A 288,358-nucleotide genomic window follows, 5' to 3' on the forward strand; every position below is an offset into this window, starting at 1 on the left:
TCACAGGGTGTTCGATCAAGTCCTTCCTGCATGTTGGCTCCTCGCCTTTTTAGGTCTCGACAAGACAGCACATGCGTGAGCTCTTCGAGACATGCTGTATCTGTCTGTGGGCTTATAGCCCGCCCATTGCTTTTTATTTGTTGCTTTGCGTGTCCTTCACAAAGGCTTGATTCTCTGTGGTCAGTGTTTGTTATATGTCCCTCCTTTGTGTGTCTTGACCCTTCCCAGGGAGCATGTCCCTTTTACTTGCAGGCTTACCGTTCTGTGCATGTAGGTTTGGTTAAGCACACTATTATTTTCTTTTGTTTCTGCCTGTGGTTTTGGAATTTTGTCTTTTCTTCCTGTGTGGTCTTGTTGAGCCAAATGCGTTCAACCAACGGAAGTTCATCAAGGATTGCCGCACTTCTAATAAACTTAAATGTAAAAAGCTTTGTGGCGTGGCACCCTCACTTGTAGGGATACATGTCTTTATGGTGCCGCTTGGTGTGGGGGCTATATGTGCCCGCTGATGCACTCATGCTCTGTAGACCCATCAACCCATTTCATTACTTTATATCGTCTGTTTGCTTTATGTGGGTGTTTGCTAGTTTGTTTACACAGACATGTGGGCAATGAGTTTTGTTTTGTCCTTGTCTTTACCAGCTGGCTAATCTTTTGTTCAGGGAAAGTGTGAAGGGCCTGCACTCTCCTTTTTATTTACTTAAAAGTGTCTCGGCTAGGTTTAATTTCTTTGAGAAGCACATGTTCTTCGTATCTCCTTGATCTCCTTTCTTTTTGAATAGGCAGCTGGAGGGATTCCTGAGGCCTGTAGGGTGTGACCGGTTCATGCTCTCAGTCTCCGTTTATTTTATTTTATGATGACTCCCAGGCTGACATGGAGGTTGCTGGCCTGGGGTGTAGAAACTGCAGAAATTTGAGTGTGGTTAATGACCGACAAACTCCTTCTGAAAAATGGTTTAGCTGCTTTTAGGAAAGTAAATGCGGTTTCGTTGGCCTGCATTTTGATTGCAGTCTGTTTTCTTCTGTACCTGTGTGAGCGGCCTGCTTCCTGTAAATAGTAATTTATTAATCCTGCTGCGAGGCACAGGAGGTTTGGGGCATATTTTCAGTTCCTTTAGTCCAGGTATGGCGTTTTTAAATATTTTTATTTAAAAATATTTATATATCTTTATGCACCAGTTACCTTTCTGCTGATGGCTGGGTGGTGGTTGCAGTGGGGAGACCTAATAAAAAACTTTAAACATACTGTACAACCACAGTGCTGTGCAACACAGCTAAAATATATTAAACCAATAGCTCTTGCAAAGGCCAGACCTATTGACTTTACCAATGCTTTTTTTAAATTCTAGACTACAGTCCTACAATTAATGCAGTGTGCACATTGCTCTTAGCTCTGCTTTTTGGCAACTAGAGATTTTTCTAGATTCCAGATGTTATACACACCCAAGCCCAAAACTGCATTGCCTTAGTTTGCTCTGAGACCCTGTGGCCCATGCAGACCACTGTACCTTTGAGTAGAAACACGCCAGAAGAGACCAGAAGTGGGTTGATTATTACACTTAAGTCCTACTTTTTCAGTCCTGCCTCAATACTCAGGCCTTTAGTAATTACACCACAGTAGGGTTGGTCCCTTAGTAAAATCTTATAGCTTCCAACCTCATTCTCACAGACTCAAGATACCCGTTTGTGTTTTTTGGAACAACTTTACTAAGAGTTTGTTAACAAAGAGCTGGTAGGCTTCAAACAGTTTGTTATTTCAGTTCCAGCTGTTCTGAATACATCACAGGAGTGACTGACATACATTCACCGGAGAAGAGAAACATGTTTTTTTAGTCATTACCAGAAACTGCCCAAATATGTATCTTTCAATGATTAAAAAAGAATTCCTGAGGAAATGTCAGTTGCAGAGAAAGTACAAGGTGTGGAAACTACACCAAAAAGCCATTACATTGCAATGTATTTATATTCACTGCCCCTCCCCAAAACATGTAAATTACAAATCAAAGGAACACTGTCGAACATGAGCTCTACACCTGCCACTTTTCTGAACACCCTTCCGCCACCATTTTCGATGATGCAGTATTTCCAAAGGACCCTATCTCATTACTCTGAGTGCTTGCTGTCCAAGCCAACATGTACTGTGTGCTGGTGGCAATCCTGCATAGCTGCAAGATTTTGGATTTCTTTCGGATGAGAAATCAGCTTCCTAGGAGGCATCCATACTTTCTTCGAAGATTAAGCTGGAATAGATGTTAACTTGTTGGGCTGTCAATACCTTCCACCTCTCCATGAGGTGCATTCTACTATTTCATTGAGACACTGTTAGTTCTGTATAAAGAGGTGGACTCTATAAGTCTAAATAATTAGAAATGGGGTTATACATATTGCACACGATATTTATTTACAGAAAATAGCACCTCAGTCACCTAGGTCGGACCTAACATGATCTGTTAATTAAATGTAAGTTGTTAAAACTATGGAAAGGCCATTTGTTGTAGGGCTCCATTATAAGGGGCACACTGCTGCTCATGGTGATGGGTCCATGGCTGTAGGCAAAGCTGGTTAACCCCTTCAGCTCAGGGCCTGCATGCGGGACCACCCTAATGAATATCTATTACCCTGTTCCAACCTTTTGTGCGTCATAGTCTGTATTTGTAAGACATTAACACCCATATCGCCAAATAATATCGAAAGGAGCTGTATTACTGGACCTTGGTGCTTTTTGGGAGATGTGAATGGTGGAGCAAAGCCAAGAAGCCTACATGTACTACAAGTTAACACTTGCATTTAGGTGACGAATGTTAAGGGTATTCTTTTGAACCACGCATAGCAGTGTTCCTGAGTCTAAAGCAGACTTGCGATGGCAGGACCACTGCGAACAAGCGCAAGACTAAAAGCCTCGCCAACACAAGCCCTTAGTGGCACTATCTTCAACTCTGAATAGGAGGCAGGTTTCATTGTATTCTGCATGAAGATGTTCCCGGCAATTCGGTATTCACCGCGCCGCTAGCTTGTGGCACATTGGTTGATTTTTGATTGCACACAGGATGAGGTGTGGCACGTAGCCAGGACTGCCTGAGGGTCGGTGTCCTCTATCATGGCAGCTCATATCACCAGCACCTGAAATACAGAAACAGGCAGTAAAAAGTTCGCTCGTTGGATGCACATTTAAATATTGAAACCATTGCCAATTGACCTATCTACATCCAGGCGTACAATTGCTCTTTGACTGTCGAGAACAGTTTAACAATAACTGCAGCAAAGAGTGTATTAAGGCTGATTCAATGTCCTCAAACCATTAATTCAGCAACACGGATATTTGTACTACAATAAATCTTAGTAGGGTAAAATAAATTATACTTGCATAAAATGAACAACAATCAGATCTAGTATATATGCAGAAAGAACTAACTCTAAATTTAAGGTAAGTTCATATTTTTAAGCTAAACGACTGAGCAGATGTTAACATTTTATTTAATATTTTGAGTAATTCCGGTCTATTTTGTGACGTTGTGGAAATAAACTACTTCATGCTTGACATTTCCATTTGGTTTCACATGACACAGTTGTACGTTGTGCGCTCGTAGAATGGCATCTATAAGGCACTTGGTACCCCAGGCGAGGCAATGAAGTGCTCAATCTGTCTGCTTCCGCTTAGCGCCTTGCCTTTAGAAGGATGATGCCGTCCAGGACAAAATGAAGGGAAAACCCCTCCAGACGGCCCATTCCCGCAAAGAAGATAACAGTCTGTAGTTTTGTTGGAACATATTGGCCTCAGTTTTATTGAGGGATTATTTACAGCATGTCAGCCCTTCTTTTATGAGGACCATAAATCAATCTTACGTGTTGTTGTAAAGGCCATAAATTCATTATACCTTGATACATTTGTGTCATAATCACTTTCTTTAACAACTTTCTAATTAGACGATAATTATCTATTACATGCTGCTTGCTCTTTGTTTTCAATGACTCTCCCGCGTTTGTCCGTCATTTTTCGCTAGGAGTGTACTCGTATTTTCGTTTAGGCTTAGCTCGCTACCTTGTTTTGGTCCTTGTGTCCCGCTCTCCAGTGGACCCGGGCTGCGAGTGCCGTGTTACCGAGTACCTCCCCTGACTGTCTTACCCTGCCGTGAGGCATCCCAAGGTAAGTAGCCTTGCCACCCCGCTGCGCTGGGTGTGGCCTTTGTAGTTCTTTTTTCCTTTCTTTCAGCTTCTTGTAGCTGTTCCCATCTCGTAACCCAGCCTGCGACGCTCTGGGTGCCTGCTGATCTGTTGGTGTGGGTGGGTGGGTGTCTTCCTCCACTCGGCTGCCCGGTCACCTGCGCTTGACCAGGGTGCCGGGCAGCCCCCCTTTTTAAACTAATTTGTGGCCCCCTCTCCTTGTTTAGATTCAAAAATTTGCGCCCCCCCCCCCCTTATTGGCTGATACTCCTTGCTGCACCCCCTCCCTTCCGTTTCCGCTCGACGTTGCCCCTACGATGGGGCCGGAAACAAGGGGGGGGGGGGGCTTCCACCCTCTCACGGAATCCTTTGTTTGGTGCGCCAGAATTTGGCGCGATACCTTTGCTCAGGGGCGCGGTGGGGTTTCCGCTCCGGCCACTCTGAGCTCCCGATGGTCGCGGGCCTTCGCCCCAAACCCCTCCAGACGGCCCATTCCCGCAAAGAAGATAACAGTCTGTAGTTTTGTTGGAACATATTGGCCGCAGTTTTATTGATGGATTATTTACAGCATGTCAGCCCTTCTTTTATGAGGGCCATAAATCAATCTTACGTGTTGTTGTAAAGGCCATAAATTCATTATACCTTGATACATTTGTGTCATAATCACTTTCTTTAACAACTTTCTAATTAGACGATAATTATCTATTACATGCTGCTTGCTCTTTGTTTTCAATGACTCTCCCGCGTTTGTCCGTCATTTTTCGCTAGGAGTGTACTCGTATTTTCGTTTAGGCTTAGCTCGCTACCTTGTTTTGGTCCTTGTGTCCCGCTCTCCAGTGGACCCGGGCTGCGAGTGCCGTGTTACTGAGTACCTCCCCTGACTGTCTTACCCTGCCGTGAGGCATCCCAAGGTAAGTAGCCTTGCCACCCCGCTGCGCTGGGTGTGGCCTTTGTAGTTCTTTTTTCCTTTCTTTCCGCCACGCCGCACTTTGGGTTACCGCTCAAGGGCGGCTCCCCCTTTGTTTGCTTTAGTTGCAACCGGCGAGCCGTAAAGCTGCCCACAGGTTGTCCCAAAATAATTCTGTCCCCTTCCTGGATAGGTGTACCCCGTCTGCTGCAACATACTCTGGTCTTTGAAGGTTGATTAGCCCGTGCCTTACACTCTCCCAGCCATTTTGGATGCAATATTTTTTGGCCGCGACATTCAGTTTCTTCCGTGATCTGTCCAGGGCGCCCGTTGATATGGCCCCCCTCCATTGCTGTCTGGGGATGATTTCTGACCAGATCAAAGTGGTCCCACCCAAGCGTCTGGCTGCTGCTGTGAGGTTTGACCTTATGGCCTCCAACAGGCCTTTCCTCCCTAGTTGAGCCAATTCGTTCCCCCCCAGGTGGATTACCAGTACGTCTGGTGCGTGGTGCTGGGAGGCCAAGAGCTCGTCGATTCTGTTCATGAAGTGCTCCCACTTCATGCCTGGGAAACCGAACCATTTTATGTTAGTCCAATGTGGCAGTTGCCTGCCGGTGCTGGCCGCTGATTCCCACCAAGTTTTTGTTCTGTGGATGAAGGAGTGACCGACCACCCATGCCGTTCTATGTGTACCTGTGGGTGGAAAGGGAGATTGTGTGGTGACTGTTCCGGTTCTTTAGGGGTAGTCGCCTCCTTGGTGTATCCTAATGTATCTTTTGTAGGCCTTGGAGCGCCACCTACCCACTGCTTTGATGCCTGTTTCTGACATGCCGTGGCGGGCTGCTGTGGTGGCCGCCCCTATCCGGAAAGAGTGGGTGCCAAAATTATTGGCTTGGAGCCCCGCCTTGGCCAATGCCCTTCTGAGTATTGATTTGAATTGGAACAGGCTCAGGCATTCCCCATTTTCGTGTGTTAGGAGTGAGCCTTGCGTTCCGGGGATGAGCTGTAGTAGCTCCCGGGTGTTGCACACTGGGCAAACCTCCTGGTCGTCGATGCAATTTAGCTTTATCGTTGCCCCTTTTCCCAGCTGGTCTGTTTTGGACTTTCTGAGTATGATTGCCATTTGACTTTGGCCTATGTGCACGTCGTTTCTTTGGATTCCTGCATTCTTGTGGCCTGTTTTTGCCGGGGCCACTAGCTCGCTTATCCTGAACGCCCCAAAGAATGCCAGTGAGAAAGCCGTCTTGAAGAGTCTATGCTCAAATTTGTTGCGGCATATGGCCCCTAGGGTTCCTGACAGTCGTTTCAGTGTACTGAAATCTATGGGGTGCCTTTTGTCCACCGCTGGCCCTTCCAGCCTGCGCCAACCCTTCATTGCCGTTTTTATGTCGTGGGAGCTCTTGGGGTCCCTGCCCGTTGCCAGCTTACCAACGTGTGCTACTGCTGTTAGGTGGGCTTGTGCCCATGATTTTGTTTTCTTTTCTAGGAATGCCCATTGTATGAAGCGTTCTACCGCTTTTTGTGACTCTTCGTGGTGAGACCAGGACTTTAGGCCTGTCACTGCTAGCACTCTGGCTGCGTGCGTTGTGTAGCACTTGTCTGTTGTTGGTGCCAAGGCGTGGGCAATTAAAGCTGCTAAGTCCCCTCTACCAGTCCCACAGGCTGTGTGGAAATGGGGTCATCTCTTCCTCTGCCTCGGGGGCCAAGCTCCTGAATTTTTCCATCTGGAAACGAGAGAGGGCATCCGCTTTAGAGTTTGCTGAGCCCTGCACATGTCTAGCTCTTACTTCTAAATTGCCTTCCAGCTGGCTGAACACCATATATCTCAACAACCTTAAAATAGCTGCGCATTTAGCGGACCCTCTGTTGATGGCGTACACTACCGCCTGGTTGTCTGACCATAGAGTGAGCTTCATGTTTCTCAGCTGCTCCTGCCAGATTGTTAGGGACACTGCGATGGGGAATAGTTCCAAAAGTGTGATGTTCTTGTTCAGGCCACGTGCTGCCCAAGATTCTGGCCATTTCATGGCACACCACCTGTCTTTCAATATTGCCCCGAAGCCTGTGCTGCCTGCCGCGTCTGTGTATAGTTCTATTTGCCTAGCCGTCAACCACCCTTCCCTCCATATGAGGGTCCCATTGAATTCTGCTAAGAATGCTTGCCATGTCTGCAGGTCTTGTTTGGCCCCGGATGGAAGTCTTATGTGGTGGTGCTTTTTGTTCAACCCTCTGGTCAGCTGAGAGAGTCTCCTGGAAAATACTCTGGCGGCGAAATTTAGCTTGCCTATGAGCTCTTGGAGCTCTCCGCCTCCCCAGCAACCCATTTATATTGGTCTGTAGGTATTTAACTTTGTCTGGCGGCATGCTGGATGTACCTGCTATTGAATCTAATTCAATTCCCAGAAATACTAGCTTAGTGGTTGGCCCTTAGGTTTTGTCTTCCGCCAGAGGCACGCCCAGTGAAGAGGCCAGGGACTGAAATGCGTCCAGTAACTCCTGGCATTCAGGCCCATTGGGTTTGCCTATAAATAGGAAATCATCGAGGTAGTGCAGTTTCCCGCCCCTGGGGTATCGCTTGTGTAATGCCCATTCTAAGAGGGTGCTGAATTTCTCAAAGTACGCACAAGATATGGAACAGCCCATGGGCATGGCTTTGTCAAAGTAAGTTTTGCCCTCAAAACTGAACCCCAACAGGTGGTAGCTCTCCGGGTGTACCGGGAGGAGCCTAAAGGCTGCTTCGATGTCTGCTTTAGCCATTAGCGCGCCCCGCCCTGTCGCGCGCAGTAAATCCACTGCATCATCTACTGATGCGTATCCTACCGCGCAGTGTGCCGGGTCTATGCCATCGTTCACTGACCCGCCTTCTGGGTAAGACAAGTGGTGGATGAGCCTGAACTTGCCTGCCTCTTTTTTGGGGACTATTCCTAGGGGGGATATTGTCAGTTTTTGGGGAGCAGAGGGGAGGGGGCCCTCTACTCTCCCTAGCTGTATTTCTTTTTTAATTTTTTCTTTTACCACTTCGGGGTATTCGCTTGCTGAGCGCAGGTTCTTTGGTTTTTTATTAATTGATAAGAGCGTGGACGGTATCTTGAAACCTTGCTCGAACCCTTCACATATTAACTTTGCGTCTTGTTGGTTATTGTATTCGTTGGCCAGCTGTCTTAACCTGACCGTGTTGATGGGGGATGCCGCTAGTTCTACATCTCTCCCTAGCCAGGATATGTGGTTGGTGTATTTATTTCTTCTTGTCTTTCTCTCGCTTGAAGCTGCCGCCGCCCCCTTTTTTGCATTCTGATGCGGGGTGGCCTCCCCCGCATGCCGAGCATACATGTCTGAATTTACATGCCGCGCCCCATGTGCACTCGTCTTTTTCAAATTTATAGCAAATTGCTGACACCGTTCTCCCAGTTTGGGTCCCTTTCCATTGTGTGTATGGCTGTCTTTTTTGGTAGGGCTTGCCCTTTTCATGCCTGCTTTTCTGGAAGCTCCCGCGAAAGGGCTGCTCGCCCTTGTGGGCCCAGTTCCTAGCTTCCCTTGCTACCATCATTTTATGCATGTACCCCGCTACATCTTCATCGTCCCATTCCATGTCTGGGTGCCCTTGCATTTTTAACCTGAACCCTTTGTCATATTCTAGCCAGGCTTCCCCTGTGAATTGCCTTTGTGCTTCGTGTATCTTTGCTTCGTAAAGCCACAGGTCCTTTGCGCAATGGGGGAACTTCTCCACTATTATACACGCCATGATCCTAAAGGCATCAAGCCAGTTGTCAAAGTTCCTTTCCTTTCTAACTCTGGTGCGCTCTCTCCTTTCCTCCTCCTTTTTGTCAACTGTGGTTAAGTCTAGCCCTTCTACCTGAATCTCAAGGAGGGTGAAAATGTCTATGAACTCCCTGCGCCATATCCTCTCCTTCACTGCTAGCGGGATACGGCCTGCCAGCCCAGGGGCCCTTGCCACCATGTAGGGTTTACCTAGGGTCCCCCTTTTGTATGTCTCGGGAGCCTGCCCGTCTGCTGTTGTGTGGCGCCGCCTGCGCGCCGTTTCCCTTGGCCCTGAACCCCAGGCTTGTGTGGGTCGGGCCGGGGATCTTGGGAGGGCTGGCTCCTCCCCCCCACTGTCTGGTGATATGCTTCTCTCAGGTGTTGTGCCTGCCCTGACTACCCGGGGGTATTTTTCGTTTGCCCTTCTGGGAGGGGAGCCTTCCCTTAGTTCTGTGCCCCTAGGTGTTTCGTCTACTTGCCCCCCCCCTGGCTTTACAAATAATAGTGGTGCCATTGATTTCAGACATTCTTGCACAATTATGCTAATTTGCTCACCATTTGATGTCTTCGCTTTCTTGCTTGGCCCCGGGGTTGCCCCTTCCGTGGGCTCGCCTGTCTCTTTCTTGTCCCCTCTCTTTGCTCCCCTGCTCGTATTTCTCTGTCGCTTCTTTGTTTCTGGGGGCGTCACTTCGCTTCCCGTTGGGTTAGTCGCGCTGCTGTCCCCATGCGCTTCTTGCGTTTCCTTTTTGCTTGCTCCTGCTCCTCTTATTTGTTTCAGGATCCAGTCCTTGCTGCGTGTGGTCGCCGCCTCCCTGGTCGCTTTGATGATCTCTTCTAAATCGAGCCCCTCGCTGGCTTCTGCGGTCTCCATGTTGCTCTGTCCCCCAAGGGCCTTGATCGGTGCTGCTTTCAGCCTCACTGGGCTGACCCTGCACACACTTGGTCAATGCGCGGGTCGCGTCGCCCTAGATGGGGGCTGACCCCGGTGATGCCCGTGTGGTGTTTCTACAGCCGGGTCGCGTCGCCTCTCTGGCTGTCCCCGGCTGTACTTCGCTTGGTGTGCACTTAGCTGGTTTCTTCAGGTTCGTTGACCCGGTGTGCTGTTGCCTCGGTCCATGCACCGCTTTGTCCCTTGTGCAATAGAGTGGGGTTGTGATGGCTCTGCCTGTAACAGCTGGGATGTGTCTGCGCTAAAAGTTTTTTTTATTTTTTATTTTATGCACAGCTCGGATGCGTTTCCGTTCCTCTAATCCTGCTCCCTGCCGCGTGCAGGCTGTTTGTGCTGGGCCGAGCCCCCTGTGGCCCCGCCTCTTTGTGGGTGTGGCCCCCTGTTAGGCCCGATCGGCCTGATGTCGTGTACGGATGCGTCAGGAAAGAAGTCCGGGCCGCGGTTTGCTTCCTCGCGGCCCGGGGAAGGTGAGTTTGTCCCTTCTCGCTCCCTGTTCCTGTGCGGCCGCGTGTACCTCCGGGGCCCCGCGGCCGCGTGCACTGCCCGTCCTCTCGTCCTCTGCTTCGTTGGCCGGGCCACGTCTTTCCCTCTCGCGGCCCGGAACAGGTAAGGTGATGGTTTGAAACGGGGGGTGGACGGGTGCAGTCTCTCTTCACACCGCACCCGGGGGATGGCGGCCGGGGGAGAGCGGACTGGGCCCCGCACGGACCGAGTGCTGCCGCTCCGCGTGTCTCAAGGACACAGGCAAGGTACCTGGTTTTGCAAAGGGGGGGGTGGACGGGTGCAGTCTCTCTTCACACCGCCCCCCGATGGGTCCTTCTCCGGCTCCCGGGGGATGGCTGCCGCTCTGCGTGACTCTAGGACGGGCCGCAGCAGCGCCGCGAAGTCTGCTGCACAGTCCCGGGGCGAGGGTCGCGTCGCTCCGATGAGCGGTCCCCTCGTTGCCCTCCTGCATATGCTGAACGTTGAGAAAAAGCTGCCGGGTGTATGCCGGTAGGGTTGGCTGCCGTTGGGTGCCTGCTGCTGCCCAAGCTGTAGGTGAGTCCAGTGGCGAGGGTCGCGTCGCTACGATGAGCGGTCCCCTCGTTGTTTTCTCCTTAGCTTCGCCTGGATGCACGATGGGATGGTCATCTGGACGTCTTCCTCCACTCGGCTGCCCGGTCACCTGCGCTTGGCCCAAGCTGTAGGTGAGTCCAGTGGCGAGGGTCGCGTCGCTACGATGAGCGGTCCCCTCGTTGTTTTCTCCTTAGCTTCGCCTGGATGCACGATGGGATGGTCGTCTGGACGTCTTCCTCCACTCGGCTGCCCGGTCACCTGCGCTTGACCAGGGTGCCGGGCAGCCCCCCTTTTTAAACGAATTTGTGGCCCCCTCTCCTTGTTTAGATTCAAAAATTTGCACCCCCCCCCCCCCTTATTGGCTGATACTCCTTGCTGCACCCCCTCCCTTCCGTTTCCGCTCGACGTTGCCCCTACGATGGGGCCGGAAACAAGGGGGGGGGGCTTCCGCCCTCTCACGGAATCCTTTGTTTGGTGCGCCAGAATTTGGCGCGATACCTTTGCTCAGGGGCGCGGTGGGGTTTCCGCTCCGGCCACTCTGAGCTCCCGATGGTCGCGGGCCTTCGCCCCAACTACTCCCAGTTAGATTACACTGGGGGCAGCTGATTCAATAAGCGACGCGACAACGGCTGTAAAATGTGAATTGCAGTTTTCTGTAGTTGGCAGCTGGGATTTTACAGTCCCGTTCACAGGCAAGTAGAAGCGTTTTAGGACAAACTTAAACTGCTGTTGGGCGCATCTGCTTGCCCCTCCCTCCGCTCCCCCTCCCCCACCTCCTGCAACCCCAAAGAGGGAAGGTAATCCTCGCGCCAATCAGACAAGCAACATCAAGAAACTCACAAAGCCATGACTGACACTTTCCGTTGCAGGCGGTATAGTGTCTCTAGGTTCTCTAAGCACCCCCTCACCCCACTCCACCCCACCCCACCCCACGTCGAGGCAACTCAACAAAAGACTTCACTTTAAATTTCCACAGCAACGAATTAGACCGAACCAACATTTTGGGAGTAACACCCACTAGTCTGCTGACATCTAAGCGTAGTAAACCAAGAGCAGCCGTTTATTTGATGGACACATTTTTACCTAAAACCACATTTGAAACGCGTTTCCTACTTGTTTTTAGAGCATACACATGCTTAACACTCGGGAATTAGCGGAGAAAATCTCAATTTCTAAAACTGCATTGGCAAAGTCAATTTTTTAAAACATGTTACATTGTAGCGCGAGTTGCTGAGCAGCAAAAAGTTGTTGTTTTTTAAAGTGCTATGACGCAATCAACGGTGGCCGCGTCATAGCACTTTAATTTCTTAATTTTAAGGCATGCTGTACAGCACCTCGCGTTGCTGTGTAACATGTCTAAAAAATATCGACAAAACCAATAGATTTCGCAGAGGCGAAGTTGCCAATGCTTGTTTCTTCAAGACAATCAAGGGTCAAACAGCCTAGTTGGTAAGAGGCAGATATCTCTATTCAAATGCAGATGCGAGGATCTAATTACTAATAGGCTAACATTAACATTCCTTGGAAAAAACAACCATCAAACTAAAAAGAACGGAGCATCTGCTCCTGAAACCATCCTTGACCTAGCCGAGGTTGGTGTGATTTAGGTGGAGCAGTGAACCTATTTACGTAACTTTGCCTTATGCGTAAAGCATGAACAATGCTAAAATTCTTGGGTAGTGGGAAAGAAGGACGCTTGCCTATAACGTGAAAAGAAGAAACTACAAGTAAAATGAAAAGCTAAACAAACGAGTCACGCATGGCGTGTGGTTGCTTGAAAATAATGTGAATTTCATCTGCCAGTTATATATTCCACATTATCTACATCAAAAAGCTGTTATTACTTATTGTTTATGCTTTTCAAATGACAATCCTGTTTAACCGAGCAAAAAAAAAATCACATGGTGTATCTGTAGATGTACTGCGCTTTATTTCTGATAAATTGTATTTTCTGACCTTTTCAAAATTCTAATATAGAAAATCCCAGTAAACTCTGCTGTCTACTTTGAAATACCCAGGAAAGGTGAATTAATGTTTGATAGCACCTGAGCTGGTGTATCAAAATATCTCATTCTGTCTGAAGATGTGAGCAAACCCAGATTCAGTACATGTATAATGGGAGATCTCTAGGAAAGTTAAACTGTATGCTGGGCTGTAAACAGATAATTTATATAAACTGCGGGTCACAGGCTCGAATCTCAGCAGGTCTGTGGATATTGCCAAATGGAAGGTTAATAAAATGAGCACAAACTGAATTGTGACAATACACACCTGCCAAATTCCACCATATCATGTGTGCCCTTTTTTTTTTTTTTTTGGCAGTTATGGATTCTTAGGTAATAGCAGTTTGCATTCCCTGGCTTATATTTAGGTTTTTCATTTTAGGTAGGGGCCTACAAGTCTTTGCATGCGAAACGTTGTTGGCTAAAATGTCAGGCCACAGTACACGGTATGTGAGGGACACTGGAAAGCTAATGCTACACCTAGCACGGATTTCTAAGGCCACCGAAGACACAGCTATGTTTGCGCTGCGCACAAGGTTATGTTTCAAGATTTACCATGCTCCATGCATCCATTAAATGTACAGGAACAATGATAAGCCGTATACGAATGACAAGTGTAAATCAAGCAGCTGACATGCCCTATCATGGGAGAGCAATGGCAGCAGCAGTGGCGGGATGAGGGAGCTCTGCTGCCTCTCCTGGAGCCCCGTCAAACATGGTGCAGCTGCATCACAGGCTCAGCCTTATGTTGGGCCTGGGAGCTGTAAGACCTTCAAAGTGCCGCGAGTTTTGCTGAACTAATTTCTCCATCAGTGGCTCATTTCTTGGCCCATGCTCCTTGCTGATACCTCAGCTCACTGGAGACCGGAAGGCAGTGACGCGGATTAGGCAGTGGGGTGGTGGCGCAGCAGCAGCAAACTCCTGTCCCCAGGGCGGATTCGTCCAAAGGCGCTTGCCGGCGAGGCTTGGCAGCCAGCACTAAATGGCTGCACCAAGATTGTGGTTGCTTAGTATCTAGTTTAACTAATTCACATGCTGTCTTTATTCCTGCAAACCCCTTTGCCCCCATTAAAATGAGACGGGAGGAGATTAGGATTGAAAGAGACGGACTTTTCTCTAAATGCAGGTGCAAAAGTAACCAAAAAAATAAGAGTACCCCACAGTGAAGTAGCCAATGGAAGGACATTAGTGAATGGCCATGACGGTAGGGAGTACTTGGTCCTGGCTCCACACGATGCATAAACGGCAGGATGGCAAAGCAGCAGAGAGCAGGAAGTGAAAGCAGACAATGTGCTGGCCAATCAGAAGCACATAAATTAGAGCAACTTTGGACTAAGTCAATAGTAAGTTGTGAAAGTAAGTAAGGGGCGGGTTCTAAGGCCCTCTTAAGACTTTTTTTTTTATTCACAAAAGATTTTGGAAGCACAGCGGGGAAGTGAATCCTAAAAATCTTCTCTTATGCATATTTATAAAGAACATAGCTACCCAAAGGCTTCCCAGTGCTGAGTAGGTTGAAGCGTGCTCCTTCCTGTCTGTCCTTTATGCCAGAGGAAAATAATTTGAGCACAGCCAGGTTTTATGCAGCTTTCTGAATTTGGTCTAATAGGACTCCGTTCTCAAACCTCTCGGCATGGAATTCCATAGTTTAGGGGACAGACAGGAAAAAGCTACCCCCATCCCCATCCGGCCTTCTGAATGGTTGGAACCCTCAAAAGACATGTATTAGAAAACCTAAGAGTCCTATTTAGGGTGTAGGCTGTCAGAAGGGACCTAATCATAAGTTGTCCTCTATAGTTATTTGCCCTGTGCGTCAGGCATAAGCCCTTAAATTGTATCCTCTTCTGCACGGGGAGCCACTGCAAGGCGTCCAAGGCACTTTTGGCTGAAGACCACTTGGGAAGTTTAAGGATGGCTCTTGATGTGGCATTTTGTGCCACTTGAAGCCTTTTAACAACAGATGTAGGTGCCCCCAAATACCTTGACTTCCCGTAGTCAAGGCATGATGGAGTAAGCACCTGTACCATGATTCTTATGGAGAGACTGGGTATTAAATCTAATATTTTCCACAGGGTTCTCAGCACTGCAAAGCAAAGACTAGTCACATTGTCTTGTGCTTCCACTGAAAAGGAGCTATCTAGCCACATTCTTAAGCTTTTTATAGGAGATGATGGAGAAGCTATTACCGTGTTTATTTCACTAAAACCTGCCATTACTTTCAGGCTCCTAAGTGTAATAGTTAATAAAGAGATTGTTCAGTGTTGCTTCTCTCACTAACCTCTTAGGCACTCACTGCAGTAAAATGGATACACAGTCTTCATAGGCATGGCCGCCAGTATCCAGGATCACCATTCGATGAGTTTGATGTAGTGCATCTTCGCCTGTTTGCTGTGGAACAGGAGTGGAGGATTCTGCAGAAACACAGTAAATTAAACAGTTACTAAATCGAACAGACAACCCATAGTCAGTGGTTTTAATTTCTATTTTCAGACATTTTACAACTACCAGAAAGGCAGCCAAAACTATACTAATAACACTCCAAACAAGGGGAAGTGCGATACTGCTGATAAGCACCAATAAGTCCAGCATAACAGTACTGTTAACAAAGTTAATAGTGTTCCAATACTCAACAGCACACAAGAAGAGTCCTAGCACTGCTGATGAATCCTTTTACACCCAATGCAATAAGAGCACTGGTTCTATAACTAACATGTAGTGAAGGGCATTAGAGAAAACTTTGATAGAGCAGTTAAACTCTCTTTAAATACCATAAAAGACTGCTGACACTCCTAATGAATCCTTGTATAATTCTGGAATTTAAGTACTTACAAAATAAGGGTATTATGCACAATGAAACTAAACTCTCCAACAACTCTGAAGGAGAGTGCAAACAATATTACACCCTCCTACACGGTACATAAAGATGAATAGTGATCCTTAGGTTAAACGCTCCCTAAATCCCACAAGAGGTGTACTGACACTGTAATGGGATAGTTTTGTATCCCTCAAATGGGGAGTATGGCTTCCGCTGTAAAGTCTTCAACACAACTTACAACAGGAATGCAGGTACTACCCTCTAATGTACCTTGCAAAAGGGGACATGCACATAAACATGTCCACTCAAGACAAAGGGAGTGCTCATAATTTAGTTTCCCAAAAAACGATAAGGAAAGCCCCAACAATATGCAGCCTCTCCCCTATACCACAACAAAATGGTTTACTGATACATCGTTACAATACAGCAGTAAACGTCTATTAAACACACAAAAAGGGAATAGTGGTACTGCAGGTTATAATTATTAAGCCCCAAGCAACGAGGCCCTGGTATTGCTACTCATAAAAAGGAGGGCATTAGCACAACATCCACACTCAATTTAGCCCCACCCAAGGAGAAAATTAATGCTATGTATACAATGATGATGCAGTTTAGCACTCCACACTTGGAGGGCGCTTGTACTGCAGCTTAACCACACTCAAAATATGCACTAATACAGGAATCAAACACGCAGAGACTCCGGACAAGGGGAGAACTGATATTACAGTCACAACATCTTACATCTCACAAATGAGGGGTATTTTGCCTCCTGGAAAAGCATTTCCCTCAAATGGCCCTGACGACACAGTATACGCAGACTATTGTGATCTGAATTGTGGGTGTAAGAGTAATTAAGTTTTACTCACTTTATATTGAAATAGAGCCTGGCTTTCGAAGTTCCTCATCCACTAAACTTGGTGGTGACATCTCTTTTTCTTAGAAACATTGTAATGGTTATTATATGTCACGGGTAGCACCTCTTGCATCAGCTCACTAAATTATGAAAGTAACAATGAAGAGGAAGGAAACATTTGGAGGGGAACCCTTCCCTTAAACAAGAAAGTGATTTCTAAGGCAGAGTTCTACAGTAATATGGTGACCCTAGTGAGTATACCCTGGCATACAAAAGGAGATACATTAGAGATATATTTGGAAAATATAGGATCGAGTTCTGCAAAGTATTTTCCACAAATATAACAGCGTTTAACACTGTCTGGACCCTTTTTTTAATAGTCTGTTCATCATAAATGTGACTTTCACAAACCTTATAGGGTAAGCCAGATCTTCATTTCAGCAATCACTGTATGAGCATTATTAAGATTTCTACTATGGTCTTTGATATGAGTGTATTGGTAATTTTAATGGAGTAATTCCAGGACGCAAAACTGTGATTATGTGCAATCCCTTATAGAACGGCAAAAACCAATGGAAATTGTTTTTTCTGCACTGTTTTTTGCATGCGAAAAATGAAATCGGGCATTTTCAGGACAAATTTCTATAGGTTTGACCTAGTGAATTCATCCCCAGTAACACTGCATCTATTCAGCAGGTAGATGTAGTTTCCAGATAAATCAGTAATTCCTATTCATTATTTTCAGGCACTCATCCAGCTCAGAATTCACAATTAGTATATTTCACAATGCACAATCAGTATTTATTATTAACATTCATTGATTCCTAACATATCCACTGAATCAGTACATTTTCTTCAATTAAAGTACAGTTCTTATTGTAGTTCCTCACAGTGCATAAACACGTCTGTGTAATATCCACAGCGATCCTTGTAGCTATAGAGAATCCAACATGCATCTATTAGGTATCCATCCAACTTCAAATCATATGAGTTTTGTTTTAAGTATTCACATTACATCAGTCTCAGGTCAGCCTAATCAGCCATTTTGGATATCCACATTGCATCAGCCAACACGTGTTTCATCAGGAACATCTCCCATTAGACTTCATCAGGGGGTAATTGTGTATAATATACAAATAACTTTAATGTACCAATTTATGTTGTTACTACAATTAATTCACCCTTAATTATTCAGTGAACAGTGATGGAATGACTCCAGTATTCTTAATAATTAAAGTGATGATTACGAGTGTAATACTCCCTCAACATGAACTTCTATGATAAGTTAAAAAAAATTAAAATGTTTTTATATGGCTAATAGTTTGATTTATATGTTAATAGTTTTATTGTGTGAATATTATATTGTTTATCATGTGTAATATTCGCCTAATTTCCAATTAATAATTACCTTGTAATATGCACACACCCATGAAGATTACCATATTCACCATTTAAACTAACCTCAATTCGGTAATAGACTCCTTACTTCCAGGCAGTAAGGAGTCTATTACCGAATTGAGGTTAGTTTAAATGGTGAATATGGTAACTATTAGCCATATAAAAACATTTTAATTTTGTCTATAACAGTTCTGTATGTTATGTGTAAGAATTGGTACTAGCTATTTTTTTTAAACCTTGTGGTTTAAGCACAAATGTTTTGCATGGATATGTGTCAACCACAGCAGCCAAGTGGTGTCATGATTAATAATTGCCAACTGGTTGCCTTAGTATTTGCTTCTATAAGGCTGATGACCGAATATCTGCCACACGCAAACAAAAGGATCACTGACATAGTTATTAAACTGTTCTAAACCCCAAACAATGAGTGCTAGTGATGAACTCTCCAAAGTACCAAGAAGAGAAACTGATAGTGCTGGTAAACTCTCCCAGGTAGCCAATTTAGGGGGGGGCGGGAGAGGGGTCTCTCCTACTCCTTGTGTAAGAAGAACACGTACAAAAGGAGACAGATTCAAGTGAGGTAAGTAGCAGAGGTAAGTTCACTAACATACACAGCTACAACTAACTCTCAGCAGCTTACGCTCAAAACCTATTACACCTAGCATTCTATATTCCAGGGAAGAATGTGGCGATAGGAAGGCTTACAATTCAAACATAAGAGAACTCTGTTGCTGCTGATAAACCACTCTACACCTACAAACGGGGTAATGGTTAACCACTTTTCTCAACTTTTGCACTAATCAAAAAGGAGACTTAATAGCTTTGGTAAATTCATGTACATGGCTAAACGGGTAGTCCCCTACATAGCCAAATAATGGGAGAAATTAAACTGCTTTCCTACACCACCAAACAAGAGAACAAATACTGCTGGTAATCTCTTATGTCACAAAATAGTGAGTAAACAGACACTGTTGATAAACTCTCTTCCACCTCACATAAGATATGTCTGCACATATGCAGTTTCACATTACCAAACAAAATAAAATTGCGCTAACACAGCTGATGAGATCTTACACCCACAGATAAGGCATGCACTGTTATGGTACAGACGCAATGAAAATTCAGCTAAATGCTTCTACTCCTTCAAGCCAAGAAACTAGACTACTGTAGACTGTGCCTTAACCTCCGGAGCCTGTACCCTTCACAAGCTCTGCCTTTAAGATTGTCCGATGCACCCACCTAACTTTCATGAGACAACCTCACACAGCCATTCCTTTCTTGAAAGTGAGACCTACCTAAATATCTCATCCACCTATTTTTTCCATAAGTCTACCTCATCCAAATGTTTTAAGTGAGTGTTCCTCACTAACCTGATTATTTTTAGATAACTGCCTCAACCATCTGTTTCTTTGGAACTATGGGTTGTCTCACAGTAGTAATTTATTAGTAAAATGTTTTTCTCCTCCAGCTATTCTACTCACCAGGAGCCCCAGCCCGTGTGTGATATTTCCTTATATGTGCATTTCTGCTTCCACTTTGCGAAAACATGGTTCCACATATCTGGCACTGATGGGATTTCACTCCTAGATAGAAGAAACACAAAGACCACAAAAGTCTGATCTGGAGGTAGAACAATAACATTTAATGCCGAGCTGAGTTTATAAGCGTTCACAATGATACACCTGGATCTTTCATCCATGAAAGACATGCTTCCGCCAAATTTCTGACTTTGCCCTTTACAGGGATCTAGGCACCACACAAATTACAGTACCCTCCCTAAAACGAAGAGCACCGCAACATTCAAAGGATACACACACAGAAGCTAGACCAAAAAAATATTTTTTAATTGCGCCTAAGTATACATACTCCTATAGCAGCTTCAAAACACTCCTTAATTTGGACTCTGCTCTTTTAAGGAAAATGTTACTTACCCAAAACCACTCATTTTGCTTTCTGTTCCTTTTTAGATTCACATGCTGAGCCATATGTAGAAAGTGGCCTGCAGAGAGAACACAGCCAACCACCTGAACCTAAAGAGACCTGGTAGGTTGTTGCTGAACGTTTCCTGCATGTAGAAGCCACATCCAAGGGTGCGCCGGTCAAAACACTCCGAATACATAGGCACCTTTTCAGCCACACACAAAGACCAACACAGCCCACAAAGCAGAAAATATGAGTAGCCACACACTTCACCATTCAGCCAAACAAAAATCACAGTGAAGAAGACAGACCAGAAGCAACACTGCCAAGAAAGAGCAGGAGGAACTCAGCCAATGCCACACCGAAAATGAGGCAATCGGGCTCAGCACCATACCACGTCTGTTGCTAAAGCCTGCAAACAGAGAAGTGCAAATTCCCTGAACATTCAAGAGCCAGAAACTAACCAGGCAGGGCAGGATTGGGCTGCACACAGAGCAACATTCAGCAACAGCAAGTATGAAAAAACAGAACACACGCAGAGGAATTTTTTAACCCACTGCTCTAAAATAAATCCATAAGGTGACACACAATACGCATAACCAAGAGAAATTCACTGGAATCCACCTCATATTTCTCCCTGTCCCCCAGAGAATGGGAAGCGAAACAGCAGCACAATCGGGAAGTTCTTCTACAAGATGGAAGTCTGAGGTTTTAGGATAGTAAAGGGGAAGCATACGAAGCTTCCATGAATTCAAAATAAGAACATATGGTAGCCTGGGGGCAATTGTACTGCCCACCTAGTGGGTGAGGCCGCGTTCTTTTGTGGTTAAGACTGATGAGGAAGACAGGACGAGGAGGTAGTGTGCATCGCCATGTTTTTGCAAATAGTGTCCCACTATCGTGTTGTCTGTAACCCTGTTTGAACTAAAGGTCAACTGTCACCACCACTGTGTCACGAATCCCAGCACACACTACCACGCTGTCGGACAGGAGTACAGGTGGGCAAGTTGACTGGGGAAGCACAGGCTTTGTAACAGAGACAGTCCTTCAGTTTCTACAGCTCATTCTTGAATGCATGGTATTCTATAGTTTGGGCTAGATGAAGTGTGCAGTAGATGCTTACGGCTCCAGGGCAGAACCTCTCTTCGATCCCCACAGGTCTCTCTCAGCTGGGCCTCTCCAGTTTCTCCTCTTGGTCAAGGAGGTCCCCCTGCTCTGAGTGAATCCAGTTTCTCAACTTAGAAGTTAACGGTTAGCAGCACTGTAGCATTGCCCTTGTCATCGTTCCCAGGGAAACGTCCTAGGCTTGAGGATAACAGCAACAGGGTGTCCTGTTCCAAAGACATTGTCTCTATCAGCTCGTGCTGAAAAGCTTTCATTTTGCAGTACAAACAAGTGCAAAAAATGACTTTTGGAAGTTAGATGGATGTTGGGGGTCTAATCAAAAAGAGTGCCACATTTTAAACTCCTCAACCAACAGAGAGTAAGGAGTATCTTTGCAGCCATATTACTGAGAAAGTGTGGACTGAGAAGGCCAAAGTCAAGCTTCCTAGCTATAGTCGGGCTCAACAGGGCTTCACCTGCACAGTAAAAAAAAAAAATAAAAAAAAAAAGCCTCTCTTGGTGAGATAGGTCTAATGAATACCTTTAAGTTTCAAGGCCAGCAGGTCATATGAAAGCTGCTGAAATAATATTTGGCAAGGTACGCATTAGTGGACCAAACATGAGATTATTCGAAACTGTAAAATAGTGCTTTGAGACATGTCTTACGAAGGGGAAGACAACAATGGCATATGCACCAAATTAACCCCTTTGGTGCCCTTCCACGCACCTTAATCTAAAACTGTATAGCTAGGCTAGCAAACGAAAACATTTTCTTACCAAAAACATGGATACTTTTTAACTTCCTATCCGAGGGTTCACAAGAAAAGCATTTGGATTGACATTACTTATGGATACTTGCACCACAATGATGCCAGATGCTGGCATTTGCAGCAGAAAGTCTGGGTTGCCATGGGCTGGCTTGTGATGTTTGGCTACAGGTCAGCTTACCCAAATGGCCTACCGGTATGGCTGAGCATGGCTTAGACCAAGTGGCCACAAGAGTGTCCTTATAGAACAAGTTATTTACCTTTGATAATGCCTTATCTAGTAAGGACTCTATGTAGCCACAGATTCCTTACCTTAGAATTATCCCCAGGCGTCAGACTGGATATGCAAAATGTTCATGATCAGTACCCTGGCGCACCAGTAGGTAGTGTTGTTCAGCTCCGTGTGGCAGCATCAGTGTCATCCACTCTGGAAGTGACACACGTGGTTCCTATTTAAGCACCACCCCAGTGCGCTGACGTTAGTATCTTTTTGCAACTTTATATGCCAGGAGCGTGGAGACACAAAGAACACTGACCACTGGTGTGAAAAACTTCGGCCTCAAAACGGGAATAGCCTTGACCCTAGAAATCTGTTCCCAGAGCTGGAAGGATGGGTGGGTCGGTAAGGAAACTAACTTGTTCATCTGATAGAGACTTCCGGCTGCAGATTCCTTACCTTAGAATAGATACCCAAGCAATACCTCCCCAGTGGTGGGTCTGTGGAACAAATTAAAATTAGAAAGTCCTGTAGGACCAAACATGCAAAGTGCCCATCACGATGAACGTGCTGTCAAGGCAGTAGTGCTCGGTGAACATGTGCAGAGAAGCCCATGTTGCTGCCTGGCAGATGTCCAGGACTGGAGCACCACATGCTACAGCAGTGGTTGCAGCCTTAGCTCTGATGGAATGAGCATGCGAACCCTGATGAGGTTGCTTCTTGGCCAGTGATTAGCTACATGAAAGGCAGGGACAACTTTCAGCAGAAAGAAAAGAAATCTCTAGTGCAAAGAATCAGCTTGTTTGGGAAGATGGTTAGGTATGGAGGCTTAAATGACAAGGCCTGGAGCTCACTGAACCTCTGGGCAGATGGTATTGCCAATAGGAAGGCCGTCTTGATGGTAAGGAGCCTGTGAGGACAGTTATGCGGCAGCTCAAAGGAAACACACATCAGAAATGTAAGTATTAGACTGCCGTCCCTCTGAAACATGATAAAGGGTGATAAAGTTGGAAGCATTGGTTAAAGACCTTTCAAAAACCTAATTACAATAGGAGATTTGAAGAGGGATGGCTGATCTATCAACCGCAGTAAGGCTGAGATGGCAGAAAGATGGCCCTTTAAGGTGCCCAACGCAGAGCTATGCTGAGCGAGATAAAGAATAAACAGAAGGACCTGAGAAAGGGGAGCAAAAAGAGGGACAACTTGCTTTTCTGCACACAAACTTTCTCCAGTGGCAGACGTATACAGTCTTGGTGGTGAGGCGCCTGGCTGCCAAAATAACATTGCTGACGTCGGTGAAAGGTCAAAAACTGTCCTCACTGCTTAGGGAGACCTTGCACCACCTCTGGTTGGAAATGCCATTCATGATCTACAAGGCATCTTCGGCTGAGTTAATCCACTCTGGCGTTCAGATTGCCCACCAGGTGTTGGACCACTAGGGATATGGCCTGATGTTCCAGCTATATCTAGAGGTGTAAGCCTCTTGCCAAAGGGTCCACATTCCCACCCAGACCAGTTTGTTGCAGTACCACATGGCAGTGGTGTTGTCAATGAACACCTACACTACCCTTCTCTTGATAGAGGGTAGAAAGCCTTTCCATGACAGTCAGATCACCAGGAGCTCCAGTAGGTTGATGTGGAGTCCTGATTCCAGCAAAGACTAGAGGCCTTTCATCTCCACCTCTCCCCGATGGCTGCCCCATCCCAGGAGTGTCACATGTCACCACTGTCAGATCTGGCTGGGGGAGGGAGTGTGGTCTGCCACTGATCCATTTGAAGTTTGTTAACCACCACTGCAGATGTTATGCAGCAACCTTCGAAATCTGAACCATGATAGAGAGATTCTGCTGATGCCAACTTCGACTGCAATGAAGATCGATGGTTGCACGACCAATCCCATGACGTTCCTCTCTACCTTGACTGAGACCATCCCAGCGTCATACATCGAGTGACAAGGAGCTTGATGTGCAGGGTGCGACAATCAATGCAGATCTGGGCGCCATGGTCTCGCTCAAGACACCTGAGGCAAATGAGGGGCAGGTGCGGCACCAACATTTTCTGATGACAGGCACCGCAGGCATCCCTGCCACACCAGGAGACAAGTCTAAAAAAAATAACCCTGACAGAATGTCAAAAAAGAGCAGTAAAAAAATAACTCAGGGTAGCTCTCTCTGGATGTGCTCTGACTGGCGCTGAAAAAAAAGTACTGACGTCAGTGCCCAGAGGTCTTGCCTCTATATGCACTCTGCATGACACTTCCAGTGCAGATGACACCACCTACTGACACGCAGGGGTACTGCTAATGAAAAATTTCCAAATCCAGTCCGACATCTGGGGATAATTTTAAGGTAAGTTATCTACAGTTAAAAGTCTCCATCTGACAATCCTCTTTAAAATTGTAGTACTGGCTAGAGGAAGCCATACCTAGTTCATAAGTTGGGTTTAGCTGGCTTTAGTTTCCAGAATAGGAAGTTGCAAATCAAGCAATTCTGCTGCTTTTTGCACCACTACAGCAAAAGAAGCACTCTTCTTCTGCTAGTGGACCAGTTGGTGAGTTCAGCTGTCAGTGGCATTGTACAAATTTAAGTAAAGCTCTTCATCAATTTAATGAAGGGGTGCAGATCTTTCCTCAATCACGTCAGAGCCAAAGATGGCCTCTCGCTCCTGACAATACTGGAACTGAGGGAGAGAATGAGGCTGAAAGTCTGGCTGTACAATCACTGATTGTGTGTTTTTTTGTTTTGTTTTTTAATTCATAGCAGGACACAGTCTGGCAAGGTACGAAATTGCGGCTGTATCCACTACCAGCGCTTGTAGAGTATATTATCATAGAAGGAACTGGCATGGAGTCTGGGGCCAGAGTAGTAGGTTGGACTAGCGTGTATCTGAAAACAGGGACAAGGGTACAGTTGGTCATCAGGTTAAGGCCCACCGGCAGAAGTTCATCTGGATGTCCCTGCAGTCTGTGGGGCATGAAGGTGTGCCAAAGTTTGCCATTAGCACCTGGGTAAGGTGCAGCATAGTCTTCTTGAAGCCTCTATTAGCTGCACAGTCAACAACGGCCTAGCCTAGGGAATTCAGCTACCACTGGACCAAATGCAGGACAGACTCTAAGTCAGAAAATGCCAGACTCCTAGAGTGTTGCCATTGCGACTTCTCGCCAAACTTTGAGTGGCGGAATAAGGGCGACTCCTGCTTGGCTTACTTGCACTTATGTTGCTTTTTCAACTTTGTGGAAGGCTTCGAGTGGAAACTGGTCTTCGTGCAATACCATGCTTGTGACTTAAAACAGACCCTTGACTTTGAGCGGGAGCAAGACCTCTGTTTCAAACACAATGTCCTCCTAAGCTCTGGGATCGGGGCTTCGTCTCCTTCTCACTGACTCTGATGGCTTTCAGGTGCACGAGAGCATACTTGTCACATACCTTTGTGACAAGAGCCCAAAAACGAAAAGCATAAGTCACGTGGGTCTGTGATCAACGTCTGTGTCCTGCAGTCACAGCATGCTTTAAATCCTGAAGTTTTCGAGGTGGCAACTTCCCTGGCACACTGTGTGAATAATTTTGGAGTGTTCAGAAAAATCAACAAATTTGGGAGCGATGCTCTAGATCCATATTGAAAGGCACGGAAAGAAAGGAGCAGACCTCAGTGTCAGGGGTGACGCTTACATTTGGCTCCGCTCCGTCACTTCCTGGATGATGTGAAGCCACTGCTGTGCCAAAAGGTACCACCTTCCAGCACGTGGGGCCTTTGTAGAAAAAATCTCCATATCCAGTCGGATGTCTAGGGGTATTTTAAAGCAGAGGAATCTGCGCGTAGAAGCACCCACAGGCAGATTAAAGTCTGTTGAATGGGCAGCAGTTACCCCTTAGTGTGGGTTGAGGAAAAGCCTTTGGTGTACCCTTGGTCTAGCAGAGTCACGCACTCGGTTTCAGTGGCGACAGACATGTCAAGACCACTAGAAAAGCAAGAAAATTAAAAAAGACAGGGTGATACAGCCATCCAAACAGTACAGGGAATTTAATTCTATCACCAAAACGGTGCCCTTATACCATTAATCATTCTTTTAAGAGGACTGCATATATTTGACCTTATCTCAGTGCCTCCCCTAAACAAGTGAAAATTTAAATCAGTGGTGAGGGCAAGTAGGGAGGTTTGAGGGATCAACTGAGAGAGGTGTTATTGAAAAATAAAAGTCGAGGGGGTTATGAAGGGATGAGGAAAGCGATGACAGACTTGCGATGAAAGAATAACTTGGAGATAACAGGGGAGATGCCCATGGGGCAAGAGTGAAACTGCACATGGGAGAGAGAGCAACAACAATAAAAGCAACAACGATAAACAAAGAAAGTAGTACTCTGAACGTGAAGAGAGGAAGGATGCACGTCATCCATTTAAAAAGATGGTAAAGAAGCTATGCTCCAGGGAAGGGACAAACACCAGAAAGAGATGAAAAGCCATTGAATAAGAAGGATGTAAATGAGATTCACGAAACATAATAAGCAAACGGCTGACCCAAATGCTCTCTGAGAATTAGCACTGTCCTCAATAGGTCGTTCGACAACAGACAACTTAAGTTGTCTTTAGGAAACAGCTTAAAAACACAACAGTGTATTTTTGTCTCAATCCATAAGTTTCCTCGGGAACATTACATCTTCCCCTGGAATAACTATGCTGGAACATGCAAAACCACTGCAACAACCCTAAGACATGGTAGTGCTTTAGTGCCTGCATTCCTAATGCCACACTTCAGAGAGACACACCTTTACGGTGCAAAGCCACTGTTTGTAGTTAATCCAGAATCCCTGACCCCCACAAATGGGAGAACTAAAGAGCACCAAAAATGCAGCACAGAAAGGTGTACAGATGACGTGTCCTGCTTACTGCCACCTTCAATAGGGTCTCAGAGTCTCTCAACGTGCCAGACCCTGGAAAACAACTCAAGTGAATCCTTCTGAAAAAAAGTGGTACATCTCAATATTTACAGTGAAACATACAATGCACTGCCTGGTCTGCTTGCTAACAAGTATGGCTAGTATTGATTCTCTGAGGAACCCCCCACGATTTTTAACTTTACCAGGTCTGGCACTTAAAGGAAACACAACCTGGTTGGGAAGACTTGGAATTTCATGTACTGTGGAGTGGCAAACAGGTTCCACATGGAGTTCACCCACTACATGTAGTTGTCCATCATCTACCTCCCTCTTGTGTTCAGCTGGTTTTCTTTGTTTCAAACATCCAGCCAGTAAATTTCTGAGTATGAACTGAGACACATTCTTGTTCACAGTTAGTCTTATGGTCTAAAGGACATGTAATGTGGTTGTCACTGTTCTGCTGTTCTGTTATGAGTTTGAAACTTTCAGCAGCTAAAGAGCAAAGAGTCATCCATTCTTACCCATAAGCGTCAAAGGTAGACCACCACAGAAGCCATTTAGTGAATAAATGGAGGGCAGGTAGGGGGCCAAAAGGCAGCGGGTGATATTTAGATATCGGCGGATGGGTTACTCGATCGCAAGGGTGACGGATATCTTGCCCACTGAAATTGTAATCCCATTATATGTTATGAGATTTAGATTTCTGCGGAAGGGATATCAGTCATCACTGTGGCGGAGTAACTCGTCCGCCAATATCCAAATCAGGCCCTCGGTCTCAAACTGGTAATGCTGTCATTTATCATGAAGCATAGGTGCTGTCTGTCACAAGAGTGTGTAGGAATATGAAAGTAGGTGTCCTCCAAATCACTGTGGTTAAAAGATAGTAGAAACTATATATTACCACTGCTACTTGACATTTACCTCAAAGGATTCACAGCTTGACAATGGAGAGAACTAATGCTCAAGCTATTTGTCCCGACAAATTTATAACTTGGGCCACAGAAAGGCAATAGTTTTGTTTTAAAAATCACACGTGGCCCATGATTCAGATAACCTAAATACTGATAATCTTTCATGGTAGTGTGCTACATAACCATATAAATGTAACTACCAATATACTTAAATTGCCCATGTGCAGGAAAATGGAGAAAAAGCTAGATAAATGAAAACTGCTGAGAGTGGGAGAGAAAAAGCAGAACAAACACACAGTAAGTACTGCTGGCAGTCAAAGAGAGTTGACTGGAACTGGCAATTTTGCAAACTCAACACAGAGAAAAACATATTAAAGAGCAGTGATGGGACAGTGACTAAGTGGTCAGTCTTGGAACCTCAAGATGTAACTTCTAATTGGGAATTCACTTGATCATAATGTGTGATATAGGGAAATTAACTTTACAATCTGTGATATAGTTTACTTGGGGGCGGGGGTAATACTGTGAGTGTTTAAGATGTGAACAAATAGTAGCTACTAATGTTCATCTTCACGGTTTGATGGGTAAATTCCTAATGCTGCAAGACCGACACCGAGTGGAACAAACGGGTGGTCAGGAATTTTGGTAGACCAAGGATGCTGGCTAATGAGGAGTGTGGGTGACAGACACAAACAGCAATACATGGATACACAGTAGTACTGGCAGACATAGAAAGCATGGTAAGTGGGTAATGTTGGGGATCCACTGAATTCTAAAGTTTTGGGAGATTATTGAAATTATGATTTGGAGTAACTGAAATTGATTAGGTTATAAAATGTTTATTCACGGAAATACCTGAGTGAATGAGGAGGTGCTTTCGAAGGCTGGAATTTTCTGCAAAAGAACGACCACATCCCTCTTCTTCACATATGAAAGGCCTTTCACCTGAGAAAGAAAATTGCATTCCAGACAATTATAGACACGATTTACCAGTAAGAATATTTCAAAAGTAAAACTAAATAATAGGCAATGGCCATATAATGCCTTCATGTGGCTCATGAAGTAAGATGTAATTCTTCTTCTGCCAGCAACTTTTATGTAGGATCATATAGTAATTACATGTATCACACCTATTGAATTGCTACATTGGCCCCTCAAAAGCCGTCTGTGGGAATTGTATTAGAATACATGGCAGCGCTTTGTGAAACCTAAAGCAAAGACCACAGCACCACAAAAAGCACAAGGTGCAGATTTGTAATTTTCTTCTTCATAACATTTTATTTGAATTAACTGTAAAATATTTCCATTTACCAGTTCGAGTGCATAACACATAAATAAATACATTTGTTCTTTAAATAATGCTATTCAGAAAACTTCTTTACAGGAGGTAACATTTAGGGGGTCATTCTGACCCTGGCGGTCTTGGACCGCCAGGGCAAGAATGACGGAAGCACCGCCAACAGGCTGGCGGTGCTTTATTCCCTATTCCGACCGCGGCAGTAAAGCCGCGGTCGCACCGCCGGGGCCGGCGGTGTCCCGCCGATTTTTCCCCGGCGGTGATAATCCACCAGGGCAGCGCTGCCCTGGGGATTACAACCCCCTTACCGCCAGCCTGTTTCTGGCGGTTTACACCGCCAGGAAGAGGCTGGCGGTAAGGGGTGTGCTGGGGCCCCTGGGGGCCCCTGCACTGCCCATGCCACTGGCATGGGCAGGTCAGGGGCCCCCTAACAGGGCCCCGGCCTGCTTTTCACTGTCTGCATGGCAGACAGTGAAAAGCGCGACGGGTGCAACTGCACCCGTCGCACGGCCGCAACACCGCCGGCTCCATTAGGAGCCGGCTCCTGTGTTGCGGCCTCATTCCCGCTGGGCCGGCAGGCGCTAACATGGTTAGCGCCCGCCGGCCCAGCGGGAATGTTGGAATGGGGGCTGCGTTATTGCGGCCGCATGGCGGCCGCTTGGCAGTTCTCGCCTGGCGGGCGGCGGTAGCCGCCTTCCAAGGTTAGAATCACCCCCTGAGTGTTTTAGTTTTTAAATTAATCCAACTACAAACACATTTGGATTACAAAGCCATCTCCGCTGCCTTCCCAAAAAAACAAAAAGCTGTAAACTGGATCACACAGACATGCCCCTTTACATGAGACCATGTTGACACCATTCCTTTATGAAAGCCAAGTGGTGCAGAGTCCCAGAATGAAGAGTTAGGTAATTCAGACTGCCAGTAAGTTCCTGGTAAGGATACACTCAAACCTGTTTACATATACAATCAGGTTTAATAAGGAGGAAGGAGGACATTTTTATCAATTCGAAAAATATATAAATGATAAAGAACTATAATTACAAGCACTCAGGATATATCCTTTCCCTTTATGGGATCTTTTATAATATTTATACCAGAGGGAGGACAAACCAAGACAGTAGGTAGCAAAGAGTGATAACCCAATCATGAAATACAAGTTGTACAAACAGGTGTAAACCTTTAAAGTCTCTCTTTAGAAGTGAGAGCCCTTTGCAAATGTGTGGACCAGTCCCTGATGGCTATTCTGCAATAACTGCAGACTGAGATATTTCTCTTAGAAGCCACAGGATCTGTGTTGCTCAGTGCTTAATGAACAAGTTACCTTCGTCAATGCCTTATCTAGTAAAGACAATATCTAGTTGCAGATTCCTTACCTTTGAATTCCCCCCAGGCGTCAGCCTGGATCAGTAGAACTTTCTGAGCAGCATCCCAGTGTGCCATTAAGTGGCGTCGATTGGGTCTGTGTCCATCGCCGGATATGATGTAGTTCCTATATAGGCGCCACCCCAGCATGCTGATTTCAGTTTCTTTTCATGAATTACACAGCAGAAGCACAGAGCAATGAAGAACAGTAGACTACTGGTGTGTCGAAACTAACGCCCTGAAAGGAGAGTCCCAGTCCCTAGAAATCAGTTCACAGAACGGGTAGGTTTCAAAAAGAAATCTGCAAATAAGTATTGTCTCAACCAGATAAGGCGCTACCAAAAGTAAGTAACTTGTTCATCTGATAGAGACTTCTAGATGCAAATTCCTTACCATTGAATAGATACCCAAGCAATACCATCCCGGGAGGTGGGTCTGCGAACCAAGATCATACTAGAAAGTCCTGCAGGACCGAACGGGAAAAGTACGCGTCCCTATGGACCCGACTGTCCAAGCAGTTGTGTTTGGCAAACCTGTGCAGAGAAGCCCACGTTGCCACTTGACAGATGTCAAGGACTGGAACTCCACATGCTAATGCAGTGGTTACAGCTGTAACTCAGGTAGAATGAGCATGCAAGCCTTCAGGTGGTTGCTGCTTGGTCAGTGCGTAGCAGATCTTAAAGCAGCATACGACCCATCTGGATATGGTGCACTTCTGCACTGCCTGACCTTTCTTCGCATCCCCATAACCGACAAAGACATGATCATCCGGCCGGAACCCTTTTGTATGATCAAGGTAGAACGCAATGCTTTTTTTTTTTTTTTTAGGTCGAGGCAGTGGAGTCTCTCCTCTTCCACAGAAGGATGTGGGGGTGCTTAAAAAGTAGGAAAGGTGATGGATTGGTCTACATGAAAGGGCGTAACCACTTTTGGCAGAAAAGAAGAATGAGTGCGTAGCACCACTTGTCAGGATAGATGGAAAGGTAGGGCAGCTTAGATGACAATACCTGTAGCTTATTGATCCTGCGGGCAGATGTAATGGCCACAAGGAAGGCTGTTTTGAATGTGAGAAGCCTGAGAGGACAATTGTGCAGAGGGTTGAAAGGAACGCACATCCGAAATGTCAAAAACAAATTCAGATCCCACTGGGGCATAAGGAGTGTGGATGGAGGAAAAAGGTGTGCAAGACATTTGATCAGGCAACCTAAAAAAAGCAAAAATAGTAGACCGATAACCTTTAAGTGTGCCCCTAGCAGAACCCTGCTGGGCCAACAATTGAACCTCCGACAGAGGGGCAGATGGAGGGTCAACAGTCTATGGCATAATTTTCTTCCAATGACAGGCATGCACAGTTTTGGTGGAGGGATGCCTGACTGGCAAGATTACATTAGAAACTTCAGGAGGAAGGTCAAAAACTGTTGCCACTCAATCTCCACGCAAGAAGGTGGAGAATGGACAGTTTCGGTTTCAGCACCCTCTGTGCTGCTGCAACAGAAGTTCCTCCCGAAAGGGCAGTCTGATTGGAGGATCAATGGACAAGCTCAGCAGCTCAGAATACCAGACTCTCCTTGCCCAGTCCGGAGCCACAAGGATTACTTTGGCCCAGTGGTTCTGGATTTTCTTAAGAACTAAGGGCAGAAGTGGTATGAGCGGAAAAGTGTACAGGAGGCCCAAATTCCACTTGAGACGAAAAGTGCCTCGGTGCGATTGCAGCCTTGGAAACTCCAAAGTGCTAAACTGCTGACATTACACATTCTCTGCAGAGGTGAACAGATCTAACCAAGGCTCTCCCCATTGCTGAAGGAGACCTTGCGCCATCTCCGGATGAAGAAACTGTTTGTGATCCGCTAGCGATTTTTGGCAGATTTTGTCTGCTGAGGCTTTCAGAGAGCCTGCCTGATGTTGAACCACCAGGGATATGCCCTTCTGTTCCAGCAACGTCTAGAGGCGCAGAGCCTCTTGACAAAGGGTCCACAACCCCACCCCACCCTACATGCTGTATTACCACATGGCAGTGGTGTTTTCCAAGAACACCTGAACCATCTTTCACTTGATAGAGGGAAGAAATGCCTTCAATGCTAGCTAGCCTGGTTGTACTGAGCTCCAACAGGTTGATGTGGTGTCAGTATTCCGGTGGAGGCCAGATACCTCTGATCTACATCTCTCCGAGATGGCCGCCCTATCCCAGGACTGATGCATCTGTGCCTACTGTCAGATCTGGTTGGGGAGAGAGGGATCTGTCTCTGACCCAACCTCAGTATGTTAATCACTACTGCAGATCTTGCGCAGTTCCCTTAAAGATCTGGGGTTGTCTGAGAGATTCCCCTCATGCTGCGCCCCTGGAACTTCAGGTAACACTACAGAGCCTGCATATACCATCTGGCATGTGTCACCAGCAGGAGGCCATGAGGCCCAGCAGCCTCAGACTCATTCTCAATAAAATCCAGGACAGAGGCTGAAACATAGGTATCATACCCTGAATATCCTCAACGCTCTGGAGGATAAGCCTGAAACTGCACTGCATCCAGGATAGCTCCGGTGAAAGGGAGCGTCTGAGAGGGAGTCAGGTGTGACTGTGGCACATTTATAGTGAACCCCAGCAAAAGCATGAGGTCTGCTGTAGTCTTGAAGTGGGAGACGACAGCCTGGGGAAAGCCTGCCTTTAACAGCCAGTTGTCGAGATAAGGGAAGTCTGAAACCCATGATCTGCGCAGACGAGCTGCGGCCACCACCATCACCTTGGTGAACACCCGAGGGGTGCTGGTAAGGCCAAAGAAGCATGGTGAACTGTAAGTGGTAGGAAATAAGCATCCTCCAAGTCCAGCGCTACCAACCCGTCTCCTGGTTCCAGGACAGATAAAACCTGAGCCAGCGTGATCATTTTGATCTTCTCCTTCTTGAGGAAGAGCTTGAGGAATCGAAGGTCTACGATAGGGCGGAGGACCTTATTACTTTTAGGTACCAGGAAATAGCAGGAATAGCAACCACAACCTATTTTTGGCATGGGAACCCTCTCAATGGTTCGCTTGGCCAAGGGAGCCGTAACTTCCTCACAGAGAAGGGATAAGTGACCCTCCATCATCCGATCGTAGTATAGTGGCATGGAAGGAGGGGTAGTCTCAAAGAGGAGGAAGTAGCCCCTTTGGGCTATCTGCAAAACCCACCTGTCTGACCTAATGGATTACCAGCAGAGCAGGTGTCGGTGGATCCTGCCTCTGACTGGCCCTTGGTGGGGAGCTAGCTACAAAGGGTAACAGGTTGCTGCAGAAGGGGGTGGGGCACACTGGCCAGACCACTGGCTCCCTAATCCACAAGATCAGTGGATTCCACACTCTCAGCCACTCAGGGACTGGGAAACATGCACGGCACGGTGGCTGGATGGAGACGGATGTGGTTGGAGGCCCCTTCCTTAGACACAAGAGGAGCAAAAGGCAGACTGGGGGGGACGAGGGGCCACCGCGAGGCCCAAGGACCTGGCCATAGCTCAAGAATCCTTGAAGTGCTTGAGTGCAGAGTCTGCCTTGTCTCGAAAGAGATGGGTGCCATCAAAGGGGATTTCCATCAAAGTAGCCTGGACATCCCCTGAACAGCCAGATGTACTCAGCCTGGGAGAGTGCCTTAGGGCCACTGTTGATGAAATCGCTCTGCCTAGCGAGTCAGTTGTGTCTAGTCCACAATGGATTGTGAACTTTGTTACATTTCTCCCATCGGTAACTACCTGAGAGAGTACAGCCCGGATCTCCTCCGGGACTCGTGGCAGCACTTGTGCAACCATATCCGAGAGCATATAAGAGTACTGGGCCAAAAGGCATGCAGTGCTCACGGACCGCAGTGCTAGGCTGGTGGAAGAAAAAGAATCCTCTTACCAAATATATACAGCCTTTTGGACTCCCTATTAGGGGGTGTGGAATGGAATGCACAGTGGAAAGTGGAGGCTTGAATAAACATGCTCTTAGGGGTGGGGTGTTGCATCAGAAAACTTGGGTCTCATGAAGCGGGATGATAGTGGTGGGCAATTGTCCTGTTCACAGGAACACCTGTGCTGGTTTTCGACCAGTTACCCAGTAGGATATCCATGAGGGCCTCATTAAAAGGGAGCATGGGTTCTGAGGAGGAGGAGGAAGGAAGGGAAGAACAGGAGAAAGCTCCTATTTCTAGAAGTTAGTCATGAATGCTACCAAAGGGAATTCAAGGTCCAGGACCTCAGCTGAGTTTCTCACCACCACAGAATAGGAAGCTTCCTCCTCCGTAGCCACGGGAAGGGGAGAAAGCATGCCAGTATCTGGAGAATAATCCAGTCCGCTGGCTTCACACAAGTCTGTACGCCAGTTCATAAATAGGGTCTTGGAGCTGGTATTCTAAAAGGGTCCAGCGGCCCCGTCCTATTCCTCACCATAATCTATCGCATAAGAAAGGGGCTCAGCATCCGACATCGGAGGCAAGGCTCCTGCTGTAGTCAGAGCCAGCGTCGGGTGACACCCATCCAGCTCCGTGTTGGAGTCGGGAATAAGAATGGGATGGTGCCACCTGTCTACCGGGTGGTGCTGGGAGCGCCGGCATCGGGACCAACACTGGTGAAGGTCAGAGTGGTATGACTGACATTGGTCTGGATACAGGAGTGCATCCATGGGAGACCCTCAGCTCCGAGTGCCAAGCTGCCGGCATGGAATTCGAAGGGGTCCCTTCCGACTCCACAACATCCAAAGGCGCTCCAGCATTGTCAGACTGCTCAAAATTGAGGCACACGTCCTCATAAAACTCTTTCAATTGGGCGGGGGTTGCTCTGGCACCTAGAAACTCAGGAAGGTGCAGAGTTGGGCCAGGCACAGGCTCCACAGAGAGAGGCCTATAACGTCTATACTCCCTCATTTCATTAGCCAACAGATGAGAAGTCAAAGGGCACTTCAACTTCTTAGATGTCTTCTTGTGTCTCGAGTTATCCGATTACCCCAAGGACTTGGAGTAGGATGACCACGATGGAGGACTCCACAACGAATCCCGTGATCTTCTGCTTGATGAGGATCTCGACTTGCGCAGAGTCGAATGTCAGGCTGCCATCAGCTTCAGGGACCACTCCCTCAAAGCTTTTGGATGCATGACATGACACTTGGAGCACAACTTCAGGTTGTGGTCACGCTCCAGGTAACAAAGACACAAGAGGTGCAGCTCTGTCACGGACATCATCTGATGACAGGCTTAAACCCAGTCTTCCTCAATGACACCCTTGATGCACCAGGAGTTGAAAACTTGAAAATTCTTTGATAAAAAGTCAAAAAAGGGCAGTCAAAGAGGGGTAGCTCTCTTCGGATTAGTGCTAGCTGGCTTGGAAAGAAAATAACAGATGTCAGCGCCCTGGGATGACAACGTCATATCTAGCGCGGACGACACAAGTGACGGACGCAGAGCTGATCAACTCCACCTAATGGTGTGCAGGGGTGTTGCTCAGAAAATTCTCTGGATCCAGTCTGAAGGTTGAGGGAAATTTAAAGGTAGTGAATCTGCAACTGGAGGTCTTTATCAGATACGTACAACAAGTAAGAACAGAAACAAAACACAGGAGGCTGTCACCAACACTGCTGAATGGTAAAATAACCTACTGGATTTTTTGCAGAGGGAGACAATCAATGTTCAAGTTAACGCGGCTCAAGTTACCTAGTGGATCAGGTGTTTGTAATACATCAAGCGGCCAGTAACTGAAACATTTGGCTAGCAGTCTGCTAACTGCTCCCAATAGCGCACCTTCGGGGCCCGACTTTCTCCTACTCCTGATTTAATGCTGGAGTGCAGTGGCTCGGTGGAAAAACAGCACGAGTCAGACAGCTCTTCAAGTTCTCTCGCTGAAAGGAATCCTACCATTGGGGTAGTCTTGGGTCTTCAATCTCAAGGCTTGATGTTGCAGCAAAGTCAGCATAAGTTCTTTATCCTTTTGCAGATGGCAGGCAAGCCACGGTCACGCTGGCTGACACGTTCTGAGGTCGGTGAATGATTTGGCCCACATAGATTGCTGTGGAAATTTGTAGGGAGGCCCGGAAACCTACTCCAGACATGGGTAGGTACAGGTTACATTCCCCAGTTTAGTCTCTTATTGGCTGCCCTACACTCTGTTGCTTTTCCTCCTCAGACAGTCTCTTTCTGTGGGCTCTCTTACAAGGCCAAGAAACAGGCAGACCCACAGATCTCCAGCAAGATTAGCAGACTTGAGGTGACATCCACTCATTTCTGGGAGACTATCAGAGATATCATCCCTTTATCTCAGCAGGCCTTCTTTGCAGAGCACTCCTTCTCTTGTTTAGTGAAGAACCTCAAACTGGAATCAAGGGGGACAGTTTGGCTCACACTTTTATACACATTATCTAAACAGGGGAGGCAAGTAACTTCAAAAGAGAACAATTATTAATCCAGAAGGTCAAGCTTCAAGACCATAAAAGTGAGGAGACCATAGTATGGCACTTTGAAAATCGTAAATCACCGACTAAAAAATTATAAGAAGGACCTCTGCAGTAAAACAGTGATAGCACTCAAATGCACTTTCATAGACGTAAACTAAGGGTCAGAGTTTGTCAAATACATTAAGAAGGACATTTTATTCTTGCCAAGTTCTTGTATAAATATTCTTCTATAGAACGTTAATCACTAGAATCTTTTTGTGGACAGACACGTTGTCTCCTTCAGGAAGTGCATGCAATTGGCTGGCAGACTCAGGTTTCCCTACTGCAGAGTATTTAGGCGTCAAGCGATAAAATGCCACTCAGCAACACTGTACTGGAGGACAATTCCAGAAATCCAGGAAAAGGGATCTGTCCTGCATAGAAACTTCTTATGCAGCTCTTGAGACAGGAAGATGTTTGGCCAGAGCTACAGGCTTGTACTCTCCGGATATTAACAGAATCATCTTTGTTTTGTATTGCTTTAGTATGACAATCACTTTTGGGAGGGATAGAACTGGTTGTAAAATACAGAGATGTGCCCTCAACTAAACTGCGAAAAAGGCATTTTACTTAAAGACTGGCTATGGGAATGTGAATATGAAACATTTGCATTTTGCCTTTATTTGCTGTGGCTAGAAGTCAAGATACAGTATCCCCACTTAGAGAAGGCAGGTTTGAGTATCGTTTTAAACACCCATGAGGGTTCCTCCCAAACAGTTGGCATGGCCTGGTGTTTTCATTACACAATAGATTAATTGTTATTACCTTAAGTTTCTGCAGCAAAAATAGTGCCAAACTTATGAGCTTCCTTCTAAAGTATCCTGGATTTTGTCCCTCTCTGGTTGTTCAGGGAATACATTAGTGTAGTATCACCTGTCCATATTAAGCTTCAGTCCAATTAAGGACAGGGTGGACTTCAAACCTAGAAGGAACTCTCTCAGTTTCATCATGGTTGTAAAGTGGTATTGCACTCTTATTGACCAACTTTCTTGTGTATTAGTCAACTATGGAAAGAACATTTGGAATCAATTTCCTTTAATGAGTTCCTCTTCTAGCAAAAGAAAACAGTAAGGCTACCGGTGATCAGCTTAGCCTGCCATTTATGTCTCTTATGTTCTGGTGTCCCTCACCCTTTAAGCATTCCTGAAGTGGCCTCATGAAGGCTGACATTGGAACCTATGAAGACACACAAGACATGGAGATGGCTATCAGATGTGTCTTTTGCTAAAGCTGAAGACAATTTTGATATAACAAAACTGTCCTCAAAATAAATTGTCCTGTCACCTATGTCCCTAAGTACAGGACAACTTGTTCTAGAGTTATCTTCCATTTGTTTTCACGTGTCCCCAGGCCTAGACTGAGGAGTATTTTGGGTGCTTCTTATAAATCTTGCACAACCTTCTAACATTGTGTATCAAGATCTCAAGAGCAAACAGCCACCTAAGTTTGAAAAAAAATTGTCTAATGTGTTACAAAGGCTGCCAATTCCGCAATGCACTTGCTGAGGGCAATCTCTATTCAGTATCCGGGAATTACTTGTCACCTTTATAGTAAAAAAAATTCCATTGCTCCCTAACAATTAGGAAAAGGAGATATGATCCTTACAATTCTGTGTGGTACATAAATCTCTCTGCCATTGGTGGGGCAGAAAAAGGGTGGCGGCTAATCTGGGGTATCACGAGTATCAAGGATTTTCTTTTTGCATTCCCTTCTTGTACTTTTCTGATCTAATATGGGTTAAAATTCCTGCTTTTTACCATTCTTCATGTTCAGAAAATAACAGATGTATATTCCCTTCTTCATTTGACATTTTAAAAACTCTTTTGATGATGCTTTTCTGATCAAAAGTTCTACCACTTTTATCTAGCAGTCTGGGAGAAATGGTAGCCAGGGTGGAATGTTAGTCCAAATCTCTGAAAATGGAGCCTTTAGCAGTTCTCTACAGTACCTATAAACATATTTGTATCTTAGTGTACTGTACCAAGCTGGAAGAAAGGTTTATATTTGATTGCTTCAATTGAGATGAGTGAGAGTTATTGTTTGATGACTGAGAGGGCCTTTGTACTGCCAACAGTTGCTGGATTCCTCTGCTATTCATAGACTGCTTCTCCCAGATGAAAGCATGCTGCCGGTGCTGCTGCTGGTGGTGGTAGTGCTGCTGCCGCTTTTAGTAGTAGGGTGTTTGAAACCTTGCTGATACATCTTAGGAGTATCGGCGGTAAATTAGCTTCTCTTCTTCAAACCAACCAAAAAGTTCCTAATTCCAACATCATTTCTGGGACCTTAGCATCTGCATGGGATTTTAAAAGGGTGTTTTTAGGAAAGGAGCTGTGCATTTTCTGATGTGCATTGAGAGTAAGGCAGGGCAAGGTTCTACCAGAACAAACGCCTCAAGACCAAACCATGGCAATATCTGTGAACTGATTTCTGAGTCACTGACACAGCTGATTACTATATCCACGCTAATCTCCCCGCCTTTAAGGCTGTCGTAGAAGTCCGCTTTGTGATCTCTGGAATGGAGATACACAAACTGTTCCATGGAATTCCAAAAATGCACATTTGTAGTGACCCAGAAGGTTGTTTACTTTGCATCTCAAAGACACACTGCTTCTTTTTGGCATACCGCCTTACCAAGGCTTTCTCTGCTCTCTTAGCCTGACAGAATCAAATTTCTTCTGAATAGTTGAAAAAAAAATCCAAAGGGATGGTCTTCCTCAAGAAAATTAGGTCTTGGTCTGAAAATATAAATTTATTTCTGCGCTTTGTTTTAATATCTTGTATACAGAGCAGTGTAAGAAACTGTGCTCCTGGACCTGAAAAACTAGAGGTCTCTAGCTGTAACTACTCATATTAGTTTGATTCCCAGGGATAAGAGTTGAAATTTACTGTTTTTTTCAACTCTATTTGTATATTTGTATGTAATTGCATTCTTAATCTTTCTTGACAAACGCCACAACGTAAAATGTCTGACTGAATTTACACTATGCGAAAGCATATATGAAGCTATTGCAACATTTTTCTGAAACCCCGGAATGAGTATTAAAATAGGTCCAACTAAGTGTCAATTAAGAGAAATCATCTACCTTACTCTTGCCCACAAGACTCAGTTTTGCCTTTATTGCTCAAAATAAATTATTTTTCATTTTCAAGAAGTAGTTTCAAGTGTTTCAGGATAATTGTATCACTTCAACAGAAGGATATCAAAGGTCTAAAAAGAAACAAAAGAAAATCTAAAACGTTTTCACTAGGCTATGCTAGTGGGTCTGCCAAAGCTTTTTGCCAGCAGCATGCAAAAACATGCTTCAAGAAGCATGCACATATATGACCTAAAATCTTTAAATGGCTTTTCTAGTAAAGGAAACCCATTCCTTGATGGCAGCTCACTGTGATGCACAAGTATGAATGCATCATGATGCATGGTAGCTTTTTATATTTTTATGTTTCTAACATAGCAGGCAGCTATGCTAGGACATTAAACTTAGAGTATAAAGTAAGTGACCACAAAAAGGAAGCGTAAGGCCTCGAAAAGATTATGCAGCTGCCACGTCCTTAAAAATAAATGATGAGAAATTGAGTAACATGGAGAAAAGGATGGGGAAGAGGCAGTAGTATGGACGGGGTGGTTTAAGAAAGTGGACTGGGCAAAAAAGGCCTGGGTAAAGTAAGAGAATATGCACTTCTATGGAGTGCTCATTGGCAAATAAAAAAATCCCCTCAAGCATGGACTGAAAAGGTGCAACTCAACCAATCAGAACACTGTGAGACCAGAATGGTCCTTGATAGGACAAAGTCGAGATTAGGGCGTGCAAGCTGTCGAGGGCGAAAAACTGAGAGAGACAATAAAGCCATTTAATCAAGAGTAAGGGACTGATCCTATGCCCATTCTCATTATATCACATGTAATGAAACAAATAGGTCTTGCCAACAGTTTACTAAAATTGGGTGTAGCTGAGACCTAAAAATAAATGTATTTCCTGGACAGGTGTCTGAAAATATTTGAAAGAGAGAGAACCAATTAATGAATAGTTTGACCTTCTGACGTAAGTCAAACTGCTTAGTTCTGTGACAATCCATAAGCCGAGCTACACAAATTGTGTGTTCATATTTCCATGCTTTCTTTCTGAGCAGGCACAGAATAGAAAGGAGTGGCAGAAAAAAATGCTATTGAGATACTCTTCATTGAAAAAACAGACAAAACATAACCTTCCTACCTAAAGAAAAGGGATACATATATTGCCAGACCTTTCTAAGACTTCAAGTGAAGGTAAACCACTTAAATCGAAAATATTTTACTAGTGAAAAAGGTGGCTCAGCTTTGTCCTGGGATAGTTGCCTGACACAGTAAATAAATAAATAAATGACCCGCTGTATGCACTTGGCATTTAAAAAAAAAACATACACATATCTCGATTGTCCATGGTATTAAGGTTGGAGCTAAAAGTTATTTTAACCAAGTTTCAGTAATAAACAGCATGTCTAGATGGTTATCAAGTATGACTTTGTGAAGTCCAACACAATTGATTATGTCCCACCTCGTATTTGGTAGAGAACAGGTTTGGATCTGGGCTAGACTGTGGGCTGTACATGGATGGGCTTCAAAAGTGTGAACTCTTGTTAACGTGAGAAGCAATGTGAAGAGATGTGTGTTATTAATGGTGTTAAGAAGTGTGATGTTTTTCCTCATGACAGAGCAAGAGGGATGGGCTCAAGAATATCTGGCTTTGGACTGGTTCATAATGAATGTAAGGTGCAGTAGGGTCAACATGCCTGGTCTCTGGGTGTGCTCTGGCAAGGTTGGATTGACACTGGTGTGTCTTCAGTACACTGCTGATGCACCCGCTGACCATATCCATGTAGAGGATGTGCAGCATGAGATTTGCAAATAGAGGTCAGTCCTCTGTTCCTGTGGCTGGAAAGGACTAGTACGAAATGGTGGGTGTGAAGCTTCTTGCAAAGTGGGGAAAGAGTCTAGGAACAGCCCTAATATAATGCAGATAGGATTAAGCCAGATAAGTAACGCTGCTTACAGGTATTTTGCTTATGAAATTAGAAATAAATGTAACAGTAAAAAATGTAACAATGGTTATCAGTTTGAAGCAATGGGACAATACAAGACTCTTGAGTATTGTAAAGAAGACACCCCTTGCATACATCCAGCAACTTCATATCTTCTCAACCTACTACTGCATGCACCCTAAACATCGCCATCGTATCTAGCCATAAGGGACACATGTCACACTTGCCATGTTAATAAAAATGGACATTCATGAGCTAGTGCTTCTTAATCGCTGCATGTGTTATACTTTTAGGCCACTGGGCTAGCAACCGTCATTCTGTCTGTGCTATTGTAGAAGGGGATCATCCATCTGTAAATAAACCCAACCCCTCTCTACAAGAAGTGGTCTGGTCTAATAGCTAGCCAAGTGCTCTGCATAAGGGTACACCTCATATAAATGTCTGCATGTCTATTCGGGTTTTATCAGTGAGCCGTACTCTGATTCCCCCACTCCTCTCATGGAGGAACACTAGAACCCGAGAATGATTCTAATACACTGAGGCCATTGCTGTTATCTTTTGAGGCAGCACTGTATCATTTTAAGCTTCCTATGCTCTTACAGAAAGGGACTCATCAATCCAAATTAATAAAAAAAAGCAGCCTGGCACAAACATGCAGAGGGCACAATATTCCCTACATGACCCTAGTATCATACTCAACCACTAAAGGTTGTGAATATACGTTAAACAATGTGCATTACACCTAACCACAAAAGCACTATGGATTTTCAACATGTAAGCAAGCATGTACCACCAGGTCTGGCATCACAGCCAGCGGTGGAGTTTAGTGTGCACACACTTCCCCACAATAAACCAACCACAACTACAGCATGTGCTCTCAAGATTAAGTATCAAACCCAAAGACTGAGCACTGCATGCATCCTTTGCACTACAGGGAGTGCAGAATTATTAGGCAAGTTGTATTTTTGAGGATTAATTTTATTATTGAACAACAACCATGTTCTCAATGAACCCAAAATACTCATTAATATCAAAGCTGAATATTTTTGGAAGTAGTTTTTAGTTTGTTTTTAGTTTTAGCTATGTTAGGGGGATATCTGTGTGTGCAGGTGACTATTACTGTGCATAATTATTAGGCAACTCAACAAAAAAAATATATACCCATTTCAATTATTTATTATTACCAGTGAAACCAATATAACATCTCAATATTCACAAAGATACATTTCTGACATTCAAAAACAAAACAGAAAAAAATCAGTGACCAATATAGCCACCTTTCTTTGCAAGGACACTCAAAAGCCTGCCATCCATGGATTCTGTCAGTGTTTTGATCTGTTCACCATCAACATTGCGTGCAGCAGCAACCACAGCCTCCCAGACACTGTTCAGAGAGGTGTACTGTTTTCCCTCCTTGTAAATCTCACATTTGATGATGGACCACAGGTTCTCAATGGGGTTCAGATCAGGTGAACAAGGAGGCCATGTCATTAGATTTCCTTCTTTTATACCCTTTCTTGCCAGCCACGCTGTGGAGTACTTGGACGTGTGTGATGGAGCATTGTCCTGCATGAAAATCATGTTTTTCTTGAAGGATGCAGACTTCTTCCTGTACCACTGCTTGAAGAAGGTGTCTTCCAGGAACTGGCAGTAGGACTGGGAGTTGAGCTTGACTCCATCCTGAACCCGAAAAGGCCCCACAAGCTCATCTTTGATGATACCAGCCCAAACCAGTACTCCACCTCCACCTTGCTGGCGTCTGAGTCGGACTGGAGCTCTCTGCCCTTTACCAATCCAGCCACGGGCCCATCCATCTGGCCCATCAAGACTCACTCTCATTTCATCAGTCCATAAAACCTTAGAAAAATCAGTCTTGAGATATTTCTTGGCCCAGTCTTGACGTTTCAGCTTGTGTGTCTTGTTCAGTGGTGGTCGTCTTTCAGCCTTTCTTACCTTGGCCATGTCTCTGAGTATTGCACACCTTGTGCTTTTGGGCACTCCAGTGATGTTGCAGCTCTGAAATATGGCCAAACTGGTGGCAAGTGGCATCGTGGCAGCTGCACGCTTGACTTTTCTCAGTTCATGGGCAGTTATTTTGCGCCTTGGTTTTTCCACACGCTTCTTGCGACCCTGTTGACTATTTTGAATGAAACGCTTGATTGTTCGATGATCACGCTTCAGAAGCTTTGCAATTTTAAGAGTGCTGCATCCCTCTGCAAGATATCTCACTATTTTTGACTTTTCTGAGCCTGTCAAGTCCTTCTTTTGACCCATTTTGCCAAAGGAAAGGAAGTTGCCTAATAATTATGCACACCTGATATAGGGTGTTGATGTCATTAGACCACACCCCTTCTCATTACAGAGATGCACATCACCTAATATGCTTAATTGGTAGTAGGCTTTCGAGCCTATACAGCTTGGAGTAAGACAACATGCATAAAGAGGATGATGTGGTAAAAATACTCATTTGCCTAATAATTCTGCACTCCCTGTACTTGCATTAAGCCCAATAACATAGGATGGATTGCACCCTCAACAACAGCAGCAGCCTTCCAGACATTGAAGCTAGCATGCACCCTCAATACCAGGCATTAAGGGTAACTACAAAGTGCCACTTGTCCCCTTATCATCTGCTGGCATTCCACCCAACTGATGGCAGTTGCTGGTAAATTGACAAACAACTAACATACTTGGTGGGTGTTTGCCAAAGACAACCCAAGTACAGAACTAATTATTGATTGCTTTGCAAAAAAAAAAAAAAAGAAAAAGGCCCTCATTCAGACAAGTTGTCTGGTAGCCCCCACACATTCTAATTTTGTCAAGCTTTATTTGTTTTTATTAGCTGAACTGTATAGCCTTAATGTGTATGCTTAAGGACCACTGCGGATATGAATATGTAGCTTGCCCCATAAAGTTAATCATTAAAGACTACATCATGGCTTTAGAGGCAGTTAGACGAGGAACTTCCTAAGTCTAGTACAAAAACCACAAGCACAGAAATTTCGCTAATTAATCCTATATCCGTAGTTACATGCAGTACTGATTAGTGCCCAGTACTTGAAAAGACAAGCAAACTGTGTGAATGTTGTTCCTATTTAGGCATCTGACAACATGTCTGGGTTCTTATCAGTAAGGAGGGACCTCCACTGATGAGAAGAACACACAGTTCCTAACAGAAGCACATTAACTAGCTTTACAGAAGGACTTCAAGTTCAAAGTCCAGCAGCACTGGACAACTACCAGAAAAAATGACTGACTTGTGGAATTGACTGAGCAATAAAAATAACTTACTAATGGCATAGAGTGAGGTGTCGTCTGAGGAAAACACTCATCTATAGATGCCAAATGCTGGTCAATGGTTACCTAAGTCAAGACTAAAATAATATACTTTCCCTTTTGCATTACACTGAATACAGTTGAAGCCCCACTCTCTTTCCATGCCACACACAGTAACACTCAGCTCCCTTGTCTAGAACCTGAAATGTTTAACTTAGTTAGAAAATTATCTGAAACAAAAGTGGATGGAGGCAGGAGGCAAGGATCTTCTTATAAAAACAATCCAGACGAAAGCAGAGGAACTGATAATTTCAGGTTGGGCCAAAATCATGAAATCAATGGTAGATTATCAGCAAATCAAGGAGAATATAAGACGCTTTGCAGAATGGGGGCACTAGCCCAAAAACTGGAAATATGTCAGCAACTTCCTGGTAGTCTGCTGAACTAACAGTGCTCCATAAAGAACTAAACAAACTAATCAGACAACACCGCAAGTGTGGCATAGGCATTGTAGAAAATCCCTGCATACACCAACTAACAAAAAATATTGATTAAATGCTGGAAAGCGAAAGTAGAATTTGAACAAAGGAGAATATCTCATATCAACAAATTAATCTACACCAAATTCCACTGATGAGTGGACATGGGAGGAATATCTGCTAAACCTTTATTATGTTCAACTGCCAATCAAAAACGACAACTTACAAAGCAACAAGCATGATTATTTCTTTACTGGCCCTACTCCAGGAGACAATAGCAAACAGAAAATGACTGGTCAAGTTAAAACCCACAATCATCTACAGGCCTCAACAAATCATAAAAATGTTATAGACATGCAGGTCAAGTCGCTTGAATAATCTACTCGATCTAACTTATGTACTTGATCTGGAAACAGGTCTCAAATTGTGTGATCCTAGGCAAATATTGCATTTTACAGTCGCCTTACATATGTAGAGGGAGACCATCCCAAATTAAGGACCAGGCTCCATAGGAACAAGCGTGCCAAAGGACTGGCGTAATATTTGTATGTAGCTAGTTCCCCATTCGGAGACCTACCCTGAGGACACGTTCCCCTCTACATGACTATTTGAAGTTTATGATGTTTTTGAGTAAGTGACTCTAGTTTCTGTGCTAATATTCCCAGACACATTGTGGTCTTCTTGTATAGTTGAGAAGTGTTTGTTGTTTGGTCCTGATGAAGCACCACTTGATCCATCTGGACTCTTTAGGCATGAAACATGTTGACCTACACTAGTTGTTGAAGATCCTTCCTTCACCTAAGCTTAAATGTTGTTGGTAGAGTGACTGAGCATTACCTCTTTATCACTCCCTAGTATGTTTTTACCCTTGACTAAGACCCTTTCTTGATCAATAAACTTAAGTTTTTGCTGAGGGGTTTTGAGACAATTTTATGCTCTTTTCGCTCTCCTGGTCTCTGCTTGCTTGTAGGTTGGAATTCTCCCCTACATTGCACACCACAGCACTGAGTATTAGTAAAAGATATCCGGTAAAGAGCCCCCCTCGTGGGGTGCCAGTCAGACATTGCAGCGCCAGTCTGACGAGGAGCAAGCCCTATGATGAAGCATGACATCCAGTAGGATGTGTGAGGGCATTTCCTTCCAGATAGAAGTGCCTAGTGGATTCTCTTCCTGGAATAGTGTATTCTTATAGGGTACATATGATCCATGCATGACTTGCTTCTTAGCTTATTAATAGCTTTGCCATCAGGGCAGGAGTGTTTCTCAGTTTAGGTTTAAATATTCACTTTTAATAAATATATTACTAAAGCATGATGCAGTAGCGCACTATCATTTACAGACAGTAAATTTCCAAGAAATGTCCAAAAACCTTCCCACTAACTTCCAGCTTTACTGATAATACTATATAATGTATTAACAATAATCTGTGAAAGTTGGGTTTCTGAAAACATTTATCATTTGCACATCACCAAGTAAAGTGTTTTGACTTTTTTTTTCATCCTGTTAAAATATTTTTTTCATCCCACATAAGTACAACAAAAGGCCTTTCACAGCTACTGAAATATATTTTGAAATGTTTGTAAAGTTGACTTCGTTATATAAATGTTGTGTGTTAGGAAAAAGCCGATACCAAAAGCCTTTCACTTAACCAAGGTCAGACAGTTCACCTTATAAAATCCTGGAACTCTGCATTCACAAAGAAAAGTATTTGCATTGCAAGAAGACAAACTGACTTTTGACCCCTGTCTCTGAACACAGAGCAAATGTGATAAGAATAATATTTAAAGGCACCTTAACTGCTAATTCAGTTTCTCACTAAACAGAACACCTGCTCTGCCAGAAGGGTCGATGGAATCTAAAAATAGCTCGACCCCATAAAATAAAACTCGTCAATGCTTGTGGTCGAGTAGATTTTTCGAGCTCTGATCTATCAGCTAATACCAGCAACAAAGTGGACATGGCCATGAGTGCATCACAAACCACTAGGGCACCCAGTATGAATGGAGTCCCCATGGCAGTATTTAAACAAGATTTAGTAACTTGAATAACTCCATTCTCTATGAGGAGATATTATCCAACAGAATTATTCCTCATAACTGGCAAGGATCAATACTTCTGTGCATCCATAAGAAGAGGCCAATAAGCGACCCACAAAACTACAGAACTGGTTATATGACGGAACCACCCATGTCTTTACAACACATCCATTACAATGCATTTGCCTTTATCACGCATGTGTTTACAATGAAAATTTTCGTATTTTGCAGGTAAGTAAAAAGCTATATATATTACCTGGCGGTGGTGGCCACAAGGCAGTTATAACTAGGACCTTATATCTATAGAAAAAGTATTGCCTATATCTTTGGCAATGGCTGCGAAGCTTCGCAAATTTTTTCCAAACAATTTGACACTCAAGTCAGCTGGTGCATGGAAAGTTTCAGCGTGATCCTTCAGGTGGGGGCAGAGAAAAGTGGGGGGTCCTAAGATACTTTCCCTCCATGCATTTTTCCATGGGGATCTTGAATAGCAATAGCGCCTGAACCACTGGGCGGAATTATACTAAATTTGGTAGAAAGGTAGCTCTTGGTCCAGAAATGAAAGAAAATTCAAATTTGTATATATAGGGATGCGAAGGCTTTGAGAACCCTCCCGATCTCGTGCTGAGATCTGACTGGCTGACAACACTTTAACAAGGAAGTGTTGCCAGCCATGCTGGGTCTTGGCTTCAGCCAAGTCCCAGAAAAAAACGTAAAGAAATAAGGAAAGGGGCCAGGGTAGAGTCACCCTGACCCCTTAGCTCTGGTGCTGGTTACCAAGAAGGACTCCCCAGGGCTTAAAAAACAATTTTAAAAAAACGTGGTGCTGATCTGCTGGAAAAAAAAAAAAACAAGGGTGGTTTCCTATGTTTGTTTTCTAAACAGCCCAGGCTGGGTTAGCCAGGTCCCAGGGCAACACTTGTGTTGTGCTATTAATGTTTTAGCATTTATGTGGTTGTCTTGATCTTGTTTGTTTTGGGTTTTTACTTGGAACCATATTAAAAATTCACCCTTGATTCCTTTGACTTTAACTGATCAATAGAGAGATTCATTGTATGTATGAGTGAGGTGTTATTGGTGTGGCTTTCCCGTGGGGGACTTTGTTAATGATTTAATTGTGCTACGGTACCCTGTTCCCCCCATCATATTGGTTATAGGAGGGACCCCTCTCTATATTTTTGGTTACTCTGCATCAAACTGGGCAATGGTCTGACAATTTCAAAGAAAATCCCCACTAACAGAGGTCTAAAGGAAGGTTGTGTTTTGGTCCCAGTACTTTTCGACCTCTATACTGCTAATTCACTATCATCTTTGGCCAACTGGAAGGTTTATTCACCCAAAGTAGGGGGCCAACAGTTGCCTCTGCTACAGTACGGTGACAACACAGTATTGCTCGATCAAACACCAGTTGGCCTACAAAGGGCCTGAGCGGTCTTCATAGTTATAATAAAAAAATGAATTAAAACAAAAATCTTGCAATTCAACAATTGTAAGGCCAGGGATAGCTGGAGTATCCACAATCATATCCACAACAAAGGTCTATCTATATTTAGAGGTGTGACTTGTTACAAAACTAAATTTGAACTATCAGTACAGAGCACTGTCTACCCACTGTATTTATCTCGAGAATCAACTGAGGAAACTTTCCAATTTACTAAACAGTCCAAAAGGCACACATTTATTGGATATATTCAGTGCTAAACGTGTCTCTGCATTTTTTTTTTTATGGCTCACCGATCTGGGGCCCTATGTTGTACAAAAGCTTTGACAGACTTTATTCAGGAGCAATCAGAGCACTATTAGCTTTCTGATGAGCACACCCGCAAGCCAGCTGAGGCATGAGTTTGGTCTAATGAACATGTTCATGCATATCGAACTGTTTTACGAAATATAGTTCAATGCAGAGGAATGCATCACAACACTCTCAAATGTTTGATATGGAAAGAGCTTACAGATTCCACTAAAATCCATCATAAGTGTGGCATATTGTGCTAGGATAAAATACTGAAAGATCTGACTTTGAGGGACCTCTGGGGGAACAAAACAGATTAAATCAATTGAAATTACTGTTCAAAACTGCAACTAACAGCCTATCTTTTAGGGACAACATGAAGGCTCTCACAAAGCTATCAAGAGCTCAGTTATTATTACCATCTTTTACCTCGCCATCTCCCCAACTGTATAGATGCATTAATCTCAAACAATCGGCACAACTCAAATTTATAAGATGCAGATTCTTGCTGGAAACTTCAAGGTCCATCCAACCTTGGAAGACTCTGGATGACTGAGGAAGTAGTCCTGAAACGCTATTGCAAGTAATATGCCTTTGTCCGTACTTATTGACTCATAGAAGGAAACTCCTGCGTATATGCTTTATCCAATTAGGAGTGAGAATGATCAAGGCAGGACTCAACAAATGCCTGAACAGAACAGCGCCTTGAGACCCTTATGGGTGAGTAGCGCGCTTTATAAATGTGATTGATTGATTGAACAGATGTAGAGCATATATTAGGACAACCCACATTTTTAGATCTAGCAGTTGCACAAATAGAGAAAACAAAAGCAAAATTGCACACCCAGTCACATCTCCCAATCAATTCACACTCCAGGTTAAAAAGTACTTGATAGACATCCTGCTGAGGCTCCCAAGCACAAAGCACTTTACTACCTATGCTCAGCAATTACTCAAGGCTAATTCCTCCAGCTGACCACGATTAACATATGGGTATCTTAAATGTTCCACCAATTAGGACTCTACCATTGACTGCAATACAACATAATTTCAATGAGCTGCTTAAGCACAAGACACTTATGCTCTGACTGTGCTTTGAACGCACTGCTAAGTTATTTTAGTAACCTACCTAAGGAGAACACGTTCTATGTATTGATCACTGATTTCACTTATTTTTTAACATAAATTGTTTAATGTGCTAAATAAAACGACTTGTTTTTAAATATGAAAGGCATAATTTATACCACTATATTTCATGCATCTCCTATTGTAATGTTTTTTTTATATTAAACTTTTTTTATTGAGGTTTTGGGTGGCACAATATACAGTGTCAAATCGCCAATTCACAGTGAGCTGTCATATTTGCATGTTATATAAGTGTACACTGTTTCATGCATTCAGCTCACATGGTAAGAGGCAAAATAAAGTACGAGTATCTCATGGCCCTGTCAGAGCCAAACAAAACAATGCAAGGATATGTTACCAAGTAATAGGAGTATACATAGAAACAAAAAAAACATGTAACATTATAGAACACATAAAATTTGACGAGGCATATATGGTGTAGGAAGAGGATAGTGTTTTGTTGGGTGGGGTTAGTGCGCCCGCTCTACGCGCAGGGCCCCTCTTCAAGGAGAGTGAAGTCAAGGACTACTAAACCTGGAAGAAGTGGAGAACGCGTGTGAAGGGATGACAGGAGAGTAAAGGCAGTCTCTGGGAAAAGAACCGCACCAATGGCCCTCAAATGTAGTCAAAACTCTTCTCTGTGCTTGTCATAATATCAATCATACTTTCCATGAATAGAGCCTGCCAAAGCCGAGTGTACCAATGTGATATAGATGGAGCCTCGGTCTTCTTCCACGCTGCCGCCAAGATTCTTTTGGCCACCGTTAGGCAGAGCCCCACTGGGGAGCTATCACCCACTGTCTGGCATTTTAATATGGCGGTCTCAGAGGCCCAGTATGGCCCCGTCTGGACTAACCGGTATGGGGTAACCGAAGATATCTTTGAGGTGCAATAGTATTTCTTCCCAGTACGGGTGGATGGTCGGACAATCCCACCATATGTACTGAAGTCCCCCTGCAAGCCACACCCCCTCCAGCAGAGGCTGGATGTGTCCGGAAAACTCTTCAACAGTTTTTCTGGGTATAAGTACCAATTGTGAAGGAGTTTATAATGTGCTTCCCCCCTGCCCTTTGTGCAACTGTATTTGGTGATGGCCCTGTATAGCGTGTTCCATTGTTTGTCATCTATGGGTCATCTCAATACCCTTTCCCAAAAGCATACATGTTGTGGGGAGGGCAATCTACTAGAAGACAGCAGAATGGCATATTGGGTGGAGATACAACCCTGTGTTGTCCCTCCCCTGCAAGCAAACTGTTCAATGGTCGCTAGTGGTTGCCAGTTGTACCTGGGGTTGCAGCAGCCAGTGTGCTAATTGATTGTAGTGTAATAGTTCCGAGGCTGGTAAGTTATAGTCACAACAACAGTTCTCAAATGTTCGAATGACTTCCTTGTGGATTAAGTCAGAAATCCTCAAACAACCCCCTTCCCTCCACTTATCGAAGGATCCAGGGGAGAGTGCTGGGGGAAAGGCCGCATTGTGGTGTATGAGTGTGTGTGGGGATGGGAAAGTTGTTATTTTGGAAGCTTTCTAGACCAAATCCCAGACTTTCAGTGTAATGGCTGTGGGAGTGCTCAAATAAGCATTCCTAGGGCAGTCTTGTTTGGGTTTCAACAGGACATCCCATATTGTGCGGCCTCCGATTGCTTGACGCATATGGAGCCATAGTTTGTTTGAGGCCCTAAGGGACCATTCCGGAAGTAACTTGTAATTGCACCGCTCTATAGTATGTGAGGAAATCTGGGAGCACAAGTCTGCCACTGTTCCTCAGAAGGATTAGCACTTTAGAGGATAGTCTTGCCCTCTGAACCTGCCAAATGAAGCTTTTGATCATGGAGAGTAGTTCTGTAAAAAAAGTATTTATGTACTTTGATCAGGAGTCCCTGAAATACATACAATATGGGTGGGAGCACCATTAATACCCCCAATCCAGGTAAGGTATATGGGCCGAGCACTTAAGATCTGCCCGCAGTTGTCTGAGTAGAGGGGTATAATTTGCCTTGAAAAAATCTTGGGTGCTAGCTTTACCCGAAAGCTGAAAACTGCTTCAAAATCCCCAAGCTTTATCAAGAGAGTCGACGGAGTTATGGGGAAGGGTGAGATCCAGCAATATGTCATCCGCAAAGAGGGAAATCTTATGTTCTTCAACCCCAACATCTATTCACCAAATTGCAGGATTGACTCGAATCTTGGCAGCCAGAGGCTCAATACCGGGAATGAAAAGCAAGGGGAAGAGGGGACATCCCTGCCTCATCCCCCTCGTTAGTTAAAAAGTCACAGGCCGTACCACTGAGGATCACCCATGACCGAGGGCAAGAATAGTTACTCATTATCATGGTGATAGAGCATGGCTACCAAAAAAAAACAGTCCACTCGACTGAAGGCTTTCTCAGCGTCCAGCACCAGTAAGATTGCCGGAACCCTTTTCCGCATTACATTTTCAATCAAATGGACTTAGATTATCATGGGTCTGTCACAGTTTGATAAAACCGGAATGGTCCAGGTGGATCAACTTGCAAAGGATTACCTCCAATTTATTAGCCAGGACTTTTTGTACACATTTTTGTGTCTAGGTCTAATAGGACCATAGGCCTATAAGAGGTACAGGCCTGGGGGTCCTTCCCCGGTTTTGGAAACACCGTAAGCAAAGCCTGGCCCATTGTAAGAGTCACCATCTGGGAGTCCACCAGGAGATACAAAAAGGTCAGCCAAATGAGGAAATAAATCTGTACTAAAGGTCCTGTAGATGTGGGCATTGAGACCATCTGGGCCTGATGTATTTATTTAGTTTGAGGGCATCAATACTTCTCTGCACCTCCTCCCTTGAGATGTGGCTATTCAGAGTGCCGTAGAGACTCTTGGCAGCTGCACCCCATCCAGATATACCTGTTGCTCTGCCAAATCTACTGGTTTGTCAGTCTACAGGTCTTTATAGAAATCCCTAAACAGACAGGCTTTCTCTATTTCTGAGTGATGTAGGGTCCCACCCTCGTCCCGTAGTTGTCATATATACCCGTCTGCTTGTTTTAGCCGTAGTTGCCAAGATGGTACCCATTTTGTTCCCCTGCTCATAGGACATTTTTTTCAGACGAAGAAGTGTAAATTCAGCCCTGATGGTGTACAATGCTCGGAGTTCGCCTTTTAATGATTTCACTTTTCAATGTAATGCAAGGAAGGGTGTAGCCTTGTGAGTCTTCTCTGCCTTGTCGAGCTCTCTTCCTAATCAATGTCAGTCTCTAGTCTTTTGCTGGTGTAATGTTGATGCCAACTAAGTACAATTGCCTCGGAAGACCACCTTGAATGCATCCCAAGTCACAGGGTAGGAAGTATACCCAGGTTAGTTTATCTGAAAAAATTCCCTAATTGTTTTCTGAAGCTTATCTCCTCGTGGCCAGTCGCGTTAGCACGTTCAGCAAAAACTAACTATTGAATTTTGGTTGCAAGGGTGACCGGTGTAAATTGACCTCCAGTGGTGCATGGTCCGAGATAACAATGGGGTGTATTGTTGACAAGACTATGGCTTGGCGAAGTAGTTGACCTAGGAAGACATGATCTAGTCTAGAGTAGGTCCTATGGGAATGAGAAAAGAAAGTTTGGTCTTTTGGGTTTGTACGTAGGAAACTTGATGCATCAAAGAGACCTAAATCATGAAGGGTTCACTTCGCCGTTTTGGTGAAAATGCCTGGTGCTGCCCAATGAGTGTGGGTGGTGTCCATGGCCGCATCCCAAATCAAAATCACCCATTAAGGTGACCTCACGCTCCGTGAGCCCCCCCCCAGGACCGCTAGGAAGTCTAAGAGGAATTGTGACTGGCCAGTGTTGGGGGCCTATGGTGTTGTTATTGTGCATAGTCTACCTTTGAGCCCCCCTTTAACCATCACATACCTCCTGTCTGTCAGATTTGCTTCAGGTTGATTAAAATTGGACTGATGATCGTATGAGTATGGTCACCCTATTGTGTTAGGTGGTAGTAGAGGATATAAATGTGTGGGGATAGCATTTGTGGCACAGTCTTAGATCCTCACCCCACTTTAGGTGAGTTTCCTGAAGTGCTATGATATTAAAATGGTGGTCCCCGAAATATTTCCAGAGTTGTGTGCACTTCTTAGGGGAGTTCAGTCCCTTCACATTCTACGTCAATACATTGAGAGTTATCAGCGAGGGGGATAGGGTAGTGCTGCATTCCCCATCTTACCACTGGGTACCCACATGTACTGTGTATTAATGCAGGTCCGCCTTTCGTTCCCCTTGACTCTCCCCCACCCCCCCAACATCCTGTGTACTATTAACACCGCAGTAGCCATGTATAGGTCAGGTAAACACAACATAATAACTAAATAGGAACTTGTGAGTAACTGGAGTATTGTACTCTGATTCTGTAACATTAAGGGGGTACTGTCTCAGGTAGTGGGCCTGTACCCGCCCGGATACCCAGCATACATGTAACTCATGTCTGATGCGTGCAGCCTGTGGTCAGTGAGCGATCAATGGCATATCACTCCTGCATTGGGAAGGTTGTCTCCAAGTGGCGAAAGTTATTTTCCCCCTCTGGAGATTGTTTCCTTTGTCCTCATCCTACATCATGAAGTGTAAGGGAGGTAGATTGTCAATGGCTCATATAGATAAGAAACTCCCTGCTCTCATTAACCTTAACTGGCACGAAAATTCATTGGCCCAAGCATTTCTTCATCTCCGAGTATGCTTTCCTCCTTTCTTCTATTGCTGCTATGTGGAGGGGGCAGGAAGGTTCGAAGATGTCCCTGGCAGAGAATCACTGTGTCCTACCTGATCGCTTCCCACCGTAAGGCAGAGGAAGGTGGCTGCGTCGGCAAGTTCCATGAAGTGGTGCTGCTTATTATAAAGATCAAATGCTATTTCAAAGGGGTAGGTCCATCTGTATTTAATTCATTTGGATCCCAAGTCATCAGTAATCGTTGGAACTGTTGTCTGCGAACTGAAGTCGCGGGGAGACATCCTAATGCAAGCAGCCCGCTGGAAAGACAAGGAGTCACGCTTTCTGGCTTCCTGGAGGATCATTTCTTTTATCTTTAGTGAGCTCAACTTGGCCAACACAACCCTGGGCCTTCATCCATCCCCAGGCAAGTGCAGTCCCACCCTGTGGACCTGTTCCAATTGTACCTCTGGGTGTTCATCACCTAGGATAGTGGAAACAGGATGACCACGAAGGCCTCCAGGTCAGCTCACTTGCTTTCTTCCTCCGGGTTGCTTACCCCAAGATTGTCTCTACGGGAGTGATTCTCCAGATCCTCGCATTTGAGAAGGGCAGACTTCAGTTGAGCTTGGAATAAGTTTCATCATTTGGATAGAGGCAGTAGTTGCCCCTCTAAATTCTGAATTTCCGCCAGTGCGAAATAGCTGGATACTCTGTTGAGCTGGGGCTTCTTGTGTGACAAAGGAGTCTGTGTGATTCCGTCGCTACTAGCAGTGATAACTGTCAACATTACCCAGTCGGCGCAGGCCCCAGGCTGAGATCCCCAATCTATGAGGTGAATGCATTGGCACCCCGCCCCCAGTAGTGTTTGCCCCAAGCGTCAAAGCAGATGTTGTGTGCAAGGCATCACAAATCTTGCAATAAGTCAATTTGTATGGTTTAGGGCCTAAACACTCACCTCGTGGGCACATGCTGCTGTCTTGGATGACAGGTTGCAACTTCTGGTGGGGGAATGGTCGAGGTGTGTCAGCCATTTCACCCAAGCTGCCATCAGTGCTACCGTCTTCCATGGGACCCAGAGCCTTTACAGGGCCTCCAGCACATTCCCCCCCCCACCTCTCTGTTATCGACTGTGGTCCTTGGAGACGCGGATGGCATCAGACAGTGTTGTTTTGCTGGGAAATTGGCAGAGTCACTGAGGATCACGTCCACACGGCCATGATGGCTGGCCACGCCCCCTTGTAATGGTTTTTATTAACCAATCACTAAACTTTCATCATCATGCAATTTAGTTAACAGATTATCTGAAACAAGGTGACCTTCTCATATCTTAAATTGACAGTTGCCTTTGATCAGCATATTGCTTGAGAAAATATCTGAAGAGTACTGCTAATGAAGAGCATTTGTTTCACTCACAAATATCAATATTTCCCCACTACAAACAAAGATTGGTGGCAGTCAATGTACACACCAGCAGTGGGAGAAGTCCCAGAACAGTTCAAAGTAACAGGCATCTACCCATGCTTTAATTATCCTTTCAAAACTGGGATTGTCCCCCCCATCCAATGTAATCCAAACAATGTATCTCCTTCATATCCAACTCATTTTCACAGCTCTTGCTTTTTAGTCAACTTGGGCCTGGAACACAACATACATATCCCAGTGTTTTTAACATCAGACTATGTCACATTTCTGAAACCATGCCTGGCCCACATTTTTAAAGGATCTACTTTACTCAGGGAGGTCTGGTATCAGGAGGGTCTGATATATATATTTTTTTAATCAATGGTGTCCCAGTTGCCAGGTTGTCCATAACTCTATCACCCATCCTGGCGTGTTTCATTTGTCCACAGCTGTGGTCCATTCTATCATGTCTCTCTCCCACAGGCATGTATCTCTGGTCCTCTTTGCTGTGGCCAATAAAGCTATTCACAACATGACAAGAAAGACTTCCAATGATATGAAATTGTGTCTCGTTCTCCTATTACTTGGCTATGCCACTATCCCTCCTACAGTTTGCTTGACTGAGGATGGAAACATGTTTCCTACAATAGGATTCAATGTGTCAAGCACTCTTACAAACCTCTACAATTCCACACCCTGTGAAGAAAGTTTGCCCGAGTCGCCTTACATCTTAGGCATTTAGAATAGATTTCCCACCATTGTCAATCTTCATTGCTCAGTAGAGAATTGTTACTCATGGACTTTCATGTACCAAACTGATGAGTTTCATCACTGTGGGGCTTTGGGAGCTTTGAACGTACCTCTCTTGCCATTTAAACAAAGGGCCTGATTTAGATCTTTGCGGATGGGTTACTCTGTCACAAACGTGATGGCTATCCTGTCTGCTGTATTACAATTTCCATACGATATAATGGAATCGCAATACTGCAGATGGGATATCCGTCACGTTTGTGATGGAGGAACCCAATCCACCAAACTCTAAATCAGGCCCTAAATTTGCATATTGTAGGAACTGACCCTGAAATATCGCAAAGCTTTCTCGGACATCAACAAAGGTGATAAACGTGTTGGGATAAAAGATGCTTAATGTCTGGCAACTCCTCTCCCTCCATTGCTTTAGAGTCATATTCTGATGGAGCTATTTATATGGCTGTGTCATACATAACCCTCAGACAAGTGCAAATGAGGGTTTCTGCATAACTTCACAAATCAATTGTGTCTACATTGCCCCAACCATTCTAGTTATGCAAGATTGCATGCTTTGCATGCAATCTCCAAATCATTAGCAATTCTCTGAATGGGATCCATTTGTATGAGCCTTGCAATAACCTGGTCTCCCAGCTGTGTCTGCTATCCATCCATCGTATCATGTGTTGGAGTTGTGTTGGATTTATGAGGCTAGGTGCAACACCTCTAAGTCTGGCGGTCCTAGGACACAAATTTTCCACACACAGTTTTAAAAGTTTCCAACTTAACTCTGCTATGTTTACTGGCCTAGATTAAGGAAAGCAAAAATCTGTCCAATTTCTTAAATAGTTTTTTACTGCAGGGGGCTCACTGAATTCTGCACAGTGTATAAGCTTCTAGGGAGGAACACCATCTCTGCCATGGATACAGGCACCATGATAGAGTATGTTAAGCTATTCCAGAACTGCACAGAATCAATGCAGTCCCATCAGTATCCTGCTCATGTTGTATTTATATTGTCCTGGTGCTCTATGAGAGACCTGCATATCCAAATATCTGAACATATTCAGTTCTTACTTTATCCCATGTATTCCCTGCAGTCACTGGTGTACTACTACAGTCCACCCAGAGGGAAGAACTTCGTTTTCTCCCAATTATTATGTGGTCCAAGGTTTCACTGAAACCTTCTAATTCCCCAAGTAGTCTTGCACCTATTCCTCGGATCTACACAGATACATACGTGTACCTTCAGCGTTCATTGACGCGATGCGTGTGACTTAACCTGTTATCAGCCACTCCCTCAGTCAATTAAGCAGCTTACACCCCAATTGTTCCATCCCCAGGCCAAACAGCATTGGCAAGAGAGGTCAACCCTGCCATAGGACCCTTTTGATTTCCCAGCTGTCTGATGTTACCTGCCTGTCTTTACTCTTGCTGCACGTTTAATGTCCAGCAGTTGCACCAAACTGAGCCAGAATGGACCAAATCCAATTTTCTCCAAAACCTCTAGCAGACAACTACAAACAGTGCTGTTAAATGCTATCAGTAGTGCCAACTATCATGGAGATACTTAACCTCCCCACAGCATTACCTTGAACACTTCCCATATTGTTGTTCTTGAGGCTCCCCTGCCCCATTTCGAGTCAAAGTTCTAATTAATTGTATCTGTGACCTCGCCCATAAAGGTAAAAGAATGCAAAGCTTCAGTTCTTAATCTCCGTGTAGGGATATATATGCAATACCATCCTCCCTTGTATACAACCCTCAATGGAGAATGACACAACTAAAAATCTTCCTTTCAACTTCTGCCCCATCATATCAAATTAGCTCCCTTTGAATTACTGATATCCAATTAAAGTCTGCTGGACAGGTAGTTCATTGCTGAGTGGCAAGAAAACACCTTATTCCTCGGGTGCATCTTTCTCCAAGCATCTACGAAGCCCAGCCTCATCATTATGTCGCACAGTGCTTTTGTCATACCAGGATTCATTCCAATCTCAGGGAGGTACTTGTCCTATATGCCAACTAGGATACAATCCATAACTCTGGCCCACAGTTTTAAATGTCAACAAATTGTGTGGCCACCTCAGGTAGACCCACGGAGAAGCCCTTTATCATCATGTTTGATGCATTTATTGTTATTTTGAATATCTCTGTTCCATCTAACACTCAAAACACCAAGACATAGCTCATTTCCAGGCAACCCTTGTCTATTTCTGGTGAAAGAAGCCCAAGGGCCACATTTGTCATCACCACTCTAGGAGTAGGTAGCTAAGTACCGTTGGCCCCTTCATTTCTTGCACAGTTTACCCTTTTCCCCCTTCTTCATGGGTGTCTCATATAACAGGGCAATATTCACCCCAAGTCATTTCAGCTAGTTCTCCCATCTTGAGCACCCTCTTATAGTCTTACCCATACATTTTAATGACTCCTCAGGTTCCGCCAGCCTCCCATCGTGCTCATGCTGCCTTAGATCACCATTTCCCATGTTGGTAGTTTATAGTGTTTCCGGCTTCCCGTGTTGGTAGTGTACAGTTTTTCCAGTACGCGCTCATCAAAACAACTATTGTTACCTTAGCTTGTCCTGCCTCCTCCGCAAGGGAGCCATCAACAATTTTGACGGTCAACCCACCTGCTTCTGACACGTTCAATGCCTTCAAACCATTCACTGCCACTTTGGTCTTTGAACAATCAGGAAACACTTACTGCAGCGGGGCATAGCATGCAAATGAACCCAAACAAGCACAGTCAAGGGCAGTAGTTTAATTTCTAGCACAGTGACTTTTTTTCTATCAATCTTCACTAACATGCATACAGGTACAGTATAACCAGGGCCACTGGAAATATGCGATTCTGAGTCCGCTTCCATTTTTTGCATAGTTACGGATTTGCTGCATTTGCCACGTAATCCATAATCTGCTGCGTAATCTGAAGATTTCAACAAAAAATAACATTTGTTTCTAGCTCAAACAGATCAAAAGTTTTTAAAAAATATGGCGACTCAGGTACCTGGGGAACTGGAACACTTTTCACAAAGTTTGACTCTTTATTTTCAAGCTGCTTATTGATGTATTTAGGTGTTATTTTGGTATTAATAGGGTGAATTATTTTCATAGACAATCTTACCAGGTGTAAAAATGACAAAAGAATGACGTAATACTATCACAAAAATCTGCCGCACTATGCCGCATAATTTGTTCAACCCTACTGCATAATTTGGTCCACCTCTTCCACATAATTCCAGTGGCCCTGAGCATAACCAGCAGCAATGCATGCTGCTCCATTTATACAACAGGTACAGCAAACTTCAGACACAAACCCACAGAAAGGTACAATAATGCCAGCTTCAGGGCAAACTTCCCACATACTTACTCAGCAGATACGTCACTGGCAATAAAAATGCAAGTTTCACTCAAACATAACCGCTACAGTCAAGGAAGCAGCAATACAATTTTTTCTCACTTCCAGACAATATACTTGGGAATGCAGCAGTCTAAATATCTCAGGTACAATACAGGCACCTGCATACAGGGCTAGTATATTCTAACAATAGGCTAGGGGGTAACATGGCTCATCGATTGAAGCGGTTCTGTACAGTAATTGAGGAAAGCAATGAAGGGTTCTTGACCAAGTTAAATTGACTCAATCCAAATGAACTAGAACTGAAAGATGCCTTCTCTGACCACCCCCACATTCTTCCTAATCTAAAAAAAAGTACTCCAGCGTTTATTCAGATATTTACAAAAATGATGGAATGCTGACAGCACTTTGACTTCCTCTGTAGCTGTTCTTCGCCTCTACTAGTTCTACAATGGAAATGACAAAAAGGAAGGTCTACCTACGCAAGTTGCGCAAATGAGATGAGATGCCAGCAGTGTGGCCATCTTAAAACATAACGTAGAATCAGCCTGCACATCACAGACAGTAGCCAAAATAAACAATGGACTTATTGAGAGAAAAGCTTCACCTTATGTTGTGAGGAACAGATGGCCCCCATTAAATGTTTGCAAAGCAAGGGAATATGATTTATCTTCTTGATCCAGAACTCACTTTATATTGATACAATAGTTCCTATTGTGTGCATCTTTAGCATCATTATACTAAACTTAAATATAGCACATTGACTCTTAACTTTAAGTGTCACTAATTATTTTTGGCCATTTCTGCTCCCCTTGGGGGTAGGTTGGTGTATTTCTATCCACTTAGACACCAGGGATTGGCGTGTGTGAATGTGTTTGTTTTCTTTTGGGGGGCAGCCCCTTGGGTAAAGGTCGCTCCCCATGGGGGCACATTACTGTTGGCCTATTTTTGGAAGGCCCATCTGAACCCCAAGGGGGAGCAGAAAGCCCACCAGAGACCAGGGAAGATTTTTTTCCAAAATAAGAGGGTGGGGGTATGTCCATACCCCCACCCCAAATAAATGGGGCCAAAGTTGTTCTGCCCACCAGTGGGCAGATGGGGCAATTACCCCGATCCACACCGGGGGGGGGGGGGGCAGAAAGTCTACTAGATGCCAGGGAATTAAAAAAAAAAAAATAGTGGGGTGGGGGCTACCAACCAGTATGGGCCTGATTATGCCCCTACCCCAAATGAAGGGGGTAACAGTCTTTCAGCTCTCCCCTGCACTCTAAAACATCTTATCCTACAGCAAGCAAGAAGACATTTGATTATTTTGGGTTTTGGTTTTACATTTGGGCCATGAGAGCTTGGCTAACTCTTGAATTCGACCCACTTGGAATGGTGAGGGCTGCACTTTATGGACTTTGGGACACTGCCATGTAGAAAAATCCACAAGACCTAGACACATCTGAAAACTAAACATCTGGGTGATTCCAGGGTGGTGCGTTTCACATGCACCCACACCATTTTCTTACCCACAATGCCCTGCAAACCTCCAACTTTGCTTGAAATCACACTTTTTTCCCATGTTTTTGTGATGGAACCTTCCGGATCCTGCAGGAATCCCAAAAATTCCTACCAATCAGCACTGTCTCATCTATACCGATAAAAATTCTGCTGCACTTGTCAGCCTAAAAATGTTTTTCTTTCAAACTGCCCTTTTGGACCTGCTTTGGTTCCCCCTCAATTTTGACATGTTTTTGGCTCTTCCCTGTCAGAAGCACTTGGCCCACCTACACAAATGAGGTACCATTTTTACCGGGAGACTGAGGGGAACGTTGGGTGGTATGAAATACGTCTCAGTGCGGTGATCCCACACAGAAATGTAGGAAACATTTGATTTTTTAGCTAAATTTGAGGTTTGCTGAAGATTCTGGGTAAGAAAACATTGGGGGATCCATGCAAGTCACACTTCCCTGGACTCCCTTGGGTGTCTAGTTTTCAGAAATGTCTGGTTTTGGCAGGGGTCTCTAGATGGCTGCTGAGCCCAGGACCAAAAACGCAGGTGCCCCCCTCAAAAACAGGTAGTTTTGTATTTGATAATTTTGATGTGTACAGATAGTGTTTTGGGGCATTTCCTTTCGCAGGCAGTAGGCCTACCCGTACAAGTGAGGGACCATTTTTATCGGGAGACTTGGGAGAACGCTGGGTGGAAGGAAATTTCTGGCTCCTCTCTGATTCCAGAACTTTCTGTCACCGAAATGAGAGGAAAAAGTGTTTTTTTGGGCCACATTTTGAGGTTTGCAAAGGATTCTGGGTAACAGAACCTGGTCAGAGCCCCACAAGTCACCCCATCTTGGATTCCCCTAGGTGTCTAGTTTTCAAAACTGTGCAGGTTTGCTAGGTTTCCCTAGGTGCCGGCTGAGCTAGAGACAAAAGTCTCAGCTAGGCACTTTGCAAAAAACTGCTCTGTTTTCTTTGTGAAAATGTGATGTGTCCACGTTGTGTTTTGGGGCATTTCCTTTCGCAGGCAGTAGGCCTACCCGCACAAGTGAGGTACCATTTTTATCGGGAGACTTGGAGGAACGCTGGGTGGAAGGAAATTTGTGGCTTCTCTCTGATTCCAGAACTTTCTGTCACCGAAATGAGAGGAAAAAGTGTTTTTTGGACAAATTTTGAGGTTTGCCAAGGATTCTGGCTAACAGAACCTGGTCAGAGCCCCACAAGTCACCCCATCTTGGATTCCCCTAGGTGTCTAGTTTTCAAAACTGCACAGGTTTGCTAGGTTTCCCTAGATGCCGGCTAAGCTATAGGACAAAATTCACAGCTAGGCACTTAGCAAAAAACAGCTCTTTTTTCTTTGTGAAAATGTGATGTGTCCCCGTTGTGTTTTGGGCATTTCCTGTCGCAGGCGCTAGGCCTACCCACGCAAGTGAGGTACCATGTTTATCGGGAGACTTGGGGGAACACAGAATAGCAAAAAAGTGTTATTGCCCCTTGTCTTTCTCTACATTATTTCCTTCCAAATGTAAGACAGTGTGTAAAAAAGACGTCTATTTGAGAAATACCCTGTAATTCACATGCTAGTATGGGCACCCCGGAATTCAGAGATGTGCAAATAACCACTGCTTCTCAACACCTTATCTTGTGGCCATTTTGGAAATACAAAGGTTTTCTTGATATCTATTTTTCACTTTTTAAATTGCAGCAAATGAATTGCTGTATACCCGGTATAGAATGAAAACCCATTGCAAGGTGCAGCTCATTTATTGGCTCTGGGTATCTAGGGTTCTTGATGAACCTACAAGCCCTATATATCCCCGCAACCAGAAGAGTCCAGCCTTTCGTAATGGTATATTGCTTTAAAAAAATCTGACATCGCAGGAATAAGTTACAGAGTAAAACGTGGAGAAAAATGGTTGGTTTTTTACCTCCATTTCAATATTTTTTTATTTTAGCTGTTAGTTTCTGTAGGAAACACTTGTAGGACCCCTTGCTGAATTCAGAATTTTGTCTACTTTTTAGAAAAACGTTTAGCTTTCTGGGATCCAGCATTGTTTTCTCACCCATTTCTGTCACTAACTGGAAGGAGGCTGAAAGCACAAAAAATAGTAAAAATGGTGTATGTCCCAGTAAAATGTCAAAATTGTGTTGAAAAATTCGGTTTTCTAATTCAAGTCTGCCTGTTCCTGAAAGCTGGGAAGGTGGTGCTTTTACCACCACAAACCCTTTGTTGATGCCATTTTCAGAGGAAAAAACCATAAGCCTTCTTCTGCAGCCCCTTTTCCCCATTTTTCTTTTTTTAAACAACATTTTCGCTGTATTTTGGCTCATTTCTTGGTCTCCTTCAGGGGAACCCACAAAGTCTGGGTACCTCTAGAATCCCTAGGATGTTGGAAAAAAAGGACGCAAATTTGGCATAGGTAGCTTATGTGAACAAAAGGTTATGAGGGCCTCAGCGCGAACTACCACAAATAGCCAAAAAAAGGCTCAGCACAGGAGGGGAAAAGGCCTGGCAGCAAAGGGGTTAAAAGCTAGAGCATATGGTACCTGTTTGTCCTTGCATAATTACACGTAGAAATGGGCTACCGAATAGAATGCGGAGATCTCCAAACTCTTGTGACATCAGATTTAGCTTCAAGGCCCCATAACCCTTTACATGCAGCGTAAGAATAATGACTATTTATGTATTTGTAGTGGGCTAGTCCACTAAGAACTTCTCTGGTACAAACGGTTCACCAGGTCTCCCATGATAAATAATGTTGGATGTGATATATATTATGGCACTTTCCTTTATCACTCTTGTTATTACATTACCCTCCTTTCAATACTCGAGAAAATAAATCTCAGAAGTCCACTTCATATCTCTGATTTTCCAATCTTTCTTCTGTTTTTCCCTGTTATTTTTCTCTTTCTTGGTTCTCCTGTTCCTTCTTCTGTATGATACTGTCTCTTTTCTTTCCTTTTTAATGGTCTCTAATTGTCTTTTCTGTCAGGCACTTCTCGTGGTCTCTTGGATGTCTTTCCGGTGAGCAAGGAGGAAACACAGATATATAAAGAGGACGTAAGTCCAGGTTTTTTTCTCTATTTCTCTGCAGTAGGGTTTATGGGGTATGAGGAAATAAGTGAAAACAACTGTGCACTCTTTGTAATATGCCTGTTATTTTTATAGGTGATTTTCTTACCCTTTTCTCAGTGAAGTAGTGTGAGTGCTTAAAAACGTATAGTTCAGCAAAATAGTCTTTTAACATGCACAGTTGAGATCCTAGGCAAGTGTTTATAGGGATTTTCCTTGCCTTGCACCAAAATGAATGTTATATTTAACCCCCTTTTCCCTTGCCCTCTTCTATTAACCCAGCTGAATCTCGTATTTGTGCCCAAAGAGTGCTCCAGGCCCGTAAACGGGCACGTACCTGCTCCAACAACGTCCCTCCAGGGACGTGGCAGGTTGTCGGGTTCCAACGGAGAACTTGGTCGCTGCCTTCCTTCTGCTCTTCTGTTCGTGAGCAGCGCTCCCCGGTCTCCTCCTCGTCTTTTCTTGCCTCTCGTCTTCCCTCGGTAGGCTCTGTGTAGCCGGTCATCCTCCTTCTCCCCGTCCACGTCCTCGTTCACGCTGCACTCCTCTATGAGGCGACGCGCGCCGTCTTCTGGTTTCCTTTCATTGCGTCACAACAGCGTAACTCTTTGAGAAGTGCCCCCGTAGCACCTCTCCATCAGCCCGCTCACGTGAGAACTTCAAGGTGTTTAGCAACCTCGTTACAGTATTCTTTATTTATACAGTACTCGTTTACTTCGGGAGGCATCTTGGTGTAACAAACCATCAAGAATTGTGTCGAAATTTTCTCACTAGCGCAGTTAAATGATTAAGTGAAGGTGCGACAAACAGATCAGGAGAAGAGGACGGTTTCTAGGGCCTTTCAAACTGACAAATACTTTTAAAGACTGAGTTGATTAGATGGGGACACATTCCACAGTTTGAGGCTGAATAGACTCGTCGATCAGCCTTCAAAATTGGCAGAGTAGTACAGTACAGTTTGCAGAAATGGTAATGAACCTTAAGCATAAATCATGAACACTACTATATTGTAAAAAGCTGCTGATGATTAGATTGGTCTGGTTTGTAAAAAACTATGTGCATAAGACACAAGACCCTAGAGCAGACCCAGTGCCTCATGAGAGGCAAGTGGAAAGATTTGTTGTTTTTGGTCACATGATCAACCTTCCCAGGGACTTTCACCGTCATGACAACATAACTATGAATGCACGGAGCTTAAATAATGCTGATCTAAAAAGCACATCACAATAGTTTAAGTGGGATAAGATGCAAGTCGTTATCACTTGGGCATGAAGAGCTTTTGGAAACAATGGGAGAAATCTGCCTAGAGCCTGCAATGCATAGAAACAGGATCTCACTGCATTTATCTGTGGAATGACGGAGTTCTTTATTTAACATTATCCCAAAGGATTTCACACACAACTGGGGCATTCCTAGAGGGAAGGTCTCTATGGAGTACTGGCAATTATGTTTGTGTCACACAATGGTGGTGGCTACTTATCTACGGTGGTGGTGGGGTGTATAAAAAAAACGAACAAAAAAAAAAAGTACCTTTTACGTCGGGAGAGACGGTTCCGTCACCAGCAGGACAGCAGCCTTGTGATTGGTCTGAACAGCCTGCTTCCACGCTCAGACAGGGAGTGGGGCCCTCTACCCTTTCTCCTCCCTGCTGTGCAATACAGCCAGGTAGAGAAATGCTAAGTACTCATGACTTTTTGCTGGCTGTCTTTGGCTGGCCAAACAGTCATGCGCACTTATGATGCACTCACCTCTCCTCCTCCAGCCTTTTTCCTGGTTCCCCGAGGAAAACTAAAATGATAATAATGTTGCATTATGATTTCTCTGTTCACCACTATGCCCTCTTCCAATTGAAAAAAAATAACCAAAGGTGAAGTCGGATAAATATTTTGTCCAGTAATACCCGAAAGAGATGTACATACCTTTCGCCAAAAAGCTAACACACCTGGACAATCCAAAAACATATGTACATCCGAAGCACCTGTCAAACCACGTTTTTACACAGGGTAATTCTTTTCCTTTCCTAATCTTAGAAAGTCTCTTCGTAGAAAAAAAAGGCCCTATGCAATATATAGAGATGATTCCTTCTCAATGACACAGGTCTTATTACTTTGAACACCCTTTGCATAGAAAACTCCCACCAATCTTGCACCTGATCCTGCCTTGAGGGAAACTCCTCCCCCCAAAAGGCCCTCGGTAATCCAAAATCACCATCTAAAGCCTCCAAGATTCCCCAGTACCATTTAGAAACTTTCTGTAGGGGTACATGATTCCTTATCAGAGTGTCCTCTAGTGGATTTGCAGAGCCAAACATATTTGTAACTTCACTTGACCAATTTCTCAATTGTAGATACTTTAATTTTGAAAGGGATCCCTATGTTATTTCCAAGAGCTCATTCCAAGATAACAAAGCTCCTCCCCTAATCAGATCCCCCCAAACTTTAATTCCTGCTCTCTTACGAGGGCGAGCCAATACATCCGTTAAACATTCAGGGGTACCTAGGGAATCCGAAACTGGAGCACTCGGACTGTAATATTGCAATTTGACTGCTCTGCGAACCTCAAACCATACCATAGCAGCATCATAAAGTATTTTCAATTTCACTTTCTTGAAGAACTTGGGATCACCAAACTTATATAGAAAATACCTTGTTGCACCTTTTTCGATGGCCACCATAAAGTTAAACATCGTACCCACTGCTGAGAGGTCCGGGGAGGAGAACAACATCCTAACGTTCTTGAGATGAAATGCCCACGCATAGTATTGAACATCAGGAAGCGTCAACCCACCTTTCTCCCTTCTTCGACGCAATTTCTTCCAGGCTATCCTAGGGCCCTTGTGGGCCCAAATAAAAGAGTTGATTTTCTGTTGAAACATAGCCAACAAGGTTTTATCCATATAAAAAGGGACAGAATTACAAAGAAAATTCAACTTAGTTAGTATTATCATTTTGACCAAATTGCCCCTCCCAATGATTGTAAGAGGCAAATGGAGCCAACCCAACATAAGCTTACTACACTCTGCTATAATCGACCTAATATTCCCCAGAGAAATTTGTTTCAAATCGTGGACAATAGTTAACCCTAAATACCTCATAAAATTAGTAGTACGTCAATTCGCGCTCTTCAGGTTCCAGACCATTATTTCAGTTTTGTCAGTATTAATACAATAACCTGAGATCTTCCCAAACCCCTCAGCGATATCTAACAAAATGGGCATAGTCGTTGATAGATCAGAGGTATAAATCAGAAGATCGGCGAACAAGGCTACCTTCTTCACCCAACCCTTGCTCCTAAAAGGGAGAATTCTAGAATCCTGCCTTATTCTCCTGGCCAAAGGTTCTTTATATAGATTAAATAAACAACAAGGGGGAGAGAGGAAAGACCTGTCGCATACCCCTAGTAATCAAAAGTGAATCTGTTAACCTACCATTAACCAATAGCCTGGCCCTGGGTGCCTGGTAAATGGATCGTATAACCTGACATAATTTCTGCCCCAAATTACTACGGTCCAAAATCCTATACAAATATTTCCAACTAACTCTGTCGAAAGCTTTCATCGCGTCCACCGCTTATGTACGCAATATTGTTGGCTAGGAGGGAGATTTGCAGGAAATGGATGATTCCTATGCCTCTTTCCAATACAGATTGGCTTAACGCTCTAATAGGTATTTCAAAACTGGATGTAGAAGTGAGTAAATTGAACAAGAGGGGAAAAAAATCATAATGGGGTCACGTTTATGGGAATGGCAGGACACTCTATTATAATGCACTTTATGATAATGTATCTTCTATGTATGTTGATATTGGTCCTATGATTACATGTATGTTAACTCGTGTGTCCTTAACAACAATAGTGGTTTAAGGACTAATGAGAGAGTCTTATTCTCTCTGGCGTTGGATATCGCTACGATGGACAAACATCTATGGGGCGATACGAATAGTCTTTAAGGCCAGAGGTGTATGAGGACCAAAAATAAAATGTAAAAAAATGTTGCGTTATTACCATTTTATTTTTCCTTTTTCTTCACTGCATAAAGCAGTGGGGCGACTCTTCTCATCCTTCACAGAGAAGCCGCTGCTGGTGTCACATTACCTTGCTCTTCTTGCCTATCAGACGTCACTCGTGAAAAACATCCACATTATCGCCTAACAAGCTATTCTTCCATATGTGTATTTAATAATTTATTTCTCATTACAGTATGACACTCGTGTGCCCCTTCATTAAAAGTGGATGCGCAGACTGACACTAGCAAAGAGATGGGGCTTGCAAGAACAGTAACATTTCTTGCTTTCAATGCAGTTGGAAAGACTAACGTTGCAGAATAGACATATCTGGTACCATCACAGATGTCACACAAAGTACCCTTCAGATAGCCAGTGTTGTGATGGGATGAGAAACACAATAAGGAAAGTGCCTTTATAGACAGTTTTGGTTCCCCCGCCAGATGTCTGCTTCCTAGATAAGGGTAAGCATTTTAGGTATTTAGAGCTATCCAATGCACCACAAAATCTCATCCGCACGACGGCATCAGTTCCGAACATAATTTGCCATCCATATGACTCTCTTCAAGCTGCCTTTCCATTGAAGATGGCTGGGAGGGATGCACGGAACTCTGCTGCTTACCCTAAGGTTGCTATCTCTTCTCCCATAAGCTTTCCTGCAGTGACAGCTACACCTACCAGAAGGTCTACTGAATGTGGGAAGCATGATATATCATCATACAGTGTGGATCTGGCATGCAGGCTAGTTGACAAAGTACACCTGGATCTCTTTAGCATGGCCACCACTGCTCACCTTGAGATCATCAGGGCCCTGAAGTCACTGGATCTAGTCCGGAATATAACACAGTAAGGCACATCAACACCAGGTCAACTAGATGATGCAGAGGCAACTTTCATCAAGTGCCATGACCTGCATTTCTTATTGATCAACTAACATAAGTAGTCAATAAGTAAGCCTGGCGGTGTGGACCAGAACCTTTTGTTTCTCTGTTTTAATATTCAGTCTACAAGTGATTTGAGTAGTTAAGGGTAAAATAAAATGGGGTCATCCTTGGAAGATCTTGATAGTATCATATGTGTATGGACTCATGCTGTGAAGGACTTTTGCATTTTATTCCTATTGACTGGGTGGTCGGTTGTCAACTGCTCGGCTTCAGAAAAGTGGTTTATATAAATTAATCACAATCCAGGAAGGTAATTATAACGTAATGCTGTACACATGATGGTGTGGTGCATTTCTACTGGTTAGCGCAGAATGGTTCTAGGGTATATGTTGACCTGATGTGTGAGTGATGTTGGTTTGGAAGCATGTTGGCAACTATACGGCATTGGTACTTTGTTCCATGCATGAGTATGCAAGGGTTCTATATAACGTGTGAATTATAGCCATCTGTCTGTGTGGCTGGAAAGAGGATGTGTGATGATATTTTTCAGTGGCAAGTGCTGCAGGACATCTGAAGGTCAGATATCTGAAAAATATTGGGTGAGCTGGATAACGTCACTTCATAGTGTACAGATATGTGATGTGTCTTCAGTTTGGACAATATATGCATAAAACAACTAGCTACTCTTTTACCCAGGATCTCTGTGTACACATGTTAAGCAAGCCATCCAAAACAGGGAGCAATCAGTGTGGCAGGAGAAATGCAAGCTATGCAGGGAAGGATAATACAGTGCCCACCAAAAGATCTTTGGAATCCTCGCTGTTGGACTAACAAAGTTTTTCTGGTTTCAAAATTAATACTAATAAATCAAAGATTCTCATACCAAATGTCACTAATACCCTCTCATTGGGTTAAATCCTATCTCTTCCCATAATGGGTTATGACAAAGTGTTTCGCTATTACCATTAAAACACTTCTGGAAATGAGAGAATACTTATTTTCCAACTATACAAAAAATAAAAATGGATTTAATCAAATGCAGTAAGGAAAAGTTACTGACAAGAACAATCGGTTTGCAGTACTGAAGATTAACCTGCTGTGCTCACCCTTCTAATCTAGTGCTGAACTCTGAACATTACAACCTGTTTTCCTTCAAAGAAGCTGTTTTGGTTTCACTGTGACTTATGAGACCTCTCGCTCAATTAGAAAATATTCCAGGACACAGACTCAACCTTAACCTGTGTTTTTACCCTACGTTAAGTGTTAAAGAAAAGAATGTGATGCAGTATAGTGCCAGTGAACTCGAATGGTAATTAAAAATAGAAAGTACCACAAGCATTAATTAGGCTCCCATCCAATGGGGCAGTTAGAGTGCATGTGATTGTACAGCACTACAAGCTGAAAAGCAGTTGCTACAGGTAAGCAACTTTTCCATCTGCAGCTTGGTGCACTCATGACAGGAAACCACCTGCCTTATATCAAGACAAGAGAGAAAGCGTCAAATGGAGGTTTTAAAGTCAGGAGGATGAACAAAATGGATGAAATCTGACAAAATGTGGTTCAGTCCCAGACCTTATACATCATAGCTAAATGAGGCCACACTGGTTTCAAGAAAGTGCTATTTATGCACACAGTTGGGGACTGACAAACATAACCTACTGTAAGGAACCAAAAGGAATCAACTTACTGTAATCTCCAATTAAGAATAGGCCAAGTCTAAGGCAGGAGGAAAAAGTTGGTAACTTCTCTTAATCGGGCTCAAATAGCAATCACCAGAGCCAGCAGTAATACCAGTACTTTTATAATAAACAAAGCTACTATTTGGAGAGAGGTGACCTGTACAAAAGGTAATAATGCTGAATGCCGCATGAGACACACAAAAGGGATAAAGTACCCTGTGCTGTACATTAAAAGTACATTTTAAGTCACTGAGGAGTTCCATAGCCATACAGAAGAACGAGGCCGAAGGCAGAGTTCCCCTATAATGTTATGGAACTTCGAGGTGATTTGAAATATCCTTATTATATATAGCAGGGGTACTTTATCCAATATAATATGTGGTCATACCATCACCTTTCCCGTAAACCACCTAAAACCTTGGTACATAACTCTTTCATTTAAAAGAGAGAGCATGTTAGATATTTGTTGCGGAAAGATATTAGAAACAGTTCAATACAAGTCTTTTTTTTTTTTAAAGCTGGAAGCTCTGGAGTGTGTCGAAACATGTAGAAAGATTCTATATTTTCTATAATTATCTAAGGAGTCAAAAGTAAAAAAAAATAAACATGTTCTATCTGCTTTTCACTATAAACTAGAAACATAGTGCATCAGAAAGAATACCAACACTGAATTTTTGTTGTTTTAAACAGTTGCTCTGTGACCTGATCACTCTTTCACCTCAGCTGCTTGCTCTGGCAACAGGCACTGTGATGACAGAACTCGACTGTAATAACTCCTTTCAGTTGAGTTCTGACATCTTTTCTTTTAATCGGTGTCTGGGTGCATTACAAGTCACTGATTACATAAAGGATAAAGTACCTCCTGACGAACACTATAAGGATACTGCAAGTCACAGAGGAGTTCCCTTACCATATACCTTTATAAGGTTATGGACTCTCTGAGGTGACTTTCAAAATCCTTATGTATGCCAGGAGGTACGAAGTCAGCAGCTCAGGCCGTTACACCACATCCTCTCCCTTCTATCTCTCTATCTAAGGAGTGCAAAAAACATATTCTATCTGCTTGTAAGCTATCAAAACAGAGCAGAAGAAAGAAAAGCAACATTATGTATTTGCTGCTTTAAACAGCTGCTTAAATTATGCTCCATAGCCTGACCTGCCTGTCACCTCAGCTGCTGGTTCTTGCAGAAAGGCATTGTGACGTCAGAACTCAATTGTAATAGCTTATAATAAACAAATGCTGACGTATTTTCTTTATAATCAGCAACTGAGTGTATCACTAGTCACTGACTATAATTAAAGTAGAGACAGGTGTTTATACTGGGATTATAAAATCTCATGTATTATTAAGCAATAAGAGATGGGTATTTATACAGGGATTGGAGAATACCATGTATTATAGTGCTGTGATGTATTGAAAGGCATTTGTTCAGCGTACGTACCAGTATAACTAATGAACGTACCAGTATAACTAAAGAAGAACTGGACAGAATTATTCCTGGGTTCTGGAGGAAGCGCACATCAATATTATACAAACAATCTGTGAAGGAATGCATTCTCACTGGCAGATTTCCTAATACAGAGCTGTTGCATGTATGTACAGTCACCTTATCTCAATGGAAAATATGTAAAGAAACAACTATAAGACATTACTATAAACTATCAAACACTATCATATCAAACATACAGACTTGCCCATGTGATGTTAGGACATGTTTTTTCCCCCCAACTAGTTGTTTTCCCACTCTCTCTCTCATGCTTTTTACATGTTTTTGTGGGGGAAACCCCCAAACTCTTCCCTTTTTATGCTAGACAGATAGATATATTACCCAGTGGCAGTCTGCATTGGGTAGCTATAGTTGGGATCATGTTTCCATGGAAAATTGATGTTTTGGTTTGCAAAATACTATGGCACCCTTTGACGAATCTTACAAAACTTTCCCAAAAAAAGTCTTATCTACCCCAGCTCCTTCCTGGAAAGTTTCAGGGTAAAGTGTCAAGTTGTGGTCAAGAAAAAGGAGGGGGGTTCTCAAAACCAGTTTACCCCATGCAATTTTGCATAGGGAAATAGAACAACGATACGGCAACAACAGCTGAACGGAAATACACAAAAATTGCCAGGAAGCTAGTTCTTGATCCAGAAAGTGTGTTTTTTGTAATTTTTCATTCAGTAGATCTAGAGAAATTAAAGTTTAAAATGTATGAATATTTCACACCATGCGTGGACTTGACAGATCAAAAGATAAGATTGGTTGGCTGGCACAACATCAACAAAGATGTTGTAACAGTCATTTTACAGCATATATGAAGTAGAAAAAAAAAGAAAAGTGTGGAATCCCACCCTTTTTAAATAGAAGCCCCTTGGGCTGGGCCAGCGCCAGGGTGTGTTCACCCTTCCTGAGCCATAATACAGCCTGTAAGGTTTTATGGGGGTAGGGGCATGCAGCCTATCCCCCGGCTCCCGCACTTTATTTTTCAGGAAACAGATGTGGAGGGCCCTCCTTTCTATGCCATGGTATGGACCCAGGGACTCCATCACCTTGGAATAGTTCACTGTTAGTAGTCTAGAATCACTGCTCTGTGCCTGTGAGCGTGCAGGCAGGGAAAACTTCCATGCTCCCACCCAGCGAGAGCCCACCAGGTGGGCACCCAAATGTTTCTTCTCTCCTGCGCTCTCACAGGCAGAGAAACACAGAATTGCTCCTGCTCAGTGGGAGCAGAAACAAAAGTGCCAGGCAGGAGCAAAGCTGGCTTCTGCCGGCTATCAAGAAAGGTACCAACTGGTATTTTGCACCCTAAAGTAACCATAACGTGCTCCCCCGTCATACACTTCTTCTGCTTATACCCGTCACATATAGGACGTCCGATTGGGAGCACACTGCCTAACATTCCAGTCGAGTTCGCCCCTTGCATCCTGGTACATGCAGTTTGAACAATTAACGCTTCCTTGAAAAAAACGGTAGTATTTCACTAAAGTTAGTGCAGACAGTACTGTTCATCTCTAGACACGTGTTTCTGGGTTAGTGCCCTTCATCAGTAGAGACCCGGGGGTTGCTGGAAATGCCGCCAATATTGTCTCAGGTTTAGTACCACTCCCTGGCTCACAGGTGCGTCTCCAGAGCTCGTCAGCTCAATGGCTCGCGGGAGCCTTTTAAACATGAAGTCCGATTGGGAGCACACTGCCTAACATTCCAGTCGAGTTCGCCCCTTGCATCCTGGTACAAGCAGTTTGAACAATTAACGCTTCCTTGAAAAAATCTGTAGTATTTCACTAAAGTAAGTGTAGACAGTACTGTTCATCTCTAGACACGTGTTTCTGGGTTAGTGCCCTTCATCAGTAGAGACCAAAGAACAACAAAAATATCTGGGGTTGCTGGAAATGCCGCCGATATTGTCTCAGGTTTAGTACCACTCCCTGGCTCACAGGTGCGTCTCCAGAGCTCGTCAGCTAAATGGCTCGAGGGAGCCTTTTAAACATGAAGTCCGATTGGGAGCACACTGCCTAACATTCCAGTCGAGTTCGTAGGGAGAAAAAGGGGGCCCTAAAACACTTTTTGCACATTCTCGGTCTATGGGATTTTTCTAATTTTGACAGCCCAAACCGCTGAACGGAAATACACCAAGTTTGGCAGAAAGCTAGATCTTGGTCCAGAAAGTGTACTTTTTATAATTTGGTGTAAATACGTTCAGTAGTTTTGGAGTGATTTAGGACTACAAATGTAGAGACAAGGATCCTCCGTGGATCTGCTCGCAGTGGCTTTGCAGATCCGGGGGAAAAGCAAGGCCCTGACTGGCCACAATCTGACGGAAAAGTGACAGCTGCCATTTTGTTTGTCACATTGGCTAGGGAGGTGGGAAAAAACGGTGCAAAAAAACACAAGGGGTCATGTTATAGGAATCCTCACCCCTCAGGCCACAGAGTGGTGCTTTAGGGACCCCTATTGGACATAAAATGTACCATTTTTTTTCCGTCTGAACTGCAGATCCTCCGCCGAGCACAACGCGGCCTTCTGTATGAATCCAAGGCAGATCTACGGAACCAAAGAAAAACTGAAGAAAAACCACCCAATGCATCCAACCCCGTGCTGCGCTCGTCCAAAGGCTGTGCACAGCTTGGGTTTGGGTGTATGCGGCCAACCCCCACTGTGCACGGGCGAAGGCCGTTGGCAGTACTGGTTGTATTAACATGCGTGTTTAAAAAAAAAAACATTGAAATTCAATGAAAAAATAAACCAAAGGTTACAGGGACATAATTGTTAAGCTAACATTTTCAACTCGTGCCGGAAAGTAACTTTAGGCAACAAATGATAGTTTCTTAACATAAGTATAACTATGAATTTCTATGGTTTTGTATGGGTAAAACATTAACTATAATGTCCTTGTATCATTTATTTTTTTAGTGAATATATATGTATGTGTGTGTGTGTGTTTATATATGATGTGTACGTGTTTTTCAACTTCCCATCACATCAGTTTTATATATATATATATATATATATATATATATATATATATATATATATATGGAAAATGTCACTTACCCAGTGTACATCTGTTCGTGGCATGAGACGCTGCAGATTCACATGCTGTGCATTATCCTGCCATCTAGTGTTGGGCTCGGAGTGTTACAAGTTGTTTTTCTTCGAAGAAGTCTTTTCGAGTCACGAGACCGAGGGACTCCTCCCTTTCGGCTCCATTGCGCATGGGCGTCGACTCCATCTTAGATTGTTTTTTTTCCGCCATCGGGTTCGGACGTGTTCCTCTTCGCTCCGTGTTTCGGTTCAGAAAAGTTAGATAACAATTGGAAAATTCGACGGTATTGTTTGCGCTCGGTATAGGGTTAGTGATAGCACATCGATACCGAAGAAAAGAAAAGCTCCAGCAGCCCTTCAGGGCTTCCACTCCTCGACGGGGCCTGGTCGGCCCGACCGCATGCGTCTTCAAGGCTCATGGAACGGACCCCATTCCGCTTCTGCCCCAAATGCCACGCTAAGTATCCTTATACAGACCAACATTTGGTCTGTAATCTGTGTTTGTCCCCCGAACACAAAGAGGATACTTGCGAGGCCTGTCGGGCATTTCGGTCGAAGAAGACGCTGCGGGACCGGAGAGCTCGAAGACTTCAAATGGGGTCGACACCGGCCGGACAACCCGACGTCGAAGAAGGGGAGACATTCTTCATTCCAGATTCGGATGAGCCTGAGAGTGAATAGCCGACGAGGCAACAAACTGTGAGTAAACCAGCCCCGACAAAAACTCACTCAAAAATCATGAAAGCCAAGGGGACGCCACCGCAGACAGGCCATGGCTTTACCCGAAAGCACGGTGACCAAGCATCAGCACCGAAAAAGGCTTCACAGCAGCCGAAGACATCCAACTCCGGTCGAGATACCGGCTCCGAATATACTCAGCACCGAGATACCGGCTCCGACCAGCATGTGTATCTGCGGCTACACATGCCATCGAATATATATATATATATATATATATATATATATATATATATATATATATATATATATATATATATATATATATATATGTATATATATATATATATATATATATATATATATATATATAAAAAATCTATAGTCTCTGAAAATAACAAAGTATACATTGAGGTTATAGTTAGGTTATGAATTTACTTGTACAATAAATTCAGCAGCTAGTTGGGGTTCTTTCAAGTAACTATAGCCCGCGCCCTAAGGTAACTGTAACTCGTGCACCCCACCATGCACAGCTTTTTCTCCAAAAATGTGACTGCTAATGCTCATTTATACCTTTAAGGACATTATAGAAGTTGTCATGACTGTTGTAATATCTGGGGTAATTAGTAGTGCATGGCAAGTGCAAGTTATAGTTACCTTAGGGCACGAGTTATAGTTACTTGAAAGAACTCCAACTATAGCTGCTGAACTTCTATAGTTTTGTACGAGTACATTTAAAACCTAACTATAACATCCCTGTGACTTTTTTTCAGTAAATTTCTAAGGTGTTTTTAATTCTTGTAAGTTTCTTCTACTTGCGGCAGGTTTGCAAAACATACTCCACAGCCCTAACACGGACAACAAAAAGGGCAGGATATGTACTGGAGTTAAAACAGTGCAAATTACTTTTAATTTAAGCCCATACAGAACTCATTGAGGAAGCAATTTATCCATATTATATGGAAGTTCCCAGTGATACAGGTCTTCTGGCTCAAAGTGACGCAAAGACTCAGTTAATCTACTGGCATGGCTAGACCACTCACAATAAAGCAATACTTACTGGGGCTTTTCCCTATGACAAAGAGACAGACCGGGTAGGAAATTTATAAAACTGGGCATGGTACATGCTTAAAGAAAAAAAATAGGGACAGGGGAACTCCTTGGGTCACTTTAGAGCTTGAAGCTCTGTCCCCACTGGCCTCTGGCAGCCCTCCTGAGAAAGGTGGCAGTGGGCGACACTCATTCTTCTTGCACCCACCAGCGTCAAACTCCGCAAAGAAAATGATGAAGAATGTACATTGGGATCTGGCAAACGTAAAGTGAAGCACCAGAAGCCAGCTCTTTCTTCTTAGAGAAGCCCAACCACATAATTACACCACAAAGGTTCAACAGCATTGACTGTGAGACAGGCTCGGATCCTCTGACTACTTAAGGCCTCATGAGGGGGGTACATCAGCAGCCATATGGAGAGAACAATCTACTATCACTAACCTCTGCCTAGTGAGAGACAAGGGAGTAACGCGGGGAACAGCGACCTACCAGTTGACTCCCCAATGCCAGACTCTTGAACAACATGTGGCTAGACTAGAGGGCTCCTCAGACCAACTTAAGGCAGACCTACAAGATGGACTACTGAAATGTGAAGACCTGGAAAACTGCTCACGGTGTGATAACATTCGTCTGCAAAGCCCAGAAGAGGAAGCTGAAGGTCCAGACCTAGAGGCATTCGTGGTAGGTATGTTCTTGGAACTTCTGGGGGAGAGCAGCACTGACATTAAACTGGATCGTGTCCACCCAGCTGACACACTGGCCCTGGGCAAGGCGAAACGCCCCAGAGATGTTCTAGCAATGCTACTCTCTTACAAAGTAAAAGAGGCGAGCCTGCAAGCTGCATGAAAGAGGTATTCTTCCAAGGCGCGACATGCCCAGTGATCCAGGATATTGCTCCAGCTACCTTAGCCCGACAGCTACAATTCGGGCCTGTCACTGACAAACTACGCCATGACCATATCAAGTAGAGATGGACTTATCGCTTTGGCCTAAACTTCGAGTACCAAAACAAAACGCATCACATCACAGACTTAGCAGATGTGACAATCTCTGAGCAGGAACACTTTGAGGGCAGTTTGGCAGGACTGTCCAAAAGCCCTAAAGCTGGGGCGGACAGGAAACAATGGCTCTCGCACGGATGTCCCAGGTGACAAGGGAAACACTGGGCCCCAGACTGACCCAAGTTTATTCATCTGGAGGAAGATTTAAAAAAGATGGACACTTAAATACCAATTTGAACTACATCAGAACCCGTTTCATACCTTTATGGTAGGCCCCTATCCGAGAATATGTTCCTTGGCCATTTACAACCTGCCACACTCTCACTGAAGGACTACGTAATGAACATCGAGACCTAATTATTTGACTTAAACTTCTTTATATACTTGTTACCTTAATAGTGAGTTTACGTAGCAAGAATGCTTATGTGGTTTATGATCTACACACTTGCACATATGCAACTTATCCCAATACTAAATGACAGCTGTGTGAACCAGAGTTTCCAAATGTTATTGTTTAGCTGTTTATAACCTTTTACTCTATGAGTGTTACTATGTCGCTGTGTTTTGGGAGGGGAGGGATGGGGGGGACAAGGAGAAGGGCTCTGGGGGAATCTTTGCTGCAAGATGGGGTGGAGAAAATACAGTTGGAGCCCTTGAATGTGATTAGCTCCCTAACAATACAATGGCATTAACCACATAGACATGAAACATTAAGGAGCTAAATTTCCCAGCCAAACGTAAACATATTATGGAAATACATTTCAGAAAAGAGACGCAACATAGTAGCACTACAGGGAACACACCTTAAGCTCAGCAAAGACCAGGGAATATGCCACAAAGCATACCCTCTAATTTATAGATCCTCTGCCCCCACCAAACACCATGGGTAGCCCTCCTCTTTCCCTCATCTCTTACGTTTCAACCAACGGGCAGCAAATCTGATGAGGGAAGAATAATAATGGTAAAAAGGGAAATACTGGACAGGACGTGCAGGACAGCCTCATTTTGTACACCCAACTCAGCACAGGCTACCTTTCTCCACTCATGTCTCACTATTTTGGGGGGAGGGGGTGGTTTGCAGAGAGAGAAATTAAACTAACGGGAGACTTCAACTTCATTTGGGATCAGACACTACATATCACCCGTTCAGAGAGCTCTATAACTGGAAGCTTCAATAAAGCCCTACAAAAAAACAGCCAGTCAGTAGGCTTGACAGATGCTTGGAAGACAACACAGCCTACTGCGCAAGACTATACTTTTTTATCACACTCTCACCATACATATTCAAGATTAGATTATACATTTATAAGTCAGTCATTGGAACACTATCCTGGCAACTAATTTTCACCCAATTTCATTATTAGACCACATCCCTGGAAAGCTTACACTAGATTGGATAGCCCCCATGTCTAAGCTCCGTCAGTGGGTTTTCACCGGTTCTCTTACTAGAAACCACTTCTTTTAAGATGAGATATCGAAAACCATTCAGAAAAGTTTCAAACTGAGAGACACTTGGGATACTAAACTGTGCAATACAGGAGACGCCTTTAAAGCAGTTATAAGAGGGAAATGTACCTCCCTGTTATCTACTTTAATTAAACAAAAAACCCAAGATAGGCTCGCTCTTGAAACAGAACTCCAAACAGCAGAATGGGTACATAAAGCCTCCCCCAACCATGCACTTCAAAGAAAGGTCACAGCTCTTAGAGGAGAAACTGAATGCAATATAATCAAATAGAGCAGAATTTACCATGCTACGCCTTAAAAACATAACATATGAATGGGAAAATAAGGTGGGCAACCATTTAGAACGACAACTAAGGGTTAAACATGAGAAAGACTATGTCAGCCTCATCAATAGAGAGGAGATATAGCCATGTCCGAAGAAGAAAAATCAAACACCTTCAGTGATTTCTACAAAAATCTTTACACGTCCGTGACACCAGGAGAAAAGGCACAGTTAGGCTATTTGAAGACAGTTGATTTACTCAAAGTGACGCCTGACCAGAATGAGGAACAGGATGGCCAGATTAGAGAAGACAATGTCCAAACTGCAATGACATGGGTGTGGAATTTAATAAAACATCTACTTGTCAATGGGACAGGTTGCTTAATAAATCTACTTGTCTTGTAAAAAAATATACTTGTCCCTTTGGTGCCATGTGTTGTGGCAACAAATCATGGCAGCAATCTCATTACAGGAGAGCTCTGATAACAGCCTCTCTGATTATGTCAGAGTTAACACTATAGTAGGGTTTGAATACTAGCAATTTTCTTATTTTGCAACCCATCTGCAGAGCTACATTCAGGGGCTATAGATAGCAGAAAGCAATAATTACAGGGTTGGAATGCCTTTTTGAGCCTGTTCAAACTGACCGTGGTTTTAAAGGTTTTCACCAACTCTTCTCTAATCTTTTCCAAGAAAGGCTGGAAAATTACTCCTGACAAGGTTCAGAAGTAAAACTTCATCCAGGGTTGGGAAAAAAGTGGTTGGAGGAAAAGTGAACCCTCAAGAGATTTTTGCACGAGCAAATCTACACATGCATATTTGCTTGTGCTAAAATATAGTTTACAAATATTTTCTAGGAGTACATTTTCCTGGTCTACTTCTGTAAATCATTGTGAATTCATGAGATACATAAATCTGCACTCATGCAAAAACAAATACCATGGGTACACTTTTGTGAATTTAAGAAAAGAGTAGTTTTGTTCAGTACCATAAACCACTATAGCAATGTGTGCTTTTTGAGACCAAAAAATATTTTTGCCAATGTTTGTTACAAAAGTGGAGGCCCAGCAGCCGCCACAACAATAAAGCTTTACAAAAGCCATGTCAAAACAAGACACACATTGACAAAATCAGAGGACCTACCACCAATGGCAGATCTATTGGCTTTGCCAACGCTTGTTTATTTCCACATTTCCCATAATCTTGTTGAAACTGGTTACACTGACTTTCCATTATGAATACTGTTTTTAAATGCTACCATACATCAAAACATTTTACTAAATGATGCTTCAAAAAAATGGAACATAACATTTCACAGTTTAGTAAAACTTTTTTTCTTGTGGCATTTATTTGTGAACATTTTATTTTGAAAGCAAAGAACCAACAATCTTGCTGTCAACCTTCTGCAAAGATCTGTATTTAATTATACATCATTCTAGGAGCGTTTTACATAGGGTCATATTGTTAAACTTTGCAGATGGTGTACACATTTTTTTACTGGAACCAGTCAGTAGTGCAGTTTGGGCTTACACCATTTATTTAGAACACTCATCCTAATAATAAATAATTAGCATTAATGAGCATAAGTACAAGTTCGAATAGCATTAACATATGGACACAAATATGACCTCAACTGCAGACAATTGCTTTCCCTGTTCCATAATGTAGTACTGTAATTTGGCAGACAAAGGGTTTGTGCTGCAGGGTGTTGGGTCTACTTGTCCCAAAGGCAAAATAAATGCGGAAACGTGTTGTCCTTGAACCCAACCAATATGGCCTGGGAGTCTTTCACACCCCTGCCTGATGGGTTAACAGCCCAATTCTACAAAACCTTTAGCTCAGATGTAGTACCCGACCTCACCCGTCCAATCATATGGCAACCACTCTAATGGTTACCCCCTCAGTGAGCAAATCGCTACTCTCAATCATCCCGAAACAAGGGAAGGACCCACACTAGTGCACCTCCTATAGGCCTTTAGCCTTGCTCAATTTAGATGTCAAACTCCGGGTACCAAATTAGAAAACATTATGCCAGACTTGGTCCATCCAGACCAATCGGGCTTTATTCAAGGGAGTCAGACACATGACAACCTAAGAAGAGTGGTCCACCTGGTCCAAAATGATAGCAAAAAACAGATACCGGTAATTCTTCTGCCGCTAGAAGCCGAAAAAGCCTTCTGCCAGGTGGACTGGACCTTCCTCTTACACACTCTTCGTAAATTTAGCATTAGCGAACATTTCATAGCTATGGTCCAGGTGAACTACGCAAATCTGCTGTCATGGGCGCTGGTCAAAGGGGTAGGCCCAAAACTTTTCAAGTTAGAACACAGCATGCGTCAGGGGTTTCCGCTCTCACTACTTTTATTAGCTCTGAGTATAGAACTCTTCACAGCCAAAATTAGTGCCATGCCCATGTTCGGAGGCATTCCCTTCGGTTCTGTGGATCACAAAATATCACTATTTGCAGATGATGTGTTACTTTCTCTCACCTCCTCATGAATATCTTTAACAGCTCTATAGCAGGAATTAGCTTGCTATGAAACAGTGATGGGTTATCGTAATAATCTCCACAACTCTTTACTTCTAAACTTGACTCTGTCCACACTAGAGATGGAAGCATTGGTGGGTTCAACTCCCTTCCAGTGGGCTAAGAAAGATCCTGCGTATTTAGGGATTAAAATAACGCCAAAGGTTTCTGACCTCTACTGTGCTAACTACCCTCCTCTTCTTCAGCAACTTAAAACTGACCTTAGAAGATGGGTGCCCATGTATTTGTTGTGGCTAGGCTCTATCAATGCAGTACAAATTACGGTTTTACCACAGCTTTTAAATCTATTCCAAGGACTCTCAATAGGGCTGCGCCAAGACTTTTTTCTGAGCTTCGATTGCTAGTGATCCGATTCATGTGGCAAGATCGCCCGTCTCCCCTATAAGCTTTTGTGGCTACCAAAATAGGTAGGCAGACTGGCATTGCCTGACTTTTCCGTATATTGTAAGGCAGCACAACTATGGATGATAATCTGAGTGGTCCCCACGGAAATCAGGTAAACATTGGCACCATATGGATAGAGCAGTGGTTGGTTGTTATGTATGGGATGTATTATGAAAGCCAAAAACAGTCCTACCCTTCAACACCTACCTTAGCACACCTACAAGAACAACTTTAAAAGTGTGGGACACTGTGAACCGGACAGCTGGGTAGGCTACCCTTCCATCTCCTTACACACCTATTTACTTTAATTCTGTCTTCCTATCTCCCCTTACACCTGTCCCTTTGACTTGTGGAGAGAGGGGAGATGCCTCGCTATTTCCAACCTATTCCATGGATAGGATATTCTCACCTTTGAAAATTGCCAACAAGACTCTGGTCTACCGCCCTCGGAAAGATATCATTATACTCAACTGAAACACTGGGCCCTTCATACAGACGTGAGGTTCGCTGCTACCAGAGACCTCTCCCCTATCGAGAAAATCTTAAGATGTATGGGTGGGGCTAAAGGCAATACCTCTTTCCTCTATTCTCTTTTACTGGGTACCTTCACCATGACCAAACTGAGACAAACAGAACACTGGACTACCATATTTGGTGACCCTATATCAGATAAACAATGGCAAAAAGTATGAAGAGACATCTTCAGATTTAACCATTATCTAGGGATGAGGGAAGATCATTACAAATTATTGTTTGATTGGTATCTTTACCCCCTAAAATCAAGAGAATCTACCCAAATACTGATTTATGCTGAAGAGAGTGTGGGTTACTTGGGGATTTCCGGCACATATGGAGCAACTGTCCAATCATTCGACTTCTCTGGTAGGAAATCCTAGCACCGGGTTACCCACTTCCATTCATGTCAAGCTTTGCTATTTTTTGGACTAAGGGACAAGACTCTTAAATGACAAACATCCGGTGACCTCTTCATTATGTGGCTGTGTTTGGGAGGGCTAAAACAGCTTTGGCGGCATCCTGGAAGAAAAGCAAGGCACCCTTGCTAACGCAATTACATGCCAGACTTTAGCAGTCCCTGACAATGGTGAAAATGGAAGATATCTTACAAGAATAACATGAAATCTTTCAATATCTATGGGGTCCTCTAGTCACTTTCCTGTTGAAAGGTCTCCCACCCACAGCATGCCCCACTCACACAACAGTACTTCAACTCTTTCAAATTTGATCCCCCCAATAAAATTGATAGTGCCCTCCAGGTTGCGCTTGGTTGCTCATTTGGGGCTCTCTGACCGCTGGCTCGTGTTAACCCACTACGCTCTCTATGGCTTCACTATGACCACTCATGGTTTACTGTTCAGGGTACATTGGGGAATGGGAGGAGATAAGGTGGGCAAATAATTTACTGAATGGTTACATTAATTTGATGACAGATGTATCAGCACTTTCTAAATTTAATGAAGATGTCACCATCTTTTTGCACCTGAATGTAACATTAGCGTTTCAATGGGAATGTTTGATGTCTTATTCACGCTTCATTATCTCTGTATGGTAATAGTCACTGTTAAAACTCAATAAAGAAAGTTTGAAAAAAAAAACTATGGGGGGGAGTAGGCATTAGCAGAAGAAGATCATATAAGAAGGCTGAGACAGGGTGAAACCATAGTTGAAGATTTAAAGATATAGTATCTGATTATTAACTGATAGCATCTCCCTCAAACCCCCGACCTTCTCACCCCCACAATGGACTCTAGGTCACCAAGAATATATGAGATTGCATTTATCCCTTAAGACTTTTTACAGTTATAGTTGGGAACTGTATTGTTTAAAACTTGTAGGGTATGGAAAGTAAAGAGGAGAAGGCATGTTGAGTTTATTCAGCCAAGCTTGAAGTAAGTAAATACATATTGTAAACAGGGTAGGCAGGTGCAGTTGCTTAAAATTAGTCTGCCTGCTGTTTGCATACGTGGATTTGTAAGGAAAAGAAAATGGTCAAAATGGTCATTGTGCAAGGGCATACATGGAGGGTGGAAGCACAGTGCGATGTGGAGAAAAGGCTGCCAGACAAATAGGTAGTTTCTTTTTTTTTTGCTCAAGTTAAAGATTGTTATGAGATGAAATTATTTTTATGTTATATTATACATTGACTGTATGGATGCTATTGTCATTATGTGATTGAAGTGTCTGCATACTCTACTTATTTAAAACCAACAAAAATAAGGAGAAAAACATGAAGAGGAGTTTGCCGCCCATCTGGGGAAAAAAAATAAAAATAAAAAGCATACCGGCCTTGTGAGAGCCCGTGGCTGCTCTTTAAATTCACAATGGCAACCTGGAAGTGCCATTTAATGAGAAATATATACATTAACAGGGCAGCCAAAGGGTTGAAATTGTATTCAAATATAGGGGCAATGACCAGGAGCAGAGGCCTGAAGTACTTATTTATCTCTAGTTTTTATAAAGTACACCTCAACTGAATAGGTGTCAGAGTGTTGTGCAACAGAACGACAAATAGGATTGAATTAAGCCCTTACACAGGACCAAAATGTAAGCAATGAAGGTATGGTGTCAAAAAGATAAAGATAACAGTTCTAGCCAGTCCCAATATGTTGTACAGAGAAGAGAGAACATAGAATTAAAGAAGAAAGCAGCTGCTACATGTCGCAGGATGGGGGAGTGGAGAAATAAAAAAAAAGGAGGCAAGGGGGTTTAGAAGAACAGACATAATGGAGAATTATGTGGGAATAGGTTGCAGCATTTGAATACAAGGAAGAAACTCTTGAGGTAAAGTGGCCTCAGAGAGAAACGTGCCAAGAGATGAGTGAAGAGTCAGCATGGAAGTAAAGTGATTACGAGAACAGAGAAAAATGAAGGAACAGGAGTAGAAAATACTCAAACAAATAGTACCACTCTTGTATCTTCAACAAGCATTTGACTCATTCTTTATATCAATAACTATAGTAGTGGTTATACCCTGAGTAATTCTTCACTATCTATTTTGAGCAAATTCCATTGCCCACCTTTGTACCCAAGCCATTTTTTAGTTCCTCCTACACGTACCTCTCTCAGATCTTCTGTGTCATAGTGTCACTTACACACAAGGCAAGCAGGTAGAAAGCAGTGGTAAAGGACATGTTTATATTCCATAATAATGACCCCCACACTGAAGCATATCAGCAGAATCAATGTACTCATAGAGGAAGCTAGTCTCAATCACTTTCACTCATCCACAGTTACTAAGAGATGCTGCACATATTCAGATTGAGCATCCTCCATGTGGGTGGTGATAGTGTCTATTGGCATGATAATGAGTGTCAAACTCTGCACTGCTAATAGGCACCAGGTTGTTGCGTGTACGTTCTTGATCTCCAAGTTAAAAATAAAGTCAAATACCGCCAATGGGATTGTACATCCCATGTTCTGAAATAGACAAGCTGTTCTCTATAGACTTTATCTGCTACAGTGTCATAGAGGAAGATGACAAGGACTGGGTGGTTGTTCTTTTGACACGAATACACAGTATCTAAGCACGTGCTCAAATGCAAACTGTTTCAGACACAATGCATAAGAAAAAGATATTTAGGAAGCAATGCAAAACAGAAACATATTTTTAAAATAGTGAAAACTGCAAAAAAGAAGGTTCTGTTATATGGAAAGTTACTGGGCATGACAGGAGGATTCTATCCCAATTAGCAGAAAAAAGCAGCCAGTGCGAGCCGGTCAACCATTAATTAGGCTAAGAGCATGAGACCACATACAAAATACATATGCACGGAAGGCATCTAAGAAACAGTTTTGGTCCTGACTAGATGGAAAGTTACTGTTTAACCAAGGGAGTAGATGAGAGCTGGGACATAACAGTACAAATACCAGCCCAATCATGTTTTGGTGACAAATTGATGACTTTCTCACCACAGATGTCTGCAAAAATAAAGCTGCAAAACAGAGAACAGATGAAACTCCAGTTGTTGTTTCAGTTCATTGGAATATCGCAAGAGCCAGGCAACTACCTTGAGTTGTATGCTGATGAAATATTAAAGTAGCTCAAACTCAACACTTCCTGACAATGTATCACAAATAACTTGTGACATCTGCAGTGTTCACAGGCACCCACCGGTATGAGTCCGCAGATGGTTCTTCAGATTTCCAGCAGTCGTGAATTGTTTCCCACAGCTGACCTCTGTGCATGTAAATGGTTTTTCACCGCTGTGTGTACGCATATGCACGTCAAGCCTCTGTGAGACATAAAAGCTTTTACCACAGCCTTCCTGAGGACATGTGAAAGAGCGATCATTCCTGCAGAGACAGAAACCAAGTTGGGACGTTAGCAATGTACTTTTTTGAGTGACTCATTAGTTTAAATTTCACTCTTTGTGGCACAAATAAAGATTTATAAGTCACGAAGCAATGATGAAATGAGGAGTGAGAGAGAGATATTGTAATCAAGAGATATTGTAATCTTTAATCTTAGAATGTTATACTTTCGTATTTTAAATAAAACACAGATATTCACTACTGTTTTAGCTGATGTTCTTAACACCTCTATGAAATGTTAAAATATCGCATTTCTAAGCATTTTATCCTTAAAAGAAACAATGTTAAAATCAATCTAGGAAGATATTCACAATGAACAAACATGCATTGAATCCAGTTATGTAACCGTTCAGTTTGAATATTTAGATATTATCCTGGTACAGATAAAAAGAACAATATAGATCAGTCACACGGGCACCGCATTTAGTTACCGATAGTTGCAACAAAAGTCTACATGAGCAGATATAAACAGTTTATCCTTATAAAAAGCAAATGTGTATCTGTTCACATTTGCATTCTATAAGGAATTGGCCCAACTCGCAGTAAGTCCCCAAGGGTAGGAAGCGGAAGCTAGTCCGATCACCTGTGTGTTTTAAGGTGGTATTTACGGTGTGCAGGCCAGACAAACGTTTTTTCACAACCCTCAAATGTGCACTTAAGTCTCTTTTCAACACGCTGATGGTGTGGTATGGGATTCGTTTTTTTGGGCTGTCCATTACCGGAGCAAGCTTGTGCATTTTCCCCTGAAACAAAAAGGATAATCAATGAAGCACATCAAACCATGCATCGACGAAGCCAAGCGTATCGGTGTGTTTAAGGTAATATTTACCAAGCACTGGCCAGGCAAATGTCTTTTCACATCCACTGAACGTGCACTTGAGCTTTTTCTCAGAACGGGAATAGTATGGGTTCACATTAGCCTCTTTCGGTTGGCCATCTCCTAAGCAACTTTGTGCATTTTCTCCTGAAAGAAAAGTAGGATAGTAACTAATCAAACCGTGGATCAGTACAGCTGAGAAGATCTGTGTATTCTAAAGTAGTATTTACGGTGTGCAGGCCAAGAAAACGTCTTTTCACAACCCTCAAATGTGCACTTCAGCTTCTTCTCTGCACGTGGATGGTGCGGGTATGGGTTAAGTTCTTTTGTCTGTACATCTCCTGAGCAACTATGTGCATTTTCCCCTGAAATAAAGGAGAAGAAAACAACCCATCAAACAATACAAGCATACCCAAAATGAATGCTTGCACATTCAATCGATGGTCAAAGCCACATTTCCCATTCAACAAATCACCATCTCAAAGCTCTGCCACTTCTTTTATCTAACTTGTAACCCAGGCATTGCACACAAGGTCACGAAGAAAAACTATCTTAGCATGAATACACATGAGGCGGGAGAAGGTGATGAAAACTTTCAATCACATGGTTAAAAAGCTGGAAGAACAAATAAAAACCTTACGCAAACCCCAGTAAAGTGCATAATTCAGGCCTAGACACCATGAAGCTTGCTGAACCTGTGGCAAGCCAACTGTAGGCTTCTAATTCCAAGCCTACATAACTAGCACAGAATAGGATATAGGTCAGCAGTGTCGGATAGAATACAGTATGCAGGGCAGATATGCTACTGGGAAACAATACAAAGTGAAGGAAGACCAGAGAAAACAGGTCTGGAGACCATGTGTGGTGTTTGAGACAATCTCAAATTATTCTGCATGCTACTGCGTTATAATATTGCCACTGCCTTTTATAAAATGGGGCAATTTTAGCTCCATTGCAAAGGTTCTGGTCTACTTGGAAGATGCAGAATTCCAGGCAAGTATTTCTTAAAGGGCACAGACCTAGGAAACTTCAAAAGCAGCAGGGATATTTATGGAGTTACAACAGTATCATCTGCACCCAGGTGATTATTTCACTATTCACTGATTTACCTAACTGTGTTTTATGCTGTTTATAGTTGTGTGGTTGGCTTTACTGAGTGTTAGTTTACACATTCGCTGATTCATAGTAATTTAAATAATTTACCCCTTTAGAAGACGCCGGTGTTTCTATGATAGTCTACTGGATTAAGGGCATGATTTAGGGTTCAGCCAATGGGTTACTCCGTCACACAAGTGGCGGATATCCTGTATACTACTGCAAGTGCATTACATCCAATGGGACTTGAAATATGGCGGACGTGATATCCACCACATTTGTGATGGAGTAACTCATCCACCAAACTCTAAATCAAGCCCTTAGAACTTTAAGTGCTACTTTCAGTAATCAGCCATAAGGGATATAAGTTTAGCGCTGCAGATTCACTTTACAGCTACACAAGCAAAGTACCAATAAGTACATTAAGTTATTTAAAATATACAGCAACTTCTGTACACCTCTAATTAAGGCAGCTCCATTCACAATGCGCGGGAGCACTGCCACTTTGCAATCTGTGCAGGGCACTGCTTTGAACGTAAGAGGTAGTAAGCACAAGGAAAAAAAAACACTCTTCAACACAGTATATTCCGAACCTCAGTTCCACAGCAAATGGCCACCAACTGGACTTTAGCTTGATTGTCCAGAGCCATAGGAGCGAAAGAGGCAGTCACTGTGAACAGAGTTTGTATAGGTCTACAAAAGAGTTATTAAACATGTCGAACAGCATATAGCTCAATGTATGTGCATTCCCATACTGCACCATCAATTACCATTTTAAGACTGATGGAAAGGTTGGAACTTTTCAAAATGTGATTTTATTACTAAAAGATGAAGTGATATGATAGACATTAGCATATCAATTTGTCTTTTTTGTTCCTAATGCATGCACTGTTTTTGTCTGTACAAACTAGTGCTGCTTCAACTGAGGCCACCAATCATACGTACTGCATTCTGTTTTCTGGACTTGAACCATGAATCAAGGCATGGTTCCAAATTAATTACTGACTTCCAACTTCAAATTCTTTCTCATTCACAACTCATTTTAAAAAACTTTCAGTTTTCAATATTGCTTTTTTGCATATTACCTTTATTAATTACTCTATTAATTTGATTATCCTATTTAATTTTCTACACAGTCTAGACCCCCTAAGAAGACATCGTGGAGGGTGCCTGCAGACCACAGGTTGGGAACTGTGCCTTCAGACAACAAAATGACTGTCATATAGGGTGTACGGAGGCTGAGTCTTTGTTAACAATAAAAAACGTATGCATTTCAGGCCTTATATGATCATTAATATTTGAATCCAACATGTGTCCTTTACATGGCTGGATCAGGCAGCTATAAAAAAAAAAACTCATTATAATGTGAGAAGACAGTCCGGTTTATCACAGATGTGGCCTTCTCACAACTCTTCGAGATTGAAAAATAATCTACCCACGACCTACTCCTGAATCAGTTTCTTAAAAAGGAAAAGCCAGGAACCCCCGGTTATTAGATTGGTAGATATCTCTCATATGTAATTTTCCAATTACCCATTAAACGCTTGACCTTCATTTTGGATAATGAATAAGATGATGGTACTCTGACCGTCCTGGCCCCTTGACATCAGGAAAAGATGAGGCCAAATTAAAATCTGCACCCAACATAATAATAGCACAGTACTGGGACAGAACCAACTATGAAAAGGAGTTGGATCTTTCAAAATAGAGGTATAAACATTTGCCAGCATACTTCTTTCCCAACCATCCTGAAGAATCAGAGTTACTATCAAGAAATCCTACATTGCTCCCTAAAATTTGAGCACATGAGCACACATTGTTTGTGAGATATTAAAGATAGTCCTTTTTTTGAGGTATCAGTGTAGAATGGATTGTTTTCTGCACTTATTCCAGCTACCTTTCATTATTTCAGATAGATACTGGGTTTCCAATAAGTAAATATACCTTTTCTAAACATACCAAAACCAATTTACATTTTTGCTTATTATTCAACCATTATCATTTAATGAAAAATGGCCTTCTGTTATATCACTAATACAATTCTGCACAGTTTGTTTATTCTGTGCCTCTTTTTGTCCTACCCACTCCTATTCTCTCCCCTCTAGTGCACCACAACTTCCCCACGCCCTTTTATAATTTGCGCTCCTTCTAGAAGCGGTGAATCTATGCCATACATAGCAAATCCCCTTTCCCCTACTCAGAATACAATGTTAAGTATATTCTTCAGAAATACATGATCTGACAGTGACATTCATCTCTCCTTCCCAACACCTTTTTTATTTTCCCTAAAAACTATTATAAATGTATCTTTCCTAAAGCTCTGCAGTTTTTTTCTTCAATATGCTAAAAAAATCCTAGACTTCCTCACGCTCAGACATGGTAAATCGTTTTCCCTGCCAATTAGCTTTTAAGTTACACACTGCAACTCTATAAGTTGGTACTGCCAATCATCAGGCTTGTTCTAGAACCAGTTCCCATGAATGCGTAGGCCCAAGTGCCAGCAGCTTCCCTCCCCTTTTCCCCCCTGCCATCTGGCATATCCTCCTCCCACTTGGCAGCCGACCGCTCTCAGAGACCCCAGGTCCCTAACGGAGATGGTGGCTGAGCATGGGCTCGCCGCAAGAAGACAAGGGCCACCACAGAGTGGAAGTCAGTACCTGCACTGCGTCAACACTATGCCCCCGGCTCCCTCACCTGATCATGGGTTGTGGCGATACTGGGGATACGTTCAACTTAGCAGGGAACGGAGGTCAGAAGAAAGCCACATAATTGGCCAGTCTGGTAAGCCCAGAGGTGTGCAAGCTCTGCAAGGTCAGGAGAGGGTGGCGGGTGCGTCTTGCGCTCCAGCCATGCAGCTCGGAAGGCGAGCACCAGAGCACTGGGCATCGAGGCATGCAGGTCAGATCCTGATACCACATGAAGCAGCCAGCTTAGTATTTGGTGTGGTTTGTGCCTCCAGGGTGCCCCATTAATAGTTTAGAACAATTTTGTGCCCTTTGGAGTTTGGGCTAATAAAGCAAAAGCTCACACAATAAAGAGCTTTTGTTAAACTGTGCCACAGACAGAGTTGCGAAAGAGAACTCTTTTGACCATGGACTATGAACCAAACTCTCAAACAACTCAGGTTACTGCCCCCACCGGGATTATCTACACTCTTCTTTTGCCAATCTGCAAATTATGGGTCTGTGTAGCCTTCCAGCGCCGTGCCATGTCTTCAAGACACACGTCAATAATTGCATGCACGGTTTCTTGAAGACAAAAGTACGTTTAAGGGTACTCCTGGTTCATCGTACATTGCTACAAATCTGTGGCAAAACAGTCCTACCTAAGTAACCGCTGGTCCTTCTAAGTGATAAAAAAATGTTTTGCGCCTACGTCTGTCAGAGTTTCCAATTTTAGACCTCTGCCCAAAGTGGCTTATAACAGCAAACAACAACCACTGCAGAGGTTGCAACCAAATCCCTGAAGCTATCATGCAAGTAATCTGCGTTTGCCCAGCGTTCCTGAACAAGTGCAGGGACCAATTACACTGCTGTTTTGAAATTCTGGAAATATGACCTCGTCTGCATATTTTCTGATGATTGTGGGTATTATAGGAGTGAATGCTTTAATTATAGCTTTCTTGCTTCTGGATGCTCCTACAAAGAGTTGAAGAAGGTCTTTCTTATGCCTCCTCCTATTAGAACCCAAGAATAAATTCTGACCAAGAGTATTTTACATGACCATCTAAGTCTCAACTTGAATGTATTCGTTGGACTTCTGCATTTGTGTCCAGAAGCTACTTTAGACTCTGCTGGACTATGATCCAATCTGTTTCTGACAACTGAATTGGCAATCCTCATGGGACTCCTTTTATAATTGGGTTTTAAATCTTCTATTAGTAGACATGTCTCTCTTCTTCCATCATCTTTCTGGAATTTATTTCAGATTCCACCCAGGGCCTTGTTACATTATGCAGATTTGTACAATGCAGTATCACAGACGAGGGTATCCTAGCGTTGAGCAGGCGGGAGTCTAGCCAAATCTAGGGCATAGTAGAACTACTTGAAAATCCAGGTCTTCAGCTTCTTTGTTTAAATTAAGAAATGAGGTAACTCTTATGAGTAGTGACAGGTCTTTCTGTGATTTAGGGGCAATGTGAGAGAAGGCTCGAACACTGATCTGGTTTTCCGTATAAATGGGATGTGTCCAAGTAGGAGTCTGGATGAGCAGAGGTGGTTGGAAAATTTGTGAAAGCACATGCAATTGAATTGTGCTGGACCAGTGTTATGTAGTACCTTGCAGGTTTGGGTAAGGAGTTTGAATTGTGCTTGTTTTTGTAAGAGGGAGCCATGGGAGCTCCTTCAGGTGTGGTGTGATGTGATGTAAGCGCGGCATGAGAGGTTGAATGTGATTCTAGCTGCTAAGTTCTGAATGGTCTGCAGCTTTCTGGCGAGTTTTGAATTTGTTTTCATCTTTTAATTGTTTTTGTTACAGCAACGCTGAACATACCACCTTTCACTATACATTAATTGATGGACGGAATGCTGAACAATGTCAAACATTCACCCCCAGTACAGAGATCTGGGCCTAAATCCATCGTTTTTTTGCTGCCCATTTTAGTTTCTACTGCCTGCTGTGATGTTTGAATTGCCTGCAGGATAGCATTTACTCAGTCTGCAATGAGGAGTGAAACCCCGAAACCGGTCCCAGGATGCTTGTTTCCATTCCACTTTGGACCCAGCCATATGCAAATCAGTCTTGACCCTGTTCCCAAAAGGGAACAGTCCAGCCGGAACTGCTAGGCCAGGTCTTCCCTGGACTGGAAACAAGCATCCTGGGACCGGTTTCGGGGTTTCACTTTTTTTATCACCTGAGGAAGCATGGGACTGGCTTACAGAAGAAGGCACCGGAGTTCGGAGGGGCCCTCTTGGCCTGACAGGATGCCCTCTGGGGGGTAGCCTTGTCCCCCAGTTGGAGCTGAGAAGAGGCCGGAGGCGCACTAGGTCCCGTCGCAGAAGGCCGAAAAACACCAATAACTCCTTGGATGGGGACATTGAACTAAAAACCGGTGCCCAGGCGGCTGCGGTGGCTCCCTGGAGGTGCGGGCCCCAACAGAGGAACTGGATGGAGATCGCCTGAGCCAGTCCCCTGCACTCGGTGAACTTTAGAATCACGAAAAGGTCCGCACCACACCGAGAAAGACTTATCTTGCCCGGCATAGGCAGGGATACACTGGAGCAGAGCCATATATATATAAGTTACTATTATATCCATTGCGTGATACTTAGGGCGCAGCCGCCATTATTTGATTGCATTTAATCCGCTTAAATGGAGGGGTCCACCACTCCGCTCTAGTGATAGTCCTTCTAACTGTGACACCCCTGTTGGGTAGTTGGGCGACAGATGCTCCCCGGGTAGAAGTATGGAGTGGGGGGGAGTTGAGGGGTATGAATTTTTCATTAAGGTTTAGCAATGTGGTTTTAATAAGTTTTCTTTGTTGTTTCTATCCTTGTACTCATTATTCTCCTTCCTTTTACTTGGCGCGGGCGCTCTGGGGCCCCAAGGTGGGATCCCAACTTTCCAACACACTAACACAATGCATGTGTGTCCCTACCTGACACAGATCCTCTCATTGTCCTCTCATGGACAAAATTAAGAGGTCCGCAGTGTTCAGTGCCCTTCGCAGATACGCCCCCTCGGTGGTCCTGTTGCAGGAGACCCACTTGCTTTGTACCAAGTAGCCCATGCGGTCACGAGGGGGATACGACTAAGTATACCACTCAGGGTTCTCGAGGTGTTCCAGAGAGGTAGCTATTCTCATCCACCGTTCGGTACCAATGGTGGTTAGTACCACGAGGTCGGACCCACAGGGTAGATTCGTGGTGGTAACCAGACTGCTTTTCGGGCTGCCATTTAACCTTGTGTGCGCTTATGCCCACCCCCCCCCCCCCCACCCCCCCGGCTGGGTTCGACATTTTCATACTTACACTCGGCCAAATACTTGTGGACCTCCCCCCGGGAACCACATTGATAGGAGGCGACTTTAACTCCGTCCTAGACCCCAGATTGGATGCCTCCGGGCATGTTTCCGCCAGTCGGTCCGGAAGGGCGTCGAGCTTGAGTGGTTGGGCAGAGAGCCTGGGTCTCTGCGAGGTGTGGAGGACCTGGCACCCCAGGACACGACAATATACACACACCTCAGCCGCCCACCAGTCACAGGCTAGGATTGATCTTGCGTTCATGCCTGCACTGGATATCTCTGGAGTCACAGGCGCAGAGATACTGCCTCGCGGGGTCTCAGACCATTCACCACTGCTGATTCGGTTGGGGGGGAGTGGACCCGGCCCAACGTCCGATGTGGCGCTTAAATGCGTGGCATCTGCAGGAGGAAGAGTACACCCTGAAGATCAGAGACCACCTCACCTAATACTTTGACCGTAACGTAGGATCGGTCCGATCTCCGGACATGGTCTGGGCTTCGTGTAAAGCAACCCTTAGGGGACACGCCAAACATCTTGTGTGCATCCGGGAGCGTGCTTGCGATTCTTGAGTGGCGGAGATGGAGGCCAGGACGCTTCGCATTGAGAGACAGGATGCGCTCGCTGCCTCAGCCTCCTCTCTGAGGCAACTTACTATGGTCAGGGAAGAGATTAGACAGCTGGTGCTGGAATCTGCGAAACACGCCTGGAGAGCAACAGTGCCCCGAGTCTACGGCTGGGGGAACAAAAATGGAAAGCTCCTGCACTGGCTGGCCTCTCTTCCGCTGGCCGACAGAGTCATCTCTGAAACTGCGGATGAGTCGGGAATGCTCGCTAAGACGCCCGGTGATATCGCGCAGTGCTTTGCCGCTTATTACACACGATTATATGCGGAGCGTCCCCGGTCTTTAGCTGAAAGGGAGTCTCCTCTCCTAGACGACATCGCCCTTCCCAAGATCTCGCAGGCAGCCTAGGGAAAGCCTAGATGGAGCCATAACACTTGCCGAAATCACAGCAGCAATAGCTAGCCTGTCATCGGACAAAACGCCCAGTTCAGACAGCTTCCTGGCAGGGCTCTACAGCAGATGTGGCGATATCCTCAGCCCCCACCTGCTGGATATGTATGACGAGGCCGAGCAACAAGGCTGCTTCCCCTCTGGAATTGATCAAGCCACTATTGTGGTGATCCCCAAGACACAACCTCCGTTGCATTATTGCTCGGCATACGGACCGATTTCTCTCCTGAACACTGAAATTAAGGTGCTATCGACCGTGCTCGCCACCAGGTTGAGGAGTGTACTCCCCTCGTTGATACACCCGGACCAGTGTGGATTCATGCCTGCTCGCAGCACCAGACACTGCATTAGACGCTTACACGTCGCCCTGGCGCATCGTAGGGCCCTGGCTCAATCACCTTTGGCACTCCTACTACTCGACTTTGAGAAATCCTTCGACACTGTGGACTGGTCCTACTTGGAGCATGTCCCACTAAGCAACGGAATCGGACCCAACTTCCGGGGTCTAGTGAGGCTACTCTACTCTAACCCAACTGCACGTGTCCGGGTGAATGGGGTGGTCTCTGAGCCGTTCCCCATCCGTTGCGGCACTCGTCAGGGATGCCCACTGTCCCCGTTGCTCTTGGCACTCGCGATAGAACCCTTGGCGAAACTATTGAGGGAGGACCCTCTGGTGGAGGGCTGGTCATGGCCTGCGAGCCCGGAGGATCAGGTGGCACTATACACGGACGACGTCCTTATATATTTTTCTAACCCAACCATGAGTGGCCCGCAAATCCTACAACTCCTAGACCTATTCTCACAGGCCTCCGGCCTGACCTTGAACCCGGGCAAGTCCCTACTAGTCCCCCTACACCCCTCCAGAGAATGCGTCGACTGGCAACAGAACATCCCGATCCGGTGTAACCGCTTTAAATACCTCAGAATACACATAGCCTTATTACCCGAACTAGCTTGGGAACTCAATATTACTCCACTTACTAGGAAACTCAGAGACGACCTCCAGCGGTGGCGGAGCCTGCTCCTTAACCTGCTTGGTAGAATAGCACTTTATAAAATGATAATACTCCCTAGGTTCCTGTACTTACTACGAAACTTCCCACATCCAGTTCCCCGGAAGTGGTTTAGAGAGCTAGAAACAATGGCACGACAGTTCTTATGGCACGACTCACGCCCCAAGTTGGCCCTTAGTACCTGCCAAAGGGATATTCACGACGGTGGGTTTGGAATGTCCAACATATACCTCTACCACCTTGCAATGCACCTACTGGTGATTAACGACTGGGAGGGGGCTGGACAGACCCTGCATACAGTCTGGAACTTCAAATAATGGGCTACCCCTAGTACTTTGACTCACTGTACGGAGGCCCGATCCCCCAGGAAGCCCCAGAGGTGACTAGGGTGGTTCTGGTGGGTTGGCGAGCGGCTCAGAAGGTATCGGGATGGTGGGGCCGCCTCACCCAACAGACTCCTCTCTGGCGGGGGTGGGGGGGAGACTGGCGGTGGTTTCCGCACTGGAGGGCTTCCAGAAATGGGATATCATCGGAATATCCACCCAAGGTGATGTCTGGGGGTGGTCGGCTAGCTTACCGGGACCGCCCGTATCAGGGGGGTGGTGACCCCTCAGACACATATGTCCGGAAGAATGTTCCTTTGTTCATCACCCAAATCACCCAGATTGAAGAATCGACTGAGGTCCATGCTGCACATTTCGTAGCTCATATTATTTTATCTAATTTACTGTTAAGTTTATCAAGCCATGGTTTATCAAACATGTGTACTCATGGTCGGTGGGTCCTCCAGGGCCTTAATGCGACCGAACCAGAATGCCAAGTGATATTATATTGTTTGTATTTTCTTTGTTAAATGTCTTTTTCCCCTTTTTTCTTTTCTTTCTTGCAAAATCAATAAAAGTTCTTTATCAAAAAAAGTATACAGCTTATCTGGTCTCTGTGTACCAGAGCTGGGATAACTTTTGCTAGGGAGAGTGCTACTATTTTTGCCAGTATCTTGACCTCTGTGATCAATAGGGGGAACGGTCTGTACAAGGCCCTGCTGGTTTCGTAAGTTTGGGTATCACCACAATCACTGCCCATTGCAGATCAGGTGACAGTTCTCCTGTCTCCAGTGCTTCCTCAAACATGGCTAAAATGTGGCGACCCAATATTGAATGGGTGTGTTTATAGAATTCCACTGGTTTGCTGTTAGGTTCCAGAGTTTTCCCTATTTGCATCAAACTCAATGCTTCTGAGACCTCCCCTAGAGAAAAGTCCTGGTTCAAGCACCTCATGTCCATATACTGGAGACAAAGGACAGGCAGATCTTTGAGGAAGGCCTTGATGTCAGCATCTGCTGTGGAGCATCGTTCCCTATACAAGTCTCTAAGGTATTGTGAAAATGTCTCAGCGATGTCACTACTGGTGAGCTTTTTGTCCATCTCAACATAGAGGGTGTCCCCATAGTCCAGCTTGCTTTAGACTAAGGGGTGTGTCACAGTTTCCGGTTGCTGAATGGGAGCCATTTGAAAATCTTCCTCAGCATCTTCAGGGTATGGAAACATGAGGCGGTGACTTGGGCAGTTGAGTTTGCTGTTGATGATGATCCAAGGGTTCTTGGCGTGGGTGTCAGTCCTAACTCTGTTGGTCACCAAGTGGAGTCCCAAGATGAAGTGCTCTTTGTGAAGATCATGATTTCAGTCTTGTCGGTGTTCAGCTTTAGACAGATCTCCATTCAGTGGGAGATTTCAGTCACACAGGTATTGAACTTGATCCACGTGCTGGGCATTTGTCAGTGAGGAAGAGAATGAGTTGTGTGCAGTGTCAGGCTGACTGACTGGGTCCTTCTAGTCAGGAAGGATCAGATCCATTGGAGTGCATGTCCCTGGATTCCAATGTCGAGTAGGCTTTCGGTGAGGATTTGCTGGGAGACCGTGTCAAATGCTACAAAAAGGTCCAGAAGAATAAGTGCTGCTGTGCCTCTTTTGTAGAGAGACATACAGACGTCATCCTCGGCAGCAAGGAGGGCAGCCATGGGTTTACAATGAAATTTAGGTGGTTGAGTTCCAAAGGTATCATTTCCAACTGACGTAAAAACCTGCAATGTTATTGTGGGCAATCCACTTCATTTTCTACAGCCAATAGAATGGCTAGTTTCTGCTTTATCATTAGGAGAGCTTGCGTCATTTTTTTGTACCTGCAATAACCTCAGAGATTGAGCACTGGGGGTTATGATGATAGAAGTGGTGCCATGTAGAGCAATGTAAATGTTAGCAAAGGGCGTTCTTAGTGTGTGCATGTTGGTGGAGATGAGAGCCATATTAGAAGACACATTTCAATATTTACTCCTTCTGTTTTGAGTACTGCCAGGTGGTGCAGGTGCAAGGGGCCCCAAACCTCTAATTTGTAAGAAAGTACACAGTTACCTGTAAATGCCTAATAACTTCTCTAGCACAGCCTAAATAACCTGTAAATTCTGTTGGTCTCAATAAGGGTAAGGGGTGTATCCCACAACGTCTGTCAGCTTTGACCTGGTAACATAAATAGATCCATTTTAATAGGATTGATTACACGTGGTAACATCCCCTGAAACCACTTTGTAGATAATTGACATGGAGTGTACATTTCAGTTATATTAGCCTGCAAGTACTGAGTAAAGAACTCACTAGTAGCATTTGCTTTGGGAAATGTTGCCCATCAGTAAAAGGGTTTAAGTGGTATCATGGTTATTCACCCCAACCACAGATGTTAAATAACGTCCTGCAACGGCCTAACCTCAAGCAATGTGGTGAGCAGTAAGGCTGGGTTTAAAGACATATCCGATACACAAATCAGCATTTCTTTTTTAATTAAAATGTTTATCAAAAGATAGCAAGAAAAAGCGTCACATTTCCCTATCTAAAAGAGAAAGTCAATGTACTAAGCAGATGTCGCCGTCCAAAGTTCGATTTTCTGAACCACTGTAGTCTTATAAAGAAGTGACCCCACCGTTTGGGCACTACTGACACTAGTCAAAAGCTTTATGCCCCCAGTTCCTGTTAAATTTTCCACGGCCCTCTGACCATTTTCCTAACCTGTAGATCACATGGCTGGGAAAACATAAAACGGTCTCAGTAGCCTTCCTGTCAGCATAGTTCACAACAACTTATTAGAATGAAGACTACTTCGGATTTGCAAGAAAAGCATATTAACATACTTGAGATCCACTACATAGTTACGAATCATCTTATCTTCATTAAGGATATGGCCACTTTATTTTTTATGTCACTGGACATTGTACAGACATCATATAAGCATGCCTAATAAGCAATCAACCTGAGTTTTTAGATCTGGATACACAGTTCTTTGTGCCAAGCCCTCTCTCTTAAGAGCATGTTTTGAACTTTCCAAATCATCTGAAGCCATGTGGATAAATGATGATTGTGTGTGATCAAATGAAAATATAGAGGATTCACCACTTTCTCACAAGGAATTGATAAAAGCATGGTAACAGACAGGAGGTTTGGAAGATCAGAATATCAGCCTCCACAAAGCAAGCACCTTCTTGGCCAAAGCATCAAAACTCTAAGATTTTTGCCAGGCTTCTTTAAGGGGAAGGTGTTGATCTAGTGTTGGCAGGTGGCATAGCAGACTATGCTTTCTGTAGTCAGATGAATCCTCAAAAGGCTATTTGTGCTACATCTGACCACTTTCTCCTAGTCGCTTTCTTAGTCCCAGTGAACAATAAAAATATTACTTTGTAAAGTCCTTATTCTAACAGGGGATTTTTAAGAGGCTGCAAAAGCTCTGAATTGTATGTCAGTGACTCTAAATCATCATAAGCATATTATTCCATACTTCTGTCCTTCGCACTCCTACGTTAAGTGCATTGACCACCTTCTTAACAACTGAACAACTCAGAAAGGGCAAAGAAGTCACTAGAAGGATCTAGATGGGGGAAAGGTGTGACACGTAGGGGTGAGTAGTGAACCAATCTGCATTTTACAAGCCTTAGTAATCTGCATCAGTGCCTGTGGGACAGCTAGAATAATGGCTGCTTTAAATCAACACTCTGCAGACTGTGTGTGTTGAACTACGTGGCAGGAGGGTGTGTACATACAGCTAACAGTTAAGAGTCTTGTGTTTTTGCATCTTCTGGCCAGGAAGCTGTATGTGTAAAATTATGCAGTTGTGATATTTATGTACAGAGCTTAAGAGTAGGAAGCTATGTAGAGAATCACAAGGTTGTGCAATTTATATAGGCATCAGCCTAGCATAAGGTTATTTGGGAGCATCTGCAAAGCAAGAATGTGTCCCGGTCTGAACGTTGTAGGCGTAGAGCAGCAAAGAGAGACCTAGCTCTGTACACAGCATTCTGGAGAAGAAGGTATGTGTTTACAGCAACTTTGAAGAAAGCAGGATCTAGCAACCTACCAAGCAGGTAGAGTGGCTGGAACTGTACACAAATGCTGCTAGAAAGAAAACTATATTATATACTGAGTTGCCAGGCATGAGAATGGGCTATATAATAAAATTAATAATTCAGCGGGGTGTGGTCATGTATTGCACAGTGAGACATGTTCGTTTGGCACTCTATTGCAAAGGGACTCATCAGACCACGTTTGGTGGCTCTGGGAGGATTACCTGAGCCTTGGTGGTCCAAGATGCGACACACACCACCCAACACATGGAACTGGAATGTCATAGCATAATCTTTTCATTTTCTGCTTGTGTACCCTCACTACATTTCATATATTCATTTGAGTGCACGTTTCTCGTTTGTAAACATCTATTGAATTTAGTAATATCTGATTTTGTTTTCAAAATAAACATCGATTAGCATAAAGAATTTGACAATAGTAATTTTTTGAGTTTTAAGACGTTACAGTAAAGATAGTCTGTCTTCATGTTTCATCACATTCTGAGCTACACCACTTTTTTTACCTGACTTACATTAAACTGGTACTACTTGTTTTAAACAAATTATTAATACTTTTTGGTTTAAGTTTGCATTACAGATTCCACTTTTATTGTCCATTTTTGCAACCACAGTATATTCTTCATACAAAAGAGAAAGACACCAAAGACTTAAACAGTTTGTGGGAAGGGTGATATTGTGGCAATATACTATATGGAAATAAATACCCTCTGCTGTGCAGTAAAGAAATATTGCAAGACACTTTGGAGTTCCACAATCTAATAAAGCAACTCAGTCTTTGGCCTTGTTCGCCTATATGGTCACATAACTTCCCAGTAACCTTCAATGAGAAGTGGGGGAGCCCTTCAAAGCGTGGGCCTTTCTCGAGCCAGATGCTTGGCTCTGGGTCAGCTTGGGGTCCTTTTGGACCCTCGAGCCCAATGACAGCCGAACCTGGCCCATCTTTTATGTTAACGTCCCCTCACTAACAAACAAACCAACTAACTAACTAACAAATGTCCTTAACAGGAATTCAGGGACGTCAATTAGGGCTCACCAGGGGTCTCAACCCGCTGCGACCCCTGGCTCCAATATACCTTAATAAAGACACTGGTGTTTACTGGCTTCCTTAAATAAATATGCATTACGTTCCTGTGCATAAACAAAATAGTTGTAAGGGATGGCCTGGGGCTTGGAGGGCAGCAGCCTTGTCTGCATGAATTTGGTGGCACCATGGAGTACTCTTGAAGAATGCACCTAATTGTGCGCATATGCATGGTGGATGTCGGGCCAACTTCAGCACAGTGCACACTTGAAATATAGCTGCCAATGAGGAAGGGGCTTCTTGCTGTCGCCCTAGGCCTGGCATTCATGATTTGCACATTATCAGATCTGGAGCACAGTCACACCCCTGACGTGACGCGTGATGCGTGTCCCGTCCGGACTTTGAAGAAGTGTCCATGATGCCAGCCCCAGAGGTCAGTGAGTGTTGCTAATGCACACACAGGTAGATCGCCTCTGCTTCACAGTAAAGCTGAAACCCATTCTAGTGCGCTTCAGCATACTGTTGTAAGAAACTCCTATAAAGTCAAGCTCTCAGTAAATACAGAGTAGGGTTTAAATTCTGCCGATTTAATGTTTATAATTTTGACAAGGGCATGGGATACATGCACAGGTTGCAAAGTAACCACCTCAAATTGAACGATGTGGACTGGAATTTTCTTACCTTTTTAATTCAGAGTTCAGTCAAGGGGCCACTCGCTATAACTTTGAGTAAGAGATATTATGACATTTGCAGAATTATAGAATGGGAAAATGGCATAGAATGTGCAATTGGGCCTGATGGGGGCAGGTCACTGATGCGCAGGACAGCTCGACAGTCCAAGAGCAGGACATGAGTGTTAGGAAAAATGTAAAATAATGTAATTACTGTTGAAATGCATAATTCCTTAATTTTGAGGAAGCGTTGCCATGTTGTTTTTAAAATGAATGTTTAGGAATACACAGAAAAAGCAGCCCCTTTCACCTAAACACTTACTGACCTCTGCTCAGAATCGTAGATCAGAGTGTGTGAAGCCTAGAAGTGAAAGTAATGAAGATGTGTTGTATGGCATCCCTTTACACAGTCCCTGGTTCCTGTTAGCAGGGCCTTACGCGGGACAGCTTTCAGATGGGTCCCTATGAGGCCCTATTTTCATATCTTTGACATTACAGGCAAGAGCACTGCTTGATTTCTCAACAGTGACTACCCAATGTTTAAGGTAATTAGTGTCAGAGATGCAGTTCCCGTTCACTTTTCACGTTTTTCTTCACCTTGTATTCCCTAAACGTATTTGCTTTTTCCCACTGCTATGTTTCTGTAGTTTTTTCATGCAACATATGCCCTTTTTTTATAGTGCACAATTTAAACCAAGGTGTCTCCAGGTATATGGGTGGGGGCTTTGGTGAAGAGGGTGAAGTTAGTTTGTCACAAAGCCAGTCAATGGATCTAAAAATGTTGAGACTACATGCACATCCAATTCTTGGCCTCTCTGCAGACTTCAGAGAGCGATGGTCACTAATGTGCCAACTGTAAATGTGGGAAAATGTGTAAAGAAGGCACACAGCCATATAAATATGGACAGCACCAAAGAAAAAGAAAATGCAGTGTGAGTAAGTGGGTTGGGTGAATGAGAGATGGTGAAGTGGAAGACATGAAAGAAGGTACCTACAGAAGGAGGGAGTGAAGAGATGTGCTGAAGAGGAAAAAGATGATGTATCAGTTATGCAGATGAAGGATTTCTAAAAGACGTAGGGAGAAATAGGTTTCAAGTGTCTAAGAGTGAGAGACTGCAGAGCAAAGTGACAGTGCAGTGGAAACGAGAATCCCTGAGACACTCCAGCTGAATTTCAAAATGTGATACCAGATAACCTAGAGTCAACACTGGCTTCCCTGCTTGCCCGAACTGTAAGATCCCAGGCAACTATTTTATTTCACAGAGCCTCCTTCAGCTTTATTATCACGTGACCACACTTTTAAATACTTGAGTTCAGGATGTGCACTATGCAAGCACCTCTTACGTTTATTAGACTAGAATGTTGCTCCATCTATAATATATTCTATAATAAGAATCTAGGCAACATTTAGGGTTTACATGACTACTGACGTGCCTATAGTTCACTAATGGCACTGATGTTGGGGCTGGGCAAATCATTAATGTTTCTAAAAGCCATGACTTTTAATAAATGTTTTTATGCAGTTATATAATCTGATGTGCTAAGGTAAAATACTACTGTACGTTAAAGAAATACTCTTTTTAATTTCAAAGAGATCGTATCATATTTTTTCCATTACGTTTGTTGCACAATACACATGCCAAATGTATTCACGGCCAGGCTCGTGTACAGACTCTCAGAGTCAAGCCAGACTCAGTCTCGGGTCGCCCTACTAATTTGCATGTCCCCCTCCTCTATTTGCGAGTTGGGCTTAGTATGTGGGGCCATCAGTTGCTTGATAAAATGATTGGAGAAGCAAATAATAGAAATATATGGCCTGCCCACATGCACTGATTTGACAACACAACTCTACCATCAAGGCTTTTTGTAGCCAAAATGAAGAAGAGTGCATGCAGTGAAACTACATTTATAATAAGTGTTCATAATACAGGGACTCCAGGTCGTTGTTTAGTATGTGACAGTAGACATGAGTTCTAAGGGCGAACTAGCAGGCCCTGGCGAGACGGGTGGGGTGTAGCCTTAGCAGGGGTGTTTAGGGTTTGACACATCTCAACTGTATTCTTGGTTTGGTAGTTTAGTTTGGAGGTCCTGGGTTGTTTCTGCTGTATCTGCGTTGGCTTTTCTCGCCATTCTCATTTCACAAGAGGTTTTAAGTTGTTCATTTTTTTGGATCTTAAATATAGTCACAGTAACCGGTATACCAAAAAGGTAGTAAATCTGCACCCACAGTACTCCTTGAATGGGCGCAAATCTACTACTTTTTGGAATTCACAAACAGTAGTAGACTTGGAAAGCTGAACTAGTCTCAAGTTTCCAGGCATACTACTGGCAATCAAACACCCAAAAGGTGATGGGATGAATGCTTTCAAATAGGGTAACTAGTGGCAATTGCTTGGGGAAACATCCCAACTCATTGTTTTTAATACTCTGTGCCACTCTAGATTGATAGCTCACCTAATGTGAATTAGTCCTGACCCTGTTCATCATGGGAACAGTCCATCCCGAACCTTAGCCATCTCATCCCGCCACACCGCAGTGCACTGCTCTTTTCATTGTAGAAATTTGAGATTCACATCCCCACGAATCTCACTGAGCTTAGCCCCTGAATGTACCTCAGAGGTGACATGCAATACACTAATTATGTACATGTTTTATATAGCATTCATTTTATATGCATGGCAGCTCTTTAGAGCTAAGCTAGCCATTATGTTTTTGTTACCCAGCTCAAGGTTTCTAATTTCATTGACTTCTGAATGATGAGAAGATTCAGAAGGTTTCAACTTGTAACTCCAGTTTGAATGCCAATTTATACATCAGGCACTAAATGCAATGAGCTATTTTGCCACAAATGCATGCAAGACAAGAGACAATTGTTCTCCAGGGAGTGTCTTTTCACACTAAGGGACATGCTATATGACTACATCAGCCAATTATCGCAGAATCCAGTGCCATATGTAGCCGCACCACATCAGCTAGGTGTGTGTGTGTGTGTGGGTATGAAGAAAGCAAGTCTAAACACTGTTAGCCCCCTCTTGATTTCCAGTCAGCCAAGCAACACCATGCCTTTCGGTGCTGTATTATATGTTCATCGGGACATCGAAATAGCATCTGTTCAATAGCTACTCAGTGCAGCAACCTGCTTGAAACACTATTTAATACACCTTGCAGTGCTGTCCACTTTCTCTTGATTTTGTGCTAGCCAACCACCTTTTTGCTTTTCAGTCTCGTATTATAACAACCAATCAACATCATCCCTGCAGTTATTATCCATGGATATACATACAGATTTTACCACCTGCCAACAGACTGTCATTCTCCTATGTTTCCTGATTGCTGTGCAAAAAATTGCCATCCAGCCTGTTCCTTTTTGTCAAGCTGGCCAAAGTAGCATAGACACCGTCCCTTGTCACTGCAGCCAGAATTCTATTCAGGTACATGGACACAACATCTAATATACTGCCAAGCATTAAAGCCTCAGCCTGATTTCCTGCCAATGAAGCAAAACTAGCTGTCCACCAAGGCTTTTTTTTTCTCTTCAAGACTGCTATTCATAAGAACAGAAACTATTGTTTGTAGTTACTAGTATCTTAAAATATGTATGCCGTTTATGCGGTGGTATCAGCCAGATTCTTGACTTCATACTTGTCAAGTATCAACTTACCCTTGGGTCAGCCTCTTCATAGCAGCAAGCCCAATCGTCACTAGAACTGCAGCTGACCAAGGGAGCAGACATTTCCTCTGTGAACATTTGTTTTTTTCCAGGCAGGCACCAATTTACTGCCCAAACAGTGTTGTCTCTTCTGAAGGAAGCCAAGCAGCATCATAACACATATCTGTCAGAATCTTGATTTCCATCCATTAAAGTACTACTTGACACCCACTATTCTTCTTTCGTCATTCATGCAGTATCAAGATGCCAGTGAGTATCTTCTTCTATGTGAGTAACATCTGTCTTTCTACCTTGTAGACCACCCTTAACTCTTAAGTTAACATTTTCCCAATTAATCCAGTGCTCTCCTTATCTTAACACTCAGAAATGCTTTCAGTACTCTAATGTGGAACAAGCGCAACACTGACTAACATACTCTACTGATGATGTGCACTTTTATCTGTAGAAGGAATTATTGATAATAAACCTGGGAAGGTGCAATGTCTCATTATCTAGGGAAAGCAATGCACTTATGTCGAGCATTACATGCCCATTGACCTTCCCATAGTGTAACACATATTTGATATTGGTGGCTTCAACTTGGACTCCATATTTTCCATTGCTTTGCACTATTGAAAAGGTTCTTAAACTATGTTGCATTATCTCAATTATGTATCTGAAGATACTGATGGACACTGTCAATGTACATGGTGCATTTTCAGCAGGATTTGAATAAAGTATGTTTGCTTTGAGAGTATTTAATTTTTAGCGGCTAAAGATTTCCCATCCTCCTTGTGTAATGCAATCGACCAAAGGTAAGATGCACCTCTTCCTATGATGGCACCAGGTCAAAAGGCTGCATCATGCACTTCCTGAGATGTCATAGGGCCCAAAGGAAACACGATGTCACTTCATGTGAGGTCTTATGATGTAATTTCCTATGACATCATTGGAGGGGTTTAAAGGGTATGTGTTAGACTTTTCATCCTTGGCGTGGTCTCCCTTAACTTTTTGCCTCTGTTCCCCAGGTTGTTGATGTGTGCTGGACTCTGATTTTATTGTGTTTGTTACTCTGGGCACTTTACCACTGCTAACCAGTGCTAAAGTGCAAGTGCTCCTGTTTAAAATATGTACATAATTGGTTCTCCATGATTGGCATATTTGTTTTACTGTTAAGTCCCTAGTAAAGTGCACTAGAGGTGCCCAGGGCCTGTAAATCAAATGCTACTAGTGGGCCTGCAGCACTGGTTGTGCCACCCACATAAGTAGCTCTGTAATCATGTCTCAGACCTGCCACTGCAGTGTCTGTGTGTGTATTTTTACACTGTAAATTCGACTTGGCAAGTGTACCCACTTGCCAGGCCTAAACCTTCCCTTTTCTTACATGTAAGGCACCCCTAAGGTAGGCCCTAGGTAGCCCCAAGGGCAGGGTGCAGTGTATGGATAAGGTAGGACATATAGTAATGTGGTTTATATGTCCTGACAGTGAAATACTGCTAAATTAGTTTTTCACTGTTGCAAGGACTGTCTCTCTCATAGGATAATATGGGGGCTACCTTTAAATATGATTAAAGCGTAGATTCCCCTAGAGAGTAGATGGACATGTGGAGTTTGGGGTCCCTGAGCTCACAATTTAAAAATACATCTTTTAGTAAAGTTGATTTTAAGATTGTGCATTTGAAAATGCCACTTTTAGAAATTGAGCATTTTCTTGCTTAAACCATTCTGTGACTCTGCCTTGTTTGTGGATTCCCTGTCTGGGTCAGTTTGACAGTTGGTTGTTTTTCACCTCACACCAGACAGTGACACAAAGGGAGCTGGGGTGTAACCTGCATTTCCTGATTAGCCATCTCTGCTAGGAGGGAGGGGTGGAGTGGTCACTCTCATCTGAAAGGACTGTGCCTGCCTCTAACAATGCCGGCTCCAACCCCCTGGTGTGTGTCTGAGGCCTTGCCTGGGCAAGGCAGGATTTCACAAGTAGGTGTGAGTCCCCTTTGAAGAAAGGTGACTTCAAAGACTAAAATGGGTATAAGAAGGGCACCCAAATCTACAGACTTTAGAAACACTTCTGGAATCAAGAGGAACCTCTGCCTGGAGAAGAGCTGTTAGCTGAGGAGGAAGTGCTGCCCTGCCTGTGACTGTGCTTTGTGGAGCTTTCCTGCAGTGCTGCTTCTGCCAGAGTAAGAGGGCAAAGACTGGACTTTGTGTGCCTTCCATCTTGAGAAGAAATCTCCAAGGGCTTGATCTAGAGCTTGCCTCCTGTTGTTTGAAGTCTCAGGGACAGCAAAGACTTCTCTCTGCCAGCACCTGGAGTCTCTGGAGAGACTCCTACTCTGCCCTGTGGTGCCCATCCAGTTCCTGGGACCCTGAAAGGAGAAGCTGGCAGCCTAAGGACAAGAAAATCCACGCACAGAGCGCCGTGCGGGAAAAAGAGCGACGCAAATCCGATCTGCGGCTGAAAAACGACGCGCCGCAAGCTCCGCAGCCGAGAAACGACGCTCGCAGGAAACGCGACCGAAGAAACGACGCACGGAGCAGGAGAAACGACGCGCAGCATCGCTGACAGAGGCTGGGAGATCGCAACCTGCGCGGCTGGATCGTCAACTCATCGTGCGGCTGGATTTTTGACTCGAGTACCGCCGTGCGGAGTTATTTTCGACGCACGCCCGCCCGTGCGGGGTTATTTTTGACGCACACCAGGTACATTTTCACTCTAGCAGCGCTAGTGTGTTTTTAAAAACTACTTAAAGACTCTTTTTGATTTTTAATGAATAACTAGACTTGTGTATGGTGGATTTTTGTCGTTTTGGTCTTGTTTTGTTTAGATAAATATTTCCTATGTTTCTAAACCTGTGTTGTGTCATTTTGTAGTGTTTTCATTGAGTTACTGTGTGTGTTGGTACAAATACTTTACGCCTAGCACTCTGAGGTTAAGCCTACTGCTCTGCCAAGCTACCAAGGGGGTAAGCAGGGGTTAGCTGAGGGTGATTCTCTTTTACCCTGACTAGAGTGAGGGTCTTTGCTTGAACAGGGGGTAACCTGACTGTCAACCAAGGAACCCATTTCTAACAGTATGTAATATCACTTTCGCTACCTCTGGCACTTTGGTGAACTGACGTCCATGAGGGCATCGTACCTTCATGTAAGCATGGCACTGTTCTTTTCTAATGACTATGCATACTTTGCAGGGGGCATCTTAGAGGAGCGAACATCTTGGACCACCAAGAACGCAATCATTCCTCCTAACCAGACTGGGTTCTGCAAGCATACTGGTAACACCACTAATATTCTGCATGTGTCTTTAAAAAAGGATGCCACGAAAGGGGCCAAGGCTCCTCTGAATCTCTGTTTTATCAATTACTTCATTCATCCTTTTCAAACAGCTTATATCGTTACATATGGACACCTGAGTACAAGTTAAGCTGGGGGCAGGAACTCATCTTTCCAAATGCATTCCAACCACCAGAGGCCTGAAGCTGGGATGCGTCTTAGCACCCAACTTGTTTAACCTCTTCATGGTGGATCTAACATCACAACTGTATAGCTGTAACTCTTATGCCCTGAAGCTGAGGGGGCTGGTTCTCTCAAATTTACCATACTCCGATGATTTGGTGCTTATAAGACACACACCTGTGGGGCTTCAGCGTTTGCTAGAGGATAACCCCATCTTACTCAGAGGAGAATGGTCTCAAGATTAACCTAGAGAAAACTAAAACTTTGATCATAAACCAAGCAAAAGAAGGGCTCTGCGCTGGTTCATGGCTAATCAACCTCTGGAGACAGTAGGAGAATATAAGTACCTGGGAGTGATCATAGATAGTAAATGCTCAATCGCCTTCCAGAGACAAGCCATGAATAGAAAAGGTAATGATCTAGCCTTTACATTAAAAAACCCTGAAGAAGAAGGTTGCAAGTTCCACCTTTACACCGCTACTTCGGTGATATAGGCAAAACTCGTTCTGACAGTAACCTATGGGAGCGAGTCAATGAGGGGCAGCAAAGCGCCTACTCTGGATGGCAGAATAGCTGGGGTATTCAGAATGATTTTCAGCCTTTCCAAGTATACGTTGCCAGCCCAGTCAAGACATGAGTTTGCTCTGCAAAAGCAGATAACAGCCAGAAGAGGCGCATTTATCAACTGTTGACATAAGATTAAGGCCGCACAACCAAATACCCTAAATGCCCATCACTGAAATGGGCTGAAATGACAACCAAGGAGAATTCTCCTGCAAGGTCCTATCTTTATGACTTAGTCAAACAACTGGGTCTACAGGACCTGTGGGAGATGCCAGGAACCCATGCTAGCTTTAAACGTTTGGTAATAAAGTCCATTAAACAGATCTCCTCATTGGAAGACAGGGCAACACTGGAAGTCAAGGCCCATGGTTGGTTTGTTCTGCACAGCCATGTTAGCACAGCACCGCAGCCCTATCTTTGCATATGATTCACGAAAATCCTAAATCAGAAATGTCTCCATTACTGCCTTCGAGTATTGCCATTGCTGATCCATTTACCACTCTGGAAACGCAATCCAGCAAAGCACAATTGTCACCTGTGAGGGAAGGGGAGAGAAGATATCTTACACCTGTTTTGTATATGCAAAGAGCGATCCTACACCCCCTTTTCATCCAAAGAGGTATCCAATCTTGTAGGCAGGCAGTTATGGCACGCTTCGCGATAGAGGACTTGCAGTTAAATTGCCACTTTGTGAGATACTTATGTGAGGTAGAAAGGAAACTGGGAAGTAAAATCTACTTCGAGGATCGGTATTAAGGAATCTGCAGCTTAGGATTATTAATGTAGCTGTGAAACGCGCAATTGAATCACCAGCGTTGATATGGACTGTTGGTAGCCCAAACTTGATGATGGAACAGCTGAAGCCTCTTCAAAGCGCAAGAAGAATGAATCACGCACTCAGGCATGTACCATACTGAAGAAATACTGTTCATATTAACTTTTTCTCTGGACAGGTCTTGGAAGGCGGAATGCATGTTTAAGTGAGTGGTAACTTGCACAAAAGTTAGGAAAATAGAGGAGGGATCTCAGCATGGCTACTTACGAATATTTTAAGATCTACAAAGCACTTTAGTAGTTTACTATCGGACTGCTGGGTCCATCCCAACACTCTTGGAGATGCGGAATGGGCTAGGTGCTTCGAATCCCCAAATAGGGAAAAGAAGACAACAAACATTGCAAAAGTACTTGAAAGGGATAACTGAATAATGCTGCAATCAGGGATTTTTTTTTTTTTTTAATATATATTTTGAAGGACAGCATTGCTAAATGAATTTACCTTTGATAGGGGCACAGGTCTCAAAGGCCTGCTTGACGTATGCACTTTAATCTATTCACAGAGGAGTTTGTTTTTTGCCAGTTTTGCAAGTTCCAACTTTTTATTCACTGTTGCGCCTTTCAACATATTTGTTTATGACCTAACTCATCTTGGTGACAGGCAAGCACTTTGATAATGTTTTATGTTGTGTATTCAAACAGCAATAATGTTTGTGTTGTCTTTAACATGTTTTTTACGGTTTGCAATGGTTTTGATTAACCACACAATAATAACAATAAACTAAACTAAACTATGCAGAAGTGTTAGTATTTCATAGGGCTTTAACACAATGTTAGTTTTCGTAGGCTGTGCAAAACAATATTATATTCATACTTTACCTGCTGTTTGTTATGCATCAGGTGAGTGGAATGTTAGGTAATGCAACTGCTCTCTATGTTATGTTATGAAAGATGTAGCTACTGTACATGTTGTTATGTAGTTGCTGCTATTTAGATGGTGTACGCTATGTTATGTTGCTGCTGCTTGTTCTGCTCTATGCAACTGTTGTCTTATGTGGATGCTGTTCATGTTGCGTTTTTGTTTTACAGTTGTGAATACATTTGCTGTAATATGAAGCTACTGTTTCATGTTATGTTGCATATGTATGTAATGCTATGTAGATGCTGTTATATTATGTAAGGTGTCCCCCCTTTTTGAACATCTGAGACAATTCGTGCTTGAGTTAGAAGGGGAGGAGAGAGAGATATTAAAGGAAGAAACATAGTGGTTGAGACAGGAGACAGTAAGATAGACTGCAGCTAAAAGAAGGCAGGTGATGTAAGAAAGGAGGGAATCTGGCATGGTGAGCGTGTGGTGAGATTAAGCAGAGGAAAACAAATGGTGAAGAAATAAATTCCACAGAAGAGAGGCAAAGGTTTGAGAGAAGTGAGAAATGGAAGAGGAGAGTAGCACAGAGAGACACACATAAATGTGAGAAGCTAAGCAACAGTGAAGAGTGCTAGGGAGGGAACAGGCACAGGAAAACGAAAACAGTTCCTAGGGTGAAGGGGACTGGGCTAGAGACAGGAAAGTTAGTGTCTTCACTTTCATGCTTTTTAACTTCATTTACCACAAGTCAATATGTTCCAGAACACGATTATTCCATGGCAGGCCTCTGTTTCTTCTAACAGATCATTACTGTGTGTCCTACATATGGATTTTAAAACAGTATGTCACACTTCCAGCACTTTCAGGCTAGAGCAGGACAGCAGCATCTTACAAAGCATCAAAAACACCAGCATCCAGAGATGTCACACTGCCCTTTATCACTCATCCAGTTCTTAATTTTAATTTGCATTCTGATACTTGTAGTTTTGTTTCTCCACGAAAAACAAATACAGAGTCTGCATAATGCATATCTATATTTGGATCTTGTGGCTCAGTGGATTAATACATCCATTCCATATATCTGGGTCTGATCTAACTATAACAGGTTCAAATCCCAGAAATCCACTCAGCCTTTCATCCTTCTAAGGTTAATAAAATGAGTATTAATGATTTGGGTAACAATCCACATTTGCTATTTCAGAACCAAGTGGAGAACATGTGCTTTACAAATAAATATTTGAATATGTGTGTTTACGGTACATCTCAATTTTGTATTTGTAGCAAGCTAGTGCTGTTATATTAGAGACTTAGTAGAGATCAATTTAGCAGTCCCAGACATATCTTCACTGTGTGGACAGTATGTTCTACTATCCAAAGGGAATTGTGTAAACTGTGAAGCAGTGCCATGGATGCAGAGTAAGAAACCACACCATCATTAGTAAGAACCAGTAAGACTTCAAAATTATGATTACAGGAAATAGTAAGTTATGTCCTAAGAAAGATGAAATCCAGTTGAACCTTTTACATCACATTTGGGGTGGTAGATCACTGGAAAATGGATCGATTGAGTAGATTCAAGGGCATCTTTTCAGGTAAACATTGCAAGTCAATTTAACTAACGAACAAGATGCTCCTCTACGATAATATTAATATTTTTTTACATTGTTGTGTCTGCTCTCCATCAAATGTGGTTTCTATTTTTTCCTCCAACAGGGGAGACATTTCCTGATTGAATATGGTCCAAGGGTAGACATGCATTCAGTTTGAAACTGTCTTGGCAGCTATGGTCACAGATGGGCTTTTGTGAAAAGATTTGTTTTGTTGAAAAATTACCATTGCACACTGAAGTTCATAGGGATATTTCTAGCGCTGGCACTCTACTGTGATGCACGGTGAGCTCTGGGAAAGAAATAATAAATTTGCACACAATCTACAATATTGGTTTTCAGACCCTGCCCAAGAAATTGCTCAGTAGGCCCCTGACTTGAACACTTGCAGTTGGAATGGACAAGTCATCAATGTTTGACTATGAAGAAAGACACACAAACAGTACTTCCAATGGTGAACTCACATTCACCAAGGCGGAGGCAAACTGCCATGACAAGCTTGCTGTACGCCGATGATCTCATCCTTTTCAGTCACACTAGAATAGGCCTGCAGAGGCTACTTAACGCAACAGCTGAATTCTCTGGAAAAAATGCTCTCCTCATTAATTTGAATAAATCAAATGTCATGCCCTTTAATACGACTGGGCGGCTGCGATATCAGTGGCACTTGGGTCACAATAAGGTTAAACAGTGTGTGAATATAAATACCTAGGGGTTCCTCTTGACAGCAGTGGCTCCTTCAAACCCACATAGAGTCCCTCAGTCGGAAATTCATCTCGCTTGCATTCGCGTTCAATAGTGTTAAAAAAGCAACTGGTTCTTCAACCTATCTGCAGCTATTAAAGGTCATCCAAGCCAAATTAATACCAACAATCACATATGGCAGCGAAGTTCTGAGAGGCCGCGGCAACGACCACTTGGACAAAATGATCACTAGGCTCTTCAAGAGGTTGTTCAGCTTACCGAATTATGTTTCACCGGCCCAAGTTCGCCTAGAATTTGGCCTGGTTAGGCAGTCTCTAGCTAGGAAAGGGGCATTTATCAACCTAAGCCATAAGCTGAAGGTAGCAAAAGAAGGCTTACTAAGCTCTCTTATTTGGGTGAAAATGACTTTGGATCCAACCTCCTCCTTCCGTCTCTACCTCGAGTCCTCCTTGACAACTTTGGGCCTGGTAGATCAACTACTCCAACTCAGCTCCCATCAGCTTGTCAAACGTGCAACAAAAGTAAGTGTCAAGTCTATCTCACATCTTCTGGACAAAGAGGCTTTATTGAAACGAAGCAATGCCTGGTTGATTCTGTCATCATACGGCTCTCTAACCCCACAACTATATCTGGGAGCAGCAGTTAATCCATGGATTAAAGCAGCCTTTATGAAATACCGAAAGGGCTGCCTCCCAACATATGCCCACTTTCCTAGGTGGGCAGGAGTCAACATGACAGACATCTGTCGACTATGTGGGCTGGCTCCGGAAACGCTGATCCATCAGATATGCCTATGCAAAAGCATTACAACAGATCATAAGAGGCTCCTACGACCAGTATGGCTTCAAAGGGGGATGCGTAGGTGCAGACCGGTGCTATTGGCAGACTTTAAAAGGGACGACGTACAGCTTAGCTGTAGACGGGCTAAATTCTTGGACAAATTAGGGCACCTTCCTCAAGAGACTGAACAAGTGAGACAAACGCACACAATCAGCCTACAAGCAAAGTCATGGCACTCCGTAATTCAGCTGAAACATTTTAACTCAAATCGATTTTATTACTGTATTTTATGATTCCTTGGCTTTTTGTTGCTTTTTTTTCCTTTTACTTTCTTTTCTTTCTCTCTCTTTTCTTCGTGTAATGGTATTTACTGAACGAACACGTGATAAATAAAATACAATACAATACTTCCAACACTGATGATACAGAACTCAGCCTGCAGATTTTGTAGCAAAAGTAAGAGTACTATTCAGGTGAAACTCTCCTCCGCTACTAGCCTTCTCAGACACAGTGAACAAGCCCCCAATGCGAAGTTTCTACTTATCCAGAAGGCACTCAAATACTATCAGATAGCAAAGGTAAAAGGAAGATATATTTCTAATGGAACTAACCAGAAACAGAAATTAAAAAATAAACCAAATAAGTAAAATGAGCTGGATGATGCATTTGCTTTAATAACAAAGGCAAACTTGTAGCCTTCATTAGTTGAAAATGCTGTTTCAGAGCCTTGTAAGGAAGCTCAACTGTAACTATACCATTCCTTCTAATAAGATTCTGACATACCTTACCCACGGCCTGCGAGCCTGTCTGATAGACATTATGCCCCTACGTTTGTACAGGGCGCTAGTCAAAGCAGAACTGATTATGTAATCCTAGATTTTGATCTCTGGTATGCTTCAGATTCGAAATTCTGACCAGATTGGATAATGACCACAATGCCCTCAAGCTATCATTGACAGGCAATCTGTTGAGGAATACTACTGACCTAGATGCTCAATCAGAGACAATCCTAATTTGGGGAACAACAGAAGAGCCATTAAATGGCCTGAGCTAAGCGTGGATGCGGATTTATTATTGCAAATTTACAACATTTTTAATAATGCCCTTCAACCTTTCACAGAGCACCCATCTCACACAATACCAATACTTGATTTCCACAATGATCTATTTAGGGCCCTGTACCATTTATGCCCAAAGGAGCTTAAATGGAAAAAAAGGCCAAGTGTATCAGCCACCCACTTGGTATTCTAAAGAGTATTGCGTGGTCAAAGGGCTGTTAATCAAGGTAGTTAAGCATGGGAATCGAGATGTGATCAGAGATGGATTCACTTAAATTAGTCAGTCCTGGTACAGGCATGGAAAAATAAGGACTCCCAAACCTTTTGGCATATATTCACACATGTCAGCTCCAAATCCTATAGCTCCAATTAACTTTCTGTGCAACCGCAACAGTGGGTGGAACACTTCACGGCTATGTACGCACCAACCAGTGCAGGAGCAGCTGAAACAATGACTGTTGCACAGGTCCCAGTGACCATAACCGACAACGTTCCCATTCTTTTCACCCTTGATGACACAGTTAGTGCCATCCAGTCCTTGTAATCCAGAAAGGCACCCAGACCAGATAAAGTCGCAGGCAACCTGCTTCACTCAGATCCTGCCACAGGGGGGCTCATTCATAAACGCATTGACTAATAGGATCATGGAAGGAGGGATAATTTCTCTGTTAAAAAAAAGGCGAATGAACAGTCTTACACAACTATCGGCCCATCAGCTTAATTGACACCCTTCAGAAGGTGTTCTGCCATTAAGCTCTTGCCAAACTGCTTGACTGTATCAATGAAGCCAGCATTCTAACCCTTTTCGCACAAGGTGAGCACAATTGAACAGATCTTTTGGTTCTCCATCTTACTGTCTCAAAATATCTCAGGCTTTCCAAAGAGCACCTGCATATTGCCTTTGTATACCTTGGAACGGCCTTTGATCTAGTTCCAACACAGCAACTTTAGTCCACCCTTGCAAAAATGGGAATTAATTCTGATCCTGCACTGCTAGACGTACTCATTAGATTACAAGAGAACAACTTTGCACAAGTAAGGTGGGGGATGGCTGGTGGGCTGACTGATTGCACACCAGTCAAGCAGGTAGTGCGCCAGGGATGGGTTCTCACCTCTACTTTGTTCTCTTTGTTTGTAAATGATGTAGCTGATTTTCTTGAAGCTTGTGTCCATGACTCCCAAAGGCTGGGTGGCTACTTCATCCCAGTGTTGCTATTTGAAGTCGACACCCTTCTGCTATCTCATACCTCACCTGGGCTTCAAAACTTGCTTAACAAATTTGCTGACTTTTGTGATCATCGAGGTCTAGAAGTGAACACCTCAAAAGCTAAGATCATGTTGTTAAGTACCCACAGATCAAGTAGATGCAGGTTACAAATGAAGGGGTCGATCTTACAGTTAGTTGATAAATGTAATTATCTACGAGTCAGTATTCACAAAACTGCATTTTAATAGTAAGAGTACGAGGGCACATAAAAAGATAGTACAAGCCTATCTTTTATTTTTCAGTGATACTCAAAAGATATTTTATGGTTCTTTGATGATTTGTTTTGGAGGCTTGGCTCATATTTGGGCTCCTAGAGCCTAAATGGATCACTGGTTTGTCTCTTCCCATGAATTCTCTGGTTTCTCCACCGCTACTTTTAATTGCATTCTAAAATAAGGCAGCGGGTACTTTATCTTGTGTGGAATAAGTATTTCTAGGATAACAAAATATTTACCTAAAAGTTTTAATTCCTTTAATACCTAACTAGTCGCTGGACTTCTCTATACAACCTCTTCACTTTTCCTTACAAAGAAAATTGGTGCTTGAGACACCCTGTATTCCTGTTCACAACTTGCATAAGTTGTGTTAATGGGCAATTTCTGTCATTTATCTTTTTTTCATTCTTCTTGTTCAGCAACTGCCCAAACTCTGCCAAAATGTGAAAAGGAACTGTTCTAACATCTATGAACTATGCCAGCTGTGCAGTTTAGTATTGTGTGTTAATTGTTCTAAGGAATGTATGCATATTTTTCCAAAGTGCATGGGGATGAGAAAACCACAGACATATTTACAACTGTGCCAGTGTATGTGAAGCCCGCACTTCCAATTCACCTTTAATTTCAACTCATTCCCCCCACCACCGTAATTGTGCCAAAGTAACAGGCTCCTCTTCTTGTGGATGTGAATGCTACTTATGGAAGAATGCATGCTTCTTCCTAAGATCAAGGTGTGGGGTCAGGCTTAAAAAAGATATAAAGGGTGTTTTCTCATACCATTGATGCCTCCTTTGGCACTTTTTGCCAATTGGGCCCGAGTTGCAGCAATCAGACTGTCATGTGCCAGTTCCTGAACACGCAAGAACCAAGGTGAGCTGCTGTCAGTACTGTCATGAGACAAGAAATCATTGCCAGAGTCTTCTGCTGCATCCTGGACGTACATCAAGTTCTCGGCAGAAGAGCCTAAACCTGCAAGGAGAAAATACTCCATGAGATATGGATTTTTGGGACCCAAAGGTTAAGTTGCTGTAATGTAAATATCCCACATTTAGATTACACTCATCCATAAGGCTTCCAAAAGAGAGAGCATCTATTTCACCCAATAAAACACACAGAAGCTTGTGTCTTTTCCAACCAAATATATAGAACTTGTAACACTTCCAATTATAAATACAATGGCATACTGTCTATTTTTATACATACACCTGATCGCTATTATATACATTCAAACACATATCAGTGCAACACACATTTTTATAAAACATACAGCAACAGTCTATTTTTTAATTCTATGTCAGGACCGGAGGCAAAGATTATGCTTTCTTCCTTCGCTTTAATAATACCTTGAAACACACAGCAGCCAATTTAACAATAATTAAACTACTTTTCCTAAGAACATAAGGAAAAAAAAAAAAACACAGCAGTCTCTATTTCCTTCTTCTGTTCCTAAAGCGTGGCCCTAGCATAGTCCTTTCTTGCTGTCCTCATTCCCTCTTTCCTCACCGGTGCAGCCAATTAAGTGGTGTTTTTCTTTAGCTACTGTGTCAAGTGAAAAATGGGTTAGGTCAGTAAAAATGGTTGTGCATTAGTCTGTCCGCGTTGTAGCGGCAGCGCTTTCCTTTTACAGATTCCCTATGTCGTGGACTGCTAGTGCGCTCCTCACATGATTTGCCTGTTTCACTAACCATGGTTTGGTCCTCTGCCCACCGAAGGCACTGTGGCTGGCATTTCCCTGCTGCTCTGCAACGCATGTCTCCAGGTCAGCGGGAGTCGGACGTGCGCTGCGAGGGCCTGCAAATGCCGAGTCTTGTACCTCAGCTGCCTGGATGAGGCCCAGTTTATCTGGGTCTGTATTTTTCCTTGTTTGATAATGGGGTAATGTCCCAGTAAAATGCCACAATTGTGTTGAAAATTGGGGTTTTCTGATCCAAGTCTGCCTGTTCCTGAAAGCTGGTGATTTTGGCAGGGAAAACTCTTTGTTGTTGCCATTTTCTGGGGGAAAAAATCACAAGCCCTCTTCTGCAGCCCTTTTTTCCCATTTTTTTTTTTTTTCCAAAGAAATGTTCACTTTATTTTGGCTAATTTCTTGGTCTCCTTCAGGAGAACCCACAAAGCCTGGATACCTCTAGAATCCCTAGGATGTTGGGAAAAAAAGGACACAAATTTAGCCTGGGTAGCTCATGTGGAGAAAAAGTTATGAGGGCCTACACGCGAACTGCCCCAAATAGCCATCGTTCAGGTGTAAAATAGTCCATACGGCATTCCAATGGAAGTACTTCCTAGAAAGCAGATTGGAGCTTCAAATAGCCAATAGCACCTTGTTAGAAATAAATATTTCTTGAGTGGAGCCAATACCCACTTTTAAGTAATGGCAACAATACATTTGAGAACAGCTCTGTTGTTAGGCCAGATCCAATGAGGATAATTTTACAAGTGACCTTCTTACAAATGTGTATTTACAGGACAGAAATCCTGCAGAAAATGTTTTAGGTGGGCAGACAAGTGCTTACTTTGACGTCTACTAAGAGCAAGAGAGGGAAAAAAACACAAAGTAGAAAGATGGTGGAAGAGAAAGATAGAGAAAAAAAAAATCACAAAGGGAGAAAGCAGGAACCTACACAAGTGAAATAAAAGTCCACAAAGCCTTTGTATTCAATGCGTCTACATTTAATAGCACTGGCTGCAAGCTATAATCAGAGCTTTGGGCACCTATAGTCACTACAAAGTAAGCTCTCAACAGTCCTGTTTTAGCAGAGGCTTTCTCTTGCTATTTGTTTTATTTAAAACTACAATCTATATCAAGTTCACAAAGATTGCAAACTTTTTAAAAAGAACTTAGGAATACAAAAGTCCAATACGCCAAGTATGGGAAGTTTACATCCAATCCAGCTAATTAAAAATATTTCTATAGAAGCCTAACAATTTGCACTTTTAAGGCAGCTGTAGCAGGGTGCAAGATACTCTTTAGAAATGTGGCGGAATCAGGAAAAGATAGTACATTTTAACACAATTAAAGGTGAAACAAAAGACATTGTTAAATGAAAACTAAAATGAGCATTTATTAGCGCTTAGGGATTCATAGGTAAAGGCAGGGGAGAAGCACCGAGTTGCAGAGCATTTAGGTATGTAAATCAAGGTCCTCTGACTTAGCCCAGTCAGAAGAATTATGGAAACATAGCGCCCAGACAGAAAGTCTAAGGGTAAAGATCGTCTGAAACCAGGAAGTGATTACACAAAGGTTTCCATCAGGAAAGTAGTTCTTTTATTCAGTACAGCTGGAACACTGCAGAGTGACGGGCTAAATATACGTTCTAGGTAATAACCAATAGGACCATGGATTGATAGTTACTATTTCCTTTGTAGAGGGACTGCTTATGGATCGCAACCAACAGCAGAAACCCCAGGGTAAACTCTCCTGTCTTCCTATCAGACAAAGCACCTTCCCTTTTTATACTCATATGAAAATTATGGTTATCCGTAGGGTGACAGTGCCCAACAACAGAAGGCCATATTTTAACCATGTTTTTGACTTCAACAATAAAAGTGTCATTTCCCCGAATAAGACTAAAATCTAAGCCACTCACCTCCGACACTCACCTCTGGTCGTCAATCTATAAACTGTAATAATGAATCCAGAGACTACATTAGATACTACTGCACTACCCAGACCACAGACACAGATCTCTTCACAGACACATTTGCATCTCTCACAATGATGCAACTAGTGAAAACCTATAGCAGTTTCAGAACCTGGGGTCTTCTCACCAACACTCTTCCACTGTACCATATCAGGACACTCTAAGGAATCTGCAGATACATGGAGTATCTCACTGGATAGTCAACAATATTGCCAGCCCCCGTCCTGTGGAGTCTTCTATTAAAGCTGATGGGTAGCCAAAACAGAGCTTTATTTTGTTCTTGTTGTTGTTCGCGAGGGCTTGTGAAACCTCTAACACTGATGCTCCAGAGTGTGGTTCACACCCGGCTGAAAGTTGTGCAGAGAAATAATGGGTTGTGCTGCTCTACTGCCAGGAACCATGTCTCTGGTTTCAGACTGTGATTGTATGTTTGCATGCTGATGCATCAGTTTGAATAAAGTAAATACACACAGCTTAAGCCACAGGGTATTGTGGAAAGATTAATTCCAACAGGTGCTTTTGCGATTAATGAGCACTCATTTTACCTTAATTTGAGGAAGAGTCTTAATTGGCAAGGGAATTTCATAATGTGGATTGTCAATTCAGTGTCACCTCAGCCATTTTCTTCAAAGAACACTCGAACATATAGACCCATACAGTAATTGAGTTATTACACCCAAAGATTAAAAATTCAATAAACCAAGAGATATTGTCGGTTTGATAGATTTTTTAACCTTAGCTGTGAGAGACTATTGATGCTGGGCACCAGAATTGATGATCAAAAGCATAGCAGCACGGGAAATGGTGTAAAGCAAAACATTCTCAATCCTGACATCGTTTGCAGCTCTGAATATGTACTCTTACTCAAGATGCACAACTTTAGTCTCATCTGCCATTGTCTGTCAAAAAAACACCCATTGGCAAACCAATAGGTCTCTGAAGTGAAAGGTATTGGCTTTGCAATGCTTGTTTTTTCCCTAAATGGCTACCCTACGTACACAGACAGGCAGAGCTATCATCTCGGAATGATTTTTTTAAAGCAAAATAATTCATAAATGTGTCTGCAAATGCAGAGGTCAACTTAGAGTGTTTTTTTCAATCCTTTTAGAAAAACATTTCAAAATGGCCACTGTGTGTTTGCAATTATGCACAGTAGTCATGATGGGAGCACTTTTCTACCTTTATTCTTAATAAACTGTTTCAAGATGGCAAAAAGCCATCGCTAAGCAGTTCAATAAAAATAAAGTATGCACAGAACACACTGATCACCGGAAGAGAAGCAGTGGGCCTTGCAGTAATAAGCAGCTCAGTCCCTCGCTGAAAAATAAAAAAGGAAAATAAATCAAAAACAGAGAGGGGGGTAGGAGAGGAAAAAGTGATATTCAAAAAAAGAGTGCTGAGGATCAGGGGGAAGAGGAACGTCAACAGCATGGGAAGAACTTAGTCAAAAACGTGCAGCCCCATATCAATGAGGAGCTACTAGGCCCTGATAAAAAGAAAAAAATAAAGCAGAGATGGAGGTGATGGAAAGAGAGCAAGGAAAGTGTGAAATATTGAGAATTAAAGCTCACGATAAAGAAATCTAGTCAGTCACACAAGCGTGGAAGGATAGCAGTCATCCAATCAAAAGCACGGTAAAGCAGAAAGGATCCACGGAAGGGTTAAAAGCAAAAATAGGTAGGAATGTCATTTAATGGGAAGCAGAAAACTGAGACAGACAGTAGAGCCATCCGATGATGAGCAAGGGTCTGACCCACGGCCAAATCACGTATTTTGTATTATAGACAATAGGTTTTCAATAACAGCTAAAGCGGTCTGTGGGTCAAGCCCTAAAAAGAGCAAGACTTACAAGAATTACAGTTGGAACAACATTACTTTAAATTTACTACTGAAACTTAACAACTTGTATTCAGACTTCAACTTCCACATAACTACATAGTTTACATTTCACAAACGTAGACAGCTACAGTAAATGTTAAATATTTATTTAAAAAATAGGTTCCTATCACAATAAATGTAGAAATTGCATTTTAAAATTGCGGTTTAATCCTTATTTGTAAATATACAAGCAGAGTGAGGGTAGGCTTCCCCTGATTCATGTTTTCATTTTGCTTTTATTTTATAGATCTCAGTTCAATACATGATTTTCAAGGATTTCAGAGAAAGGGTTAATTTTGCCTTTTTGAAGTAAATGTTATTACAACTATAATTTATTTAAGGAAACCCATTTAACTTGATATTTGCATGCATTCATGGTTAGATTTTCTAAATTGAATAATTTCTATTTTTTTACAATAACTAGAACTTAGGTTTATTGTTAGAGTTACCTTTTAGGGTTACAGTTAATATTTTTAGGGTTATCTTAACCGTAGGTACAATGTGAGGAAGACTTTTAAGGTATGTGTTAATATTCAAGCTGAAACAACAGGGTATGGTATGTTATGCCAACTTAAAGGGTGTTTTCAGCAGTGGTACACTACATCTTCTGTTGACTCAGTGAGATCGAAAGCACCTCACAAGGTAACAGTGAAAAGACAATACAGAAGAGCCAAATAGGTAGTTAATATGCTTAGACTAAGCCTGCAGGGAAAGAGTGCAGTCAAACTGTGCACATGCAACTTTGCTCACCAAAAACAAAAACCTCTACCGCTTTCCTTTTTAATGGTCTTAAATAGCTTAATTCAGTACTGAGATTCATAGGACACGCAACTGTTGTTAACTAGTCTTCTAAGTTTTACCTTTAAGGATCTGATTTCAGCTATCTTCTCTGTATCCTTGTCAAAGATCCGGGCCTTATGTAACACGGGACTTACATTTTTACATTTTTCTTGCTGCTACTGGTCTACTTGTCACACCATTTGTCTCCCCATTTCCAGGGAATCTCTTTGTTTGGGGAGTAAAAACTGAGAATTTCTGACTGAAGTATTTGGAGCAGGAAGGTTTGCGAAGTATGTGAGATCTATTAAAGCACAGACAATGCAGTACAAGGTTACTGCTTCAGAGATTTTTAACCATACAGCTTCCCTCTCCTGGCAGTGCCTGCAAAAAGTCTACTGTGTTCCCGTCACTGGTACATCTCTCTCAATTACAAAAGAGCTCCCTGCCCTTATTACCTATGTAAATTCTCCCTTCAGGGAGTTTCTGGATGGGACACGGCAGACTATAAAGGCCTCACATGGTCCTAAGTAACACGTATGCTACCTTAGCTCCCTGAGTGAATAAGATATTTATGAGGAGGTCTGAGCTTGTTCCTTGTCATGAGAGACAGCTCAGCTGAGACCTGAAATTGTAAATTCTGTGCAAGTTTAGAGAGTTCTGCTGCCTTTTGATAACATCTGTATATTTTGTGACACTTGAGCAATGCCTCTGCTGTGAGAACAGTGGCTAATAAGGTTTGTGAAAACTAAGATATACCTCTGCTGCTAAGAGCTAATACCTGTAATATCTACAAAGCCTCACTAACCATCCCTTCTTTCTTATGCATTTGCTATTCCTCCTTAGTCATCCACTACCCTTTCCCACATTAACACATGCTCTCCGCACCTTCGTGCTGCCCCTTTTCACTCATACAATGTTTCTTTCCCACTCATGAATGGATGTGCTGCCCCTTGCCTCTCAGGCAATGTTCCTACATGAACATGTTATCCCTTACAACCGATGTAATTGATACTGATTACCGCTCGCACAAGAGCTGTTTCTTCACACTTATGCAGTATCCGTTCCCACATGCATGTGCGGTCCCTTCCCACTCACATACCAGTATCTGTTCCCGCACAAACTCATGCTGTTTCTTACCACACATGATTACAATGTCCAGTACCACTGATGGCTGTTGTGTTCCTAACCAAGTGCGCCTGTGCTGCCCCTTTCCACTCATGCTCCTTTCCTACTATTGTATATTCTGTCCCATTTTACTCAGGCATGTGCTTAACCTTTCCCACTCGAGAACACACTGTGCTTTCCCTTCTATTTGCTGTCTTTTCTCACTCCTACACTCACTGTTCTACCCATGTAAGCAAGTGCTGTCTCTACTCATCCACAACCCCCTCAGGGGGCACTGCCCTTTCCTACTCAGATATACCATATTCCTATCCACTCAGGAACTTTTGTATCCCTTCCAATCTACACTGCATATTCTGATACTGAAACTGACATCATTTGTGCTGTCTCTTTACATGGAAAGTACCTGCTCTTGTCAGGTTCAGGAGAATAAAGGATGTGCCGTCACTTGATGGCATATCTTGCAGCAAGGAAAATGCTTCAGAGGTTGATAGGACAGTAGATGGTTTCTGCACACTCTGAGCCTCTGAATTCTCTTCATCATGTCCCACGTCCAGACTTCTCAGTACTGCAGCAGATGGCACATGTTTGGTTGATTGTGAGTGATCTGCAGACACATCTGCAAAACAGGTTAGGTATTCACAATGACTTTATCAAGGGAGTAATGTATCTACATTGCAAAAGTTAAAGTTCTCCTTGTAGAAGAGTCAAGGGAGACATTTGTCCATGGAAGTTTAGGAGCTTTAATTCTCGCTCCTCTATGTGGCCATAAGCAGAGACTTGTGACATGCTAACAGCATAACTCAGGCCATCACTCACAGCATCATATAATTTCACAAACAGGACACAGTACAACCACATAACTTTCCAAACAAACACAGTATGTGGAGTAGAATACTACTGATCAGCCAAAAGGTTTAGCAATTCATGAAGCGCTATAGATCAACGACCCAAAATACCTACCAATGCATGTCATCTGCAAATATGCCAATCATTGCAGGATGGTAGCTGGAAGGACCAAATGTAAACCACTGCACCAACTCAAACCCTTCCATGCTATAAAATCGACACAATCACACACACCTAAAACCACCCCTAGTGAAAAATCTTCAATGATCGAAAGCAGACTCAGGGCCTGATTTAGAGTTTCGGTGGACGGATTACTTTGTCACAAATGTGATGGATACACCCTCCCTGTGTATTACGAGTTCCATAGGCTATTATTGGATCGTAACAGGGCGAACAGGAATATACATCACGTTTGTGACGGAGTAACCCCCTCCAACAAACTCTGAATCAGGCCTTTTTCATCAACAACTAGGGTTCCCAGTTTTATGCTATTTATTTTTACTATCTGTATTTATCGATATTTATTTTTTGCCTATCTTTTTGGTATTTATTTTGTGTTTTGAGAAGAAACAAAGTCATAAAATGGTATATTTCCACACATTCATTCAACCTACAGCAAATTAAGCACCCACATATAACAAAACACTACATTCACATGCAAATATTAGCATTATAAACAAATATATGTTAAAAAATGCCTTTATTTAAGGAAATCTCATACTGTTTTTTTAACTCCCCATGCTTTCTATTTGCTCAGCTGTTGGCCTGGGATTCATGAAGTACAGCATGGAGAGACACTCACTAGAAGCACAATTTTCTGTATTTTTCCACATTTAAAAAATAAACACAGGCTGATATCACATCGTTTTTTGTCTGTATTTATCTGTAAAAATCAGTAAAAACAAATAAGTGGGAGCCTTTTCAAAGTTCTAACAATGCAGGCCGTGACAATCATCTGTAAACACAGAGATGTGGGCACTGAGGAATATATGTATATATAAATATATATATATATCAACGTAACGCTATGCAGTACACAATAATCAACTATACTCAGTGTAATGTGGACATCTCTGATTTCATATCTATGAAAGGTTTAACAAAATAATTTGTGTCAAGAAGCTGTAAACCAAGGTGATAAACAACTACATAGATTTATTGATCTAGCATTTGTTGTCTTCAAACGCCTAATAGCTACGCACTGGAAGGCCCCACACGTACCATCTCATTTTGCCTAGCTTTGCGACTTACACAGCCGCTCACAAGCTGAAGCTCAGACACTACGCTTACTACAATATAAAGGCCTACTACAGGATGGCCACGAAGTTTGGGACACTTTTGTGGTAGCGATCGAAAATAGAGATGACACATACCCCCCCCTAGAATCAGTAACGGTATAGGTATTTTCTTTCTGTTTAATAACTATAACACGTTATCCTCAGTTGCCCCATCATCACCTATTCTTTACATCAACTTCCTCATATCCCCCCCCTAACGTAATGATGTAACACTTCTGGATGCTCCCTCTGGGGCCACGCTTTCATGCACTTCGAGCCTAGTTTTGCTTACCCCTAGAATGGCTCCGCGCCCTACCCTGCCCCACAACTCACGTCTCAATTGTGATGCCCTGGCCCCCATATACAATAGTTTGATCTTTCTCATTTCCCCCCCCCACCCTCCAATTGGTGTAGCCAGTACCAGGAATGATATTAGTGGTGTTTAGGTGTGACTTCAGTTAATCGGTTGCACAGTTTTAGGTGGTATTTTTAGTACTTCATTGCGCAATCGCACTGTACAAGCCTATAAATGTGTGTAAACAGATCGAAAAATTATCAATAGCAAAACGTATTGTTGTGTGTGCATAATGTTTAATAAACAGATTTTAAAAAAAAGAGAAGCTGTAAACCATAGATTCGGCTCCCTGTTTTATGGTATTTATTTTTTTCAAACTTTCCGTCTGTATTTATCCATTTTTTTTAGCAAGTTTATGGTTATTTATCCATGTTTATTTTATGATTTGAGAATAAATGGAGTCATAAAATGTAGATTTCCATATTTAACTGATCAACATGCACTCATACTTTGATTACTGTTACATATTAGCAAAGTAAGCAGGCAAATATAACAAAGCACTACACCAACAGGTAAATATTAGCATTATATACTATTATATGTTAACATGTGCCTACATTTAAGTGAATTTCGTCCTGTTTTTACTATCGCCATGGTGTCTACCTGCTTAGCAGCTGGTCTGGAAATCATGAAGGACAACAAGGAGAGACATTCACAAGAAGCACAATTTTCTGTATTTTTCTGCTTTTAGAAATTAATACGGACATGAAACATTGTTTTCTGTCTGTTTTTATCTGTAAAAAGCAGTAAAAACGGAAAAATGGAAGCCTAAACCATAGAATATGGCACCCATTACCTTGCATATGTGGAACATTTCTTACAAAAAAAATAAAAAAATAAAATAAAATAAAAAATATGCTGTACACATCGTTCTCTATATATATATATATATATATATATATATATATATATATATATATATATATATATATATATATATATATATATATTTATTTGGATACTTAAAGACCATTCACCACTACAAAAATTACCCTGCCCAGCTGTAAACTCTGCCTGGCTACTCCCTTGTCTAAATCTATTTATATTACTACTCTGAAGCCCCAACAATCACTACAAATGGAAACCTAAACCTATTAAAATAATAAAATGCTTCTTTAAGAACTTCACAATGAATGGTCTCAAACAAACGTATCTCCCTTCCTCAAACATTCATCTTCTGAACCTGCACTCCATCAGCTTATCAGATAACACCATTCTTCAAGAATTGGCAAAGAACTTTACCTAATCCAAGTGTACCAAAAACGTGAGGCTATACTTCACCAATAACTACCCCAAAGAATTGAACACTGATTGAAAAATAGAAAAGGTGCACCGAAATTCAAAAAGACATTGCAAAAATCGAACTCTGCCCGCTATACTATTCTCTGTGCAGCATGCAAAATATCAGAAACAAAAAGACTACTGGAGGCAATTAGTATCTTCGAACCATCAGTGAGACCTAAAATGAAGGTACAGTACTTTTTCAAAGTTGTCTAACGTTGCTCTGAATCCCCTACCCAACCTCACCCGCCAGTACTGACTTCAAAAAATACTTATCAAAAATACAGACAATCAAACAGAACGTCAACAACTCAAACAGGTAATAAAAACAAAACAGCCCCCCTTTCATGCCACCACCCCCAACTCCTTCTAATTCATAACAACTGAATTGTTAGCCATCATTTTATACTCTCTAAATGGAACCGTATTCTATTACAATCTTATTCCTTTCTCATCAAAAAGAGCACTCACACTAACAGCCCACCACACCTCAACAACACCTCTCTTCTCTCTGGCATTAACTTTGATGTTGTTATGCTTAACTTCCTAACTCACAGGCAGGTAACAATGTGCTCGGATGGTCTCATCCCGATTCCCCTCTTTCCCTATCACCCGTGGCGTCCCTCAGAGAGTAATACTTGCCTCCATTTTTAATCTTGGAGACAATGGGAGCAGTACTTAGCAAATAAGACATCTCTCCAATAATATGTATACAACAACACATGTTTATACCCCAAAGTAGCGTCAACTAGAGCGTTAGTGCCTGCACACTAGTCAATCAAGGATGTGTGCCATTTGCCACAAACCCAACCCAACTAGTTCTGACTATCTACCTCACTAACCACGTTTAACAAGCAGAATTTGGCAACATAGTCTCCAAACTGCACAGTTCAATGAGCCACAGGGCTTGTCCTGAGCTTAAACTCTGTTTAATTTTGCGCAACTCAGAACCTCTGCAATAAAAAGGGTACCTTCATCTATGTATTCTAGGAAAATACCAAGGTACACTTGAAAATACACTGTCCAAATAGTCTTCAGACAATTGCCACTTCCATATCCAACTCCTAAACCAAACACCAAACTAATAAACGACTGGACCAAACAAATGAACAAAGTGCACCCAAACCCCTTTAATCAGAAAAACCATTGAGTTTCATGTGAGATTCCACACTCAACTTATACACACATTTCAAGGCAAAAAAAGCACTGCCTACCACCTAGGAGGTAGACAAAACATTAGATATTTTCTCCCCATGTATGGGCAGTTAAAAAAAACCACTAAGATCAGGCTTGGTAATAACAAGAACTGAATAGGGTAATGCCCTATCCAGAGGTTTTTTTAATACTTGGCTTGCAGTACTGAAATGAGTACTCCATTCTACTGTCCAGATCTTCACCAGAACAAGGACATTCAATCATATCAACCTAGTCTTGGCCTCATTGAACTGGCTACCTTTAAAGGCATGACACATCTGCAAGATAGCGTGCATCATATACAAGACAACACATGGGTAGCCCAAGCTTCGTGACAAACTTACCATTTCAAGTGGAAATAGAGCTCTAAGAGGAAAAGGATTTTAAGCCCCGACCCCCAAATTAACTATGATAGACACTCCTGTTATCTGCTGTGCAATATGTCTCTCCTTCTCCATGTTGAATTCACTGTATGATTTCCTTATATGTAAAGTGCTCTGCCATTATTGTGGATATGAACGCTATGTAAAACAAAAATAAAATAGAAATAAATAAATAAAAAGATTATTTGTACTACAAAATGGGAGTATGCCTGAGCCTCAAGTCAGACTTGGATCTACATCATTACTTGAAAGAGTTCTCTTAAGTATCTGACCTTGTGTTAAATCTCCAGACATTTACATTACTTTGTCTGTCCTTCAAGGACCAAGACAAGAAAAATGCCCTTACAGTCTGGTACTAGCACAGCTTGTTATGTCAAGCCAACATCACTTTGTTCACACTGGATGAAGATAATGTGTTCTTACTTGGTCTCCCTGTGCCTATTTTAATAATACTAAAGCATGTCCTTGATGCGCCAGCCTACCTCATCATCATAGAAGGCCTTTGCTTCATATTGCATTGCCAAGGACTAATGAATAATCTCCCCTTATTATAAGTAAGACCTGTTGCTTGTCTGATCTTTTAATAAACTATTTCAAGAACCATGTTTTCACAAGCTTCCTACCAAGAAATGGCTAAAGCCTTGCCCTCTGTCCCCTCCTTCCTTCCAACCATTTTTTTGTATCACTCTCTCTGTTGTTATGCAAATGCTCCTACATGTGGCAAAAGTATCCAGCAATATTTACAGCTTTCCGGTGATCTGCAGGGTGGGGTTAGTGTATCATAACTAGTTAACTAGTTCTAAAAACATAAACAGAAGAACACATTTGAATATTCAATGTAACCAGCAATAAGTATCCACATGCAAGGTACCAAATCTAAGGGATGAACATAGAGATATACCAATCAAAGAACAAATAAAGCACATGTACCAAAACTAATAACATATTACATACATCACTAGTTTAAACACATCCCAGAGAGGTAACCAACCTAAGGGCATGACTACATATATTTAATCTGACTCATCACAGAACATGTACAATTAACAAATGTAAGTACAGACTGGGTAGCTGTAACCAACAGGTCCAAAGAAGAGTGCATACATACAACTAATCTAAGAAGAGATTACATATGCACTGCATCAAAGGACAGACTATTTGGGGAAAAGTATGAATATATATGCAATGTATCGACCAACTAAGAGCATGTATTAATACAAATTCTAAACAATAGGATTTCACAAATCTAAAGATGATGTACATTACTAACTTAAGGACAGGTCATAACTATGTAATTTATCTAGAAGGTGCATCTTGTTTATGTAATCAAGCTAACAAGGAACCAAACAGGCAAAACCAAGACCGATCACCTACATGAAAACAGCCAGTGGGCAGTATGACATCTAATCATGTCATCCCCATGATGCACGCTGAGCTGGGTGAACACTTTGCCCACATCAAAGAAAGCCGTCTTACCTATTTACACTTTTATATAGCATTAAAAGCGCGAGCAGAAACTGAAAATCAAAGTTCTAAAGAATGTGCCCAGTCACATATACAGGAAACACATATACAAAAACAGTAAGGCTAGAGAATATTAATACTGCTTAGAATAAATTACCAGTTTCCTGTATTCTAAACTACTGCAGTCAGAATTATAATACAGAGAAGGTAACCATGAATAGTGCCCTGAACAGACCCCCTGGAAAAGCAAACCAGCAGTGTTTAATTCTTCAGATCATACCTTGCAGGCGAAGAGGGCTGCATTGTGGGGTCCCTGTCACAGGAAGAAGAGGCAGACATGAAAGATCCTTAGACTCAGGTTCCTCAAGACCCTGTCCCAGTGGGATAGACGTGTTCTGTACAAATTGAACCAGCAGCTGCAAAATATCAAGTGAAAATTGAGCACAGTGGCATGCGAAAAGACAGCGATCTCAAAGCCAGCTTCTGAAGTGTCCGATAAACATCTTATCACAACAAAATGTTTTCTCTCTTAAATCAGGATAAAATAACAGAATGATTACTGTGGGTGGAATAGAACTGATCAGTTAATTTAAGTAGGAAGACCGAATGGTCAACCATTGATTGAAATAAAGACGTTTTACTTCATACACGATTTCTCTTTGGAATAGGTGCTATGTAACTTCAATACTTGCAGCCTCAAGCTCTTAGAAACGTGGTACTACTGTAACTTGATAGTTTGAAGTATTAGGCTAGCAGTGGAATAAGTGGAAAGCAACAGGAAGCAGTGCTGAAATATAACTCTGTGTTAATGTTTTAAAGTTCGTAACCTGCAATAACTATCTTCTTAGGTCCTAAATGGATGACCTCGTCTCGCAGCTAGAGGAGGTTTTTATCTTTGCACCCGAGATGTGTTTAACAAAATAAAAACACCAACGCATCTGTAAATACATTGTTCCTGTTTAGATACTACTGACGAACTCACAATAATTACAGTCACGCACCTCCTAATTACTGAAACCGAAAGTTAAGGTCACATGACTTGACTAGAAGACAGTGTAGTTTGCAACAAATGTGACTGCTATCTCAGCCTAGAGAGCTCCTCTCTTTGGCAAACGCCAGGGTGAATCACTGCCATTAATAACCACATTTGCAGACTACAATATACATGCCTTACTCCAAAGCAATATTCGGTATTTCTTCTGTAGGATGCAAACAGGATTTTTCCTTCCTTCAGATAACCGTGAGAAAAACTACCACATTCTGGAACTACCTTTTTACCCGGCATCACAGGTTAAGGGGCTTTTTACCTACATTAACTGGTTCTTTAGCACTTCTCCATGCTTTACAATGCTGAAATGGTCCTCACCTTCTGTCTAGCATGCAGATCCTCTAGTCTATGACTGACAGATACATACCTAAAATCCTTTCCTTCAAGAGATCCCATAATATGTATTTACATTTGGCAGTAGTGACTTGAACTGTTCCCACTATTGTCCACTTTCAAGTGCCTCAATTGTTTGAGTCGCTGGAGCTAAATCAAAACAACTTATAAAAATAAAAATAATTGCATACTTACAGCCTTTAGAAAATGCATACAAAAACAACTAAAAAGCTGAAGAGGAAACATTTGCCACTTTATTTAAGAAACTGAGGGTCTTCGACTAAGAGAGGCGGAGGGTGGAAGACACCTTTTCTTACTGTTTATAGCCTCTTCTCAATTGTATTAGGCTCGAGAAAGCAGACTAACATAATTATGCTGAAATCTCTGTCCCATTTGTTGAGTTTGGCCCCTCTCTTCCTTTTCCCCATCTCCCTTTCCTCCTCAGTAATTAGAATGTACTAATAATGCATTGGTATTTACTTGATTTCAAGGTATCAGTAAAAATAAAATAAACAAATCGACTTCAGTTTATTATTTATTGACAATATGAGTTTTAGTGCACTCAGGTAGCAAAAGATACGTAAGTCAGCTGGGCCTTTAACTTGGGAGAACTGGTGGCCTTTTTGTGCCCCAGATGCAGCAGGAAGACGGAGCTCCAGATACCTAAATCAGATGGGCTTTTAACTTGGGAGAACTGGTGGCCTTTCTGTGCGCCAGGTGCAGCAGGAAAACGGAGCTCCAGATATACTGGTTCCACTCAAACACCAGCTGCTAAAGAGGACAGTGTTGGTATCCTTTTTAACTAGCCAGCAAAAGATTATCTTCCTCTTAACACTACTACCACTTCATGTACCTTCCCATCACCCTTGCACCCATTAAGCTATAGTAATTACTGCCACATGGTGGGAGATTTGAGAAGATGTAACAGAGGAAAAGGGTGGTCTGTGACAGTTACCATGTAGCACACCCTGATGCCTGGCACATCTATACACTGACATGACACTTTAGCTACTTCAAGTGATTCTACAATACATCCTTGGCCTCAGGTTAGAGGGCAGCGATATCCACACCAGGCTCATCTAGCTGATCTTAGGTTATATTTGTGGGTTAGGGAGTGCCACCGTTGGATATATGTACCTGCTTTAAATTATTTATTTACATTATGGTGCTTGGTACTTTGGTACAGTGACTACACATCAACAAGGTCAACCTATTTAATTGGCACATCCTTACATCTGGTACTGCGGACAATGGTGTTAACCAATATGTTCTATGGATGTCTGTATGGTCCCATCTCTCACTATCCAGTTCACTAAGTAAGTTAATTTGACAGCATCCACCTTAGATGTGTCCAAACCATCTAATTTATTTAATTTTTGGCTGTAGTCATTAGTGTAGACAGTTCTGTATTTGTCAAGCCAACCTTCCTCACACTTAACTCTATCAGTGCATAGAGAGGGGTCATGATTAGATTTCCTTATTACCTAAATTAAAGGCACAAAGGCTGGCCAGCACTGAAGTTCGAAAAGCTTTTTTGCTAGATAAAATATAGCTGTTTACTATAAAAATATTATATGTTGATTAGGTGCAGGTAACTGTAAAAAGAGACAGTCCAGCACAAACTAAAAAGTATTACCACATCCAGATGATATGGCATCCGATGCCTACCATGCTTTTAAAATGAATGTATGAATGCATAAGTCTAATTGTGTGTCCTGTACAATATGCAATTAAACACATACCTCTGGTTTTGAATCCAACTCATCCGATAACATTGATTCTGCTGTAGATTCTAGTATCTGGGAAATGAAAGATGAAACAACTGAAAATACCCATGACTACAGAAATGCCAATTCATTTTTAGTTACAAATGCATTTTTCTAATTGCAGAGATAGCTGTCGATGAAAGCTGCTCTGACACAGCCAACAGATACCTGGTATGTAACAGCTAGAGATATCTCACACCTCCATGTTAAAGTGACATTGTCACATGACACATTATCGAAAGTTCAGCCTCGAAGTCCCGCCATGACATTCAAAATGCATGGCTTTATTTAACTTGGTTGAGAAGTGACAGGTTTTAAAATGGAAATCTAACACACAAACCAAACATGCCATACTTTCCAACACATACAAAGAATCAAAAACGAATCTCCCCCACTAATCAAGTCTATCGACATTCCTAGGGCTTAGAAGGATACAGCAGGAGGCAGCGGTCTGGAAGCTTTATATTACTAACCCCAAAACAGACTCCAGATTATCAAAGATAACTTATCTACTAAGGAGAAGAAAATGGAACACTCTAAACAATGAATGACAACACAGGACACTTCATACCCGAGTTGCTTGGAGTTCACTCTGAAAGTTTTCTCCATAAATAGGTATGGCCTTTTCCGGGAAAGACACCCCTACTGACATAAAAACTGTTTGAACAGGAGTTTATATGATTTTCTGTGTAAAAGTTAATAACCTGGTAATTTCTTTTCCTAGAGAAAGTTTGACTGGAGTCTACATACGAGGCAGAAGATTAAGGGCCTGATTCCAACTTTGGAGGACGGTGTTAAACCGGCCCAAAAGTGGCGGATATACCACCTACCGTATTACGAGTCCATTATATCCTATGGAACTCGTAATACGGTAGGTGGTATATCCGTCACTTTTGGGACGGTTTAACACCGTCCTCCAAAGTTGGAATCAGGCCCTAAATGTCAGATCACCTGTCAATGGGATAAGTATGTTTTGTATTAAGACCACTAATATTACCGAGTGAATACATGAAGACAATCTTGCCATTTAGATAGTGAATTTATGTTTTTCTTTCAAGTACACAATTCAAATTCTAGGACTGATTATTTGTTATCAGGCAGAACACTGATTAATATAATTTTAAGAGACCCCCCCACCCCGAACTTCATTACCCTTTAACATTATGGGGGTCATTCTGACCCGCCAATGATCGCGGGAGCACCGCCAACAGGCTGGCGGTGCTCCCATGGGCATTCTAACCGCGGCGGTACAGCTGCGGTCAGAAACGGGAAACCGGCGGTGTCCCGCCGGTTTCCCGCTGCCCAAGGGAATCCTCCATGGCGGCGCTGCAAGCAGCGCCGCCATGGGGATTCCGACCCCCTTACCGCCAGCCTGGTTCTGGCGGTTTTGACCGCCAGAACCTGGCTGGCGGTAACGGGTGTCGTGGGGCCCCCTAACGGGGCCCCACCAAGATTTTCAGTGTCTGCCAAGCAGACACTGAAAATCGCGACGGGTGCAACTGCACCCGTCGCACCCTTTCCACTCCGCCGGCTCCATTCGGAGCCGGCATCCTCATGGAAGGGGGTTTCCCGCTGGGCTGGCGGGCGGCCTTCTGGCGGTCGCCCGCCAGCCCAGCGGGAAACTCAGAATTACCGCGGCGGTCGTTTGACCGCGCAGCAGTATTCTGCCGGCGGGACTTTGGCGGGCGGCCTCCGCCGCCCGTCAAAGTCAGAATGACCCCCTATGTGGTGAAACGTTTGACTGTCCATACTAACTATTTAAGAAACATATTCAATTTAGCATGTGCATTTCAGAAAGGGTGCTAAAGTAATGGGTTAGCCCATTAAGTTAATTTCGGTCTCTCAAGCGGTGTCAGGATTTGTTCCTGAATGAAGAAACAAGTCATTGGCCAAGAAATGCAGTACTGTGGAAAATAATTAACAAATCGCCACTGAAAGATTTGTGCATGCTACTATTACAAACAAGAAATAGATGCTGAACAGAGGGGCCTGGGCTAAAATGATCTGCCCAAGCCAGAAATCTTCAGTTGCAACATCGGATCTTTTATCTTAGTGAGAACCTCAAAATTCTAGTTCCAACAAAAAAGTCAAAATCCTACATATTGAGGACGCAGAACTGAGGAATATGTTTAAAAACATAGACAATAATTTTCCATGGGACTGCAATACAGCAGCGAAGGAGGAAAGTAACTAAGGAGGACTCAACACCCTTAGTGGAACTAAGTGAATAAACTGTGATATATCTTATGCATCAATAAAAAACAGATGCCAGGATATAAATCCTAGTTTTAGTAGTTTTTTAGTGAGTTTTTCAGAGCGGTAGAATAATGCAGAAATAAAAAACACTAAGTCATGTCAAGTGAAACCTAATAACTGAAAGATATAATGCAGAAATAACGATGGGGGCAGAACTACATCAGGGAGTCAGTGGATAGTACACAGATTAGTACAGCTATCCCTGAACAGAGGACTCTTTCCTTATAAATATTTCAGAAAGACAACAAAATCAGTCACCCATTTAAAAAAATATATTTTCAAACTTCTTCACTAACAATGATGACAATTATACTTCTCATCACAACAACTGGAAAGCCTTCAGAATGACCCACAGAGGTAAAGTCATACGACATGCGACACTCATGTAAAACAAATATGAGAAAAAAAAAATTATCGAAAAGGCGGACAAAACCGAATGAGAGCTTATAACGATGGATGCGAATGAAATATGAATTTAAGAAGGTGACAGCTTTATTGAGCTTCCAATGGAGCTCCGATTAAGTGCAAAGTGCCCCCTTGATCGAAACTGGAAGAGCAAATTTACAAACCATAGCTAAGGACACCATAAAATACATTGCATCTATGAATGCCACTACGCAACTGTGATTTGTAAATCTATTAGAATGGATAGGAATCCTTACATACTTACTTCCTCTAATCTTTGTCAATACATTATTGAGGCTTTTATCCCTGCAGCGCCAGTACAACGTGCCGTGAAAGAGTGAAAAAAGGACCAATAAAATGAACAAATAACTGTACTCACTTATCAGACCAATGATCGAATACTCCAAAAGTAATTTTCTCTCATAAACCGTTGCCACAAAAAATGATGCCGGCTCTACTAGGCAATGAATGATTGGTTATATATTGTAGAAAACATAATGTATCAAATAGATTTGTCTGAAATACTGTAGAGCATTGGCAAGAGTAACTGGTCTTCACTCTCGCTAACAAAAAAATGCCCTTAAATACAGAATTAATTTATGCAATTTCATATTGCGTGAACAAGAGCCAGTGGAATCAACGCACTTCACCTAGCAGTTGGCTGAGGCTTGCATGAAATAATTAACAAGAACAGCAATATTTCGGTTACCAGAACATTATAACACAAATATGGGGAAGGAACGAGAAAAAATAATTATTACAATAAATACAATTGGATCGTGACAGAAAAGCTGTGTGATGAGAATTTAAGGGTCACCAGGGCTCTCTTGTGGTAATATATCAAGTGTAAGTTTCAAGCAGAACTACAAGACAATGTCAATTAAACTGAGGAATAAGAAAAGCTTACAAGAATGGGGGGGGGGGACAACTGCAGAGAAGGTGGTCAGTAAGACACAAAGCATAGATCTACATGAAAAATAACGCCTGTTCACCCAATAAAAGAAATAATGTGTAACTTGTATCCACAGGAAGAAGCGTGCACAAAAAAAGAAAATGTGCTCTTGGTATAAACAAAGCAACATTATGTAACATAGGTACTGGTGATGTAGCACGTCAAGGGAGAGAAGATATTTCTGTTGCTAAAACTGTTGAACATTTCCCACAGAAGTAATTAGTAAAGTGTAGAGCATAGTTATAGTGCAAATTGAGAACCCATCTAGTGTTATGTTAACTAAATAGTCACTAAGGTGGGGCAATTATGCTTATTACAACGAGGTGTGTTGGGCCACAATGGTAGATGTTGATATAGTCTGTCGTAGTCCTGCTGGTTGTCCAGAATTATGTACAATAGGTTATACTGGATGTTTATGTTTGATGACAACAGTTTTAGTACTGAGCACAATATGAAGTTGTTAAAATTTTAGAACCACAGCTCTTTTCCACTGAGAAAGGAAGCATTAGGTATGATTAATTCTGAAACATTTGACTAACTCATTAAGGAACAAAACCTGTTCTCAGTCAAACAAACTGCCTTTAAAAGTGGTTACGGCAACTGTCTCTCTATCTGCGAAAGCCACTGAGAAGTGAAAGAAATTGTTTTGCTGTTTAGCGGATTATTCAACAGCCTTTGACCGTGTTAGCAGGAATTAGCTCTGGGAAAAAAATGCCTAATATGGGAACTGAACGGTGTAAAGCACACTACTACTGTGGGCCCATGTCCCCCTCTAATAGCACTACTGTTGATGCGCCATCACACTATTCTGTTCAACAATGTTTTTTGGGGGTTTTGTTAAACTGAACAATATTTACTCCATTTTGGTAAAATAATTTGTTTTTATTGCTCCAACTTTGCCTTGTTTATCCATTACTCAAATTCACATCATGAAAAACATATTCTATTATTTTCTTTTCCTCTGTTTCCCAATGCATTTCAGCCTGGGTGTCCTTATTCAGGGGAAAACAATGTATAGCAACACATTTGAGATGAGTACATAATCTCTAGTGTTATGGCAATGATTTTACCAAGATGGAGTAACGCCTACAGTAGGAGCGTACTTGTCAATGGCAAGGCTTCATCTCTCACAACACACTGAACTGTATAACTGCAGACGAAATAACCACAAATTGAATCAGTTGAGAGTGTCACTTGTAGCGCCCATATAGATATTTCAATATAAGACTATAGTGTTCAGTTATTATTTGACCATTTCATTTTAACACATGGGTGAAGGTGCAAATGGGATACGATGGAGCCAACACAGTTTGGCTGAGCATGGTTAATCGACTGAAGAAGGGCTCTGTGTTGGGCACGACTATCTCTAACTTGCAAAAAATATCTAATGTTAATTATTTTGACTAACTCGATTAGGGAACAAAACCTAAATTACAAAATAATGATGTAATACTATCACAAAAAGCACTGCATTACGTTGCGTTTGTCTTTTTTTGCTGCATAGTTTAGTCAACAAGACAGCATCATTTGGTCCTCCCCTGAAGTATAATTCCAGCGGCCAGCCTATAATTTAGCTTCTGAATTTTAAGCCTGTTGAGGATTAAGCATTGTTAAAGTTTATTGTAACTTTTACTGAATGTTTTATAATGTATTGATTATAATCTGAAGATTCTATTGTTATATCTATTTTAATTTGTATTCGTTATTAGATATTTTAAACTAGATGCAATAAAAATTAAACTCCAACTCATAGTAGCAAAAGTGTAGATATCACTGCACTTCTGAAGATGTAGTGTTGGGGATACAGAAATCCATGCTTTGGGACAACAGTCACTTGTAGGGACTGGAGTACAGTCAAAACAGTTAAATGGAAGTATAGTGATGGCATGGGAAATTCAGCTGTAGGATAATGCTTCCACAATTTCACTTCATGTGAAACAAGAGCCAAGAAAACAAGCATTTGCAAAGCCAATAGGTGTCAGCAGTGAAAGGTAATGATTTTGCCAGTACTTTTGAAGTAGAACACACCAGCAGCAAACAGCTCAGCTGTTTGGTTGCAGAAGACATATTGTAGACTTACCAAGAACACAGAGGATTTTCAGCCCACCATTTGCTCAGACTACCCAGGATTTTGCGACTTGGGATGGCATATTTTGCGACAAAACAAGCAAAATTTGCAGTCCCAAACCCCAAAATTTGTGACGTTTTTGTAGTACACACAATATATGCCTGGCATAAAAATACAGCTTGGCCTTTGGTGGGGCTCTCCTGGACATACTGCTACGTCACAGACGTGGCAGAGTGAAAACTGAAAACTTTGCTCTCTCTGGCATCTGACAACCCCCTTTTCAAAGGTGCAGCGGGCAGCAGGGGGTAAATTGGGTAGGAAAAGGAGACTCATGAGGCATGGTGGACAGAGATGAGTGTCCAGGGGATGGAGAGGTGAGAGAGACGAGGGGGAAAGGGGTTTCACACGAGTCATGGGAGAGGAAAGGACTGGAGTGGGCAGGAATGTGAAGAGTAAAGTAGCAGCTAGGTCAAGGAGGGATGAGACAAAGGGCAGTGGAGAGGAATGGCACCTCAGAAGCTATGCAGGTAGCCAGGACGCAGTTTGCTACTACAGAGGGAGAGTCCTTTTGCAAGCTGTTAACAGGTGGGTGACACAAGATGTTAAGACTTTTGCCGCCAACTGGCCTGTTGCTCACCCTCCCTTTACTGGCTCAGCAGCACAAACAAAAGATCAGTCTAATTTTAAAAGGTATAAATGTTTTTACATTTTTGTGAGCAGTTTTGTAAAATGTTTTGACTTTTCCAAAAGTGATGATATCACATTATTTTGCGTATCATAAAATCACGATATATAGGGAATTGCATTCCTTAATCTTGGTTGGTTTATTGGCACTCATTTGCCTACTTCTTATTCAATGATTTGCCTAGCTCATTGTGTGTCTGTCCCTTCCCTACAGCTGCCTTTATTTAATTGTGTCCTTCCACTGCTCACTATTAGGGAACTATTTTCTCTCTTTTGTCTTGAGCACTCTAAGAGAGTGCATGCGTTTTCCAGCTGTTTCCCTAGTATGCTTCTATTCCACTCTTCATGCTCTATCTTGCCCATACACTTCACCCGCAACCACTCAGTGGTGATTTCCCCCTTGTGTACTTCTTCTTAGGGCTATTGTCTCACCTTTGTGCGTCTCCCACCATTTACATGTTTGTTCTCTCTTGCCTGTTTGCTTTTCTCTTCTCAGACGGTTGCTCACACCTGTTTGCTCTTTTCTGCCTTACACCCTCTATTGCTTTATTACTATACCCTATTGGTACGCCGTGTTGCTCCCCGCATTGGGAAAAAAACAATTTCCCCATAGTTGTTCTTATTTCCCAGTCCAACTCTGATCTGTATATAAGTGGGGGGAAAAACACCTGTGTCATTGTGAACCTGCTGACAAAATTATGCAGGTGGCTGAATCCTAAGCTTTTTTGAGTCTTCTTTTTCCGGCGTACGCTCACCCGTGCAGCTTTATTTTTGACGCAAACCAGGTACTTTGTGTAAAAACAACACATCCATTGATTTCCATGGATTAAGACTATTTTTAATTTACAAATTCATAACTTTGCTTGTGTTTGTTGGATGTTTGTTGTTTTGGTCTTGTTTGATGTAGATAAATATTGGTTATTTTTCTAAACTGATTTTGTGTCCCTTTGGTGGTGCTTTCATTGTATTACTGTGTGTGTTGGTACAAATACTTTACACATGGTCTCTGAGATAAGCCTGACTCCTTGTGCCAAGCTACCAAGGGGGGGAGCAAGGGTTACCCTAAGTGTGTATCTCCCCTACCCTGACTACAGTGAGGGGCCTTGCTTGGACAGAGTGCAAACTGGCTGCCGACCAGCGACCCCATTTCTAACAGTGACAATGCATCTGCGGTGGCCATGTTTGAATGGGTTTATTTAACTATTACAAATACATTCAAAGACAGCCATCATGGGTACACACAGAGATGGGGCATAGGGAGCAAAATGAAGGCACGTGCAGCACATGGAGAACACCGAAATAACATATATACACTCTAGCAGAGTGCCTAATATAAAAAAAAGTAATTTCCTGAATGCAACCTCTGCAGTGGACGGATACAAATCAACCAATCAGAACACTTTGAAACTGACCTGCTCCTGGGCGAGTCAGGGGGGTAAGCCATCTGAATCTAAGGAAACAAACAACAAAGCCATCCGAGAATGAGCAAAAGGCGGATCCAAAGGTTGCCCACTCTGTGTGCATTATAAATAATAGGTTTGACCACAGTCTGTATTGCCATATTCTATATACGATACCTAAAAATGTTGCTGTCGTGCTACTCACCCTCCAGAAATGGGACTGCCACCTGTCCGGTTTGAACCCGAATAGTTCAGGTTTGCGCTGCCCCGTCCTTGTCATTGGGAGCACCTCCCCCATTGGAATCTACAGAACCTTCATGTCCGAAAAAAGTTGATGTACCATTTTTTAAGCCTGTACCGCACAACAGCCGATCTGTAGTTTCTGACAGGTATCCTCTACCACTTTATGCAGCAGCACTAAAGCGCTTCCGCCCCGCACAGTTAACTTCCGGCAACAACAACAACCTCTTCCGCTCAGCACATTTGACTTCTAGCAATACGTCCCAACGACTTCCAATAATACAGTTTACTTCCGGTGGCATCGTTCACCTGTATTCTGCAGCACTCTGGCACATTGAGGATCACTTGATTTTACTCTCACCCAACGCACCTGTTCCGGGCGCCATGAGGCTGTTTCCTGCCCTGGGGATTTCCCACGGCCGCGTGGCTCGCCGCTTTGGGCTGGGGCCCCGCTCGCGCCTGGACATACTTCGGAACTTGCTGACGGCGCTGGTGCGGCACGAGCGCATACAGACAACGTGGGCTCGCGCCGACGAGCTGCGCTTCTATGCAGAACGGGTGAGCAAGGTGCTGGGGCTGCCGGATGGAAGCTGCAGGCTAGTTAGGGTTAAGGGATAGGTTGGGGCATACGAGGAGGCGGGGGGGGGGGGGGGGTGGTTTCATTGGGACATTTGTAAAAGACGTTTCAACATGTAGATGAACTTGTAAGGTAGATGATTTAGTCTTGTGGGTGTGGCGCAGAAGGTCTGGAAATTAAACCTTATTGGTCTCGAATTTTAGAACCACGTGCCACGCAGTAAAGTGAAGACTAAACTTGGGCTCGGTGCAGCATGATTGACGGGAGAACCCGTCTCTGCCACAGGGTGGCAGACGTCTCCAACGTATGTCCTTTGGGTAAAGGAAATTATATTGTGCAGGGCCAGCTTTAGCTCTCGGTGCAGCAATCATTTTTGCCCCTCCAACCCCCATTACCTCCTTCTCCACCTGTTCCCTCATTACCGCCCTCCAACAGTGCCCCCCCATCTCTCCATTACACCCGTCTCACATACATTTCATTTGTTGTAATGGACTAGTTGGGATTAGCTTTTAAAATAGGAATGTATTAACCCTTATTAGCAACATTAGCCATAGATAATGAGAAACGGGAGGAAAAAAAATCCTAATCTATTCTAGGCAGTTTGCTTGAAGTTCTTTGGCCGTTCAAAAGTCACTGTATTAGGATTTTAATTTATGACCAGCAAGCAACAGAAGGATACCTGTGAGGGAATAAGTAATACACCGAGCTATCCCAATCTGTGATCTGCATGGCACACGTTGTTTGCAACAGGCATATTGATCCTCTGCGCCATCCTCTCCAGCAGGACCATTAATCACCAGCGTTAGCTCGACTTTTTTTGTTTTTGCCTAAAAACTTTTGGGCACACAAAGAACTCTGCAGCAGGTGCTTTTAAACTCATACGTTATTTCTAACATAGCTCCCCCAAGCTCAGCGCCATGTGCTGCTGCCTACCGGCCCTGGCTTGGTGTGTGTAGAATTCACTAGGGTGTGTTAAAGGGTAACAAAGAATGTTTCCCACTGTTAAAATTGCCCAATGTTTCCACAGTTATTAATGTTGGTAAAACTACAACTCGATTTCTTAATCATCTAAGTCCCTCATTTGTCACCCCACTCTTTATGCCTCTTTGTTGATTTGGTTTGTGGAGACATCGGAGTACCTTTTTATTCAAACTGATCGTGGTCCCTTCCCTGCTAAGTGTCCTTGATGCAGTACTCTACTCATCAAAACATTTTGTTTAATAAAGGGTGTAGTGAGACTTGGATGGAGGTTTGAAGTCGTACTTGGAACTTCTTCAGTGATGCAGTGAACAAGATAATTACAAAACAAGTGGTGTCTCTCACTAGGGCCTGCAGCACATTACTAGTATAAACAAATGACTGTTTATGATCCCCCTTGAAAATCTCTAGGGGTAATTTTAGTAGAGTTTGGAATGATAGGTGACAGTCATTGTATTGCAGGTTGGAGAAATGGGAGAAAGGCATTGCTCCACTGCTTCCAGAGATGAGTAATTGTCATCGTATAGGTGGGTACAATTGGAGTCAGTGGTACGTGTATCACAGTCCAGAAGATTTGGGGGATTTACAGTATCACATGCTGAGTGACTTCTGCCTCAGATGTAGTAACAATATGTGAGAAGCATTATCCCACAGGAGGGAAGACTGGGAAAGGGTCGTTTTTGCAGCAGCTAGGAAGAACAAGGGAGAGCTCTTGTACTGCAGGCAAGAAGAATTGGGAACGGTGTTGTGTCACATACGGAAATTTTTGGGGAGGGTTATTGCACTATACATGGGAGGATTGGAGGAAAGTCACTGTGCCTCAGCAGTGGAGGGTCTTTGTACCACTATCGAGGATAAGGGTTGTAACACAAATGGACAGAATGGGAGAGAGTCATTGTCCCATAGGTGTGATACATGGTGGCAGATCATTTTACCTCGGTCATGAAGAATAGAATTGGCTCACTGTACCACAGATGTTATTAAAGGGTACGAGCTACATTTCAAGAACAGGTAAGGGGTATTATTATGATATAAGTGGGAAGAATTTGGAAGGGTCATGGTCCCACACGTTGCAGAGGGTTGTACCACCCTAGCACCACACACCGGTACATTAGAAGATTAGGGAGAAGGAGAACAGTTGTATTATACCACCATTTGTAAGGTTAGGCCTCATAGTAACAACCGTGTGTGGATGTGGTGTGGGCGACAATCAAGAAATACGAGACATCTGCATTGGGGCCTTTTTCTATCTCAAACTAGTGTATAAGCGTATCCTCTTCAAGAGGCACAGCATTGACTATTCGGTTTTCTTATAGATAATTGAATATGGAAAGAAAGGCGACACAGATGAGAAAGCTATGAGGATGGCTGACTTCTGGCTTACGGTAAGAGTTCCATTCTAGGCAGGGAACCTTAAGGGAGTAATTTATCACATTACCCTACTGCATGTTTTTATTTGAAGTAAAGAACATATAATAAAACGTAGACTATCGAAAATATCGACATCAATGGAATCGCCTGATATATTCTTCATATATTTTATATTTGGGTATCTCCCTTTTGCATTATTTGTTAATATTTTAAATACAAATGTATAATTGCAAATGTCATTTAAATACTATTTTCTGTGCAATGAGAATTCAGCTTGCTCGAATATATTGTTTAAACATTTGTCCTAGCGTTGCCTGATACATTCTTCTTTTTTTTTTAAAGTTTTTAAATAGTCAACAAGGTTTCATGGAATCTGAGATAGTTACTGTTACTAAACAGTGTTTCACAGAGCATAAGAAGGTGACAACCTAGAGTGGCTTCTATGTGGTTTATTTTAAAACACTCTGCAATGTTCAGGCAGTATATAAACTGCATTGAATCATATTTTGGTGCTAAGATTAGCTTAGTTCGGTGAGTGAAGGGGGAGAGGGTCAGGGAAGGTAGATAAATCTTAAATTACTGTCATAATGTTACAGTATTTTCTATTGTTTTGCATATTGACTAGCATTGCCACATTCTTGTTTTCAGAGTAATTACTAATCATATTGTGTGCACTTTTGATTTTAATAAATCCTAAAAATACATTCCTGTGTATGTCTGTACATGATGAAAGAGGGTTTGGAGTCCTCTAACTATTCCTGTGACTCTCACAGGACCATTTATTACCTAATATGCACCTTACTCATGTAATGTTCAATGAATCCAAGAGGATGCCGTTCGCAATGTTCTTTGTCCCAAGTTGGTACATTGACTAAGTCTTTGGTACTGGAAGGTCTACAGAACCCTTTCAATGGCTGTGTTTTGGAGACAGTTCCAGCAAACACTACATTCATGTGAATGAAAAGATTAAAAATCTTTAGTACGTAAATACTCAAAATAGTGGACAAACAAGAAGCAGCAAACCAGTACAGACAACTGAGGCCATTCCCAATTTGTGGGCATGTATAGGCAACAAGTATCAAAGATGCATCCCTTCTTCATATATCTATTATGGCTACAAGGGGAACAATACATGGAGTATAAAGTATATATGTACATACCAGGAAAAGCCATCAAGTGAAAATAAGAGTACAATAACAGGCAAATAAATGTAAACAAGGGAAGGTGGTGGGAGAAGGGGAGGCAGTGAGGAAAGTGGGATGGTAAATTAGGCCATGCAAAATACATCAAAGTTATCGTTCTAACATTCCAATATTGATGATTACGAAGGGAAATGGTAATGCCTCAGCTGATAAAGTTACATAGGGCAGACAGTTCACTGACTACTGTCACTCAAATAACAAACATAATCACACTGAAACACTCCAATACAAGGGAGCATTGCTAGAGGAATTGTCAGTCCTCTGGAGTTGGCCTGTCCATCATGTATTGTCCCCAGATAAATAGAGCTCTCAAGGTTCCCAGTTCAGTGTTCAAGTAACTCATCTAGTCCATGTTTTTATGCATTCTGGGATTTGTAGTTTATCCTATTAGAAAACCAAGACTAGAAGTCACAGAATATACAGAACAAGTATTGGCAAAGCCAATAGATCTCGCCTATGCCAGCTCTATTGGCTTTGTCAATGTTTTTATGAGCATGTTGTACAGCAAACAGCGTGGCTACTGTGCAGCACGGGGTTGAAAATAAAAAGTGCTATGAGGGAGTTGCCTCCAGTCTTGAAACTCGATAAGGAGTCATTATTTCACAAGGATTCACCGACAGCCAAGTGAGCCTAACACTAAAGCATTGGTTTCACATTTAAGTTGTGGGGAAAGCTACAATAAAGCAGGAGGTGAGGACCTATCTGCACTTGTTGTCCGTGCAGGGAGAATGGATACAGGGATTGGACTCTGCAGTCATTAGTTACGCCTGCAACACCGATTTGCTTATGTGAGGTGTGGAAGACTGTCAGGTGCAAATTACTGCAAATGTCATGGTAATGTCTGGCTTTTTCCCATAGTATGAGCACTCAATAACCTGCCTTATTGTCTCATGAAACCATCTCCAGGCATAACGGGTTATTTATCATTGTATCCATTAAAAATAGATTCCTATACTGTGTAAGTTATACCTTTTATGTGTCTGACAACATAAGTACAGACCTTAAATGATAAATGTACCATCTCTGTATTTAGTTTTTTGCCCATGAAGGTATAACTGCCTACAAAGCATCCATACTTGCAAATGTGTTTGCCAGGGGAAGTACATCTCCTTAAGCATTGATGGGAACTTTAAACCAAATCTGTAGGGGTCACACTAAGCTTAAATAAAATAAGGCGAAACATCAAGTTGCTGATTAAGTGCATACCATCTTGGTGATACGATATATATGTCAACTTATGCAGTCTGCTTGGAGCTGCATATGAAATGAGCTGGCACCCTGCACAAACATTCCCTTAGACTAAGGCCCGTATAAATGTAAATCCTCATTACGTTTGCCATCAATCGGCAGGCTTTTTATAGTTGTCAGCAGAGCTGCCACAAATCGAATGGGAACCCCATCTTAGCACTCTCTCTCTTTACCCGTCAGGAACAGGCCCGAGGTACATCAACCAGGTGGGTGGCTACACCGAACTGGGTGGTAGGGGAAGCCTGCTCTTTTTCTGTATCCATCTGGCCTATGCATGAGAGGTTTTCATTTTCTGGCACAGCCTTGAAGCCCAGCATACACTTGAAAGTATGAAATACCTTGTGTGCAATGTAACAACAAAAGAAATGGGCCAAAAAGCGCTACTTACTTCTGCTGTAGTGCGGTGAAATCCTAGCTATTACCTCAAACTAAATAGTGGATCTCGCGCATTAAGCCAATGGACAGACACAACATTGATTTGAGGGAATGTCAATAGTGCATGTCATAATAAGTGTAAAAAAACAAGAAATCAATAATCTAATTAGGCTTCAATGACCACACCAGTTTATTAAGAAGGATTCTAGATTTATTTCCCTATATTAACAATGCTGAAGTCATGAAAATAATTCAAAACACAAATGATATACATACAAAATCATCAATGGCTGGGTAGAACGCCTTATATAACTGAGTTTAATTAAAGCAAGTAAACAAATTAATTTAAGTGTTAAGACACAATTTAATAACACCAAAATCTGCAGCAGTGAGATAAAATACATTGAAGCAACAAGTCAAAGAACATCAATATGAATCACGAGCATGTAAGGGCAAACTCCCTCACTAACCTCTAATTAGCGTTAACATGTTGGGCTTCATGTAAAAGATTTAGAAAAACATACTAACTCGGGTTATAATAAAAATGATACCCATAGGATAACAGGAAGATCACTTCTGTAAGGGGACACCATCAGTAGGAACGATCTATACATCACCTATGCCTACATGACTGAAATATCACTGGAAAATCTCATACAGTCTGGTCTGCCTCACTCTTCTTTCTCTCTCTAACACAAAAGAATAAGTGACAGAACATTATATTAACTTCAACAAAACTCATGATTGGTCAGGACATTGGGTGTTGTGCATTTAGCCAATAAAACTAAGGTTAGATAACTAAAAGTTACACATTCATAGTACACTGAATTCTCATTTGACAATTTCTCAATGACAAAATAATTAGCTAAACTCAATTTATAACAATTTCTTCTACTCTTCTGTCTCTTCTGTGGCTCCATTGTTCCAACTCAGCAGAATCTCAGGTTCAGGAGGAAACGTCTAACATTGTTGCATTTACTTCAATCCTCGAGGAAGAAATCACACGTTAGTGACATTTTTAAAACAATAGGACAGTCAAACTCTAGCAATGACCTAATAAATTTGACCTTGTAAGACATTACACAACAAAAAACACTAGCAGTAGCTGTCTACACGTCTATAAACTATTAAAACACTCTTTTAAGTAAGCATTGAGAAAATGAAAAATCACTCTATTACCACTAAAGTTAGCCTAAGTAAAAAACAAAATGGATTATGGTGGCCATTTACAAAAGTCACCTGTTTTCACACATTAGTTCATCAATGATCAGTACATTATCAATTATAAAATTAATCAGTAAAATCTCTGCTCCTGCATGTCAAAGGATTGGGCTTGTTTTAGCTTTGTTTGCAATGGTGGTTATGAATGCTGCATCCTCCCAGTTACTGGTTTACGATTGGAGCAATGGTATTTTAAGAGATACTTGCTGAGTTCATGCACGGTCTACCACGCATCACCTTCTTTTAGGGACAAAAAACAAACAGCTGCTAATTTCAAAGGAGTGGGTATCCTATGGGAGAAACTGTTATAATGTTTGGTGCTGTAGTAGTGATCAAAATGATTGTCATCAAAGATAAGAGACAAAACAAATTGAATCGGCTGTTGTTTGGGGTTTATTTTCTTTTAACAACTATAGTTTTCCAAAAAGGACTTCTGCTGAGAACTCGACATTCGTGCACCCACTGTTTCTGCGTTGGACACCAGGGGAGGCTGTAGTGGGTAACTCATTTCAGACACTCTGTCCTCACCACATTACTAAGATAAGAGTGGAACAGCGAAATTGGGAGCTGTAAAACACCAAAAGAGGATCCAAAATAGGCTGTGTGATTTGCTTTGATTTAAATGTTGAGTGATTTTTATATAGTGCTTGTTGCACTGGTTTAAAGAGAAAAGCGTAAAGTTCAATCTCTTCAGTGACGCAGTGTGTTCTTGGACAAGTCAAACAGTATAAACATAATTCTGTTTAAAAGAGGATCAACAATTGAGAAATCCAAGCTTTTAAAAAGATAAAGGAAAACACCAACACTTGTAAGATGAGGCGGAGCCCCTTACACAAGCAAAATGAAGCACGTCTGTCACATATGTGGTGCTGCAGGGAGTTAACTGCCCTGCAAATCGGTTTGACAACTTTTATCAACATACAAATTATTCAACATCTTGGGAATAAGCTATTATTCCTAAAGAGGCTCCATTTGAGAAGGCATTACGGCTTTTATGAACATCCATGCTGTTTAAAAAAAAAAAAAAAAAAATCTCCCCATGCCTAAAGAAAAAAAAAAGCAAGGAAAGGAGCAAGCAGCGATGCCAGAGGAGGTGGGGTGACGGGTCAAGCAGTGAAGTGGGAGGGGATTGAGTGAGGGGTAAGCAACGCTGGGACATTAACAAAAAATCCTCTGACTTTGAAGTAAGAGAGAGAAAAGTAATTGTGCACCTTCTGAAAACAGTGTCTGACACTTGCTCCTGGTCTTTGAATGCACAGCAAATGTGACAAGATAAGAACAAAATTTAAAGGGTTAACTTACAGAAACAGAGCGAGTGAAAACACAGACAGAAGTGCTACTGTGAAGTGCTCAAAAACAATAAAAAAAATAGTTCCTAAAACTGTTCCTAAAATGGGAGCAATCGATGGATAGTAGTAATTGGTCCATGCTCTCGGGGAGGGCTAAATACAGGAAGAGACATGATGCATGCATGCATGCATGCCGTGGACAAATAGGGAGAAATAATAAAAGTGTGACGATGGATCCAGAAAATGGGAAGCCTATGTTCGGGCTGAAGCCCACATATTGAATACATGTCTCTTCGAGACAATGCATGCGCTGTCTAGCCAAGACCCAAAAATCCTCCACTGTATGAGTTTCTCAATCATGTACCTGTGAAACTTGAGTTTAAGGTTAAGGATAGACAACCGGTCATTGATTTCTGTATCTGGGCCTTTTGTGCAAGACCATTGCCTCTACATCTTAAGTCAGCAATCATGTTTGAAAAAGACCAATGAGTTCCAAATTACCATTAGAGGGAAAGAGGCAGCAAACCATCTGATCCAGTGATTCATCATCTCAGCCATGTCAAGAATCTGACATATTAAAGTTATACGTACTTGACCCTAGCGTTATCGCTGCTTCCAGCAACAAGAGAGTAAGGGCCATACCTGGATAATATGAAGAATGTCACTAACTATTGGCACCTCTAGCAGCACAATTCAGAACAGAGCCCAGTTGAGAAAAAGTGAGATACATGCTAATGAGCAGCTGCTCTGACTGAGAACTCGCACAATCATGACTCCGCCAGCCCACACAATAGTGCACATGGCTAAGTGTTTGTTTTCGTTTAACAAAAAAAATATACGGCTTTAGCACTTCCGAGTGGAGGATAAAAAGGCAGGTTTGTGAGTGTAACAATACGAGATTCAATGTGACTGTATTGTCAGTGCTAGTAACTCTAACTCCTGCCACCCCCTTCTAAGTGAAGTGAAACTTGGTTCGAGTTGGTTGTCTTCTCTATAGTAGTTACCAAGAAGGGAGCTTATAAGGTAGATTACTTAATTGACCTGTCTTATATATTTACACTAAGGTTTAGGTAGTTACCTCTCTAGCATCTTAGTTCCCACATGCCCCGATGGAGAACTTTTAATGTCTACCGCACTTCTAATGCCACACCTGTCAAAGAAGCATTGTGTTTTATATTTTATTTCTATATTATGTAACATCAGCATCCCCCAGTTTTTTTTGTAATCCCTTTTTTCAGTGATTTGTGTTTTGTTTTTTTCTGCCATGCCCTTAGTCTCTCTTTCTTGTTAAATGCCTAACTGTAATTGAATAGAAAATTATCGATTTGTTTTATTTCATCCTTGCCTTCATTAGCCATCCTCCATGACCGTAAGGCGGGTTTTCAAAGAATGTGCTTGTTTAGGTTTGACATGTACATTCATGGCAAAAATACTGTAATGTATGCATGCTCCATGGGTTTTTTTTCAGCCTCCTTGAGCCACTGGCTTCTTTTGCTCAGCGACTTGCAATCATTGGCTTGAGATTTTGCCACTCACAACTTGGATAAGCCAACAGAAGAGTTTTAGTCTTGCCTTCTTTTGGCCTTTCGGTGTATCTTTCCCCCTCCATTGGAATGCACAAAGGACTATTTTACATCTGAAAAGTACACATTTAATTCCTTTTAATGCTTTGTTTTAATTGTCCTACATGGAAGCAGACATTTTTATTGCTTTTGTTGCACTCCAGTACGAACATCAAACACATTGTCTTTGCCTGTGCGTGTTTATGCTTTGTGGATGCACCATTGTGGCACTAGGGAGGTGTGAAATGCATTGTTAGATCTGTTGGGAAATCCCTGCATACGCATGAAGCAGCACTGTTGACCCAAATGTGCAAAATTAGTTGAATAGAAAAAACCCGTCATTCTTGTCTTCTCTGTGTTTTAGGAAAAGGATCTTATCCACAAGCTCTTCAAGATGCTAGCTCCACGCTATGCCTCATATCAAGGTGGCTATACCGGCATGTACCAAATCCCCAATCGGGAGAACCTGGACCGGGCTAAAATGGCAGTGATTGAGTATAAAGGAAATCCTTACCCACCCCTTATTGTCAAAAAAAGAGACAGTGAAAAGACTTTACTGAACCAGCTCTTGAAGGGCTACCGTGAGGACAGACGGAAAACTGCTCTGGAGGCAGAAATCCAGGCAACAAACCGACAAACTGACATAGGAACATCTGTGTGATCTGTGATCTAGACAAAGCTGCTTATTGTGGTCCATAATTCTAGTGAGATTGTGCGTGTAAATGGCATCTCATGTTCAGTGGCTAGAATTGTGCAAGCGGACTACCACAAGCCCTCTGTAGTGAGAAGTGTTTCAGTTCAGCTACACAGAAAGAAAATATATCTTATAAAAAATGAACTGTCGTTGTTTTGTTTACGTTGGATTAAAAGAACATTTACTAATTCATTTTTATCTACAATTATGTACTGTTCCTCAAGTATAGCTGTTTATAGTATGCCGAGTTGTAGATAACTGCTCGTACAACTATGATTTGTAAAGTCAGAGAAGGAGTAAATAGCCCTTCTCAAGAAGCCTGTAACTTTTGTCCCAAACCCACCTGTGGTTAGATCTGTGATGGAGCCTACAGGCAATTGTGGTGAATCTTAACCAGATCACTCTTCAGGTAATGTCACAGTCTTTTTAATGTTAGAAAGTATTGATCCTGTATTGAGAGCCAGCAGTATCACACTCTTCCTAATGAAGAGTCTACCCGGAACGATAAGGCGATCATTGGAGGAGCTGCAAAAGTTTATGGCAGCCAACAAAGAGCAGATTTTTTCAACATCCATGACAAAGAAACACTATCCATTTAGAACGAAGCAAGGGGTTGCACTGGTATGCATACGATGGAGACCCTTAAAACTACGATCAGGGTGTTCTTCCTGCGATGTATAAATCAGTAGGAAGCTTTAAATTAATGTGAAAGTGATCATTTTAATGGATGGATAAGAGGGAGCACAAGCCACATGGACAGGTATGGTGTGAAAGGATTTTTTAGCAAAACTAGCCATATTCGGTCAATCCGGTTGATATGTTTTTAGTGTACGAGAAGTGTGCTAAACCTCGAACTGGGTGAACTGTGCACCCTGGAGTTGCACATTGATTAGTCTATTGTATCTCATGTATATGCTTGTGTGTTATCATTTCTTTGTTTCATTTATGTATGCCTCATGCTTTATATCTGTGCCTTGCGCACTAGCATTTGTTATCATTTGATAAATCTTGGCATTGTGGTTCTCAATTGGGCTTCTGTTAGATTGGAGATGGGGAATTGACTTAAGTTTCAGTTTAAAAAAAAAAAAAAAAAATTCCATACCGCAACAAAGCAGGCATACCCACAGGTATAACTGGAGGTTCTTCCAACATGGGAACTATTCAACCCCCCTACTCCATCCCCTCCAATATTCCCTATCCTCCCCTAATACCACTTTGGCAAATATAGAAAATAATGTAGTGGACAAATAACAAAATGTTTTCATGTGTCTTCAATCAGTGTTCTGCTATGGTACAGCAGAATCAACGCTCATATTCTGTTGGGGCAGATAAGGCCTTTTTGACCTTAAGATATTCCAAGATTGAGTCCCACATTCTGTTCACCTAATATGATGCATCCTGTAGGATGTTTGCAGTCTTTTCATAGGCTAACAGGTAGCAGATCTTGTGCAGCCACATTGTGGTGTTTTCGATGAGATATTTCCCTCAGTCTCACTATAGTCCGCTTCAAGTGGGAGATTATTTTCCCTTAAGGGGAGAGAAAGGAGGTATGCATTCCTCTGGGTAGCCCCAGCAGGATTGACGTAGGATCATTAGCCAGGTTTTTCTCCTCAGTGTCTGCTATAGTGGCTAGGACTTCTTCCCAAAACTGACCTAAACAAGGACAAGACAACCGGATATGATAAATGGTCCCCCTCCCTTTGCATCCTCACCAGCATTCCCTGGGTCTGCTATCATTCATTCTGTGGCGTTGTGCTGGATTGCAATGTCATCAGTACAGAATCTTACAGATTGCTTCCCTCCCTTAAGCGTGCCTCAAAAAGTTTGGTTGTGCATGTATTGCTTATCATTAGGGGTGAGCGGTAAATTCCGCTCCGCCAGTGAAGTTTGCTGAGTTTTGCAACTCGGCTTGTGGCTTGGAGTTCATCAAAAACTCTGCCATTTGCTGCGTGGTGAAGATTACCGGCACGCACCCCTTATTTGCAGTGTTGGACTAGGTGTGCGTTCTAATGTTTATCTTTTGTTTGCAGCCTTTCATGTGTTAAACCCTTGTAGTGCTTTGCTCTTATTTAGTTTCTAAGCACTAACATAACATAACACAACAGAAATGCACTTCTGAGGTCAAAGAAGACTTTTATTGTTGTTAATTCTTCCCCAACCACAATATTTATGAATGACGAATTAGTAGCTTTCAAGTCCGCGTTAATCAAACAAAATATATCAGTTTGCAATATACACAGCAGGTTATATTTATAAGATATTGAATGCAAAGCAAAACAAATACTTCACTGTGTGGGAACTATCTACAGCTTCATCTTTCTAAGGTCTGCAAGCTGATGACCCCTGTCAGCCGCGAGAAAGAGAGATTCATCTACCCACACGGGATTGCTGGCAGCCTGCGCCAAGCTCCAGCACGAGGTCCGGCAGATTCGAATCTGACCCTCTGCAGCCTGTTACATTCGTTACAAAGGTGTGCCCCCTCCTCTCAGACCTGGGAAACTGAGCAAGCCTTTTGGAGACTGGCCAGGTCTCCAAGACTACTCCTGTTCCCAAGCTCAAGCAGAGAGAACAACACCCATGTACTCTCTCTTATCATGTCTAGTCTACTGTGAGAAAAACATCTTGGTTCTCTGGTGCAAAAACACAGCTTGGAAAAATACAGCTTGGATTCTCAACTGCAATGTCTAACTCCACGTTAAAGGCAATGGGCAGCTAACCTAAATATCAAATGCAATGTCTAGTGTCATGTCAAAGCCAATAAGCATCTAAGCTGAATACAAAATGCAATGTCTTATATCATGTCAAAGCCAATAGGCAGCGGAGCTGAATACAAAATGTAATATATGATATCATGTCAAAGCCAATAGGCAGAATATCTAATAGCATGTCAAAGTCAATAGGCAGCTAAACTGAATACATCATGTCAAAGCCAATAGGAATGCAATGTCAAAGCCAATAGGCGGCTAGACTGGATACAGCATGTCAAAGCCAATAGGCAGAATACAGAATGTAATGGCTAATGCCATGTCAAAGCCAATAAGCAGAATACAGAATGTAATGACTAATGCAATGTCAAAGCCCATAGGCGGCTAAACTGAACAAAACATACCATGTGCTACTGGTGAACATTGAGCAACTAATATGCGCAGTGGTGAAACACAAAGTCATTGGTCAAAACAAAACTTATAAAATGGCAGTACATTCCGCCCTTTGACCAATGAATTTTTGTTTCACATATCTCTAGTTTCAAACAAAAACAAAAAAAACAAAGCAATCCCTGTAAAGCAATAGAAGTGGATTAACACATTGATTTCATAACCTTTCACATCAGATACATCTACATAGAAAAGACTGAGCAATTTTTTTTCTCTGAATGAGTCTCTAATTCAACAGTGTTAGCAATTTGATGTGGCATGAGTTCTGCTCATGTAAAAGATGCACGGTCCACCTGAAAGGTTTGCTGGAAGATAAGCAAAAGTCAGAGTTCCATACGAGAAGGGAAGAATGCAATCAAACAAGTTGAACTTGAACTGAAGGCGCAGTTTGCGCAAAATGGATCCATGGTGCTGGCACTTTACTCAGCCAGGTTCAGGTTGGGGATTCGGTCCCTTCCCCGAACCCACTCGCACACACCGGAAGGGGGACCACACAGCACACTCAGGGACAGTGGCGAAACGTGGTAGGATCTGCAAAAGAAACAAGTATGACTTTTCTTGCAAATAACATTTTTCATTTAAACTGCACCCTTCCTCTTTCTTTCCCTGTTTTATAATCAGCAGGACGTTTTTGGGGCCCTTTGTTACATTTGCTGCAGGTTCTGGAGGATCACTTGGGGCTTCAGCCCACACATCAGCACTGAGGTTTTTATCTGCTGCGCCACAGCTTCCCTTTTCTTGCACTGTCAGAAGGGCTGGGGCAGACTCCTTCTTTAACAAACCTCCATTCACTGCACTTTTGCCAATTTGCGCCATTCTGTCTCCAATTTGTATGAATGAATCAGATTCTTTTCTAGGTATCAGCATAATTTCGATTTTTCCTTGGTAATTTGCAGCAATCACTCTCCCTAAAACCTGATCAATTTGCCTTTTCTGTCCTGGTAACTTTCCTCTCCCCAACTGCTCTGTGACTGCTTGCATGACAGATTGCTTTTGTGCGTGCTGCACAGTTTTTATCAAATCTAGGGGAATGTGCATCTCTCTCATCTCTGCCCACCTGTAAGTGGCTTTTTCTCTCAGCTGTTCACATTTCTGGGGCACCCACTTAGCCATCCCCACTAAGGCAGAATTCTGGGTGAACACTTCTCTCTCTGAATTTTTCTCATTAACATCTGCAAGGTAATTGAACCAGTTAGGTGCTAAAACATTAGCAATGGACCAAAAATCAGCGTAAAAATGACACATCTCACGTAGCTCTTGCTTAGCAATGAACCAAAAATCAGCATAAAAATGACACATCTCACGTAGCTCTTGCTTTAAAATCTGACACACATTATACAACGCTGTTCCTTCTACTGTGCCAGAAAACAACATTTCAGTAAATGAATCATTAGTAAAACAAACATGCTTTTTATCTTCAGTGGACACGAATTCAAATGGTGCACACAATTTCATTGGTAACTCTTATATCTGTGGTACTCTAGCCCTGTCTTGCAAGTACCAGATCCATTGTATGATTCTAGCTAGGGGCACTATTTTCTTTCCTTGTTCTTGATTTACATGTACATAAGTATTTTCCTCTTGCACTGCGCAAAAACCAAAAGTCTGCATTATTTCATTTGCCAAATCACAAGCGCGCAGCTGCATATTATTTTTCACAGTGACCATATACAAAAGTGTTAGGATTACACTCAAATGAGGGCTATTCTTTTTCCAAAAATCAAACAAGCTAATGAAACTCTGGGTGTCTTGCTCTAAAATCCTTCGTTTTACTTGTGCATTTTGCAACGGTAACTCGTAAATCACATTCTGGTCTCTCTCGTCCGTGTTATCAGTTAAGGAATGCATTTTGTCTGCCAAAAACCCTGGCTCACACGAAAACTCAGTGCAGCTCGGAGCTGTCTTAACCCCCTCATTACTGGAATGGGACAAGAAAGATTCTTCAAAAACAGCCTTTTTATAACTTTCAGTCGGGCTAATTTGCTCACGTAAATTCCTATTTTCATGTTCCAACTTCCTACATTTCTCCTGCATTTCTCTGTAAGCAGATAAAGGTATCCAGACCTTTCTGTCATCATTACTTCCAAAAGACACGTTTTCTACATATGTACAACCAAAATTATTTCTCAAAGCATTATCAGGCATTTTAGCTACACATGCATTTTCTTCTGTAATTCCCCAAACAGAAAACAATTCACAGTTTTTCTTAGCACCATCAGGCAGTTTATCAACACATGCATTCTCAGACATGGTCTGCGGTGCTACTGTGATTCTCCAAAAAAACAATTTCTGTAATTCTCCAAACAACAAAAACAATTACACTTTTAAAGTGTGCACTTAGAAATCTACCAACTCGTCAACACCCTCTTAATCACCTCTTAATGACCGACCCCACGACTCCTGGTACCAATTGTAGTGCTTTGCTCTTATTTAGTTTCTAAGCACTAACATAACACAACAGAAATGCACTTCTGAGGTCAAAGAAGACTTTTATTGTTGTTAATTCTTCCCCAACCACAATATTTATGAATGACGAATTAGTAGCTTTCAAGTCCGCGTTAATCAAACAAAATATATCAGTTTGCAATATACACAGCAGGTTATATTTATAAGATATTGAATGCAAAGCAAAACAAATACTTCACCGTGTGGGAACTATCTACAGCTTTATCTTTCTAAGGTCTGCAAGCTGATGACCCCTGTCAGCCGCGAGAAAGAGAGATTCATCTACCCACACGGGATTGCTGGCAGCCTGCGCCAAGCTCCAGCACGAGGTCCGGCAGATTCGAATCTGACCCTCTGCAGCCTGTTACATTCGTTACAAAGGTGTGCCCCCTCCTCTCAGACCTGGGAAACTGAGCAAGCCTTTTGGAGACTGGCCAGGTCTCCAAGACTACTCCTGTTCCCAAGCTCAAGCAGAGAGAACAACACCCATGTACTCTCTCTTATCATGTCTAGTCTACTGTGAGAAAAACATCTTGGTTCTCTGGTGCAAAAACACAGCTTGGAAAAATACAGCTTGGATTCTCAACTGCAATGTCTAACTCCACGTTAAAGGCAATGGGCAGCTAACCTAAATATCAAATGCAATGTCTAGTGTCATGTCAAAGCCAATAAGCATCTAAGCTGAATACAAAATGCAATGTCTTATATCATGTCAAAGCCAATAGGCAGCGGAGCTGAATACAAAATGTAATATATGATATCATGTCAAAGCCAATAGGCAGAATATCTAATAGCATGTCAAAGTCAATAGGCAGCTAAACTGAATACATCATGTCAAAGCCAATAGGAATGCAATGTCAAAGCCAATAGGCGGCTAGACTGGATACAGCATGTCAAAGCCAATAGGCAGAATACAGAATGTAATGGCTAATGCAATGTCAAAGCCCATAGGCGGCTCAACTGAATACAGAAAGTAATGGCTAATGCCATGTCAAAGCCAATAGGCAGAATACAGAATGTAATGACTAATGCAATGTCAAAGCCCATAGGCGGCTAAACTGAACAAAACATACCATGTGCTACTGGTGAACATTGAGCAACTAATATGCGCAGTGGTGAAACACAAAGTCATTGGTCAAAACAAAACTTATAAAATGGCAGTACAACCCTGTAGCTCAATCATGGGTAGTTATGGCGCTGAGCAGCAAGGGTTACACAAAGGAACAAATGTAAAGCATTTAAACAGCACTAAAGCAATTGAATAAATAACTGAGACATTAAGGAAATCCAACACCATTGTTATTTTTAAACACCACCACGAACAAAGATCCACTAGAGATACAAATTTTACAAGGTATGTGAAGTCTGCACTTTTCACTCAACTGCGAATAAGCTTTGGCAAAGTCAAAAAATTTGACACTTACAAACTTTTTGAGTGTAAAGTTTGGCTAGGTGTATTGTGGTTGGTTAGAATCACTTTGGGTGTGCAACATTGACATGGAGCCGGTGGGGGAGACTAATAAAGTCCCCAGAAAGAGTAATGTCGGCAGGGGAAGCAGTTTTGCCAGTTCTAGGCTGTAGGTTCCTATAGACGTCGCCCTGATACAGGATTCTGAAGATGCTCAAGGATTCTGTGGATGTGATGCAGTAAACCGGGGTCTACCTGTGGCTACTCCTCGGTCCACAGAGGGGTGAGGCAGTCCTGGCCATGGGGTCCACATCCCGTGAAGTCCTCTCTGTGCTGGTAGAAGCCTAATCACTGGGTTTTGCCGTTACAGCCAAATCCTTACCTGGGCAATAGCTCGTCTTCTGGGTGACCAGCGGACTCAAGACAACTTTGTACATTGGGTTCTTGTCTCTAGTGCTGCACGGTGGCAGTTGTAGGTGGTGTGAAGGTTTTGGGCTATCAACTTGCCCAGCAGGCTTTTTGAGCTGTTGTGGCCCGTGCAGCGAACTGGAGGTCAACCAACTGACCCTTGGAGTCTCTTGCTTCATCTGGGCACCAGAGAACGGTTCCTCTCAATTAGGACACAGCAGCCGTAGTCATTTCTACTTTGGTAGCCACCAGGTGCAGTCTACGCTGGTGCAGCCTCTTTGCTGGGTCGTTAGTGCAGCAGGGCAGTCCTTCTTCCATTCCAGTGGGGTTCTAACATCTTATGCTAAGAAAGTGCCATCAGGGCACGTGAGGTTAGTAGCCAGTGAGCTATTGGGCTCCCTCCCTCTTATGACTACTACCTGGGAAGTGTGGCATCTTGCTATCCCAGGATGTACCATTCTGCCCACCCTTAACATGGCAGAAATCTTCTCTCGGTGTTCGGAGCTCCCTGAAAGAAACAGCTTGGCAACCTGATTTGCGTTCCCTGTCCCAAGTGCTAGCCTGTCTGCCTAAACAATAGAGCCATTTAAAGATATGACAGAGTTGGGCTGTGAGTTTAAAATTGCCCTTCCAGTCTGCAGTGGGGGACTGGTAAATTCATTTTACCTGTGTCACACTCAGGGTGGTACCATCAGTGCTGCAATTTCTAGTGTGACCCTACTTGGGACTTATAAGTAACTCAGCCTATGCCAATTGGGTCTGAGCCAGTTCCACATATGTTTTATGGTCAGGGAACTGGCACTGAAGTCTGAGTAGCAGGTTAATTGCACTCTCAAGTCGAAAAAACAGCAGCATCAGTCAAAGTTTGGGGTGACCGTACAAAAAAGAGCACTTCCTTACAGGTCTCAGTCATCCGCTTGAGATGGATGGCTTCTTTCATGAAGACACCTTAAACAACTGCCTTCAAGATGTTCTCTACTTCCTGGGGGCTCAGTTATAAATTGTAGGTATTTTCATATGGCAGTCATTGTCTCATGTTGCACCGAGTCCCTTAAGAGGGAGTCATTTAGTCTCCATAAACCCTGTTTGCACATTTGGTTGGGACTGGGACACTGTAATGTGACCTGGACTAGTATGTGGTTTGAAAGGTCATCAGCTTCTGGGAGACATATCATACTTTGGGCAACAACCTCTAATCTAGAAGGGGTAGTCAGTCCTGAAGTATGTATTGTGAGCTGCTGAGAAATTAGTAGTCTGTCGCTAGTGGGTGGCTTTAGCGCCATGTTTTGGTCAAGCTCAGTTCGCTGAGGATTGCTTTACCAGGTGCTGATAAGGTTTGCATACCTCCCACCCTCTGTTGTGACTTGTGTGTGTGAAGCAGCTGAGGTCTCCTCCCTTCAGGAGCAGCTGGCCTGAGGCAACAGCAGTTGTTTGTGCTATGGGGATCAGAAATGCCTCTTGTCCTGTATTTGGGAAGTTGATGTTCCCGATCGCTGTGGAAGGTACCATCCTAGTCACCCACTATCAATAGCCATCTGCCCTGGTCATCGGTCAGGACCTGACGTTAGAGAAATTTTGTGGTATATTTCAACAAGATTGCAACCCCTGACGTTTTGATGAGGTCTGAGGCATGATACTGCAGTGGGAAGAACTGGAGCGAAGTCAGTGTTGGTCTCCCTTAAATAGGTGTGTCTCTGGTAACAAGCATACATCTGCCCCAGATATCTTCAGTTTGCCTAAAATACTGAGCTGTTGTGTTGGGTTATTAAGGCACCGGTCGTTGTATGTTAGCACCTGCAACTTAGGTGGTGGGTGCATTAGGAGCAGTAGAATGTGTGTGGCTAATGTGAGTCTGACATGTCGTCATGTGAATGTTGCTGCTGCTAGGTGGTGTGTCCCCTTGATTACCCCAACCAAACTAGATAACAATAACTGTCAAACCCATCCAGGGATAAAGAAGAAACACCGCACTGGGGCTTGGGATGCGATAAATCCTCCCCTCAATGGGGTGTCTGTGCAAACATAGCTGTTTGGGAGTAACAGCCACATGTAAGCGCCTAGTGTCGAGCATTAACAATGCATGCTTATCTTGAAGCTGACATTGTTTTCTTTGCAGAGGCAATATGGGCCTAACTCCTTATTTCCTACCTTTCTGCCAGTGTTTGTGTTCCACTAGGGAGAGTGGTAAGAGCCAGGGAAGGGGCCTGGTATGGATGTTGTTGTGTTCGTCCATTGGGTGTAGTTGTCCAACTTTTGATACAAATCGAAGAAATACAGAGTATATGAAATGTGAAGTCATCCCTCCCTAGCTTAGATGCCACTCTCGATCCCACTCCCTACCTACGATCAGCTACCTTTTGGTGTTGCGTCCATGTTGTTGTAGAAGGTTGTCAGATGCCCCTCCGATTCCCCTGGGTCTCCAGATACTTTTCTGGATGCATTTGTATATACTTGTTGTGGGTCCTGAATACCTACTAACAAATAGACTGCGATCAGATCACACATTCACTGTTAACATCACTAAAGTATGTTCCATAATAAAGTGTATATACAAAAATTGCGAGCCGCTGGGCTTAAATAACATACATTATTGTTACGGAATGTTTTTAGATTTCAGTCCAGTTCACATTTGACTGAATTGTTTTTCTTTCAGTTTAAACAGTTGGCAAATTGTTTCTTAGTACACAAAATACTTCTTAGTGCACTGCACTCTGAGGAATGTTCCTGGCACTCACTGGTATTCAACAACTTGGTGATGATCAAGTGCGCGCTTCTGTGCTATTCCTACACTGTTAGTTTAGTTAGAGGTGAGGTTAGGCACTTAGACAAACACAAACTCAGCGCTGTCCCAATTCCCAATCAAATGCATGTTGATACATCTACTTGTAGTTGTTGTGTGTGAATTCACTCACTGCTCTTCCTTTTTACTGGATTGAAGTGAAGTGAAGAGAAGAGACGTGGCGAGATTCAGTTGTCATCCCCTGGAAGCCGAACCCCGCCTCCAGTGATGCGATGCGGAAGGGAGAAGTGCAGCGACGTTCCAGAAGCTGAAGAGCCTCCCACGAGATGCTGCCTCTTCAAAGACTCAAGGCAAAGTGAGCAGTATGGCTTGAGCATGATCAAAATACCCAACCACACCCAAGATGGCCACAGAGAGCAGTTGCAGCCTTGTGGTTTCTCAGCACTATTACTAAGGAAGTCAGTAAAACACACAATAGCAGGAGCACAGGCATACGCCGATACCACCAAAACTATAATAAAACAAGATTGAGAATAATATGCAGTGTGAATGTATGATACAGTGCTTTTGATGCTGGGGACTTGGACATATAGATACACATGCACACTGAGAAGGAAATAAAAAATATCCAAGGCAGAAATCCTCAACCAAGGGACCATTAGGTTGGCTAGGTAGTCTTACAGTAATGCTGCTAGGGAAACACCTAGTCAGATCCCATGTGGCCCTCTCCCTCAAATGCAAAAAGGAAAAAGGCAGACAACTAGTCTTATCTGATTTGGGGAGTCAGAGTCCTCAGGGTTGCTTGGTGGCATGCTGTTGCTTTTGGCCGTGCCACCTCTGTCCTTCGGAGTTCCAGGCACTCCCTGGTAGTTTGCCTCAAGTGAGTGAGGATTCTTTATTTGCTGGTTGCTATCTCCTTGTCAAGTGTCGTTTGAGCCATGTGCTCACAGTGCACCATGGTCCACTTTTCTCTCAGCCAGTGTACCTCTGCAAAGCAAAGGCCTTAAAACACAAACTATTCCCAGCTGTAAAACAAAAGTTCCACCCATGAGATAACTTAAGAAGATATTGAATGGTGGGAGAGGTTACTATTTTGGGGTCCCCCAAAATCTAGTGTGGGAACCCAGAGATGACATAGACCGAAAGTGCTGAACATTTTGATGGTGGTTCCAATATCCTAGGGCCACCACACGGTGACCTATGATTGAGGAGCTCTCCAACGAAGTAAGGAACCCTAAAACTGAAAGATGAGTTGGAAGGGGTGACCCCGCTTATATTTAATCCTGGCGGACCTCAGGAAGTCTGTGACTGGTTTGAAGGACCTGCTTTTGGCTAAGGTGATAATGACTGATCCTGGAACAGCAGAAGCTTGGCATGGTTGAAAGAGACCTGGCCCTCTTCTGTTGTCTTAGCTATAAGAATCTCCTTATCTTCGAAAAAGTGGACCATCTGGAGGACATCTGGGGGTAGCCCCTAGCCAGGTGCCCCAAGGCCACTCTGTGTTCCATTCATGTGGATGTGTTGGATCCTCCATTATTGCCTCAAAAAGGTCCTCAACATACACATAGCGGTCCGCGGCCTGCAGCTGCAAGAGATCTGCAGGTGCTACTGTTATTTCGGGCTTGATCTGTTCTCTAGATTCTCACATTTATCCTGAAGTTGCAGCTGCTGTTGCTCAAGGAGTAGCATTTGTTGTTCGAGTTTGTCTCAACCATCCACCTGTTCATGAAGGCCTTTCTCCACATCCTCCAATTTGTGAGCGAGGTTGAATATGTCCCTGTACACCTCTGAAGATTTCTGGGTATGTCGATTTTGAGAGTGAGGGTCTCATTCTTGAGGTCCTGGAAAGCAGCCAGGAGAAAGTCCTTTGTGACGCCCAGGTCTGACGGGGCAGGTTCGTGGCCGCTGTCACCAGTCGAGTAATTGGTGCATTGTGATAAATCTGCAGTGGGATGACCTCTAGAGGCCTGCCATTGCAAATTTGTATGGAGCTTTTTCTTCCTCCTGCCCCCAGTCATGGTTTACTTCTAGAGTTCTGACACTTGGACCATGCCCGGCGGTTCGTGTGTGCTGCCAACTAACTCCATAGTGTATGCTCCCTTCTGGGCCTCAGGTCGCATGTTTGGCCTACACACTGAATGGCAGCTGAAGGGCTTGGTGGGGCTGCCCTGGCACCCCCAGCCATCGGGGCTGGGTTTTATCCTCCTAGTTGGCGTTCTGTGCTAGTTTTGGAATCCGCTAATGATCAGGTAGTCCCGCTTGTGGTGAAAGGAGGTGCCACAGAAGTGTTGTGGCTAGTGAATTCAGGGGGTCCGCTACAGAAGGCCTGGGCCCCAGTATGCAGGTAGGGCCTGTTAACTTTGGATTGCGGACCAGAGGAACCAGTGTCAATCAGCTCCGTAAGCCAAAGGACAAGGAGAGTACAGTGCTGCTATTAGGGCCTTGGGGCCCAAGCCTCAGCGTTGCTTGTCCCCTGTGGCGCTGCACAGGTCAGCTCTGCAGATCTCTGTGTGGGAGCCCTGGCGCTGTCCGAAGCTGCACATGCCTTCCTCTGTCATCCGGCCACACCTCATGACTGCTGCAGTTCACACACCCTGAAGCGATGGCAGTCATGGGCCCCCATGATCTTCTGTATCCTCGCTGATTAGTCTTCGACGGCTCTCTGGGAAGGCCGCTTGCTGCCAGGTGCAGCTTCACGTGGTGCGGGTGGACCAGGAACTGATGTTATATAGTCCCTGGTGCCGGGTGTTACACTGTAGGCTCACCTGGCCAGCCACCTTCGCTGAATGCAACCTTGCACGAGCCCCAAACACTCTGTCTCGTTGCACCCCATCCCCTCGACCAGGTAAAAGCCAGAAACCGCTCCCATGTGGTCTCTGCATTTGCTGCGATAATGTTGGCTCACTCGGCTAGCCACCTCTCACAGATTCAGCCCCTGTGTAGCGATTGCAGCACTCCTCCAGCCACTTCACCTGGCCGAGGAAGAGGTTGTCTCTTTCCTGTCCCTGCCTGTTAGATGCTTACAGTTTATACAGGGCCCGATGGTGTTACAAACTGGGCACTGGGGCTTTAAGATAAGGGTGGGGTCAGATCCCCTGGCCGGAGCTCCTAGATCAGACATCTACCATTTTCGACACTTGGCCACGCCGCCACAGCTTACTTTTAAGGAACCTTTTGCCAAGCTTCCTGCCAGGCCACGTTTGCCGAGGACGTCACCACCTGCTCCCCGCACAATGCCAGCCCGTGCTCCTCGCCGCCCGCCAAAAGAAGTGCAAAAGCAGCAGGAGGCATCCCGTGGATCCGGCCAGCCTGCTCCCCCTCTCACCACCCGCTGGCCAGATAGTTCCCTATCTTTGCCGCTTGTCTGCCAGCCAGCGTGCTCCCCACGTCACCAGGCAGCTGCTCTCCTAGTTATCGGAAGTCTGCTAGCAGGTGCCCTGAAGCAGCAGGCATTCTCCCTTGATTCTGGATGGCCCCGAACCACCAGCCTGCTCATGGCGCTGCGCGGAGACAGCAGCAGTACTTTGCAGATATGCACGGCCTCTTTTTAAAATGTCTTCTAGTGTGACCTTCTTAAATGTTGAGTGGTAATAAACGGGGTTGGGCTGGCCTATGAGGCAATCAGGCAGTGCCTGATCTTTCAGATCAGAGAATGAGGTGTTTTTTGGCTATTTGTGGGTTTGTTTTATTGTTTGCTGTGCTGTTTTTTTTTTTTTAATCTGTTGTTCTCCATAATATGAATGGAAACATTGCCTGCTGCAAGTTCACATCCATGCAGCTTTCCACACCGTGAAAAAAACTTACATAGAATGTCTTTACACGTTAATACCTGCCCTAATTTGCAAACATGGAACACTTTTTTAGCTATTTTATTTGCTGATGGGGGCCACTTTTATAGATCTCGCATTTGCTTGAGTAAGAGCTATTGAAGTTGTAAATGCATAACTGGACTTTTCTTGCAACCTTAAGTAGGTCGATCCTGCCTTATAATTTGGTCCTCTCTGCCACATAATTCCAGTGGCCCTGCATATAATGAAAGCACTTCCATTTACTTTCTTCCTCTCTCTGCAGCAAAAAATGAAAATATTGCCATTATTTATTATATTTTTTTAATATTATTGTTGGGTTCTCCCCAACCTAGTATGGGGACCTAGACAGAAAGAGCACGTTGTGCCATGTGTTATGGGCAAAAATGTTTTGTAAAAGGAACGGCCTGCATTATGGGTCAAGTTTCCGAGTGCAGCGAATATTGTATTATCTTGACTGTAATGCTCAGAATAGCACCTGGAGGATACCATAATAAAAAAGGCTTTTGTAAGAAACCTGGCCATGTAGCCGTATAGTCAGCCCCTAGTGGGCCTAACGACACAAACACAGAATGGCAGAAAGTAATACACTGTAACCATATATGTAGCACCTCGAGAGTGCTGTGCCTTACACATTTTCAGGCCTACTGCAAACTATTACAAACAAGGCTATAAAAACACAAACTATTCCCATCTGTAAAACAAAAGTTCCAGCCATGAGAGAGCTTTAAAAGACATTGAATGGCGGAAGAGGTTACCATTTGGGGTCCCGCCAAACTAGGTGACCTAATCGGAAAGAGCACATCATGCTGGACATTTGGTGGTGATCCCATTGTTTAAGGACCACCACAGGCTGAGTTATGGGCAAACGTGATTTTAAAAAGAAATGCCCCGCAAAGCATTATGAGGTGAGTTTCCAGAGTGCAGTGAATATTGTAGTATCAGCTCACCCGCTGTGACGGGAGAGCCGCGTTGAGGATTTCTGTGGGTTTTTCTGTTTTAAATGCTCCAGATTGTATATTTTTCAACTGCTAAACTTATACGTAAGTGGTAGTCATGTAAAGAGCTCCTCAGATAGAGTTCTCACTATATGAAACTTCACTCATGTGAAGCGCTCCTCCAGTTGAGTTTGTACTATATGAAACTTCACGTACTCATGTAAAGAGCTCCTCCGATCAAGTTCGCGCTATAAGAAACTTGTATCCCGCCAGACTAAGCTATATGGCCAATCATGCAGTAATCCATGTAACGGGGTAAGTCTCCAAGGCCGTAACAAGGCAGCCTCAAGCTGGGACAAAAGTAAAACATTTACCTATAAAATAAAGGGAATTTCGAAAGACAGGCCAAGGAATGAATGAAAGTAATGGGTGTGGTGCAAGGCCACAGATTTAGATTACAACATGTCAAGAGATAGCACATGCGTGCTGCCTATGCTCGACCTAAAAATGGTTGCTCACAATAATCCAGGTGACTTAATTACCATTTAGTGTGTCTTGTTCTCTGCAGAACCTTAAATCTAGTGACGCTGTATTGGGAAAGGAGCGTCCTCACAGGCACTGCCTATAATTGCCTTGACTCACATCACACCACTTGCCTCACCACCAGCTGCAGTCAATTAAAAAAAATGGACGTTAGCTTCCCAGCCTGGAAAACACACGTTCATTTTTCACATTTTATTTACTCTTGTAATTTTCATACAAGATATTACTCCAATTTAGGGCATGATATGAAAAGAGCAGTGCCCATATCTGTGTGATTTCAGGATGTGGGGACTTGGGTATATCAAGGCACAATTGCGAACTTTGCAGCGAATTTCTTACAGTACCCATCAGTGGACCATAAATGGTTTCAGAATACATGCTCATAAAAAATGTGTGCCTGTTTAAGGCTTTATTATCTGCCCGCTCCCTACCCCTCCTTTTTCAAAAGAAACTTCTAGAGGTGAGCAAATGTCCGGTATTTTTGTCTGGCAAAGGTGGCAACCCTACTCGTGGTACATTTTAAGAAAGCAAATGCTTGTCTTGAATCCTTATCCATCACTTAAAATATGCTGCGATCCTGTATTAGTTTGGTCTTCTGACATTTCTTTCGCAGTTGATTTTCATTTGGTGACCTTTTTTTTCTTAGAAACCTTTATATGGTCAGTGGCTTGTAAAACCTATGAATCTATCTGGGGATCACCTCTTTTTGTGTTGGTTTCTGTGGTCTCTGTTCTGTTGAGGCAAGAGAGCTGTAGCCAAATTCACCCAAACAGGATGTGTTTAAGCTATGCTTGCTCAATGTCCCCACATGTCCAGTGCAGACCCTGTGTACTTCCTGAATCAAGTATTAGCAATTTAACTGCATACTGGAGTGAACCTTGACTGCTCGCTATTCCAACTTTTGGAAGACCAGCTGATTAAAGAACATTTACAACTCCAAATGGAGTGAAGCAGTATTATTCTTTGGAACAACAATTTCAAATTATGCACAGTGCTCAGTAACCACCTACTGCCAAAGGATCTATAGAAAAGGTAGTGAGTGCTATAATAATGTTTCCTACAAACTCTAATATGGTACGCCAGCCTTTGGGGTGGGCAGACAGAACCGGATGTGGTCAATTGGGGTACCTTTTAGCCATCAAACTAAGATACCTGGCATCTAATATCAGCTGACCACTTCACTTAAATATGTTGGGAATAAACACTGCATTCTAAAATTGCCCAGGGCCCTCAAGGCAGTAAACTTAGTAAGTCCCTTGGCCTCGCCAGCATCACACTTGTGGTTTCATAGACTAATTGTGAACTTTGGAATGAGGAGTCGTGGTTTTAACCCCAAACTCTCATTTGGCCAAATTGTATGTTCTTGGGCAATCAACTTTTGAACGTTTTTCTCTGCTTGCATTCTTCAATAGTATTTAGAATCTGTTAATGAGTGTGTGGTTATAAATAAGGGGTGGAGGTTACCTGGGGCAAGGGAAAGCTCTTTGGTTTCACTGGTATAATCACCTCTGAAGCAAGTAGCATTGTGCTGCAGTCTCAGGTCTATCCTCTAGCAAACTGGGTGAATCCCACTCTCTATGTCTCCACTGATCCGTTAATGCGTGAGTGCTTTTAAGTGGGCTGAATGGAAGAAATAAACACAATGTGTACTGCCAAGAGAGGTCCCCACCATGCCTTGCAGTCAGGCCAACTTAAGTACACCTGAAGTAGCACTGTGCAAGAATCATCCTGTGCTACTGCTCCTCCCTTCCATGTCCTAATGGTCACTTTTTTACAGTTCATATCTGAGATATCACATCAACATTTTTAGTCTTCCCTACATATTACATAATAAGTGAGGTCTTGTAGTGTTCTTTTATGGATTTAATAAGTGTCAAGGTACAAGCATAACTGCAAAGTTACTTTTTATAATGTGATTCTCCGGCCTTTGTGAATGGACCAAGACCAGAATGTGTGTTAAAAATTAAATGTTTAGTAGCAATGTGTATGCCTCACTTTTTAAACACCACTTTTTATCTTAAACAAATAACATTGCTTTGGTGTTGCTCACAGAGGTCTGAAACTGAGACGCAGTATCGTCCATTGATTGTGAGCCGAGGTGATGGTCCATTGGCTGTGAGATGCAGTGGGTCCATCAGTTGTGAGATGGAATATCTGATTCCTGGTCTTTGTCAGTTATTGCATAGTAATACATCAGCTAGTGATCTCCACAACGGCATACAATCCAGTTACCAAATCTTGCAAACTACCTAGCTACATACAGAGTGAACACAGGGCAACCCAGGGTGAATGGGAAGAAGAGTATTTTTTGTTGAATCTCCAATAGAGAAAGCTATCCACTGTGCAATGAGAAAGGAAATGTTCTTAAAAGATAAAACCTGGCACTGAGAATATAGAGAGAAATTCCCACTGAATTCAAAACTGTGTTCTGCAAAAATGGCATCGCTGAAGCAATTTCTTATTTCCAAGCATAAGCAGTCAGAACTGAAAGAATCTGAGGGTATTACAGAAGCATAGTTCAAAAAATGGAACTTGCTGGCCAAAACTATGAAATCATTTATAGAGGCAGAGCTAGTGAAATTTTATTTGATAACTACAGTAACAAAAAACAAAATTTTGAAGGAAATTGGTGCATTGCAGCAATCAGATTCCACTTGTGCATGCAGATTAGAGGCAATGGGTGAAAATGTCAAGGAGTAGGAGATCAAAGCATTTAACCAACATTTTTGTTCGGCATTGCAACGGATGAGCCAACAGATATAGATGATGTAGCCCAGTTATTAGTTTGGTTGAGGTATTCGGAGCAATTGATTCCTCCAACAGAGGAGCTCCTGTAACTTCTACTACTGCAAAGGCACTCAAAAGAAGATATACTTGATACCATCAGTAAGTTCTTTGAAACACATCACATATGTATCAATTCAGATGGGGCTTCTGCCAAAGTAGGAAGACAGAGACTTTGTATCTCTGTTGAAAAAGAAATTTACCGGGCAGACCTTTACACACTACCACTCCATTATCATCAAGACGTTCTGTGCACAAAAATAAAGGAAACAGAATGGAATAATGTTCTACAACTTGCAGTAAAAACTTTCCCTTTATTTATGCCAAAGCCTCTAACCACAAACATTTCAAAGCACTGCTGCAGGATGCTGAAACTGAATTACAGACTTCTTGATGCACACTGGAGTGCTGTGGCTAAGCAAAGGGAATGTTTTGGAGCAGTTTATAGCTTTGCTTCATGAAATTGAACACTTTGTAAGAAGTAGAAGTAAATTGTTCTCGGAACTAAAGGATATGAAATGGCTCAGTGCACTCAATGTGATGGTGCAAGGCAAACAAGAGCTGGAATTTTCCATAATGAATGGTATTTACTAATTTGAAAGTAAGCTTATGCTATTCAAAGAACAACTGAAAGATGCTGACTTCACCCACATTCCAAAACTGTTGGCGGTGACTCAAAGGTTTCCAAATGCACAAAAAATGCAGTCAATGCTAAACCTTGGTGTATGTCTTGAGGAAAATTCTGTGGAGAACAAAAGTTGATTTTTTTTCTCCAATTCAGAGCCCTAACCCTTATGTTCGGGCTGGTTGAAAAACTACTGGATGGTGACTGCATGAAATTGTGAAGCTGTTGAACGTATTGGCATGAAGAGAGTACAAGCAGAAATGGAGCTGAATACAATGCAGCACAGTTCAGCTTTTGGTGCATTTTTTTGGGGTGGGTATCGGAAACATTCTGGAATATGGTGCCCCCGATATATTCCCTCTATATTTTATTGTGGCCTACAACGTAATGTGTATGTTTGCATCCACCTATGTTTGTGAAAGTTTGTTTTCCACAATGGGAGTGTTGTAGAATAAACTCAGAATGCAACTTACAGACTTAAATCTCGATCAGGCCATCTCAGACACAGTTCCACATTAAAGGACACTAATAGGAGACATGAAATGTAAAATAAGTTCTCAGTATACGGGTCACTAACATCTATTTTTCTGAACAGTCAAACCTCTGCTGCAATGGGCCATGGTGAATATCTGGTTAATGAGCATTACAATAGGATGCCTATTGAGATTGCTATTGTGTCTGATAATAAAAATGTATTATCAAAATGTCAACAGAATGTGTTTTTTTAAAATGTCCCTATCTCTGAAAGGTCAACCATGTGTATTCACTTCTACCTTAGTTGTTTGAAAAGCTCCCCCTTGTAGCCGGGCTTCTATATATATATTGTTTTTGAAATGCAGTATTGTCTACTAATGTTTTCTGAAAAGGCAGATCTTTTTTTCCTCTAATATCTTGGCCCTGACATTAGCCTGCACCTACTGGAAAGCCCATTTGTACAGCGCTCAGCCACAAACAAGTTCATACTTTTATCCCCCAAGAAAAAGGCTGTGAGTACCCACGACTTACCTGAAGAACAACCTACGAATAATGACTATGGATCTTGGGGTGAATATATAGAAGCTGTCAGGAGTTTGCAGAAACACTTTACTGATGAACCTAGTATTGTAGTTGAGCATCACAATTTGTATTCCAGGAATAAGCCAAGGATGAATCATGAATCAGTTGATGACTATGTAGTGTCATTGCATATTTTAGCTGGTTCCTGTGGATTTGAAAACATTTCAGATCAGTATATGTGTATCAAATTGCCACTAATTGTTAATGTAAAAAATGTAAGGAATCTACTGTGTTGTGCAAACCCCTCTTTAACGGAAACTGTCACAGTAGCTAAGAGGGCATTGAGAGAGCTTCTAGTCTCCTTTGAGGTTGAGAATGAGTGTTCAACATGTGCATGTTTGAATATGTTACATGTAGATGCGGAGAGAATTCTAAATGAAAGGAACATTTTGGAGAAAATGTGTTTTTGTGTTATAGGAGGGTATAAAAAAAAACACTGCTGTAGTAATTCTGAATGTCCAGCCTTGGGTTGTAAGTGCAAGGGAGAGAGTCATTTCAGCAGAGCAAGACTTTTATCTACATCTTTGATAAGACTGAGATTGTATTTAGTACGGTTGGCTAGTGTGAGCAATATGCCTATGGAGGTAAAAGGAATGGAAGAGTCTATTTCAAAATTGATGCTTTCTTTTGGTGTACAATGTGAATCTTCTGTTTTAGAGAACGATAAATTCTGTTTAAATACTACTCCGAGCAGATTCACCAGTTACTGTGATTTTTGTTACTATTTTTGATAATTCTGATAATTCTGGAATAGGAAAATATTGAAACAATCTGATAGTAGGACAGTAGTATATGTAGAAACGAAGAGCACATTATGGGTTGGATATATCAAGGAAGTTTGTTCTTTAACCAGGAACCATTAATCCTGTTGTGCTTGTTCAACATTGTGTTTGGATGATGTTTTGAAACAAGGTCAAAGTAGTTGAAGAGATAATGGGATGTGTATGAGGATTTCTGCATGAAATTGTTCATACAGAATATGCTGTTTGTGCAACATAGAAAGAGAAGTTCCATTTAGTGTCGGAGATGATCTGAAAGTACTTTTGAGAGAAATGTGTGACCAGGGTATTATTGGACCTGTTGATTCTTCAGAATGGGTTTTGGCGTTGATTCTAGCTAAAAAAGGGGGGGTGTTTGTTTGTGTGCAACCCAATCTCTTAAGTACAATATTGTTACTAAATTCCACTGTTTACCAAAGATTCTAAAACTAATAGCGCTTATACTCTAGGCTAAATTGTTCTCACTAACAGACTTAAAAGCTGCTTACCACTGGATTTATTTAGAAAAGGCTTCTTAAAGTTTAACCAACTTTTACTCCATTTGAGGCATATAAATCTCTTTGTATGCCTTTTGGACTTGGTTCTGCAGCAAGTAATTTTCAGAAAGTCCTGCAGTGTATTCTGAATGATGTAGCCAAAGTCAAAGCCTTTCAAGATGATATTCTTTTATAGGGAATAACCCATGAAGAGTTTTATGTATTCTTAAAGAGCATGATATGACAATGAGCATAGAAAAATGTTGCTCTCTTACTGAATCTGTGGATTATCTTGGACACTAAATTACATCTGTAGGAATTTGTCCCAAAGGGACACATTAAAGCAGTGAGTGAGTTATGCACCAGCCCCACATGATAAAGATCCACCCAAATTGTTTGTAGCTTGAGTGATTACTATTTGCATTTCGTTGAAGCCTATGCAATTATAAAGGAACCTCTCAAAAGATGTTAAAAAGGAGAAATGTTTAAATGATGTGAAACAGAAGAAAACACTTTTAATGGAATTAAGCAGTTGCTGGCTAGCGTACCAGCGTAGAAGAAACTTTTGAGTAGTTTTAAACGTTTAGTGACTGGATGCTACTGCAATCTGGGTCAGTTTGTTTGTCAAAATGGTAATGGTGTGTACAGCGCAAACGCAGAAGTATTAGCGTGCTCCTGACAGTTGAGGAATTCAAAAACATCTCTGAGAAACAGAGGTTTTTGTTGTGCACTGATCATAAACCACTTACGTTTGTTAGGAGATAATGGTACTAGTACAGCTTCAGCTCGTTCAGTTAGACTGCTGTTTAAACTTCAGGACTATAACTTTGATGTAATGTTTGTTTCAGGTAGCACCACAGTCAAGGCAGATTGTCCAGGTTACCACTTAATGATGATAAGAATCATAATGTAACTGAGTGTGAATGTGTTGATGGAGTCACCAAAGGTGGTCTGTAAAGGTACAGTCAGCTGCAGCAAATTGATAGATGCTACTAATGGAGATATGGTGATGAAGGTATGCACATGTAATATGGAAGGTTGACAAGATTTTAAAATATTAAGATAATTACATAGTTTAGCTCAGATTTCACCTGAACCAAGTTTGGAGAATGGTATTGTAATTATGCCTGAGAAATGTGTTCGACCTTCTGATCTGAGAAATCGATTAACTAAATTAGCACATTGTGGAACCTGGCTGCAGTGGTGCAAAAAAAGTTAAAGGAAACATTTTTATTACATTCTATGGACACAAATGTAGAGGACTTTGTTAATGAATGTAAGGAATGTTTATTATTCAGTAAACCCTGGATAAGCAAAGTCCTCATTGTGCCCTATTCTTTTCCGTAATACTCAATGGGGAAAAATATTGGAATAGATTTTGTTGAACCTGTTCTTCCTCTTCCTGAATCTATACTTTTTTATTTGTGGTAGCAGACTATTGTCAAGATGGTTAAATTACAAAATGTAAAAATTTACTTTTTGGAATGTATGTTTTCTAGTGAATATCTTCCGTTGGTGTGGTTTCACACAACGGTGGTCTGTTGGTGTGAAACAAATGAAAGTTTTTTAAAGGGAGTGATATCAACCATTATACTATCGCTCTTTATTGTCCACAAACAGACTAGTAGAAAGACTGAACGGACTGACGAAGGAAGGAGCGCCAAGTGGTATGTGTAATAACATGGCTGTGGAAAGGAATATACAAAAGAAAGTTTGGGTTTATCATAATTTGCCTCTTTCTATGACTGGTATTACCCCTTTTGCATTACGTCAACCAAGTATTGCTAAGACCAAACTTAATCCTTCACGGACATAGAAGATCAGTGTTTTTTACAGATGACTTAGAAAAACTTACTTGGAATGATCTAAAGTAGAGAAAATACAAGATACAATGTGAAGTTACCAGAATAAACACAGTACTGGTAAGGCACGTTTAGTAGACAATGACAGTTGGCTGTTGCTAAAAACACATGAATTTAAGAGGTGATAAAACAGTCTGAAGGACCATTCTGTTAGGAAGGCTTTACGAAATTGTGTTTTTCTAGGTGACAGATACTGGTGGTCTGTTTGGAATTTGGTATTGATCATCAGGGGGAAATTATTTCTTCTCCTTTGCAAGATGGAAACAAGAACACACTTATGTTGTATATCCTGCTTATTCCCTTAATCTGTAATAATTTCATGTTGCAAATTGGGGGCTAGTAATAAGGAGCCTAGGGACTCAAGAAATGTTTCAGAAACCCTTCGATATATCAGGCCTATATTTCACCATGTTGAGGAAAGAGTTGGCAGTCAAACAAACCTTCTCAGATATGCAAGTTATTTGTGGCTCGGAAGAGAAATAATTTGGGCATAAACTGGATGACATTGGAAATGGGGAATAAGATCGTAATCTATATTGTTCTGAAGTGCCAGGAAATGAGGGAAAAATGCCGGCAGGCTTGGAAACCTGACTAATGAACAACATTTTCCTTCATAATGGTGGGGTGGATGTAATTCTGGAGAGAATAGACAAATGGCTATCAATGATAAGGACCCCACAGTGGTAGTAGTGCACTTTCAAATTGGTGCAGAGCACACACATAGTCTTAAAGAGGATGAGGGACCAAGAATTCAGGGTACCTAGAGGAAAGTTTCAACCATTTCCTGATCACACTTAAATAATGTAAAGTTCTTTGGCTAAGAGATAAAGGAGTGAGATTTAGAGCTATAGTTTCTTATGCCTCGTGTTGGATGTTTGATGGTGGCAATTATAAATAAGTCTCCCACCTTTCCATTTGTACTGATTTTTACAGGTAAATACAGACAGAAAACAATATTTTTTGTCTGTATTTATTTTTAAAAGTGGAAAAATACAGAAAATTGTGCTTCTTGTTAGTGACTCTGTAAGGGGTTCTTTATGAATTCCAGGACAACAGCTGAGCAGATTGAAAGCACGGTGAGTTTGAAAACGTGGTGAGATTTCTTTAAATACAGGCATTAGTTAACATATGTTTGTATATAATGCCATATTTACACATGGGTGTAGTGTTTTCTTATATTTGGCTTCTTAAATCGCTGAAACTCGACAGGCATCAAAGTATGAGTACATGTTTATCAATTAAATGTGGAATATATACCATTTTACAACTATGTTTATTCTCAATACACAAAATAAATATGGATACATTCTAATTAGATGGCCAGAAAATAAATATGGATAAATACAGACGAAAATAGCATAAAAAAAGAAAATACCATAAAACAGAGAGCCCAAATTATAACCTAGTTACCATGACTTATATGCATTGCCACACTGAGCTGGTATCAAAAGACAGAAGGGAAAGAAGTGAACCAAGTTGACAGACAGAACAAATATGCGATTTGCCCTAGAAAAAACTTGAACTCGAACTCTTGCCTCCCCGCCCACACTAAATATTTAAATGTTGAAGAACCTCGATGAGAGGACGAATGCAGAAAAGGCGGAAAATAAAAAGGAAAGGTCTAACAATAAAATGAGTACTAGGAAGAAAACAATTCAAAATTAGAAATAAGGTTGAAGAGAGAAAAATACAAGCATGGGTAAAGCCATTAGGTCTCACCTACAGGACCTATCGTATTTGTTAATGGTTTTCAGCCATGCTGTATTGCAGCAGCTGTAGAGCATAGCTAAAAAAAAACTCCTACACACAAAAAGCTGCCTTGTTATGTTCTGGGCATGCATGAACCTACAAAAATGCTTTTTTATATATATATTGATCCAACATAGATAAGTAATTACAAAAAGTAGCACTAAAGCATTGTTTTACAACATAGCACAAAAGCACTTAAAAAAATGAATGAGCAGGTTGTGGCAAGGGTGCGGGAGAAGCACAAATGGGGGAAGAGAGTAACATGAGTGCAGGTGGGGGAGAGAAGTGTGTGGGCAGAGAACTTGGGGACAGAAAAGCACACCAGGGAGGCATCTGGGAAACACATGCACTCTCATGGAGTGCTTAAAAAGTAAAGTAGTTCCATAAAAGCAAGCGGAGGAAACCTAGAAGCTTAGTCAACGAGATGGATAACAAGCCTATACTCCGTGGGTTGAACACATACAAGACTGCCAAAAATAGTCATCAATTAAGAAGCAGACAAATCAGTGGCAGGAGTGCTAACCAATGGTAAGTAGTGGGTAGGCTACAAGACCTGTATGTTCTTGATAAGCCCACAACATGCATTTTGCAAAAACGCAGCTTGCACTTTCTAGTAGGCTCAACCTAAAAACGACAGAAAGATAAATGCATTGAAAATAAAGGGTAAACTTAATGAAAAAAACAGGGTGTCTGGGACCAGTGCAACTACAGACTTGGTGGCATTTTTCATTGAAGATGGAAGAGAGATGTAATGAGTTGTTTTTTAAGAAAAATTAAATGATTGCCTCACTCATGATCCTATAAACTCAGAGCCCTTTTAACGAATCTGTCTCCGACAAAGTTTACTGGACTTGCATTTAGTACATCAAGTTACTGTGATGAATAGTTGCAGTGTTTACAACTTGACAGATAAGTATACATTTCAGTTTGGCGTACATAAAAAAAGATTGAAAGTGTGTAAATTAAATTATCATACAAAACGTTGTGTGCCAGACTGAGGCATTTCAAAAGCACCCTCTTTCTGGGAGTCAGTATAAACAAAGTCAAGGCTGACAAAAAATGGTTGGCTGTGAAGCAATGCAAGGCCACTCAGATGCCTTCTAGTTTTAGGCCTAGAGCTCACAATAGCTGATTTTTATGGGCCATTCATATGTCTGCCGCTCTGAATAATTTATATAAACTGGTCATTGTTATGATTTGACGTAAGGAATGATGCATGTTCCTCCTGTTCACATGTTCACATCTGTTACTGTACTCAATGACAAATGTGTTGGTACCAAGAAAGATGGTTTCTGTTCTTAACGGAGATGCCCTTACCCGCAAGGTAATGATGAGCAAGCACACTTTCAAATGTTGCTGATAGACATTGATGTATACATAAGGCCATAGTTGCAGTAGTAATAGTATTTGCACACTCACTGTTAAAGAGATCAATTCCTCTAAAAGTCTTGTCTCAGCATAGACCTTTCGATAAACAACATCTAGCTAGCCTATTCCTACAGGAGTCCCAGTTCTCCACAAACAGACAATTTTCTCTTACGGGAGGGTTTACTGATCTGTCATTCTTGTCTCTGAGGGAAAATAAGATGCGGTAGTGACTGTACTTTTGAGGGTAAATTACCCATTTACTATAACGAGAGTGAAGGGAAATGCACATGTCAAGGTTCTTTTTTTTAACAAAGCAGTGCTTACCTATTCATTGATATATTTCCACTGGAATAGCTAGGTGACATTCTCTCACATGATGTGCAAACCTTTAAAAAGATTTTGTGGAACGTAATCTTTTTGAAAAAGATTTTAACATTGTAAAGGATATATCAATTGACAGACTGAGGAATATGAGTGATGGATGGAGGGGAACATTAACCTGAAATACAGTAGTATAGTTTTATATCGCATTACATATCACCTAGACTGCTTCAAATCACTGAACAGAAAAGAAGAGATAACCTGAGAAAGTTCAGAGTACCTAAACGGGAGGGTCCAGCTGGATGCAGAGGTTAAATCTAGACGTGACATTATTTGAAAGTTTGTTTTTATATGAGTTTCCTTAATTGAATATAACAGGATTCTGTTCGAAGTGGGAGGGGAGAGGCTAGATTTGGTTTGTATTTCCGGACCGTGCACCCCAAGTTTATTCCTCCATACTTTATTCTCTTACTTTCTTAAATGGGTGTTAGTTGATTAGTTGGACCAACAAGGAACCCGTTTACATAATACATTGCGTTTTGAACTTGATCTTCAGCATAAAGCCAATGTAGAGCTTTGGGGGTTGGCTTGCTGTTGTCCACTTTTCTTAACTTAAGGCATATTCTGGCTGTCTACGTTTGCCCTCTTGGGCATCGTGATCATTCTTTTTAGGTAGACCAAGGCAGACTACGTTACACAAGTCAATTCAAGCCATAACCAGGGCCCTGGTCGTCTTTGTTTGGTGGTCTTTTTAGAGAAGCTTGCGATTTTCTAGGAGGAGACATAATTAGAAGTTGATTCCCTTGACAATATGTCAGATTCTGACGTGTTTAAAACCACTAACACTCCTCCATTACTATGTAGACATATCTGTGAACAACATGCCGACCGGGGAAAAAAATGGAAAAGCGGTGAGAGAACCAGAAGACTGGATTCATCCTGAAGGTCGCTTCCTCTCAACCAGCAGAGAGTATTACAGACTTGAGGGCCACCAGGGCCCAGTAAAAGGTAAGTAATACAAGGCAGGGAAACAACAGAATAATAAGGATTACATTAGAGAAATCTAAAGTGCTATTCCAAACTGAGGGGAGCCAGCATGGAACAAAATAAAAGGTAGGGGACGCAGGTTGAGTGCAAGCTAGTATGGAGTGGAGAGCCACAAACAACACAGTGTCAGGCACTTGCTTCACGCTAAAATGTACGTATCAGATTAGCTGCTTCCATTCTGAAGTGCTTAACTCACCCGGAAGTGAAACTCTTGGGTGGTCTAGTGTGTCTGTGAGCCAGTCACCACAGCCCTGTTCTCCCTACGCCTCCATGCCTGTGAATCCTGACACCACTACACTTAGTGGTGGTATGAAGCCGAGTTATAAGTTTAAAATGATTTACAGGTTTCTGACATGCTGGTGGAGGAAGGGTGATATTGGATGGTTTGTAGGATGTAATGGACTCTGCGGCTGTAAAAAAACAAAAAAAATGTTGGTCCCATCTTTAGTGTATTTTGCAGTATTAAAAAACTTTGTATGTATAAATTCACAAATATTAAAGATCTTCACTCCCGGCTCAGAATTCAGAATTTAAAAAATAATACTAAAGTTAGATCTCGGATTCTTGTTTTTCAGAAGATGTGTACAAAACAGATGTTCATAGTGTTCCAAAAGACAGCCCTTTTGATCGGTGAAGACTATTTTTGGAGAGAAGTTTCATGGATGCATATATATTCACAGATATGGCTCTTTGCATCTGTCAGAACCCTTCTTCGAGGGCCACAAGGCAAGCAGGAGTTCCAACCGTCGGGTCTGAGGCCTTTTACTCCTGCTATCCCAGGGCCTGGTCTACTGTGGATCCTGAACAACTGGGCAGAGTAACCCTTCAGCACTTGACTCTCAATGGTAGCGCAGTAGAGCAGACCACGGCATCTCTGGGAAGCTCACATCTCAAAGTTCTTCAATAGCAGCAATAAATGATGGACCAGTCAAATACTCTTATGGCAAAAGTAGTATTTATATATGAAGACAAGGTGAAATATTGCATACATAAACCATTCACACAACCCCCTGAGGTTATGGATGTAGTGTTCAATTTGCACTTCTTCTCACTAGCGATTTTGGTTATTCCCCATTCACTACAGGTGATATTCAGTTAGATTCCCCTCCCCCTCCACACCCCCTGCCACTCGCAATCCGAGTCTCAGGAGTCCCACTCTGACTAAGTTAGAAAAGTCAACAGTGTTCCAGCAGCAACATGCTGTCTAGCAGACAAGTTTCCCCTGGGCCTCTGAGCCCTTTGATCAATCCTAGCTGCACAAGCAGGGATTGTCTAACCTGAGTCTCTGAGAGCTTCTCTCTCACGAGTGCGCAGCTGCAGATGCTGCCTTTGATGACTATTACACATGTAGCTCTGCAGGGCTGCAGCTAAGTGCCTTTGGCACTCCTCTGGTGCAACGGTAACTTTACGTTGGTCTTTCTCACAGGTGGAGGGCAATTTGACAGCTTCTGGTTCTGATCCTTAGCCAAGGCTCAAGCCTGTCCACCCCCCCCAACAATGACATCAACCAGGCTATGATCCTTGTATTTTCTGGTGAACTCTTGTGGCATACAGGGTCACCACACCTGCTCCTCACTCGGGCAATGGCCCAATTAGCACAGAAGCAGCAGAGTCCTCTTCAAGGCGTCACCCACCCCGGCATACAGAATTACCAACTTACACACTGCACAATCATCAAGGTGCATTGGAAGTGACATTTGCTGGATTTTCCATCATCCAGCTGCATCGGACGAGACATCACTAATGTTCCCCATCATCTATGTGCACAGGAAATGACATTACTGAATTTCCCATCATCCAGCTGCACAGGAAGTGACATCACTGAATTTCCCATCATCCAGCTACACCGGAAGTGACATCACTGTATTTCCTATCATCCATCTGCACAGGAAGTGACATCACTGGTTTCCTGCCAAAATTGTCCTCAAAAGAAGAGGCTAAGCAAGAGGAGTAATTTCCATCATCCATCTACACAGAAAGTGGCATCACTCATTGTCCCATCATCAAATCTCAGGAATTGACATCACTAGCTTCCTGCTAACATTGTCTTCAAAAGAAGAAGCCAAGCAAGTGGAGCCATTTTCATCATCCAACTACATAGGAAGCGACATCACTCCTCTCCCCTCCTGGGACCTACTTAATGGCTGCCACAGCATGGACGAGAACAAGTGCGCCAAAGGCAAGCCCATCTTGCATGGACTGTCCCAGAAACACTGGTCCATCACCCTCCTGCTGCTACCATGCTATAGCCCTCCATGCATTCAACCCCGGCCACTGCAGCCTTGATGCCATAAACAACATCATGGGAGCATTCTCCTGTGCTTCCTGCAAATGTCCATGTTCTTACCTACAATCAACACCTCACTCTCTCACACAGTCCTGCAACCACACACACAAAACTCCATGCATTCATGCTCTTCAACACCCACATGCATGCTCTTCAACACCCACATGCATGCTCTTCAACACTATCTCACTCACCAAACACAACAGAGATCTGGGACCTGTTGCATGACAAAGCCCCTGTTCTGCTTTTCCTCACAGAAACATGGCTGAACACTGCATCGAAAGCTGATATTGCCACAGCCAACACCTCCACTTCCCCAGCTAAAAGTGTGTCAGGCAAGACAGACTTTACTACCATCATCCACAAGCATACTTTCAGCTGCTACACAGACACATCGTCCTCCAACATGGCCCACCTATTGTTCAAGCTCCAAGTCACAGATAACTACATCCTAAGCGGCCCCCTCATTTATCGAATACCAGGACCGCACACCAACCTCACCAACACCATCAGAGACTTTCTCGTCCCACTTACCCTCAATGTTAGCTAGTACATCTCATTCAGATACCTGAACTTCCACGTGGAAGACCACATTGACCCAAACTCACAAGCTCCACCCTATGAATAAAGGGACCAAAGTGCATTGCCAGACACCTCCTGGACCTTATTTTCACCACTTAAGCAATATGCGAATCGAAGATCCCACAACAGTCCCCTGGATATACCATACCCATATCAAGTTCAGCATCCCTATCCCAGTCCAAAGCACATGCACCACCGCCAGATCAGCCAGCCAAAACTGGAAGAGCATCACTGACACTGAAACACCGCTCTCAACACCCACCTTAAAACACAACAATAACCTTCACAAAGCCATCAAGAGTTTCTACAACTGGATCACTTCGTACACCAAATCCCTAGCCCTCCTCAAACCAGCAACACAACAAAACCCAGACCAGTTGGTACATGGAGGAACTCGGACAGAGGAAAGGTCACTGCAAGCAACTGGGGTGCAAATGGAGAATGGGCTAGGATAATGCAGACGGGAGCATGTTCAAATCCACCCTAAGAAAGCACCACAAAATGATCCAGACCACCAAATATGCTGCTCCGGCGAACCAAGCTGATGCCAGCACCAACAGAAGCAAAGAAATCTTTGCCAGTGTGATAGATTTCCCCTCACCATCTGCCATCCCCAACCCGATCACCCTTTCGCAGGACCTCCACAACAATCTCTCAATTCTTCAGCAACAAAATCACCGCCACTTACAGCAACTTCAGCCAGCAACTGAATTCGACAGACCTCGCCAAACAGCTCCCAATATTATCCAAAGAACCAGTGCAGTTCTATCATCAGCCCAGAAGAAACCACCACCAAAAAATCCATCCAAGCAGGGGCCCCATCAGACCGCTGCTCCCACCATGCCTAATTCAGAAGCCTGCAACCCATCAGTGCCATGCTCACACCCATTCTTAATATCTTCACCTCTTTTGCGACCTTTGCAGATGCTTGGAAACACACAACTGTCCTCTAATCAGTGAGGAAACCTCCTGCTAACATGTCAATGCTTAGCAACTGCAGACTGATCTCCTTCTACCATTAGCAGCCAAGGACTTGGAGAAAATGAGCAGACACCACACAAAAATCCTCAACGACCACCAACTACTTGAAACCACTGAGTCTGGTTTCAGACCCAACCACATCACTGCCATAGATGACATCCGCATAATTCTGGACAGAGGAGACACAGCGGCCCTCACCCTTCTGTAACCCCTCACAGCATTTGACCCAGTCTCCCACCCCATCCTCATCCAATGCCTACATGACATTGGAATCTAAAGGCAAGCACTCTGATGTATCTGCGCCTTCCTGAATGGAAAGACCCAGTAAGTCAGCTTGGCACCGTTCACTTAGGACACCCGCGTCCTCATCTGCGGAGCTCCACAAGGATATTTCCTGAGCCCAGCCCTCTTCAACACATACATGATCTCTATAATCAGCATCATCCTCCCTCATGGTATCAACGTCCTTTCCAACGGCGATGACAGGCAACTCATTCTCTCCCTTACTGTAAAAAAATTGGGTTGTTGGTTGACGGGGTGTGAGCCCTGGTCAAGCAGCAACCACAATCCTTTTCACGGTGAGGTACAAGCCAACCAAAATTAACCTGTGCTTAACCCTCTGGTAGCCTGCCACAGAGCAATTAGGCTTAACTCAGCAGCATTATGAGGATCCTGTGAACAAGGCTTGCGATGCAAAGTTGTGCATCAAGGATGCGGTGCACAGCTGAGGTGATGCATCATTCTAAGGAGCTGGGAGGCTAGGACGTGGAGTGTGGCACAGTGGTTGAGGCTGCTGTCGACAAGATGTGATAGGGCCTGCGCTGAGGATGCGTCATGCAGCAGCAGTTCATATGGAGCAGCGAAGGCAATGCTGGTCTTAGTAACAAGTCTAATCCACGCAGAAGAGGCTATGCGTTTGCAGCAGAGGAGATATGTTGGTTCCACTGGATCCACAGAGGCTTCAGATCAGGAGGTCAGCAAACTAGCCCTTGGAGTCAACCTGGGTTCAAGAGATGCAGATCTAGTCTTTCCCATCCTGGCAAGAAGGCAGTAGGTCAGCATTGCACAACAGACAGTAACATGTTACTGATTCTCATTTGTAAATTACACTTATTAAATGTAAAAAGGTAACTCCAATGTTATCCAACGGGAGAGGTGGAACTTGCCGGAATAAAAAAATGAATGTAAGAATTTTTCACTACAAGAACATGTAAATGTTGCAGGGCAATTCAAAAACGTATAAAATGGAATGAAGGCAGACTCCTCATTGGCAATGTAAAGATGGCTCTATACTGTCAGGACAGGGAGACCGACCATCCTCACACAGACAGGCAGCCGGTCTCAATCTGCTGTCGCACAGACAGCTTCTAATATACAAAACTACACAATGCTTTATTGCAGGAACATCAAACAAAGAATTACTACATAGTTATACATGAGTAGTGGAAAAACATCTTGCCATCTTTGACCCTATAGCCATAAACTTTAACCTAAATTACTACACACCCTTTATGTCAGAACAGCAAATAATAATTGACTTATCAGCGACCAGACTGAAAACAGAAAAACTCTGGAACACCTCTTACCATGTAACCCAAACTCTGATCTACTCCCTACACATTCTTCATTTTAGTTTTAACAATGCTTGACCAACTAACCATTCTTTGTTCTTGAATGCATGCATATTTTCGGTCAATACAGCTTTAATAATGGATCCTAGGTGTCAAAGCACTAAGTTTGACGGTCCAAATCTCCTGTCCTGGTGAATGCCCTGCACTTTCAGTGGGTTAACCTAGGGGTATGGACCAATTGCCCCCAAAATACAAGAATACATTTCCAAATGATAGTGTAACTCACTCAGAAAATCAATGTTGTCAAAATTACATCAGTTTGAAATCAAGCGTGAAGTATATTATGTATGCTCTAAAATGCTGCTCCATTATAGTTTCCCTAAGGGATTTCCTTCAGTATTCATTTAAGTCATCATATTGTGTACCTAATTCTTGTTTTATTCTTTCTCCCAGACCAATTAGGAGGCTATCTATTTTTCTGGCTACACCAAATGAGGCTGTAGGAAAGCACAAACATATACCCTTTTAGCAAAACTAAAATTGCTTTGCTTTGCTTTGCTTGAATTACTATTGTATTAGTATAATAGACTGAATAATTTTGTCCAAAGGCTAAAAATGCGGCGTATTTGTATTGATACTCCCATATTCTTATCTAGACTGACTGACTGCATTAATGGAAAAATGGAAGTCCCACCAAGAATGTATCTTTTGGTATGTCCTTGTTTATAAGTTTAGTTTTACTAGTACTTTATATTCATCGTTTATCTCCTATTGAACATATAATATGTTAATCCTAGGGAATAGAACTCATTCTTTCTTTTCACTATCTCGTCAATCTCTGTTTCAGCTAATATTGGTTTTGGTTTCAGTGTCTATTTATTTAAAGTATGTATTATTTTTCTTGGACACCCTCATTCTGACTAATGTGTCACTGAGGAGGATTGCACTGGGGCTTAGTCATCCACTTACTTACGTCCTTCTCTTCTTTTCTTCCTACCATGGGGATAAGGAATTGGCCTTTAGTTCACTCTGTCTTTTTTGTACCTTTCCTATAGCTCATAATAACTGATTTTATTACTACTTACTCTATTGCAGCCATGAAAAAGCTTCGGGTTAACCAACCAAACAAAAGGGGCGAAACATGTGTCGGTTGTTCTTCACTATATGTCATAGACTTCTATGTTTGTGTCTTCATCTCTAAGCTTCAAGATTTTTCAAGTGGAATGCTACGACATTCAAGTTTTGATATTATAAATAAATGAAACCTATTTGAAAATAACGCTGGAATTACCTCACGCTTGATTTCAAACTGATGGAATTTTGACAACAATGATTTTCTGAGTGGGTTACACTATCATTTGGAAACAGCTTTAATAATATGTGTGCTTTATCATTGTGAACCTAAGACCCCGTTATAGTCTGAACTGATTAGATCCTGCATCCACTGTCTAATCAGGTTACAATGTATTTGAAAACATAAAGTATGTGCCAGTGAGCCTGTGTGTTAAGATTGTAAATTTCTTCATGCTTACTAAACACAAGTTGGGCTTTAACTGCAACCCTTTCAAATTACTTATTCTATTATGTACTCAAGTGAACTCTTCACCTTATTACAGTGAGTATTAGATTTGGGCCTACAATGTTCTTTCACTGTGTACAGCTGTGTAGCGCTTTCTGCCGGTATCTGTTGTTGCGTTATGTTTTCATATTTATATTTCACATTTCCTCCAACATTAAGCTTTAAAGTACATGTACCAGAGGCACTTATAGACTCAGAGTGTCAGGCAGAGGCCACCAGTAAGGTCCAGTCTAGGTCCAGTAGCCACTAGTTAGCTGGGCAGCTGCAAGAAAGGCCTCTTGTAGATTGTATCCCTGAAGCTCAATTGGTGGTCAGCCTTAGGACCCTTGGATTCCACTTCTTTTTCCTGGATACGAGACAGAGCACGTCCAGTCCTTTACGCCTTTACTTAGAGACTCAAGGGTGTCAGACAGAGGCCCACAGCAGGGTCCATGCCACTAGTCAGCTCAATACTTTGAGGAAAAGGCCTATTGCAGCTTGTTATCTCCCTCTAGTCAAAAAGCAGGTCAGCTAGCTGACTCTTCGAGTCTACTTCCTTGCCGTGGGTACAAGAGGGAGCTGGTTCAGTCATTCAGGGCTCATCTCGGGTCACAGGCAGGAGGACCAGTTCTCTTCTGTTGCCACATTTATGTCTGGCAGGAGCTAGTGAGTGAATGGCTCCTGGGCACACCCTAGCCAATGGAGTAAAAGTTCTTGGGCCTAACCCTACTCACTTTAGACATTTTCAAGATGGTGAAAGTCTTTGGCCACACTAAACTTGGACTCTCCACTCGTTGTGTGGGTACAGTGTGCTATGGCAATTCTACTGTCCTCCACATCTAATACTAAAATCCAGTTTGAAGAAGTCACTGGTCCCCCAATAAACCCAGAGACAGAGGTCTGGTAGGACGAATGCATCAACCAGACAGTGGATACCCAAGAATTATCTTTAGAGTGGGGTGTGGACAACAAAATGGCTGATCTGATGTGAACCATCAAAATTCTGTCGTGCCAACATAAAAGCCTGAATTCTTCCTGTCACTGATTGACTCAATGAGTACTCTGCAGGAAGAAGCTGGAATGCCGGTCCCTGCTGAATGGAGACATATGGCCTTGAGCCAGGGGACTGGCTTTTACACTGTAGCACTTTGCTGGATGTGCGGACAATGTGAGCTTCAAAATGGCATACACTGAACGGTGTGAGCAGAGGCTGCTTTTGATGGAGCTCCCTACACCAACATAGGCAACATGTGAAATAAGCATTGGCAAAGCCAATAGGTCTTGCCTGTACAAGGGCTGTTGGCTTTGGCAATGTGTTTTGCCATGTTTTACACCAGTGTGGATGCTGTTCAGCATGGCTAAACGTTAGTGGCATATAGTGTCAGAGCGGAGTGGGGGAGTAGAGTGTCATAGAGGGGATTTGTTGGAATGTCATAAAGTGTGGTAGAGTTGAGTAGAGGGAAGTAGAGTTCAGTTGTTCAATGGCAGAGAGTGTCATAGAGGGGAGTGGAGTGGGATAGTTTGGAGTGGACTGAGGTAGTGGGGTGGATTGGATTGCAGAAGCGTGGGGTGAATTGGACTGGGGTTGAGTGGGCTGGATTGAGAGGAGTGGATTGAAATGGGATGAGGTGGATGAGATTTGGGTGGAGTTTAGTGGGGTGGATTGGACTGGAATTAGGGTGGGTGGTCTGGATTGGAGTGATAGGATAGGAGTGAGGTGGATTAAATTGGAGCTGGTGGATTAGACTGGACTGAGGTGGGGTTGATAGGATTGAAGTTGGGTGGGTGGATTGGACTGGAGTGGATTAGAGTGGGGTTGATTGGAGTGGAGTGGGCTGGATGGATTGGAGTGGAGCAGGCTGGGTGGATTGGAATGGGGTGGGGTGGAGTGGATTGGAGTGGGATAGAGTGGGTGGACTGGAATAGAGGGGTGGATTGGAGCAAGTGAGGTAGATCGGAATGGGGTGGGGTGGATTGGAGTAGGGTGGGGTGGATTGAAATGGGAGGGGTAGATTGGGATGGGGTATATTGGAGTGGGGTGGATTGCACTGAGGTGGATTGGAGTGTGGTAGGATGGATGGATTGGAGTGGGGTGGATTGGAGGGAGTGGAGTAGACTGGAATGAGTGGGGTGGATTGAAATGGGGTGGGGTAGATTGTCTTAGAGTGGAGGTGTAGGATTGGATTGGGGAGGATTGGGGTGGATTGCATTGAGGTGGGGTGGACTGGAGTGTGGTGGGGTGGATTGGGGTAGGCTGGCTGGATTGGATTGGAGTGCGGTAGACTGAACTGGGGTGGGGTAGATTAAGGTAGAGTGGGTGGAGTGGAGTGGGTAGATTAAAGTGGGGTAGATTGGACTGGGTGGATTGCAGTGAGGTGGACTGGATTGGCATGGGTTGAATTGGAGTGAGGTGGACTCGACTGAGGTGAATCGGATTGGAGTGTATCTGATTGGGGTGGAGTGGATTGAAGTGAGGTAGATTGGATTGAGTGGGGTGGATTAGGGTGGAGTGGACTGGATTGAGTGTGGTGGATTGGTTTGGGGTGAATTGGATAGGAGCGGGATGGAATGGTGTGGATTGGATTGGGGTGGGCTGGATTGGGTTGGATAGGATTGTACTGGATTGTGGTGGATATGATTGGGTTGAATTGGATTGGAGTGGGGTGGATTGGATTGGTGTGGGTGGATTGATTTCAGAGGGATGGACTGGATTTAAGTGTGGCAGAGTAAGGTAGTTGGGTGGATTGGACTGGAGTAAGGTGGATCAATGTGGATTGTATTAGAGTGGGATACACTGGGGTGGTGAGGGTAGACTGGATTGGAGTAGGGTAGGATAGATTAGAGAAGGGTGGGTTGAACTGGCATAGGGTGGGTTGGATTGGGTGTGTTGGATTGGAGTTGTGTGGGATGGATTGGATTGGAGTGGGGTGGACTGGATTGGGGTGAGGTGGCGTGGATTGGAGTGGGGTAGTTTGGACTGGAGTGGGGTGGACGGGGTTGGTGTGGGGTAGACTGGACTGGACTGGATTGGAGTTGGTGAATTTGAGTGGGGTTAATTGGGATTGAGTGGGATCGATTGGTTTGGGGTGAGGTGAATTGCACTGGAGTGTGGAGTGGGGCAGATTGTTTTGGACTGGAGTGGGGCAGATTGTTTTGGATTGGGACACATTGGAATGGGGCAGATTGTATTAGGGTGGATTTGGTTGGTGTGGGGTGGATTGGATGGGAGTAGGGTGCATTGGAGTGGGGTGAATTGGGGTAGAGTGAGTGGATTGGATTGGGGTAAAATGGATTGGATTGGGGTAAAATGGATTGGATTGGTGTTTTGTTTTGGATTGGAGTGTGCTAGACTGGAGTGGGGCGGATTGGAGTGGAGCTTATTGTTTTGGGTTGGAGTGGGACAGATTAGAGTGGGACATATTGTTTTGGACTGGAGTGGGGCAGATTGTTTTGGATTGGAGTGCAGCGGATTTCAGTGGGGCAGACTGTTTTGGATTGGACTGGAGCAGATTGTTTTGGATTGGAGTGTGGCAGATTGGAGTGGGGTAGATGGGAGTGGGGAATACTGTTTTGGACTGGAGTGGGGCAGATTGTTTTGAATTGGAGTGGAGTGGGGCAGATTGTTTTGGATTAGAGTGGGGCGAATTAGTGTGGGGCAGATTAGACTGGAATGGGTCAGGAGGATTGTAGTGTGTTGGGTGGACTTGGTTGGTGTGAGTGGTTTGGATTGGAGTTAGGTGGATTGGGGTGGACTGTAGTGGGGCAGATTGGAGTGGGGAGATTGGGGTGTACTGCACGATTGTGGGTTAAAGCTTCATTAAAAAAATTACACATAATAAAGAAACAATGTTGCTTTGCAATATTTCAAACAAGATAATCATCCTCTGTTAAGAAGAGCGCCCAAAAACAAAAGAAAACCTGAGTGGAAAGTGAGAAAATCTGACTTGGCAAGATAAAAGAAAGTTAGCTATGAAAAGAAAATGTTTCTTTTTTGTTTGTCCTGCTGAGCACGTTTTTTTCCAGACACACATTTTTGGTTGGCAGGGCACAAGAAATTGAAGAGAACAAAATAGTACCTTGATCACATTGGGAGCAGCAGACGAACACTTGCTGAGCTGAATCAATCAGTGCTTGGTCCCTGCGCAAAAGAGAGGAACAGAAATGATGCTAGGCCTGCAATGGTCAAATTACGAGGCTGTAAAAAAGGGGCTAGTGTATGCACTTGCAGGCTTGACCCTAAAAAATACTCTTTGCACCGGTGATCAGACTGTATATCTAAATAGATCTGAGGAAATGCAGGGTGATGCGGCCCTGCCCCCGCAAGATACCGAGGTTATACTACATCAAGAGCTCTAAAGTGGTGTTGGAATGGAAAATTGTGGAAGCAGGCGCATAGGTCATGCTACTTAGCCAGGTTCTACAGGTTGTGGCAGATAGAGTCACAAATGCGGAAGAGCGAGTCTCAGAGTTGGAAGATGCAGTGAAGGATTTAAAACAAATGGTAGCAGCGCTCTCAGCAACCTACAAAACCATGGGAGCAATGGTGGAAGACGCATAAAATAGATCAAAGGCGCAACATATTGTGATTTATTAGCTTTCTTAAGGGCAAGAGAAAATTAACCCCATAGAGTTTTTAAGTCCTAGCTCACTGAGGTAGAACCACCAGACTTTCTTTCAACATGTTTTGTCATCAAAAGGGCACATAGATCATTGGCAGGAAGATCACTTATGCATGCCACCTTCGCCCCCATGGTCCATGATAGCCAGGATCTTCAATTATCAGGACCAGGATGTCACTGTCAGAGAAGTCTGGAAAAGAGGGCAAATAAAGTGCAATGGAAACTGAATACTGTTTTTTCCAGACTAACAAGGGAGGTGCAGCGGTAGTATGAGTTAAGCAGAAGCTGTGAACCTGCAAAATCAAATGCATGCTACTTTTCCCAGCTAAACCAAATGTTGTTGTTAGACCTGGTATCTTTTGGCGTGTTTCCCCTGTCCTTTTGCCTTCTGACCATTTGTTATGGTATGCTGGACTCTTTTTGCTGGTTTATTGTCTCTGCACACTTTACCACTGCTGATCAGTGCTAAAGGGCAAGTGCTCCTTATGTAAATTGTATTGGTGATTGGTTTACCCATGATTGGCATATTGATTTACTCATAAATCCCTAGTAAATGCACTATGCGTGCCCAGGGTCTGTAAATCAAATGTTACTAGTAGGCCTGAAGCACTCATTCTGCCACCCAAATGAGTAGCCCTGTGAACATGTCTGAGACCTGCCACTGCAGTGTCTGTGTGTGCAGTTTTAAACTAACTGCCAATTCGACCTGGCTAGTATCCCCATTTGCCGGGCCCAAACCGTCCCTTTTACTAAATGTAAGTCACCCCTAAGGTAGGCCCTAGGTAGCTCCATGGGCAGGGTGCAGTGTATGTTAAAGTTAGGACATGTACTGATCTGTTTTACATGTCCTGACAGTGAAGAACTGCCAAATTTGGTTTTTCACAGTTGCAAGGGCTATCTCTCTCATAGGTTAACATGGGGACTGCCTTTAAATATCTTTTAACTGAAGTTTCCCATTAGGAGCAGATGGAGATGTGGAGTTTGGGGGTCTCTGAACTCACAACTTAAAAATACACCTTTTAGTAAAGTTGGTTTTTAGATTGTCAGTTTGAAAATGCCACTTTTAGAAAGTGGGCATTTTCTTGCATAAACCATTCTGTGTCTCTGCCTGCTTGTGTATTCCACGTCTGGTCAGACTAACAGTTGGGCTATTGTGAATTCCCTCTAGACAGTGACAGAAAGGCAGCTGGATGTAGCCTGCATATCCTGATGAGTCTCCCGGGTTAGAATGGGGAGAGAGGAGCTGACACTTACACCTGAAAGGGCTGTGCCTGTCCTCACGCAATGGAGTCTCCAAGCCTTGGTGTGTGTCTTGGGCCAGGCCCGGGGAAGGCAGGATCTTGTCAACAACAGAGACTTTCCTTTGAAGTTTTCCCACTTCAAAGGCGGAAAGGGGTGTAAAGAGTGGACCCAAAACCCCAGAGTTTCAGAATACTTTTTGATCAAGAGGAACCTCTGCCAAGGAGATGAGGTGAAGAGCTGGAGGGGGAGAACTGCCCCTTTGCTCTGTGTGCTGTGCTGGGTTGGTCTGCAGTTGCTGCTTCTGCCTTAAAAAGGACAAAGACGGGACCTTGCTGTGTATCCTGCTTGTGAAGTTTTTCCAAGGGTTTGAAGTAGAGCTTGCCCCCTGTTGGAAGTCTCAGAGATATCAAAGACTTCAGCTTCATCTGCCTACAGCATTGAGAACTATGTGTTTTGTGCTGCAACAGAAGAAAAACCACTGTGACGCCGTCAACGACGCACTGCCTGCACCGTGACCTGACAATGCCACACAGAGACGTGCCCTACGTCGCACCACAACCCTGGTCTCACCGCCCCGTGACGCTGTCACAGAGCCTGTGCTTGCAACGTGACCTGTGGGTCCCGCATCGCCTTGCTCACCCCGCAGCCTTGGCATCCCAGACAACAACTCTCCAGCTGACACGGACGCCACTGCCTGCACTGTGGCCAGACGACAATGCTCGTGTGGTACACGATGGACCGTTCCTTCTGGCACCAAAGCCCTGGTCCACCGACGCCAGCACCATCGACTCCAGTGTCGGCAACAGTGCCCTTGTCTGCACGGTGACCCGTGGGTGCCGACGGAGCCCGCCCCACACCGCTGCCTTGAGCCTACCGATGGAAGCACTTTAGCAACAACGTCAATGCTGCCTGCACCGTGAGCTGGAGACAACACATGTCGCACGGCCCTGCTTCACACTGCAGCCCTGGTCTCACCAACGCCGCAGGATGCTGTCACATGTCGCATTGTCTGCTTCACACCGCAGCCCCGACGGCATCCACGCCAGTGCTCCTGACTTTGTCATCAGCCAGGAGTTTGATCTGCAACTCGTGTGACTTCAAGGGCCCGAGGACCCCCACACTGACCTTCAGAACCGACGCCTGCGACCCAGCACTCCGGACCTCATCGTGAGGATCACAATGCCCTACATTTCCAAGGTACTGTTTGCGGGTCTTCCCGACACCGTAGCTGGCCCGCGACGCCACAGCCGGTCTGAACTGTTGGATTTGTTGTTCACGCCGCAGTGATCGTCCCAGATGGGGCTATCGACTTCAAGGAACTGTATTTTTAAGTTTATTTTTGTCAAATTCATATCTTTATTACTGTATGTTGGATTTTTCCTGTTTTGATCTTGTTTTTCACAGATTAATATTGGCTATTTTTCTAAAACTGGTGTGGTGTCCTTTTGTAGTGATTTCACTGTATTACTGTGTGTTATGTGCAAATGCTTTACACATTGCTTCTGAGATAAGCCTGACTGCTCGTGCCAAACTATCGAGAGGGTGAGCAGGGGTTATCTAAGCTGGGTATCTCACTTATCCTGACTGAAGTGGGGGTCCCTACTTGGACAGGGTGCAAACTGACTGCCAACTAGAAACTCCATTTCTAACAGTCATGTTTCAGGAAAAAGGGGCTGGGAGAACTACCCAGACTGAGGGCATCACATGTGCCCCACACTACAGTGGCTGCAATATTTCAGATATTTTAAAATGTGGTTGCTACTTAGGGTATAAGGTAAATTGAGATAAACGTATTGTTTATTTGAATGACAGGTGGAGCACAGAAGAGGGTCCTCCCTCCGGTCTCAAGATTGCAAATGAGGGGTTTCGCATGTATTATATTCTTCAAAGGTAGGGTTATTCCTAGCTAAAAATGTAGATTCTATAATTACAGATTTTCAGGCTGATACAAGCAGGTGGAGGTCCCTTCCGTTGACATAGATGGGAAAAACAGCATTGTTTACGATTATCACATTGCCCAGACTGCTTTGCAGTTTGCAGAGTACTCCTTATGTTGTACTTGAGGGCTACTTTCAGCATACTGACAAGATACTCTGAAATTTGCTGTGGGGTGGGTAGAACCCCAAGGATTGCCTTACAAACCCTGACAAGATCTGTAGATAACAGGGGCATATCAGGGTATAATATTGGGCTACACAGCCTCTGGCAATACATGATTGGATTTTCACCCCAGGGGATGACACATTGGTTAGACTGGAAAGATTGATGCTAGTGTAACCTTCTACCATACACTATCTCTACAAAGGAAAGGGACAATATAGTCTGCTTCCTGCAACACAATCCACGCTAACAGTATGGCATAAGGCCATGAGATACATAGGATGGAAGAATAAAGGCTCACACGAAACCCCATTACGGAAAGGTCAAATGATGCTAGGATTCAAAAGACTGTGGCAAACTGGGAAATTTAATGGAGGGGGCAGTCTAAAATCACTTCAGAAGATGGTTTAATGAATATACCATTACTTTGAAACAAGTATCCCAGCTGAAATCAGCCTTACTATCGGCAGGCATGAACTGGTCCAAAGTTCCTAACAGTTCTCCCCTGGAAACCTGAATCCTTATGAATGACCTAGGACCCAAGGGGAATCTCAGCTCCCTACAACACACTCAATAACCATAAACCTGATGGGTACATAAAACTGAATTCAAAGTGGGAACGAGACTTGAACGTGATGGACAATATCGACCGGAAAGCAGCTTTGATGCATCCAAGGTAAGTGGCAACCAGGAGTAGATTAGGCCTTATCCATTTAAAAATACTTCACAGAGTCTACAATAACAAGAGTAGACTATTTAAAATGGGCGTGCCCTCACATGTAACTGTCTGAAATGAGAGAGAAAGGAATGCACATTCCTACATATGATTTGGTCATACAATTTACTACAATACTGGCGTACTATACTCTTGGATTTAAGGATGGTCCTGGATTGTAAAATACCCATCCTGTTGCAATTTGTTATACTGGGGATTCCCAACAATATTGATTTGCAGAGGTATAAGCTACTGCTTTACTCTCTAACTCTGGTCCTGCTGAAGAACGATCTGGCCAATAATTGGGTGCCTCTAGATTTCTCCTACTGAGAGAATGGCTGGATGGGATGGTTCTGCACATGGAGGGCAAAAAGGTGGTCTATGAAATGAGAGCATGCCCCAGAAAGTTTCACAAAATCTGGAAAGGGTGGAGAAACTACTATGGTTTCATAATATCACAAATAATGAAACATTCGATGCTTAACAAGTGTTCCCAGAATCTCCGAGGGTAAAAGGTAAAGATACATCTTAAGAACACCTGGTATGCTTTGACGACTACTCTGGGAAGGGCTACAAAGAAAGAATGTCTGTCCAGTGGAACTGGCACTCTGTGAGTTTGTCATTTTGGTAACTGTTGACTTTGCTACATATGATAACTAAACTGCTACATATTGTATACATTGTTTGTGGAAAAATAAAAAAGAATTTTAAAAAGAATAGCCTTGGCATCCTGCTCTCCCCCCCCCCTTTAAAATGCACCAGAGTGTTAAATGTAAACCCAGCATACCTGTCAAGCATCAAGCCTCGAGAAATGTAATGGCCCACTCACTATGGTGAGTCAAAATTTATCAGGGCAAGGTATTTTTAGGGCTTACTGGCCTTTTATAGTGGGCTGAGAAATAACAGGTTTTCTGTTCACTCAGGAAGTGAATGAGCACGACAAAAGTCTTTAAATCTTGTTTTTATCTTGTCACATTTGTTCTGTGTTCAGAGACAGAGATCAAATATCAGCATATGTCTTCTTACAATTTGCTACTTATTTTTTCCTGGAGGTTGGTGTATACTTTTCTTTTTCTGACTGCAAAGTTAGAGGATTTTGTAAAGTGAAATGCCTAACAATTGTGCTGTACAAAGAGTGTAATGAAAGGGTGAGGGTGTCAGGTTTGTTTTCAAACATACAACATTTAAATAGCTGGCAACTGAACTGTACAATCATTTCAAAATATATTTCATTGGTTGTGAAAACAAGTTTGTGGCCATTCCAATTGAAAATGTGCAGTTTGCAAATGACAGTGCATTATCACATTAGCTTTGGTAATACATTTATTACAAGTGAGTTTTTAAACATGAACTGAGAAACATTCCTTCCCCAGCTCTGATGACAATGCAGTTAGTGACCTAAGAGGCATGCCAGGGGTCCTGTGTATCCTATATGTTGGCCAGATACGTTTTATACATGGAGCAAAAGTTATTTGGACAGCATAAATGCTGAAGTTGGATATCTGAAGGTACTCTCATATCTGAGAATGAAGAAAAACAGCAGCTCTGTGAAATGACATATTTGCCTATGATCACACAATTTGAGACCAGTTTATAGTCAAGTATATTACAGTTAGGTTGAGTACATTATTCAAGTCACTAGACCTGCATGTCTGGTAACATTGTTATGATTTTTCAAGACTTGAGCATGATTTCATACTAATGTCAAAAAGAAAGCTCACAGCCCCCGTCCTGCTACTAAGCTCAAGAGTCACCCTTGCCTATTCAGGTCAACCAATCAATCACATTGACCTACTGTGTAGCTCCTTGGAGGAATTTCAAACCATTCAAATACTAATTACTGGCTGTCAGAATTTGGAGAGCAAATGCTAATTAGCTTACAGGAACTTCATGCAGGGGAAGGGTAACTTTCTAAAAGTTATTTTTCTTTAATTATTAAAAACCAAATATCACCAATCAAATGGATTTTTAATAACTATTAAAAATTGGTCTTTATTTTTTCTCTAGCTAGTCCCATGTCTGAGATACAGCATAAGAATTTAATCTGTACTCTGGTTATCTACATACGACAGCTAGACTCACCACAGTGAAAAATAGCTTTTGGATGCTAGTCACTTTAAGGATGTGTTAACATTAAATTTCTATGTGCCCTACTTTTAAATACCATGCACCCCTGTGACGTATATTAATAAATAAAAGGGAGGTTTTCACTAGACAAAAGGGTTTATGTTGATAGGTCGAAACTGCTGCAGTTAGGCTACATTACATTGGCACTTTAGTGGATGGCACAATAGGTGTTGCAGTCCACTAATGACATTTACTTATATGCCCTGGGAATATTTTGTAAAATATACCAATTAGAAATATGCCAATTCAACCATGTTTAAAGGGGAGCATGGGCACTATATCACTGGTTAGCATGGTTTAAGTGCAGAGAGTTCTAAATGCAGGAAAATATGGGAACCAGCAAAAGTAAAAAATACAGCCAGACTACGTAGGAAAAGCAGATTTTATACAATAGCAAGCATATTCAACTACTGGTACAACTTCAAAGATAGATTGGTGTTGTGTACCTTCTCAATCTGCTTTTGAGAAATCCGACAGAGCAGAATCTGGTTAATTTTATAAACTGCAACAAGGGTGGCGTGCTTTCATCACTTATGTTTATTATATGTATGAGTGACTGTCAACCACTCTAAGTAACACATCTGGTAGAAAGGTATTCTATGTTTAAAGTACTATGCTAATGGCAGGGTTTTTAGAATCCAAAAGCTGCTTGGAAATATTGTATCCCTTGTTGATGTGCAACATTTCCTCCAATGCCACCTTCGTAGTAGTTTTTTGCCTGATCCAGGGGGTGGTGGATTAATGTCACACTGGAATGGCACTCCTACTAATGGTGCCTTGTGCCTTGACTTAGTACTCAGCTGGTAAGTAGGACAAGTACTACAGAACCTCTGTGCATCCCATGCCAGTAGAACAAATAAAGTCCAAATTATCATGGAAAGGTCCTGTGTCCTTGATCCATTAGCTCGCACATAGCTCAGGATTCACAAGCTTACTGCAGAGTAATCCATCCTCATAACCAGTATAGTTCCTTCCAACCATTTCCTTGGTGACCCTTTCCTGGGCTTTCTTCCGGAGTGCCACAAGCATGAGGCATTCAAATAGTGCCTTAGGAAAATCCCCCTTTGTAGGTCATACAGAATTTCTTCAGAGTAGGTCCTCCAGTAGCTAGCAACTCCTGCAGCCCTGTCAGGGACACAAACTCCAACACCTGGTCTCTTCTAGTGCCTAATCCACCTCTGCATCAGGGGTGGAGGGCACCACGGCCTATGCCTTCACAGAGTCGGCTCCGGTCTGCTAGCTATATTTCTGTAGACTCTGTAAATGTGGGTTGTCCCAGTTTCCTCCAGAGAGTAACACGCAGTCTGTGATCTATACAGCACAGCTGACATGATCCGACCAATGTAGGCTTATGGTCCTGCCACTAAATCAGGCGCTATTAAATCAGTGCCAAGAGGCAGCATCTTGCTTCTCTGTTATTACTCTATCAATAGTGATCGTCTTGCCATTGACTTCTAACTCAAATCTATACTTCAAATCATCTCTCATGGCTACGAAACAGTGCATGGGCACCAGGAAGAATCTCTTAACATTTGAATTAATACCTCTCAACCATAGTCATGTAAGTATGTACATGTATCCCTCAGAGCTGGAACCTTCCTAGAATTGGAAGAGCACAAATCTCATGGGGTACATGCATAGATATACTCGAGGGAAATTGGGTCCTTTTGCCATCTGGAGATTGCCATTACCTCCTTTGTGCCTACACTTCTCTCAGCCCTGCCAAGTACCACACATCAAGGGTTAGTCTAGCGCATTTTAGTGCTGGTGTCCGCATCACCACACTAAAATGCATGAGACACTCATTTAGAAAGCTCCTTACTCCTTGGGCCTCAACGGGAGCAGTGGTTGCTATAAAGTGGTGCGGCACTCTGCTGTCCCAATAATTTGCCTGCTGGTTGGGTGTGGAAAAGTCACTGACTCGTTTCTATGGCAATCTTCTAGTTATATTGTTTTCTCTTCTATGAAGCAAAAACCAAGGCATTAGGTGTAAGTGCCGCATCTGGAAATCATGGGGGACACTGGATCATCCAGCAGCAGTTTATGCACTAAAGTGAATGCTTCAGAGGTAACACATAACATCGCCAGCCTGAGCCAGTACACCTACAATGAGCATAGTTGCAATTGAATGGGCCGTGAAACTATATGATCCAGCATGCACAGCTGCGATGAAAATGATTGATCATCGAATCATCACCAAATTATTGCAGTCAAACCTCAAAATGTACACAAGTCACTGCGTTCTTTAGCAGACTCCTCACTGAATGAATCTAAATTAACAAACAGCCAGTATCAGATCCATTCGGGATCCCAGCACTCCTACTGCGTAAGTCCCAGGCAGCAGCAACCCTGAGTGTTTTGTTTTCAGTGCCCTGCCTGCCCAGACCATGGGTGCCACACGGCTCGTGCAAGTCACTGTTCAGTCCTGAGGTGGTCGGAGCTAAAAGGTAGCGCTGGTGGGTATACAGAATGTTTTTCTTATCTGGCACTTGGTCTGTCACGCTGCAAGGCACTTAATTCACTTTGAGCTTATGCTTCGTGTAGTTGATGGTTGCAATGTGGCACCTATATGTGGGGGGGCATGTGTTTGGGAATGTACAGAGGCAAGGGAGTAGCCAGAATATTGAAATACCCACGAATTGAAACATTTTTCTAATCATACTGAGCATTTGAAGTGAGCAAATGTGGCATTCCCTAGAAGAGTTCCTTCCACCCACCTTCATATATCCACCCATTTATCCTTTCATCTAGTCATCCATCTATCTGTCCATACTTTCACCTTTCTGTATATCCATTCCTTGTTCTGTCCATCCATCTTTTTACCCATCAATATGTTTATGTATCCATCTGTCTTTTAAATATCCTTTCAGTCATTCTTCTTTATCTGTGCATTCTTTAACCATCAATTCACTTTCGCCAGTCAGCCCTTTCGCTCTTGCATCCAGTCATTAATTCACCATTTCATTCTACCTTTTACATTTCTTCCATCTTTCCCTTCACATTTTTTTCCTGTCACCCTTCCTTTCTCCTTCCATTCTTTTTATGTTTGGCATAAAAGCGCGCAAGCGCTGCTCTTTTCGACCTGTTGTAATCTATTCTGTGGGCTTTAACCACACCCATCACTTTCATTCATTCCTGGCCTGCCTTTCAAAATGCCCTTGATTTCATAGGGAAATGCTTCATGTTTGTCCCACCTTGAGGCTGCTTTGTAGCCTCCTTGAAAACTGACCCTCTTACCTGGATTATTGTACAACTGACGCAAAACCTTAGTTTGGCGCACTATTTTTTTTTTTTGACTCGCCGCTTCGTGCAGCATGGCCATATGTTGTTTCTTCCTTGTTTTGGGCATGTTAAAAGGTTCCTGAAGGGCAAACCCAATCGGAGAAGCACTTTACTTGAGTATGTGAAGTTTCATATAGCGCAAACTTAATGTGAGGCGCACTTTACATGACTACTACAAGTTTAGCAGTTGCAACAGTAAAACCACAGAAATCCTCAACGCGGCTCTCCCCAGCACAGCGGGACAACCGAACGAGTTACTTACCTTCGGTAACGACTTTTCTGGTGGATACATTAGCTACCTGTGGATTCCTCACCTAATGAATACTCCCATGGCGCCAGCATTCGACGGAAATCTTCTTCCTAGCTTCTGCACGTCGACGAGGACGTCACATTAGCCCACGCGACGCCGTCTGACATCATACAGGCAATAAGAGGTCCTCGCCGACGTGCCGACGTCAGTACCAACATTTTTTACGTGCATGAGAACAATAACACAATGCAATGAAAGATCAAGGCAACATCCCATAACATTGTAAATCACACAACATTGCAATAAAATGGCTGTAGATTTAATATAATTCTTTTTTTATTTGTTTATCAAAACAAATATATACTAATTATGTAAATACACAAAGATATATATATATATATATATATATATATATATACACACACAAGTATCCATATATACAAAATCTATTGCAGTCTTGAAGACCAAGAGGAGCACACTCAAGGATTACTTGGTAAGACCAAAAAGGCAACGGGGAGGCGGGTGGGACTGTGAGGAATCCACAGGTAGCTAATGTATCCACCAGAAAAGTCGTTACCGAAGGTAAGTAACTCGTTCTTCTGATGGATACAACTACCTGTGGATTCCTCACCTAATGAATAGAGTCCCAAAGCAGTACCACGCCGGTGGTGGGTGCCTAAATGGTCAAACCAAGAAATCCTGCAGCACTGACCGTGCAAAATGGCCGTCCCTTCTGACCTCAGAGTCCAAACAGTAGTGTTTCGCAAAAGTGTGAAGGGACGACCAAGTTGCGGCCTTGCAGATGTCGACCACAGGAACACCTCTGGCCAAGGCCGAAGTGGCCGACGTAGCTCTGGTGGAATGAGCTCTAATACCATCAGGAGGATCCTTCTTTGCTAAAGAGTAACAGATTTTAATGCAAAGAACAACCCACCTGGAGAGTGTTCTCTTGTGGACTGCCTTTCCTCTCCTCTTGCCCACGTATCCGATGAACAGCTGATCCTCCAGCCTGAAATCCTTCGTTCTATCAATGAAGAAGCATAACGCCCTCTTTGGGTCCAAGCGATGTAGTCTCTCTTCCTCCTTTGAAGGATGAGGCGGAGGATAGAACGTGGACAAAGTAATCGTCTGGGCCAAATGGAAGGGTGAAACAACCTTCGGGAGGAAAGCAGCCTTGGTCCTCAACACCACCTTATCCCCATAAAAAGTTGTATGAGGGGGTTTTACCGATAAGGCCTGCAACTCACTCACTCTTCTTGCAGATGTTATAGCCACCAGGAAGACTGTTTTAATAACTAAGTACCTTAAGGGGCAAGAATGCATAGGCTCAAAAGGGGACCCCATAAGGAAAGTCAGGACCAAGGACAAATCCCATTGAGGCATAACGAATGGTTTTGGAGGATATTTATTTAGAAGACCTTTCAAGAATCTAAGAACAATAGGGGATTTAAATAACGATGGTTGGTCTGGAAGACAAATGAAGGCTGACAAGGCAGACAAGTAACCTTTAATAGTAGCCACTGCACAACCTTTCTGCGCCAGTGACAAAGCAAAAGACAAAACATCTGACAGATGAGCATGTAAGGGATCAATCTGTCTCTCTCCACACCACATAACAAATTTAGACCACCTATTAGCGTAGATAGATTTAGTGGAGTGTCGCCTGGCCGCTAATATAACATCCACTACATCAGGCGGGAGAGAGAAGGAACTCAGGTTGCCCCGCTCAATCTCCAGGCATGTAGGTGCAGACTCTGGAGGTTGGGGTGTAAAACCTGCCCCTGCGACTGCGAGAGGAGGTCTGCCCTGAGAGGGAGACGGAGCGGAGGGCACAGCGAGAGTTGGAAAAGGTCGGAGTACCACACCCTCCTTGGTCAATCCGGAGCTATTAAGATGACTTGGGCCCGATCTTGGCGAATCTTCCTCAACACTCGAGGAATCAAAGGTATGGGGGGAAACGCGTAAAGCAACTGGTCGCACCAGGTTATCTGAAACGCGTCCCCCAACGCTCCCTGCACCGGATACTGGAGGCTGCAGTATAACGGACATTGCGTGTTCTCCAGAGTGGCAAACAGATCTATCCGAGGAAACCCCCACATCTGGAAGATTAAACGGACTTGATCTGGATGGAGACGCCACTTGTGGTCGGCCGAGAAATGGCGACTGAGACTGTCCGCACGTACATTCAAGACCCCGGCCAGATGATTTGCTACCAAGCAAATCTGATGGTCCTTTGCCCAGGACCATAGTTGAAGAGCTTCTCTGCAGAGAAGGTACGACCCTACTCCTCCCTGTTTGTTTATGTACCACATCGCGGTAGTATTGTCCGTCAGGACCTGTACCGACTGACCACGAAGGGAAGGGAGGAAGGCCTTGAGAGCCAGACGTACAGCCCGCAACTCCAACAGATTGATATGAAAAATCTGTTCCTCTGGAAACCAAAGCCCTTTGATCTCTAGATCCCCCAGATGAGCTCCCCACCCTAGAGTGGAAGCATCCGTTATGACCGTGGTCACTGGTGGTGACTGCGCGAACGGCTTTCCTTGTGAAAGATTTTTTGCCCGCAATCCACCACTTCAAGTCCACAGCAGCATCTCTGGAGATCTTGACAGCACCTTCCAGATCTCCTTTGTGTTGAGACCACTGCCTTCGGAGGCACCACTGAAGAGCCCTCATGTGCCAGCGAGCATGCGTGACCAACAGTATGCAGGAGGCAAACAGACAGAGCAGACGAAGGACCTTGAGGACTGGAACTGCCGCTCCATTTCGAAACATTGGAACCAACTCCTGAATATCTTGAATCCGCTGAGGCGGAGGAAAGGCTCGATTCAATGTTGTATCCAGTACTGCCCCTATGAACAGGAGGCGCTGAGAGGGCTCCAGGTGAGATTTGGGCACGTTCACCGAAAAGCCCAGGTCGAACAACAACTGGGTTGTTGACTGCAGATGATGCGACACAAGCTCCGGGCACTTGGCTTTGATCAACCAGTCGTCCAAGTAAGGGAATACTGCTATCCCCTTCCTTCTGAGCTCTGCCGCAACCACCGACATCACCTTTGTGAAGACTCGAGGTGCTGAAGTAAGACCAAACGGGAGGACCGCAAACTGATAGTGCTGCGACCCTACCACAAACCGGAGATACTTCCTGTGCGACTTGAGTATCGGGATATGAAAATAAGCATCCGGCAAGTCGACAGACACCATCCAATCTTCCTTGTTCAACGCCAAAAGCACCTGAGCTAGGGTCAGCATCTTGAACTTTTCCTGTTTGAGGAACCAATTCAAGATCCTCAGGTCCAGGATTGGTCTCAACCGACCATCCTTCTTGGGAATCAGGAAGTACCTTGAGTAACAACCTCGACCCTTTTCCTGCTCTGGGACCAACTCCACCGCGCCCTTTGAAAGGAGGACTTGAACCTCCTGTTCTAACAACAGGAGGTGTTCTTCTGAACAATAAGATGGGCAGGGCGGAATGGGGGGCGGAAACTCCCGAAAGGGAAGGGTGTAGCCTTTTCCCACAATGCTGATAACCCAAGTGTCCGATGTAATAGTCTCCCACTTGTGGAGAAAATGCCGTAACCTTCCCCCTACAGGAGAGGAGTGAGTGGGAAATGGTAGAAGCCTAAGGCTGCTTTCCTTGCTGCACCCCTCCAGAGGACGAGGAAGAGGCAGAGTGCTGCTGAGAGGCTCCCCTAGTGCGGGCCCTATAGGAGAGGGAAGAGTTGGTTTGCTGGAATCTCCCCCGAAAGGAAGAGGAGGAAGAGCCACGCCCAAATCCACGAAACCTCCTGAAAAATCTGGAGGAGGCAGAAGAAGGGGCTTGCAGCCCTAATGATTTGGCTGTGGCCCTGCTTTCTTTAAATCTCTCCAAGGCCGAATCCGTTTTGGCTCCAAACAGTTTGTCCCCTTCAAACGGGAGGTCCAACAGGGTCGCCTGCACGTCCGCAGAGAACCCTGAGTTGCGGAGCCAGGCCTGTCTCCTTGCCACCACAGCCGTGCCCATCGCCCTAGCCACCGAGTCGGTTGTGTCCAGCCCAGACTGGATAATCTGGGTTGCGGCAGCCTGGGCATCCGAGACAACGTTCAAAAGACCCTGGGGAAGCTCCGTAAATGAAGTTGATATATCGTCCATAAGAGCATGGATGTATCTCCCCAGAATGCAAGTCGCGTTGGTGGCCTTCAACGCCAAACTGCAAGAGGAAAATATCTTCATGGATTGTGTTCCAGCTTTTTGGAGTCCCTGTCTCCTGGTACCATCTGGAAAGATCCAGGCGCTGACCTAGAGGAACACGAGGCTTGCACCACCAAGCTCTCCGGCGTAGGGTGTCTAGACAGAAAGCCAGGGTCAGATGGCGCCGCCCGATATCTCCTGGCCACAGCCCTATGAACAGCTGAGGAAGATACTGGCTTCTTCCACACCTCTAACACCGGATCAAGCAAAGCCTCATTGAATGGCAAGAGAGGCTCAGCTGCAGCAGAGGCCGGATGTAGTACCTCAGTCAGCAAATTCTGCTTCGCCTCTGCCACTGGCAAAGGCAGGTCCAGAAAGTTAGCTGCCTTTCTTACCACTGCGTGAAAGGTAGCAGCCTCCTCCGTATACTCCCCTGGAGATGATAGGTCCCACTCAGGGGAAGTATCCAGCCCACTGGCTGTATCTAGACCATGAAATCCATCACCAGAGTCCTCAACCTCTCCTTCCTCCAAGACTCGTTGGTATTCTTGCTCTTCCAAAAGACGGAGAGCACGCCTTCTCGAGTGCAGTCTCTCCTCGATACGCGGAGTCGACATGGCCTCCGCCGAAGTCGAGGATCGGCGCCGATCTCCGGAACCGTCCGACGCCGCGTCCGGCGCCACAGGCAGCTTCGGCGCCGAGGTAGGAGCCGGACGAAGAAAGTCACGTCTTGGAGTCTCCGATGGACCCGCCGGAGTCACAGGACGAAATCCTAAAGTCGACGGCATGGAAACCTCCGTGGCCAAAACCTCTGGAGCCACCGGAGCGTCCACCGGCACCGACACCGGCGCCGAGCCCACATTCCCTAAAGGGAGAATGGATGCGGCGTCACCGTGGGACTAACCTCCCAAGTCTTCCGACGCCGACCTGAAGGCGACCTCGAACGAGACTCCTTGCTGGAATGGCGCCGTGAATCACTACGGCGCCAGGAGTATCGATGACGCCGATGAGACCTTGGCGAAGAAGACTTCTTATGATGTTTTTTCTCCTTTCTTTTCGACTTCGCCATGAACAGTTTAGCCTCACGTTCTTTCAGGGCCTTCGGATTCATGTGCTGACATGAATCACAAGTTGCGACGTCGTGGTCGGAGCTTAAACACCATAAACAGTCGGAGTGAGGATCAGTAACGGACATCTTGCCGCCACACTCTCGACAGGGCTTGAAACCCGACTTCCTCTGAGACATTATCACAGCAGAGAGAAATCCACGCAGCAGAAAATACACTGTAACTATGAAAGTAACAGTAGCTCCCTCGAAGATAACCGTTTCGAATGCACAGAAAAAAGGGAACTGACGTCGGCGAGGACCTCTTATTGCCTGTATGACGTCAGACGGCGTCGCGTGGGCTAATGTGACGTCCTCGTCGACGTGCAGAAGCTAGGAAGAAGATTTCCGTCGAATGCTGGTGCCATGGGAGTATTCATTAGGTGAGGAATCCACAGGTAGTTGTATCCATCAGAAAATACTACATTACTCACTGCACTCAGGGCAACTTGCCCCATAATGCTTTGCAGGCATTTCTTTTTCAAAATATTTTGCCCATAACACAGCCTATGGTTGTTCTAGGACAATAGGACCACTATCAAAATGTTCAGCACAACGCCCCCTTTTTGTCTAGGTTGTCTCTGGGTCCCCACACTAGTTTGGGGGGAGTAACCTCTCCCACCATTCAATGTCTTTGTAAGCTTTCTCATGGCTAGAACTTTTGTTTTACAGCTAGGAGTAGTCTGTATTCTGAGGGCCTTCTTTGTAATAGTATTGCAGTAGGCCTGCTAGGCCTCAAAATGTGTAAGTCACTGTGGGCCATATGTACAAACACATTTTCCCATAGACCCAGAATGGGTAAAACCCTTTGATACATCTGGCCCTATGTCTTCTAGGGGCTACATATTTGATTACACTGCATTACTTTCTGACATTCTGTTTTTATATTGTTACACCTTCTAGGGTCTGACTATATGGTTACATGACCATGTTTCTTACAAATGCTATTTTTATTGTGCTGTCCTCTAGGGGCTGTTCTATTACAGTCAAGCTACTACAATATTCACTGCACTTGGGGAAACTCGCCCTATAATGGTTTGTGGGGCATTTCTTTTTCAAAACATTTTAACTCAGCATGTGGTGGTCCTAGAACAATAGGACCACCATCAGAAAGTTCAGCATGACACACTCTTTCTGTCAAGGTCATCTCTGGGTCCCCACACTAGGTTGTGGGGACCCCAAAATAGTAACCTTTCCAACCATTCATTGTCTTTTTAAGCTCTCTCCTGGCTGGAACTTTTGTTTTACAACTGGGAGTAGTTTGTATTTTAAGGGCCTTCTTTGTAATAGTATTGCAGTGGGCCTGCTAAGCCTCAAAATGTGTAAGGCACCCTCTAGGGGCTTCATATATAGTTACACTATATTACTTTCTGCCATTCTGTTTTCATGTCATTGTCCCTGCTAGGGCCTTACAACATGGTTACATGATCATGTTTCTTACAAATGCTATTTTTAATAAGGTGTCCTCTAGCGGCTGTTCGGAGCATTACAGTCAAGACACTACAATATTCGCTGCAGTCAGAAACTCGCCTCATAATGCTTTGCAGGCTATTGCTTTTACAAAACATTTTTGCCCATAACTCACCGCAAAACGTGCTCTTTCTGTCTAGGTCATCTCTAGGTCCCCACACTAGATTGGGGTAGACCCCAAAATAACAAAATAAAACAATACAATAAATAATGGCAATATTTTTATTTTTTTGCTGCATATAGAAGAAGAAAGTAAACAGACGTGTCTTCATTATATGGAGGACCACTAGAATTTTGTGGCAAAGAAGATCAATTTATGCAGGAGGGTTGACTAATTTTTATGGCAAGAAAAGTCCAGTTATGCATTCATAACGCCAATAGCTCCAACTCAAGCAAATGCGAGATCTATTGCATTGCAAATGCTTATTTCCCTTTGTATCTTACCATCTTTTTTTCTCATCCTTACTTTTTCCTTCATATCTTTTCTGTCATGCTCGTTTTCCAATGTGTTCCTTTTTCTGCGTTTTCTACTAATTAACTTTTTTACTTTATGTGGTTTCTTCCCTGTGTATGCGAGCGGAAAGTTAGCAACCATCTCTCAAAAGGAGTTTCATAGCAGTGCTCTTTATCAGCATTTTGTCTGATTGCCTGCAGACATAACAGTTTCATAAACAAACAAAATAATGTTTTGTGGACCCAATTCCACACCTTATTATTGCTAATGTGGGGGGTTGTTTTAGGATTTAGCAAAGGCCCAGGCATGTTAAGCAGGACTTTATATTAAATTGTCCCCATGCATTTTATTACTGCTTTTCTGCCTTTGTTTACTTTAATGATAAATTATGGATCATTAAGGCAGAACTGAAACATATTTTTTTTGTGCTTTAAGTATGCACTGGTGAGAGGAAAAAAATATCAGCTTTGAGTGACGCCAGGAAGTTAAAATTCTGCTGAGGCTGGTAAAAAAGAAACAAAGAAAGAAAACAAGCATTTGCAATGCAATGGGTTTCGCATTTGCCCGGGCTTGAGCTATTGGCGTTGTAAATTCCTAACTAGACTTTTCTTGCCACATAAATTGAAAATGAAGTGTAAAACATTAGTTCACATTAGCAAGCCGATTCAAAGCACCATGGCCGCCATGAGCATGAGTGCTAAGTAGAGACACAAAAGGAAAAAGAAGTTTACTCACAGTCAAACGAATTAGAAATCGTGCAATTATCCATGTAACAGGGTCAGTCTGCAGGGAGGTAACAAAACTGCCCCAAGGCGGGAAAAGTGTAAAGCATTTACCAATGATAACAAGTGATTTTTAAAAGGCAAGCCCACAAACGAGTGAAAGGTGGGCGTGGTTAAAAGTCCACAATTCTTACAACAGTTCAAAGCGATTGCACGCTCAACCTAAAAATGACAGGTGGCAACACTAGGGTTCCGGTCGATGCACCATGAGCTAGAATGGTTTCAACTGGTGACTGAATGCAGTTGGGTGGACCAGCTGGTTCAGATTGGGAATGAGGCTACTAAAGGGGACTAGATAGAAGCAGGCTGGCTCTGATGGGTGCTAATATGGTTAGAATGGACCATGTAGTCAGACTAGTGCTTCACATTTATCAAGACAGTGATTTCTGATATCTAGCTCTTTATATGAACTTCATTGCTTGGTTTTACTGGCAAGAAAGTGCCACTCGAAATGTCACACCTTATATAATAGAATGTCACTCATAAGAACATTGAAATCATGGCAATGTCACACACAAGCAAAATCACAACTTGGCAGCTATGTGATCTGAGATGGTGGAATCAAAAGAACAAATAGAGACACAATGAAATGATCTTGGTTTATGTGGAGGAGACCCACTGAACCTCTGCAACGACAAAATATAAAAATAACATTATCTCTGCAGCAACTACCTTAAAGTCCTTTAAAATGATGCAGCTGAGAGCGGTCACTAGGGAAAATGAAAGCAAAAGTGAAAACAGAACAAGCAAAGCAACAGCCCTCCCTTTTTGAGCTGAGATGTGTTTGCTATTTTTAGGTTGAGCATAGCAGAGTTCAAGCGCAGCTTTTCCAATGTGTGGTTATCTATTTGGGCTTTTAACCACACCCACCTCACGCCCATCACTATCGCTCCTTCATGGGCTTGCTCTTCAAAAATCCTTTGTTATCATTGGTAAATGCTTTAAGTTTGTTCCTCCCTGGGCCGGTTTTGTTAACAACTGGGACATCAACCCTGTTAAATGGCTAATTGCACTTTTGCTCATACGTTTGACTGCGAACGAACTTCTTTTTCCTTTTTTGTGTCTACTTCACGCTCATGGCAGCCGTGGCGCTTTAAATCTGCTCACTTATGTGAAACTGTTTTACTTTTCATTTTCAATTTATGTGGGAAGTAAAGTCCGGTTAAAGGTTTACAACGCTAATAGCGATAACTCAAGCAAATGCGAGACCCATTGCTTTACAATTGCTTGTTCTATTTTTACTTTTGCTCTCCTAATTACTCCTCGATCAAATATAGGTTTAGGGACACATTCAGTGTAATTTCCTGTACTTAGTCTTGCAAGACCTTCGGCGTTGATGCTCTAACGTTTGCTTGGAAGTATAATCCCGTCCTGTGGTCATTTCAAGATGGCCGCAGCCTTTTGCGAGCATCAGGCGGAGCTCACCCGGAGAAAAGCTCTATAGGCGGGACCGCAAGCCTGAAAGCAGAGGAACCGGAGGTGTGCAGGGTTTGAGAATGGGTCCGGGTGTTCAGAGCTCCTGCTCTGTCAGCGGACTGGTACTTACTCTGTTGGCATTGGGCGCCACGCTGCCCCCTGAGGATTTCTATGCGCCGCTGCAGACGAACAGTAAGTAACGCACTCTGTTTTGGTGGTAACTCATCTTTAACTCTACCTAGCCTGCCCTGGTCCAAACGGATTGATGTTGCCGAGTACAATTAGTCCGCGGATAGCCGCAGTTTACCCAGCACACGAGAGTATTTTGTGGCCCCACCCTACCTGGATGCCCAACGTAACACGCACATGCGTTGTTATAGTTTCCGGTGTCCGCCGTCAGACGCAGTATATCCTTCAACCATATATAATGCCTGACCTGTTGAAACGGTTTCAGATTTGGTCGTCTTTTTCGCAATGACCTGAAATACTTGCCCGAACTATAAGGAGCCAGAAACGTGGCATTTTAGAATTGAACGTGACCTCCAGCCGTCAAGTGTTTAAGTGGTGGGGAGAGGATGAAACGGGTCCAGATGTACTAATCTGTTTTGGAGATCTAAAATTTTTGCGACCGCATAAAAGGATTTTGAAATGTACAAACGACAAATTACGAATGGGTTACTGAATCACAATTAGATTTTGCGATATGGCCTTTCGAAAGGGTATTTTAGGGCGACCCTTTCAAATACTGAATTGCAGTGGTATGTATCAATATTTTACCACTGAATTTCGTTTGCAAATTTTTAATTTTTTAGAGACTGCTGAAAAGTGATGGTAACCATTTTTTTAGATTACCAACTCTTAAAAAATGAAACCTAAACATTTCATTTTTGTTTTTGAAACATTCTGTTTTTCTTTAAGGAAAACAGGCTGCCCTTTAAAAAATTGCTTTATTAAAAAGCAATCACAGACATGGTAGCCTGCTGCTCCCCAGCAGGCCACTGCCCCTGTGGTGCCTATCCAGTCCTAACGTGTTGCAAACTGCTGCCACCTCATTATTACTCATGAGGTAGGTCGAGTTGCGACCCTCTAGAAATCGTTAATTAATAGTTCTAAGGTTTCTTACATTATGTATTCTGATTTCCTAATTACGATACAGTAAAAATTGCAATTTAGAAATCGCAATTACTACGTTTTGAACAGCTGGACCCAAGGAACCCGGGCCCGATGTATCAACATTAGAAATTGTGATTTCCAAATAACGATTCTTACCAAATCAGAATTTGCAATTCCTAATAGATGTATGTATTATTTTTAGAATAGCAGTTCCTAGTGGGTTGCAAATTGACTTACCTCATTAATATTAATGAGGTAGGTCTCCATTTGCAACCGCCCAGACATCGCAGCCATCACAGGTATAGTGGCATGCTGTTGGCAGCAGACCACCATGTCTGTGTTTGCTTTTTAATAAAGCTTTTTTTTTAACACAGCTTCTTTTACATAAAAGAAAACAGGATGCATTTGAACAAAAACAAAATGGGTAAGTTTCATTTTTTGACCGTAAGCAGTGGTCCATGGGAACCACTGCCTGCTCTAAAAAAAAAAAATCTTTAACATTCTCAAAGGGAAAAGGTTCCCACTGGGACTCCTCTCTTTATGTGAATAAATCACCTCCATTTATGAATTAGTGGTAAAGTTGACCTGGTTTGCAACAAGCATTTGGTTGCAAAACATTTACACATACCACTGCAGTTTGATATTTTGACGGGATGCCTTGAACAAGACCCTTTCAAATACTGAAACAGTATTGGGCTGCAAATACAAATTGCGATTTTAAATTACTTTTTAAGTAAACAGAGAGATAATTCCCATTTTGCAAAAGAACGCTGAAAACTTTATCCACCGGATCTCCATTTTTCAGACAGGACATAGTTTGGTAGGGTTCCATGGGTGCTGGCATACTCTGACTCCAATACTGCAGCCATCAACAATGGAGGGCGAGAAGGAATTGGATTTTTATATTTATACATTTCATGAGGTTTGCAGGGACTACCCGGTAAGAAGACATAATGGGAGCCAAGCAAGTCACACCACGCTGCATTCCCCTGGGTGTCTAAAGTTTTAAAAATGTTGTGGTTTGATAGTTTTCCCTAGGTGCTGGGTGGCTTTGGGGCCAAATACCACATCTGCTGAAATCTCAAGAAGAATTATGAAAGGAACCATCATGGTGTCTCCACGGTTCATTTTGTGGCATTTCCTACATCGAGTGATACTCCCAAACATACAAGTGTGCTACGCTTTTGATTGGGAGTAGTGTTGAAATGTGTGGTAGTAATTTTGTTGTTCTGCGAAGATTCTGGAACCTCCTGTTCTAGAAATATATGGATTTCTTGTGAGTTCACCTAAAGTTTGACATCTTCAGGGTATTTTGTGTAAGAAAACATACTAGGATCTATGCAAGGCCTATACAGGCTTACATTGCCAATAAAAATACCTTTTTCATTTGGACATGGTGCTAGTTTTACATCTTCATAGCATTGTAAATAACAGCCATTACTATTTACCAACGTATTTGTGATAATTATTTTACTCTTCTCTGAAACATCTGCGGTTGAGTAGGTATAACAGGGTTGTAGCCTGTGATCTCTAAACAGCACAGTTCTGCTTTAATTCACCACACTATAATACTTGCTGCTCTGAAAGAAGCATTTAGACATAAATTAAACATTTTTTTGGAGTTGTAGTTTAATCGTTATAGTAGCTTGCCGTTGCTACATGGCAAACTTTATGGTAATCATTTTATCATCATCGAAGCCAAGTGTGAGACAAGTAAGTACACTGAAGAAAACTCTACAAACTTTGGTAAGCTAGCATTACAAACAAACATTTATGGCCCAACAATAACATATGATGGCGCTGGCTTATAACAGTTAAAATAACACTAATAATATTAGTAGCTTGTGATGATTTAAAAAAAAGATAAGTAGCTCTTACTACAGAAACGGTTGGAGTTCCCTAGCCTCAAAGCATGATTACCTTCCTGAAATTAGTTACTAGTCATATGTGGGAAGGTACATTTGAAGATAAGCTACTTCAAAAAAGATGCAGCACACAATAACAACACCAGGACAGCAAGCTGCAAAGTGCATGTGAGCGCTCATGTGAAGCTGCAGTAATTGGTTCACACAGGCATCCACTTCTGCCATCCTTTTGTGACAAGCATTGCGCCCACTAGCAATTGACATAGCACCGCATGGCCAAGCATCATGGATTGTGCAGGGCACTCCATTTTTTTGTGGCATCATTTTGGACGCTGCTGAACTCTTCACTCATTGAAGGAGCAGCCTGCTCTGGCTGATTCTTGTATGGTCCTCTTGCTCTCCAAAGCACCAAGCAACTGCTCCTCTGGCAAGCAGCAGGTTCTCGCCTGCTGGGTGATTAACCTACGCTGCTGCCCCTGCCTTTCCCCTTGTCTGCTCCAAGTGGGAGCGATAACAAAGAATCCCAGTATTTTCATGTTTTAAAAAAAATTATATATATATATGCAAAAAAGAATAGAGAACTGTGGGTAGTTCCCAAGTTTAGGTGGAGAGCAGCTCTAGTAAGGAGCACTCTGCAACACCAACGACACTCTAGATTTGCTCACCTCAAATGTCTATTTATCTAGCAAAGTTTTTAAGCAGAGGATTAGCACAGTGCTATCCACGCCGAGCTAGATAGTGACAAAGTCTTTTGCCATTTGTACAGCAAAGTCTTTAAGCATAGGTTTGACACAGTGTCAACCTTGCCGAGCTGTAAAATGACAAAAGCCATTTACCACTCCAGGCACAGTATTACAGCTTTGGACTGGTAAAATACTGTCCAGGCCAACCTGGAATGAGTAAAAGCAACCCCTGACACGTGTTTTGCTCTCATTACAGCTCATCAGAGAGGTTTAGCTTTGTCCAGACACTAGGGAGCACCCAGTATAAGTCAAAACAAATCCCTTTCAGGGTTAGAGTGACTCAAATTCTCTCTATTTTCTTTTGCGTAATTTATGCCTCACTCTAACCCTGAAAGGGATTTGTTAAAGTTGGGGTTCAACTGTGTTAATTTTCATGTCTGTGAGCCAGGTTTGTACTGAATCTTCTTTGTTGTTCTCAGCAAATAACAGGGATTCTGTCTTAGTTGGGTTGACATTCAGATAGACACTGGACAGGTCTGGGTTATGTTCAAGCAGTGCTTGAGGTGTTGCATATGTGAAGCAGAGGAGGCTTTCAAGGAGAATGCTGTATCATTGGTATATTGCATATTTTGGTGCTCTTTTCTGTGAGTAGAGCTTTGTTTTTTGTTTTTTGTGGGTTTCTTTCACCTTCGTGGCTTTGCTCTCCCTCTGGAGCAAGGGTTCTTTTCTTTTTCTTTGAGCACTCCATGGGAGTGCATGTGTTCTCTTGCTATCTCCCAGTGTGATGCTTTTCTTCCCCACAGCACCACCAATTGTCTCCCTTTGCACCACCATACCTGCTCATCTATTACTTCCCTCTCCTTCCCCTCTCGCTCAGCTTTTATTAGTTTCTTTTCAACCCTATATCTCTCCCTCCACTTTTGCTCACTGCCTCCAAGTGGTGCGGAGTGCTCCACTTCAACCCCCCCCCAGCGTTGATCCATTGCTCTGCTGCCATAACAACACATATTTTTTATTTTTTAATTTAATCTAATTTAATTTTTTGGATGGCTCAGTACCTTCAATTTGCTATGCGGTTGCATCTTGCTCTCAAAGGTGCTTTTAATCACTGTTTGTGTTTCTTTTTTATTTACTACTTCAAGATGTGCAGAACAAACCCAGAGAAAGGGTTCTTTAGCCCCTTCCATGCGGAGTACTGCGTGGCGTTGTGGTTCTCTCCTCACAGCTCCCCTTCCCCTGCAACATGGCTTTATTGGGGGGTAGCAGCAGAAGCGCTTCATCTGCCACTCCCCCCGCCCCCAGGCTTTCTGATGACATTGTTGCGCACACAGCACACTAGCGTCATCAGATGCTGTCTGTGACATGCTGAAAGCTACTTACTCCAGCACGTTGGGATAGAGGACCTCCCGAGGGTAAGTCCTTCTCTGGGTGGGGGTGTTTTTTTTATTTTTTTATTTTTTAAAACAGACACAGGGTGAAAGGAAAGCGTTATTTTTGTTCCCCCCGTGCCTGTTTGGTGTGGATTCCTGCTCCACGATCACAGTGGAGGCCATGATTGTGGAGCAGGAATCTACCATTGGACCACCAGGGATTTGTTTTGTGTTGGAGGAGCAACTCCATGGGGGATAATTAGATATCCCTGTTTCAACCATCTCAGAGGTTTGTTTGGGCATTTATTCAGCAGATCTGCCCACTAGGTCAAAACTCACTAGATGCCAGAGATTTTCTTTGATGCAAGGGTCCAGAATATCAGCTCTGGAAGGCAGATTGCCCATTTTAGGCTGATCTGCACTCTTTTGCAGGTGGGGGGTTCTTAAGACCACTAGACGCCAGGGAAATGTGTGCAGAAGAGGAGTGACCCTTGGCCAACGGTCACTCTCGTTTGCTTTCCACCCCCCACCAGAGGGTAGATCGGCCATATTTAGGCTCATCTGCCCTCTGGGGTGGGGGGCTGGAACCCCACTAGACACCAGGGAATTCATTTTTAAAGGGTAGTGACCCCATGGGCAAGGGTGGCACCCCTTGGGGTGCCATATTTATTTTTATTTTGCTCCTGTGGACAGATGGGTGTATATAGGCCATCTGCCCTTTGGGGTGTGATTTAAAAAGCCAGCTAAACACCAGGGATTTTGTTCAAGGGTCGCTCTTTTTTGAGTTCATATTATTTTTGCATTCTGCTGTCCCTCTTGAGGGCAGCTTTTTGGTCTTTTATTTGAATGGATTGAGCCTCAGGGTGGGTGGTAACACTGAGTCACCTGGGAATTAGTTTATGGTTGTGGTGGGGGATCTGCTTCTCAGGTAAGGTTTACTTCCACATGGTGGTGTCTTTTTTGCCTTTGTCACACCTCCCTTCAGGGGAATATCGGTTTCTTTTGATTGATATTTTGTTATCATTTTTATTAGTGTCTTCATTTTCTTTTCTGTTTAATTGTAGAGCCAATTGTTTTCTTTGTCTTGTTGGTGGGCCTTGCTTGCGGGTGCAGCATTAGCAAATCTGTAGTTAGTGGAGTTGTGGCTGGTAAGCAACTCATTTTCTAATATTTTCAACTAATGTGTATCCGTGGCCTGTTTGTACAATTTCTTGTTCAACTGCTGCACTAATGTTTGAATCTTCAGCCTTTTGTGTGATCGTGTTTCAGAATAACATATTGATTTGTGCACGTTCTTTACTTCCTTGTGACATGTATTTTTTTTTATTTCCTTTCCAGTAGGACTTCTTTGGTGATTGCTGTGTCTATGTAGAGTAGGTGTAGTTGATCCTCAGTCTTGTTGTCTCTGGCAAGTGAGTGGTATCATTTTTGAGTATATAGGTCTTTGTGAGCTTTGTGTTGATTGACGTTTCCTTCCAGATTACTAAATGCCCGTAGTTTTACTTTCTGTAATAGTCAGTTTGTTTACTACTTATTTTACACAGTGTTGATTATTGTTGACTTATTTGTTGTGTTACTTTTATTAGTAAGTATAATGGCTAACCGATGGATTACCACTCAGTAGGTAGATGGTTTGCTTTTCAAATCTTCCTCTGACCATGGTTCTGAGACTGACTCTGCATCTGAGGCAAAGGAGGAAGTCCAAGATTCTGGCTGTGATTTTTCTGTCCAAGAGGAATCATCTGATGATAAAGCCACTGTCAGTGGGGAGGAAGTGCCTCTTTTAGAGGAAGACCATAGTGTAGCAAAAGGAATCTGGGTTGCATCCTGGGGCTGAAAAGCTTCCCAGGGGAAGTTCTGAATTCTAAGTTACCCTAAACATGGTGCAGCCTGTGTTGCCTGCCTCTAGTGGTGGTGCTGCATTGTGTAGAGTCAATACTGAAACAGATTTGTCTAAAAATGTCTTTCAGTTGTTTATGGACGATGTATTTTTGAATGAAATTGTTGGCCAGGCAAATTTGTATGCTGAACAGTATTTGAAAGACATACAGCAATAGGCGATTCTCCCCAAGAGTTCAATCAGTTACTGGTACGGGAACGGGGGAAAATATCACCAAGAAAATATAAAGTATCCAGCTTGACCTGTTTGAACGTTTTAGTGGAAATGAATCCTAGATGGAAGACCCCAGTAACACTATGGACCTGATTACGAATCTGGTGGTCTTATGACCGCCAGATTTGCGGTGGCAATCAGACTGCCGCCAGTGCGGCGGTCCGAATTCCACATTACCACTGCGGCAGTTGTGCTGCGGTCGGACCGCTAGCACCACGAGGATTAGTCATCCCGGCAGTCAGGCGGTCCTGGCTGCCTTGGGCCTACCTTAGGGGTGACTGACATGTAGTAAAAGGGAAGGTTTGGGCCTGGCAAGAAGATGCACTTGCCAGGTCGAACTGACAGTTTAAAACTGAACACACATACACTGCAGTGGCAGGCCTAAAATGTTTACAGGGCTATTAGTTTTTATCGCAATCAGTGCTGCAGGCCCACTAGTAGCATTTGATTTACAGGCCCTGGGTACAGCTAGTGCACCTTACAAGGGCTTACTAGTAAATCAGTTGTGCCAATCATGGATAATCCAATCACTAATACAGTTTAGACAGGAAATACTTGCACTTTAGCCCTGGTCAGCAGTGGTAAAGTGCACAGAGTCCTAGAACCAGCAAAAACAGGAGGTCAGATGCCCAAAAGAAGGGAAACCACACCAAGAGCTGACAGGTTTAACAATGAGCATATGAGAACACTTCTCATCTCAGTGACACTCGTGTAAGAATCATACCAATCGACCTAACAGGCCTGCAATACTAACACCAAAGCCTTACTCTACAGTCACCTTGTATGCCAATACTGGTGCCATATTTTTGGGGGGATATTAGCAAACCTTTTGACATTAGGCATGCTCCAAGGGCTGCTGCCCATGATTATTCTGTTCATCACCACCACACTGTATTGTATATTAACTACCTCCTCTCAGGAGTTTGAGATGTACAATATACTAACCGTTTGCCCTGAAGGTTCATATGATTCTTATATGAAACAGAGCATTCACCTTTCCTTAAAACCTTTGGTACAGCAGTCCCTTAATCAGCCACCTCCAGATTCCCTTACCTCTTAACATTGCACCCATTGTCCCACAGTGGGAGAAGGATAAATAACCTATCCTGGCCCTCCTAATGTAGGTGGTACTCTAGTACAGGGGCCTCGAGAAACATTCTCTTATTCAAGACCTGAACCACAAAATCTCTTCATTCAGGCCGTGTCTATTCAAGCTGAGGGAGAAAATCCCCCAAAATATCCTGGTCTCCTTTTGACCTTTTCCAGTGTGAGCCATTTAAGCTCACTTTCTCTGTCTGGCCTCTTGACAATGTTGAACTAGCGGAGCCTGCATCCTCTTTGTTCTTATTGCAAACTTATGTTCACCATAGCGGGTCCTAAATTCTTGGCCAGTCACCACAACATATCCTAGGCCAGAAGGGCATAGGATAAGGTAAATGGTGTTTCGACTTCTGCAATTCGTCATATCATTAAGGTAGATTTTGAAGTCATAATGTACCCATTTTTCCATCAGTGTAGCTGGTTGGCAAGCATGGCAGGTACCGCATTGGTGATTGCCCTTCACCAGTGGGCCGCCTGTAATAGAACCTTGGCGTATACCCTCTTTCTGCTGCAACTGTGAATGTACCAATTTATCCTTAAATTAGCATTTCTTCACAGGGCATAGGTAGGTTTCTCTTGCTTTTGATCTTCATCGTTTGTGTTACGTATGTTCCACTTTTTTTCAAAAATCCTTCTCACTTTGAAATTAATATTGGAGTGACTAGTAACACAACCAATCTGCTCTCTTGAAGGCCTGCCTAATCAGTCGCTTCGGATATTCTTGCTGAGCGAGTCTCATTTTTAGTTCTTCCCCCATCACGGGCATAATATTCCATTCTTGTGCAGTTTATCTTTATTCTCAAAAACTCAGAAAAGGAGACAGATTCTTTCTGGCAACTGGGGTGAAAACTCCCAAACTGAAGGAGGGTTGTCCTAACTGTTGGTTTTCTATCTAGTGCCACCTCCACATGGCCTTGCATTGCTATAATCCAGATATCCAGGAAAGCCACCTTCCTCCTGCCAAATTTATCTGTGAATTTCACATTTTTGTTGCTGGAGTTCAACCACAATTTATGAAGGTGTTCCTCCTCACCGGTCCATATAAAGACTATATTGTCAATAAATCTCTATACTGGGGGGCACCAGATGCCCCCAGGATGCACCCTTTAATTTGATTGTAAATCTCGCTATTGAATCAAAAAAAGTTGTTAAATAAGACTATCCCCAAGCATTTCAGAATGAACTCATCTGGTCTGTCCCCTGGTGTTCTGATCAGCACTTCTCACACTACTTTTATTGCTTTCCTTTGAGGTATGTTGGTATGCAGTTCTTCAATATCTAATGTTACCAGAATCTCTTCTTTTATCATAAAACTGAACATTTTCAATCTTCCCAATCATGTCACAGGTTTTCTTTGTTTAAAAGTTCAAACTACTTTTCACAAATGTCTCCATTCTCCAGTGCCTTAGATGTAACCTGCTGGATCTTCACCTCCAACGTTCCAAAAACATGGATTTTAGTCTTTTAGTAGTGTTCTGCACCTGCAAGCATACTGTGTACTTTCTCTGAGTAGCGCTTTGTATCCATCAGAACTATGCCTCCCCCTTTATCACACAGCTTCAACATTATATTAGGATTCCCTTGTAGTTTGCTAATGGCTTGATGCTCTGTTTTCATCAAATTTGGCAAAACAGGAGGTATGGACTTGTAATCTTGTTCAGGACCTTAAGTACCACCTTCTCAAATACTGCCACTTTTGGCCCTAACATGTCTAAAGTTGGAGTAAAAAAGAGAGTTTACAACTAGAACAGTTCCCCTCCTGACTGTCTACAGTGTGATGCATAAAAACAATGTTTAGTCATATTTTCCCAAAAAATGTACATCTTTATGAAGTTGAAAAACGCTACTTCACACACTGGGAAAACATGATAGCCCTCTAGCAAGTAATTGATATTCAGCTTTACCCATATTCACTGATGACAAGTTGAAAATGGAGATAGCCTCCACATACCCTCTACTCAATATGCTTAAGGCCTTCAATATTGCTGGTTCCACGTTTTTTGATGATGTTGAGGGTCTTTCTAGTAGAACCTCCCTCTGTCCAGCCTCCGGAACTGATTCCATCCCCTGCCCCTCCCTCTTTATAAAAAAGGAGGAACAAATAGGTGGAACTAGCACTTGCCTGGTTGTTAGTAGATCCATCTGACATCCCCAAACTTTCTCCTTCAGATTCAGAGGACATGGTGTCAGAAAAGGTCACAATCCTCCTCATTTTGCTGCCATTTAGACCATAACTAGATGGTTCCTAGTTCCAATCCTGATAAAAGTTAGGTGTCAAATGGAGTAGGCTTGCTCCTGTGTATACCATCTAATGTATTTTTTTAAGTTTGTCAGTCTTTTTAAGTACAGATTCCTCAAATCCATTTAAGTCTGAGTTTATCTCATCAAGTTTAGCTTTGGCTTCAGTGCATTCATACTACACAGTTTCTCCTCTAGATCCAAAAGTTCCTGGTTCAGAATTTCACCACTTCCCTAGCTGTTTCCACAGTCAAGATCATCCAGTCTCTTGAACACCGATTTGCAATTTGAGGCCGCCTTTCTAAGAATTCCTCTATTTCCACAGACAGAGCTGGAACATTCTTAACCCTCAAACCTGATGGAATCACTCCAGCTCTGAGGTACTTAAGCATAAATTGTGCAGATACTTCTGAACTGGGGGTGTGTAGAGTATATGAGATGTGGTATGAATGGAAATGGTAGGTATGAGTGTGAGAGAGGGTGGACGAATGTGGATGTGATATTTTAAAAGATAATTGAAATTATGTTTTTGTATTTGTTTGAAATTATGCTTTTGTATTTGTTTGATGTATATTTTTTGTAAAATATATTTGTATTCTTATGTTGGACAATACATGAACTATGAAAATGTCCAAATGGATATTAATTTTAAGGAAATGGTAAATGAAAACTAAAATAAATAAAAGTATTTTTTTTCTATGAAGTGACATAGGCCCTCATTACAACCCTGGCGGTAAATGCCGCCTACTGCCGTGCTGACGGTCGCCAACATACGTGACCGCGGCGGTATTCCGCTACAGGTATTATGACCCACACTGAGAAATCTGCCACTATACAGACACCCACACGAGTCCGCCAGACCAAAGGTCGGTGATAAATTGGCGGTACCAAAACCCACACCGTTACGCCAGCAGGAATACGCCCACAGTATCAGGACCCACAAATCACTGCGGCGGTCTTTCAACCGCAGTAAACCATTGCTGGTACACACCGCAGCGCTCAAAATACCCACACATTTACAAAACACCACCACATTGGACAATTCAAACTACACACACCTGACACACACACCACACCCACACACTCAGACCACTATAAAACACACACCCTCATTACCCACAACCCTTTCAACGAAAAAAAAGAATGCCAACACAGAGAGACACAAGCCAGGAGCACCCACTCAATCTGAGCCACAGAACTCCATCACCCATACACCATCCTGGCACCTCACAGCACACCACAACACATCACCCCACACATCTCCCCACACATATCACTCACACCACATCCATGGCTCTCCAAAGACACCCCAGGATTTCAGAGGAGGAGCTAAGGGTCATGGTGGAGGAAATCATCCGGGTAGAGCCTATTCGGATCACAGGTGCAGCAGACGTCCATTGCTAGGAAGATGGAGCTATGGCGGAGAATCTTGGACCGGGTCAACGCCGTGGGACAGCACCTCAGAACAAGGGATGACATCAGGAAGAGGTGGAACGACCTACGGGGGAAGGTGCGTTCGCTGGTTGCAAGACACCAGGTAGCTGTACAGAGGACCCCACCTCCTCCCCCACAACTAACAACATGGGAGGAGCAAGTCTTGGCAATAATGCATCCTGAGGGCCTCGCAGGAGTAGCAGGAGGACTGGACTCTGGTAAGTCAAATCTTTACTACTATATCCTCCACCCTACCTGCATGCCATCACAAACTCCTAACCCTACCCTCACCCCCATCACTCCACCATCTCATATAAACCCCACTATCACAACCCACCCATCCCAAAACCAAGCCCTGCATGTAACACCAATCCATGGACCCCCGTCATAGACCTCCATGGACACCTATCACCACAGCATGCCCATTAGAGAAAATCACCTATCCCACAATATCACCACGCACACAAGGCAAAGCTGACAGGGCACTCACAACCAAACAGGGAAACACACCCATGCACAAGATGGCACACGCAGATACAATAACACTGCATTTTCATCCCCACAGGACCCCTACTCAACGTCTCCGGAGAGGAGTTGCCAGCAACATCCAGTCCCCCCCCTTTATCACACAGCTTCAACATTATATTAGGATTCCCTTGTAGTTTGCTAATGGCTTGATGCTCTGTTTTCATCAAATTTGGCAAAACAGGAGGTATGGACTTGTAATCTTGTTCAGGACCTTAAGTACCACCTTCTCAAATACTGCCACTTTTGGCCCTAACATGTCTAAAGTTGGAGTAAAAAAGAGAGTTTACAACTAGAACAGTTCCCCTCCTGACTGTCTACAGTGTGATGCATAAAAACAATGTTTAGTCATATTTTCCCAAAAAATTTACATCTTTATGAAGTTGAAAAACGCTACTTCACACACTGGGAAAACATGATAGCCCTCTAGCAAGTAATTGATATTCAGCTTTACCCATATTCACTGATGACAAGTTGAAAATGGAGATAGCCTCCACATACCCTCTACTCAATATGCTTAAGGCTTTCAATATTGCTGGTTCCACGTTTTTTGATGATGTTGAGGGTCTTTCTAGTAGAACCTCCCTCTGTCCAGCCTCCGGAACTGATTCCATCCCCTGCCCCTCCCTCTTTATAAAAAAGGAGGAACAAATAGGTGGAACTAGCACTTGCCTGGTTGTTAGTAGATCCATCTGACATCCCCAAACTTTCTCCTTCAGATTCAGAGGACATGGTGTCAGAAAAGGTCACAATCCTCCTCATTTTGCTGCCATTTAGACCATAACTAGATGGTTCCTAGTTCCAATCCTGATAAAAGTTAGGTGTCAAATGGAGTAGGCTTGCTCCTGTGTATACCATCTAATGTATTTTTTTAAGTTTGTCAGTCTTTTTAAGTACAGATTCCTCAAATCCATTTAAGTCTGAGTTTATCTCATCAAGTTTAGCTTTGGCTTCAGTGCATTCATACTACACAGTTTCTCCTCTAGATCCAAAAGTTCCTGGTTCAGAATTTCACCACTTCCCTAGCTGTTTCCACAGTCAAGATCATCCAGTCTCTTGAACACCGATTTGCAATTTGAGGCCGCCTTTCTAAGAATTCCTCTATTTCCACAGACAGAGCTGGAACATTCTTAACCCTCAAACCTGATGGAATCACTCCAGCTCTGAGGTACTTAAGCATAAATTGTGCAGATACTTCTGAACTGGGGGTGTGTAGAGTATATGAGATGTGGTATGAATGGAAATGGTAGGTATGAGTGTGAGAGAGGGTGGACGAATGTGGATGTGATATTTTAAAAGATAATTGAAATTATGTTTTTGTATTTGTTTGAAATTATGCTTTTGTATTTGTTTGATGTATATTTTTTGTAAAATATATTTGTATTCTTATGTTGGACAATACATGAACTATGAAAATGTCCAAATGGATATTAATTTTAAGGAAATGGTAAATGAAAACTAAAATAAATAAAAGTATTTTTTTTCTATGAAGTGACATAGGCCCTCATTACAACCCTGGCGGTAAATGCCGCCTACTGCCGTGCTGACGGTCGCCAACATACGTGACCGCGGCGGTATTCCGCTACAGGTATTATGACCCACACTGAGAAATCTGCCACTATACAGACACCCACACGAGTCCGCCAGACCAAAGGTCGGTGATAAATTGGCGGTACCAAAACCCACACCGTTACGCCAGCAGGAATACGCCCACAGTATCAGGACCCACAAATCACTGCGGCGGTCTTTCAACCGCAGTAAACCATTGCTGGTACACACCGCAGCGCTCAAAATACCCACACATTTACAAAACACCACCACATTGGACAATTCAAACTACACACACCTGACACACACACCACACCCACACACTCAGACCACTATAAAACACACACCCTCATTACCCACAACCCTTTCAACGAAAAAAAAGAATGCCAACACAGAGAGACACAAGCCAGGAGCACCCACTCAATCTGAGCCACAGAACTCCATCACCCATACACCATCCTGGCACCTCACAGCACACCACAACACATCACCCCACACATCTCCCCACACATATCACTCACACCACATCCATGGCTCTCCAAAGACACCCCAGGATTTCAGAGGAGGAGCTAAGGGTCATGGTGGAGGAAATCATCCGGGTAGAGCCTATTCGGATCACAGGTGCAGCAGACGTCCATTGCTAGGAAGATGGAGCTATGGCGGAGAATCTTGGACCGGGTCAACGCCGTGGGACAGCACCTCAGAACAAGGGATGACATCAGGAAGAGGTGGAACGACCTACGGGGGAAGGTGCGTTCGCTGGTTGCAAGACACCAGGTAGCTGTACAGAGGACCCCACCTCCTCCCCCACAACTAACAACATGGGAGGAGCAAGTCTTGGCAATAATGCATCCTGAGGGCCTCGCAGGAGTAGCAGGAGGACTGGACTCTGGTAAGTCAAATCTTTACTACTATATCCTCCACCCTACCTGCATGCCATCACAAACTCCTAACCCTACCCTCACCCCCATCACTCCACCATCTCATATAAACCCCACTATCACAACCCACCCATCCCAAAACCAAGCCCTGCATGTAACACCAATCCATGGACCCCCGTCATAGACCTCCATGGACACCTATCACCACAGCATGCCCATTAGAGAAAATCACCTATCCCACAATATCACCACGCACACAAGGCAAAGCTGACAGGGCACTCACAACCAAACAGGGAAACACACCCATGCACAAGATGGCACACGCAGATACAATAACACTGCATTTTCATCCCCACAGGACCCCTACTCAACGTCTCCGGAGAGGAGTTGCCAGCAACATCCAGTCCCCCCCCTTTATCACACAGCTTCAACATTATATTAGGATTCCCTTGTAGTTTGCTAATGGCTTGATGCTCTGTTTTCATCAAATTTGGCAAAACAGGAGGTATGGACTTGTAATCTTGTTCAGGACCTTAAGTACCACCTTCTCAAATACTGCCACTTTTGGCCCTAACATGTCTAAAGTTGGAGTAAAAAAGAGAGTTTACAACTAGAACAGTTCCCCTCCTGACTGTCTACAGTGTGATGCATAAAAACAATGTTTAGTCATATTTTCCCAAAAAATTTACATCTTTATGAAGTTGAAAAACGCTACTTCACACACTGGGAAAACATGATAGCCCTCTAGCAAGTAATTGATATTCAGCTTTACCCATATTCACTGATGACAAGTTGAAAATGGAGATAGCCTCCACATACCCTCTACTCAATATGCTTAAGGCTTTCAATATTGCTGGTTCCACGTTTTTTGATGATGTTGAGGGTCTTTCTAGTAGAACCTCCCTCTGTCCAGCCTCCGGAACTGATTCCATCCCCTGCCCCTCCCTCTTTATAAAAAAGGAGGAACAAATAGGTGGAACTAGCACTTGCCTGGTTGTTAGTAGATCCATCTGACATCCCCAAACTTTCTCCTTCAGATTCAGAGGACATGGTGTCAGAAAAGGTCACAATCCTCCTCATTTTGCTGCCATTTAGACCATAACTAGATGGTTCCTAGTTCCAATCCTGATAAAAGTTAGGTGTCAAATGGAGTAGGCTTGCTCCTGTGTATACCATCTAATGTATTTTTTTAAGTTTGTCAGTCTTTTTAAGTACAGATTCCTCAAATCCATTTAAGTCTGAGTTTATCTCATCAAGTTTAGCTTTGGCTTCAGTGCATTCATACTACACAGTTTCTCCTCTAGATCCAAAAGTTCCTGGTTCAGAATTTCACCACTTCCCTAGCTGTTTCCACAGTCAAGATCATCCAGTCTCTTGAACACCGATTTGCAATTTGAGGCCGCCTTTCTAAGAATTCCTCTATTTCCACAGACAGAGCTGGAACATTCTTAACCCTCAAACCTGATGGAATCACTCCAGCTCTGAGGTACTTAAGCATAAATTGTGCAGATACTTCTGAACTGGGGGTGTGTAGAGTATATGAGATGTGGTATGAATGGAAATGGTAGGTATGAGTGTGAGAGAGGGTGGACGAATGTGGATGTGATATTTTAAAAGATAATTGAAATTATGTTTTTGTATTTGTTTGAAATTATGCTTTTGTATTTGTTTGATGTATATTTTTTGTAAAATATATTTGTATTCTTATGTTGGACAATACATGAACTATGAAAATGTCCAAATGGATATTAATTTTAAGGAAATGGTAAATGAAAACTAAAATAAATAAAAGTATTTTTTTTCTATGAAGTGACATAGGCCCTCATTACAACCCTGGCGGTAAATGCCGCCTACTGCCGTGCTGACGGTCGCCAACATACGTGACCGCGGCGGTATTCCGCTACAGGTATTATGACCCACACTGAGAAATCTGCCACTATACAGACACCCACACGAGTCCGCCAGACCAAAGGTCGGTGATAAATTGGCGGTACCAAAACCCACACCGTTACGCCAGCAGGAATACGCCCACAGTATCAGGACCCACAAATCACTGCGGCGGTCTTTCAACCGCAGTAAACCATTGCTGGTACACACCGCAGCGCTCAAAATACCCACACATTTACAAAACACCACCACATTGGACAATTCAAACTACACACACCTGACACACACACCACACCCACACACTCAGACCACTATAAAACACACACCCTCATTACCCACAACCCTTTCAACGAAAAAAAAGAATGCCAACACAGAGAGACACAAGCCAGGAGCACCCACTCAATCTGAGCCACAGAACTCCATCACCCATACACCATCCTGGCACCTCACAGCACACCACAACACATCACCCCACACATCTCCCCACACATATCACTCACACCACATCCATGGCTCTCCAAAGACACCCCAGGATTTCAGAGGAGGAGCTAAGGGTCATGGTGGAGGAAATCATCCGGGTAGAGCCTATTCGGATCACAGGTGCAGCAGACGTCCATTGCTAGGAAGATGGAGCTATGGCGGAGAATCTTGGACCGGGTCAACGCCGTGGGACAGCACCTCAGAACAAGGGATGACATCAGGAAGAGGTGGAACGACCTACGGGGGAAGGTGCGTTCGCTGGTTGCAAGACACCAGGTAGCTGTACAGAGGACCCCACCTCCTCCCCCACAACTAACAACATGGGAGGAGCAAGTCTTGGCAATAATGCATCCTGAGGGCCTCGCAGGAGTAGCAGGAGGACTGGACTCTGGTAAGTCAAATCTTTACTACTATATCCTCCACCCTACCTGCATGCCATCACAAACTCCTAACCCTACCCTCACCCCCATCACTCCACCATCTCATATAAACCCCACTATCACAACCCACCCATCCCAAAACCAAGCCCTGCATGTAACACCAATCCATGGACCCCCGTCATAGACCTCCATGGACACCTATCACCACAGCATGCCCATTAGAGAAAATCACCTATCCCACAATATCACCACGCACACAAGGCAAAGCTGACAGGGCACTCACAACCAAACAGGGAAACACACCCATGCACAAGATGGCACACGCAGATACAATAACACTGCATTTTCATCCCCACAGGACCCCTACTCAACGTCTCCGGAGAGGAGTTGCCAGCAACATCCAGTCCCCCCCCAGAGGAGGCCCACAGTGATGACAGCAGCTCTGCACGCCTGGATCACGATGACCAACCTGGCCCATCAGGGACCTCTGGACAGTCGGTTACCCTGCCACAGTCCCAGCCCACCACAGAGCCTCCCCCTCAAGAAACACCAGCACAGCACCCACCCAGTGGGCCCATGCCACTGTCCCCAGGACACGTCAATCAGCAGTGTGGCCACCACTACAGGGACCCCAGGCAACCCCACAAACACAGGACGATCAGGGACCTGGGGTCAGTGGCAGTGGGCACATGGTTCAGGGGACAGAGGCACAGGACAACAGGGAAACTGGGAGGACTGCTGTGCAACAGTGGGAGGACAGGCCCAGGGAACCGACTCTCCAGGAGGCACTCACCAACATCCTGGGAGCATACCACCATTCCCAGGAAACCATGGGCCAGATACTGTACAAGTTGCAGGAGACCCAGCGGCTGCAGGAGGGATAGTACCTGGGGATCAGGGAGGACCTCAAAAACATCTACACCATCCTGGTCACCATTGCAGGGGTGCTGGCTGACATGGGCAACACCATGAGGGAGGCAGTGGCACAAAAACGGGCCCCTGACACTAGCCACACCGAAGAACAGCCCTCTACCTCCATGGGTGCTAGTGGACAGGAGGCCCCGCCACAGGACCAACAGGCCACCAGCACCCCACCCCCTGCAGAAGGAGAACCACCCCGCAAACAGTCCCTGCAGTCCAGGCAGAAGCCAGAGAACATTGCTAAGACCATCGCCAGGAAATAGGACTCTCCTGATTGTCGCCCTTCTGTCCCACTCTGTCCCCTTGTCCACCTTGAACTGCCATTACTCCCCTTCCTATGCCCCATTGGACAATGCACCTGTGATACCAAGAGACTGGACTCTAACTGGATATTCCTCCACCATCACCCCAGCCCATTGCACATTCCCCTCTACGTATGAGCACTTAAATAAACACCCTTGGAACAAATACAAATCTTGAGTCTGTCAAATGATTGAAATATGTATTAGTACAACATTCTGAAAACATTGCAAGTCATATGTACGTTTATATATACATTGGTATGACCTTCGGTAAAACCCAGAGCCGACCCGGAGATCCTCTCCAACTATCGCCCCATCTCCCTCCTCCCTTTCCCCGCCAAGGTTGCAGAGAAACTTGTCAACGCCCGCCTATCCCACTTCCTCGAAGAAAACAACACTCTTGACCCCTCACAATCCAGGTTCCGCAAGAACCACAGCACAGAAACCGCCCTCATCGCATGCACCGACGACATCAGGACCAAAGTCGACAAAGGCGAGACCGTCGCACTTATCCTCCTAGACCTCTCCGCAGCCTTTGACACTGTCTGCCACCACACACTCCGCACACGCCTCCACAACATAGGAATTCGCCACAAAGCCTTAGACTGGCTCACCTCCTTCCTCACCAACCGGACCCAGAGAGTCCGCCTTCCACCTTTCCACTCCACCGCTACCAAGATCATCTGCGGAGTCCCCCAAGGGTCCTCCCTCAGCCCTACACTCTTCAACATTTACATGATCCCCTATCCAACATCCTCTGATCATACGGAATCACTGTCCTCTCCTACGCAGATGACACCCAACTCATCCTCTCCCTCACCCGCAACCCCACCACTGCCAAAACCAACCTACACGCTGCTCTCCTCGACACCGCCAACTGGATGACAACTAACCACCTCAAGCTTAACTCCAACAAAACCGAGATCATCATTTTCGGCCCCAACAAAACCACATGGGATGACTCCTGGTGGCCCACTGTCCTAGGCCCCGCAAACCACGCACGCTACCTCAGCATCATCCTGGACCCCTCCCTCTCCATGACACAGCAAATCAATGCTCTAACCTCCTCCTGCTTCCACACACTCCGCACTCTAAACAAATCCTTCAAATGGATTCCCCCAGAGACCTGAAGACAGTCACCCACGCGCATCAGCAGCAGACTAGACTATGGTAATGCCCTCTACGCCGGCACCACACTCAAACTCAAACTCAAACGCAAACTCCAGAGAATCCAGAACACAGCCGCACGCCATGTCCTTGGCCTCCCCAGCCACAAATGAATCTCACCACACCTCAAATCCCTTCACTGGCTCCCCATAGACAAGAGAATCACATTCAAGATCCTCATCCACGCACACAAATCCCTCCACAACACCGGCCCAACCTACCTCAACGAAAGAGTGAACTTCCACATTCCCACACGCAACCTCTGATCAGCCGACCTCGCCCTAGCCACAGTCCCCCGCATCCAACGCACCACCACAGGAGGCAGGTCCTTCTCCTACCTCGCCCCCAAAACCTGGAACTCCCTCCCCACCAACCTTCGCAAAACCAAAGACCTCCTGCTCTTCAGAGAGAACCTCAAGACATAGTTGTCCGAACATTGACCCCCCCCTCCCCCCCCCCAAGCACCTTGAGACCTCACGGGTGAGTAGCGTGCTCTATAAATTTCTTTGATTGATTGATTGATTGACCTTTAGTAGGCAGCAGTAAACATACTAGGTGCATTACTCACCGTGGTCGTCGCCGCTGCCATTCGTACTCCTGGTAGATGAGGAGGTAGACCAGCATGGGGAGAACGTGCAGCTCGGGCTCCATGGCGTCCTGGTTCTTCATTTAGTGTCGAGAGGTGAGTGGTTCCCCTTCTGGGTACTGTTTCCGCTGTGTTTTTGATGGCATTGGTACCTCCCCGGAAAAGCTGGCGGATGGGCGGGTTGTGATCGGGTGGGCGGTACATTGACTTCCGCCTGGCTGTTGGCTGTTACTGCCGCGGTGTTTGTTGCTACCGCCATGGCGGTCAGAGTGTTAAAGTGGCTGTATGTGTTGGCGGTTTCCGCCGTGGTCGTGATCCCATTTTTTTTTACCGCCGGCCTGTTGGCGGTATTACCGCTGCTTTAACACCGACCGCCAGGGTTGTAATGAGGGCCATAGTGTTATTGGGATCTTTCCATTTGAAGGACAACATTGCCAGACTTAAGCCTCACTCTTGAGCTAGCCAGTGGACTCCCTCAAATCTAGATGAGCTGAAGAAGTTCTTGGATTTAACTTTTTGATGGGCTTGATAAGGAAGCGGTCACTGTCTTCATGTTAGTTTACGAGTCCCTTGATGGCAAAGACTATGGGCCATATGTATGAAAAAATGGCCTTGCGAATCGCAAATAGCAATTTTTAAGAAATCGCTATTTCCGAGTCGCAATTGGTCATGTAATAGAATTGCGATTCGGAATTAGCGATTTCTTAAAAAATCGCTATTTTTGGTTTGCGAGGCCCATTTACCGATTCAGTAAAAATCTGCAAATTGCGAGAAATTTCGAGAAAGCACACCTGGAGGAGCCTGATGACATCACAAGCAGGAAGTGAGTCATCCCAGGCAGTTTCAGGTGCCACACCCAAACTAGGATCCAGAGAGAGAGCAGCCCAGCCACACACAGCAGCACTCTGAAGGAGGCAGCACACCTGAGCAAGGATGGACACCTCAGCCCAAGGAAAGGAGAAGGGAGAGAGAAAGAGGAAGCTCAAATTCAGCGAGCAAGAGCTTGAGGTGCTGACAGAGGAGGTGGTCAGGAGCCATGACCGCCTTGGCAAAAGCTCACTCCAGGTGCCCGAAAGTGAGAAAAGAAGACTCTGGGCAGATATCCAATCCAAAATCTGTGCAATTGGAGTGGCACAGCGCTCAGTTGACGAGATAAAAAAGAGGTGGTATGACCTGCGGTCCCGTGCGAAGGAGAGGGTGGCAAGAAGACTGCAGGAGGCCAGGGGCACAGGAGGTGGTCCACCCACAGAGGTACCATCCATCCCATTAGAGGACCTAGTGGAGTCGATACTCTTCCCTGAAGCTGTGACAGGGGTCACAGAGATAGACACCTCCGGCACACCAAGTAGCAGCCAAGGTAAGTGCAATATTAAATTGTAACCCAATATGTGTATACACAAAAGCCCCTTAGGAATTAGCAAGTAATGTTAAACATTGTGAGAAGTAGTCCAGTCCACATCTTAGAAGCAGCACAACAATGCATTATGGGAGTGGCAGTCCACAACCCAGAGCTGAAAGTAGCACATACAATGTATTAAGTAGAGCAACACCCAGAGGAACACAACACCCACAACACAGTGAAGAGAAGTACCTGTACCTTTATTACTATTGTGTGACCGTAATTGTAACACACATAACTGACATGCTGCATATTGTCGTTGCAGGTGGGCCAGGCCCAGCAGCCACAGCATCAGCAAGCGTAGGTGAGACTGACACCCATCCAGCCTCTGAATCCAACACCAGTGGGTCTGTCACCATTGCGCCTGTCTGACGCAGGCCCAGGGCACTGCCACTGCCAGAGCTCAGCCAAGACTCAGATGAGCAGCATGAAGGGCCAATTTCCCCATCACCAACAGGCAGGCGCAGTCAGATGCGGGAGGCCAGTTGTCAGCAGACCACAGCACCCCGCAGGATGGCGACAAATTCTGGTGCACAGCAGCATGAGGCAGGCGAGGGTCCCTCCTTCTTTGGTGGGCTGGAAGCTGCTATGTTGCAGCAGCAGGGCCTACAAAATAAAAAGATCTTTGGATTACAAAATAATTTGCGGCAACATAACACCAACATGGGGGGCCTGCATCGCCAGCTTGAGTCCCTCAATTCTAACATAGAACTGCTGCATGATGGACAGGTGCAGACATCACAGGACACCAGAGAGCTCACATGTGCTGTGCGTGAACTATGCCAGGAGCTGCGCCATGAGAGGGTGAGCTACCGCAGACAGGAGCGCAGATTTATGAAAATGTTTGGCGGCTTCTGTCATTCTGTGAACAGGGTTGCAAATGCAACGTCACTGGTTGCATGTCGTGCAGTGGCTGCACAAGTGGAGGCAGCACACAGCAGCAGGGATGTTGCGAACGGACTGGTACAGATCACATATGTGATCAATAACATAATGGGACAGAGGTCAGCCACACCTAGTGAGCTTGCAGTGGGGGACACAGAGGACAGTTCCAGCCTCAGCAGTGTAGCTGTACCAGCATTGGACACCAGACGGCGCAGTGCCAGGCACAGCACTGCCACTGAGGCAGACAATAGAGGTGCCAGTGAGGTAACTGGCCACCTGAGTGGTGTGCGTGGCCGCAAAAAATGACTGTAGCTGCCAGTGGAGTTATGTTTTCACTATGACGTAATAGTGTATTACTCAGGTCCTTCATTGTTTCTAGTTTTTCACGTAATATTTTTTTGCAATTCGTCGAACGAACATTACCTGACTTAAGGTAACACATTTATTTCACTACAGGTACAGTTGTCAGTGGATTTGTGTCATTCATACTTACGTCTGAAATAGTTGTGTGTGATGTCGGCACACCTTTGCCTTCTCTCTGCTGCACTGGTCTGTCTGCTGGCTGTAGGGGTGGTATGGGATCACCATCCTCATCATATTCAGTATCACATATTTCTACAGGTATGCCCCTGGTGGTAGCTATATTGTGCAAGATTGCACAAGTAGCCACTATTCTACATGTGGTCTCTGGACTGTACGGTAGTGCCCCTCCACTTTTGTGGAGACAACGGAAGCGACTCTTCAGCAGTCCAAATGTGTGCTCCACTACGTTGCGGGTCGCCCTGTGTGCTGCATTGTATCTCCGTTCAGCAGGTGTTGCAGGATTGAGGTAGGGCGTCATCATGTAGGTGCGCACTGCATAGGCACTGTCTCCTGAAAGGGACAGAGGGTATGATGAGTAAGTGAGCTATCTGACATCAGCACGGCATCAATGCGCCATTGTATAGAGGGGCAGTGCCTAGTAGATATCCTTCTCCTAACTTCCCAGCTAGCAGTCTTGTGTGTATGCCACTATGGCGAAAGATGTATGAATCATGTGTGCTCCCTGGGTACCTGGCCACGAGATCAGTTATGATGTAGGAAGCATTGCATATCACCTGTATATTCATTGAATGTTGGTATTTCCGGTTGTGTTACACATACTCAGTGGCTGATGGTGGACAGATTGCCACATGTGTCCCATCTATGGCACCTAGGACGTGGGGGAACTGTGCTATCTGGTAAAATTACATTTTTGTCTGCTGTATTTCCTGTGGGGTGTGGAGGAATCTGATGTACTGGTGTAGTTTGGTCAGCATGGCATTGATAAATGCATTGAAAAATCTGGAGAGGGTACTCTGTGAGACCCCTCCAGCTGCTGCTATGACCCCTTGATAGCTCCCTAAGGTGAGTAGGTGGAGGGAGCATAATACCTGCACATGGGTGGGTATGCTGTGAGTCCTTAGTGTTCTGCGCGGCAGTATGGGTTGTAGCTCAGCTATCAGATCAAGTATCATGGATGAGTTCAACCTATACCTCTCATATATTTCCTCCTCTGTCAGGTTAAAAAGTGTAATGCGCACTCTGAAAATACGCTCCTGTCTCCTCCTCCCTCTCCTCAAACCTGCCAAGATCCTCATCCTCTTCGCCATGACGTAGAGTGCAGACATTGTGGAAAAGAGTCTGAGGCATTCTGGGTCTCTTTATATAGGTTGCACCTGATTACCACCTGGTTTCACTTAGTGGTATTTTGCATGCGCAAAATGCCATTCTGCGAAAAATCGCAATTTGCGATTTTTTGATGCATCTCTTTGCGACTTGGATTTTGCGACTCGCAATTTCCTACTGGAAATACCGAATTGCAAAATGTGACTCGCAAAACCAGGTTGAAAAGCAAAAAATCTTTATTTTTGTGATTTCTTGTTTTTGATCTGCGAATGCCTTTCATGCATCGCAATGATTTTGCAATTCGCACCGTTTTGCGAGTGTAAAAAAGTTTCATACATCTGGCCCTATGTTTCCTGCAACCATGAGTCGTGATCAGTATTTGCTTCTGCCTTGAATGCTGAGCTTTGTTGATAATGCTTCAACATTGCCAAAGGATCGCCCTGACTGTAAACATCTTTTCAAGATTCTGCCCATCCTTGATCATTTGTAGATGTCTTTTCAGAGATCCATGTTCCAGGGAAATAAATAGTTGTGAATGAATCTTTTGTTCTGTTCAAGGGCCATTTGGTTTTAGGCAGTACATTCCTAGCAAGAGGGCATGTGATGGAATTAAGATATATATACTGTCTGAGAGTAGTAGTACTGGTATGTCTGTGATTTCAGGGTGTACACTGGTAGGGATTGTTCTATTGACTCCCCTGGTTGTCTGTGCACTTTTGGAGTCAGTGAGTAAAGTGTGTGGGAATTTTTAACAAAGTTCTCCATTTATATGTAGAAAACTTCTCCACTGGTGTGCAATTGTTCAAGGAGTTTATTCAAAGTAGACACTGTTGCTTGCAGCACAATGCACCCTAACAATAAACCTTACCCTAAGAAGCTTGTTTGTAAAAAAAAAAATATATATACTTCATTGGGGACAATGCAGTTCCTTGCATAGTGATGAACATCTAGCTGTGAGATGTCCACATGCAGGCAACCATTCATTATGAAAGTACTTCACCTCTGACTATTTGGGGTGAGGTTGCTGAAGTGTACAAACCTGTGTGCATTTTATGGATCAAATCCGTTTATTATTATTTCAAGTTATAAACATTACAGTTGCAGCACATCGAAATAAGACAATCACAAGGCAATATTACTTGTCTGGAGGTGCGGAGTTAGGCCACCACAATCCACTTCTAAACAATCTTGCCCCAGTAGGCCAGCTTTCACCCTCCTCTACCTTCTCACACCCCGGAAGGGGTCGTCCTCTGTCATATGCTGCAATATGAAGCGTACTCCGTGTAAAGTGATATAAAACATGAAACTACCTAATAAAACATTAACATTGTTTCCCTGCCACTGGCACGTCATACAGCAATCACTCAATTCCCGGCCTTGCTCCTATGTGATCCTGGTCCTCCATAAAGTCTCCACTGTTTACTCACTCCCATTCGCTCAAGTCAACCCCAGCACTCTCAAACAGGCCGGACATGTGAGTTCTGTGAACTCCATGGATACTATCAGTAAGAATTGTTGCCAGAGTTCCCTAAAGTCACCACTGCGCTGCTGTGAAGTCAAAGTAAGCTTTTCCATAGCAAGAATGAACCACATCTTATGAAGCCATGATGTAAATGTCGGGATATTGTCAGTACCCCACATAGCTAATATCAGCTGCAGTGCCGCATTGAGGGCCAAAGCCATCTGGAGTCCTTTCAGTGATCTCAAGGGGAAGGTGAGCGGGTTAGGCAGGCCCAGCAGAGTGTACGCATGGAATCTGGGGATCTGAGTATCAAACGCTGCGTCAATAGTGTCTATAATATTCTCCCAATACCGATGAAGCTTAGGGCAATGCCATAGTAGGTGCACAAGCGAACCCCCGCCCCCACATCCCCTCCAACAGAGGCTGGACTTAGTGGGATCAAGCCTGAATCTGTGCTGGGGTGTAGTACCAATAGGAAGCCACCTTGTAGGCTCTCTCTGTGCCTGCCGCATTGTAAGCCGTATGATGTGTCCTCTAGAAGATGCCCTCCCACTCCTCGTCAGACAATTCCCTTTCCAGTTCCCTCTCCCACCGCAGCTGACCCTTAGTCTTAGGCGGGCGGGCCTCCCCCGTAAGAGACCGAGAGACCGTAAAGCTCTGAGATCACCCGCTTATCGTCCTTTTTCACTAGGATCCATTTTTCAAACTGTGTTAACGGCCTATGTATTAATGCTCTATTATCTGGCAACATGGCCCAGTGTCGTATTTGATAATACATCATCCTGTCCGCCTCTGTTAAGCCATATGTCTCCCTCATCTGGTCAAAGGAGATCACCCCCTGCTCGTCAAAAAAATATCCAACCCTTTTACAGCCCTGTTCGTACCAACGGCGCAGCCCTTCCTGCTGCAGGCCCGGTCCAAAATCAGGGTTCGCACCCAGAGGGGTCATTGGGGATGGGAACGTCGTCAGTCCCAATCTGCTAGCCACCACATCCCACACCCTCATCGTTACTTCCGTGACCGGGGATGCGTACAGCCCGCTCGCTCTATGGCGGCCCCAGAGCCAGGGCTCCTTTCATATATGGGAGCCCGCCACCGCTTTGTCCTTAAAGCACCAATGTTTCTCGGAAGACGGGCGACTCCATTCTAATAGAAAAAGCAATTGCGCTGCCTGAAAGTATCGTAAAAGGCAGGGGACCGCTAGTCCTCCCACCTCCTTGGGGCGGTACAACACCCGACGTGGGAGACGTGACACCCTTCCCTCCCAAATGAATCTCAGAACCGCCGTTTGAAGGGTTGCAATCGTTTGTGGCAGGGGTGCCACCGGAAGCGCCTGAAACACATACAGAACGCATGGTAGGATTGTCATCTTCACCGCCGCCACCCTGCCCAACCAAGACAGTTTAAGTCTCCCCAAGTCTCTAGATTGCGCTGCACCTCCCGGATCAGTTTTGTGTAATTCAGCGTCGCCGTATGAGCAACAGAAGGCGCTAAGTCAATCCCCAAATACGGGAGCTTCGAGGAAGACCATATAAAATTGAATCGGGCCTTCAGATCTCTTTCATGCTCGGCACTAATAAACCTGCTCATGGCCTGCGACGTTAGCATATTCATCCGGAATCCCGAGACCCGGACAAATTCATCTAGTATCCCCATTAGTGCGGGCAGTGAGGTTGCGGGTTCCGCCAGGGTAAGAATCACATCATACGCATACAATGAAATGATGTGCTCATTGCCCCCAAACTTCACACCCGTGATTTGCGGGTTATCCCGTAGCCGCTGCGCCATGGGCTCCATATAGAGCGCAAACAGGAGAGGCGATAGCGGGCACCCCTGCCAGGTCCCTCGTTGGATTGAGAACGGCAAAGAGAGTGTCCCATTGACCCGGACTGCCACCTGAGGCGCCTGATAGATACAACGGATCCATGCCATAAAACCCGGGCCCAACCCAAAGCGCTCAAGCACCCTGAACAAGTACGGCCAATGGACTCTATCGAACGCCTTTTCGGCATCAATAGAAAGGAAAAGTGCCTCCCTGCGTGAGCGATCGGTTTTATCCAATAGATGAAGCAATCGCTTGGTATTATCACTACACTGCCTGTGCGGTATAAATCCTGCTTGATCGGGATCCACAAGGCCCGGCATATAATAATTGAGTCGGTGTGCCAGTATTCCAGTGAACAATTTGGCATTGATATTCAAGAGGGAGATCGGCCTATAGGAGGCGCAATCCTCGGGATCCTTCCCCGGCTTACGAATAACCACAATAGTGTCATCCAGCATACTGGCCGTGAGAGCTCCCGTCTTTCGAAAGGAATTAAAAAGCCGCACTAATATTGGTACAAGTTCCATACAGAAGGTCTTATAGAAAAGTGCTGAGAAACCATCTGGGCCAGGTGACTTCCCGACCTGCAAACGTGCGAATGCTGATATGACCTCTTCCGCTCTTATAGGTTGATCTAATGAAGTCGCCTCTCTCTCGGCCAAAGAAGTAATTGCTATACCTTCTAGGAAGGCCTCCGGAGCTACATTACCAGGATCCTCAGCCCCATATAGTCCCCGATAGAACTCCGGAAACGCCTCCGCAATTTGATTGCTCGTGCACGCTTCTGCTCCCGAGGGGGAACAAACCATTTTTATCATCGGCGCCGTGCGCTGCGCACGTAGCCGGTGTGCCAATAGCTTCCCACATCTATTACTTCCTATATAATACTTATGCTTAAGGCGCCCCACCGCATACTCTGCCCTGTCCCAATCCAACCTTTTCAACTGCTTCCTTACTTTCTCAAGCTCTCGCCAGACTCTTTGAGCACCGGTATGTTTATGTGAACGCTCCAGTACCTTCACTCTCTGTTCTAAATCCTCTCTTATCAGTCTCCTTGCTTTATTATCCCTGGCGGACAACGACTTCACCTCGCCTCTCACCACCGCCTTCAGTGCCTCCCACATCTGCGCCAAGCAGGTGCTCCCATCGTCATTCAAGCTAAGGTAGTCTATTATTGCACTACGGATCGCCCCTGCTGTTGCACAGTTCTGAAGCATTGAATTCCTGAATCGCCACCCCGACGCCCCCACCCGCTCCATACTCATAACAACCTCGACAGTAACAGGAGCGTGATCCGACGGGGCCCGAGGCTCAATCTCTGACTCCCTAACTCGGGGAAGGAACTCTTGCGAGGCCAAGAAAAGGTCAAGCCTAGCGTATGTCTTAGTCGCTGCTGAGTAAAAGGAATAATCCCTTAGCGTGGGGTGTGCCTTCCTCCACACATCCTCCAGGCTGCACTCACCTAGCCACTGACGACCAGCCGCTGTCAAAGACCCTGTCTGCCCATAACGGTGACCGGAGCGGTCCAAATCACCATCCATCACTGTGTGCATTTTAGACTGCAGTAAGCACATGTGTGTTGCAGACAATGTAGATCCGAGATTAGAGCCTAACAGTGCTGTTGTAAGTCTTACATTTGGTATAAGAAATTGGCTGTCCATTTGTTTCATTTAGCCACCTACAATGCTTTTGTCGTATTCTAAGATTGGTCTCCAGATTCAAAGGTGACTTTTATTCAGATTCAGCACTCTGTGATAGGCAGCCTTGTTGTAGTGGAGTAGGCAAGTGTTCCTAGAGTTGGAATGGTGGCAGGTGTAGCTGGATGGAAAGATCACCATTTTCTTGAATACATCGCTCCCAGGCCCAAGAAAAACTTTCCCTGTAGAAGATGTAGAGTCTGTGTCACAACAGGCCTGCTGAAGGAGAGTTGTATGTACTGCCCAAGTGTCTTTCTAATCCTCTGCAATGTGTGCCTGCATATTTTAAATTGTACCACACATAACTGAAGTGGGAGCAACCATGAGTGTAAATGTGAACTGAGTGGACTGTATTGTTTGATATTTTTGTTCAGTTTCACAGTTGGCAGTAGTTTGATGTATTTAGTTAGACCTGTTGTGTTTGTAGTTATAGTTGTTTTTTCATCTCCTTCCAATTGGCTTTTTTTGTTTGTTAAAAAAATATATGATGGTGGTGTGGGTGGATGGGCGCTTGGCTGGCTGTGTGTGTGGACTAGCGCCTGGCTGGTAGTGTGTGTGGACTGATGCCTGGCTGGCGGTATGTGTGGACTGGTGTTTGGCTGGTGGTGTGCGTGGACTGGCACTTTGCTGGCAGTATGTGTGAGCTGGCATTTGGCTGGCGGTATGTGTGTTGTGACTTGCTGCTTGTCATCACACACACATTGCCAGCCAAACGTCAGTCCACACCCTCTGTCAGCTGCCAGGCAGTGTGACTGCTGTGTCATTGTGTGCGCGTATGAAAATGATGGGCCCTGGAAAGGGGCTGTCTGTTGATGTGAGTGTTGTAAGACCTGCGGCTAGCGGTGTGAATGTTTTTGTGTGTGTGTTTCACGCATGGAAGGTGTGTGAATGGCCTGTAAAGCAGTTAGTGCCTTGTTGTGGCTTTACAGCTCACAAGCTGCAAGTCATTGGTTCAGTTTTTTTAACTTTCAATTATTAAGTATATTTCACTTTTGTAAAATCTCTTGTTAATAAAATATACACTTTGAACTTTTCACTCACCCTCATGCCAAATCTAACCAGTATATGTGTGTACTTGAGGAGTAGATGATTGTGCAGTAATATTAGTCTTTTATGTCTTTTTCTGCCAGGGTGTACATTATCTCTAGGGAAAATCTACCAACTCTAGATATTTTCATTAATTAGACACCAGGGGGACTCCAGACTGGCTTGTGTGGATCTCTCAAAGTACTGGAATCTGCTGGGAGGCTTAAACTTCCAGCTACCCAGAGTGCCCATATATTTACCAATAAAAATGGTACCTCACTTGTGTAAGTGGGCCTAGTGCCCGCAAAAGTGCGAGGTTCAAGACCCAATGTGCCAACATGAGTAAAAGGGGTATTTGCAGTTTTTGGGTCTGGGTTTGATGAACACCCAGGAAAAACTACAGAACCCAGGCTTTTCTGAAAACTAGACACCATGGAGAGAACAGGTTAGTATTCCTATCATCCATCCCATAAAGTTTTCCTGCCCACAATGCTGTGTACACCCTAAAATTTGACTAAAATTGCACATTTTCCTTGCATTTGTGTGCCATATTCTTTAGGAATCCACAAAAATCCTACCAACCAGTGTTTCTCCATTTGTCCAAATAAAAAAAGGCTCCTCTACTTGTGTGGCTCGGCCTAGTGCCTGCAACAGGAACGGATCAAACTAACATCAGTGGGACTCCTCACTAAGGGACAGCCTTTGACCTTGGTTTGATCTGTTCTGTCGCAGGCGCAAAGCCCAGCCGCACAAGTGGAGCAGCATTTTTATTGGGATAACTGGGAGAGTGCTCAATTGAAGGAATGTTGTGGATTCCAGCTGATTCCAGAAGTTTACATCACAGAAACGCAATGAAAATTAACATAATTAGTTAACATTTCAGGTTGTAAGGGATTTTGGGTAACACAGCCGGGTGAAAGCCACGCAAGTCTCCCCAACCTAGATCAATCAATCAATGAAACAGAATTTGTATGAAGCTACTAATCACCCATGAGGGTTCCAGGCGCTAGGTATCAGGCCTCAGACGAAAAGCCAGGTCTTGAGAGACTTTTTGAATTCTGCCAGTGAAGGTGATGTCTGAAGGTAGAGGGGAAGGCCATTCCAGGATTTGGCTGTGAGGTAGGAGAAGGAATTGCCTCTGCTGTGGCTTTGGCTGATGTGCAGTGTCTGTGCAAGGGTGGAGAAGCGAAGGTCTCTGGACAGCTGGTGGTAGTTCAGGCGGTGGTTGATCTATGCTGGTCCTAGGTCATGGAGGGCTTTGTAGGGATATGTCGGTATCTTGAATTGGCATCTTTTCTGGACGGGGAGGTTCTTAAGGTGTTGGGTGATGTTGGTCCGTTTGGGCAAGTTGAGGATGAGTCTGGCTGCCAAGTTCTGCATTGTCTGTAGTCTCTTCATGAGCTTGGTGGTGGTTCTTCTGTACAGTGCATTGTTGTAGTCCAATCGGCTGGTGACTTAAGACTTGAGTGATGGTATTCCTTGTTCCTACGTCTAGTTTTCAAAACTGTACAGGTTTGCTAGGTTTCCCTTTTGTACCAGCTGGACTAGGGCCCAAAATCCACAGCTAGGTACATTGCAAAAAAAGGTCAGTTTTCAGGGGAAAAATGTGATGTGTCTATGTTGTGTTTTGGGCCATTTCCTGTTGTGGGCACTAGGTCTACCCACACAAGTGAGGTACTATTTTTAGATGGAGGGTAGCAGTGCGCAAGCACTGCTCTTCAATATGTTGTGATCTATTCTGTGGGCTTTAACCACGACCATCTCATGCCGATCACTTTCATTCGTTCCTGGGCCTCCCTTTCAAAATTCCTTTGATTTCATAGGTAAATGCTTTACGTTTGTTCCACCTTCAAGCTGCTTTTGTTAAACCTTGCAGACTGACCCTGTTATATGGATTATTGTATGATCAGCCATATACTTTAGTTTGCGCACAACTTTTTTCTTTTGTCTCTCCCTTCGCGCTCCATGGCGGCCATGGCGCTTTGAAGTTTCATATAGCATGAACTCGATCGGAGGTATTGCAGCGCTTTGCATGAGTACCAGTTACGTCACTTTTACAGAATCGGACTCATTTTCGGCGAAGCTTCCCTTTTCACAGCATTCTTGCTCTCAGCTAATGTAACCATGTTGTTCCTGCTTACATTTGACATGCTTTACTTAATCTAGCATTCTCTGATTGTTTGCTTTTTCCAAGATGTTTGTTACTTACTTTTTCTTCCTCAGCCAGCATATTACTCTCGTCTCCCTTCCCTCATTGACTATTTCCTATTTTCTGGTTCTCCAGCACAAAAAGGCCATACAAAGGGCAATAGTGCTATGCAAATATCATCACTCCACTGCATACACAAAAACAAAAGTTAAAAAATGCCATTTTCAACACAAAGAGCTCTAACTTTCACAAATGCGAGACCAATTACATTGCAGATGCTTGGTGTCAGAAGAGTTAAGGGAATGCTGAGTGGAAGGGAGTTTATGGTTCCCAGCACATTCCAGAACATTTTATCACAGAAATGTGAGAAAAAATTGTTTTTTAGTCAGTTTGAGGTTTGCAAGGGGTGCTACACATAACAGTTTTCTTCTCACCTCTTGAATTCCTCAGAAAGCTGAATGAATACCTTGGTTATCGAGTAGTCCAACTAGGATCTCATTGCGCACAGACTCACACCTGCTTGCACCTAAAAGCTATTATTCACTAGGGAAGGACTAGCTAAAATACAATTCAAATTCAATTGTGAAATTAGATTTTTAATAAATATTAACAATACACAGATAAGAAAAGATGATTCTTCCGTAGTGAATGAGACCAAAGACTGGGTGTAGATGATGGTGCGAAAGCTACATGAACCTCACAGACTATGCAGAGTGGGGCTGCGAGCAGTCATGTTGACACTGCAGTGTTGCATCCTACTGCAGTGTCAATTCTTGATTTACATGTCTGCTGGGTTTACATATAACACTAGGGGCACACTGGAAATGACGGGTGCAGGATGGAAAACCCTGCCTTTTTTCTACCAGATGTCTGTCTCTGGGTTACTTGGGGGTGCAGCCGCTGTGTCAAACTAGACTTTGGTTTTAGATGTGAAAGGACACTAGGATTACCGTTGTACACTCTCCACATAATGCAGCCTTTAGAGCCCAAGTTTAGTGTGGCTGAAGACTTTCGGCATCTTGAAAATGCTCAAAGTGGGCAGGGTGAGGCCACAGGAACTTTTACCCTATTGTTAGGGTATGCCCCATAATCATTTCCACCCACTAGCTTGTGATAGGCAGAAGTGTGAAATATCTAGCCACCTGATTCAGAACACTGCTGGACCCGAGGAACAAAGAAGAGGACTGGCCCTGCTGTCTGTGACCTAAGATAAGCCTTGACGAACTTGACTTCCTCCATCTTGTATCCAGGACAACAAAGTAGACCCTGAGAGTCAGTTGGCTGGCCTCTTTTGTGACAAGAGGGAGACAACAAGCTGCAAGAGGCAGCTGACCAGTGGCATTTGGACCCTGATGTGAGCCTCTGTGTGCTATCATGTGAGTCTCTAAGTGCCTCCCTCGAGGTTTTGATTGACTTTATAAGTGTACTCCTGTGGTGGATTGGGTCTTGAAAGATTAAGTCAGAAGATAAAATCTTTGACCAGGGAAAATCTGGTTGGTGTATCCGACCTGCACTGAAATGTCACCTAGTCCTGGCCTACAGTGACCATTGACTATCATTGGAACTTTGTGCTTGCTTGTTTGTACTAATGTTCCTTGAATTGTTTAAAAAATTATATCTCTGATTCCCTTGATACGATTTTTATCATTTTGTTGTCTTTTTGTTTAATACCTTTTACTCTATTTTTTGTAATTCAGTTTGGGATTTTTATTGTTTTGTATTTTTAATTTATTACTGTTTTGGTACTGCATTAAGACTTCACACATTGCCCTAAGTCGGGAGTCTGCAACAAATCATTCACGAGCTACCAGTAACTTGCAGCCTGTTGTGGAGTAGCTTGCTGCCGAAAATGGAGCTGAAGCTCAGAAAAGTGACTCCAGAAACAAGATGAAGCCTTCTGTCTTCTTAAATAAAAAATGTTGCTAAGAAGCATTAAACTAAACAATTAACACATCTTAGACTGTATACACTGTTACAAATGTTTACATATCCCTAATGGCAAATATCACTCAGTGGAATTATGTCCTTAAAGTCACTAAAATATTTGGATAGAAATTGCACTGCATATTAATTTATTTTTACATTTTTTTCTTGTTTTCTTCTTCTTCCCATTCTTTCTTGTTGTTTTATTCTTTTTGTATTTTTCAATTTTGCATTTCTTTCTTTTTTCCTCTTTTTTTTTTCTTCACCATTCATTCTTTCTGATTCTTGCTATACATATTCTCTTTTTTCTTTTGTTTTTTTCTGTTTCTTTCTGTTTTTCTTTCCCTTTCCAACTCTTTCTCTTTTGACGTTTGCTTGCTTTCACCTTTGGCTCTTTCTCTTCTGTTTTACTTCCTTTCCTTCTATCCCTTCATTTTCTCATCTCCCCTTTGCCACTTTTTATTCATTTGACTTTTTCTCCATTGCTTCAGTACCCTTCTCTGCTTTGTTCCTTTTATCCATTTCATTTCTATTTTACTGCTTTTTATGCTCCTTTTCTTCTTTAGTTCTGCTATTATTTTCTTCTCTCCTTTGTTTCTTTTTTCTGTTTCTTCTCTCCTGGTTTTCTTTGTTCCTTCTTTCTTCAATCCCTTTGATCCTTTCTTTCTACCCTTGCTTGTTTCCTTCCTTTGTTTTTTTCCTTCTTTCCTCTGCTTTCTTGTTTTCTTCTTCACCTTCTATCATTTTCACCTCTCCTTCTTCTCTTTTCTGTCCCTCTGTTCTTTCTCCAACCTTTCTTTCTTTCTCTTCCTAACAGCTTAGCTTTTCATAATGTCCTGTTTTTCACTTTTTTTCTCAAGTTCTTTCTCTTTCCTTATTTCTCTCCTTTTGCTTCTTTTTCTCTTTTTCTTTCTTTCTTTGTTTCTTTAGAGGTTCTTAACTTCCTTAAGCAATCTATTCATTCATTCATTAATTTGTGTTTCATCTTTCCCTCAGAGATTTAGTTGTATGACTAAGAGACAGCTAAACCGCTCTCACAGCTGATTCACAAACAAGAGTAAAGGAACAACACTGGTTCTTACAGACCATATAGTTGCACAATCGTTCACCAACAGCATTTCTGCCATTCATAGACTGGGTGCTCTAGGGGCAGTGTTTAAGCAACTTGATATGTTTTTTTGTGTGGTTATCTAATCCATATGTAAAGCACTAGCTCACAACATTTTTCACAGATCCGAAGTAGCTCTCACAGAACTTTGAGATGCTCAAGCATGTGCAACATATCTCCTTCTGAAGATGAGTGTGCCAGATCTCAGAACTCTGCCTACTATGGTGCAATACCTCGGAATAAGACCGCCACAATCTTACAGTTTGGAGCTCTATACCACAAAGTGCTGTCAGACCTGGCACCGTCTGTACTCATTTGAACTGTAAATGAACTCTTTTCTACTTTAATTTCTTTATATCTGTATGATATATATGAAGAGAACATGCCACCCCTCCTTTCTTCCTCCCCCTCCTTTTTATTTCTCTTTTTTTCTTCAAAAATTTCCAAATAAAGTTGGTAAACAAAATGTATCTCTTACTATTGAAAACGTTGGAACCCCCTGCCCTAATTCAAGCCTGTTTGCTCTGTGCCATAGCGATGAGGCGGTTGAGCTCAGTTTAACTTAGTGACTTTGAGGATTTATTCTAACATGGGTTGTTATTATTGCTTTACAGTGGGTAGTTTCCTTGTGTTAGGTAGTCACCCATCCAATAATAATCCAGTTTCTTAAACAAGTACTCCCAAGTAGAATGCCATTGCTTCACAACTTTGGTATTCAGTCAGATAGATTTAATTTTCATCTACTTTGCCCTTCATGCTGGCTTTATTTCTTTGGCAGAAAAATAGGAAAACAAATAATTGGAGAAGAAACCATAATAAGTGTAGTTGAGATTCCACCAAACATATTTGAAAACAAAGTTCTAAAGAAGAAAGAAATTAATCTAAAATAGCCTTGCAGTCTGTCAGTAGATAAGATCTAATGATCTTAAAAACATGGACTTTGCCTTTTGTGTTGTAGGGATGTATTAAAGTGTGCATTAAGTCAGCAACAATTGTTGGGAATTGAGTGTATAGAAGCTGCTGGATTTCAAATTCAGACTGGGCTGTTTGAGGGCAGATGTTTCCGCTGCAAAAGTTAAAGACATCCTTTTCTCTGTCAGAATTGCAGCAAGCTTGTTTAATTTATAAAAATACATATTTATTATCACTACTTTTGGATAAGGAATACTTTGAAACAGTTTACTCAGGGCAGTGGAATATAATACCACAGTATTTCAATGTCTTTGAACAGTACGTAGGTATCCATATCCCGGGATCAACCCACAGCAAGATTGATTTATTCTAATTAAACATGAACCATTTCCTAGGAGCATATGATAAGGAGGAGTTAGGTGCTGCAAGGAGTTTACAAGCAAGGCTGGGCTTTGCAGGGTTACAAAGCCCAGTAAAAAGTGATAAAGTCACAAAGGAGCAAGTGTCTTAGTGGGTTAGTGCATACAGATGTGCTAATTAAACTGGGATCGTATTTTGTCCAACATGTGAACTCAAAAGAAATTCCCAGGCACGTTGTAGAAAAGTATTGTGCATTGTTTCATAATAAATCCAAGGAAAGTTGTTTTTGACAATCATAAACATGACCAGCAATGTTTGGCAAGGAGATTCCTCCATGCAGAAGCCACATCAGATGTGGATCTTTTGCTATAGAAAAGAGGGTGGTCTATATTTTCTGTTCATACAACATTGCTCGATGTCTTCCTTTTGGAGATCGTTATCTGTCTCACAGTTAAATTATAAGGAAAAAAGACAGCTGATCCTTTTATGAGCTGCAGTGGTGCTTTATGCATTTTCAGAGTTTTTAATGCAGTTTAATTGTGTTAATGTTCACATATAAACCTGCCCGTGTAGGAGATCCAAATCTTGTAAAAGATTGAAGACAGAGAAAGTATTGGTTGAAATTGTGAGTATATGTTTGAAATGTGTTTGAAAGCCATTGTTAAACATTTTGAACATGCCTTGCTTTTTCCTTCTCAGTTTCTCTAATTCTTTATGTTACAGCTTTTTCAGAATATGCCTGTTCCTCTTTTATGGCAACATATATCAGGATATATCTTCTATTTTCTTACGGGATGCGACTACAGAATAAAATCACCTAACTTAATATCTTCATTAAGCTTTTACAGATGTGCTTTCACAGTACTCAAATTAGATTGGGACAATCATATCTGACACAATTTTCCTTCAATGTATGTAGTCACATTCATGGGAGAATATATATTATATCTGTGTGATCTGGTTCATTTACCAATGGACCATCAGATTTTAATATAGATATGGACACACATATTAGCATCTGTTGATCTCAAGGCTATTCCATCTAAACCAAGCAGTATTAAATTGTATGTTCCGTTCGGCACCATTTCATTTAAATTATTACAGTTTTTCCAATTAAAACTTGCAAACTTTGACAAAATATTTTTTGCAAGTAATGGTGTCTGTAAATCTTTAAAAGATGCAAAACCCATGCATGTGATTTGCTGCACTTTCTTATGTGGGAATATCATTTTTTTCAGAGTTATGCATGCTAAATAGGTTATCACTGCCCTTAATTTGCTAAAACATAGTTCACCATGCAAGCTTTTCATTAATAATTTATTTCCAATATATGTAACCTTGTTTCACAAAATGATCTTCTACAGATAGATCAGACCTGTCATCATTATTAAAACAGGGAAACCTTCTTTGAAAATTTTCTAAGACTATTTATGGGCCGGGTCTGACAATGTGTATTTGTTATATTTCCCTACAGCTGTTGCATCAATTAATGTGGTGATGTCCATAATGATTAAAACAAAACCACTCTTGTCAAGTTCCCTCATTCAGATAGGGTACTTTATGTTTAATTAAGCATGTGAATAAAAATCATTCATTAGAAATTTAAGAGCCTTTATGTTATCTATGAATTTGCAACAAAAACCCCCCAGAAAATATGTCATCCAGGAAAATTTGTACACACTAAGGAATCTGAATCCTTTCTGTTGGATCAATAATTTGATCGTGAATCGAGGTATTTACTAATCACCATAGTTATTTTCAAGTTCTGCCAACAAGTGCTTCAGTAAAGGAGCAATCAGTTGCCTATAATATCGGGATAAGATTTACTCTTGAAAAGAAACTAAGAATATGTATGTGCACCACAGTCCCATGGTATAATGATGCACTTCGACGTACCAAATGGAAATGCAAATGCGTTGAAAAACACATATTATCTCTGCCAAGGCAGAATTTTATACAAGGGAAAACTGCAGAATCCTAACCCAACACTTAAGGTTTTCTCTGTGGCTCGTACTTTAGGAAATTCCACCTGTATTCCCAAGTTATTTGCCTCTTCACATGATCTGTGTGACAATTTAGCACAGTTCTTTTGATCATAAAATCCTACACTTCATGAATAGTCTGGGTTAGGAAACTCTAGAGAGTTTATCCACGACCCATCTCAGTCAAGGACAGCCTGATAAGTAGCTCCACAGGAGCCTAATGCTTTGTTTAAGTCATTACCGGTCACTTCTCTCTAAATCAGTAGATATTGGAGCTTCAGAATCGGGTGACTTTGAAGCCCCCATCTGCGCGTTCAGAGAATATGCAGTCTCCTATGTGCCTTTGAACAGATAAATAGAGATATCTTTACAATGCTCACCCTGATGATCTCATAAGGTTCATGTTTAGATCATTTACCAACTGGGATCTTGCATCAGGTGGCCGCTTTTGTAGTGATGCCACTAAGATCTGTAATTACTTATCCATACGCTATAAAAATTCTGTAAAAACATGTACACCAAATGATATTTTAGCCAGCTCAGTCCGGTTTTCAGCAAGACCATTACCCCAAATCTGCCTTGGTCTCTGTGATAGGTGACCTTCATATGGCGGTGGACAAGGGAAACTTTGTAGTCCTGTTTGATCTTTCAGCCGCTTTCAACACAGTCACCCACACATTTGATGTCTAGGTTGTCTCCCTTGTATTGGTGCATATACCTACATTGACGAAAGGCAACAAGCAGTCTTTCCCTCCCTAAATTAGCCTAACTTTTAAAAGATTGGGCAAGAGGATACTGCAGGGCTCTTCGTTGGTCCCAACCTTATTTAATATATATCTCAGATCACTTACTCAACTTACCTGCAGTCATGGATTTACATTCATGAACTGCACAAATGACACTCAGTTATTAATTTCAGTAGTTTGTTGTACTGCTGTACTGGCAAGGATACTACGGACCTTCTCTCCAAATCTTTGGGATTGGTCTGAGGAGGTGCCTCTCCCTGCTGTATTGGCAGTAACAAAATCTGGAAATTAAATTTAATAGCAACCTTTCCTTGATTAATCAAGTTCACAAGATGTATACCTGCTCTATTAAAAACATTGAAGGAAACCTTACTGCTTCTGCGTACTCATCTGTGGACGTTGGTGGTACAGCCAGCTATCTTGGACATGTTAAATGATGGTAATTCTCTGTTTTTGGATTCTCCTTCCTAGCTGCCCAAGCAAATTTCCCAGATTCAGAATGCTGCAGCAAATTTAGCATTGGCTTTACCATTTCTGATCTTTAGCTTCTGAGGATCTAAATAAATTACACTGGCTCCCTGTACCAAAGAGTGTTGTTTTCAAGTCACTCTGCCAGCGACCTCTCGAACCCGTACAATCTTAAATCTATTGAGGGCCTTTTATTTGTTCGAAAAGCCTTAAAAACCTGGCTGTATACCATCAAATTTATTATGCTTTGTTCAGTGCTGGTATAGTTAGTTAAGAGCATTGGGACACCTTTTCAGGTATTAGTCACACTTTAGAAATGTTTAGATAGATAGATAAATAAATAAAAAGTATTTTCCTAGACAACACCATTCAGCACAGGGTAGGTTCACAGCATGATCATCCCTTTTTGCTCTGTGGGAAAAATAATGCAGCTGCAGTTCCTGCACCTTAGGAGATGGCACTGCTCTATCAGAAATACTGTTCCCATGTACCGGTAGCAAGATTATAGTGAATATTATAATCCACATTAAAATGGACAGAACTCCAGTAGCATTCCGGATATGACCATCATAGAAAATGATGACTGTCACGGGACCAACAACTAGCCAGAAGCCACTTGCATTGAAAACTAACTGGACGGTGATTATTTGTGTTGCTCCAAAACCTGAATCCAAGTTATTTTCATATAGCACAATTTCATGCAGCGTCATCATTTCAATTGATGGTTCTCTTGGTGGTTCACAAGAAACACAGCTGCAGAAGTTGCAGTTGATATTGCAGCATTAGGTTTGGTTGTTGACCCTGGTATTTGATTCGTCATTTGATGTCGTTGACACTGTAGACCAGAGGTCTTCAAAGTGTGGGCTGTGCCTCCCCACCCCCTTAATACTCAGGGAAAGGGGGGAACCATTGCGTAGCTCAGGCACATTAGAGGACCACTGCACTAACAAGAGGGGGGAAGGGCAGTCAATTAAAATAACCTAGGAGCGTGAGTTTCTTGTGCACGTATCAAAGATACTGGGGGGGATGATGGGTTCTGGGGGAAAGCCTTCAATCAGAGAGGCAATGGAGCTTGTATGCAGAGCCAGAGAGTGCGCTGACTCCAAGTGGGCCTCTGCTCTGAGTAGAATCTGATGTTACCATCAGAGTTGCCTAATTTGGTACTGGGGAACCAGTGGCGTCGGCTCAACAACTTGTGATTTTGGGTAAATCATTTAATAGCCCCTTGCCTAAAAATAAATGTGGTCTTGTTTAATATAACTGATGCTTATAAAAAGTGCCTCAGTACCTTCCGGTCCACTTCATGATATAACAAACTGAAAAAAAAGTGAGGTGCAGAAGTAATTATTTTGCTTAAAAGATTCACAGGGGGCAAATACTTGACTGGAGGCATTTCTGCTATGGCCCATGGGAGGGAAGTGAGATTCAGGACTTATTCTTCACTGGAAGCCCAGAAGTGCAGACAGTTGGAGCTGCACTCATATTTTCCTGTACATTCAGACATGTTTAGTCCTGTTTATTAAATTACTAAGTCAGGACTATGTTTAGTCCTGTTTCTTACATTATTAAGCCAGGACCCAAAATGCAATGAAAAACATACCTGTACTGGATGAGCTGTTCAAGTATGTCCCTGTGACACTGGAGAGCTCTCTTGGGGGCTCAGAGCCATAGCTCAGGGGAAAGAAACGAGGTGTGAGGCTAAATATTTTCTGTCCCTTAAAAGTCCCTGAGGGAGCAGACTTTTGGGGGCTGCTGCGCTAAGACCCAGGGTTAGTGGTAAAGTTGCATGGCTATGTTTTTTCTACTTAAAGCCCTAGAAGGGGAAGACTCCTGGGGTAGCACCCTCGTGTATCCAAGGTCCATGCGTATATAGCTTATCTAGGCCAGATCTTTTTCTTTACATTCTGGAACTTGAAGTCTTGTTTATCAGATTATTAATTCAGGACTACAAGTTCCAGAGGGCAAACAAAAAAACTGGACTTGGATGTATATACCTGTGAAACTGGATGCATGTACCTAAGAAACCTGAGGTGGCCCAGAAACTGTCCTTACTCAGGGGAAGAAATTAAGGTACAGACTGCGGTGCAGCACTTTCTTTTTAATTTTCCTAGGTCCTTGTGCAAGTCTAGTGCTTTTCTTTGCATTATGGAATTTGTAGTTCTGTTTATTTAATTACCAAATCATGACCACAAGTCCCAGAATGCAAAGAAAAAAAGCAGAGTACCTGAACTGCTCATGCATATATCTGGAAAACTTGAGCATTCTTAGCCATTGCCCAGGAGAGTATTTTAATCAAAAGCTGCTGATTTAATAAATCCTGCCCACACCTGCAATTCATGCACTCCCTCTTCTGAACACCAAACCTTTGGAGTGGGCCCGAATTAAAAATATTTTGCTCAGGGTGGCTCGGCACAAAAAAGTTTGAAGACCTCTGCTGTAGACACTGCAGTCACATCACTCTCCAGGACTGAAGATTGCTAAAGATTTGGACACAGCATTAACTTCTTGTAGTAGTTACTTCAGGGAATGGAGAGAATGCCCTTTTCTGCTCCAGAGGCAACTGAGTGTTGGTGGAGGGCTGACAAACAGAATCAGCCATATAATGCATTTTGATGAGATTGATCAATACCTTCCTTTTCTTGTTTGCTCCAGGAAGCGGCAGCAAGATTACTATCTGAGTGCACTGTACCCCAAGCCTTGGAATAGGTGGACTGTACAGCAATTCAAAGTCTTGGTTGCCGGGGATCTTTTCCTGAACCAGCTTTCCGGCTCTCCCATTTTGTACAGCCACCTGTTGAAGCTTCCCTAGCTCTATCTTCGGCTGTGAGTTATTCACTTTGGACAATTTGGTTCTAATTTCTTGAACAGTCTGGAACAAATCCAACCGTGGAAGAGGGTCAGGTGATTTGTTTTTTGACTGTCACCTTTCCAGGGAAATCAAGATTAGACACATACATTGGTACTCCAAATAGTAATTTGTATGGGTGTGACCATCTAAAACTCCTCTAGGCAAAATGTTTAGTGCTCTTGAAACCCATACAGGCTATATAGCTATGTCAGTTCTGTATGCTGAAGCGAAGTGGTCAAGGTTTGCTTATGTGTACTGTTCACTCACTCTACAACACCTTTCGATTCCTGATGGAACAGGTGCCAATATAGCATTTGTACTTCCAGAGTAGACATAGCATCCAGCAGTGAACCCAGGACCATTGTTTGAATGAAAGGGATGAACTCCTCCCATTGCTACTTGGTGCTGCAAGTCCTTAATGATCGCTCAAGCAGTGGTAATCTTTTGTGGCCAGAACCAGAGGAATCTAGAGCATTTATCAACTGCAACTAGTAGATACTTACTATTGATTGAAACTTGGTAGCAGACTGATATAGTCTACTAATATTATCTGGAACGGTTTGTTGGAGATGGTAAAGGGAGTAGGTGCTATTCTAACAACGGTCAAGGGCTTTATTCATTGACAAATGTAACAGTGTTGTATATATTTTTTGTAAACTTTGGTAAATATAACCCATCAGTATTGTTATTGTAAGATTGATATAGTAGCATGAGCTGCCTTGGCTATGGGCCTGATTAAGATCTTGGCAGATAAAATACCCCGTCACAAACATAATGGATTTTCCGTCCGCCATATTATTAGTTCCATAGGATATAATGGAATTGTAAATTGCCAGGCGGGATATCCGTCACATTTGTGATGGAGTAAGCCCGTCCACCAAGATTGGAATTGGATCCCAGGTCCCTGATTAGGAATGGGCTTAACCCTGGTATGAATACCATAGGTATGTTGTCCTTAGTAAGAGTGTAAGAGTATTTGGGAGAGAAACTGACAACAAGCTTTTCTTGTTTCAGTGTGGCCACTAAAATGTCTGTATTGAAGAGTATTACAGCAGCTACCTTACAGGTTTACGCCGCCTTCAGTAGCAAAGTCTACTGACACTTCCCTTTAGTGTGAATCCTTCACTTTCATGGGCCATGGTGCGCCACACATGTCCTGTAGAAGAGCTACCTTTTCTCAAATTTGTTACTTGTTATCAGTTTACCCTTTGAATCTGTTTAAAAGCCAGTGTTTTAAATCTACATTATAGCCCTATACACAGAATGATGAATTTGACACAGTGAATGTGGGAGCCAACCAATCAGCCTTCTGAAGTGCCAATAGTATACATGTATTTGTTAGTTGTTCAGTGGGATCCCCTAAAACTTTAGCTTGTGTTGGTAGCGCCTTGAAGTTACCATCTCCAAAATCTCCCTGCACTGCAACACAAGCTGCAGAGCATTTCTGTTTAGTGCCACCCCCAGGTTGCGCTAATCCATTTGTGTAGAACATGCTCCTACACCCATGTATGGGTAGTACTTTTGGAGTTTGTGGAATATTTTGTGAGTCTGAAGAGTTGGATCGTATTTACATTTTATATCAATTGCATTCAAAGATGCAATATAGTGTATCCAGCAAAAGTGTAGAGCATGCATATCACAGAAACTAGCTTTTGTTGCTACTTCAAGTGTAGGTATAATGGAAGCTGTTATAATTTGCATCCTCTGTGCAGGGGGATGCTCCTTCAGTATAGCTATCTCCACATTAGTGAGAACTTCTCAATAGGACAGATCATTCCTCAGCACAGGAATACAAATATGATCTGTATGGTATAGAAGTTGTTTGTCCTTCATTGTAACTACATGTGTGTAACCTGAAGTGCTGGTAGCAAAACTAGTTACTAGGTTTGTCTTATTGTTCAATGTCTGTAAATATGCTGTATCTAACGTGTCTGTTTGCAGTGCATGCAAGGTAGCTGTGTGTTTTCGTCCAATTCTTTTCAGAAAATATGGGAGTAATTAATGTGTACAAGGGCCTAACCTGCTCACCTTAATGTGGGAAGTAAGCTCTCCCAAAATTAAGAAGCCCCATAAGAGCTTGTAACTTCCTCAATGAGACTGGAAGTGGTAAAGCACCATTCTTCTTTAAAAAGTCAAATACCAGTCCCTTGCCCTCCCTGGATAAATCATATCCAATGAAAATCACATTGATATGCAAGTTTAGCTTTTTTCCAAATTAATTTTATACCCTTTGGTCAAGAGGATCAGCATCCTGTGCAATCTCCCTAGGTGTTCAGTAAAGCCATCATCTGTAATTTAGATGTTATCAATGTATGATAGCGCCTCGCAGTCTTTTTGTAAGATCTCTATGATCATTGCTGCGATGAGACCAGGGCTGTTCTTATATGAGGCATATTTGAATAAGCTTAGTGAAAACCACAACATGAGAAAAACATTTAGATACTGCGTTTCAGATGCTATTTTTAACTAAACATCCATTAGATGTATCTAAATTATTGATATTTTTGTCTCTAAATTTGTCTGGTGCAATGAGCAATTTGCACCACATGTGTGCATGTATATGTATTTAAATTTCTAGAAACTCAAATTATTCTATAGGAATTGTCAGATTTTAATACTGAACAAAGTGGAATGTTTGGAGTAGAAAGAAAAGGCACTGTTACACCTTTTATATTGTTATTAATCTAAAACGGTGTTTATGTCGCAATCAGCGACCAGGGTTAAGGCGAAATTGAGCCTTGACCTGAAGCTCACTCATTAAGGAAATCAGATGTGGAACAAATTATTTGTCCTACTCCCACTGCCAGAGCCTTATTTAAGGCCCACTTGTGTGCATATCATCAGTTCTTCAAGTACTAAGAATGAAAAAACGTACATTATTTCTGCCTCACCTCAAGGTGCATCCCTTGTGAAAAACACAAGCTAGTCATCCTTAAGAAGGATCATATCATGAGCATCCAATAAATTAGACCGGACTGTAGGATTGATTACATGCAAAATATTACCCTCCACTGGCATTTCTACTTCACAAACCTTGCATGAAGGTTGTACGTGTCCATCCGTTTTTGCGACCTATATATAGTCTGTAGTTGGAGTCACCACCAGATGCTTTATGAGAGTCTGGCAAACTATTGTCTCTTCCCCTGTTCTGTCCAGAAGTACTAATGCCCAAGTTCCATTTCTCAGAAGTACCCGAAACCTCAAAGTAATGCTTTTTTACTAAACTGACTACTTTATTTGTATTTAAATGAGTCTTTTGAATCTGAATTGTTTTCTTCTTTCTTTACACCCATGAGCTGGCTCACCTTTTTGTTTAATGTACTTTTCCTTTCTGTGATACTCGTCTGTCTACTGCTTTCTGATCTTTTACTGTCCCCCAGAGTCCTGCAAAGAAATGGAAGAGTGACTACCAGAGTAATGATACTGATGCTGCTGTCTGATTTTATCACAGTCCCTCAAATGATATCCACCCCTACTGGACTTCTGTGATCGAGATCCAGTCCTAGTTTTCTGTTTTGCTTTCTGCTTTTTCTTAGCATCCAGTGCAGCTTTCTTCTTAGCAGAGCCATCAGTCTCATTTGTTAGTTTGAATTGCAGATTTATGGCTCAGGAACATGAAGTATTATAGCCCACAGAGGTGTAAACCTCTGTAATTATAGGGAGCTCTGGTTCACAGCCTTGAACAGAAACTGCTACCAATTTCTGACATGCTTCTAGGATTGCAGCTTCTCCTCAGATGTTACAAAGAACCCACAACTAGTGAGGAAACATTTCAAAATTCCATATTAATTCTATTCCCAAATCTAGAGCCAGTGCAGCTCGGTGCTCATTTTGTTTCTGTTTAAACACCGCCAATGACACCACCAATGAGGGTGTGCAATGTGTAGGAGTATAGATACTCGCAAAACATGTGCCTCACATGGTAAACTCTCTACGGGCAGTACCAAACCAAGTGGAACACACATAGTCAGCATCCTATGCTTATCCTGAGTTATTGTATCATATCGACTGCTTCTAACTGTTTAGTTTTATGAACAATCCGAAGTGGAATTTCGTCTTGCTTTCTAGGTGCTTTGCCCATGATAGCATTGTAAGTCTGTGGACTAATTGCCTGCACTGTGGGATGCACTTGTTATGCAGGGCCAGGAACAGATGCCCTCATAACAGTCAATTGTAAAACAAACTGTCAAAGTTGCTTATAAATAGCTACTAGCTGATTTAATAGATGTCTTATGCCAGGAGATTGCAGAGTTACTGCATCATGATATGGCATGTAGCCGTCTTATATGAGCTAGGTAGCCCTTTATTACTCAAGAGGCCCATTCTGAAGTATGTGGTATAGTTGTCCACCAAACATGCTTGATTTCTTTATAGCCTAACAATTCTTCAAGGTTAGAATAAGGTTCATAATTAGCAGCTGTTATTGCGACTCTGCATGTGTGAAAGTTCCCTATGTTAGGATCTACAGGACCAAACCTCACTTGAGTAAAATATTTCAAAAGAGTATGGATATGCAGTTAGAATAAAAGTGTCCCCACCCAATGCATTAGGAAAGCCCCTAGAGAAAAGGTTTAGTGTAACTGGTGCCTCAAATTTTACACCTCTCAGAATAGGTCACAACCCAATCATAAAAAAGATCAAAAACATGAGATTTTAGACTGAAATTGAAACGTGGATGTAACCTTTTATTCGTCAAGTGCTTGACAAACATACAACAGAGGGGGAGTGCCTGTCTGAACTGAAGGAGGAGACCAATATTGCAACAAATGTCTTCACTATTAGTAATAATTACCAAAATCTTGTATGTGTCAACCAAGATTACTCAAAGATTGGCCCCATATAAGAATGCCAGTGATATGTTTTCTGGATTTCTGTCCAGAACACTGCCAGGGAAAAGGATTAGAGAGTTCATATGTAGCTGCATTATATTAGACATAAATAGGGCCTAAAGGTTTTCTTCACATATTTATAGGGATCTCTAGACCCTTTGGCACCAAGGACTTAGTTTTACCAATATGAGTGAGAGAACCCAGTGGACTGCAGCCTCCATCTGTTGACTGAGCACTATATGACTAAGGTGAGTTTTGTTTTAACCGTCAGTCCTGTGGGTTTCACAGGGATATTTAGTGAAAATCAAACCCTCTTTCATCATAAGAACACTAGGAATATATTTTCAAGATTTAATTAAATCAAAACCGTCCCCTAGTGCACACAACATGAATAGTAGTTATTAAAAAACTAAACAAGATAGTGACAACAATATTTGTCAATAGGCAGAAAAAAAAATATTGTAACGTGTATTTTCAAGTATCTCTGCATCGGTATTCCTTCTTCCCTTGCCTAACTAAGCTAAATTTAGCACCAAAAGGGGTCTAGTCGAGTTTCGTGGATGGTCTACACCCGCATAACTTTTCTGAACAATTGAAGCAGTGTTCAATAAAGAAACAGCAGCTGCTATTCTTGCCTCTGCTTCTCGTGACTATGTTGTCCTTTAAATCGGAAGATAAGTAGGTCGAATGACTCAATGTACCTTCTCGAATGACTCAATGTACCTTCCCTGAAGCCTTTAGTAAGTAAATGTGTTTACAGGTACTAGTTGACCCTTATCCACGACTCCCTGGATTTAAGTTGCTGTCTATTTATTTATGCTTGGTTCCAGTTTAAATACTCTGAACATTGTTGAATAAACAATCAATAATAAAGCCCCCTTACCTTTCATCTACTTATATTCTGTGAAACATTGCTTACTGTTGCAAAACAATAACTGAGAAATCAAGATATTAATTTCTATGAAATCCTGTTCATTATTTAAAAACGATAACACACCATGGCTTGAAAAGCTATTCAAGCCATGCTAGAATACACATGAATCTCTTTGAATAAGCTGAATTATCATATTGCACTGAAACAAATATTTTAATAATTGTGCATTTATATCCTCAAACACACACCTATATAAATGAATATATATAATCCAAAAGGGGGTAACTAAAATAGAACATTTATGAAGATCATATCAATATCTTCTTAAAACAGTACATTAAAAGTAAAAAGAATGGCTACTAAACCACTGTCACCCATACATGTATAGTGACACGTGTGTACCCGGCATGACGCTGGGTCCGGCCATCTCAGCATGATGAGGCATACATGCTATGTTATCACAACAAGACCAGCTATCATGACCACCTATGCAAGCAGACATCTCCCCTGCCTCCCAGTAGCCTAGTAAACATGCATGGCAATTAAAAATCAGTGCAGCACATCAGACTTATGAGAAGTAGGGGAAAAGTTTTAGGAAAGAGAAAAATATTTGGAGTCTTCTCTGGTGAAGCATTGTAATAAAGTTACCAAATATTAAACACATATCGACATGGTAGATCATAACAGATTTTGTGAGTTTTCTAGATCCACTCATACCACTCACTGCCCTAGAAATTAGGAAGAGTGGCATTCCAGGAGGACCAGTGTTTAATGGAAAAAGGAAGGCACAGCAATTGGAAGTTCAATCAAAGGAGTAAATAAAACAGAAGCAGAACCAAAGGGAATGGCCAAAAACACAAAGGTACAATCGGGGGGAAAGCCAGCTGTGAACTAACATCACATGCAAAAATGCCCACCAACTCGCTCCAAGCTAGAAAGTGAAGCCCTAACTGCCTTTTAAGCTGTGCTGCCACTCTTAATCAGGAAGAGGAAGGAAACCCATGATGGGCACCATCTTCAAATGGGTTGTCTCAATCTTATAGACTTATAGTGGTGGTCATTTTGTTTTGGGCTGGATCTGTCTTTGCCTTATCTGTGGCCTCCCTACCACCAGGAGTACATTGCTGCCTCCAGCCCCCATTTCATTTACTATGCCACTGCCTAAGTAACCACACCAGCCCACATCTTCATCTGCCTTGGTGTTTACTGTCGTGCTTGGATCTGAGTACGATTTTAGGAGAGTCCTGACACTAAACATAAAGTATTACAAAATTGTCCAACACTGTGTCATGAGGCATACATGCATTGTGACGCATGTGTGCATACCTGTTGTGACGCGTGACAGGCCATTTTCAATTTTTTTTTTATAATGTTGTTCATCATCAAGCACTGGCAAAGTCAAAAGGTTGGCTGACAGACCTAATATTTATGACAATGCTTGTTTTATTGTGCATTTACTGACAATGCTGTCAACTCAGGTCTACAATGTGGGATTCATGAATAGTTAGGAATAGGAAACAAACCCTACATTTGCATATTTGTCTTCCCTGAAACAATACTTCCATGCAAAAGATTCCCCAAATAATACCTGCAAAATCCTCTTTAAGCTCATATTTACAAATTGAAGATGCTTTGATTCCTTCTCCCGTTCTTTCCTTACCTCACTCACCATAGTATTTCATACCCTTCATTACTAACCATTGATACCACATGTCTCTTTAAGAGACATCTGAAGTACTGTCTAGATCTCTACCACATTTTGTAATGCAGATTCTCCTGAGATAAAACTAAAACGAGTAGTAACTTCGTCAGAGTAAGTTTTTGTTTGTTTGTTTGTGTGAGCCTCCATGCCCCAAGTACAAGCTCTCTGCATGCATTCTGAAAGGTGTAGAAATTACTGAGTCACAGACTGGGTGACTGAGGACTCAATCCATTTAATATATAATATGTAAGACTCATTCTAAATGAAAGGTGCTTGGCTGTTCTAAGCCGTAGCAGTTCTAAAGTTCCTTTAATCTCATGAAAATAAGTTGAAGTCTGTGGAGTGAACTAGTCCTTCATAATGACGATTCTACTCTGGGGTGGCATTAAACACCACTTAAAACATTTTCCCACTTGTGGTTGTGAGATAATCCTGGGATTTTTTTGTAATACTATGGGGGCTCACTTAGCAGATAACCACAGACTCCATCTTCTACCTTATCAGGATATTTGAAGAAAGAGCCTCATGCTGTAATGGATGCATGGCATAATTTTCACTGACGTCAACTTACATTATCCCTCTTATCCAATTGAATCTGTACGATTTCCCACTTCTTTCAAGACAACATATTGTACGGCAGTGTACAACTTTGAGCAGCTAACCTGTACTGCTATTTCCAACACCTATGCATCATTCTCAACACAACCGCATGCATACTTGGTGTTTCCAGACTTCTACAGTGTTATATGTAGTAGAAGTGACAGGTGATACAAGGCTGTGGAGAATTGGCTGCGAAGGATAAATGCAAGTTATTTTGGCCTGAGATATCAAAGGGTTATACTAATTCTGTATTTTTGGGGAAATGTATTCATAAATAAGGACCTTAGTATTGATATTTAAGTTTATTTGTGAATCTATCTGCCTTCATATCAGAGATGCTTCTGATTCTAGGCGTGTCTGGTGCTGCTGTTGATGGTGAGTATTATTTGGACTGAAGTGTGGTTAAACTTGAGGCAAATGGTTGAGGTGGCAGGCATGGATGAGGGTGTAGCAGTTTTTGAATCAGTGGATGTTCTTCACTGGAGGTTTTGAGTTAGAGTTGTGTTGCATAAACATTGTGGTGAATCTTAATCCCGTGGTGGTCGAGCAAGGCTCCAGAAATGGGTTAATTGCTTATTCTTTAAAAATGGTGTTAATTTATACTTCACCTACTATGCAGTAAAAATTCCTTCAGATGTTAAAATAGATTAACTTATTTTTGTGAAATGAATGTGTCAGAACATACATGTGACTCTTCTATTTATATGGACACCTTACTTGCAGAGCTTTTCTGAACCATGTGCATTATTATAACCTAGACCAGAAATAGAGCACATAGTGGCATTCGTTGTACAATCACAATCCTTCATCTGACTTAGGAAAAAGTATAAATAATTTTTCTTCATAGAAAAACAATGGTTTTCTGAAAAATAGCATTGCAAGTTTAGTTATAGGTTACTGCCAACCACCCAAACGTGGGGATACTGATAATGCCACATTATCGCACGGGAGGTGTGAGAAAATATACTGCCTGACCACCCTTGCCTTGGTAAATATATAACATGTTAAACATCAACAGTAAATGCTTTAGCACTGAATTTTCTCACAGTTACTCCCATTAAAATTGTATGTACACGTAAGTCAAGGATATTGGCAAGTCGCTCCTACCACTGTGTTTGGTGTTTTATTTCACATTATTTGTCTGATTGCATATTTGTCAGGGCTGAGTCTTCGGCTTTTCTTTGTCCTATTAATCATGTTGAACCAGAATGTGTTGTCTTGTTTTCATGGAGGGACATCTGTGGATGTAGGAAAGTGTGACACATGCTGCTGAGACTGTTCTTTCCGTAGATTGTCCAGTACAATCACAATGAAGACATCTATTTTAAAGAGTATATTTCAGTTTAACCAGCATTGTTAGTATACCCATTTTTTAACGTACTTAATTAATTAATTAATATGAATTACTGCTTCTTTGATTACCCAAGCTACCTACATACTAGAGATGTTTTATGTTACTAGGTTTCCCATGTGTATGTAGGTAAGAAAGAAATTCATTACCTGACCATTGCACGGTTAGCACTGAGGAGGTGCCAAAGGTTTCCTCCGGTGCCTCCCAGGCCTTACAGGCTGAACTTAAGGAAGGTAATATGACTCCTGAATAATAGACATCTTCTGCTCTGTAAAGGGTGATGTTTGTGAATTTTCCATGACCTGTTTCTAGTATCTATTGATAGCCACAGTTGTTTATGTTTTCTCCTTTTGTTTTATTGACAGATTTACTCGGAAAGAAACCATTACACCTGAAAATTGATGAAGCATTGCTTGTTGTCGAGAATGAACTGCCGAGTACAGATGCCACCATCTATTGGCTTTCTGATCACTGTTACCAAGTAAAGAATTTGCAGAGATTAAGACTTATAACACTAGAATTTACTGTATGCATGTGAAAATAGTATTTTAAAAACTCAAACTTAGCTCGGTAGCAATGAAGCGATAAACAAGACTGAAGTCCAGGCATATGATGCTTGATTGTTTTCAATCAAGCAATGTGCACAGGGATGGGTATTTGCTATCATTTGGGAGATAGGGTTGTCTGTAGAGGTGTATCTTTAGTTCAGTCTGAACTGTAGGAATGTAGGTCCGATTTTTTTTGTCTGATTTTGATAAACGTGTTCGAGATCCAAGGTACATAGATGACGAAGGCGCACACTTATTTTCCTTTTTTTTGTTTTTTGCATGTCTCAGTTTTCATCTTGGTGACATTCTGTCTCCTGGTGAGAGGATGCTAGCCAGAGATGGTTCTTCTATCATCAATGTTTGTTGGTATGCTGTGTCTGGTGGCCTTTTATCTGACAGAGCTGGTCTTGAAGACAATATGGCCTGAAAATGAAGCCAATGTAGCTCCTTCAGTGTTGGGGCAATGTGGCTAATCTTTTGTAGGCCTCTGGTGAGATGTGGCTTAGTGCATAACATGTCTTTCCTGGGGGCCCAGTTTGGAGGTGGGTAGGTTGTTGTGTAGACTATATACTCCATCCACGTTAGAGAATTACGTTTTGGACCATATTGTCTTGGTTTTCTTGGCAATGTGTTCTTTGATGAAGAGGTTTGTGTCAATGGCGAATGCAAGATATCTTTGTTTTCTGAACAGAAATACTTAATTGTACTAAGGACAATGAGGCAATGATTTGCTTTTCACTTTCTTTCCTTATTAGGAGCAACTCTATAAAAACATAAAGTCAAATTCTTCAAGATCCATGAGGCTATGATACATACATAAGTAGATTGAACTGTACCTTCCATTTTTAATCTTTTCTCTTAGTTAAGTTCATTTGAAATTACTAGCCCTACCACTATCCTTTCAAAATATCTGTTTGAGTAGTGAACTTGACATAATATCCAATAAAGCAAAGGTAGTGGCAAAAAACACAATTATTTATATTTCAGATTAATTTAGAGCTAACAAAATAGTGTGATACTCCTAACATCTGCCCCTTAATCCAATCAAGAGGTTTGGTTGGAAAAGATAGGAAATATTGCATTCTGTGTCAGGTCTAAGGGAATGGATTATAAGGGAATTAATTATAGATTCAGGATGGATTTTAAAATATAATATATTAAAGTTAATCTCAGAAGAACAATAATCCTTCCTCATGATGTCTTCCAAATTGACTCCCAAAGGTAACTACTTGTTTGCCATCACACCTCTCACTGAATGAGCACTAGAACTGTTTTTCTCTATGCTTTTTTGTCCATGGTCCATCTGATCCATTAGGCTGCAGTGGGGGATGTCGCAGGTGCAAAAGGTATTCTGAAAGAAATTAAACGTTAACCCAACCGCTGTGTCCTAAACCCTCTCATACTTCTTCATCAGCTCTCAAACAGTTAAAACAGTCAGAAAGGGATTTTCTGTGAAACAAGGGAATACATTGGATTAAATTCTACATTTTATTCTTATGCCAATAATAAAAGAGACACTCTCTTGTTTAACATTCCTATCTTTTAAATCCAAAGCTTGAACATCAGAAAAACTCCTGCAGGAAAGTAGACACAGTAGGATTGTCAGCTTGGCTGATGGCTGTTTCCTGGATCAGGCTTCATTCACTAACCAGTTCTTGATAAAGTGGAAAACACCATTAGTATCCCACAAAGAACATCTTAATTTAGAGGATCAGAGCAAATGGAAATAACGTCTGTTTACTCACAGGTGCACAGGTCTTATACAAGTGTAATTTTATATGTTTGTCTTGGTTATTTACATAGGTTTTAACAGGCATACATTTGAGAGATACCCATTAGCGATAAAATGAAGAGGCTAACTGGCTTGGTAGTCCAAGAATGTGGATATTATGCAATGACTTACGTAGCAACCCTGCCTACAGGGGTGGGATACACCAGAGTATATGTAACTTTGTAGGGAATGGCTTTCAGGACACCTCCATTGCAAGTAAATGGGACTGACCTAAAGGGGCCGACTTAACTGGAGAAAAAAAAAAAAGCTTTATCCCAGTCCTATTTCTCTAACAATCTCCAACAGCAGCTATCACAAAAGAGTCCTTTGGTGATGTGTGATTGGGTTTTGAGACTTCTTGTGCCATCATTCACCAAATGATCCCTTTCGGCAAAGTTGAGGGAAGCTGCTGTTGCACTAGTGACCATGGCTAACAGAGAAACAATGCTTCTTAAGCATTATTCCCTAAGAAACTGGCAAAAGCAGACAAATAAAACAAACGGTAATTACTATTGTAAGGCACAGGAATATTGCTACACCAAAGGCCAGTAAAAAGACCTTTGAACCAATAGAAGTGAGTTTGTCCATCTAAAACCAAAGCAGACTGTCTATGAGGGGGCCAACACAGTGAATAAGCTGCCAGCACTGAGGCTACAATCCCAATGATCCAATGCATTCATTGCTCAATTGAGGACCCTAGATGGGAGCCAGGTTACTGAAGAGAAAATAAAATGTTCTTCTCCTTCTGTTGTCAGCTATGTAGAAGATAAACACTTGACTGTAAAAAACTTGAAATATATCATCACTTTGCATCCCTTCAGATGCCATCACTGCCCCCAGTATGGTAAACTGAACAGGGTAAGCCAGTAAAGTAACAAGTACTACCATAACAGTTGGAAACATGCAATGAACAAAATTTCAAACCGGACTCATTTGCTGTTGCTGTTTTGAACCACATTTAACTCTATTTAATTATTTCTTGCAAATGGTATGAGTGATCCTCAATCAATCAATCGGGATTTGTAGAGCGCCCTAATCACCTGTGAGGGTATTCAGTCACTGAGATCCAAGCTTCTTGCGGGGCATCGGTTGAAAAGCCTGGTCTTGAATCCCCCTATGAACTCCAGAAAAGAGATGGATAAAGACAAGAGAGGTGGAGATTACTCTTATTCCTACCATTTACAACAGATACTTGCTACCGTTTCTGGCTTTTTGCATGTTCTCAGATGTGCTATTATTATTATTAGTATTATTATTATTATTGTTATTATTATTATTTTGAAATATATAAAGGGCAAAACAGTTATACTGTCTGGTGTCCAAGCACTAACCAAAATTAGCATAATATTGACCAAGTCACAGCACTAACCATGCAGTCAGGTTTTCATTTTTTTCCTCAAAGTAAAATAATTTGAATCTAGATGCAGAGAGTTCCACAATTTGGACCCAAAATACAAGGATCTTGTTTCATTTGTGGAACTTTCATCAAGGGGAACTCCAAAGATCTGAGGACTCTGCCACAAATATATCTCTAATTTTGCTTCAAGCAGTGGAGGCCGCTGCTTATAAAATACTTTAATACACAGTGCCTTGAATTTGATGCTGGCTTTAGCGGGTAGCCAGGGTGGAGCTCTCCTATGAGTTGATGTGGAAGAGAAATAGGGGATCATGAGCCATCCAATCCACAGCATTCTGCACCTGTTTAGGATGGTGCAGAGATTTAGCAGGAAAGCCCAACTAGAAAACATTGGAGTAATCCAGGTGAGATAAAACCAATGCCTGAACTACAGATTGGAGACCGACTGCAGCAGCAGTGGAAGCACTTTCGGCACATCTGCATGTAACAGAGGTAAGATGAAGAAATAGCACTAATTTGTCTATCAAAAGGCTTCTCACTGTCTATGATGAACCTAAGACTGTTTGCCAAAGGTGCCAGATTCAGAAGGCCACAACTGTGTGGTCTGTACAATGGAAAAGGGGTCAAACGTAAGGATTTCATCCTCATATAAATTAAAGAATCCTGAGTGCGTGCAGTTGGCCACAGCAAAATGTTGCAGATTCTCTGCAGCCTCCAATGTATTTATCACCAACATCAGAAGACCTCATAGGTAGAAGAAATAAATGGTGAGACGGTCACATTTTGAGTACGCGCAAAGAGTAACGAACTGGCAGAAGCGAGATGAAGTGCAAGCAGAGTACATTATTTTAACTGTTATTTTGAGCATGATTTAAAAAATATATATTATTCTCAAAATATTAGTTAAAGTTAGTAGAAAAGAAAGTTTGCCATCTTTATGTTCCGAACCCAGCCTCTTGTTATGTTGATCCTGGACTGCAGCACACTATTGGAATGGGTAAATAGGATGCGTTTCATTATTAATCTTCAATCTGCCTGCAAGGTCCTAAATGTAAATTCAGTTCAAATTATTCTACCGAAGCCATAAAGGCAAAGCATCAACATAAAAGAAATACACAAAAAATACATTTCAGCAAAGCCATAACCTTGAATTAGAGCAAGGTAAAGTGCTCGTGCGGTTTAAGGACAATGTATATGACAAGATGTTCAAACATTCATATAATAATTCCTTAACAATAAAAAAAAAAAGCAGCAACATAGAAAAGAGCCCCAGGGATTTAACATTTCGGCAGAGGTAGGCTCGTTCAGTGGAAAATAAAAGTGCTACAGTACAATACAAAGTCCGTATGTTTCACCTATTATAAGGAATCATATTTTTTCTTAATATTAAGAGCCACTCTTATAAAATTAAACATTTCTGGTGATTCTAAACACCGCAAGAATGCAAGTCCATCCTTGTAATGCCTCAAATTTGTCTTTTGCAAAATGGCAGCAAAAAAGGAGAGTATCTGGGCTGAATACAAAGTGCAAAACAGTGTAAAGTTGCTAATGCTTTGCATAGATACATTGTGGCAGCAGAACGGCGGTAAATCTTGTTGTCTGGCCCCTGACATAGAAAAAGCAAATTTAAAGTGCAACGTGTAGAGACTAAAAAGTGTAAGATAATGGTGCTGAGTGTAATCCATTTTGAATAAGGCTCTATCCTTCTTGGTGTTGACACAAATGAATATTTGACCATTGTTTGTTTGACCTGGGCCTTCTCTAGGCCTGAGTTCAAACAATGGTCCAGGTAGCATTGCTTAACCCCTTGTTTATGTTCTGTCCCAATTGTAAGAGGATTATTATATAGTTCTTGAGGGCCTATAGTCTTAAAGGATTCCCTCAAGTAGGAAAATCAGGGTTTCTGATATGCCCGGTCGAGTAACAAACAGTCAGTGATACAGGTTCTAACAAGGTCAGCCTCAGGGGTTCCCCAAGTTTAATCCACAGAAGCAATGGAGCGAGCCCGATCAGGTCCTCCAGGTATGGCATTCCAAGTTCCTTAGGACATACAAGTGTAGCAGTGCCCCCAGGAACTGCCAGTAATCTGTGCATGAAGCAATTTTCAGCTGGCTGAAGGATACCTGCATGATCCTAGATGTCATTGTACGCCATCTGAACAGATATTCCAATGTTGTGGGTTGCATTAAGGGGGATGATAAAAAGTGGCAGATTTCTAAAAGAGGCATGCCCTAATAAGTGTAGTTCGAAATCCTTTCCACGAAGTGTGGCTTGTGAAGAGAAGGATGTGGGTTAAATATTTAAATCTTAAATCCTGTAGTTCTCATAGCCTTCCACCCGACCACTACTGTTATTACATCCAGCTGGGCCACTCAATAACAGCTATGCACCTAAAACAAGCTAGACCTATGTGCTTCCCCAATGCTTATTAGTGCATCAGATGAATGAGTAACAATGATTTAAGTGTGAGTTGTTAAAATTGAAAATGTTTCTTCTGTGACTTAAACATTGCTAAGGTTTATGGAAGGATTTGTAGTCATCGAGGTGTCTATTCTTCCCTTAGCACCACTTCACTGATCAGTCCCTCACCAAGTTAAAAACTTGTGCCACTTTTCTCCCCCCACATCTTTCTGAAATCATCTATCTGCACATCTCACACCTCATTTCTTTACTCCTTTCACTTTCTCCTGCATGCACTTCTTTGCATTGCCTTCACGTCACCATCTTCAACACACAACGCACACACTCTCCTGTCAGCACTGTTTTCTTTTACTTGAGGCCTGTCAGTAGTTTGACTTTTGTATACCTCCTTCACACACTTTTGAATATAGTCGAAATTAAAATTGCCACACATGACTATTGCTTTTTACAGAGATGCCAAGGATTGGATGAGCGGGTGTTCTGAATACTTTTATACCCCACTGAAAGGCACTGTGAGAACTTGCACTGCCTCCGGCCTCAACCTCAGAGGTCTCAATGGTGGCCCACTATAAACAGCGACACACAAACTGAACTCACATAGACATCTAGAGGTGCCATACGCTATATGAAAACTATTACACAACATCCTGTAAAAATCAGACACTCATAGGAAAAACGAGATTAAGTAAAAAGTGAAATGTTCCTAGGATCTACATAGCTGACCGATTATTACCTTAACAGTTTTTATAGTTCAGAAATAGACACAGTTTTTTTGTAAAGCTAAGGACATGGAGATAAGGTCCAATAGGGACCCGTTTCATTGTCAGGTTTTAATTACTCCAGGGTCTGCGCCGTGGACGGACCCGCCCCGCTTTAAAGGCTGTCTGCGCACCTGTCCTCGGTGACGGCCCATCCCTGTGGTAACAGCTTTACCCTTAGCTACTCCAACCGAGGCGTGCGTGTTAGAGCGTCTGACCTTAATAAGTAAACTTACAAGGGGACGCTATTAGGTTGAAGAACATTTTGACTCGTTTAAGATGTTCTCGCCGTAGCTCCAATACATGAATAATAATCAATAGTCAATTTACAATAATCAATAATCATTAGTCAAAATCAATAATCAATGGAGTCAGTAAATATCACGCACAAAGACCTTTCAGCCATGAATTATTTCCCTTATATTAACAATGCTAAAGTCATATAGATTAATCACTCACTCCAATTGATGATATCCTTCCTGTCGACTGGTCAGACCATCACATCATCCTATTCCATCTGAACTATACCCCCAACACACTACTCAATCCCAACAGACTTTTAAATGGGAAAGGAACATTGACCAAATCCCTTGAACTACTCTGGAAGAAAAAATAACCTCCCTACTACCGCCCCCTTCGACCAACCTCTCAACTACGGAGTTAACCACCCAGTACAACTCTACTATTACTAACATACTCGATCAATTAGCCCCTATGAAACTGAAAAGAGTGAGAAACACACCATCCAGAGCCTGGTTCAACAATGATCTCAATTTAGAAAGACGAAAACTGAGAGCAGCCGAAAGACTCTGGAGATCCGACCCTTCCACTACCCACCTTGAGCAACTCAGAAGAGAACGGAGAAGCTACAAAAAACATATATCCAACAAAAAAAACACCTTCTTCCGTAATGCTCTAGACAGAGCCAAAAAACACGCTAAGGAGCTCTTCAACATCATCAAACAACAAACTACCAAATCTCCCCCCAGCCCCCTACCTGCAACCATAGACACCTGTGTCAATTTTGCTAACTTCTTCAACGATAAAATCACCGAGATTGAGCTTTCCCTAGTACTGGATACCCCTCCAATCACAGAGCCCTCACCCCCGCCTTCCACTATCAAGATTATCCCTGACCCATCCCTCTCTGACAACCGGCCCCTCAAAACTGAAATCGATCTCCCTAACCACTTTCAACTGTAGACCCCCGCCAGCTGGGTATCCTTCCACCCCCTCCTGGCATCGGACATCTCCAAACTAGTGTCCACCTCCAAAACATCCTCTCACCTAGCTGACCCTCTCCCTTCCTCCCTGGCAAAAAAAACTCCACCAGTCCCTCACCCCTATCTGGACCAATATCATCAACAGCTCCCTGCAAACCGGCGTGATTCCTGACTGCCTCAAACTAGGCCAAATCACGCCGATTCTTATGCAACCAGGAGCCGACCCGAACATCCTCCATAACTACAGACCAGTCTCCAACCTTCCCTTCCTTGCCAAAACTCTTGAGAAATGTGTTCTCCAACAACTAACCCATCACATTGATAACAACAACTTCCTCAAACCTCTACAATCAGGCTTCCGAAAAGGTTGTAGTTCAGAAACAGCCATCCTCAACATAGTAGATGACCTCCGCAACTCCCTTGACACTGACCGATGCTGCCTTCTGATTCTCCTAGACCTTACAGCGGCCTTCTACACAGTCGACCACAAGCTCCTTCTGGACTCTTTCCAAAAGAGTCAGCATTGAAGGTACAGTCCTCCGATGGTTCTCCTCCTTCCTACAAAACCGAATGCAACAAGTAAAAATACACAACTCGACCTCGCCCACCTCAGTAATTACCAGAGGAGTCCCCCAAGGATCTGTCCTCTCTCCCACACTCTTTAACATCTACGTGGACCCTCTTACCACCATTCTAGCTCGAGCCAACATCCCCTTCCATCTCTATGCTGACGACACGCAACTTTATATCGAAATATCCTCTTTAGAAGGTATCCACCACCTGAACAACACCCTCAAAGAAGCCCACTGTTGGCTATCCCATAACCATCTCAAACTAAACCAGGATAAGACGGAAATACTCCTCCTTTCGAAATCGAACCAGCACCCCCAGCTGGAAGACTGGCTAAAATCCATCGACTCTCTCAAATGTATTCTCACCCCTACAAGCATGGTCAAGTCTCTGGGAATCACTCTGGACTCCAACCTGACTATGCAGGACCACATCAAGAAGAATGCTAACAACGCTTTCCACAGCCTTAAACTTCAGAACAAAATCAAATCCTTCATTCCCCATGATGATCTCAAACAGGCCACACAAGCACTGGTACTCTCGAGACTAGACTATGGGATCTCCATCCTTACCGGCACGGCCAAATCCCGACTTGCCCCTATGAGGCCCACTCTTCACGCAGCTGCCAGACTGGTGTCTGGAATAAAAAAATATGACCACATCTCCTCTGCCTTGGAGAGTCTAAAATGGCTCCCAATCGAGGCCCGCTGCTCATTCCGCACAGCCTGCCTAACACACAAAGCCCTTCCCATTGGGAAACCAGAATACCTCGCCAAAAAACTCTTGAAAGCAGGTCAAACAAGATCACTAAGAAGCTCAAACACCTTCCTCCTCATCCTGCCAAAAACCAAGAAGCAAAAAACTCGAACATGTTCCTTCTCAAACAACGCGCCGAGAATCTGGAACTCCATACCTATTCACATCAGATCTAACCTTTCCCATCAGATCTTCAAGAAGCTACTTAAAGAATTCCTCCTCAACCAATCTCCACGCCAAAAAGAATCTCTCACCCCCCCACCCCACCACTGCTGAATCGATATCTTCTTTTCCATGAGAATCCCACTGCATAACCGTTCTGCAGTGGGATTCATGTGTTTTTCATGTGTTTATTATCTATACTGTTGTAAAGCGCTCCGATACCCTCGGGGTCTTGCCAGCGCTACAGAAAACTTTTCTAAATAAAAAAATAAATTAAAAAAATCACAATATCAAATGAAACACATATAAGAACAATACTGGTTTACCAAAGCGGCGGAAGAAACACAATCTAATCAAAGCTTGAATCACAACACATTCTAAGGCAACGGTGCAAGTCAAAAGCAGAGTCAGCTGCCACAAAGATATGTGAAACATAGAATTCAGCAAGATAACTCATCAAACATTTGTCCTTGTAATTTGTCAGCTGTTATGTGAATACCCTCATCTGACCTAGATTAGCATCAGCATGTTGGGCTTCATGCAAAACAGTTAAGAACATAAATTTAGAAAAACATCAAGCTAGGGAAAACTATCAAGACAGTGCAGTTGGTACCTAGAAAGAAAAGGCATAGAAATGCAATTCAGTCACATTTTCATATCTACCTATCCACGGTATAGGTCAGTAAGCAGAATCGGTCTTTGTCCTCAGATCATCAATCGATCAGCAAAGCATCAGGCTCTCAGTCAGAGAGTATGAGCCCAATGACAGAATCTCGAGTCTCTTCTTCTCTCAAATCGCACCTCAAACAGGGTAAGATCTGAATAAGGTCTGAAATCTTTTCCCTCTGTGGCGTTGTTATATCAAAGTCACCTAAACTATCCCTTAATTCCCCATAGGTCAATCAATCGTACGTTTATACTCTACCCAATAATATTTTTAAACCAAATCAATGAGTTCTAATATTTCGCTCTTCACACGTAGTTGATTGGTCCACTTTACGATGTACTCATCATCTGGCTCGTCAGGTAACAAATTTGTTGCATCTTCATCTCCAGTCAGTGTTTTCATTGTTTGCGTCCTGGCAAAGTACATCTCACACACAGTACACTCAAGTCGTTACATTACTAGGGACATCATCTCCTGTCCATCGGTTCCCACAGAAAGTCTTGGTTAAGCACTTTTAACAAGACAATGGACTTTTCACAGTTTAGTTCACTCTGTCAGCATTTTATTAAACGCTAAGAAATACAGCTTCTGCATGAGGCCTGGCAAAACTAGGCCAAGACACTCGCTAAGTTAAGGCCTACAATTAATAAGCTAAAACATACTTCATAACCCTAAATAGGGCATATTATTACATTAATCTAATACATTTTCAATAATTCATAAGTATTAATCATTAATTAGTATATTTCATGAACACTGCTGGCCATTCTCTGAGGTCACATTTTCAAACGCATGCATTATTTTTCTCTACGTTATTAATTTTCTACAAAATTCATTATTCAAAACACATAACATTAATTAATTATTTCTAGTTAAGACACCTGCTTCAGCATTCGCCAGGTGCCTAGAACCCGCAGCCTGCAACGCAGTCAAGCCTTGGCGATGTATTAGCTTATGGTGAGACATTGCCTCGCGTTCCTTGGAGAGCGTTGGCGCATGTATCCTTCGTCTGCTACTGACACAGTAGAGATGTCCCCCAGTGTTAATTTTCGAGGAGATCACAGTTGATAGACTCTGAATCCACGGGCCAGCATTCCCATAGCGTCTCAGACAGACGATTCCTTTGTCCTTGTGTGTGACTGAAAATGGATGTACCGTGTGCATAGTTTCTCTCTATAACTCTCTGCCTTTCTTTCTTTCGCTTAACTGCTCCATCCCAGAGCCATGTTGGATGCTCATGTACTAGTCTTCTTTCAGTGCTCTATGCATGGTGTGCCCCTACTTGCATTAACAGTTGCATTCAAAGGACACATACATCTTAACTCAACCAGTTCTATGTGTCTAGCTATAAACCCTCGAGTTTTTTGCTGGTTGCCTGTGTTGGATGAATTATGTAGAACAGGGCCAAAGCACAAAACAATAAACGCCATTGTCGCTCATTTGAGTAATAAAAATGCAGCATGTGTTTGTATGTGTGCGCGTGGAGGGAGCCATTGCCTCCTTGTAGGGTAGGTATGCTTGTTCTTTAGTGTGCAGTGTGCTTCGCCACTTTCACTCTCAGTGCTGTTGCTAATAGTCCAGAAGTGCACACAAACCTGCCGTAATGCACCGTAATCCTTCAGTTCCAAGGCGAGGCTGTGGAATGGGTGTTAAGAGTGTCCATCGACACAGAGCACTTTGCTTCTTCTTTTGTCAACAAGGGTATAGGTATACAGACTCCCACAGTTTGTTTTGCTTTAGGTGTTCGACTTTCTGTTTCTGCTTAAGGTTTGTTGCAAGTCATCCGTATATGGCTGTGATACGTAAGTAAGGAAAAAATAAAGTTCCTATAAATAATCAATGGCAAAGCCAGAGGGCCTGGTTCTTACATGGTACCCAGCAGCTGTATACTTTCATAGATCCACACAGACCATTTGTCCCATGCCTCTTCCTGCAGCGTAGCAAACCTGGGGACTTAAAAAACAGGGCACAGCCATAGCAAGCACAACGTTAAGCACAAAAGATACAGGTTGCAGAGAGAAACTACACAAATAGAGCTTGATTTAGAATTTGGCAAAAAATAGCCAAACTGGTGCATTCTACAAAACTTGTTTAATTAAATATTCAGTTTTATTAGCTTTTAAAGCATAGTAAATAATGACCTTACGATGCAATAATCTTTGTTGGGTCTCTTCAATGATTTCCTCACTATCACACTCCAACAGTGCCCCTCCTCTCTCCATATCCCCCATCTCACATGTTTCATTTGTTTTATAGTGCCTCTCATGACAGTGTAGAGTGTTGGAGCACTTTACATTACATACACACATAGAGACAATTAATAAATAATACATGTTTAAATCAATGTATAGAAAACATTACATAATATAAAGTGGACTACGAGGATTCACGTGTCATCCATACTGAAGGCATTTTTTAAGAGTGCTTGAACTGGAGAAGTGCAAACTCAAGATTCAAAATGTAACACAATGGTTAGGGTTGGCTTTACTAACAGAGATTTATTTCTACCTAAGGAAACCCATTTTAGCAAACACAAGAATAACTTTCTAACCTGTACCATGCACTTTGCATGCAGTTCATATCTCACTGTGCTATAATATCATTGTAACCTATGAACGTCACAATAACAAAAGGATCTCTGTTACAAGAGATCCTGCGAGCTATGCAGTTAAAATCCAGTTCTGTCATCTGCGTGATACACATTCTTTGCAGCAGGCATATTAACCCTCTGTGCTACCTTAGATGAGTCAAAACTGCCACTAGACAAAACACTACTATCTCTCCAGCAGGAAGATTAATCACCAGAGATATCTTGACACTTTTATTGTCACCTGATTGCTGGTTATACAAGGAACTCTGCAGCAGGTACTTTTAAGATCACAAATGTTGGAAATTGTCATTTTTGCAGATTTATCCCAAAACGTTTGCCTCTGATCTCTTGTTTTTGACTGAGTGCCGAATTTAATTTTCGCTGGTTTTAGATCTCTGGGCACTTTACCACTGCTGACCAGTGCTAAAGTGCAAGTGCTCCCAGTATACATTTTAGTAGGTGATTGGTTTTCCATGCTTGTTTATTTGATTTACTAGTAAGACCCTAGTAAACTGCACTGTGTGTGCCCAGGACCTGTAAATCAAATGCTACTAGTGGGCCTGCAGCACTGATTGTGCCACCCACATCATAGTCCTGTAATCATGTCTCAGACCTGCTTCTGCAGTGTCGGGGTGTGCAGTTTTGAACTGCCAGTTCGACCTGGCAAGTGCACCCACTTGCTAGGCCCAACCATTCCCTTTTATTACATGTAAGTCATCCCAAAGGTAGGCCAAAGGCAGCCTCATGGGTATGGTGCAGTGTATTTAAAAGGTAGGACATGTAGTGGTGTGTTTTACATGTCCTCATACTGAAATACTGCTAAATTATTATTTTTTGCCATTGTAATGCCTATTTCTACCATAGACCGACACGAGGATTGCCTTGAAATATCTTTTAAGTGTAATTTCCCATTGGGAGCAGATAGAGATATGGAGTTTGAGATCTCTGAACTCACAATTTGAAAATACATCTTCTGGTGAAGTTGGTTTTTCTAGATTGTAAGTTTGAAAATGCACTTTTAGAATGGGGATATTTTCTTGCTTAACCATTCTGTGCCTCTGCCTGTCTGCTGGAATACACATCTGGGTCAGATTGACAGTTGGTCTGTTTGTGAATTCACTCTAGACATTCACACAAAGGTAGCTGAGGTGTGCCCTCCATATCCTGATGGATCTTCTTGGGCTAGAGTGGTGAGAGGAGCTGACACTCCTGACTAGGACTGTGCTTGCCCTCACACAAAGCTGTCTCCAACCTCCTTGAGGGTGTCTGGGGCCAAGACAGGAAAGGTAGGGACTTGTGCACTACAAAGACTTTCCTTTGAACTTTGCCTACTTCAAAGGCAGAAATGAGTATAAGTACTGTACTTCTGAGACCACAACTTTAGAAGCCTTCTGACGGAGGACATTCTGCCAGGAAGAACAGATGGATGCTGCAGGAGGGACTGCTGCTCTGCCTCTGCTTTGCTGTGCTGGCCTGCTGCTTGCTGTTTCTATCCTGGGAATGTAAGGACTGAACTATGCTTTCTTCATGCTGCTTCCAAAAGTTCTCCAAGGGCTTGAGCTGAGCTTGCCTCCTGTTTGAAGTCTCAGGGACATCAAAGACTTCATCTGCCAGCACCTGGGCTCTCTTGCTGAGAGCCTTGACTCTCCAAGTGGTGCCAAATCCAGTTCCTGGGCGTAGGAGTGAGTTCTGGTGAAACCAAGTAGAAACCAAGTAAGTACATTCACTCCAGAGCGACTTGAGAACCAGTGCCGCTGCCCGACGCCACTGCAGCACCCCCCCAAGTCCCACCACAGCATGAGTGCAAAGTGTCATGTCACCAACGTCAGTGGCACCCGACTCCACCGCAGCACATGTGGCCCCGTGGTGTGAATGCAACACCGCGAAGTCGATGCCTCGCGTCTTGACCTGCTGGATTCATCAACCCCCCCTCGAATCATAAGGAACCAATGTCTCGCCGCCGATGCCGCATCACCTCCCCTGCAACCGTAAGGAAGTGATGCATCACCTCCCCTGCCTAGCAGTAAGTAACAGACGCTGCCCCGGCCCCAGCAACGTCTCACCTCCAGACTCTGTGCAAAGTCTTTGTTTCATCGTTTTCAAAGGTACTGTACCTAGGGTCTGTGCGACTCCATGAAGAGCCTGCACTCCCTCGCAAATGGTGTCAGACAGTTGGAAACGACTCTGTCAGGATGGAGCTATTGTGTTTCTAAGCACTATACTGAAGTTGAATCTTTGAACATTCATATCTTTGCTTGTGTATGTTGAGTTTTTGATGTTCTGGTCTTGTTTTATTCAGATAAATATTGGCTATTTTTCTAAACTGGTGTGGAGTACTTTTGTGGTGTTTTCACTTTGTGTGTGTCTGTGTGTGTGTCTGTGTGTACAAATACTTTACACATTGCCTCTGAGATGAGCCTGACTGCTTGAGCAGGGTTTATCTTTGCTGTGTGACTCCCTTGCCCTGACTAGAGTGAGGGTACCTACTTGGACAGGGTGCAAACCACTGCCAACTAGAGACCTCATTTCTTACAATAACATATTTCAAGACATGGGGAGGCTGGAAATGAAAATGAGTGCTGGGTGGGTTTTGCTGGCCCGCTGATTTTGTTATTGGGTGCTGATATTGCAGCACTGCTACAAAACCAGCCTCCAGTAATAAACCAACCCCACATCCCAAAAACAAAACCAGCCGCGGCTCTTGCAGCCTCCCCAGGGAACTTCTTATGCCCTGTCCCGCCAGTCTGGCCTTGGTTCTCCATCACAACTGTGCCAGATATTCTGTCAACCTTATTACAGGTGTATGTATCCTAATACACTTCTAATAAGGAGGATGGGGTATCCTTCATGTTTGTGATGGAGTACCCGCCCGCCAATCTCTAAATCAGGTCCATAATCTGTGCACATTTGAGCGCAGTGGTGCTGGACCAATTTTCAAAGTTGGGGTGCTGCCTTCAGTGTTATGTCACTGAAGGCACTGAAGTCAAAGAGATCATGAAAAATCCAAGCGTCTTACAAAGAACAATTGTAGGAAATTAGCAACACCAATTTGGTAGGAGTGTCATATGGGTATGGTATGTAGACGTGGTGTATTCTGGAGCACACTGCCAGAAATATATTACTAAAGCATGGTGCGGAGACAAATGTCATTTACAGGCTGCGAATTTTCCATTGATATAGCCACTAAGTTTGCACAGACATGTAGGTTTGCTGATAAAACTATACAAGCACAGATGATAATGTGTAGACTTTCAATTAACTTTTATAATTTGCACATCACTAAGTAAAGTGTCTTTATTATATTTACATCTTCGGGCTGGTTCACCAAGGTGAACCTGCACTTTTGTGTAAATTTACGATTGCTATTCACAAAGGTATTTTACGAGTAGTATCTTTAAAACATTGGAGCCTCTGCACATAAAAAGATAGGTCTTGCTATTTTTTTATGTGCGGAAACTGCAGTTGTAAAGATACTACTAGAAAAATACCTTTGTGAATAGCAAACGATACACAATTTACACCAAAGTGTAAGTTAACCTTTGTGAATCAGGCCCACCATTCCATAATCAATTCCTGTATATCTGTACAGTTCATGTACAGGTATTTAAATGTTGTTGTGTGTTTAGAAAAACATTTACATCTTACTTTTCAGACTCATTGTATGCAAGCAAAATTGTCAGATAATTCAGAAAGTTCCTTTTACCAAATTCCTCTCAATTTGGAGTCCGAAAAAGAAAAGTAAACACCAGTCTCCATGTAAAGCAGCAATTGTCAGCGGACATAGCTGACATTTGACCTCTCTTGGGACGCACCAGAATATAAATACAACATCCAAATGCATCTTTATTGCTCATTCGCCTTTAACTCCAGCATGATTATGTTGGGTGTGCTGCAGCGCCCATACCTCCAGCTCGTATGTATGCCTGTGTGTGCATGCGCTACCACATTAAAACTAGACCTTTTGGCTTTGCCAAAGCTCTTCGAAAGTAGAAGTCGAGGAACTGTAATGAAAACAGGGAGGACTGCAGGAAAATATTGACAAATGCTGCAGCCATATCAGTCTTTACATGAGGTCGAGATAGCTTCTGCCTTCAAAAACGAGAAGCAAATGCTTGGAGACTGCCATTAGGCAGGTTGTTGTTTTTTCCTTATTTTTTGGCGTACGATACATTAAGACTCTCTTTAAGTGCCTCTTTTAAAACACCATTCTTCTTCACCCCAAAGAGACGTGTTTGTGGATGCCTAGTGCGCAAACATAAATACAGCGTGGGAACAAGACGATGTCATAAAATAATGTTCGTTCAATCTCGGGCACGTTACCTAGCCACAGATATAAAAAAAAGTGTTCTTCTGGTCTTTGCCTCCCAAAAGAAAAACCCATTGGTTTATACAGACGATAACCTGTTCTGGCCCTAAGTGTGGAGAAAGTATTGGACGCGCATCTAATACTTAAAGAGGCCAGGACGGGTGCGTCGCTGACTCCGCCGTTTGTGGATCGACACGTGTCTGTAGAAAAGATGGACTCGCAGAACTGCAAAGGGCAGATGAGCTGATTTCGGCTCGTTGCAGATTAGATAGTCCGATTTTGTAAATCTACATCAAAGTTGTTTTGCCTTTTCCTATCAAAATAACTGAAAACCTTTTCTTTAAATTATTTGTGCGTTTAAATTTGTTCTGCTGAACAGTGGCACTTAATTTTGTTAGAAGATTTCCTAATAGAGTAAATGCGAACATCTATACGAGTTTTTTTTTTTAAACAACATTTTTTGAAGAATTTTGCTTTAATACAATCAAGATGCAGATGGTTAAGCTCATAACATCTCCATAACTTCAGTATGCATCTTGTTTAGCAGTTGAATTCAACATTTAACTCACTTATTCAATGTCCTATCATATCCAGTCTCCCCGCCCCCCCTCCTCCCCATTTCCTTTGAGTCGCACCTACGGTATATTTGTAGGAGTCATGTCTCAGGTTGGTTATCCTATGTGTCTCGCAACGGGTACGATTTAGCAGTTTGAGTGTAGGGTAGGTAGTCCTGGGCATCAGGAGGGGGGATGAGGGTGTATCAGTTCCCCATATTCTGGGCCCGCTGTGTCTCGCATGTCCCTCCGTTCTTCACAGTTAGGGGCTGGAAGCTGGAGAAGGAGCTGTCGACGATCCTCTGTGTTGCTCCTCTGGTTTTTTCTGACTCTCCCCAAGCCCATCCCAAGCCTGTGCGACTTCTAGTGGTCACATTCCCCTTTACGCATCTCTCAGTAGCACTTCTCTCAGTGGCCCACCTCTCCATTTCTTTTCGCCTCGCTATTATGCGAGGGCACCCAGTGTTTTCCAGTGGCATGTAATTTCCATTTTTGCTAGAATATATGCAAGGTCTTGGAATTTGCGGGTGACTTTTGTCTTAGAGCTGTGGAGGAACCAGGTCAGGATACAGTGCCCCAGTGTACATGGGATGTTCTGTCAATGACAGCTACTACTACGCTTGTGACTTCCGCACAGTATGTCACTAAGTGTGGGCAGTCCCAAAGCACATGCTTAATCGTAGCTTCCTCCGCCCGGCATCAGGGACAAGCGCCCCTGCCACATGGAAGTATCTGTTTATATGGCTTGGTGGAAGGTGCGCTCTGTGTAAAATAAAGTAATTAATCAACTTGAAGCGGGCATTGCAGGATATTTTCAGGGTTCTCTCCAAGAAATTCATCCAGTCCTCGTCAGGACAAATCCTCCTCCCATTTCACTTTCAGGGCATCTAAAGGTTGGAGCATATTGTCCCGAACTGCCCTGTCTAAGCAATGCTCCGCCTTGGTCGTGCCCGCCGACAAGGACGGGTATCTGACTGCAGTGTGAGCCCATGGTTCTGTTAGGCCGGTGTTCCGATGTTCTCGGGTAGCTGCTGTGACTGCTGCATGAAGTAGGAACTGACTTTAGTGTAAGTTAAATTATTCACAAAGTTTTTCAAAGGGCAGGATTTCACCTATTCTGAATAAATCACTCACCTTCGTTATTCCGGTCTCAATCCAGGTTGTCAGTCCCTCTCAGTTACCTCCGTGGGGCAATGCTTTCAGCATTGGTAGGGGTAGGTCAGGTGAATAGGATGTGCGGGTGCACGTTTTCTGCAGATAGCAATTCCAACACCTCCATATGACTCCAAACTCCTGTGCGTCTATATCTGCAGCACAGCTCGTTCCAAGCAGGACTCTAAACGTTGCAGTGGCGGTGTAAAAGGCCTCACATATCTCTCTGGTGCCTGCCGCGTTGCAAACCCATTGCGTGTACCACTGCAGTTGCGCAGCTAGATAGTAGGATTCAAATTCTGGCACCGCCAGACCACCGTCCTCTGATGGGCGCTGTAATTTTGTGAGTGCCCCTCTCTTTCAACCCGCTCCCCCCAGGAAAGCTGTGGTTAAGGTCTTCAGATCCTTAAACATCACCTGTGGAATCCAGAGTGGTAGAACAGAGAAGAAATACAGCAATCTCGGGAGGGCTACCAACTTAAGTAGAGCTACTCGACCAACCAACGTTAGCGGGAGTGTTTGCCAAAAATCAATGCAGGATCTAAGTGATCTAATCGCTTGCCCGACATTCCCATCTAGCATGTATATGATATAGTTTCGTTCTCAGGTATTGAAGACATCGGGGTTCCCATTACAGGGGTCCCACTTCGTCCGGGGGGGCGAGTCTATCAGCTCTCAGGGGGATTAGCCGTGATTTTTGCCAGTTGACCTGTAAGCCTGTTAAGGCTCCAAATTCTGCCAACATTCGTTTAGCCCCGTCCAGGTCCGGCGTCACATTTCGGAGGAAGAGTACAAGGTCATCCACGTAAAGTGCTCTGCGGTAGTTTGTCAGTCCTATCTGGAGGCCTTGAAATCTGTTCCTATTCTATTCAGTTTAGCTAGAGGCTCTATAGCAAGGACAAACAGGGGAGATAATGGGCAGCCCTGTCAAGTTTCTCTCTCCACTCTATAGCTATTGGAAGCAATTCTTCCAGTTCGGACTCTGGCTGTGGGGTTGGTGTGTCCCAGCCAGGAAACCCCCACATTGTCCCATCTGAGCCAACACCCCATAGAGGTGCTCCCACTCCAAGCTGTCAAAGCCTTTCTCAATATCTACTGCGAAGGCCTTGGCTTCCAACTTATCATAGGAGGTATCACCTATTATTGCTAAGATCCGACAGATATTGTGGGCAGTATTTCTGCCTGGGATGAACCCCGCTTGGTCTGGGTGAACCAGGTCGGTCATGTGTGGGAGTAGTCTAGTTGCCAAAATCCTACTGAAGATCACATAATCCAGCTTTAACATCAAGAGAGATCTGTAGGCTTTAAGATCATGTACTGGCTTTCCTGGTTTCAGCAGAGGCACCACTAGCGCCTCTAATGTAGAAGTTGAGAGCGCTCCCACCTCCTTAGTAGCCTAGTAATGGGTGGCCAACCTGGGGTCCAACTCAGCGGCATATGTTACATACAACTCCATTTGGAGCCCATCCGCTATCGTTGTCTGGCCCTGAGTCGTGTTTTTGATTGCTCCTTTTATCACTTGAATCATTATTTCTTTACCCAAGGTGTCTGCCTCTTCCTTTGTGAGGAATGGAGGCATAATGACATAAAAAATGCGCTAATCACATCAGCGCCAGTAGTGATGCTCCTGTAAAGTTCTCTGTAATAATGCGTAATGTGATCATTGATCTCCTCCTGTCTACAAAGGTGTTGGCCATCATCCGTTCGGATCTCCACCGTAACGGAGCCTCTCCTAAACTGATCAGCCAGCCAGGCCAACAGAGGGCCAGTTCTATCCTGCTCGGCATGCGCACAGACCATATACTGCTCATAGTCGAAGCAGTGGAGGTGCTCGGTCTGAGTCGTCACCGCCTCTTTCTCTTCGAGCAGTGCATCTTGCAAGTGTGGGTGGCCCAGCCTGCACTTTTATACTCTTTTAGTGTCTTCTCGACTAGTTGGACCTCTCGCAGCAGTGTGTGTCGGACCCCCATTGTTTCAGCAGTGCATCTCCACCTAATTACCGCCTTAAAAGCATCCCATTCGACTAGGGGATTCGTTGCTGTACCCTTGTTCGCTTCAAAATAGTAAGTGATATGCCCTTGTATTGTATCTTGGAACTGCGGGTCCTCGAGTGACTCAGCCTTTAGTTTCCACGTGGGGATACGTGGTCTAGGCTCAACCCAGTTGATATTGAGAAGTATTGGATTATTGCTCGATATTGTGTGGGGCAAGTATTCCTCATTATGGACTAACCCGTGGGCGAGAGGGGTGCAGAGGAAGGTGTCCAGTTGGATGTGGAACTCATGTATGCTCGAAAAGAAGGAATAATCCTGTATTAGTGGGTGCATACTGCATCAAGAGTCTGAGGCCCCACTGTGTCTGCCAACTAGTGAATTGCCGTGCCGTTCTAGTCGGTGAATCGAGCAATTGGGGGTGGGATCTATCCATCTGAGGATCTGCCAAGCAGTTGAATCCCTCGACTATAACTGATGTTTGGACCAGATATGGAGCTAGCAGACCTGATCATTTTGAGAAGAATAGGCCCTGATCGACATTGAACGCATATGTACTGATAAATGTTATGTTGTGCCCTTCTAGGCGGCCAGTTACCACCAGAAATCTCCCCTCTGGGTCTGTGAGACCTTCTGTGTGTTGAAATGGAACCCGCGCCCTGATCCAGATCAGGGTACTTAAGGCATAGGTGGAATAAATGGTGTAATATGTCTGCTCCCTCCAGCTTGTGTTGTGCTGCCCCCTCTTTAGCCGTTAGATGTTTCTCTAGCTACCTGGACTCCACTCCTCTTCAGATATGAGAATACTTTATATTGTTTTGCCATTGTGTGCATCCCCCTTACGTTACATGGTAGGAATTTGTAATTCAGTGTGGTTGATATTACAGCATTAACTACCCCTTCCCGATTGCCCCACCTCCTCCTTCGGTATTGCCAACCTTGTGATCATCAGTGTCAGTTCAGTTGACTGGATATGACTTGGTATGCCCTTAACTAATAACTAACAAAAATCAACCTAACTCTCCCACTCCTTAGTATAAGCAGGCTAACACTCCCCCAGGCAAACACTCAAACATATGACCATGCTCGAAGGCATGCCCGCTTGCAAACCGCTAGTAGGGGTCATAGTGACGCCTTGGCTCCTGCCCGGCCTCTCCCCACCCAGCTCTTTGAATTAACAGTGTACTAGGGGTTGGTAGGTGGCCCAATACAAACTTTTCTATTGTACCAGCGGCTTGCGGCCACATTCCCTCATAGTTTCCATGTCTGCTTTAGATGACCTCTTGATCGCACAGTTTCGTCAGCAGTCCCTGGAGTTACCACCATACACACACGGAGCCGGGTGCCGATGTACAAGGAGGCACTAGTCCCTGAAGAATGTGTGACTACAGGGTGGTGCTGTCCCAGCGCCGGGTTGAAAAAAGAGCTGATGAAAACTCGATAATCCACAGTGTGTATAAGAACAGGGAGAAATGTTCTCGGATACACAGAAATATGTAAGTCCTGATCGATGACAGGTAGGGGGGAGTTACAACGGGGAGCTGTAGAGGTCCTGATGAAGGCCGATTGACCCAAAGGGGCAGCAAAAAACGGCAGAAACATGTTGACTTATATACAGAGACTCGGGTGAACAGGTAGTGACATCCTGAGATCACCACCAGGGGTCTATTTTTAATCCTGTCCAGGTGGTCCTATAATAAAATTAAGGAAGTGGCTGTGTTCCAAGACAGTTTTATTGTTCTGTTGTTTGTTTTGGTCCCTGTTTTTGTGTTTTATGTTTGCTCTGTGACAATTTGTTTCCCCACCCTTTCTGCTCCACTCCAACGTGGGATTATGTAGGAGTGTGTTAGCAGCAGCCTGAAGATGAAGCATGCCACAATTTGTGGGTGAGGGCAGATTTTTCCACACTGGTGGTCCCCCACCTTTGGCGGGGTAGATGCACTGGTTTTTCTTGTCCTTTAGTGAAAGTGATTGACATATTGGGAGGTTTGACAAGGAAGTTTTTCCTTGAACCCTTTTTCAGGTGTTTTGTTACCACCAGCATGACAGTAGCATGACAGTTCTCGACCCCTCTGAAATGATGGAATGGAGATCAGAGTTCGAG

General features: G+C 43.1%; 3 protein-coding genes across 8 annotated transcripts in view; 2 read left to right on the forward strand and 1 right to left on the reverse strand.

Moving 5' to 3' along the window:
• Positions 1-1,683: 1,683 nt before the first annotated feature.
• On the reverse strand, positions 1,684-144,505 carry ZNF410 (zinc finger protein 410). Of its 6 annotated transcripts, XM_069208515.1 has the most exons (14): positions 144,268-144,501; positions 144,075-144,112; positions 136,274-136,330; positions 133,431-133,566; positions 126,754-126,966; positions 119,707-119,898; positions 89,042-89,176; positions 88,824-88,958; positions 88,578-88,737; positions 87,795-87,976; positions 28,547-28,636; positions 19,380-19,481; positions 15,111-15,243; positions 1,684-3,120 (listed from the first exon to the last, which is right to left on the reverse strand). In XM_069208515.1, exons 3-13 carry the CDS (start codon positions 136,304-136,306, stop codon positions 15,122-15,124), a joined length of 1,500 nt encoding a protein of 499 aa, XP_069064616.1. In that variant the 5' UTR covers positions 136,307-136,330; positions 144,075-144,112; positions 144,268-144,501; the 3' UTR covers positions 1,684-3,120; positions 15,111-15,121. The 6 variants fall into 6 exon arrangements, with proteins under 6 accessions (XP_069064616.1, XP_069064613.1, XP_069064618.1 ...); XM_069208512.1 differs by lacking the exon at positions 144,075-144,112 and having other exon boundaries at positions 144,268-144,505; XM_069208517.1 differs by lacking the exons at positions 126,754-126,966; positions 144,075-144,112 and having other exon boundaries at positions 2,983-3,120; positions 144,268-144,495.
• Positions 144,497-155,011, forward strand: MRPL17 (mitochondrial ribosomal protein L17). The gene is made up of 3 exons (XM_069208518.1): positions 144,497-144,860; positions 147,174-147,242; positions 154,490-155,011. Exons 1-3 carry the CDS (start codon positions 144,687-144,689, stop codon positions 154,784-154,786), a joined length of 540 nt encoding a protein of 179 aa, XP_069064619.1. The 5' UTR covers positions 144,497-144,686; the 3' UTR covers positions 154,787-155,011.
• Positions 155,012-212,999: 57,988 nt separating this feature from the next.
• The window catches only part of HGSNAT (heparan-alpha-glucosaminide N-acetyltransferase), a 307,063-nt gene continuing 231,704 nt past the window's right edge, over positions 213,000-288,358 (forward strand). The window contains exons 1-2 of the mRNA XM_069208519.1: positions 213,000-213,233; positions 265,794-265,909. Of these exons, the coding sequence (XP_069064620.1) occupies positions 213,122-213,233; positions 265,794-265,909 (228 nt within the window). The 5' untranslated portion in view covers positions 213,000-213,121. The remainder of the gene's footprint in view (positions 213,234-265,793; positions 265,910-288,358) is intronic.

This window comes from Pleurodeles waltl, chromosome 9 (genome assembly GCF_031143425.1).
Source record: "Pleurodeles waltl isolate 20211129_DDA chromosome 9, aPleWal1.hap1.20221129, whole genome shotgun sequence".
NCBI classification, from domain to species: Eukaryota; Metazoa; Chordata; class Amphibia; order Caudata; family Salamandridae; genus Pleurodeles; species Pleurodeles waltl.

Excerpts from the sequence above, each read along its gene's own strand:
- MRPL17 (XM_069208518.1), top strand. The coding sequence starts at position 144,687 with ATGAGGCTGTTTCCTGCCCTGGGGATTTCCCACGGCCGCGTGGCTCGC. Across the intron at positions 144,861-147,173 it reads TGCGCTTCTATGCAGAACGG|ATAATTGAATATGGAAAGAA; the intron begins GTGAGCAAGGTG and ends GTTTTCTTATAG. Across the intron at positions 147,243-154,489 it reads TGGCTGACTTCTGGCTTACG|GAAAAGGATCTTATCCACAA; the intron begins GTAAGAGTTCCA and ends TCTGTGTTTTAG.
- ZNF410 (XM_069208512.1), bottom strand. The coding sequence starts at position 144,360 with ATGGGGGAGGTGCTCCCAATGACAAGGACGGGGCAGCGCAAACCTGAA. Across the intron at positions 89,177-119,706 it reads TGCCAAAGGAGGCATCAATG|GGGAAAATGCACATAGTTGC; the intron begins GTATGAGAAAAC and ends CCTTTATTTCAG. Across the intron at positions 19,482-28,546 it reads GCACCTCCTCATTCACTCAG|GAGTGAAATCCCATCAGTGC; the intron begins GTATTTCCGTGA and ends TCTTCTATCTAG.